The following is a 288,358-nucleotide window of genomic DNA, read 5'->3' on the forward strand; positions in this document are numbered from 1 at the left end:
GGATTTATTGATGATAGCCACTGTGACAGGTGTAGGTGATAAGGAGATATCTCATTGTGGTTTTAATTTGCATTTTTCTGACGATTAGGGATGTTGAGCATCTTTTCATATGTCTATTGGCCATCTGTATGTCCACTTTGGAGAAGTGTCTATTCAGGTCTTCTGCCCATTTTTAAAACTGGATTATTTTTGTTTGTTGTTTTTGTGTTGAGTACAATGAGTTTTTTAAAATAAATTTTGGATATTAATCCCTCATCAGAAGTATCGTTGGCAAATATCTCTTCCCATTCAGTAGGGTTGTCTTTTTATTTTGTTGATGGTTTCCTTTGCTATGCAAAACCTTTTTAGTTTGATGTTTAATTTGTTTATTTTATCCTTTGTTTCCCTTGGCCAACAATATTGAAAAATATTGCTAAGAGAAATGCCAGAGATTTTACTGCCTGTTTTCTTCTAGGGGTTTTATAGTTTTGAGTCTTACATTTAAGTCTTTAATCCATTTTGAGTTTATTCTTGAATATGGTGTAAGAAGGTGGACTAGTGTCATTTTTTTTGCATGAATCTGTCCAATTTCCCAGCACCATTTATTGAATGTGCTGTCTTTACCCCATTGTATATGCTTGCCTCCTTTGTCAAATATTAATTGACTATATAGGTATGGGTTTATTTCTGCTCTCTCTATTCTCTTCCATTGATTTCTGTGTCTGTTTTTATGCCTGTACCATGCTGGTATGATTTCTATAGCCTTGTAGTATAGTTTGATATCAGGTACTGTGATTCCTCCAACTTTGCTCTTCTTTCTCAAGATTGTTGAGGCTTTTCGAGGTCTTTTGTGGCTTCATATAAATTTTTGGATTATTTTTTTCTAGTTCTGTGAAACACACCATTGGTATTTAATAGGAATTGCATTGAATTTGTAGATTGCTTTGTGTAGTATGAACATTTTATTTTATTTTTAAAAAAATATATTTTATTGATTTTTTTACAGAGAGGAAGGGAGAGGGATCGAGAGTTAGAAACATCGATGAGAGAGAAACATCGATCATATGCCCCCTGCACACCCCCTACTGGGGATGTGCCCGCTACCAAGGTACATGCCCTTGACCGGAATCGAACCCGGGACCCTTCAGTCCACAGGCCGACGCTCTATCCACTGAGCCAAACCAGTTTCGGCTAGTATGAACATTTTAATTATGTTAATTCTTCCTATCCATGAACACATTGGAGAGAACTTTTAATTTATGAGACTTCACTTGTGAAAACTATATTCATGGAAGGGGACAGAAAATCAATATTTGTGGAACTGTGTTCTAAGTGTTTAACTTATATTTTCTCATCGAATCCTGTCTTTCTCCATATCATTAGTAGACAGTGGGTATGCTTCAAAACAAAATGCTTTCTACTTTTTTTGTAGGTTTCAGTATTTAAAGCATCCACCATTCTGAACCCAAGGGAGAGTGGAAATAGCCAACTAACCTAGCCCAGCACTCAATAAACATTTGTGGCACAGGGAAATAATTTACAAATGAAGAAATAAACACCTGTTTCTTTTTTTAATTTATACTAGTGTTTTATTTTTTCCCTTTTTAAAAATTTTATATTTTTATTTTATTGTTTAAGGTGTTACAAATAGTAGTACATATGTCTCCTCCCCCCCCCCATGACCTCCCCCGGCCTCTCCTACCCCTACCCCCCCCCCCGCACTTGCTCTTACCCCTAACCCCCAGTGTCTTGCAAACTACAGCGGGAAGGCAGGTGGGGGTTGGGGGGCTGAGATCAACCGAAGGACTTGTATGCATGCATATAAGCACAACCAATGGACGTAAACACCTGTTTCTTGAAAGGCTTCCTTCCTTTTATTTTTATTTTTTTAAAATATATTTTATTGATTTTTTACAGCGAGGAAGGGAGAGGGATAGAGAGTTAGAAACATCGATGAGAGAGAAACATCGATCAGCTGCCTCCTGCACACCTCCCACTGGGGATGCGCCCGCAACCAACGTACATGCCCTTGACCGGAATCGAACCTGGGACCGTTCAGTCCGCAGGCCGACGCTCTATCCACTGAGCCAAACTGGTTTCGGCAAGGCTTTCTTCCTTTTAAAGTGTTAACTAAAACTGAACTGGAGAACTAATTTTCTTACCAATAGACTGAAAATAGTTTAGTGTAATCAGGCAATTGCTTACACCCAATGATGGGTTGTAAGCAATGCAGCTTCCTTTTATCAGATGGTTAATGACCTTCATAAACCATATACAGGGTGGGGCGAAAGTAGGTTTACATTTGTATGGAAAATAATACAGTAATTAAAAATAATAATGCAAGAATAAACTGTGGCCCTGACCAGTTTGGCTTAGTGGATAGAGCGTCGGCCTGTGGACTGAAGGGTCCCGGGTTCGATTCCAGTCAAGGGCATGTACCTTGGTCGCGGGCACATCCCCAGTAGGGGGTGTGCAGGAGGCAGCTGATCAATGATTCTCTCTCATTGATGTTTCTAACTCTCTATCCCTCTCCTTTCCTCTCTGTAAAAATCAATAAAAAAAAAAAAAGAATAAACTGTGTTTCGGGTACTCACAACTGGAAACATACTTTTGCACCACGCTGTATGTATTAATGCTGATGAAAGTTTGATAATATTGACTCTCTTCTTGGAAGCCTGTCTGGGCTTGTGATTTATTTTCACAAGGAACAAAGTGTTCGCTGATGGAAATTCAAAACAAAACACCAACCATTACTATAATTATCAGGTTTTTTTTTTGTGTCAGCATGGCTAGGCTATAGTCCCCAGTTATTTAATCAGACACTAATGTAAGCTAGAATGTTTTGTAGACGTGATTCAAGTCTATAATTAGTTGACTTTAAGTAAGGACGATTATCTTAGTTAATCTCTGTGGGCCCGGTTTCATCAGTTGAAGGCTTTAAGAGCAGAAGTGATGGCACACATTAGGTTGATGAGTATGGGCATGAGAAGAGAAGATGGAAAAGAGAAACATTTCAACAACAGGACTAGTTAAGTGCTGCATAGTGGAGGTGAAAAAAGAATAGTCTAAGACAGCCGTGGGCAAACTACGGCCCGCAGGCCGGATCCGGCTGTTCTATCTGGTTCTCTTGCTCTCCCCTCCGCTCCTTTACTTTGAATTTATATTAGTTCACACAAACACTCCATCCATGCTTTTGTTCCGGCCCTCCGGTCCAGTTTAAGAACCCATTGTGGCCCTCGAGTCAAAAAGTTTGCCCACCCCTGGCTAAGATGACCCCAAAGTGTCAGTGGTATAACTGAGATAATTGCATCTCATCAGTGGAAATGAGGATGTTTGAACAGGGAGGCCACCTGGGAAGGAGGAATATGATGAGTTCAGTTTAGTATATGGTGAGACCAGGAAAACAATTATTTTAACTGTTCAGGTTGGTAGATTTGAAGCTTGAGGAGTGGCAGGCAGATGAATGGCTGTGCTTAGTGGTGCTGGCTGAAGCTGTGAGAAAGGCTCATGCCTAAAAGAAAGAACATAAAGAATATAGGGATAATGCCAAAACCGGTTTGGCTCAGTGGATAGAGCATCGGCCTGGGGACTCAGGGGTCCCAGGTTCGATTCCGGTCAAGGGCATGTACCTTGGTTGCGGGCACATCCCCAGTAGGAGGTGTGCAGGAGACAACTGATTGATGTTTCTCTCTCATCGATGTTTCTAGCTCTCTATCCCTCTCTCTTCCTCTCTGTAAAATATCAATAAAAAATATATTAAAAAAAAAAAGAATATAGGGATAAAAGCAGAGGACTCAAGACCGAACCTTGTAACATGATGACAGAGGAGACAGAGCGGGAAAAGGAAGGGCAGAGAAAGAAAGCAATGAGCTGGCTAAAGAGACCAAGTCTCAAAGGAGTAGGAAAAATGGAGTCTAGCATGCCTGGCCCAACTGCATTCATTATCACAGGAACCAAGGTGGGAGACATTTCAAAGAACAAAGGAGTGATTATCAGTGAAAAAATGCTACAGGGAACAAAGTGTGATAAAAAAAAAAAACCCAACGGATCTTGACGAGAAGATTTAGATTCTGAAGTATAAGTGGTACTGCCACTGATAGCATTCTTATGAGGTAAAAAGGAGGAGTAATGCGCATGAACAGCAATAAAAGATGTGCCAGTGGCATGGTAGTTACTCGGGTCCTGTCCCTATCAAGTAGTTTTTCCTGAACTCCCTCAGTCACACAGGAAACGTCTTGCTCTCTGGAATCCAAGTCCAGCCTGTGGTATCCAGCCAAAGGTCATCTCTTTCCAGACATCTCTGAGCACTAAATTTTTTGCGTTCCCTGAATTTCATCCCAAGTAGAAAAAAAAAAAAATCACTAATGAGTCTTTGGAAAAGTAGTGTCGTGATTTCTTTCTTTCTTTCTTTCTTTCTTTCTTTCTTTCTTTCTTTCTTTCTTTCTTTCTTTCTCTCTCTCTCTCTCTCTCTCTCTCTCTCTCTCTCTCTCTCTCTCTCTCTTCTTTCTTTCTCCTTCCTTCCCTTCCTTCCTTCCTTCCTTCCTTCCTTCCTTCCTTCCTTCCTTCCTTCCTTCCATCTTTCTTCATGAAGCACTTTTTATTTTATTTTTTAATTTTAAATAATTCTTTATTGTTGAAAGTATTACATATGTCCCCCTTTCCCCCCATTGGCCCCCTCCAGTCCCCCGCCCCCTTACTCTTTTTAAAAAACTCTTCTTTACAACCTTTTTTCGTGCTTCTTTAATACCAACTTTTATATAAAAAGAGATAATATGCTTACAAAGTTGAGAAATCACAACTGTAAAAAAGTATACATTTATTTTAAAAAATAAATTTCAGAGAGGAAAGGACAGGGAGAGATAGAAAGATCAATGATGAGAATCCTTGACTGGCTGCTTCCTGCACACTCCACACTGGGGATCAAGCCTGCAATCCTGGCATGTGCCCTGACTGGGAATCGAACCCACGATCTCCTGGTTTTAGGTTGACGTTCAACTACTGAGCCAAGCTGGCTGGGCTAAAAAGGTATACATTTAGACATACCTATCAATAATTAAATCTAAAAATCAAAATAAACGAACAAGGAATCTAACGAACAAAATAAACTGATGAATAAAATAGAACCAGAGGCATGGAAACATGGAAGATACTGAAGAATCTCAGAGGGAAGGAGACAAGGGGGGAGGGCGGAGGGATGGGGAGAGATTAACCAAAGAACTTATATGAATACTAGTGGCCCAGTGCATGAATTTGTGCACATTGAAAGGAAATTAATTAGAAGAAATATTTTAGTATCCCTATTTGCCCTTTCTCTATAATAGAAGTGTCAACCAAATTCGTGATCAACAATGACAGATGGAAACACACACGTGCGATTGGTGCCAGCGAAAGCTTTATTTGTATCATGCATGCGTGAGTCAACTTAGCCTTTTATAGATATAGAATAAACTTGCTTAATCAGACCTGCTTTCTGATGTAGCTAAACTTTTTCCAGCCCAGTGAAGCACCCAACTTCTCTTTCAGGTAATTGCCAGCAACACAGCAGTAAATATCAACACGAAGCAGATTATTATTCTAGATCACGCAAGGAGAACAAAGGGTAAAATATTTTTTTTAAATATATTTTATTGATATTTCACAGAGAGGAAGGGAGAGGGATAGAGAGCCAGAAACATCGATGAGAGAGAAACATCGATCAGCTGCCTCCTGCACACCTCCCACTGAGGATGTGCCCGCAACCAAGGTACATGCCCCCGACCGGATTCGAACCCGGGACCCTTCAGTCCGCAGGCCGATGCTCTATCCACTGAGCCAAACTGGTTTCGGCGGGATAAAATATTTAACTGCAGCAGTGTTTGACTATATTCTGTGCAGTGAGAAAACCTGATGTCATTTTCAAGGTCCACCATTTCTTACTTCTTTTCAGTCGGGTCAAGTTTCTAAACTTTCTAAATCTCTGTTTTCCAGCGAATGAGAAGAAAATAGGATTCCAACGAGTCTCCTACCTACCTACTCCAAGACTTCTGTGAGGATCAAATGAGAGGAGGCATGAGAAAAACATTTGGTTTTTCACAGACATTTGGTTAAAGTGTGAAATGTTTGCACCTGGCTATAAAGCAAGTCGTGTTCCTGGGCTGAAGAAACTCTAAGGAGGCTAGTCGTCACTAGGAAGAGGAAGCTGGGCATTGCTAGGTGACGTCATTACTGGGTGCCCACAGCCACCGTTTCCAGGCTGGGCTGGGCTGTGGGCCGCATTTTGCGCCATGGGGTCTCAGCAGCATTGGCTGTGATTTGGTGGGCTGTTGCTCCGGGGTGGTGGCAGGGCCTGTGTCCCACTTGGGGGAAGCCGAGTGTTGCTTTGTGGGTGCCAGTGTGCATCACGGCAGCTCCTGCGTTGAGTGTCTGCCCCCTGGTGGTCAGTGCACATCATAGCAACCGGTTGGTTGGACACTTAGCATATTAGCCTTTTATATATACAGATATGCATTGCCCAGGAACACAGACCATAGGGGTGTGAAGGCCTGGGGTGGGGCAGGGTCCGGGTGGAGGGGGGCAATGGGAGAAAAAGAGGGAGGACATCTATAATACTCTCAACAATAAACATTGTTTTAAAAAAGGGATCTCATTCCCACTTCTGACCTCACACCCCTTATTTCCTCTTGCCTCCTATGGGTAGCTGTTATTGGCTTCTTATTTTTCCTTTCAGTGGGCCCTTTATACAAAATTAAGCATGCATACACACACTTATTATCTCTCCTTTTCTTTTTTAAAAATATATTTTTATTGATTTCAGAGAAGAAGGGAGAGGGAGAGGTAGAACATCAGTGATGAGAGAGAATCATTGATGAGCTGCGTCCTGCATGCCCTCGAGCCTGCAACCCAAGCATATGCCCTGACGGGGAATCAGACCATGACCTCCTGATTCATAGGTCGACGCTTAAGCACTGAGCCACTGTGTCCAGGTTATCGCCCCTTTTCTTGTACATAAGATAACATTGTGGGTACACTGTTCTGGACCTTGGTTTTGTAACCTCAAAGTAACATTTCTCTTTACCAGAACATCGAGATCTTTGGTGCTTTGTTTTTACTTCATCCTATTTAAATATTTCTCTGCCCATCTTTGATTCCCCCCCTCATCTTTAGTAATTTGTACAGCTACCTTGTTTAGGCTTTCTAACTGCCTGGAGGGCTATATGTATTTTGAAAAACACCCACAATGAATTTTGATATGCCCCTCCCTCTGGCATAGTGGTTAAGAGACAGATATCAGTTGAAACCTAAGCTCTACCACTTACTTGCTATGGTAATGCTAATCTGTAGGTGAAAGGAAGCTCAGGGTTAGTCTTCTCCTCCTCCACCCCTCCACAGGAGTGCTGATCTGGATTGGGAAGACTCCAGGGCCAGGATGAACCAGGGTCACAGTTGGAGGCACTTTCAGAGGAGTCTTTAAAGAGGTACGTGTTGCTTGCAGGCTGTCTCTATCTTTTGTTAGTGTCCTTTTGCTCACCCTCTCTTTGCAGCCATGTTCTAGGGCAGCCTTGGGCAAACTACGGCCCACGGGCCGGATCCGGCTGTTCTATCTGGTTCTCTTGCTCTCCCCTCCGCTCCTTTACTTTGAATTTATATTAGTTCACACAAACACTCCATCCATGCTTTTGTTCCGGCCCTCCGGTCCAGTTTAAGAACCGATTGTGGCCCTAACCGGTTTGGCTCAGTGGATAGAGCGTTGGCCTGCGGACTGAAGGGTCCCGGGTTCGATTCTGGTCAAGGACATGTACCCTGGTTGCAGGTACATCCCCAGTGGGGGGTGTGCAGGAGGCAGCTGATCGATGTCTCTCTCTCATCGATGTTTCTAACTCTCTATCCTTCCCCCTTCCTCTCTGTAAAAAATCAATAAAATATATTAAAAAAATTTTTTTTTTTAAAAAGAATGCCCTTTCTTTAAAAAAAAAAAAGAACCCATTGTGGCCCTCGAGTCAAAAACTTTGCCCACCCCTGTTAGGGGCAGAGGCTCCCGGGCATGGAGACAGATGGTATTTCTTTCCTTCTTGCAACCCTAGGTAGGGGGCTCTGTTACATCAGTAAAGAAAGAGCCACGCCTAGAATGTGGGCGTTGGGGGCCTCAAGCCTTTCTAGCTTAGGAAAATGTCAATGCTTGCAGTGGTACACTAGAATTTGGGGCCAAAGCTCCTGCTAATACAAGAGTCACTTTGCTTTGTTTTGTACTCCAGGCATAGATTTCCCTCGGAGACCTCTGGAACCAAGTAATTGGGGCAAGATTCAGGTTCTGCTCTACTTTGGTGAAATACATCCTCAACCATATTGATCTTATGCTTTGATAGACCCCTGCTTACCAATCTCAAACATGTGACCCTAAACCCGTGGTCGGCAAACTGCAGCTCGCGAGCCACATGCGGCTCTTTGGCCCCTTGAGTGTGGCTCTTCCACAAAATACCACGGCCTGGGCGAGTCTATTTTGAAGAAGTGGTGTTAGAAGAAGTTTAAGTTTAAAAAATTTGGCTCTCAAAAGAAATTTCAATTGTTGTACTGTTGATATTTGGCTCTGTTGACTAATGAGTTTGCTGACCACTGCTCTAAACAAATGAGATACTAGATCAGCCGTGGGCAAACTACGGCCCGCGGGCCGGATCCGGCCCGTTCCGCTGTTCTTTCAGGCCCGCGAAGCCGAAAGAGCAGAGGGTTCTCTTGCTCTCCCCTCCGCTCCTTCACCAGCAGCAGTGTTAACATGGCAACGTCGGGAAACGCGGCCGCAGCTCCTTCTTCTGAGTGGGCGGATTTATATCCCCATTCAGTAGAAGGAACAACCTCTCAATCTTCCAGAGGCTCCTTGGAATGCCCGCGGACGCGTCCCCCCACATCACCCTGGGAATGCGGAGACACGTGATCGTGGTGATGTAGGGAGACACGCCCCTGGAGAGCACAGTATCAGAGCATTAGCTAAAAAGGAGACCAACAACACTGTTCCCACTGAAGTTGATGTTTTAAAGACCAAAAACCTTTCAACCCAGTCTACATTGCCATCTACATCTACGTCCCGGGCCTCATTTGGAAGTTGCACTAAAGAAAATGTTTAACTTACTGTTTACACATTTTGTTCTTTTCTATTTGTTTTAGTTTTAAATTATTTTATTATATTTAAGTTTAATTGGAAAGGCTTTTGTACCTTTCCTTTGTTAGGCAATTTTATTTTGCCTTTGCCATCTTCAATATAAGGTATGTTATTGTGCTCTGATTCCTCCATTTTTTGAAGTTTCAAATGATAATAATTAGTGTTTACATTCTTCTTGTTAAAATGTTTGAAATGAATAAAACTATTGAAATAAAAAAAAAAGACCGTACCCTTTTATGTAATGATGTTTACTTTGAATTTATATTAGTTCACACAAACACTCCATCCATGCTTTTGTTCCGGCCCTCCGGTCCAGTTTAAGAACCCATTGTGGCCCTCGAGTCAAAAAGTTTGCCCACCCCTGTACTAGATGTAAGTTTCAGTTTCTTCCTCTGGCAAAATGGGAGCAATGACACGATCTTCATCCATTTGATGTGAAGGTTAAATGGCTTGAAGTATGCAAAGTATTTAATACAGTTCCTGGCTATTATAGCAGGTGCTCAATAAACTGTTGCTATTATTTTCACTATTGTTATTATTGCTGAGCAGTATAATGTAGTGGTTCAGAGTATGGATTTTGGAATTAAACTGTTCTTTCTGGCTTTGGGTCCAGACTCTGCACTTAGCATCTGTTTGACCACAGGCAAATTGGCTAAACTCTGTAAGCTTCAATTTCCTCAATCATAAACATAGGGACAGTAGTAGTACCCCTCGCTCAGGGTTGCTGAGAGGATCAAATGAGATTGTATATGTAAGGTGCTTACCACAGAGCCTGACATATAATAAGTAGCTGCTCTATTTAACAGCATTTAATAACTCAAACCCAAATATGCTTAAATGATTTCTGCCACTTCAGATGAGTTGGGAGGTACTTCTTCTGAGGGGTGGACAGAGGAATGGAACATTTTCCCATAAAAAATGCACTCATTTAAAATTTAACAGGTGCATGCATATAAGCATAACCAATGGATACAAGACACTGGGGGGGGGCAGGTAAAGGCATGTACTGGGGGGAAGGCGAGGTTGGGGGGAGGTCAATGGGGAAAAAAAGAGACATATGTACTACTATTTGTAATACTTCAAGCAATTAAAAAATAAATTAAAAAAATAATAAAAAATAAAAAAATAAAATAAAATTTAACAGGAAAGATGAAGGATACAATATAGGTCTCAAGTGCTGCCCTATTGCCACAGGCTTTGGTCATTCATTTGTTTTACAAGTACATGTTAGCACCAAAGGGTTTATAATGTTGTAACTTGAATAAAGATGTATAAAGGAGGTCAGCATTTTTTTTTTGAATTTTAAGAAGCTGAGCCCAGGTTCAAGTCAGAAATGTCTGACTCTTAAAACCTAAGCACCACATTTATGCACACGTTTTTCTTTTTTTCTGTTATGTTACCTTTAAAACAGTAATGGGAAGGGAGTGATCATATGACACCTGAATCCTGGTTGAGTGCTACCATTATTACTATTTAGAAGGCAAAGAAGTACCTTCTAAATAAGAAATTCCAATTAAGTCTCCTATGAAGACATCAATATATTTATACAGAGGAAACCGAAAGAAAATCCATTTAAAATAAATAAAGGGTATGTTGTGCATTTAGGATTTTACGTTTAAAAATATTTTTTTGTAATTGATTTCAGAGAGGAAGGGAGGAGAGACAGAAACATCAATGATGAGAACCATCAACTGGCTGCCTCCTGCACGCCCCCTACTGGGGATGGAGCCCACAACTGCAACCCAGGCATGTGCCCTGACCGGGAATCAAAATGCGACCTCCTGGGTTTTATAGGCTGAAGCTCAACCACTTGCCAGGGTAGGATTTTACTTTTCTTTCAAATTTTAGATTTACAATTAAGTCTTTCTTCCAGGAAAGAAATAAAAGCCATTGTCACTGCATTCCCCCCCAAAGCAACACTGAATACTTCCCTGGACAGTCCTGCACGTTTTATTGATGACAGCCAAGCTCACCCCTGAACACTAGAAGTGGGAAGATGTCAAGAGATAAAGAGGGAGGGTAAGCAAGGAAAAAAACCTCATAGACATAGCCAACAGTATGGTTATTATCAGAGACAGGGAAAGGGGGGTGGGAGGAAGAAGAAGATGGTAAAAGGGGGATAAATGGTGATGGAAGGAGACTTGCTTTGGGGTGATGAACACACAGTACAATATACAGATGATATATTATAGAATTGTACACCTGAAACCTCTATAATTTTATTAACCAATGTCATCCTAATAAATTCAGTAAGAAATTATTTTTAAATCCTCACTTGAGGATATTTTTCCATTGATTTTTAGAGAGAGTGGAAGAGAAAGGGAAAGACAGAGAAAAATATGAATGTGTGAGAGAAACACATTGATTGGTTGTCTTCTGCACTTGCCCTGACCAGGACCTGGGCCGGGGAGGAGGCTGCAACTGAGGTACGTGCCCTTGACCAGAATTGAACCTGGGACCATTCAGCCTACAGGCTGACGGTCTATCCATTGAGCTACACTGGCTAGGGCTCAATAAAAATGTGTTTTTTTTTTTTAAAGAAGGAAGATAACAGATCTGAGAGTGACTAAGTGACTAACTTCTCCCACAAGCCCAAAACAAGTAGTTGACTGCTCTTTAATTTTATTTTTTAAATATATTTTATTGATTTTTTACAGAGAGGAAGAGAGAGGGATAGAGTTAGAAACATCGATGAGAGAGAAACATTGATCAGCTGCCTCCTGCACGCCCCCTACTGGGGGTGTGCCCGCAACCCAGGTACATGCCCTTAACCGGAATCGAACCTGGGACCCTTCAGTCTGCAGGCCGACGCTCTATCCACTGAGCCAAACCCGTTAGGGCTGCTCTTTAATTTTAATTCAGCCCCAGCATCAACTCACCACTCGGGCTTTATGCAACATTTCCCAATTGAATAAAATAAACTTGAATATGAAAACACATCAGAAGAAAATTTAAGTCAGCAACTGCCATGCTCTTATCTCTGTTTCCAATGAATACTGCTGATGTTCTTAAAGGTCCCAGGGAGAGCCTCAGTGGGCAGAGACTGCTGTTACTATTTCAACACAAAATGGGGAGGGTGGCAGTAAATATTATAGAACGTCTTTTTTAAAGTTTTATTTTATTGTTGAGTATATTACAGATGTCCCCCATTTCCCCCCATTTGCCCCCCTCTACCAGTCTCCTACACCATCCCAGGCCTTCACCTGTCTATTGTTTGTGTGCTTGAGCTATGACTGATTTATACTTCTACATCCCTTCACCTTTTTTCACCACCCCCAAATGCCCTCCCATCTGGCAACCATAAAAATGTTCTCTGTATCTATGAGTCTCTGTTCTGCTTGTTTTTTTATTTTGATTTTTAGATTTAATTGTTGATAGACATGTATTTATTGCCATTTTATTGTTCCTATTCTTGATCTCAATTCTTCTTCTTAAAGAAGACCCTTTAACATTTCATGTAATACTGGTTTGGCGGTGATGAACTCCTTTAGCTTTTTCTTGTCTGGGAAGCTCTTTATCTGACCTCCAATTCTAAATGATAGCTTTGCTGGGGAGAGTAATCTTGGTTGTAGATCCTTGTCATTCAATCAAAAAGATTTATTAAATACAGATCACACTAGAGGCCCAGTGCACAAAATTCATGCACAGAGGGGTGGTTCCTCAGCCCGGCCTGCACCCTCTCCAATCTGGGACCCCTTGGGGGATGTCCGACTGCCGGCAGTCAGACATCCCTCTCGCAATCCTGGATGACTGGCTCCTAACCGTTCACCTGCCTGCCTGCCTGATCACCCCTAACCCCTCTGCCTGCCGGCTTGATCACCCCTACCTTGCCCCCCTGCTGGCCTGATCGCCCCTAACTGCCCTCCCCTGCTGGCCTGATCTCGCCCCCAACTGCCCTCCCCTGCTGGCCTGATCTCGCCCCCAACTGCCCTCCCCTGCCAGCCTGATCTCGCCCCCAATTGCCCTCCCCTGCCGGCCTGATTGCCCCTAACTGCCTCTGCCTCAGCCCCCACCACCATGGCTTTGTCCAAAAGGAAGTCAGACGTCTGGAAGATGGCCGGTCAACCCGGTCTAATTAGCATATTACCCTTTTATTAGTATAGATAGATTATATAGGATAGGATTGCTTAAATGTGGGGGGAGCCTTTTTCAGCAGGAGGAGATGCTCTTCGAAGACAAAAACACATAATCCCTATACCTGGACTGATAGCCAGCCATATGCACTATACTGCCAAACCGGTCATTAAAAAATTGAACCACTTTCTTACACCTTACACCAAACAGCTGCTGCCCTTAAAACCCCTCCTCAGCCCCCACCTTAGGTTCTGCCTTCGCAGTTCACCCAGATTTGGTTCTGATTGGTCAGTTTCTATGCCAGTCAGCGTCAGAAGCTCCACCTCTTAGGCAGCCATTGGCTCCTCGCAGTTCACCCAGATTTGGTTCTGATTGCTCGGTTTCTATGCCAGTCAGCGTCAAAAGCTCCACCTCCAAAAATAAAAAGGATCCCAAATCAATTATATAGAAAAGATTCCTTTATTAACTTTTGGTTGAGAATATGTTTGTATATTTTCAGAAAACAACTCCAAGACCATGTGGATTCCTGCAACAGAGAGGAATTGACAGGTCTGCTCCAACCACGAACACAAGAGGAGAAACAGTCCAGAGATGGAAGACGCTGACAATGCCTTGCCACACTAGCACTCAGCAGCTGTGCGTCGCAGCAGGTTGCCTAGGACCAAACCAGAGAGGGTCGGACCTGCATTGCCACCATGTGCCCACCATCCAGATATCATTGCTGACATGTACACATAAGGAACTGTTTGTCATTGAAATGGGGACTCAGAACTGTTGGACATTGAAATTGGGACTCAAACATTTTTTGTTATTATATGTTTATTTCTAGTCTGCAGAGGCAAGATTTTTTAAAGGAAAGAAATGGGGAAAAAATAGATACAGAGGCAAAGAAGCATTGAACAGACTGTCAAACTACAGCGGGAAGGCAGAGGAGGTTGGGGGGGGGGCTGTAAGAGATCAACCGAAGGACTTGTACGCATGCATATAAGCATAACCAATGGATAAAAGACACTGGGGGGGGGGGGCAGGTAAAGGCATGTACTGGGGGGAAGGGGAGGCCGGGGGGAGGTCAATGGGGGAAAAAAAAGGAGACTTATGTACTACTATTTGTAATACTTCAAACAATTTAAAAAATTAATTAATTAAAAAAAAGCTCCACCTCCTAGGCAGCCATTGGCTCCTAGCAAGTCACTCAGATTTGGTTCTGATTGGTTGGTTTCTATGCCAGTCAGCGTCAAAAGCCCCACCTCCTAGGCAGCCATTCGCTCCTTGCAATTCACCCAGATTTGGTTCTGATTGGTCAGTTTCTATGCCAGTCAGCATCTCCGGGCCTGATCATGGAGGTGGGGCTGATCAGCAGCCGCCCCAGGCTGCTGGTGAGTGGGCTGAACTGCTGACCTCTGGGAGAGAGAGGCTTGGCTGCAGGCGAGGCCGGGAGAAAGAATTCATCCTGCTTCTCTATTTGAGCCTCGCCAGCAGCTGCTGCCACTGCTGATCAGCCCCGCCTCTCTCTCTGAGAGGTCAGCAGTTCAGCCCGCTAGCCTGCTGTGCGCGCAGCCTGGCATTCGGTCGAGCCTCTGGTCGTTGTGGATGTTATGACCCCAGATCTTTGTATATATAGATTACTGGACCCTAAGCTACTCTCTAGGAATAAAAAGATTTCTAAGCCTCAATTCTAGCACTTGAGGAACTAACTAATGGTCTAGGTCAGCCGTGGGCAAACTACGGCCCGCGGGCCGGATCCGGCCCGTTCGGCTGTTCTATCTGGCCCGTGGAGCCGAAAGAGCGGAGGGTTCTCTTGCTCTCCCCTCCGCTCCTTTACTTTGAATTTATATTAGTTCACACAAACACTCCATCCATGCTTTTGTTCCAGCCCTCCGGTCCAGTTTAAGAACCCATTGTGGCCCTCGAGTCAAAAAGTTTGCCCACCCCTGGTCTAGGTTCAACAACTTTAATATGCATATGAATCCCCTACCTTGTTAAAATATAGATTATTTAACAGATCAGGAGTGGGGCCTGAGATTCTAAAGAGATTTAGGTGATGCTGCTGCTGGCCCACAGACAACACTTTAAGTCACAAGGGCAGCATGGATAAAGAAATGGAATAAAGGCCCAGCCAGCATGGCTCAGTGGTTGAGCATCAACCTATGAACAGGAGGTTATGGTTCGATTCCCAGTCAGGGCACATGCCTGAGTTGCACACTTGATCCCCAGTGTGGGGCATGCAGGAGGCAGCTGATCCATGATTCTCTTTCAACATTGATGTTTCTATTTCTCTCTCCCTCTCCCTTCCTCTCTGAAATCAATAAAAACATTTGAAAAAAGAAATGGAATAAAGGGTCACAGGTACTTGGAAATCTACAGAGTACTGTGTGAGCACCAGTAAAGGAACGCACCCTTCTACCTGAGAGCGTTAGAAAGGCTTTATATAGGAGGGGCTGAATGAGCTGAGTCTAGTTTTCCAGGTGATGGCAGGGGGAAAGTCAAGAGGTCTCACTGAAGTGCAGTGATTATGGTGTGAGATGGACAAGCCCATCTAAACTTTCTGACGCTCCATTTTCCCATTTGTGAAATGAAGGATTGAAAAGGTCCAGACCCTTGAAAGTCCTAAAACTAGATGATCTCTAATGAGATAAAATTTAAAATCACTTAACATATGACTTGTTAAAGTTAGGGTGAAATAGACATTATCAATGAGCCTAACAAACTGACCTACATTTGACAAAAGTACATCAAACAATAAGAAAACAGCACTTAACAGCTTATTTACTTCTTTTCTCCTATTCCTGTGGTCGGCAAACTGCGGCTCGCGAGCCACATGTGGCTTGCCGCTCTGTTGACTAATGAGTTTGCCAACCACTGACCTAGACTCTCGATTCCAATAATTACAGGCTGTTGTTGTTCCTTGTGATTAAGCCCCTATCCCAGTGGTCGGCAAACTCATTAGTCAACAGAGTGGCAAACCGCGGCTCACGAGCCGCAGTTTGCCGACCACTGTCCTATTCAGTTGCCTATTTGTAGGCAGTGTATGGCTTCATAGCTGAATTACTTCAAAAGAACACCACTCTCACTTGACTGGCTCAGTAATACTTAACATTTATAAAGTACCTTTCATCTTCAAAGCGATTTACAAACATCAGTGAATTACATGTCACATCACTCGCAAGTGACTTTTCATTAGTCCCATTACAGATGGGCCAGATTTAACGGAAATGGGGAAGGCAGGCCCCAGAGTGAGGGTGAGAGCAGAGGTGAGAATGTCTCTGCTACCTGTGCTCCTGTTCCCTCACCATCTATTTATAGGTGCGAATCCACCCTCACCAGGAAAACACCAAAACCCTAGAAAAGTAAGAAACTGCTGTTTCTGTGCATCTTGCTGGAGTGTGCCACTGAAAGCCAAAATGTCAAAGGAGAGAGATGAAGTTAAAGGCTTCTAGATATCTTCCCACGTGAGACTGACCTCCCCCAACACTCTACAGGCAGACCTCGCTTACTGTGCTTCACAGGTGTTGTGGTTTTTATAAAATGAAAGCAAAACACTCAACCAGCAAAAAGATTACAACTCACTTTATTGTGATACTCACTTTATTATAGTGGTCTGGAACCAAACCCGCAATATTCCCCACGCATGCCTGTATTTACCAAAAAAAAGAAAACCAAGTCAACAGTGAATGATTCCATTTTCACAAAAAAGGTTTCCATTGCTAAAATTCAAATGAAGTTTGGCCCCTTTAGTGTTATGCTTTTAAAGGGGAAAGTCTTTTCTAGAATGAGCTTTGAAGGAGTAATCACACCCTAATTACACTACCTTCTCTTCCTATAAAGTACAGAGTGAAATGTACCCCTTTTAAATAAGAATAGTAAATTTTAAGCTCAGCACAGCAAGAATTACCCAATAAATATGAAGTATTTTTAGTTATTGTATGTACATTTCTGTTTTTCCACAAATGTAGAAGCTTTAGACAGAAATAATGATAATAAATGTTATTTTTAAACCAACCAATCTGCAGTTTCAGTACTTCTGATTTATGGGCTAGGAAAGGGAGAAGTGTACAAAAGTCTGGTAATTGGGTAATAATTTAAAAGATCCATTTGTATAAACCTGAGAAAAGTATATCACAGAGGAGGTAGAAGAGGGTAAAGGGGGGATAAATGGTGATGGAAGGAGACTTGACTTGGGGTGGTGAACACACAATACTTAAAAAAAGAAAGTATGTTAGAAACAATTTACTATTTTCTTAAATATAGAAAAGAAAGATGTATAATCTTAGTAAGTATTCAATCATAATAAAATGTATCTTTTAACAAAGGAAGTCTCATATTGGAAATTCCTTAGATTAAAACAGGTTTTCTACTTCCTTTGCATTTTTCCAGAGTGCTTTGTGTGTACACATACATGGCATACAGCTCACTTCTCATTAACATGAGACAGAGATTAGAAAATTTTATTCTACTTTTATCATTAAAAATTTGTGTCATGATCAAATTTTGGCAAATATATGCGTAAATGTTTGTTATAGAAGTGCTCTTAAAAATAAGTGTTTAGCCATTTTCATTTTAACAACATTTATTATAAATCAAATTTTATAAACAGTAGATAAACTACATATAAAAGCTACACATAAATATACAGAAGCAAAAAACAGTACTAAAACATAAGCAGTACTATCAACACAAGAGAAATAAGGTAATACGATGTTTACACAAATATAACAAAAAATTACTCATTTTTCATTAATTCAAAAGCTATTCAGAAAGGAAATGTAGTATGCTATAATTGCTATCAAAGTTTAGAATTATAGAAACAACAACCATAGCACTACTTATTTTAAAAAATATTTTCAAATATTCGGAAGACAAATGACTGTCCTTAAAGACAAATTAGACTTGGGTAGAAGCTCTTCTTTAACTGAAGAATATAAAAATTTAGGCTTTGGTTAACAGATACTAAATTTAGTGGAAATTTAAAATTAACATCTTCCTTTTTTGTTATATTCCTGAGTTTTGCCAAAATACCATAGATAAAATAAAGAGCTTAATTTACAGCTTTGCATACCATTGTATTATATTTTTGAAAACAAAAAGTACTGTAAGTGTGAGTAATGGGGTTTAATAATGTAATCATGACTAGAAGGAACATGTTTATTTTAGCTTAACTATGAGAAAAATTAATGCCCTCTGACCCTACTTGCAAAGCTCATCTGTAAATTATGATCAAAATTATATTAAACCTGTCACCAATTTTTATTTGCATCTTATGAAACTGTTTTGATTTAAAGGAGAGGTTGATTATGTAGTATATGTAGAATGCTATTTAAAAAGATTAAAAGGAGGAAGTGAAACTGTCATTATTCACAGATGACATGACATTGTACATAGAAAACCCTAAAGACTCAACAAAAAAAACCCTACTAGATTTAATAAATGAGTCCTGCAAAGTAGCAGGACACAAAATTAACATCCAGAAATCAATGGAATTTTTATACACCAATAATGAACACTCAAAAAGAGAAACTAAAAACACAATCCCATTTCCCATTGTAATAAGAAAACTGAGATACTTAGGAATAAACTTAACCAAGGAAGTAAAAGACCTGTACTCAGAAAACTACAGGACATTGGAAAAGAAATAGAGGAAGATACAAACAAATGGAATAATATAGCATTTGTTCATGAATTGGAAGAATTAACATCAATAAAATGTCCATACTACTCAAAGCAATCTACAGATTCAATGCAATCCCTATTAAAATTCCAATGGCATATTTCACAGATCTAGAACAAATACTCCAAAGATTTATATGGAACAAAAAAAGACCCCGAATAGCTTCAGCAATCTTGAGAAAAAAAATAAGTAGGAAGAATCACAATACTGGATATCAAATTATACTATAAAACCATTGTAATCAAAACAGCCTGGTACTGCCATAAGAACAGGCATATAAATCAATGGAACAGAACAGAGAACCCAGAAATTGACCCAAGCCATTATGCTCAGTTCCTATTTGACAAAGGAGGCAAGAGCATACAGTGGAGTCCAGACAGTCTCTTCCATAAATGGTGTTGGGATAACTGGACAGGAACATGCAAAAAGATGAAACTAGACCACCAACTTACACCATCACAAGAATAAACTAAAAATGGATAAAAGACTTAAATATAAGTCGTGAAACCATAAAAATCCTAGAAGAAATCATAGGCAGCAAAATCTCAGACACCTCTGGTAGCAATGTATTTGCCAATACATCTCCTAGGGCAAGGGAACAAAGGAGAAAATAAAGAAATGGGACTACATCAAAATAAAAAGCTTCTGCATAGCAAAAGAAACCATCAACAAAATGAAATGGGAGCCCACTGTATGGGAAAACATATTTGCCAATGATACGTCCAATAAGGGCTTAATTTCCAAAATATATAAGCAACTCATACAACTTAACAAAGGAAGACAAACAATCCAATTCAAAAATGGGCAAAGGACCTAAATAGACACAACCATCAGAGAGATGCAAATTAAAACAACAATGAGGTATTGCCTCACACTTGCCAGAACGGCTATCATCAATAAATCAACAAACAACAAGTGCTGGCCAAGATGTGGAGAAAAGGGAACCCTCGTGCACTGCTGGTGGGAATACAGACTGGTGCAGCCACTATGGAAAACAGTAAGTAGTTTCCCAAAAAATTAAAACTGGAACTGCATTTGACCCAGTGATCACACTTCTAGGAATATATCCTAAGAATCCCGAAACACCAATCAGAAAGAATGTACGCATTCCTATGTTCATAGCAGCACAATTTACAATAGCTAAGATCTGGAAACAGCCCAAGTGCCCATCAGCAGATGAGTGGATAAAAAAGCTGTGGTACATTTACACCATGGAATACTATGCAGCTGTAAAAGAGAAGGATCTCTTACCCTTTGGGGCAGCATGGAAGGACCTGAAGGGTATTATGCTAAGTGAAATAAGCTAGCCAGACAAGTATCACATGACCTCACTTATATGTGGAATATAATGAACAAAATAAACTGACAAACAAAATAGATCCAGACACCTGGAGGCATGGAAGACTGCTGAATCTCAGAGGGAAGTGGGGAGGGGTGGGTGGGTAGAGATTAACCAAAGAACTTATATGTATATATGCATAACCCTCAGACACAGACAATATTACTGTAGGCCTGGGGGGATTCGGGGTGGGGGTAAAAGGGGACATTTGTAATACTTTCAAAAATAAAGATAAATTTAAGAAAAAGGTTGAAATATTGCAATGCTAATGGTTAGCACAAGGCCAGGCACAGGGTAAGTGCTCAATATTACTAATTTAAAGTGAAAAGTCTTTTAATGTATTATTTCTGGACATCACTACACAATTCAATGTAATAGTTATAAATTAATATGAAAATATCCAAAAAACAGTTTAAACATGAAAATACAGTTTTAGTAACAATAAGAGGAATTTTTACAAGTGGCTATTTTCAGTTTTAGTTTTATCAAAATAGAATTAAAGGTTCTTTTGAAAAAATATTCCTATAAAAGCTTCTTTCCTATTAGCTGCTATATGAAATGTGGATGGTAGGTTCAGTCACTTTAGACAAGATCAACCACCCAACATCTTCTGAACTGGGAGATGCTGGGTGGTTGATTACTTCAAATTACAATAAACCCCTTAAAACAGAGTTTCCCCTGGAGACTGAATCGGTGCATCTGGGGACTGGTTCCAACAATTGGACTTTGAAACAAGTATCCCCTGCCTCCTGACAAATTATTATGGCAGGTTGATTTGGAGAACAATGCTTTATTTTTTTTTAAGATTTTATTTTTTATTATTAAGGTATTATATGTGGAGAATAATGCTTTAAAGCAACCAAATAATTTTTGTCATGCTTGAACATTACTTGCTATGAGTGGCATATTTAATGAAAGTCAAATTTATCTAGCTTTTTAATCTACATAACTTATCATCATGCCTAAGTATGTCTTACCTGAATATTACAAGGTTTTATTCCGATTCTACTAATATCTCACAAGAGCTAATAAAACAGTAATCATCTTTTTGAAAACTGCTGGTGATTGGGCTTCTACAGTCTTAGTGTTGCATATATCTTTTCTTACCAGAAAGCAGAAGAGTCATCTAGCAGTTACAGTAAAAAACTGAACAGGGTGGAAATTATTCAAATAATCATACTACTCACAAAGTAGTCTTTAAACAGCTTTACCAACATCAGTTAGTAGAGTTACTTGCAAAACCAGTTATCAAATACCTATTAATTTAAAAATTCAATTTATGATTATGTCAAGTCTTATATACAGACTCTCATTTGCCATATTAAGCAACTAGGAAGCAATTCTTTAACAGAATATGTCTACATGAAAAAATGCACACAGGTTCATTCTAATTGACAAACTAATAACAAATCCCTCTAAATTAAAAAAGAAAATAAGAAATGGAATGCATTCTCAAACAAATATCATGGAACACTGAGGAAAGTTTAAATTATTAGAGATTTGAAAGAACATTTAACTAGGATTAAAACCATGAACTGTTAGCCACTTCTATTTTCTAATAACAGTATCATATGCAGAGAATCAAAACTGCAAGTTTAATGAAGTGGGTTAGTGGGTTACTTCATTTAAGCCTGGCCTGTGTGGCTCAGTGGTTGAGCATTGATCTGTGAACCAGGAGAACACTGTTCAATTCCTGGTCAGGGCACATGCCTGGGTTGTGGGCTCCATCCTCAGTAGGGGCCGTGCAGGAGGCAGCTGACTGATGTTTCTATCTCTCTACCTCCTTCTCTCTCTAAAATCAATAAAAACATACTTAAAATCAGGTCAGTGAAGTACCAAATTCTTAAAAAAACAAAACAACAACTTAATTTAAATGAACTATTTTTGAACCTCAAGTAAATGATGCAGTATTCAATAATTTATTGAAGAATCAACTTTAACAATGTTAGCCTTAGTAAAAGCCGTTGGTAATATACAAATTGAGAAGGGCTTTAATACCAAGTCCCTGGTTCCACGGTGCACTTCATATTCCCATCTGTATATCAGCAAAGTTGTAGAAGCCATCTATATCTCTAGATGCTGTCTCCTTGTTTTGTGATACAAACGTCTATTTTAAATATAAAAGAAACAAAAATAAATACTGGTAATCCCCACATTCCAAAGCCCATGTTCTCCACAGAACAAAGTTATAAGCTTGCTATTTAAAATAAATTTAAGCACATCATTTATAATATTTAATGTGTAGATTTTCTGTAGAATCCATGCAATATAGTTTCAGTTGCTATAATGTAAATTAAGCTCCTTTAAAAGCACTTATGATGTAATTAGATAATCTCAAGATATATTACCAATTAAAATAAACTACTTTCTGAACAACAATAAAGCAGAACTCAAGAGAACCCTTTAAAAAAAGCTTTTACAAATGTCAGCCAGGAAACAGAAGAGACCCGAGTCCCATTCTAGCTTTACAAACTAGCTGTACGATGCTGAAAATTTACTAAACCTCTCTGGGCTCGGTTTCCACATCTGTAAATGAGAAAGTTGGATCAGATCATCTTTAACTCATTCAGACCTAAAAACAAGTCATATAACCATTTTCTCTGTTTCCTTTTTTATTCAATCTCATTATATTTGCCCCCACCTTAATAGTATGTGATGATAAAATGAGGTAAAAGACAAAATACTTTAAATTACGCAAATTCAAGGAACCATAAGCCGAATCAGACTGCAAAACCCACAAATTTCCTCTCATCCTATATAATAAAAGCCTAATATGCTAACTGTCCAGTCGACCAGTCAGCCGTTCAATCAATCAAAATGTAATATGCTAATGATATGCTAAGGCCACTCAATTGCTCGCTATGATGTGCACTGACCACCAGGAGGCAGACACATTGATCTGCAGGTTAGCTTGTTGCTGGGATTGGGACTGAGTGACATGGGCCAGACATGCCCTGGAGCCCTCTCGAGGTCCCTTCCTGGCTGGCCCACCTCCCACGTCTCTTCCCGGCCCCGATCATGCATCGGTAGGGTCCCTTGGCCTGGCCTGCACCCTCTTGCAACCCGGGACCCCTTGGGGGATGTCAGAGGGCCGGTTTTGGCCCGATCCCGCAGGCCAGGCTGAGGGACTCCACTGGTGCATGAATTCGTGTACTGGGCCTCTAGTATATTTATCAAAAATAATCAGTTACATATATAATCATTTAATCCTTTTACATGTTTGTTTTTTAAGTTACATTAAGTCTGAAGTTCTTAAATACACAACTTCATCAACATATCTAGAAAATACCTATTTGTAATGATATCTAGATAAAGCTCCAGTTCAATTTTTGAGGAAGCATTACTGAAACAAATAAAAATGAACACTGGGCAATGGGATCATCTGTCTAAATCAGGGGTGGGGAACCTTTTCCCTGCCGAGGGCCACTTGGGTATTTATAACATCATTCTCGGGCCATACACAATTATCAACTTAAAAATTAGCCTGCTGTATTTGGTCAAACATTTATTTCACCCCTAATGCCTTGGCAGGGCCAGGCCAAATGATTTCACGGGCCTTATACGGCCTGAGGGCCGGATGTTCCCCACTCCTGGTAAGAAGTATATAATGTTAGAAATACAGATAAGCTCATCATAAGTTAAAAATAGCATAAGTTGCCTGGCCAGTGTGGCTTAGTAGTTGAGCACTGATCATGAATCAGAAGGGGCCGGTTCCATTCCCCATCAGGGCACATGCCTGGGTTTCAGACTCAATCCCCAGTAGGGGGCGCGCAGGAGGCAGCTGATCAATGATTCTCATCATTGATGTTTCTATCTCTCCCTTTCCCTTCCTCTCTCTGAAATTAATAAAAACATATTTTTAAAAAATTGTGAGCAAAAACATGGTTATTGTATTTTTAAAAAATAGTATAAGTTGAAAATGCATTTAATCCACCTAACCTACTGAACATCATAGCTTAGCCTACCTATCTTAAACGTGTTCAGAACACGTACATTAGCCTACAGTTGGACAAAATAACCTAACACAATGAATACACACTGTAGAGTATTGGTTGTTTACCCTTGTGATGGCAGGGCTGACTGGGAGCTGTGACTCCCTGCAGCTGTCCAGTTTATGAGAGTAAGGTAAAGCATATCTCTAGAACAGCCTTGGGCAAACTACGGCCAGCGGGCCGGATCCGGCTGTTCTATCCGGTTCTCTTGCTCTCCCCTCCGCTCCTTTACTTTGAATTTATATTAGTTCACACAAACACTCCATCCACGCTTTTGTTCCGGCCCTCCGGTCCAGTTTAAGAACCCATTGTGGCCCTCGAGTCAAAAAGTTTGCCCACCCCTGCTCTAGAAGTATGATACCTACTGAATGCCTATCACTTAAAGTCTGAAAGTCATTAAGTCAAACCATCTGTATAACATTTTTTCAATATATCATTCACTATTTTTTAAAAAAAGGACCTGACGCTTTTGATGAGACTTTTCACTTTAGAAACTTAAGTATTATTGATGGTTTTTAATAAGTACATTCTTATTTTATAAGTGTGTAAGCAATTAATATTTTAGTTTGGCAAGGAAAAACCAAAGCTTGGCTTCCAATTATTTATCGTAGGTTCTAAAAATCATGATCTGCTTTTTTAAAATTCCATGCAACACTGGGGCTAGAAAGTACTATTTGATTGTAAGGGAAAGGAAATGAAAAGGTTTGATTGAAATACAAATATTAGTCGGTCCCAGAACCCTGCCTAGGAGGTGGGGAAGTCATGTGTGCCTGTAGTTGTCTGTAGCTCCAAGGCTATGGTGAAATGGGGGATTAGGGGGGGGTGTGGTTTTGGGAGATACAAGGGCCTAGGGCTGATTCTGGGTAGTCAAGGGATTCTGGGGGGGTCTCCGTGACAGGTGGAAAATTAATGGGGACACTGGGAGCCCTGTAAAATAATGATCCTAGGGTCCTGGAGGTATTTCAGGAGTAGGTTGGATTCTGAGGTTGTCTCTAGAGTACGGACTTTTTTGGAGCCCTGGGGGTTCCTTATAGGTGCAGAGGCCTCTAGATTACTAGGTTTTGCTTTGGGAGATGAGGAGGTCCCAGATCATTGGGAAGTTTGGAAGACAGTGAGATATTTCTGGAACCTTGGGGATCTCTCTGGAAGATGGGTTGGAGGGGAGTGCTGGCATTGGGGGCATTTCTGTAGCCTTACTGTTCACAATGGAAGTCCCTGTTTTTCTGGAAACTTCCTGGGGGAGGTCTTTAGGCCCTTGAGGTGATTTTCAAGATTAAAAGGGCAGTTGTTCTGGAGTCTTGGGGTTCACCCCTAGGAGTGGGGGAGAGGAATGTTTCTAGAAGCCTACTAGGGGCTTTTGTTAGAGGTAGGGGGATTTAGAGAACCTTTGAGAAGGAGTCTTGAATACCTTGGAATACCTTGGGGCTATTTCAGGGGACCACTGTTTTTCTTGGAGATGACATTGGGAAAGGTGAGATGACACACATGAGCTCTGGGTTCTCTCTGAAGCTGAATTTCCTGGAGACTGATTTGAAGGCAGCCGGAGATGCTGGAAATTCTCTCTGACTCTGAAACAGTCTCTCTGAAGTTGTCCCTGCCTTGCCTGACATGTGCTCCTTCGAGGTCACAAAGAGAAGCCCTGGATTCTGGGATCCTGTGGATGGGATGTCTGTTTTTGATCAAAGTGCATTTTTTTAAAGTGTGCTAGGTCCAGGCTGGGGTTTGTGAGGCGGAGCTGGCTCAAACAAGGACAGCCTTCAAAGAGAACTGTTATTGCGGGGGTCAACGACAGGAACTTGACACTATGTAAGTGCCCTAATGGAGGCTTCCAGCAGGTTGGAGTATCAGGGGAGAGGTCAGGGCCTGCTTGGCAGTAGAGCCACTCTAAGCAGCCCAAGTAGGATGCCCTCTCACCAGGGGAATGTGGGCCTAGGCAAGTATCTGGGGTCTTCAAGGGATGTCAGGGCCAGTGGGCCAGAAGAGCAGCAGTGCTGAGTCATGCTGAACTCAGCTCAGGATGGGGCTAAAAAAGAAGAAATACAGTCAATGAAATCTTGTACCTTGGTGCTCTTGAATATCTCGTTGACAACATTTTGACAATCTTCTACAACACGATCTCCATTAAACTCCAAGGCAATAACAGGACCTATAAGCAAACCGAAGAAGTGTTGTCTTATCAAGAATACAAATCTATTCTAATATTAATCTTTTTGTACTTCCCTGAAGAATCTCTACCTTCTTCTTTGGAAGTAAAAGAAAAGTAAGAAGGAAGTATATAGATGGAATGTCACTTCAGTTACTTCTTCCTACTCTAATTATAGTACAAATTAACAGAGTCTCATCACATGATGGGTAGCTTCAGAGCTACTATAGGACTATCACATTTTATTTTTTTTATTATTATTTTTTTAAAATATATTTTATTGACATTTTACAGAGAGGAAGGGAGAGGGATAGAGAGCTAGAAACATCGATGAGAGATAAACATCGATCAGCTGCCTCCTGCACACCCCCCACTGGGGATGTGCCCGCAACCAAGGTACATGCCCTTGACCGGAATCGAACCCGGGACCCTTCAGTCCGTAGGCCGACGCTCTATCCACTGAGCCAAACCGGTTTCGGCAGGACTATCACATTTTAAATTGATTTTGGAGAGAAGAAGGGAGGGAGGGAGGGAGGGAGGGAGGGATAGAGAGAGAGAAACATTGATCCATCGATTGGTTGCCTCCCCATACGAGCCAGAGAGAGAGAGAGAGAGAGAGAGAGAGAGAGAGAGAGAGAGAGGGGAATATTGATTGGTTGCCTCCCTATACGAGCCAGACTTGCAACTTGGGTATGTGCCCTGATCGGGAATCAAACCTGCAACCTTTTGGTTGGTGGGACGACGATGATCCAACCAATTGAGCCATACCAGCCAGGGTGGACTATCACATTTTTAAGTGTTGTGAATAGTCTGGTTTTTCTAGTTTTCATTCATCTATAAAAACCATTAAAAGCCCACCCATTTAGCAGTACAAAAAGCAGTTGACAAATGACAAAAAAGATCAAAAGCAATTCAAGACAACGTAAGTAAGTTTTTTGCCAGGCAGCCAGCCTTACTTCCAACTCTCCTACTTACCAGCCAAGTTCTGGGCCACCAATAATGAAGCTAAGCCAAGTAGGAATTGAGGTCAGGCACCAAAAGTAATGACTATGTGAAATACTGTATATTTCTTGAGTGAGCCTTAAAACTACATTCTAGACTAGATCCAATGACCAAGCGTTCATTTTTTTTAAATTTCTGAAAATATTTATGCTTCCTCTCCCATACATTAATTTATAAACTTTTAAACCACCTGTACTTTAATTTCTGGATTTAAATGTAGCATTTGTACTACCCAGTGTCAAACTGTTGGCAAACATTGCCACAAGTCAGCCAAGCAAAATATGCCCTTCAATTCAATTAATATTTGTTCAGCTATCACTGTATTTTTAATAGATTTGCTTTTTATCTCCTACAGTGATGGAGAAGTCCTGACCCCCATGAAATTACACATTTCTTGAAAAGACACACACACCATTAAACAAATACAGAACAACAGAGAATGATGAAGTACTAAGTAATGAAATGCTAAGGTGAATGTAGGCATGTGCCACAGGGCAAGGTACATGAATGAGGAAAAAGATCCCACTAGATAACTAAAATAACTGAGGACCTGTGATTTAATATAGGCAAAAATACAGAAAAGGTAGGCTGTATCGATAGTCAACTATACAATTAGATACAGAGAACAAATTAAATTGTGGGCTTTTTAGCATCACAGAGTGTAGATCAAGACAGGTGCTGAGTAAAGAAAAGGAGGTAACTCAGAAAAATGGACAATTCTGTGTCTGAGGCAAGAAATGGGTAAGATCAACCGGGAATATCTTGTTGAGCCAAAAAGCAATGAAGCTATCAAAGGCCAATGGGGTTGTATCAAGAGGACACAGGAGCCAGCTTGAAGGAGCTCCCAATGGCCAAAGATGAGCCTCAGTGAAATCAGAAGGAATAATGACTGCAATTTATTAAAACATACTGAATATATAAAAATTCATGAGCTACTAATGATATTTAGAAAAGAGAGAAACAAAGAAAACTCATTGGATACTACTATAGGTTGCTAGGACACCAAATTATTACTTTGAAAATTGATGCTTATTTTCCCTTTATTTATTCTGCTTTTCTGATATGAAGCATATTTCAAATTAACCAAACAGTTCTGTTGTACAAGAAGTTCTGTTAACATCCATTATTAAATATAGAGGTAGTGACATGATTAGAAAATGATCATTTTGCAACTCATAATAAAATAATTTAATCAGGCAACAATCATCAATGTTTTTAGCATCCCACAGGGAAGAGTGATAAGAAACTTCAATAAGAAGATTGTCACCAGCTGAACTTAATCAATTCTAGTATCACTAAACGTGCCCTCTCATGTAATGATATAGGAAACAGTACCACCTGTGAAATATTCTTGCCCAAAAGAACCCCTAAATGTGAGTATAAACAAGGCTTTGATCTAACTTACAGTCTACAAGAACTGTAGAGGAACAAATTAAACAAACCCAGGCACACTATAGGACAATTGACCACGTTTCTTTTATAAGACAAAAAAAAGGGAGGGGGGGGGGAGACACCTGTTTCTTGTTAAGAGCGATACAAAAAAATGACATATAGTGGGACAATTTTAAATCTGGATCACATTAACTATAAAAATACATAAAGAACCCAGCCGACATGGCTCAGTGGATGAGCGTTGACCTATGAACCAGGAGGTAACAGTTTGATTCTCGGTCAGGGCACATGCCTGGGTTGGGGGCTTGATCCCCAGTAGGTGGTGTGCAGGAGACAGCTGATCAATGATTCTCTCTCATCATTGATGTTTCTCTCTCTCTCTCTCTCTCTCTCTCTCTCTCTCTCTGAAATCAATAAAAGTATATTAAAGAATACATAAAGAATGTTTTTAGACAATTAGGGAAATTTGGATATGGACTGGTTATTAGATGAGATTAAGAAATTGTTAATCATGATTGATGTCACAATATATTGTGATTACTTAAGAAAACACCTGTTTTTAATTTTGTTTTGTTTAAGAAGACACACACTAATATGTAGGGGTGAAATGACAAGACATTAAAATTTGATTAAAATATTTCAGCAAAAAAAGGAGGATATAAATTATTTTTTCAAGAATGGCAAAAAGTTGATAAAACAGGATGGGTTCACATGAGGCACTGTACTCTGTACTTCTGAATAGAGATAGTACATTTGTAAATTTGCAAAAGGGCTTAAAAAGCATTTTAAACAAAATAAACACTGAGAAAAGAAAAAGTTGATAATAAATGCAGTGTTTCCAGTTTTGCAGAAAGAGAAAAGTTTGAATTAAGGTAGAATACAGTATTCTTTTAGTCAGGATCAGTACAAGGATATACAGTAGATATATTTTTAAAAGTCAGACATTTATTACTGAAAGTTCCTACATTCTCCAAAGACAACATAATGCAGAATTCAGAAATCCAATTTTGGTAGAATTATCCAAGAGTAAAACTTGGTTGATATTTTTTGAATAGAATATTATGAGCTACTGGCAAGCAACCTAATAATTTGTCAACAAACTCACTAACAAAAAAGGTAGACAAGTGCATCAATTTTGATTAATATGTATGGACAATCCTAAACTAAAAAAACTACAAATGCTGACAATGTACTTTTTAAGAAGTCCTATTTGTCTATCTAATAATGATGACTAACTACAATTACAGTGTTTATTTCAAACTGAACTATGAGGTCAACAGGGATCATTAGTCATGCTTTTAGTGTTTTAATGTGAACGTCTTGTCAAATAGTTCGCAGAAGCTTGAAATCTAAATATTTGAACTGTCAAAAAGATTGTGAGACTTTGAAGTAAACAAAAAAGATTCCTGAATGCCCTATCTAATAAACTCTTCTGTGTAATCTAACATGACCTTGGAACAAGCCACTACCATGTCTCAATTAGATTACAGCAACAGCCTCCAGATGGCTCTCTGCTTCTTCCTTAGAGCAAGCAGAATGATAAAAGTTATATTTTAAAGGGACCATGACATACTTCTGCTCTAAAGCCTCCAGTAAAATATTATCTATATTTTTATTATTTTTAATTCTTTTAAAAATAATTGACAGTTTAAATAACATTAACAGTGTATTAGATATTTGTAGCATATGCAACAGTAAGATATGTAATAATGATACAGGGATGGGAGGAAAGATTTGAGTATATAATGTTATTAGGACCTTATATACTATAGGTAAAGTGGTATAATATTACTATAAGGTGGACTCAAATATGTATATTGTAAAACCTAAGGCAACCATTATATAAAAGGTATAAACAATAAGTCAGTAGAGGAGATAAAATGGAGTTATAAAAAAACGGCCAGCCGAAACCGGTTTGGCTCAGTGGATAGAGCATCGGCCTGCGGACTGAAGGGTCCCGGGTTCGATTCCGGTCAAGAGCATGTACCTTGGTTGCAGGCACATCCCCAGTGGGAGGTGTGCAGGAGGCAGCTGATCGATGTTTCTCTCTCATTGAAATTTCTAACTCTCTATCCCTCTCCCTTCCTCTCTGTAGAATATCAATAAAATATATTAAAAAAAAAACAAAAACGGCCAATTAAACAAAAAGACGTAAAAAGAAACAAAGAACAAATGGAACAGAAAGCAGCTAGCAAGATGGTAGATGTCAATCCAACTATATCAATCCCTTTCAATGCGAATGGTCTAAATACACCAGTTAAAAGTTAAGAGATTGTCAGAAAGGATTAAAAAGCAAGAACCAACTATATGCAGTCTACAAAAAATTCACTTAGGGTATATAGACTTCGATAAGTTAAAAGAAAAGGGATAGCCCTAGCCGGCTTGGCTCAGTGGATAGAGCATCAGCTTGTGGATTGAAGGGTCCCAGGTTTGATTCCGGCCAAGGGCACATGCCTAGGTTGCAGGCTCGATCCCCAGTAGGGGGCGTGCAGGAGGCAGCCGATCGGTGGGTCTCTCTCATCATTGATGTTTCTGTCTCTCTTTCCTTCTCCCTTCCTTTCTGAAATCAATAAAGAAATATATTTTTTAAAAAGGGATTAAGATCCTATATAATAAAATCCTAATATGCTAAGTGTCTGGTTGTCTGTTCAACCAATCAAAGTGTAATATGCTAATGATATGCTAAGGCTGCTCAAATGCATGCACTGACCACCATGGGGAGACAGCCGACCGGTTGACCAGTTGCTATGACATGCACTGACCACCAGGGGACAGACGCTCCAACTGGTAGGTTAGCTTGCTGCTGGAGTCTGGCCAATTGGGACTAAACAAGACAGCCTGGACTTACCCTGGAGCCCTCCTGTGGTCCCTCCCCGGCTGGCCAACCTCCTGCGTCTCTCCCCAGCCCCGATCATGCACCAGTGGGGTCCCTCAGCCTGCCCTGTGCCCTCTCACAATCCAGGACCCCTTGGGGGATGTCAGAGAGCTGGTTTTGGCCTGATCCCTCAGGCCAGGCTGAGGGATCCCACTGGTGCACAAATTCGTGCACTGGGCCTCTAGTATATGATGAAACACTAACAACCAAACAAAAGCTGGAGTAGCTATATATCAGGCAAAGTAGATTTCAGAACAAGGAAGATTATCAGAGACAAAAAGGGACATTACATAATCATAAAGGACTCTCCAAGAAGACATAACAATCCTAAATGTGTATGCAGCTAACAACAAAGTTTCACAGCAAAACCTGATAGGATCTGAAAAGAGAAATGGACAAATCCACAATGATAGTTGAAGAGTTTGACACTCCTCTCTCTTTAATTCATAGAACAAGTAAGCAGAAAATCAGTAAGGATATACACTGAGTGGCCAGATTATTATGATCTCTGAACGCATAATAATCTAGCCACTGAGTGTATATCCTATATAATAAAAGGCTAATATGCAAATTGACCAGGAGTTCGACCAGCAGGCAGGCTGGCCAACCACCCATGTCCCCTCCCCCTGGCCAGGCTGGCCGGACCCCACCCATGCACGAATTCATGCACCAGGCCTCTAATATATATATGTGTGTGTGTATATATATATATATATACACACACACACACACACACACACACACACACACACACTGAGTGGCCAGATTATTATGCGTTCAGAGATCATAATAATCTGGCCACTCAGTGTAGATGACCTGAATAGCACTATCAACCAAATTGACCTAGTGGGTCTCTATAGAACATTTTACCGAACAGAAGCAGATTATATATTCTTCTCACCATGTATATAGAATATTTGCCAAGATACACTATAATCTGTACCACAAAACAAACCTTAAGTAAAGAAAATAGAAATTATACAATGTGTATTTTCAGACCATAATAACATTAATCTACAAATCTATTACAGAAACACATCTGGACAATCTCCAAATGTTTAGAAATTAAACAATATACTTCTAAATAATCCACGGATTAACTGAAAAGTCTCAAGGGAAACTAAAAAATATTCTGAACTACATCGTGGGTAGGGGGGTCAATATACTTTTTCTATAAAGGATCAGGTAGGAAATCAACAAAACAATCCTATATAATAAAACCCTAATATGCAAATCAACTGAAGAGTGGAACAACCGGTTGCTATGATGTGAACTGACCACCAGGGGGCAGACGCTCAATGCAGGAGCTGCCCCCTGTTGGTCAGTGCGCTCCCACAGGGGGAGCACTGCTCAGCCAGAAGCTGGGCTCACAGCTGGCAAGCGCAGCCGTGGTGGCGGGAGCCTCTATTGCCTCCGTGGCAGTCAGGCATCCCTCGAGGGATCCTGGACTGAGAGGGCGCAGGCCGGGCTGAGGGACTCCCCCCCCCCCCGACGGGTGCATGAATTTCGTGCACCAGGCCTCTAGTATCCTATATAACAAAGAGGGAATATGCTAATTGACCATCACTCCATCACAAAGATGGCTGCACCCACAGCTGAGGCCAAGTTCCCATAAGGAGCCTTAATGAGCAATCAGCAGGAACCTGAGGCTACGCCCTCCCCCGTTCCGTGGGGCTTGACAGGGGACCTCAGGCCATGTCCCTCACCCAGCAGGGCTTGACAGGGGATCTCAGGCTGCGCCCCCCCACCCGGCAGGGCTTGACAGGGGACCTCAGGCTGGGCCCCCCACTCAGCAGGGCTTGACAGGGGACCTCAAGGTGCTCTTTCCATCCTGGTTCTGGGCTAGGGGACCTCAGGCTTCTCCCCCCCACTAGGTGGGGCTTGACAGGGAACTTCAGGCCACGCCCCCCACCCCAGCACCAGGCTGGGGGACCTCAGACCGCATCCCCCGCCCGGCAGGGCTTGACAGGGGACCTCAGGCTGCGCCCCCTGCCCCAGCACCAGGCCAGGGGACCTGAGGCTGAGCCCCCCTGCCTGGCTGGGCTTGACAGGGGACCTCAGGCCAGGCCCCCCACCCAGCGAGGCTTGACAGGGGACCTCACGGTGCACCCCCAGTGATGGGTCGGGGGAACTCAGACTGCACCCCCGCCCAGCGGGGCTTGACGGGGGACCTGAGGCTGCGCCCTCCCCCGCCCCGGTGCTGGGCCAGGGGACTTGAGGCTGCACCCCCCCCGCCTGGCAGGGCTTGACGGGGAACCTCAGGCCATGCCCCCCACCCAGCGGGGCTTGATGGAGGACCTCAAGGCATGCCCTCCGCCCAGGTCTGGGCTGGGGGACCTCAGGCCACATCCCCATCCTGGCGCTGGGCCAGGGGACCTGAGGCTATGCCTCCTGCCTGGCAGGGCTTGACAAGGGTGGGACTGGCCGGGTCTGGATCTAGTCCAGCCATGGGCAAACTACGGCCCGTGGGCTGTTCTATCCGGCCCGCGGAGCCGAAAGAGCGGAGGGTTCTCTTGCTCTCCCCTCTGCTCCTTTACTTTGAATTTATATTAGTTCACACAAACACTCCACCCATGCTTTTGTTCCGGCCCTCCGGTCCAGTTTAAGAACCCATTGTGGCCCTTGAGTCAAAAAGTTTGCCCACCCCTGATCTAGCCCAATGGGGGGGGGGGGCGGTGCGCCAGCTGGGTCTGAGTCTCACACGATTTTGAGGTGCATGTGGGTGGGTGGGGACTTGACTCTGGGTCCTGTGGTGAGCCCCAGACTCTGACAGGAGGAAGGTTTTCATATACATTTTACTAATTTTCTTTCATCTCTGACACTTCTATTATAGAGAAAGGGCAAATAGCAATATTAAATTATTTCCTCTAATTAACCCCCTTTTAATGTGCACAAATTTCGTGCACCGGGTCACTAGTATACAATAATGAGTGTGGCTGTGCTCCAAATAAAACTTCATTTATGAAACATACAGGAGGCCATATTTTGCCAAACCCTGAATTAAATGAAAATATATCCTATCAAAATTTGCAGGATGCTTAAAGCAGTGCTTAAAGGAAAATGTTTAACAGGAAATACATATACAGTTGATCCTCATTATTTGTGAATTCTTGATTTGTGAATCTGCTTACCTGGAAAGATTGATTTGTAACCCCAAAATCAATACTTATAGTTTTTTCATGGTCATTTGTGGACACACACAGAGTGGCAAAAAAAAAGTTGCCTGACATGCATGGTCCCAGGTGAAAATGAACAAAGTGATGCTCTGCCTTCTTGTTTCAGCATCATTCCGTAAACAGGTGTCCTTTTCATAGTCTATTTAGTGCCACATTTTCCACATTTTGTTCTTTTTGTTGTGATTTTGCTATTTTAAATGGCCCACAAATAATAGTGCTGAAGTGCTGTATAATGTTCCTAAGCTTAGAAAGACTGTGTATGTCTTACAGAGAAAATAGCTGTTAGGGAAGCTTCATTCAGGCCTGAGTTATAGTGCTGTTGGCTCTAAGTTCAATGCTAATGAATCAATAATACATACTAAAAAGGTGTCTTTAAACAGACACACATACAATAAGGTTATATATTGGTTTGCTTTATCATATACTACACGTGCATGTGCACACACACTTCGATTTTGTTTTGCTGAGCCATTTGAAAATAGCAGATACCACAACACATTAGCATGCATCGCCTACATAACCACTATACCGTTATCATACTTAAGGGCCTTAAGCAAACAATGTTCCCATCTCAAAGAAAAAGAGTACTCTGTCCTCCAGAATCAGCACACCTTCAATACATATAGGCAGACAGCAACCCTTCAGAAGGGCACCCTAACTCTAGGTCCTCTGTTTGCAGACATATTTTCAATATCTGAAATGTATTGGTAGCATTTGCCCGCTGGGGAAAACAATCCTATTTTTGCATGGGAAGTTAATCAATCATATCAACTACATAAAATACTATACCATTTTATTTATATTTCTTACTTTTTATGTATGGTCAAAGCACATTGAAGGCAGAAAGAATCCTTATCAAGTGCTTTGTAATTCTGGACAGTATAATAATACAACAGTAATAAAATAATAAAAAATAATAAAACACAGAATAAATGTGATTTTCCAGAACTAAGGCAATAGAATAGGAAAAAAAAGTTAATGTCTGATTTCTAATTATCATATAGGTTTTTTTGAATGATGTGAAATTCTGACATTTCTGAATAGTAGTAGGAAAAAAACACAGAACAAGTGAGAAAGAGAAGGCAATGTAAGAGAAAAGCTAAAGGCCAGAGTAAACCAAATCAGCATCTCAAGAGGATAACACAAAAGTGTACCAATCAGCCAGAAGGTACCTTTGTTCAGAAGTTGAAGGAATTCAGGTGCTCTTTCCCGAAAAACCCTCTGAGCATCCTCAGCTTTCATGGATACTTCCTTTGTCTGAATCAGGAAAAAACCTAAATGAACCATCTGTGGAAAACAGAATTTCACTTAGATTTTAAAATGACCTTCTGAGATTAAAACAATATTTCCTAGTACAGTTCTGTATAAAACATGACACAGTATGATGAGTTTTGTTTTAGTTATAACTCTAATTTGGGGTGTTTGCTATAACAGGTTTTCACATATACAATATTCCTTCTTCCAGATGGGTGGTTCTGCTTAAGAACTGATACACAATGCCTACTGCTAAGATTAAGGATCAAACAAATGTGAATGATCCCTCAAAATTTTAAATATAATTAAAATTTTTTTGACTGAAATGAATAGATGGAAACCTTAGTTTTGTGCTGATGAAAGGAGAATGGTTAAGTAAATTATGGTGTATTGACATGATAAAATACCATAGTTCATTAAACATAACAAATAAATGGGGAAAAGCGTATATCACAATGTTAATTTTTAAAAACATGATACATATTTATAGAGTATAGCACAATAATGACAGATTATATTTATGGAGTACTTACTCTGTACCAGGAATTTTATTCACTTTAGGTACTATTATTATCCTCATTTTACAGATAAGAAAACTAAGGCACAGAGTGGTTAAGAAACCTGCCCAAGATCACACAACTATTAAGTAACAGAGTTATGATTAAAACCCAATTAATTGAGCCCAGCTGGTGTGGCTCAGTGGTTGAGCATTGGCCCATAAACTAGGAGGTCAAGGTTCAATTCCTGGTCAAGGCACACGCCCAGGTTGCAGGTTCAATCCCCAGTAGTGGGCATGCAGGAGGCAGCCGATCAATGATTCTCTCTCATCATTGATGTTTCTCTCTCTCTCCCCCTCTCCCTTCTTCTCTCTGAAATAAAAACATATAATTTTAAAAAATCCAATTACTCAAATACTATGCAGCTGTATAAAAGAAGAATCTCTTATTCTTTGCGACAGTATGGATGGACCTGGAGTTGATTATGCTAAGTGAAATAAGCCATCAGAGAAAGACAAATATCACATGATATCACTTATTTGTGGAATCTAATGAACAAAATAAATTGACCAACAAACTAAGTCCTGAGGCATGGAGGCATGGAACAGACTGACATATCTGGGGGAGTGGGGAGCGGGAAGAGGTTAAGCAAAGAACTTACATACTTGTATGCTAAGTCCATGGACACAAATAATAGTGTGGTGAAGGCCTGGAGGGGGGTTATATGGGCTGGGTGGAGGGAGGTAAAGCAGGGGAAAATTGGGACATCTATAATATTGTCAACAATAAAAACACATATATATTTAAAAACCAATTAATCTGATTACAGACTAAATAAAAAATTATTCTTAAAAAGACTATTCAAAGTATAGTACATTATGATTTTTAAACTTATTTCTACTCTTTATTTCTATAGTTTTCCACAATAAGTACATATTAATTTTTAAAATAATTATTAGTTTTTAAAATGCAAAGTCATTCAACCACTTCAGTTTTTAGCAAAGTGTACTGGGTTTTTAATAAGAGTAACATATATGCTCAATAAAGAACATTTGAAAAAAAATAGAAACATCAACCAAGATGCACACTCAAAGATGTCACTGCCATATTGGCATACTTCCTTTTACCCTCCTAGTTTACTTTACCCCATTACAGAAATAATACACGTTCACTGCAAGATCCATAGAACTACAAAGAAAGAAAATACCCTTTGCTTAATTCACTTCCTAAGAATAACCATAACTGTTAATGTTTTAGTATCTATAACTTTTGAGACTTATCTACTTAAAATAGATCAGATACTTATGTAATCTACAACTTTTTCACATACTTAACTATGAACATTTTCCAGCTATTCTATAAAATCAGTTTTAATGATTCCTAGTATTTCATCCTATGACTACATTATTCCCATTCCATCAAATAGGACTCAAACTCAAATTATTTTTCACAGCCCTCAATGCTAACTCAGAAAAAAAATTAAAAAGTAGCAGAAAATTATACGGACATCACTGCCAGGTGATGACTGCAATGTCACTTAAAATATTAGAAACAATCCTACATCCGTTTCTAATTTTCTAGACTGCTCGTTACCTCTCATTTTATAGTCAGACACATAAACTGACAAAAGTAAGATGACCAATTCAAAATACCGTTACCTAAAAACAGATAATGAACTCTGAAACATGATTTCACTGTAAATACTTGAAGAGACTCTTTTTCATGAAAATTATTTTACTTTTAGAGACTTGAAAATAGTGGTAACTCCCCAACTTGAATTATGCAACACTTCTCAACAATTCAAATTAGATTTATTCTAATTTATCCTGTGCATATCTGTGATCTAAGTAACAGCCAGCAAAAATCTGATTTTTAGATGAGAAAACCAAGGCCCAGTACTTCTCTTGACTCCCTATGGAAGGTGCTTTTTGCTTTACCCAGCTTTTCTGGACCCTCTCAAGTTTTATATTCTTTTTTTAAAATATATTTTATTGCTTTTTTACAGAAAGGAAGGGAGAAGGATAGAGAGTTAGAAACATCGATGAGAGAGAAACATCAATCAGCTGCCTCCTGCACACCTCCTACTGGGGATGTGCCCGCAACCAAGGTATGTGCCCTTGACCGGAATCGAACCTGGGACCTTTCAGTCCGCAAGCCGATGCTCTATCCACTGAGCCAAACTGATTAGGACAACCCTCTCAAGTTTTATACTTCCTATCTAAAAAAAAAACAAACCCCAAAACCATTATGTCATGTTTAATTTGTAGAAATAAGTGAAACAAAATTATGTGATACTCCTAGGGTTTAACAAAACCAGAGTTAGCAATCACAGTCCAGTCTAAGACTGTTCTAAGATATTTGTGTTATAACACAAAAAAGACTCGTTTTACTTTTTCCATCTCAGAATTAACTAGCTTCTACAGATACTTTCCTAAGAACTTGAGCTTAATTAAAAAAAATGCAATCTCTTAAGTCACTGGTTTTCAGCACGTTTTGATACCCTCTTCACATGTACTTGGCATTTCCTTCTTTTTATTCCTTAATTTTGTGGTTTCAGAATTAGGTAGGACAGCTAGCCAAAAAAGTCCCAGGGTTTTTCCTTCTAGGATGGATGACAATATCTGTCTTGACTTGTACTTTTGGTCACATTCCTGCTCCACCAGGCATTTAGCAACTTTTCTTTACAACTGAGATGGCATAGTAGCATCAGGCTTAAGGGTTAAGATGCAGCCTCCAATGCCACATTACCTGGACTTAAGTAATGGCTCTGCATTTACCACATGAGTGACTGTTTTGCAAGTTATGTATCCTCTCTCTAGCTCATTTCCCTTATCTGTAAAAAAAGGAACCATGACACCTATTTCACAGGTTATTATGAATTAAGTGAGTTAACCCACTTACAACAGTGCCCAATATATAGTAAACACTATACATATAAATGTTAGCTATTATCATTATTATTAGATGTGTTTGTTTTAAATTATTTTGTATTCCAGAAGGATATCTAAAGAACCTCACTGGTCATATTGCTTTCGAGGGCACACAACACTGTCATTTTACACATCAGATACAAAGGTTAAGAACACCTGATGACTCATGAAGACTGTTTGTTTTGAGGGCTTTCTAAAAAATATTTTTATGGATTTTAGAGAGAGGGAGGGGAGGGATGGAGAGCGAGAAACAGATTGACTGCCTCCTGCACACTCCCCACTGGGGAGCCCACAACCCAGGCATGTGCCCTGACTGGGAATCGAACTGTGACCTCCTGGCTCATGGGCTGACAATCACTGAGCCACACTGGCCAGGCTTGAAGGCTTTTTTATTTAAACATACTATATATATATATATATATATATATATATATATATAAAAGCCTAAGTGACCATTAAGACCAAATGACCAGAACGACTGGAACAACTGGTTGCTATGACGCGCACTGACCACCAGGGGACAGACACTCAGCACAGGAGCTGCACCCTGGTGGTCAGTGCATTCCCACAGCAGGAGCGCTGCTCAGCTGACTGATCCATCCTGGTGGCCCACCAGCCCAGTGGCAGCCACTCACTCCCTCAGTAGTCCTGCAGGTCCAATATCTGGAGAATGGGCCAGGCACTGATGGACCAGCGCCGCAGGCACGATCCCGACAATGCCACTGGCCGCCTGGAAGTCGGCCTTGGGCACCACAGCCGCTTCCCCTCCCAAGACACTCCACAAGGAAGAAAAAATATAAAAGTGGCCACCAGGTGGCTCCCGACAATTGGTGCGAATGTCAGCGGGACATGTCCGATCCAGATCCCAGGCTGGTAAGGGCGTCTCACCACCCGCCCAGAGGGCTAATCGCATCCCGGCCCCCATTACCCCTTTCGGGACCCCACCCATACATGAATTCATGCACCAGGCCTCTAGTACTATATATTCTTTATGTCCACTCATCGTTACCTACCAAAAAGGAATTTAACCTGAATAATTACACCTTTTGAAAACTATATGTAGATTAAAAAAATTGCTATATATTATAATGAAAAGATTTTCCTCTCAGATGTTGGATTAACATGTTATTAGATAACTCAAAGGCTAGAAACATTTTTTCTATATCTTACCAGATTCATAGTATGTTTTCATCAGATTGGTATAATAAAAAAATGAAATATCAAAGTCTTAAAATTATACTCTGGCTTCTGTTGTTTTGAAAACTAGACCTGATATACTTTGTAGATTTCAGATATGAGTTTTCTACATTGTACACTGTATATCTACAAAAGGTAGTCATTTTTAGTGGTGTTTTTTTTTCCCTAAAATTGTTCCTCTTAACATAACTGTTACAACTCTTTAAAAGTCTAATCAAAAGAGATTTGCTGAGATTTCCATTCACTTCTCCATTCCTGGAAGTTTGACTTTTTAAATTCAAACAGACTCCTCCTGAAGAATGTCTGATGAATGGATAATCAGATATACTGCTGCTGCCTCCCTACGGGAGCACCTATCAACACGGGAACTACTGCTTCTGGAGCCCCTAACGGTACCTCTACAGCCCCAGTTATATTTCAAGTGGAAGCTGCTACCCAAAGAACCTTTCTCTATCCACAAACTCACGAAAAGCCCCTGTTCATGAGCCCATGACCTCTGCTATCCCAGCTCCCACCTCATTCTTCTGCACCAATCTCTCCTTCATGGCAATAGGGCAAAGGACAAAAAGGAAAGTAATGTAAAGGTTGCTCTCATGGTCACAACAGGCTCCAAAAGTTATATTCCTAAATGTCTTTCCTACTTCCTGACCAATTAAAACTCCAAGTAAATTTCCCCACTAAATAATTATAAAAGGTCAAGCTTTACTATGCAATACTACACTTTGTGAACTTCCGTGGAAATCATTTATTATAAAGAATGGAAGTTCTTTGAGGGCAGAGAATTTTATCAAGGTATCTCCAACCCCAGCATATACTATATTTTAACAGCTCTAAGTTGCCATCAATTGTAAGATGCATTTCAGATAACAAAAATGTACAAAAACAAATGGGCATCCTATAATCAATGAAATACAGTAACAGAGTAACTCGCATGTAATAAGTGCTCAATAAATGCTTACTGAATGGAATTAAATTTTTAAAAATTTTCTTTGGGAAAGTATTTTGAGGCCTAAACATTCAGCTTACAGATAAATCTGTAGGGGACAAAAGACTATAACTTAAGGATTATCTGTATTTCTTTTTTTTATTTTTTTAAAAAAAAATTTTTTTTTTTTAAATATATTTTATTGATTTTTCACAGAGAGGAAGGAAGAGGGATAGAGAGTTAGAAACATCGATGAGAGAGAAACATCGATCAGCTGCCTCCTGCACACCTCCCACCGGGGATGTGCCCGCAACCAAGTCACGTGCCCTTGACCGGAATCGAACCTGGGACCTTTCAGTCCGCAGGCTGACGCTCTATCCACTGAGCCAAACCGGTTTTGGCTGTATTTCTTTTTTTTAAAAATATATTTTATTGATATTTTACAGAGAGAAAGGGAGAGGGATAGAGAGCTAGAAACATCGATGAGAGAGAAACATTGATCAGCTGCCTCCTGCACACCTCCCACTGGGGATGTGCCCGCAACCAAGGTACATGCCCTTGACCGGAATCGAACCCGGGACCCTTCAGTCCACAGGCCGATGCTCTATCCACTGAGCCAAACCGGTTTCGGTGATTATCTGTATTTCTAATAGCCAAGTTGAAAAGAATGAAAGTTCTCTGGAAAGTGGTGTGTTGCTAACCAGGTGTACGTTCATCTCTCTTCTCTCTCTCCTTACCTCATCAATTAGTTTCATGGCATTTGCGATAGTATAATCACCAGCAAATAATACCACTAGGCATGATTCATCACTGTTCTTCTGTCTCTGACCCTGGGTTACAGGAACGATACTTCTATTGGCTTCTGCGGAAATGCGGACAGCTTGGAGCTCATTGGTAGTAGGTAGAGGAACGTAGTTGTGAATAACAGCATTTTCTGGAAGAAGGCTCCAGTTGAGTTCTCCAGACACAGGTGTAAAGTCATGGATATTACTCCAGTTATTATTGAAGATACTTAGCCCTGCATCTTTGAACTGGAAAGCTAATTCAGGGTAGTACCATTGAAAACAGCCGAACTTGATATTTGTGGAAGACTCAATAATGGGTTGAGTGGCACAGCACAAAAAGACTTCCAGCTTTCTACAGTCCCGCACACGAAACTGTTGGCAGGCTAGTGCGCACTTGCAATCTCTGCAATTGCGGAAAAACACACTGCCTTTCACAGGTCCCAGAAAAATGATGCAGTTAGTACAGTCATCAATAGTAATTGTAGCAGAGTGATCAAAAATATAGATGTTACAGCTCTCACAGTCTTGAATGAGAAACTGTTGTCCTGCCACCTTCCCAGGTAAGCGACCCACTGTTTCATTCTTCAGTCCACTGAACATGTAGTCTTTTGGATCAACCTGCGGGGACAAAACACAGACCTTGAGTATTATTAACATTATTCAATAAACTAGAGGCCCGGTGCATGAAATTCATGCACTGGGGGCGGGGAGGGGAGTCCCTCAGCCCGGCCTGTGCCCTCTCACAGTTCTGGAGCCCTCAGGGGATGTCTGATGCGGGGAGCAGGCTAAGCTGGCAGTCGGACTTCCTTGGTGCTGCCGTGGAGGCATGAGAGGCTCCTGCCACTGCAGCTGCACTTACCAGCCATGAGCCTGGCTCAGGGCTTCTGGCTGAGCAGTACACCCCCTGTGGGAGCACACCGACCACCAGGGGGCAGCTCCTACATTGAGCGTCTGCCCTCTGGTGTTCAGTGTGCATCATCTCTATTGGTCAGTGTGTGTCATAGTGACCGGTCGTTCTGCAGTTCGGTCGATTTGCATATTAGCCTTTTATTATATAGGCTATTAATTGTCTATTGGGTGCCAGGCACAATTCTTAGTGCTGAAATAATACTTCCTACTCTCACTGACTGTAGCATAGTTAGAAAAATGAATAGAACAATTTTTTTTCGAAAGGCATGAGGGAAAAACAGGAGGAAACATAGATAAAGGAAGACTCAAGGGACATATCAACCAATGTGTGGGCAGTATTTGGATCCTGTTTCAACATACCAACTGTAAAAACACTTTTGAAACAACTGAAGAAATTCTCACACACACAGAATACTGGATAATATTAAGGAATATTTCAGCTCTGACCTTTTTCTTTAATATATTTTTTTAAAAATTGATTTCAGAGAGGGAGAGAGGGATAGAAACATCAATGATGAGAGAGAATCACTGATCAGCTGCCTCCTTCATGCCCCCTACTGGGGATCGAGCCCAAAACCCAGGCATGTGCCCTGACCATGAGTTGACTTCAAACACTGAGCCACACCGGCCAGCCTGACCCTTTTTCTTTTTCTGATGCTTTACTTTTAAAACTTCTGCTTCTTCAAAAATTTCTGAAATTGCAAGTACACCCAAATTGAAATATATTTCTCTATCCTTCCATAAATTGATGAATGGGTCTTCGTTTCTAAAACCTGATTGATTTCTGCAATATACTCCAGAAAATGGAAGAACCTGAAGGTACAGGTTTGAGTCAAACATTTGAGTTACTAGAGGCCCAGCGTGTGAAATTCGTGCGCGGGTACGTTGCCTAGGCCTGGCCTGCGATCAGGGCCATCTTCCCCAGCTGCCCGAAGCTGGCCCCGCCCCCACTGCCACCCACCCCCGGTTCCCTGTTCACCATTGGGTGATCGGTGCCTGACAGCCGGGGTAAGGAACCAAGAGGTCGGCTGTGCCTGCCTGCTCGCCGGCCCCACCCCACCATGGGTGGCCATCAGGCGATCAGAGCCTGCCGGCTGGGGAAAGGGACCAAGAGGTGGTCAGTGCACCTCATAGTGACTGGTTCAGTGGTCGTTCTGCCGTTAGGGTCAATTTACATATTACCTTTTTATTATATAGGATTCCTACAATGTAATTTTTCAAATGCCACCATTTCTACTGTTAGATACTCTAATCTAAAGCTCACATAATTTTATAAACAGTATGCCTGGAATCAGTCAGATTACTTCTTAAAAGTTTAACTGGCCTATCAAAATATAGTCACTAAAAGGCCATTTTTCCAAATTACTTTTGAATCTACTTGCACTGTCTTACCTCTTTGTGGGTATATAAATTTTATGCAAAACTAGTCATGCACCAAAAACGGGCTCCCATAGATACAGTATTAAAAATCCAATAATTTAATCACTGTAATCATTAGCAAACTATCTTAAAGTTATTTACTCAATATTGCACAATAAATATGGTACTTGTCCAGTTTTACCTAATGTATTAGAAGGAACACTGGTCTGTAGCATGAGGATGTATTAATCTTTGACACCAGACACTTGATCTACTGGCATCTTGATCTTAGACTTCCCAACCTCTAGAACTTTGAAAAAATTTTCTGTTGTTTAAGCCACCCAATCTATGGTATTTTGTTTTAGAATCCCAAGCCGACTAAGTGTGGCTGCCATAGCAAAATAACACAGACTAGGTAACTCAGATAACAAAAATTTATTTCCCACATTTTTTGGGGCTGGGAAGTCCAAGATCAAGGTACCATCAGGGTTGGTTTCTGGTAAGGGCTTTCTTCCTGGCTTGAAGATGACTGCCTTCCTCCTATATCCTCACATGGCCTTTCCTTGGTGGGTACAGGGCAAGTTCTCTAATGTCTCTTCTTATAAGGACACTAATCCTATCAGATCAGGACCCCACCCTTAGGACCTCATTTAACCTTAATTACTTCCTCATCTCCAAATGCAGTCACCCTGGGAGTTAGGATTTCTACATATGAATTGGGAGGGTGGGGGGAGAAACATTCAGACCATAAAACATTCAGTCTAATGCTGAGGAGTTTAATGTAATTTACTATTCTTCTAAGAATTTTCTTTGGACACCTCAGTTCTCCTTGTTCATGGAGAGAAATTAATCCTATAGCTAAAGAATTCTATAGTATAAAATTATCTGGACTCTCAATATGGTCTATGAAGAAGAAATTTAGCACTTACATTGCTGTACTTTTTGAACAATTATTCAAAGTTCTTTAAAATAAAAGTAATAAACAACCTTAAGCTTAGTAGCATAATGTTGCAAAAGTTACTAGTTCTCAAATAAAGTGCCTAAAATCACAAACATGGAAAGTCCATGTTTTAAACTACCTTTTCACAAGAGCCACTTATGAAGTAGGTTAGTTTAGGCTGTATTTCTTACTATGATCTGTAAAAGGTGATGAATATACTTTCAAAATCAGAGAAATGTTTCAGGAGTTGGAATTCACCTGATACAGCTACTAAACTAAGTTAAACATTATTTCCCTAACAGAAGACAAAAGTGAACATTTTAATCTTTTACTGAGTGGTGATATAAAATTTTCATTGAAATTCATCTCACAGTCAAACTTCCATAATGATGATATGAGATAAAATAATGGAATTTGTTAACTTCAATGGAAATCCAGTCAGGATAGAAGTTCAAAATAAGACCCAGGAGTATAAGAAACACTATATAGGTTCCAGCCACCATTCTGAGTGCTTTATAATTATTCACTCAATCCTCATAAAAATCCCTATGAGGGTTGTGTACTATAATTATCTCTGTTTTATAGATGATAAAATTGAGGCCTCCAGAGGCTAAATAACTTGCCCAAGGTCATGGGGTAAATGCTTGAGCTCAGTCTTAGACCTAGGCAGTCCGGCTCCTAAGTACACAACCATATTCAAACAGAAACCAGTATTTACTAGGTATATAAATCAATGGCACAGAATAGAGAGTTCAAAAATAGACTTACATATTTATTGACAAAGGTGCAAAGGCAATTCAACAGAGAAAGAATAGCCTTTTTAACAATTGGTGCTGGAACAACTGGACAGCTATCTGTAAAAATTAAAAAGTATCTTCCATACCTTGCACCATATATAATAATTAACTCAGAATGGATCATAGGACCTACACATAAAACCAAAAACTGTAAAATTTCTAGCAGAAAACAGAGGCGAAAATTTTTTTGTAATCTTAGGTAAAGATTTCCTAGATGTGAAACCAAAAACACAATCCAGAAAGGAAAAAATTTATAATTGGACTTTTATCAAATTGAAAACTTATGTTCTTCAAAAGACACTGTTAAGACAAATCACTAACTGGGAAAATTTTTGCAAATTTTTATATGACAAGGGACTTGTATCTAGGATATATTAAAAAAAAATCTCAAAACTCAACAAAAAGAGAACAAAAAACCCAGTAAAAATGGTAAAGATTTTAATAAACACTTCACCAAAGGAAATATATGGATGGCAAACAAGTACATGGAAAAATGCTCAAAATCACTAGTCATTGGGAAATGCAAATTAAACCACAAAGGCAAATTAAACTAGATTCCTATTAGAATGGCTAAAAGTTTTTTAAAAACAGAACATACCAAGTGCAAATGAGGAAGAGCAACTGGATCTCTCATACATTGCTGATGGGAATGCAAAATGGCACAGCCACTTCGGAAACTAGTTTGGCAGTTTCTAATAAAAGTTTAATATACAATTTCCATATGACTCAGCAATCAATCCCACTTCTAGGTATTCACCCAAGTGAAATGAAAACTATGTTCTTTCAAAAACCTGTATGCAAAGGTTTATGGTAGCTTTATTTATAGGTACTAAAATTGGAAACAACCCAAATGTCCTTCAATTGGTGAATGGATAAATAAACATGGTACCATCCATACAGTGAAATACTACTCAGATATAAAAAAGGAACTCCTGATACATGCATGAATCTTAAACTATCATGCTAAGTGAAAGAAGCCAGACTCAAAAGGGTATCTATAATAATAAAAGCATAATATGCTAATTAGACTGGACGTCCTTCCAGATGACCTTCTGGACGAAGCCATGGCAGCAAGGGCCGAGGCAGAGGCCCCCGGCCGGCACAGCGGACAGGGGCCGAGGCAGTGGGGGCCTCTGCAGTGGCCGAACCCCTTGCACAAATTTTGTGCATCAGGCCTCTAGTATATTATATGATTCCATTTATATGATACTAGAGGCCCGGTGCATGAGACTCATGCATGGGAGGGTCCCCTCAGCCCAGCCTGCACCCTCTCCAATCTGCCCCCTGCCACCGCCTCGCTTTCCCTCCCTCTTCCTTCTATGCTGTCTTTAGTCTTCACTCCCCATTTACGTATGCAAATTAACCTCCATCTTTGTTGGGTTAATTTGCATACTCGCTCTGATTGGCTGGTGGGCGTAGCAGAGTGATGGTTAATTTGCATGTTTCTCTTTTATTAGTGTAGACTAGCGGCCCGATGCATGAAGATTCGTGCAAGAATGGTCCTTCCTTACCCTGGCTGCCAGCACTGCCTTCGCTCTGGCTGGAGCCACCTTTTCGCTCCAGCCCAGAGCTGCCTTTGTGCCTTTCCACACTGCCCAGAGGCCCGGAGCAGCTGGGGGTGGTGCGGAACGCCTGCGTCCTGCCCAGCCCCCAGCCACTCGGCGCCTGTGTGTGCAAATTAATGGCTATCTTTGTTGGGTTAATTTGCATACTCAGTCCTGATTGGCTGGTGGGTGTCATGAAGGTACAGTCAATTAGCATGTTACTCTTTTATTAGTGTAGATTAGCTCACATGTTACTAAACACAAAATAGAATTATAAAATTTTAGAATTGAAAAGGATTCTCCACTATCAACTAATCTAACCTTAATTTAATTTTATATCTTATCACATTCCCTTTGTTCACCAGATTTGCCTGAATGCTTCTAGCAATGCTTACCTCCCCTCATGAGATGCTCAAAGAATTAGAGAACTGAAAGGAATCTTAGGAAAATGGGGGCTAGAAAAGCTAAATTGCTTTATCAGTAAGGTGAAGTGCAGTGCAGAATACAAGTTCCACACACTTTCTACTCCCTGTGCTTTTCCCCTTTATCAAAATTTTATATGAGTGAAGAAATCATAATGCTGCTGGTGGAAATATAAAATCATACCGACACTTTGAAAAACAGTTTGGCCTAGCTGGAGTGGCTCAGTTGATTGAGCGTTGTCCTGTGCACCGAAAGGCCATGGGTTTGATTTCCAGTCAAGGGCACCTACCTGAGCTTCAGATTCCATCCCCAACCCCAGTTGGGGCATGTTGGGGAGGCAACCTATTGATGTGTCTCTCTCACATTGATGTTTCTCTCTTCCTCTCTCTCCCTCCCTCCCTTCCACTCTTTCTGAAAATCAATGGAAAAAACATCCTTGGATGAGGATTAACAACAACAACAAAATAATAAAATAAAAAGGTAGAAACAACCTGAATGCCTATCAACTGATCAATGGATAAATGCATAAAATATCTATTCTATAGAATGCTATTCAGCAATAAAAAGGAATAAAGTACTGATACATGCTACAATATGATGATCTCAAAAACATGCTAATTGAAAGAAGCCAGTATCAAAATACCACATATTGTATTATTCCATTTATAAATGTTCAAAGCAGGCAAAGCTACAGAGATAAAAAGTAAAAGTGTGGTTTACAGAGGCTGGAGAGAAGGGGAGTGGGTATGGGTTTCTTTTGTGAGGGATAAAAATGTTCTAAAATTACATCATAGTGATGCTAACATAACCCTGTGAACTTATTAAAATAATGAATTTTAATACACTTTAAATGAGTGCAATGTATGGTATATGAGTTACATATCTCTCAATAAAGCTATTTTAAAATGAATAAACAAAGAACTATTTATTTCCTTTAAAAAAACACACAACTTTATGTAAAGGATTTAAAGTAATTAACAAATTCTCTGACACTCCTCCCATCAAGAGGTCTTCTCCCCTTGGATGTGGGTGGCCATTTATGGTAGAAATAGCTTCACTTAAGAGGCCAGGTAGAAAAAGCCATGCAGCTTCTACCAGTTTCTCTTTAGGACACTTGCCCCTGAAGCCCAGCCATCAAGCTGTGCGGAAGCCTGGGGTACCTGAGGAGGCCCCTCGCCCTCAGCCCCAGCTGAGCTCCCAGCTGAAAGCCAGCATCAACTTGCTAGCCAGCTCTGTGATTAAGCCATATTGAAAGCAGATCTCCCAGTCCCTAGTCAAGCTGCCCCAGCTGATGCCACATAGAGCAGAGAGCCAACCCTAATAAGTCCTACACAAATTGCAGAGTTGTGAAAAAATAAGTACTTGCCATTATTCTAAGCCATTAAGTTTCGAGTGGTTTGGTACACAGCAATGGATAACCAGAATACTTAAAAGGCTAAAAACAGCATCTAGCCCCCCACTCAATGCAGTCACTTCTTTCTGATCTGAATGTTTCACTAACATTGAGGTCAGTTCCTCAAAAAGCCACACTTCCACTGATGAACAACTCAGGGAATTATGAACTGCCTTATGTTAAGACCAATTCTGTCCTTCCCCACCTCTGGTCTATTTCTATCCTCAGGGGTAACCATTACTGTCTAATCCAGCCGTGGGCAAACTTCGGCCTGCGGGCCGGATCCGGCCCGTTCAGCTGTTCTATCCGGCCCGCGGAGCCGAAAGAGCGGAGGGTTCTCTTGTTCTCCCTTCCGCTCCTTTACTTTGAATTTATATTAGTTCACACAAACACTCCATCCATGCTTTTGTTCCGGCCCTCCGGTCCAGTTTAAGAACCCATTGTGGCCCTCGAGTCAAAAAGTTTGCCCACCCCTGGTCTAATCCCTCTTCCTAAGAACAGGCCTTTATTAAATAGTAGAGAAATCTTTAGCACTGTCCCATGTGATAGCCAAGGAACAGGAAATGCACAAATTGGCTGCTTTATCCAAAGTTCCATAACAGACACTGAATAAAAAAATGCAGTTACTTGAATCTCTGGTATAAGGCTTTTGTTTAGTATTATCCTATCCTATATAATAAAAGGCCAATATGCAAATCGACTGAACGGCGGAACCACCGGTCACTATGATGTGCACTGACCACCAGGGGGCAGAAGCTCAATGCAGGAGCTGCCCCCTGGTGGTCAGTGTGCTCCCACAGGGGGAGTGCAGCTCAGCCAGAAGCCCTGAGCTGGGGAGCGGGCCTAAACCGTCAGTTGGACATCCCTTGGGGGCTCCTGGACTGCAAGAGGGTGCAGGCCAGGATGAGGGACTGCCCCCCCCCCCCCGGACCCTGAGTGCACTAATTTCATGCACTGGGCCTCTAGTTCCTATAGAATATGAGACAGATGTAATGGATACCAGATGTGCTGTCCATACTCAAAATCACAATTTTCATACTTATGCCATCATTTCTATCATCTAGAACAGCCGTGGTCAAACTACGGCCCGGGGGCCGGATCCGGCCCGTTCGGCTGTTCTATCCGGCCTGCGGAGCCGAAAGAGCAGAGGGTTCTCTTGCTCTCCCCTCCGCCCCTTTACCAGCAGCAGTGTTAACATGGCAACATCGGGAAACACGGCCACAGCTCCTTCTTCTGAGTGGGCGGATTTATATCCCCATTCAGTAGAAGGAACAACCTCTCCATCTTCCAGAGGCTCCTTGTAATGCCCGCGGACTCGTCCCCCGACATCACCCTGGGAATGCGGAGACACGTTATCGTGGTGATGTAGGGAGACACGCCCCTGGAGAGCACAGTATCAGAGCATTAGCTAAAAAGGAGACCAACAACACTGTTCCCACTGAAGTTGATGTTTTAAAGACCAAAAACCTTTCAACCCAGTCTACATGGCCATCTACATCTACGTCCCGGGCATCATTTGGAAGTTGCACTAAAGAAAATGTTTAATTTACTGTTTACACATTTTGTTCTTTTCTATTTGTTTTAGTTTTAAATTATTTTATTATATTTAAGTTTAATTTGAAAGGCTTTTGTACCTTTCCTTTGTTAGGCAATTTTATTTTGCCTTTGCCATCTTCAATATAAGGTATGTTATTGTGCTCTGATTCCTCCATTTTTTGAAGTTTCAAATTATAATAATTAGTGTTTACATTCTTCTTGTTAAAATGTTTGAAATGAATAAAACTATTGAAATAAAAAAAAAAGACCGTACCCTTTTATGTAATGATGTTTACTTTGAATTTATATTAGTTCACACAAACACTCCATCCATGCTTTTGTTCCGGCCCTCCGGTCCAGTTTAAGAACCCATGGTGGCCCTCGAGTCAAAAAGTTTGCCCACCCCTGATCTAGGAGGAGTATTGGTATGACTAACTGGAAAATGAAGACTACTTTTCTGTATCACTCCACTCCTCTTCCCTCTGGTTGTACTAAAAGATTTCAACTCAAAAAAGCTAGTCAGCTCTTCAAGGGCAGGGGTAATTCTTCTAATTTTGATTCTTCCTTGGTATTTGAGTACATATACATATTGAATAATTTGCATCGCTATGGGAGGCAGCATACAGATAACAAGGATAAAAGCATCTCTTTCCAAAAGATTTAAACACATCTTACAATCCAAAAATATTTCTCACTATGTCAATGTAGTAACTGTACAGTTTTTTCCCCGAAGTCAGCAGCAATAGAAAATGAACTTCTTACACTCTTGATTACAGTGTCACCATGACAACACTTAGTCCACAAACATTCTTTCTAATTGAGACCATTTCTCCTAGCTCCAGTCCCCTAAGACTGGCCCAATTACACAACTCAAAACCCGAAACCCAGAGGGTGCCTCCCAATAAAGATACTCTGATTACACAACGTAAGGAAAATGTTAAACATGCTTTTTCCAAGTTGTGAGGAAACTTTTCAGGCACCACATTTTGTTTTTACACCTAAAGTCTTGCCAGCTGAATAGTAACTGTCTGATATAATTTTAAAACTGCATATGCTATACTCCACGATCACATTATACAAACAATTCTGTTAATATTCATGCAACATCTCTTTTATGTTCTGTATTTGCATTCTATTGCTTTTAAGGTACAGTTAAAATCTTCTGAGAGCAAGAAAAACAATGTTAACCTCAGTAAAAGCATTAGACTAATATAGAACATTTGCACACGAGCCCAAATCGGCCTCATGAGTGGTAAGAAACTAGAAAAAAATCTTTAAATCATATAAAATGTAGCAGGCTATTATAAATGATGAAAAATGGTGGTGTCTCCATTATCTTGAAATGTAAGCTAGTAATTGTCTTTCTCTAATAGTCCAAAAGATTTTAAAACTGGGCTGGGTTTCAGAATCTAATGCACATTTTAAAAAATTGTGATTAGTTGAGTTGATCAAGATTTTAACTTTTACTATAAACGTACCCAGAAGCATGAGCTTATTTTACATACCGAGTAACATCTCTTACATCTCTACAACTAAAGTACCTAGTAGTGGTCCAAAGAATGTCCCCTGTAAACTCAAAACAATGTCCACAACTGGGGGGGAAAGCTTAGATGTTGGCATCCCCTCTTCTATTTTCAATGAGTTTACTTAGTCAAAGAGCAAAAGAAAAAAAAAAACCCACAGGACACACCCATTTATCTGAAAGGAGCAAGATTAACTAAAAAGTGAGATTCCAAGTAACCTGAACATCATGTTAATGAAGTTTAATTGTAAAACAATTTATTATGAAGTAATGACTCAAAGGGCAACCGAGAGGATTCCAAACAAAAAACAAAAGCACTTTAGTTTAGTTTTGGCCTATGATTTCAAAACAAAAAGCTACAATAAAAGCAAATACACAGCCTTCTCTGTGGTAGACAGCTGAAGTTTCAACAGCATTGTTAGAAATACTAAGGCTGAGGAAATGAGTCTTTAAAAATGCCCACCAATCATTTTAAACCATTGGTACCATCTTCTTGTACGACAGGACGCACATCACCTTCCATTCCTGTATTATAAAATGCTGCTATAATTAAGGATAAGAGAGAATCAATACACCATGAAACCCAGGAACAATCTGAAAGGCAGGAACAGAAATACAGGGCTGAGCAGTCTGCAAAAGCATCCACTTTCTTAAATCTGGCACTCGGAGAACCGAGTTCACATGAATAAATTCTTCTGGGGATTGGAAATCACACAGGCACGTCTACGAAATCAAAACATCAACAAGAAATTGCCTCTAAAGCATTTGCGGATCAAGATACGTTCCATTACCAAGGGAGAAGTTACCTTCATAACACCCATTTTTAAAAAAAATCTCTCATTTTGTTTGGAAGGGAAAAAAATGGATAAATCTATTAAAGTATTTTTACTAAACACAAATGGAGAACTAGGTAGAAAGAGGAAGCATTATGAAATTTATGACTAAGTGTGTTTTGTGCAAGAGTGGACATTTTCCAAGTTTTTTTTTTTAAAAAAAATGTCTGGCTCTTCTATTAAAATCAAAAGGGGGAACGTTTTCATTCATTTCAAGCAATAGTCAATTCTGCCTGGTTCATGCTAGTTACACAGTCTTAACACACATCCCCCAAGACGGAGGCGGTTTTCATGACTCCTTTCGGGGTAACCGAAGGGGGCGGGAAGCCGGACGATGAACGGTCCGCCGGCGTGAGAAAATTCCGCCGTGAAACAGACCAAGAGGTACCGGAGGGATGCGCTGGCCGGGCAGACAAAAGAGAAAACGGCCCCAGCAAGCACACACGCAGCGAAACAGATGAGAATCAGTCCCGTGTGTAACTCGAGGACCGGACCCAGCCCCACTCGCTTGGCGCTGCTGCCCGAGAAGTGAGCAGATTGGAGCCTCGGGGCACGGCCGGCTCCCCTTCCTCCTCAGCGAGAAGTGAGCAGATCGGGGCACCGGGGCACGGCCGGCTCCCCTTCCTCCTCAGGAGTCCATCCTGGGACCCGCGACGGTGAGGAGCGGAGGGCGAGCCTCCGGGGAGTTCACTTGGGCATCTACCTGGTCAACGGCTCAGCCCCCTCAGCGCCGCGCGGTCCCTCCGTAGCGCCCTCTCCAGCGCTGATTTCTTGGATTCCCCCCCCAAAAGTCATTCACCCCGACTTCAAATACCTCAGGGAGGGCGGGGGGAGGAGGAGGGAGAGAGAGAGACAGCCAGCTGTTCGGTCGCTCCCCTCAGCCCTCCCGGGACACCAGGGACCCTTGCGGGGCGGCTGGGGGCGGGGAGGGGGGGGTTCCGGCGAGCAGGGGCCGCGGGACCCGGGTTACCTTCTCGCGCTGGTCCCAGCTGTACTGCTTCGGCGGCTCCTCCTCGCCCTTGGGCTGAGACTGTTTCTCAGAATTGCGCCTCTTGGAGAAGAAGCAGCCCATGGTCCCGGCGGTGGGACTCCCGGCCGCGCCTGCCTGCCGGCCCGCTCGCTCAGGCGCCTCCCGGGAGCGTGGCGTGAAGCCCGCGCGCCCGGTCCCCGCAGCTCTCCGGTCCCCGCCTCACGGAACGGCCCGGCAGCCCGCAGCCCAGTCAGCCCGCGAGGCCTAACACCCCTACTCCCTTTCCCTCTCAGTCTCCCCGACGACCCGCCACGGGCTATGTCCGCTCTGCGCCCCGCGAGCCAATCAAAGCCCGGCGAGCAGCCCTGCGCCGCCTATCACAGGAGGGCCGATGCCGGCATGCAACCAATCAGAGCCTTACGCCTGCGCCAGCCCCTGGGGGCGGGCCCGGCCCAGCCGCTGGGGCGCACGCACTGCTGGCCCCGCCCCGCCTAGGAGTCCGTGGCGCTCTCTAGCTGCTGGGAGGGAGTCCAGGCTCCCTAGCCCCGTCTTTTTGCCTTTAGTTCTCACTTTCCAAGTTCAAAGTGCGGGAGGGATCCCTACTCTAACGTTGAACTTCAGTTTGTTTGAGGGAACAGGAATTGCTGCTGACACAGGAAGGGGCCCTGAAATTCGTATTCCTCACTCCTTCCCTTATCCCCCATCCTCTGCCCACGCTTGGTCTGGCTAGTGTCACCTCCCTCAGGAAACTTTCCCCAGCAACCGCCCCACTCTCTTTGCTTTCTCTTCTGTGCTTTCTTAGTACTTCTACGTATCCCGCTAAAATTGCACAAGTGCTTAAAGAAATAATTATTTGTGTATCAGACTTGTGAATTTCTTGAGAAAGAAACTGTCTAAAGGGCATGTACCTTTGAATTCCCCAGACCTTGCTCAATTCCATACTAGGTGCTCAAGAAAATGTTTGTTAAATGAATGTATGAATGAATGCTTGCATGCTAGTGAAGGAAGCATTTATAACCTTTCCCATATTCCAAAGAAAGTCACCGAAGTAGTGGGGGGACAGTAGAGTTATGCTAAAGGGGTTCTCCTCATGGAGTTTATAGCCTACTTGAGGACATAAGCATTGTCATATAAACAATCAGATCCCTTCTGAAAAATTGGTATAGGGGTTGTTTGAAGATATTAAATATATATATGTATATATATATGCACTAAATATTAACATTATTTGTACTTGGGCCAAATTTATGATAATACACATATATTGCTTATGTAATAGAAAAGGTGAGTTGTTGGTTTAATTCTCTGAGGACAGTATTTTCACATCTTGGTAGGATATTAAGTGCAGATCAGTTCAGGTTCAAATTTGGTGATCATTTTCCTTTCCCACATTTATTCACCTCTAATGTCTATCTTAAATGAGTCTCTGACTTAACTTGAGCACGAAGAATGTTCCCCTTTTCACTTCCTGTCCCTTATTGCGGAATCAGGAAGAAAAGTGCATGTGCTCAAGTATTAGAAATTACTGCAAATTTAAGTTCCAGATCTTAGGCAATAAGATCTTTACCCAATGCATACTTTTGCTCCTTCAGAATGAGATGAAAGTCTATGTGAGGATGTTTTGGTTAAGGTCCTTAGATATTTTATATCCATAGGATGTTAAAATTGTGATCACCATCTAGTACAGTGGAGGAAAGAGAGGTTCCAGCAGCGATCTCTTCGGGGACCCTTAAACAAAAGTGAACATAAAATCCTCCTTCTGTTAAATGTCATCTCACCATCACCCCTACTTGACAAAGAAAAAAAAAAAGGAAAATTAAGTTTCAATAAATACAGGGTGTCCCAAAAATGTATACACACTAGGAATAACTATAAAAGGCAGTGTTTATTAAAATACATTTCATTTTTAAAATGTAATAGATTCTACAGGCATTGTGTGTATACATTTTTGGGGGTCACCTTGTATTAAAACTGGGAACTAGAAAGCCAATGAACAGAGCTAGTGCGAGAGCTCTCTCATGCTTTCTTTCCCTCTTTCTTACTCTTTCCTTCTTTTCTCCTCCTCTCTCCCTAATGGATTCTCACCACCACTATTTTTCTGCAAACTAGCTCTTTTTAAAAATTTCTTTATTGATTAAGGTATTACATATGTGTCCTTATCCCCCCATTACCCTCCCAACCCCCTCACTCATGCCCTCACCCCCCCCGGTGGCTGTGTCCATTGGGTAGGCTTATATGCATGCATATAAGTCCTTTGGTTGATCTCTTCCCCTAACCCCACCCTCCCCTACCTTTCTCTGAGGTTTGACGGTCTGATCGATGCTTCTCTGTCTCTGGATCTGTTTTTGTTCATCAGTGTATGTTGTTCATTACATTCCACAAATGAGTGAGATCATGTGATATTTATCTTTCTCTGCCTGGCTTATTTCACTTAGCATAATGCTCTCCAGGTCCATCCATGCTGCTGCAAATGGTAGGAATTCCTTCCTTTTCACAGCAGTGTAGTATTCCATTGTGTAGATATACCATAGTTTTCTAACCCACTCATCTGCTGATGGGCATTTAGGCTGTTTCTAAATCTTAGCTATGGTGAATTGTACTGCTATGAACATAGGGTGCATATACCCTTTCTGATTGGTGTTTCTAGTTTCTTGGGATATATTCCTAGAAGTGGGATTACTGGGTCAAATGGGAGTTCCATTTTCAGTTTTTTGAGGAAACTCCATACTGTTCTCCACAGTGGCTGCACCAGTCTGCATTCCCACCAGCAGTGCACGAGGGTTCCTTTTTCTCCTCGCTAGCACTTGTCATTTGTTGATTTGTTGATGATAGCCATTCTGACAGGTGTGAGATGGTACCACATTGTCGTTTTGATTTGCATCTCTCAGATGATTCAAACCAGCTCTTTTTATTTACTCATTGGCATATACATGGCTAGTAGCCATGCCACCCTGATTCTTTATGGCCTTTCTGTCCAAGTGCATGCTACAATCTATATCTTCGTTCAGATTCTCAACCAAGGTAACCTGATAAATTCCCGGCTAATCAATAATAGAATGGTTATCCATTGGTCAAGTGAACACCCCTGTACGTGTGGGGATGAGTTCCATATTACAAACACGGGTGGAGTGAAGGTCCTGGAAAGGGATCATGGGCTGGCAGCTCTAACTCTGCAGAGTCCAGACAGAAGTTGGTTGCTTCTTCTGCTTATACCCCTCTTGCTACTTACACTTTTGTGACTTCTTTTCTATAGAAAGCTACCCTTCATGTTCAGCTTAATAGATATATTCATGTATATTAAACAGTTATGTTGTGGGCTTGCAGCTGGCCGTAGGCCGGGGAGATGGACTGGATCCCCTGTGGGGCTTGACCACAGAAGTAACATAGTTGCCTCTCAGAATGCAGTCCTGAAGAGGTATGTCGCCACAGCATAAGTAAGTCAATTGCCCAGCAACAACTTTTGGAAACGTCCCTATTCTTGAGTTGACCTGACACGTGCTTGCTCACGTTGCGCTCACCTAAGGAAACACTTCACAAGCAAAAGAAAGGGAGGGGAGGAGTGTTTCCATTATCTATTGCTGCTTAACAAACTCCTTGGAACTTAACGGTTTAAAGTGATGATTATTCGTTTTGCTCATGAACCTGCAAGGTGGGCAGGGCTCAGTGGGGACAACTCTGTTCCATGCTGTGTCCAGAGCCTCAGCTGGGATGACTGAAATGGTTGGGAAACTGGCCAGAAATCATTCGATATGAAATCTCAGGGCCTTTCCATGTGACCTCTTTACCAAGGTAGTCTTAGGGTAGTATGGCTTCACATATTGTGCTGAGGGCTTCAAGAATGAGTGTTCTAAGAGACCAAGACAGAAGCTGCAAGGCCTCTTATAATGTAGCCTCAGAATTCACTCACAATCACTTCCACTGGATTCTACTGGTCACACTGATTCACTAAAGGAGGGGATTAAACAAGGGAATGAATACCGGAAGGCATAGAACTTGGGGTGTCATCTCAGAGGCTGGGAATCAATTCTGTCAACAGCACTACATATGTACTGAAGAAAAGGATTGGAAGGTTAAAAACACTGTGCAGGCAGATAACTTTTTTCTTTTAATAGAATTTTGAGCCAACATCTCTTCTCATACTTTAGTTTAAGTAGTTCTTACCAACATTCTTTCACTATCTTATTGATCAGTTCCAATTATTTTGGAAAACATCAAAAATTGTGTATAATCCTATATAATAAAAGCCTAGGTGGTGCCCTAGCCGGTTTGGCTCAGTGGATAGAGTGTTGGCCTGCAGACCAAAAGGTCCTGGGTTTGATTCTGGTCAAGGGCATGTACCTAAGGTTGCAGGTTCCTCCCCGGCCTGGGCCCTGGTCGGGGAGTGTGCAGGAGGCAATCAATCATTGTGTTTCTCTCACATCGATATATATCTCTCTGTCTTTCCCTCCCTCTTCTACTCTCTCTAAAAATAATTTAAAAAGTTTTTTAAAAAAGAAAAGCCTACGTAGTGTCACATGACGTCATCACAAGATGGCCGCTGCAGTCATCACAAGATAGCTGCCACAAGATGGCCACCACAAGATGGCCAGCAGGAGAGGGCAGTTGTGGGCAACTAGGCCAGCAGGGGAGGGCAGTTGGGGGTGACCAGGCTGACAGGGAAGGGCAGTTGGGGTGACCAGGCCTGCAAGGCAGGGTAGTTGTGGGCGAGATCAGGCTGGCAGGGGAGGGCAGTTGGGGGCCATCAGGCTGGCAGGGGAGGGTAGTTGGGGGTGAGATTAGGCCAGCAGGGGATGGCAGTTGAGGGGGACCTGGCCTGGAGGGCAGGGCAGTTGGGGGCAATCAGGCTGGCAGGAGAGGGCAGTTGGGGGTGAGATCAGGCCAGCAGGGGAGGGCAGTTGGGGGCGATCAGGCTGGCAGGGGAGGGCAGTTGGGGGAGATCGGGCTGGCATGGGAGCATTTAGGCATCAATAAGACCAGCAGGGGAGTAGTTAGGGGACGATCAGGCTGGCAGGCAGAAGCGGTCAGGGGAAATCAGGCAGGCAGGTGAGTGGTTAGGAGCCAGCAGTCCTAGATTGTGAGAGGGATGTCTGACTGCTGGTTTAGGCCCGATCCCTGTGGGCAGTCAGACATCCCCCGAGGGGTCCCAGATTGGAGAGAGTGCAGGCCGGGCTGAGGGACACCCCCCTGTGCACGAATTGCATGCACCAGGCCTCTAGTCTTATATAATAAAAGGCTAATATGCAAATCGACCCAACAGCAGAATGGCCAGTCCCTATGATGTGCACTGACCACCAGAGGGCATACGCTTAACAAGGAGCTGCCCCCTGGTGGTCATAGTGCTCCCACAGGGGGAGAACCGCTCAGCCAGAAACTGGGCTGCCTCCGCGGCAGCACTAAGGACCCCTCGGGGGATGTCCAACTGCTGGCTTAGGCCTGCTCCCTAAGCCAGCAGTCAGACATGCCCTGAGGGGTCCTGGACTGTGAGAGGGTGCAGGTTGGGCTGAGGGACCCCACCCACAGTACACGAATGTTGCGCACTGGGCCTCTAGTCAGGTTATAACACTATTTTTCCACTGCTTTTAGCATAGGGTATCTTATTCATTGTTGTTGGTAAAATTCTTAATGTAAGCCAAGTAAAACTATTTGCAAGTTACTACAGAAGAGGAATACTAGGAGAAACAGACTTCTAACTCAGATGGAGTCAGGAAAGGCTTCTCAGAAGTGAATGGTTTTAGCAGCATAAATTAAAAAAATAATTCCAGTAACTTTTTTACAGCAAAGCAGTTTCAATGGAAACTATTTAAAAAAATACTTTCTGGACTAAAAAAATCTTTTCCTAGTGGAATTTCCATCTTCCAAATATTCATTTCAATACTTTTCAGGAAAGGGACAAACTGGGATAAAACTAAAACCACAGAGCTAATCAGAATGTGTTTGTTTATAAAATTTGTTTTTATCCTTGGGAGTTTATTAATAAAAGAGAGCTACTTCCCTTTCACCCAAGTTAAATGAGATATTGTATTTCCTAGTTTCTTCTACGAATGCAGACCAAAAATAAGCTCTTAATCTGACATTGAGAAGATTCCCAACCCACATAATTGTTACTTGTCAACATTTGCATGGTATACAATTCCAAAATAGTGAAAAAGAAGATTTGAGTAAGATAACTGATCCACAAGACAAAAGTTTTAGTAGAAGGATATTTAATGATATTTCCTAAATCATACACAAGAAAATGGTTAATATCATAGAGATGGCAAACACCTAAGTAGGCCTGACAGTCCCTGGGACTTTTAAGAGTAGGATTTCTTCCCTACTCTCCCCTTTCTTCATCCCCCCCATTCTTGACAAAGGTAAACAAAAGTCAGGGCTCATTCTAGACCAATGGTTCCCAACCTTTTTTTGGCCATGCCCCACCTAAGCATCTCTAAAATCCTGATGCCCCTCCCCCCATGACATATAATTCTTATTATTCAAAAAGTGAACTGTTCACATGGAGGAAGCCTAAAAGGCCATTAACTTGGTTTAAAGGCCATTAACTTGGTTTAAACAAGCTTCCAAAGAACATGGCATCTATGAAAGAGAAAAATACACTGAGTGGCCAGGTTATTATGATCTCTGAACGCATACTAATCTGGCCACTCAGCATATATATATATATTAGAGGCTGGGTGCATGAATTGGTGCATGGGTGGGGTCTGGCCAGCCTGGCCGGGGGGCGGGGGGACATGGGTGGTTGGCTGGCCTGCCGGCTGGTCGAACTCCTGGTCGAGGGGACAATTTGCATATTAGCCTTTTATTATATAGGATATACACTGAGTGGCCAGATTATTATGTGTTCAGAGATCATAATAATCTGGCCACTCAGTGTAAAAAAACGAAAGGACAGTTGAAGTACTGAGGAAGAAATCACTAAGAAATTGTTAAAAAAAAATAAGAATACGAAGTGATATAAAAAAATAGCAAAGTTTCAAAACAATAATAAAGAACTAAAATGCATAAATATGTCACAATAAATATTTATATACTGTATATGAGGCCCCTAGAACCATAGGGAATAAAAAAATTCACTGTTAATAACTCATTCTGGAATTGTCCCCCTTAAAAATCAAACTGCCCCCCTGTGGAGCGTGTGCCCCACATTGGGAACCACAGACAAAATCTTCCCTAAGAGCTGCTCTGCTAGGTTTTTTTTTTTTTTAAATATATTTTTATTGATTTTTTACAGAGAGGAAGAGAGAGGGATAGAAAGTTAGAAACATCGATGAGAGAGAGACATCGATCAGCTGCCTCCTGCACACCTCCCACTGGGGATGTGCCCGCAACCCAGGTACATGCCCTTGACTGGAATCGAACCCGGGACCCTTCAGTCCACAGGCCGACGCTCTATCCACTGAGCCAAACTGGTCAGGGCTCTGCTAGGTTTTATATGATGCCCACCTCCCTACCTCCCACCACAAACACCCAGCTGCACAGTGCACAAGTGTGTGAATCTGAGAGGAAAACATCTCTTTAGCACTTTTTTCCTGCCTTCACTAATTCTCATGGTGCTAAGAATGGCATCTAATAATCAATGATTCACTCTAAGGGAGAAATCTGGGATCTGTAGGTTTTGTAGTGTATACAATTTGCATTGGCTCCTTTTATTTATTTATTTTTTATTATTTTTTTTAAATATATTTTATTGATTTTTTACAGAGAGGAAGGAAGAGGGATAGAGAGTTAGAAACATCGATGAGAGAGAAACATCGATCAGCTGCCTCCTGCACACCCCCTACTGGGGACGTGCCCTCAACCAAGGCACATGCCCTTGACCGGAATCAAACCTGGGACCCTTCAGTCCGCAGGCCGACGCTCTATCCACTGAGCCAAACCAGTTTCGGCTTGGCTCCTTTTAAAGAAAAATAATCCAAATTATGTTAGGGCCCCTTCTGGAGTGTGTACAGGATCTGTGCAAATGAGGGACCCTACAGTTTATGTTTCATTAACTATACTATAGCTTGTTAAAAGGTATTAGGGATTATTTCTTAGGGAGTAAGGATCTAAATTTATACATACTACATTTTTTATGTACTAATTGGCTTCAGAATGTAAACATGACAGCACACTATATAGACAAAAGTCTAAGAACACCATATTTTTCTGACCATGTTGCCAATATGCCACAATTTATGGAAAAACCTCCATGAGAACAGGGAAACCTATAGATGCAGGCCGATGAAAACCAATAAAAAAATAAACTGCTAGAGTCATACATGGAAAGAACAAAATTCCCAATGCAAATTTACTGACCTGTTAACAATCTGCAGAGACAACTATGGAATCAGAGATTCAGAGGACCAGAGGTACAAATTTTATCAAACTCTTAAAAACTTTCCAATGAGAAAGATAAGTTAGAATTTTGAAATTTATATGCAGGCCCATATAACTACAATTTTTTCTTTTTCTCAAGTTGTTTCTAAGACTCTTGGTTATACTTCCTGTTGAGACAGTGTGAGTTCTTATCAAACCTGTCATCTTGCTCTTCCTTGCTAGCAGAAACAAACTCAGTTCCTACATTTTCTGTCCAGCGTTTTATTTTAACAACTAGAGGCCCGGTGCATGAAATTCATGCATGGGAGGGGGGGGTGTCCCTCAGCCTGGCCTGCACCCTCTCCAATCTGGGACCCCTTGGGGGATGTCTGACTGCTGGTACAGGGATCGGGCCTAAGCCGGCAGTCGGACATTCCTCTCACAATCTGGGACCGCTGGCTCCTAACTGCTTGCCTGCCTGCCTGCCTGCCTGCCTGATTGCCCCTAACAGCTTCTGCCTGCCAGCCTGATCACCCCCAAACCACTCCCCTGCCAGCCTGATTGCCCCCAACTAGCGGCCATCTTTGTGGTGGCCATCTTTGTGGCGGCCATCTTGTGATGACATCTCGCTTGAGGACCACCTAAGCTTTTATTAGTATAGATGTTAACATTCTATTTTTGTTGTTGTTGTTAATCCTCACCCAAGGATATTTTTCCATTGATTTTTAAGGAGAGTGGAAGAGAGAGGGAAAGACAGGCAGAAACATTGATGTGAGTGAAACATATGGATTGGTTGCCTCCTGCACGAGCCCTGACCAGGGCCTGGGCTGGGGAGGAGCTTGCAACCAAGGTACATGCCCTTGACTGGAATTAAACTGAGGACCCTTTGGTCCACAGGCCGATGCTCTGTCCACTGAGCAAACTAGCTAGGCTACCAAAGTATAATTTTCAAAATATTAAAAGAAAAATTCATGTACACATTGACAGTGAACCAGTATCAAAAATTGATTTAATTCATTAATGATGAAGTTAAAGAACTACAAGCTGTTTCAAAAAGGATATCAGAAGTGGGACTTTATAGTCAGTGAAGAAAAAGGCATTTTGAAATAAGATTGCTACCATGGATACAAAACTGGTTAATGTCCAAAGCACAACAAAACCATAAGCTTTGGGATCTTTTCTACTGGGCTGAAAAGAAAATCATCACACTTTAGCAATTTTCTATAAGTAAACCTCTATCTTTACAGATTTATAAAAGATCTGAGTCCTAATCAATAGTAAATTGTATGGCAAAAAAGTCCCAGTCCCTTAGAGAGTCAGCTGAACCTTAGTTGGGTTTGCTGGACAGTGCTCCAGAATTGAAAGACCATGAAATCATCTAATTTCCATGTTTTGTCTCATTTTTCTTAATATTATTCCTGGGAAGTGCTATTGCTATTTCCCAGTAATCTACAGCTAAAATAATAAATTTGAACGTTGGCATTAATGTGCCCCTCAAGAATTTTGGTTTGCAGTTTGAAGACCAAACTTGGTGGTTCTCTTCTTGGGATTTCAGAGTTGCCAAAAAAATGTGTTCTTTCCTGATTTGTTCTTCTAACATCTTGTTCTAAGAGTGTACTGCCAAATTAGCCAAACTGAGCAACTGGTGATAGAACAAGCAGGAATGTCTTAGTCTGTGTTATGGGGAAACTGTGTCCTCCCAAAACTCAGAAGTAGGTATCAACTTTCTGGAAAGCAAATTGGCAATGTGTAACAACAGCTTCAAAAATGTCTATAACCTACACATATGAAAAGATGCTCAATGTCACTAGTCATCAGAGAAATGCAAATTAAAGCCACAATGAGATGTCACCTTATATCTTTCAGAATGGCTATCATCAATAAATCAGAAAACAACAAGTGCTGGCGAGGATGTGGAGAAAAGGAAACCCTTGTGCACTATTGGTGGGAATGCAGACTGGTGCAGCCACTGTGGAAAACAGTATGGTGTTTCTTCAAAAAATAAAAAATGGAAGTGCCTTATGACCCAGCAATTCCACTTTTGGGTATATATCCAAAAAACCCAAAACACTAATTTGAAAGAATATATGCATCCCTATGTTCATTACAGTGTTTTCAATAGCCAAGATATGGAAGCTATCAATAGACGAATGGATAAAACAGCTGTAGTACACATATACAATGGAATATTACTAGACCATAAAAAGAATAAAATCTTACCATTTGCAACAGCATGGATGGACCTAGAGCAGGGGTGGGCAAACTTTTTGACTCGAGGGCCACCATGGGTTCTTAAACTGGACCGGAGGGCCGGAACAAAAGCATGGATGGAGTGTTTGTGTGAACTAATATAAATTCAAAGTAAAGGAGCGGAGGGGAGAGCAAGAGAACCGGATAGAACAGCTGGATCCGGCCCGCGGGCCGTAGTTTGCCCAAGGCTGACCTAGAGGGTATTATGCTAAGTGAAATAAGTTAGATAAAGACAAATACCATATGATTTTACTTATATGTGGAATCTAAAACTCATAGATACAGAGAACAGACTGATGGTTGCCAGAGGGGAGAAGGGGTTAAGGGACTGGGTGAAAAGGTGAAGGGATTAAGAAGTACAAGTTGGTAGGCACAAAATAGTCCCGGGGACATAAAGTATAGCATAGGAAATATGGTCAGTAATACTGTAATAACTAGGTAAGGTGCCAGGTGAGTAAATAAAATGGTTGTTGTTTTAAGGCACGACATTTTGGGGATGGTTTGTGACATAGTAGATAATTGGATCAAATGCTCAGGAGAAAAATAAATCGGGACCGAGAGACAGGGGGATGTAGGGGTATTATGTTAGAGAGGGTGGTCAAGGAAGGCATTGGATAAGGAGACATTTGAGCAGAAAGCTGATGGCAGTGAGGGACCAGACCATTTGGCTATCTGAAACAAGTGCATTCCAGGCAAATGCTGGTACCAAAGGGCAGGAAATGTTAGGCATGTTCTAAGAACAGCGTAAAGGCCAGTGTGAGTAGAGCATGGTGCGCAAGAAGGGGATTGACAGGAGATCTAGAGAGAAGGGAGGGAGTACGGGGTCAGGTAGATATATGATAAGGATGCTGAGATGACATGATCTGATTTACATGGAAAAAGGGCCACATTGCAGTGGAGAACAGAATGTAGGGAAGGCAAGAATGGAAGCAGGGCAACCAATGAGAAGTCTGTTCCAATAATCCAGTAAGAGATGATATGGGCTTGACCCAGGAAAGTAGCTGTGGAAATGATGAGTTGGATTTTGGTTTTATTTTGAAGGGAGAGCCAACAAGATGTAGTAATGGATTGGATTGGGGCAGAGAAAAAGAGAGGAATCAAAGATGATCTAAGCACCTGGCAGAATAAAGTTGCCATTTACTGAGGAAAAATTATGTTAGTTAGTTCAGACAGAAAAATTATGAATTTGGTTCTGGAAGTATCTAGTTTGAGGTGTCTGTTAGACCTCTATGAATGTGTGAGTCTGAGATTCAGGAAAGTGCCCATGGCTTAAGATATTTATTGAGAGGTATTTGTGATGGTAATTAAAGTAGCAGTATTTGTTGATATTACCTAAGCACGAATGTAGCTAGAAAAGAATAGAGATTTGAAGAGGGAACCCTGCATGTCTCTCCACTGCCAGTGACCAAGACTTCGCAGCAGATACTGGCTCTGCTCGCTTCTATCTGTAAGCTCTCCCCTCTCTGTGTACAACCTGCATGTAACTCTGTTGGCTTATTGGGGAGGTCTCCCCTAATAAATCTGGCATTGTGGAAAGATACAAATGTGTGCGAGTGGCTCCTTTTGGGGATGCTGCCTTGCTCAAGACACCATCCATGAAACTGACCAGAAACAACACAACAAAAAGTTTCAGAACGAAATGCTGGTCTGGAATACCACCCAGGTTTTAGATTGACCTCTGGGTAGCACACACACGAACAGACCAAAACAGTACTGAAAAGGCTTTAAAACTAAATGGATATTTGTGTTACAGTCCACAAAATGGGCCAAGATATGTGTTCTTAACCGAAACCAGTTTACTGCTTGTGACAATAGAAGACTTGAATCGGAACAAGAATCTCATAAAATAGTACTAAAAATGTCTAGGATACAATAAAAATTACTCATCATACCAAAAACGACAAAAATCTCAACTTGAATGAGAAAACACAATCAACAGTTGCTGACATTGAGATAACACAGATGGTAGAATTATTTGAAAACAGTTTTAAGCAGTTATCATAAAAGTACTCTAACAAGCAATCATGAACATTTTAAAACAAATAAAAAAATAGAAAGTCTCAGCAAAAAAACAACAACCAACTATAAAAATGAATCTAGTGGAAAGTTTAGAACTGTAAACTACAATAACTGAATTTAAAAAACCCTCTTGATGGGCAAAATAGCATAATGAAAATGCCAGAGAAATGAACCAGTGACTTTAAAGACAGTTCAAAGGAAATTACCCAATATGAACAAAAGAGAGAGAAAATAGAAAAATAATGAACAGAGCCTTGGGGACCTGTAGGATAATAACAACACTTAGTAAAGTACATAAATTTAAAAATTCAACATGCTGAATAAATCTTAACAGGAGAACCCCCGCCAAAAAATCTATGATTAGACACATCATAATCAAATTTCTAAAAACCATAAGAGAAAGAAAAAAAATATTGAAAGTAGCCAAAGAGAAATGATGCATTACCTATAGGTAATGTTCATAGCAGCTTTATTTGTAACTAGAGGCCCAGTGCATGAAATTCGTGCCCCGGGGGGGTGTCCCTCAGCACAGCCTGCACCCTTTCCAATCCAGGACCCCTCAGGGGATGTCCGACTGCCTCTCCCAATCCGGGACTGCTGGCTCCTAACCGCTTGCCTGCCTGCCTGCCTGATCGCCCCTAACCACCTCTGCCTGCTGCCTGATCACCCCTAACTGCTCCCCTGCTGGCCTGATCGCCCTAACCACCTCTGCCTCACCCCACACCCGGGACCCAGGGTTCCTCCTCCTTCCAGTCGCAGGCACCCGGGACCCAGGCTTCCCTCCCTGTGGCTGGCTGCAGGCACCCAGGACCTGGGCCAGCTTCACCCAGGCTGGCCACAGCTGCAGGGGACCGTGGGCAAGCGGCTTCGTCTGGGCCGCAGCCATAGGCGCTGGTGCTCAGGACCACAGGGCCGGCGGCTTGTCCCTCTCCTGGGCTGCAGCCTGGCTGGTCCCCATTCCTCTCTTGTGAGCTCATTTGTGCCTGGCTGGTCCCCATTCCTCTCTCCCCAGTGTTGAGTGTCTGAGCCGTTATGGTGTGACTGCGTGACAGCGTGAGGGCATGATGACCATTTGCATATTAGCTCTTTATTATATAGAATCACCTAAAATTCTAAATAGGCCAAATGTCTTTTAATGAGCAAATAGATAAACAAACGAGTGCTTCCATACAATGAATACTACACAGCCAGGAGTATACTCTTCTTTAAAAATATTTTTTAAATTGATTTCGGAGAGGAAGGAAGAGGGAGAGAGAGATAGAAACATCAATGATGAGAGAGAATCATGCATCAGCTTCCTCCTGCACACCCCACACTAGGGATGGAGCCTGCAACCCAGGCATGTGCCCTGACTGGGAATCAAACACTGACCTCCTGGTTCATAGGTCGATGCTCAACCACTGAGCCATGCCAGGTGGGCAGGAGTATACTCTTGATATACATAATCTGAATTGTTTTTCTTTCATGTTATAAGGGTATTATACTGAGTGGGGAAAAAACCGCCAACCTCAAAAGATTCCATTTATATAATACTCTTGAAATGGCAAAATGTTAGTGATGAGAACAGATTAATGGCTGCCAGGGGCTAAGGATAAGGGATGACTATAAGGGGAGAGTTTCTCTGTGGGGATGAAACAGTTGTATGTCCTGGATGTGGTGATGGCTACATGAATCTCTACTATACCCGCCCCCTCCGCCCCAAATAAGCACATGTAAAAGTGATGAAATCCAGATAAGGACTGTAGTTTCATTGTACCAATGTCAGTTTCCTGGTTTTGATGACATATTATGGTCATGTCAGATGCCATCTTTGGGGAAAGCGGGGTGAAGGGTACAGGGAGTACTTTTCCAACTTCTTGTGAACCCTTAATTATTTCAAAATAAATAAATAAAAACTAATAAGGAATAACCAGCAAGGTAGGAGAAGAGTCCAGAAGCCAAAGGAAGAAAGTCTTTCATGTAGAACAATGTGACTTCAGCATTTGGTTATATGGAGGCCACTAGGGACTTAGACAAGAAAAGTTTTGGTGTAGAAGTAGGCACAGAAGCCTGACTGGAGAGTGTTCAAGAGAGACCGGAGGGAGAGGAAGTGGGAACAATGAGTACAGTGTGGAGAAAGTTAAGATTCTTCTTGTAAAAAAAAAAGGACTCATTAATTTCTATCTTATAGGATTTTAAAAATATTTTATAATAAGTTGTAAGTCACCATTAACTTGTCATAAAACACCCGGTTATTTAACTTTATCAGCAAGCTCTGGTGTTATAAAATATATGACATTTTCCTGCCTTGTTTTGTAATGCTGGTTTTGAAAATACATTTGTGTCACTCTGAGCGCCTCTGGGGGATAAATTATACTACTTGTTAATAACCAGGGTAGCAAGGGACTGCCCATGTAGAGAGGATGGAAAAATAATGCAGCAAGCAGATTAATTAATAATGTGACACATCTGAATGTTTTCAGCTCTCAGACTGCAGTAATGATCCCATCTCCTTGACTACCAGCAATTGTTCATGCTTGTCATAAAAAAACAAAAAGGAAGAACCTTGAAGAAGCTTAAAGTGGAAATGGTAAACAGGAAATTGCCTTTCCTCTGCAAAAAGCAAACAAAAAACCCCCTCTAAAATGCCTTTCCTTCAATCAAAACAATAGAATTTACTGTCAACAGATAAATGATACACGTTAAAAACAAACCCCTTACAAAAAGAATTAAGAGACTTACGTAGCCCTTTCAGAGGAAGAATTAACTGAGATTCCCAACTATAGCATCTATGTTGGAAGAAAAATGTCAAAACAACAACAAAAAAACATAATCAGAGAATCAGGTTCAGCACTTGTTATGATCCTATCTAATCAGGATCTTAAGACAACTTTACCCCATTTTTATAATAAGTGGAGCTAACAAATGCCTATTTTCTCTGTTCTTCCTTTTTTTTTTCTTTTCCAGCTTTATCAAGGTATAATTTACATATAACATTGTATAGATTTAAGGGGGAAAATGTATTCATTTGATATACTTATATATTGCAAAATGATTACCACTGTAACATTAGCTGACATCTGAAGTTCTGTTCCTGAGGAAAAAGAGATCAACACCAATCCACAGAAGTTCTGTTCATTTGTGTCATATCAAGAATAAATTTGTTTATTTACTTTGTAATTCATTCATTCACTCATATATCCAACAATTACTTATTGACACTGTGGATACACGAATACAGTGATTCGGAAGATAAGATAACAGAAAACACCTAATCAAAAATATGAAGATAGTGTAAGGAGCCTACGGGACAACATGAAGTGTACCAACATTTGCATCATGGGGTGCCAGAGGGAAAAGAAAGAGAGCAAGGAATTGAAATAGGAATTGAAAACCTATCTGAAAAAACAATGACAGAAAACTTCCCTTACCTGGTGAAAGAAATAGACATACAAGTCCAGGAAGATCAGGGCGTCCCAAACAAGAGGAACCCAAAGAGGCCCACACGAAGACACATCATAATTAAAATGCCAAAGGTTAAAGACAAAGATAGGATTTTTTTTATTAAAAATTTTTTTATTTATAGTTTACATTCAATATTGCTTTGCATTAGTTTCAGGTGTACAGCACAGTGGCTAGACAATCATACACCTTGCAAAGTGTTTTCCCTTATATCTCAAGTATCCACCTGACACCACACATAGCCACTACAATACTATTGACTATATTCCCAAAGCTGTAACCCACCTCCCTGTGACTATTTTGTAACTACCATTTTGTAACTACCATTTTGTACTTCAAAATCCCTTTGTTTTTTTCACCAAGTCGCCCAGTCTCCTCCCCTCTGGCTAGCATCAGTCTGTTCTATCTATAATTTTGTTCAATTTTGTTTACTCTGTTTTTTAGATTACACACATAAGTGAAATAATATGGTATTTGTCTTTCTCTGGCTGACTTATTTCGCTTAGTATAATATTCTTTTGGTCCATCCATGCTGTTGCAAATGGTAAGATTTCATTCAAGATAAAGAGAGATTCTTAAGAACAGCAAGAGAAAAGCAGTCAGTTACCTACAACATTAGTTTATCAGATGATTTCTCAACAGAAATTTTGCAGGCCAGCAGAGATTGGCACAAAATATTCAAAGTGATGAATAGTAAGGACCTCCAACCACTATTACTCTATCCAGCAAAGCTATCATTTAGAATTGAAAGACAGATAAAGAGTTTCCCAGACAAGAAAAAGCTAAAGGAGTTTATCACCACCAAACCAGTATTACATGAAATGATGAAGGGTTTTCTAGAGGAGGAGGAGGAGGAGGAAGAAGAAGAAGAAGAAGGAGAAGAAGAAATAGAAAATCAAAAATAAAATGGCAATAAATACATATCTATCAATAAATACTTTAAATGCATATAGATTAAATGCTCCAGTCAAAAGACACAGGATAGCTGGATGTATAAGAAAACAAGACCCTTACATATGTTGTCTACAAGAGACTCTAGATTGAAAGGCACACACAGACTGAAAGTAAAGGGATGAAAAAATATTTCATGAAAATGGGAAAAAAAACACCTGGGGTAGCAATACTTATATCAGGCAATATAGACTTTAAAACAAAAACCCTCACAAGAGAGAAAGGACCCAGCAATTCCACTCCTGGGTATTCATCTGAAGAAACCCAAAACACTAATTCAAAAAGACATGCATCCATATATTCATTGCATCATTGTTTTAAATAGCCAAGATATAGAAGCAACCTAAGTGCTCATAAATAGACGAATGGATAAAGAAGTGGTACATAGTATATACAATGGCATATTTCTTGGACATACAAAAGAATAAAATATTGCAACGATATGGATAGACCTAGAAGGTATAGTACTGAGTGAAATAAGTCACAGAAAGACAAATACCGTATCATTTCACTTATATGTGGAATCTAAAGAACAAAATAAATGAACAAACAAAATAGAAACAGCCTTATAGATACAGAGAACAGACTGATAGTTGCCAGAGGAGAAGGGGGTTGTGGGGCTTCATTTAAAAGGTGAAGGGATTAAGAAGCACTAATTGGTGGTTACAAAATAGCCCTGGGGGTGTAAAGTACAGCAGATGGAATATAATCAGTAATATTTTAATAATTATGTATGGTGTCAGATGGGTACTAGATTTTCAGGGTGCTCACTTTGTAAATTATATAAATGTATAATCACTATGTTGTACACCTGAAACTAATATACTATTGTATGTCAATTATAACTGAAAAATAAAAAAATTATTTAAAAAAAGACACAGTCCCATAGAAGCATTGATGACAATAGCCAGAAGGTGGCGGCAGGGAACCACATGAGGAGAATTTACTGACTTGGAAAGGCCCTAGATGGACCTTGGGCCTAAGGACCAGCATCTGCCAGAAGTTGGTAGAGGGTATGATGTGTTTCCCAGGAGAAAAAGAAATAGTGACAAGGTTTTCCAGAAGTCCAGGGTTAGTATCTAGTGTGTAAAATGAGGGGCCTACATAACAGTGATTATAAACTTCAAAGTTGCTAAGACACTAGATCTTAATTTTAATTTTTTAAAATATATTTTTATTTATTTCAGAGAAGGAAGGGAGAGGGAGAGAGAGAGAAACATCAATGGTGAGAAAAGATCATTGATGGCTGCCTCCTGCACATCCCACACTGGGGACTGAGCCCACAAACCAGGCATGTGCCCTGACTAGGAATTGAACCGTGACCTCCTGGTTCATAGGTCGACCACTGAACCACATAAACCAGGCTGCATGCATTCTTAAAAACAATCTGAACAACCAGACACGACTGCTAAGGACTGCTAGGTGCTAGGTGCTAGTGAAACTGCAGTGAGAAAAGCAGACATGATTTCTGACCTCAAAGATGTTACATTCAAGTGGGAACAACTTACATTTCAGAGGTGAATGACCTATACAGCAGCAACTGGGAAAAAAGAGCATTTAGAAATATGGACACACAATTGATATGTGAATTTAGTCCCATGGCTATACCTTGCTGCAAGGGAGGCTAGGAAATACAGTTTTTGTTTTTGCTTTTTAGCTGGGTACATTGACTAGGTTTCAGTTACTAAAGAAAAAAAGGATAGAAGAAGATGGTATTAAAGGATGACTAGTTATCTCCGCTTCAGTTGCAAATAAGTGGCTCTTATTAAAATGACTACTGCCAAGATGGATTTGTAGGACTTGAAGAATAAATGATGTACAGAGATTATTTGCATAAGGCTGGTCTTCATTGTTTCAAAAGAAGGCAAGAGAAAGTCACATAACATAAAATTAACATTTACAAAAATTCTCTCTTGAAGATACATTTTTCATTGATTCTAGAGAGAGGAAGGGAGAGGGAAAGAGAAAGAGAGAAACATTGTACCTGCCCCAACTGGGGATTGAACCCACATCCCGGGTATGTGCTTGACCAGGAATTGAACCTGCAACCCTTCGGTGTGCAGGACAATGCTTCAACCAACTGAGCAACACCAGCTAGGGAAAAATTAACCATTTTAAAGTGAGTAATTCAGTGGTATTTAGTACATTCACCATGTTGTCAACCATCACCTCTATCTAGTTCCAAAACATTTTCATCATCCAAAAAGGAATCCCCAAATTCATTAAGCAGTTGCTCCCAATTGTCCCTTTCCCCAAGACCCTGGTAACCATCTGTGTTGTCTCTATAGTTTAACCTATTCTGCATAATTTATATGAATAGAATCATATAATAAGTGATTTTTTTATGTCTGGCTTCTTTCAGTTAGCATAAAGTTTTCAAAATTTATCCACATGTATCAGTACAGCCATGAGCTGTAGAATAACATTTCAATCAAGGATTGACTGCATATACACCAGTAGTCCCATCCTAATATATAAAAACCCTGGGTCTTAAAGTCTGGTAACTACTAAGGCTTAACCAACCGGAAGCTGACTGTTTCCTCTTTAGGGTGGTGCCCCAGCACTGACTGCTGAGGGAGCTGCGAATCAGGGCCCGACAGAGGCCTGAAGAGAGAAGCAGGGACTGATCCATTGCCTCTGTGGCAGCTTTTGATCAGGACTTGCATCTCTCTTTCGCTCCGGGCCTCCATTTCTCTCCAGGCCTCCACTAAGGCTGTTGATCAGCCCCGCCTTTCTGATCAGGCCCCGTTTATAGGCCCAGAGATGCTGACTGGCACAGAAACTGACCAATCAGAACCAAATCTGGGTCAACTGTGAGGAGCCAATGGTTGTCTAGGAGGCGGAGCTTTTGACACTGACTGGCATAGAAACTAACCAATCAGAACCAAATTTGCTGGCAGAGGAGGGCAGTCGAGGGCGAGATCAGGCCGGCAGGGGAGGGCAGTTAGGGGCGATCAGGCAGGCAGGCAGAGGCAGTTAGGGGTGATCAGGCAGGCAGGCAGAGGGGTTAGGGACAATCAGGCAGGCAGGCAGAGGCAGTTAGGGGCGATCAGGCAGGCAGGCAGGTGAGCGGTTAGGAGCCAGTGGTCCCAGATTGTGAGAGGGATATCTGATTGGAGAGGGTGCAGGCTGGGCTGAGGGAACCCCCCGCTCTGTGCATGAATTTCATGCACCGGACCACTAGTCTATATATATATAAAAGGCTAATATGCAAAGTGTCCCCTAGAGAGTTTGACTGGGAGACCAGGAGTTCGATCACTTGCTATGATGTGCTGACCATGAGGGGGCAGCATGGAAAGAAGGAAGGCCCCTCATCGCTGGCCAGGCCTAGGGACCCTACCCATGCATGAATTTCATGCACCAGGCCTCTAGTAAGATTATAATGGACTGGAAAAATCCCTATCACCTAGCGATGTCATAGCACAACTCATTACTCACGTGTTTGTGGTGATGCTGGTGTAAACAAATCTACTACTCTGGCAGTTGAATAAAGTATAGCACATACAATTATGTACAGTACCTAATACTTATATGTATTAAATGATACATATCTAGAATTGTGTGATGAGCAGTCCCTAAGAAGGTAAGTCCCAATGAACTGACCTCTTGATCTCTTGATGTTCATACCTTTATGTAATCCCCTCTCATTGAGTGGAGGCAGGGCTTGGGACTTGCTTCTAATGATAATAAATGACTATGTTACTGGCTTATGTATTTGCTATACTATACTTTTATTGTTGTTTTACTCTTTTATAAATAGAAAGAGTTAACTCTATTTATAAAAAAAAGTTTGTTGCAAAATAGTATGCCATGTTAGACTAGCAGCAGCCTCACACATCTCGTGTGTACTGAGTCTATTGATTGCATCATTTCTCTTGTGCTTGATTTGATCTCATGTTGTTTTGTACATTGACATGGGCTTGTATCCCAGGAGCAATAGGCTACACCATATAGCCTAGGTGTGTACTAGGCTATGCTATCTAGGTTTGTGTAAATGCACACCACGATGTTCGAACAGCCGCGTAGTTGCCTCATGGCGTATTTCTTCTTTTAAAATTGAATTTATTGGGGTAATATTGGTTCACAAAACCATACATGTTTCAAGTGTACACCTCAATAAACGATCATCTGCACACTGCATCGCGCTCCCATCATCCAAAGCAAAGTCCCTTTTCATCCCCCTTTCCCACCTGCCTTTGCCCACCGCCACCTTGCCCCTACCCCTTTTCCCTCTGGCTATTACCACACTATTGTCTGTGTCTATGTGTTATGTATGTATGTTTTTTTTTAATTTAATCCCTTCACCTTCTTTCATGCAGCCCCCCAGCCACCCACCCCTCCGAAAGTTCTCAGTCTATTCCATGTATCCAGACCTGTTTCTATTTTGTTCTAACGACACATTTCTGAGAATGTACCCCCATCATTAAGAGGTACCTGACTGAACTTCATTCCTTTTTACTAGTATATGACTGAATATAGGAAGAGAATCCTTTTAGCAGGTTCACTAGCAGCCCTCCATGTCACATTCTGAACAAAGGCCCCAGCAAATATCAGTTGCCTTACAATTGGGTATAATGTCCCTGAATAGTTTTGCCGAGACAGATGTTGGTATACGTTACCGAGATATTGGTATAAGTACCCTCTTCACGGCTAATGGATCCTTGATGCTTTTTTCAAAGCAGCAGGTTCACAACTGCATTAAGCCAACCGTGACAAACCTGTTCCTTGTTTTCCCAGTCTCTCATGCAGCCAGAGGTGGCCACTTAAGCTCCGGGCAATGAGACCCAAGCAGAAGTGCTCTGGGCCTCAGGGAGATAGTCTGGAAAAGCTTTTGCTTTCTTGATAAAAGCAAAAAGGCTGCAAAAGAAAAAAAGAGTAAATTAAAATGTTAACAAAGTAAAAAATGGGGGAGGTGGATGATAGAGGTCACAGGGGCCCTTTTCTCATATTTCTGCTCTGAAGCCAGATTTGATGGTTGGCGCTGCAGTACTGTCTCTCAATCATAAAGACTTGGTTACGTGGAGATGCAGGCGTTACATCCTTGAGGCACTGAACCTGCACTAACACCTTCCTATGCAGAGAACTCTTGTTATCTGAACAACATAAATTCCTATTTGTTTCAGCCTTTGAGAGACAGGTATTCTGCTACTTATAGCGAAAGTATTTCTAATGAACAACTGATTGGTTTTCCTATACATATCAGAGGCAGAGGTTTACAGCTGCTATGCAAAGAAAGCTATCCATGGAAGGGACTCCTAAGGTATATTATGGCTCACCTCTAACTAGAGTCTAAGACAGCACTTTCCTAATATGGCTACTGAATTATAAACATATAGTCTGTGTGGGTTTGTACAGGCATGAAGTGCCTGGGTCTTCCTGTGTCTTTCTGCCTCACTTGCACTGAGAAAAGGATCATTTATTTATACCTGTGGTAGTCAACACATCCACGAAGGTTCCCCAGGAGCCTTTTGACCTTAGCTGTCATCAATTCACAGAGTGGTGCACTGCAGTGGGAGCCCTGGATGAAAGCCGAAATTTGGAGGATGCCAAAAAAGAGCTAAAACATGTAATACCTTCATTCTGCTTAATGTAGTGAGATAAGAGCAGGCAGATAGAAGGGCCAAACCTGAATTGTTAATAAGAGCTTTAAGGAGTATCTTGAGCTTATAATAAGCTCTTTTTTATTTGAAAACATCTTGCTAATAAGGACATTCTCTCTAGCATTTGCTTAAATATTTTCATATTACTTTAAGATAATTAAAAAAGAACCTGGAGATTTCCCAAGGCTTTGCTTAAATGACTCACATGCAGAGAAATCTCAACGTGTATAATGAGAAGCATAAAACAAAACTATGAGTGCCTAGAAATGACTTTGCTTTTCTTCTAGAGATTCTGAAATGAGATTGTATTTGGAAATTGAGCAGAGGGATTTTGGTCTTTGGAAATAGAAAAAAGAACGAAGAGCTCTGATTTGGGGTTGATAAAATAGGTGAAAATATCTCAAACCTTTTCTTTATATTTAGAAGTACCTTTTATCTAATTTGGAACATGTTACATATTATCAAAGACATTTAAACCCTTTCAGTTTCCTAGGACTGTACTGAATTTTAACTACACATGTTTACTAACACAGATCAAGTAAGTGGATTTTGCCAGTTGATATTCCATAGAAACAAAGCAACAAAAGTAAGAAGGGGCAGAAAATATAGTAGACAAACACAAATGATAACTAAGAAGGTATGAGTTCTAAATAAAGTAGATGATCAAGAATCCACATGAGCCCTAACTGGTTTGGCTCAGTGGATAAAGCGTCGGCCTGCGGACTGAAGGGTCCCAGGTTTGATTTCAGTCAAGGGCACGTACCTTGGTTGCGGGCACATCCCCAGTAGGAAGTGTGCAAGAGGCAGCTGAATCGATGTTTCTCTCTCATCGATGTTTCTAACTCTCTATACCTCTCCTTTCCTCTCTGTAAAAAATCAATAAAATATATTTTTAAAAAAAGAATCCACATGAGGTGATTAAGTTAAGGGTCTTGAGATGGGGAGATTACCTGGATTGTCTGAGTTGGCCCCAAGTCTAATCACCAGAGTCTTCAAAATGGGAGGCAAGAAGGTCAAAGGAAGAAGTAGGAGATGTGGCAATGGAAGCAAGATGCTACACGTGCTGGCTTTGAAGATGGAGGGAGGGGCCATGATGCATTTCATAACCTGGAAAAGGCAAGGGAAAGGATTCTTCTCTAGAGCCTCCAAAATGAACCAGCCCAGCTGACACCTTGAGTTGAGCCCTGTGAAACTGATTTCAGACTCTTTTCCATGTGCTCTTAAAGACAATGTGTATTCTGCTGTTGTTGGGTGGAGCATTCTAAAATATCAATTTAGATATAGTTGGTTGATGATATTGTTCAAATCTAAATCATTGTTGGTTTTCAGTTTACTAGTTCTATCTATTACTAAGAGAAGAGTATTGAAGTCTCCAACTCTAATGGTGGACATTTTTATTTCTCCTTTCAGTTCTGTCAGCCTTTGCTTCAGGTCTTTTAAAGCTCTGGTATTAAATGATACATATCTAGAATTGTGTGATGAACAGTCCCTAAGAAGGTGAGTCCCAATGAACTGACCTCTTGATGTTCATGCCTTTTTGTAATCCCTTCCCACTGAGTGGGGGCAGGGCTTGGGACTTGCTTCTAACCAGTAGAATATGGTAAAGGTGATGGGATGTCTCTCTCTTGATTACGTTGTATGGTAAAGTTGAAATGTCACTCCCATAATTGTTTCACATTATGTAAGGCTCCATTTTAACAGATTACAGTGAGAGACATCTTTGTTGGATTGATGAAGTAAGTAGGCATGCTGAGGAAACACATGTGGCAAGGCACTTCAGCCAGCCCCTAGGAACAGCAGGTGACCTCTGAAGCCTGAGGATGGCTGCCAAAGGATAGCCAGAAACAGTTCAGGGCCCTTAGTCATACTGCTGCAAGGAAATGAATTATGCCAAAAACCTGAGTGCGTTTAGAAGTGGATCTTTCCCCAGTCAAACTCATGATGAGGCTGCAGCCTTAGCAGACACCTGGATTGCAGATACCCTGAGGCAGAGAACTCAGTTAAGCTGTTCCCTGACTTTTGACTTACAGAAACTGTGAGATAATAAACGTGTGTTGTTTTAAGTCACTCAGTTTGTGGTAATTTGCTATGCAGCAATAGAAAACGAATGCAGATATATAATGTAATATCTTCTTGGTGGATAGATCAGTTATGCAGATGTGATGTCCCTCTTCATTCTTCATAATTTTCTTTTCTGGGAAGTCTAACCTGTTTGATGTTCATAAAGTCACTCGAGCTCTCTATTATTAATACTTATATGGTACATGTTTCCATAATTTTATTTTAAACCTACCTATGTCAGAATATTTGAACTGAGTTTCTTGTAGGCATTCATTTTGGGATGTTCTTTTATTCATTATGACAATCTCTCTTTTAATTGTTTTATTTAGACCATTTACATTTAATGTAGTTATTGATATGTTTGGATTTAGGTCTACCATTTTATTATTTGTTTTCTCTTTGTTCCATCTGTTTTTTCTTTTGTTCCTCTATTTCTCCTTTCCCACTTCTTTTAAAATTTCTCTGAGCATTTTTAGTATTCCATTTAATTTATCTCTTTGTATATTCTAATGAATATAATAGACACACTCAAGTTTTTACAATCTACCTAGAATCAATATTTACTAATTCAATAGAATATAGAAACCATATTAACATATAGGATCCTTTATTCTCCTCCCTTTATGTTGTGGTTGCTTGTGTATTATATCTACACTAGAGGGTCCCCTAGGCCTAGCCTGCCATCAGGGCTATGTCCGCCACCCCGCTACATCTCGCATGCTCTGCAGACACTGCCGGTGCCCCGTGATGCTCTGCCGACGTTGCTAGTGCCCCAGGGATAGGATGGGGTGGGGGAGGGCCGAAGAGGTGCTCCATGCACCTCCTGGTGACTGGTCGTTTGGTCATTACAGCATCACGGTGTTATGGCCACAGGCCTTTTATGATATAATCTAGAGGCCCGTTGCATGATATTCGTGCAAGAAAAGGCCTTCTTTCCCCTGGCTTCACTCCCAGCCACCTGGGAGCCGGCATGTTCCCACTCCCAGCCCGCCTGGGAGCCGGCATGTCCCTGCTCCCGGCCCATCCGTGAGCCGGCATGTCCCCGCTCCTGGCCGGCCAGGGAGCTGGCATGTCCCCGCTCCCAGCCCTCCTGGGAGCCAGCAAGTCCCAGCTCCCCGGCCTGCCCAGGAGCCGGCAAGTCCCCACTCCCAGCCCACCGGGAGCCGGCAAGTCCAGGGGAGCCAGCAAGTCCTTGCTTCTGTCTGGAGCATGGCCCCAGTAGTTCCCTCTGCCGCCCCCCTTCCCCTCATAGCAGGCGTCATGCCCCTCCTGGCGCTCCGCACCTGCATATGCAAATTAACCCCCATCTTTGTTGGGTTAATTTGAATACTCACTCTGATTGGCTGTGGGCGTAGCAGAGTGATGGTTAATTTGCATGTTTCTCTTTTATTAGGTAAGATAGATACTATTTTCTCTTGCTTTTTTCCTTTCCCTTTTTAAAATGAAATTTATTGGGGTGACATTGTTTGATATGATTATATAGATTTCAGATGTGGGTTTCTATGTTACAAGATCTGTATATTGAACTGTGTGTCCACCACCCAAAGTCAAATATTCTCCTGTCACCATATATTAGAATCCCTTTCACTCACAATCCCCTTCCCTCTGGCAACTACCACACTCCTGTTTGTGTTCACAACTTTCAGTGTTATATCACACATACTAGCTTTTTCTGACTGACTTTTTTCACTTAGCATAATATTCTCAAGGTCCATCCATGTTGTTGCAAATGGCAGTATTTCATCCTTTCTTATGGCTAAACAGTATTCCATTGTGTAGATGTACCACATCTTCTTTATCCAGTCCTCTATTGTAGGACATTTTGGTTGTCTCCATATATTGGCCATCTTGAATAGTGCTACAATGAACATAGGGGTGCATATATTTTTAAACTTGAAATATATCCACACACTTTGAAATCCCATTAGACCATTATAACTTTTGTTTTAAACCAAAATATATATTTAGAAGAACTGGTGAAGAGAAGAACTTCTCTCAGCCATCCTTTTATAACAGGTCTGCTGGCAATGGATTCTCTTATTTTTCCTTCTTTAGAGAATATCTTTATTTGACTGTCATTCCTGAAAGCTATTTTTACTGGGCATATTATTTTGAGTTGACAATTCTTTCAGCACTTTAAAGATATTGTGCACTTCTTTATGACCTCCTTGGTTCCTGATGAGAAATTCATAGTCATTTGGATTATTACCCTAAATATAATGTGTCATTTTTCTTTTTCTGCTTTAAATATATTTTCTTTGTTTTTCTTTTCAATAGCTTAAATATAATATGTCTGAGCATTGATTCATATGATTTTCTCCTGTTTGGCTTTTGCTAAGGTTCTTTTTTTTTTTTTTAGTTTTACAATTTGGTTTATTTTTTAAATATAAATCTTTATTGTTCAGATTATTACAATTGTTCCTCTTTTTTCCCCCCATAGCTCCCCTCCACCTGGTTCCCACCCCACCCTCTGCCCTTACCCCCCTCGCCCCCACTGTCCTCATCCATAGGTGTACGATTTTTGTCCAGTCTCTTCCTGCACCCCCCCACACCCCTTTCCCCCAGAGAATTGTCAGTCCACTCCCTTTCTATGCCCCTGATTCTATTCACCAGTTCATTCTGTTCATCAAATTTTTTATTTACTTGATTTTTAGATTCACTTGTTGATAGATATGTATTTGTTGTTCATAATTTTTATCTTTACCTTTTTCTTCTTCTTCCTCTTCTGACAGAATACCCTTCAGCATTTCATATAATACTGGTTTGGCGGTGATGAACTCCTTCAGCTTTTTCTTATCTGTGAAGCTCTTTATCTGACCTTCAATTCTGAATGATAGCTTTGCTGGGTAGAGTAATCTTGGTTTTAGTTCTTGCTATTCATCACTTTGAATATTTCTTGCCACTCCCGTCTGGCCTGCATAGTTTCTGTTGAGAAATCAGCTGACAGTCATATGGGTGTTCCCTTGTAGGTAACTAACTGTTTTTCTCTTGCTGCTTTTAATATTCTCTCTTTGTCTTTTGCTCTTGGCATTTTAATTATGATGTGTCTTGGTGTGGTCCTCTTTGGATTCCTTTTGTTTGGGCTTCTCTGTGCTTCCTGGACTTGTAAGTCTATTTCTTTCACCAGGTGGGGGAATTTTTCGGTCATTATTTCTTCAAATAGGTTTTCAGTATCTTGCTCTCTCTCTTCTTCTGGCACCCCCATAATTCGGATGTTGGTACGCTTGAGGTTGTCCCAGAGGATCCTTACACTATCTTCATATTTTTGAAATCTTTTTTCTTTTTGCTTTTCCAGTTGGGTGTTTTTAGCTTCTCTGTATTTCAAATATTTGACTTGATTCTTGCGATCCTCTAGTCTGCTGTTGGATCTCTGTATATTATTTTCAGTCAGTATTTGCTTAATTTCTAGTTGGCCCTTTTTCATGTCCTCGAGGGTCTCACTAAATTTATCGGCCTTTTCTAGAAAATTCTTGAAAAACCTTATAACCGTGGTTTTGAACTTTATATCCAGTCGTTTGCTTTCCTCCATTTCTTTCATTTGTGATCTGTTTCTTTGTCTCCACGTTTTGACTGCTTCCCTGAGTTGATAGAGTGGCTTTGTGTGCTAGGTGTCCTATAGGGCCCAGTGGCTCAGGCTCCCCAGTTACAAGGTGGACACCCTTGGTGCACCCCTTTGTGGGCTGTGTGCACAGTCTTGTTGTAGTTAAGCCTTGATTGTTGTTGGTATCACTGGGAGGAATTGACCTCCAGGCCAATTGGCTGTGAGGATCAGTTGTGTCTACGATGGGAGAACTTCTGTGCTGGAGACACCCTTATGAGACAAGACTTGCTTCAGTGGGGCTTTGGTGCTCACTGAGTCTGCCCCTGAGTGTGTCCCTTATGGATCTGAGGAGTTGTAATCTGGATGGTCCTACTCTGACCCCTGGGTACACTGGCTCTTGGATATCCAAGGAGGTGCTAATTTAGCCTCTGCCTGAGTCCACCCAGCAGGAGCTATGGAGAGATCTGCAGATTCCTCTTCTTTGTTTGGGGTTTGGAGGTGCCCACATGAGGCCCAGCTGTGAAGCAATGCAAGCTGCTGTGGGGCCTTGGGCCTTCTTTTGGATGTTCTGGGTCTCACTGACTCAGCTGCAGTTTGTTAGGTAAGTTTAGAATTCAAAGGACCAGGCCATTCATATGCAAAAGCCTCTGCGCTCAGCTTGGATGGGGCGGAGTCTCAGGGTGGAGCAAACAGTAATGGCTTCCAGTCAGCCCTGCCCTAAGAGGCCCCCGGGTCTCAGTGTCCCATGGTAATCGCTGCATGCACCTCTGAGAGAAAGCCGCACTCGAGTTTTGCCCGCTGCCAGACAGTCCAGTTTCTCCCCAAATGAGTCTGGGTCCCCAGAGTCTCGCCCGGAACTGGAGTTCAGAGCAGTCAGGCGCTTGTGTCTCCCTCCCACTTGAAAAAGACAGCCCTGTTCTCAGTTTCCAGCCCTCTCCGCGTGCGCGCCCCGTACCTCTGCCTTTACTTCTGCAGCTCCTCTGAGTCTCAGTGTGCTTTTCTCTTCCCTTCTAGTTGTAGAATTTCCACTCAGCCAGCCTTCCCGTGGTTCTGGATGATGTCCATTTTGTCTTTTAGTTGTAGTTTTGAAATTGTTGTGCGAGGCAGCAGTTCAGGTGTTTACCTATGCCGCCATCTTGGTTTCTCCACTAAGGTTCTTGAATCTTTAGTTTTTTGCTTTTTGATACATTTGGAATGTTTTCAGTTTTTATATATGCACATATTTTTTCTGCATTACACTTCCTCCTTTCCTGAGATTCCAAAGGCGTGAATGTTAGACCTTTTGTTATTATTCTACAGATCCTTATGGTTATGCTCATTTACCTCTCAAGTTTTCCTCTTTGTTGTTTAGGTTGGATAAGTTCTCTTGTTCTATCTTCACATTTACTGACTCGTTCATCCTCATTTTGTTATTGAGCCGATCTAGTTACCTTTAAAATGTCAGTTATTATATTTTCAGTTATAACATTTCAACTTGGTTCTTCTTTTATCTCACTCCTTTGCTGAGACTTCCTATCTTTGCACTCATTTCAAGATTGTTTGCTCTCATTGAAACATTTTTTATAACACCTGCTTCAAATTATTTTTTAGAGAATTCAAACATTTGTGTCATGTCATCTCAGCATTTGGTGTCCATTGATTGCCTCTTCAATAGGCAACTGGTAGTTGAGATTTTTTGGTTTTTCATGTGCTGAAAATGTTTGGCTTGTATCCTGGACATATTTAATAGTGTGCTGTGGGGTCTTATATCTTGTTTTAATCCTAAGGAGGAACATTCATATATTTGTTTTAGTTTGTAGTCAACATGGTTGAGTCCAGATCACAAGTTCTGACCTGCCTTTTGTGGATCATGGCTCCAAAGTCACTCCAGTTTTCAAAACTTTGCAGAGTTATTTAGAACCGTCTTACAGGTGTTTTATCCAGTGGCTAGTCTAGGGTGATCTGATTCTTAGTTCAATTATCACAGTTTTTGGTATGTTGTTTAAGATCAGACCCCCATGCAGGTCAAGGTGAATTTAGGAGTTCATAATGACTTGCTAAGATTATTTTCCCCAAACTCCTCCCTCTCCATAATCTTTCTACTACTTTGCAGTTCTTTGGAGTTCCCCATTTTGCTCCTTTGGCAAGAAATCTGAGTCTGTGTTTACTTCTCTCTGCTTTGCACTTCTTGCAACTTTGCCCATATCTGGGGCCAAGAAGCAGGAGGACATAGAGGGGAAAATATCAATGGGGGTTTGCCCCCACTATTTGGGAACCTTAGCTACTCCAACCACAGAGAAAGGGTCCTCTATCCCTTAGCATTTTAAGCACTTGATAGCACTGCTCCCTGCATTGTCACTGTCAAAGGGAGATTGCCTATTGGTTAGGGTGCAAGAGAATTGAAAAAAAGAAAAAAATGGTGGTCTTTGTTACTTTCTCTGAACTTTAGATCTATGTCCTACTCTTACTGGTGCTCTGTGTCCATGTTGATGCCCCCTTCTGGGATTTGGGCTGCCTTAAGTCCAGTACAGTGGCTACTAGAGGGAAGAAAGAGTAAATTCACTGCCAGTTGTTCTACTTCAAATTCTGGTATTCATCCTCAATTTACCTGGTACAATTTATGTTTTAAAGTCCTTAAGGAGTTGCTCCATGCATTCTGTTCAGGTTTATTGCTGCATTCAGATCATTGTTGTCTGCATTTGTTATTTTTCTGTGTTAACTGGAATCAGAACCCTTGTATTGTATAGGTTAGTTTTCATACATAAATATGTAGAGATAATGGAGTGTTTTCTTTGGAGTATATTTGTGTTGGGAATAATTTTTTCATACTCTACATGAGGCAACAGCTTTATACTATAAATACTCTTCTGGATACCTATCACTCTGGAATAAATCACTCTTAAGCATAGTAGCTTAAAATAACATAAATCATTTTAGTATTATCTAATAGATTCAGGCATTGATTAGGGTCAGCTAGGTGGTGCTTCCTTGTTTATGTTTACAGTAAGATTGTAGCTGGGAATGAAATAATTTGAAGGCTCACTCATTCATGTATGTGGTGTATGGCCTGAGAACACTTAAACAGCTGGGGGTCCTGTGGTGTTTATTTCTGTTTCTATGTGGTTTCTCCAGCACAACAACATCAAGGTAGATAGATTTCTTTTTTATTTTCTACATTTATTGAGATATAATTGACATATAACACTGTGTAAGTTTAAAGTGTACAACATGTAGATTTGATACACATATATTACAATATGATTATCACCATAGTGTTAGCTAACACCTCCATCATGTCACAGAATTATCATTTCATTTTTGTGGTGAGAACATCTAAGATCTACTTTCTCAGCAACTTTCAAGAATACAGTATAGTGTTGTTGTCTATAATCACCATGTTGTGCATTAGTTCCCCAGAATTTATTCATCTTATAAATGGAAGTTTGACCAACAGCTCCCCATTTCCCCACCATCGGGCCCTGGTAATCACCATTCTAATCTCTGACGTAATGCAGTATTTGTCTTCCTGTGTCTGACTTATTTCACTTAACACAATACCTTCAAGGTGCATCCATGTGTTGCAAATGGCAGGATTTCCTGCTTTCTCATGGCTGAATAGTCCATTTTGTGTTTGTGTGTGTGTGTGATCTTCTTTATCCATTTAGCCATTGATAGACACTTCCTATATCTTAGCTATTGTGAGTAAAAAACACAGGAGTGCAGATATCTCTTTGAGATACTATTTTCAATTCCTTTGGATATACACTGAGTGGCCAGATTATTATGATCTCTGAAAGTATAATAATCTGGCCACTCAGTGTATATCCTATATAATAAAAGGCTAATATGCAAATTTTCCCCTCGACCAGGAGTTCGACTAGCAGGCAGGCTGGCCAACCGCCCATATCCCCTCTCCCTGGCCAGGCTGGCTGGACCCCACCCATGCACGAATTCATGCACCGAGCCTCTAGTGTGTGTGTGTGTGTGTGTGTGTGTGTGTGTGTGTGTGTATACACACACACACACACACACACACACACACATATACATACTAGAGGCCCGGTGCACAAAGAGATTCGTGCAATAGGCCTTCCTTCCCTTGGCTTCCAGCACCGGTTTTCCTCTGGCACCCGAGACCCAGGCCTTCACTCCGGCCAGAGTCTGCCATCTTCGTCTTTGCTGCTGACTCTGGAGTCTGCAGTCTTATCTTCACTGCAGCACTCCGCTCCTGTAGATCCCTTCACCCCTTGCCCTCCCTCTCATAGCAGGCGTCCTGCCCCACCCAGCCACTCTGCGCCTGGAGCAGCTGGGCAGCTGCCATCTTTGGCCTTCTAATTTGCATACTCACTCTGATTGGCTGTGGGTGTAGAGGAGGTATGGTCAATTTACATGTTTGTCTATTATTAGGTAAGATACACTGAGTGGCCAGATTATTATGCATTCAGAGATCATAATAATCTGGCCACTCAGTGTATACTTAGAAATGGGACTACTGGATCATATGGTAGTTCTAATTTTAATTTTTTAAGGAACCTTATACTGTTTTTCATAGTGGCTGCACCAATTTACATTTCCACCAACAGTGCCCAAGGGTTCCCTTTTCTCCACATTCTCATCAGCATTTGTTATCTCTGGTCTTTTTGATGATAGCCATTCTAACAGGTGTGAGGTGATGTCTCATGGTGGTCTAGATTTCTTACATGGAAGCTCAGGGCTCCAAGGTGAGGGGAGAACAATAGCATGAGAGTGAGCCAGGATGAAACTAGATTGCCTTTTATGACTTCGCTTCACAAGTTATCCGTCTCCATTGCCACATTCTATTCTTTGAGGCAGTCACAAGGGTCCACTTAAGTTCAAGGGTTGGGAACATAGATGCCATTTATTGACGGGTCGGTGACACGGTTCTGCAAGAGCATGTGGGATTGGAATATGGTTGTGGGCATTTTGGAAAATACAATCTGCTACTGAAAGGGCGGGGAGAGACCGACTCCATGTTCCCTTTGTTCCATGTCCTCCACCTCGTGGAGTCAGGTTCCCGCCCTAGAACCTCTCCAAGAGCCCAACCCACACTTTTGAATTAGCCAATAGAAATGCAAGGGGAAAGTAAGCCGTGCCCTGCCCCCATGTGCAACCTGACCCCGACCAATCAGCGGAGGCCACACTACCTCACCCCTCCTACCTCTCCCAGGCCCCCTATAAATCAGCTCATTTGGGGACTGGGGTTCTCTCTCTCTCCACCTCGCCACTGCGCTGGTGTGTGTGTGGGACTGAGCTCGAGCTAGCTCGATTAAAGGCTCTTTGCTTTTGCATCGGACTCGGCTCCCTGGTGGTATTTGGGGATCACGAAATCTGGGCATAACATTACACGCACTAAGAATTTTGTACTCTTGAGGTAGCTCCTGAGTTGTTCTCAGTGTGAGCTATATAGAGAGAAGTTCTGTTTTTAACTTTTGGAGACCCAAGTGGGTGTGATATTAAGTGTGATGATCAACATGGCCAGTTTTCAGCAAACACGGATTTTAATGAGTCTCCAGAAATTAGATCAAGTTTTCCCATTATTGTATAACTTTCTCTGTCACCATCCAGATTTTTAGTGTTTGCTATTTCATTAGGAACCTGCATGGAACTTCAAGGTATATGATTTTTTGCACGGTTGAGTTCCCACAGGTTGAGAACCACTAGCAGGGTCGCCTAAGACCATCGGAAAACACAGATATTTACATTATGATTCATAACAGTAGCAAAATTACAGTGATGAAGTAGCAACGAAAATAATTTTATGGTTGGGGGTCTCCACAACATGAGGAACTGTATTAAAGGGTTGCGGCATTAGAAAGGTTGAGAACCACTGGTCTAGAGCCGTGGTCGGCAAACTGCGGCTTGAGAGCCACATGTGGCTCTTTGGCCCCTTGAATGTGGCTCTTCCACAAAATACCATGGCCTGGGCGAGTCTATTTTGAAGAAGTGGCGTTAGAAGAAGTTTAAGTTTAAAAAATTTGGCTCTCAAAAAGAAATTTCAATCGTTGTACTGTTGATATTTGGCTCTGTTGACTAATGGGTTTGCCGACCACTGGTCTAGAGGAATAGGAGAGACTCTAGCTAAAGTCTATATAAAGTGGTTCTCTTAAAGAAGGTCCTAAGCAGGCTTGCCAGAGTGTTCACTTAGAGAGGAACCAGGAAGGCTACCATAGCCTAAATACCTTTCCTACCTAATGCCATGCCTACCCTATTATGACTTCCTTTAGCTAAGCATTGCTTTCTTCAACGAATCCTCTTAAAAGTGCAAACGCCTCTGCGAGAGAAATCTGGGCAGTTGGTATGCGTTTCAATAAACACTTTATGAATTCAGTGCTAGGCACTGGGAATTCAGTGATTTCACAATTTGGTCTCTTTTCTTCCTTGAGCAGAAGAACAAGATGAATTGAAAATTCTAGCTCTTGAGAATTTCTTCCAAGAGGTTTTATGTTTCAGACACTTTATAATTTTTTTTTTCCAGAGGTGGGCCTGGTCCTAAGAACCCTCCAAAGATTTCCTGGGCTACCAAAAGGTCAAGGTAAAAGGACCACCGGGCTAATCCCCAGCCCCCCCTCACCCCGCTGCTCATCTACCTGGAATGGTAGATGTTCAGTTCCTTCAACCCCTTTCCCAGAATTAAGAAGTCGGTCTACTTCCCACGTGGTAAAGGATGCATTTCAACGCTCTCCCCACATCCCAACCCCTTGTGGGTCCTTATTTTGTGGCAGACTAGAGCAGAGGTTTGAATGAAGCCTGGCAGGTTCTGGGACTCCGGGAACCCAGACGGCCTGGCCAGGTAACGCCAGGACCGGGGGGGAGGGGCGCAGAGAGGCCAGGGGCTGGTGGGCTGGCGGGCTGGCTAGTGGGTCGGAGGACCACGGCCAACCCTGCTCCAGCGGCCCGGCCCACGCTGGGCCCGGCGCGGCTGGGGGCCGAACAGGTGCGCGGGCGGGGGGCGGTGCTTGGGGATCCTGCGCACTGCGCGCTCCCCTCCCCCGACCGGGCGCCCGCAGGAGGAGGAGCTGCGGCGGCCACCGCCACTCCGGCAGGCAGGTCGGCGGCGGCGCCAAGTCAACCCACCGACGGCGCGGGCTGCTGGTCCGCGCGCGCGGGAGGCGCGGGCAGCTGGGGGACCATGGAGCCCGGGGGTGACGCGGCGCGCCCCGCTTTGGGGCGGGCAGCCCTGGCGCTGCCACCGCGGCTGCTGCTGCTGCTGCTGCTGCCGCCGCCGCTGCTGCTGGGTCGGGGGCTGCGTGTCGCGGCCGCGGCCTCCTCCTCTGGGGCGGCGGCCGAGGACAGCAGCGCCATGGAGGAGCTGGCCACGGAGAAAGAGGCGGAGGAGAGCCACAGGCAAGACAGCGTGAGCCTGCTCACCTTCATCCTGCTGCTCACGCTCACCATCCTCACCATCTGGCTCTTTAAGCACCGCCGGGTGCGCTTCCTGCACGAGACCGGGCTGGCCATGATCTATGGTGAGCACCCCCCCCACCCGAGCCCACCACCCCGACCCCCCTGGGACGGCCCGGCCGCCGCGCGACCCCTCCCTCGTGCTTCACTGTGCTCGCCTTCACTCTCAACGTGTTTCGTTTCTTTTCCCGCTGAGACGGTGTTGGTTCCCAAGGTCAACTGTCTGCATTTGCTGGGTCTCTGTTACCGTTAAAAAGAGTCCCACCCCATTTCGACGTCTCTTCATGGGGAACCAGGAAAAGGGAAGGCACAGAGGTGGCCTGGTTCTGTTCCCCCGGTTCTGGCTTGCCCCGGCCCCCCCCACCGCGACCCAGACCCCCCCCCCGCCCCAGTTCAGCTCAGCGGGGGGTGTGTGACCTGGCAGGAGTGGGTGACTTCGCCAGGGACCGCGTCCCCCTAGGAGTCAGGCCACAGTGAGGGTGGGGACAAGGGCTGAGGGCTTGGCTTGGTATGGGCTGGTGGGGCCTGGTGGATGCCACGTCCATGGTCGACCTGTCACCCTTGTGGCCAGGTGGGAAGTTAGACCCAGTTCCTTGCCCTCTCCAGGCGGAGGGGAGCTTTTGTTTTCCTCACATTGGAACATGGGCACGATTTTGAAGAAACGTTTGTGAATGTATGAGGAGGAAAAGTAGTGGTTTTCATTCGGGCGTTAGCCCTCTTTTGTTGGGAAGGGTGGTGGGCTGGTGCCGCCATCCTTTTCTGGATTTAATGGCACATGGTGTGTCACATGCACAGAGGCCAGTACAAACCTTCTGTCATTACATAGGTGTCATTTGGCCACAATCGGAATCCTCCTCCCCTCCCCCCACTCTGCCCCCTGACTGCGCCCCCTCCATGACTCCAAACTGGAACCAAGTATTCTCATTTTGAATTTAATTCAGCAGAGTTAAAGCCCATGTTGGCGTCCTCATGTGAAATGGATGAGCCCACTTCACAACTGTTCCCAATAGGCAGCATTTTACTTTATCGCTTATACCGGAGCGATCTCTCCACTCCATATCCATTCAGGAGAGAATGGAAAGCAGGCACCTTAATCTTTAATGTGGAAATCACCCTTGGCCCTGGGCCTGGCTTCCTCATGGTTCTGGATTGGTTGTTGATAGCCCAGGCTCTTGGCCACCAAGGTTAGGAAGTGCTGTCGGGAGCCCTGGACTTTTCAGGGGGCATTGGCCTCCAGGGATCTTGAATTGAAACAGGACCAGGTCCCAAACTGAGTTTGGCTGTTGCAAATTACAGGTATAATCTTTGGCCTGGATGCCTGGCCGTTCTTGAGCTCTGTGGTTTGTGTCAGTTGGTGACAAATGTTTGAAGCCAAGGCTGCAGTTAAGCTAGGGGGTTTCCTGAGCAGAGAGCAGAGTGTGGTGTTCAAGAACGTTGTCATTTCTGGCGATGGACTCTGAGCTGTAATGCAAATGAAGATTGCCTTTATATTATGTAGCCTTGAAAATATTTTTATTTTATAACCCCTATATCCAATTCATTCAAGTACAGTGTGAAATACTTTTAGAAGGTAGCTTTGACAGGTTCATAAGTACATACTCAAGTGCATAGAAAAGAAATGGGGATTTAAAAATACATTTTCTGAGGAGTACTCCGTGTTCTTAGGAGCTCAGTCACCTTTATCTTAAGGCTTAGAAACAGCAGTGGAATTTTCCTTTGCTGATATGTACTTTTTAAACTCATCACAAGCTTTTAGTCATTGGAGCCGTGTTGTTTCATTTTGTGTTACCAAAATCTGCTTTAATTGATGATTGTTCAGAAAAGGCCACATCATCTCATAGCATGCCGTGTAATTTTTGTACTACGTCTTTGGGTTTTAGTGTTGCTTTGAAATGCATTAAGAAATTTAGTTCGTCAACGTATGATGTCCTGGGTTATACCAAATACTAATATTTTGATGTGGTTGCTTATAATTGTGAGAAAACATTTATCTCTTTTAGGGATATTTACTCTGTTTCAAGACGCTTCCCCAGTCTGAATTCTAATGTCATTTGATTAGCTAATTATTCATTAAGTACTGAGACTGTTGTGAATCGGATAAAAAATTCAGTATGAAAATCTTTGAACACTTAAGTAGATGCAGTACAGATTTTCAGGACTTCTCTTTTTTAATATTAAGAAATCAGGTTGCATTTGTCGAGATCAATAGAGGAAGTGAGTAATTGTCCTAGTGCCTCTGAGTAATAAAGGACAAAACAACCCAAGGAAACTGTTGTTGCATGCTGGTGACCAACTTCATTTCTGGAGGTAAACAATTTAACTTTTGAATGTGGGCAAATTTTTATGAGTGAAAGAGTTCAACTGTGAATTTCAAAACTCTTCATTTTGAAATAAAAAAAAAAATCTAATTTCTGCCCGGCTGGTGTTTCTCAGTTGTTGAGCATTGACCTATGAACCAGGAGATCACAGTTCAATTCCCAGTTGAGGGCACATGCCCTGGTTGCACGCTCGATCCCCGGTAGGGGCGTGCAGGAGGCAGCTGATTGATGATTCTCTCTCATCATTGATATTTATATATCTCTCTCCCTCTTCCTTCCTCTCTCTGAAATAAAAAAAATAAAAAATCTGATATCTGCGACTTAAAAACATTTAAGTGGTACTTTAATCTGAGAGGGAAGGCTTTTATATATGTAGTAATGTATTAAAATGAATTGTGATAATATATATTTGCCAGTATAGTCATAAAATATCTGTGGAAGGACATGCAATAGAGTAAGTCACATTGGTTTCCTTGGTGAGTGGGAGAGTGGGTAGGAACTAGGTGTCCGTGACATAGGGGTGGGGAGGGAGACATCACTCTCTACCTTTTTGTGCTATTTGATTTTTAAACTATGGAAGTGTGTCCATGCCTTCATTCTGTGGCATTTGTGATGGTATTTTAAGATGCTCCTCAGATCATCCAGTTTGATACCCACTTCTCCCTATTTACGTCACATTATGTTGTCAGTTTTCTGTGACCTTTCAATTGTCTGTATCCATGGAGCTTCTGGAGCCCTGTTCCTAGAATTGAGACAATATGGGGGAAGGGGGAGATTCTTCCCCTCCCTCTCTCCTTCTTTTTATCCCATTATTACCAATGAATAGCTGATATTACATTAGGAGTGGTGTGCACAAATAGATCCAATAACAACACTTGCTTTGGTGCAAAGGGCCTAAGGACAATAAGAGACAGATACCCTGTGAATGCTTACCCTTGAAATGGAAAGAACTTCCCCGTCCACCAAGGGAGAGTTATAACACCCCTCCCTGACAAAAGCCCCAGACAGCTACAAGGAAAGGTGACCACAGACCAGACTCCAGGGAAGTTGAAAGCAGCGCTCCAGACCTTGCCGTGGGAGCTGCATGGCAGCAGGCAAGGCCACCAGTCTAACCTGTTTTGTCAGGGCAGGGAGCTCCCAGCTGTCTGGCTCTGTAGTGATTAAGTGCCATCCTAAAGTTACTGGGCACAGCATGTCTGTGCAGCAGAAATAGCAAGTGTTCAAGGCAGGGAAAGCTGGTATAAACAGACTGTGTCAGTTAATTGTGGTTCTCTCTCATGTGTACAGTAGTTCCACTTCCCCCATAATGTTTTTGTGACAACTGATACGGCTCCAAAATATCTAACTTGGCCACGCTAGCCTACCACCTGCTTCTTGTTTCCCCCCTGCTCCCCGCCTATCAACTTTCCAAGTCCACGTGGGTCAGCCCCTCCAGGTTCTGTGGCCCGTAGCCTCATTGTTGCTTTGTTGGAGCTGGATTGCTAAGCACAGCCTGAGAGTGGGTTCATAGGCAGAGTCTGAATGGGAGAAATAAGACTTTCTGCAGTAGCGTGAAATTAACGTATGACTCTGTGAGCAAACATTTTGGTACCACCTTCTTCCTGGTTAATCAGGAGCACTCGTTTTTTTAAAGAACTCATTACTTTTGGCCCTAGTTTGGGGCAGCTCTGTGTGGTCTCACGTTGGTACCAGATTGCATGGGTTCAAATGCTGGCCTGGTTACTTATAAAGCTGTGTATAACATGGAGTAAGCTCTCTGAGCCTTCGTCTCCTCTTATCAAAAATGGAGACAAGGACATCTTGCTTCCCTGCACATCATCAGTTTGGTTCAAATAAAGTCATTAAAAAAATGGAGACAATGCCACTCACCTTACGCAGGCGTCCTCAAACTACGGCCCGCGGGCCAAATGCGGCCCACCAAGGACATTGATCCGGCCCACCGGGTGCCGCTGCCTGTCCTGCTTAGCAGCTGACTCGTCCCGGGCCCACAGTGAGCATAGGAATTTGTTCATAGTTTTTTTTTTTAAACTATAGTCCGGCCCTCCAACGGTCTGAGGGACAGTGAACTGGCCCCCTGTTTAAAAAGTTTGAGGACCCCTGCCTTACAGGATCATTGCATGAAAGAGGTACTCTAAAGGTCAGGTACAGTTTCTGATACTTAAACACTGGTAAATATTAGTTTTTACTCTCACTTTAGACTTTGTGATTCTTTGGTCAGCATTGCTATTTGGGGTTGGTTCCATAGAGGCCTGCTATAATTCGACAATGCATTCAGATACAGTTAGGGGGATGAGGAGACCTGTAATTTTTTGGTGGGCTATTTGTTAATAACTAGAAAAAAATGTACAGTATAGGTACCTTACTCTTTTATCCAGCAGACTCAATTCTTAGACTTTATCCTTCAGAAATCCTGGCATTAATTAGTATGTTATGTTACTTGCACTGCAGTATTTGTTGCAGTAGAAACAAGCGTTTGTTGCAATACCTCATCAAGAAGGCACTGGTTAAATTAAGGCAGCTGTCCACATATACTGTTGTGGAAAAAACAAGGCACAGAACAGCATGTGTAGTATTATCTCATTTATTCTTTTCTGTAATACTAGAGGCCCGGTGCACGAAATTCGTGCATGGGTAGGGTCCCTAGGCTTGGCCGGTGATCAGGGCCGATTGGGGCCTTCCTTCCCCTGGCTGCCGGCTGCCGTCCAGGGCCTTCCTTCATTCCGTGCCATCCCCTGGTGGTCAGCACACATCATAGTGAGCGGTCAAACTCCCGAGGGGACAATTTGCATATTAGCCTTTTATTATGTAGGATATATATGTATGTATACATACAATGTCTAGACATTTATATATGACATGTGTGCTTCTCTAGAAAGATACAAACTTAGCAGTGGTTATCTTTTGGCAGTGGGACCAGTTGTTGGAGAGAGGGAGGGAAATGTTACTTTTCCCTTTATATTCTTCTGAGTGGCCTGAAATTCCTGTAATAATGACACATTACTTTTGCAATTGAACGTTGTTTTAAAAGAAAGCAAATGGCTTCTATGTAGCAAAAAATGAATTAGAAATAGATTATAGTTATGTGGTTAGGTAGCATTAGTTACTTAAAAGTTTAAAATGAGAAAAATGACGTTTTCCCCTGAAAGTGTTTCTTAGAACTTTCAGAAGTTAACCTTTTTAGAATGATGTAATTAGAAAATCACCATTTCACAACCCCCAATGATAACTGCTTTAGATAAGGATGTTCAACGAATTCAAGAGTTGTAGGTGAGTCCTAGCCGGTTTGGCTCAGTGGATAGAGCAACAGCTTGCAGACTGAAGGGTCTTGGGTTTAATTCCGGTCAAGGGCACATGCCCAGGTTCTGGACTTTATCCCCATAGGGGGCATGTAACCTATTAGTAATTCTTTCTCATCATTGGTGTTTCTATCTCTCTCTCTCCCTCTCCCTTCCTCTCTGAAATCAATGAAAAATATACAGTATTTTAAAAAAAGTTGTAGGTGAGACGTTGGGGAACATGCGTAGTTGCATGGTGATGAGTATCACCCCACATTTACTTGACTACCACAAAGGAAAGAAGGTACCTTTACTGTGGAGAGGTGCAGTAGTCACAGTCTTAAAGCTGAGTGAAACTCTCTGGTATTATGAGCCTCCTTATGTGATGTAATAGGAAACATACAGCTTTACCCATGTAGTGTTCATCTCCAAACGTTTCTTTGGAGGTTTTAGGCATATCTCCCAGTTTATAAGAAATATAGGGGACAAAGAAACAAATTATAAGATACCATGCAAAAAGAAATATCCAAGACATGGGACAATCAACAAGACAATTACCATGGTTTCTTCAGAAAGACTTTGTTGAGGGAAACAAAAAGGTAGATAAGTGTTTGTTATGGACTGAGTTATGCCCGCCCCCCATTCCCACGTTGAAGCCCTAATCTCCAATGTGATAATACTTGTAGGTGGGGCTTTGGGGAGGTTAGATGGGGTCATGAAGGTGGGTCTCCATGGCGAGATTAGTGCCTTTATAAGACAAGGAAGAAACCAGAGCTCCCCCTCGCTCTCCCACGTGAGGATAACAGCAAGAAGGGAGTCATCTACAAGCCAAGAAGAGTGCTCTAACCATTGTGGCCCTAGCCAGTTTGGCTCAGTGGGTAGAGCATCGGCCTGCAAACTGAAGGGTCCTGGGTTTGATTCCAGTCAAGGGCACACGCCCAGGTTGTGGGCTCAGTCTCCAATAGGGGTTGTGCAGGAGGCAGCCGATCTATGATTTTCTCTCATTGATGTTTCTATCTCTCTCTCCCTTCCTATCTGAAATCAATAAAAATATATTAAAAAAAACACTGCCTTTATAATTATTCGAAGTGTGTATATATATTTTTGGAGACACCCTATAAATGGAGCTGGGGTCCCTGATTACTTCTGGACTCCTTATATGTGAGAGAGAAATGTGTCGTTGTTATTTGCTACTGAACCTAATTGTGACTTTTACTTACACCGGGCTCTGACTTCCACTTGGAACTTGTTGTGACATACGAGGCTGTTTCAAGGATCTGAGGCAGAAGTTTATGACTATAGTGGATATGGCATTGCTTGGGATTCTAAAGGAGGCTGAAGAATAGGCAGTACAGTTCTAGAGAAAGGGTTTTAGGAAAGGGTTGAAATTTAAAGTACCACTTATATTTGCTAACTGTTGGGGGCATCTGACAATCGTCCACACATTTAGTGATTTGCTAGAAAGACTCATGGGATTCAGAGACATTTGTAGCTGCAGTTACGATTTATTACAGTGATAGGATACGCAACAGGGTTAGCAAGAGAAAAAGATGTAAGAGGTGGAATGTGGAAGAGTCTAGAATCTATCAGGGGTGGGCAAACTTTTTGACTCGAGGGCCACAATGGGTTCTTAAACTGGACCGGAGGGCCGGAACAAAAGCATGGATGGAGTGTTTGTGTGAACTAATATAAATTCAAAGTAAAGGAGTGGAGGGGAGAGCAAGAGAACCCTCCGCTCTTTTGGCTCCGCGGGCCGGATAGAACAGCCAAATGGGTTTGCCCGCGGCTGATAGATGTAGGTTTCTAAAGTTCTCCCTTAGGGGATTAGGGTGGGGTTTCACAGAGCAAGCTTCTTCCTCCAACAATTAAACACATGCAAAGTGTTTCTGCCTAGGGAAGCTTGCTTAAGACTCAGACTTTTTTTTTTTTATTGGGACTTAGCTTACTGAAATTTCTGACTCCCAGAAAGAAAGCAGGTGTTCACCATTGCAGAAACAATTAATTTAGCCAGGCTGGTATGGCATAATTCAGCATTCCAGGCACACAAAACAACCCTCTCATTTAGGAGCATACGGAATATTTTATAGGTCAAGTTCCCAGAAGCTATTGCAAGGAGCCATGATGCAAGCAGGTCCTCCTAGAGATAGCAGCATCAGGCCTATTGTGTTAACTCTTTCCTGCAGATTACACGTGGTGTCAGCGGACTGTTAGCTTTTTGTGTTCCTGAGGGCACACTCTTTTATTTTGTGTCATCACACACTTTTATTTTTAAAATGACTGCTTTTTTAGATTTCTTGATTTTATTTTTAAATCACCACAAGTAAAATTGACTTTTGATGCACAGTTATATGGATTGTAACATTTGTGTAGATAGGAGCAACCGCCACCACAATCGAAACGAACACTAGTTCCGTCATCCTAAAACTCTCATGCTACAGTCTCACTCTGACAACCACTGATCTATTCTCCATCATTATAGTTTTGTCTTTTCAAATATGTTGTACAAAGGGAAGCTTTCAGTATCTAATCTTTTGGGATTAGTTTTTTTCACTCAGCATAATGCCTTTGAGATTCACCCATGTTGTTGCATGTCATCTATAGTTAGCTCATTTTTATTGCTGAGTCAGATTCCATTTTATGGACATAGCAGGTTGTTTATTCATTTGCCAGTTGAAGGACAACTGGGTTGTTTCCAATTTTGTGTGTGATTATGAATACAGCTACTATAAATATTAGTGTATGGGTTTTTTTAAAAAATATATTTTATTGATTTTTTACAGAGAGGAAGGGAGAGGGACAGAGAGTTAGAAACATCGATGAGAAAGAAACATCGATCAGCTGCCTCCTGCACCCCCCCCCCCACTGGGGATGTGCCCGCAACCAAGGCACATGCCCTTGACTGGAATCGAACCTGGGACCCTTCAGTCTGCAGGCTGACGCTCTATCTACTGAGCCAAACCGGTCAGGGCAGTGTATGTGTTTTTATGTGAACATAAATTTTCATTTTTCTATGGTAAATAGCCAGGAATAGGATTGTTGGGTTCTGGAGTGGCTGTACATTCTACCTAGCGATGTGTAAGAATGCCAGTTGCTCCATATTCCCTCCAGCACTTACTATTGTTAGCATTTTTTATTTTATTCATTCTAATAGATGTGTAGTGGTATCTCATTGTGGTTTTCATTTGCGTTTCCCTAATGTTGAACATGTTTTTATGTGCTTATTTGCCATTCAAATATCCTTTTTCAAGTGACTGTTCAAGACTCTTGCCCATTTTCTAATTGTATTGTTTTTCTTTGCACTGAGAGTTCTTTATATATTTTGGATGCAATTCCTTTGTTAGATGTGTAATTTGCAAATATTCTCTCCCATTTTGTAGCTTGTGTTTTCATTATCATAACAGCGTCTTTTGCAGAGCAAGAGTTTTAAATGTTAATGCAATTCAATTTATTAACTTTTCCTTTTTATTGATTGTGCTTTTGGTGTCATGTCTAAAAACTCATTGCTTAGCCCCAGGTAGGGGTAGGGGACATGGGTGGTTGGCTGGCCCACCTGCTGGTCGAACTCCTGGTCGAGGGGACAATTTGCATATTAGCCTTTTATTATATAGGATATACACTGAATGGCCAGATTATTATGGGTTCAGAGATCATCATAATCTGGCCACTCAGTGTATTTTGAGTTAGTTTTTGTAAAAGGTATGAGGTTTAGGTTTATTTTTTAATGCATGGGTGTTTAATTTTCCCAACATTTTTGTTGAAAAGATTACCTTTCCTTCATTAAATTACTTTTGCAACTTTGTCCAAAATCAGTTGCAGATATTTGTGTGGATATATTTCTGGACTTTGTATGATTTTTCATTTATCTCTGTATCTAGCCTTTTGCTAATACCACACCATCTTGCTCACTGAAGCTGTATTGTGGCTTTTAAACTTGAGGCCAACTTAATTCTTTTTCAAAATTGTTTTAGCTGTTCTAGTTTGAATATTCTATATTCTTAATGATTTTCCAGTAGTTCTTTTTTAAGAAAATTAAATTTATTGGGGTGACATCGATTGAGAGTCATATAGATTTCAGGTATGGATTTCTATGTTACAAGATCTGTATATTGCACTCTGTGTCCACCATCCAAAGTCAAATAAATCATCTTCCATCACTATTTTCTATCAGTTTTCCACCACAGTCAATTTTAGAACATTTTTCATCATCCCCACAAGAAACACTGTATCCCTTAGTAGTCATATCTTATTTTCTCCCAACATATCCAGACCTAGACAACCATAGTTTGGTTGGAATTCTAACATTTCCTTGTGGCGTATTAACCATAACAGTCTACTTTCTGTTTCTATGGAGTTGCTGTTTTGGCCATTTTATGTAATATGTGGTCCTTTGTGACTGGCTTCTGTCACTTAGCATACTATTGTCAAGGTTTATTTATGTTGTAGCATGCATCATTACTTCATTTTATTTTATAGCTGAACTAGAGGCCCGGTGAACGAAATTTGTGCATGGGTAGGGTCCCTCGGCCTGGCCAGCGATCAGGGCTGATCGGGGCCTTCAGGCTGCTGGCTGGGGCCTTCCTTCATTTTGCTCCTCCCCCTGGTGGTCAGCGCACGTCATAGCAAGCAATCAAACTGCCAGTCTCTCGGTTGAACTCCCGAGGGGTCACTTTGCATATTAGCTTTTTATATATAGAGATACTCTTCCACTGAATGAATATACTATATTTTATTTATCCCTTTAGTTGATGGAAATTTGGTTTATTTTCACTTTTTGGTTATTATGAATAATGCTTCTACAAATATTTGTGTACAAATTTTTGTGTGCCCATATATTTTCTTTCTTTTTCTTTGGACATAATGCTTTTGTTTCTCTTGAGTATATGCCTACAAGTGGAATTGCTGGGCATATTTTTACTTTTGACCCATTTATGTCTTTATATTTAAACTGACTTTCTTATAGGCAGCATGTAATTGTGTTTTGCTTTTTTAAACAAAATGTAATGTGATAATCTCTGTCTTTTATTGGGATGTTTTGTCCACTTACTTTTGATGTGATTATTGATAAGGTTATTTTGAATTTGTGATCTTGATATTTGTTTTCAAATTGTCCCATTTGTTTTTGTTTCCTTTTTGCTACTTTTCTACCTTCTTTTTAATTACTCAAGTATTTAAAAAAATTTTTAATTGATTTCAGAGAGAGGACGGGAGAGGGAGAGAGAGAAACATCAATGTGGGAGTATAACATCAATTGGCTGCCTCCTGCACACCCCTACTGGGGATCTAGCCCACAACCCAGGTATGTGCCCTGACCGGAAATCGAACCAGTGACCTCCTGGTGCATGGGACGATGCTCAACCAACTGAGCCACACCGGATGGACTCAAGTATTTTTAAATTCTATTTTATTTCCTTGTAACATATTAACAATAATTCATTGTTTTGTTATTTTAGTTGTTCAAGATTTATAGTATACATCTTTAACTTATCACAGTCTACCTTGAAGTGACATTATACCACTTCAGATTTAGTCTAAGGATGTTACAATAGTATACTTCCATTTCTCCCCTCTAAACCTTTTTTATTTTTTCTATGCGTTTTACTTTCACAGGGTATAAACACCACAATCCATTGTTATTACTTTAAACAGTTATCTTTTAAAGACACTTAAATAATAAGGAATAACTCCTATAAGAATAATATATTGTTGATATTTATATACCATTTCCAGTATTCTGCAGTCCAGTGTTTCTTTTTAAAAAAATATATTTTATTGATATTTTACAGAGAGGAAGGGAGAGGGATAGAGAGTTAGAAACATCGATGAGAGAGAAACATCGATCAGCTGCCTCCTGCACACCTCCCACTGGGGATGTGCCCGCAACCAAGGTACATGCCCTTGACCGGAATCGAACCCGGGACCCTTCAGTCCGCAGGCCGATGCTCTATCCACTGAGCCAAACCAGTTTCGGCCAGTGTTTCTTATTTCCATCTGGTGTCATTGTCCTTCTGCCAGGAGGGTATGCTTTAACAATTATTGTAGTGTGGGTTGCTGATAAATTCTTTCAGCTTTTGTATGTGTAAATATGTCTTTATTTTCACCTTCATTTTGAAAGGTGTTTTTGCTGGTTATAGCATTCTAGGCTGTTTATTCCCCTTTCTCTATTTCTTGCTCCATCACCTTTTTGTTCATGTTGTTTCTCATCCTTGTCTTTGTTCCTCTGTATGTGACGCCTTTCTCCTATGGCAGCCTTTAGGATTTTCTGTTTATTATTGGTTTTGAGCAATTTACTTATAATTGACTGTGGCGTAGTTTTCTTCATGTTTCTTTTGCTTGGGATTCATCTGATGTCCAGGGTCTGTGGTTTTATGGTTTTCATTAAGTTTGGAAAAATTTCGGCCATTATTTCTTCATATATTCTTTTTATCCTTCCCATAGTTATGTGCTCCAGTTGCCTGTACCTTAGACTACTTCAAGTTGTTCTACAGCTCACTAGTGTATTTTCATATTTTTTCTGTGTGTTTTATTTATTTATTTTTATTTTTTGCTGTGTCCTTGTTAACCCATCTTTTCTTTCACAATATCTAATCTGCCATGAATTCTACCCAGTGTATTTTTCATCTCAGATATTGTAGTTATTATGCTTAGAAGTTCCATTTTGGGTCTTTTTATATCTTCCATGTCTCTGCTTAACTTTTTGAACATAAATGTAATAACTATTTAACCTTTGTCTGATACTATTTTTTAATGTTTTTATTTATTTCAGAGAGAGGAAGGGAGAGGGAGAAACATCAATGATGAGAGAGAATCATCGATCTGGCTGCCTTCCACATGCCCCACACCGGGGATCAAGCCTGTAACCCAGGCATGTGCCCTGACCGGGAATCAAACTGTTATCTCCTGGTTCATGGGTCAGTGCTGAACCACTGATCAGTTTGACATCACTGATAGTATTACCTGCTGGTTCTTTGTCTGTTTCTTTCTGGAAAGAAACAATTGCATTCATTAACAGAGTAGGCTATGAATGAGCCAGAGTGATTCTCTTCAGTGGCATGAATGAGAGAATTGTCTATTTTCAATGGCAGTGTTGTGCGGGAGTGTTTATGGCACCGAAGAGAGACACTGACAAGATGGTAATACTGTAGGGATTTTTATCTATTGTGGGGAAATGTGGTAAAGGGTGGAACTCTGATATGACAGATGAAGTCCCCCCAGTCCACTCAGGAAAAAAGAGGCAAGTAGTTCAGTAGGAGGCAACTGTGAACCAAAGCGTTGGAAGAGCTGAGAAGCCAAACTGGGTGCATTGAAACAACTTGGTGATAAGCAACAGCAGGAAGCCACTGCCACCGCTAGAGCTGACACAGGGAGAAGGTGGTATTATCAGAGCCCAGGAATGAGGTTGCCGGGCAGGAACTGGAAGCACTGGGGTGGGGGTTGGGGGCTGCCTAGCGAGACATTGGAGCTGGAGCAAGGGCTATCTGGTGGGAGCTTCAGCCATGGAGACCACATAGCCATTTCCTGAGAGAAGAGAGAGGGACAGAAGGAGAAAGGGAAAAAGGGAGAGAGCACAAGTGTGTGTGCACACAGCTGAGAAGTAGAGATACCCCGGCTTCTTCTTTCATCTCACCCTCTAGTCCAGCCGTGGGCCAACTACGGCCCGCGGGCCGGATCCGGCTGTTCTATCCGGTTCTCTTGCTCTCCCCTCCGCTCCTTTACTTTGAACTTATATTAGTTCACACAAACACTCCATCCATGCTTTTGTTCTGGCCCTACGGTCCAGTTTAAGAACCCATTGTGGCCCTTGAGTCAAAACGTTTGCTCACCCCTGGGCTAGTCTCTCACTTGTGCCACTCATTGGATGTATCTGACTGGAAGTCACTTGGAAGGAGGCCTGGAAATATAGCCTACAGGGGTCACCTTCTCCTCTCACTTCCCCATCCCCCAAACATGTAGCAGAGTAAGAAAGGGCAGAAAATGAATCAGAAGGCACATTAGCTTAGGACTGGAAAGAGTACCTTCCTCAAACTGATATGCAGTGTATTTAATACCTAGATATGGTCCAGAAGTGAGAAGAAAAACTGTGTGGTCAGAGTCAAAAGAACCAATATCTCTATCAGCAGACTGGGAGAAAGGAAGCTAAGTGTTGGGGCACAAGCTAGATTTGCTGTGGTAATGTATGCCTAAAAGATGGAAGGAGGTAATTATGATAAACAGTTGTTCACATTTGAAATGTTAATTATATACATTAAAAACCCCCCACATCAAGCTCTAGCTGCTTTGGCTCAGTGGATAGAGCTTTGGCCTATGGACCAAAGGGTCCCGGGTTCAATTCCAGTCAAGGGCACATACCTGGGTTGCAGGCTTCTTCCCAGCCCGGGCCCTGGTCGGGGCTTGTGCAGGAGGCAACCAATCGGTGTGTTTCTCTCACATCAATATTTCTCTCTGTCTTTCCCTCTCTCTAAAAATCAAAATATCCTTGGGTGAGGATTAAAAAAAAAAAGCAGCCACATCAACTATTTTGTAAGCTCATCTATCAATACTGTTTTATTGAATTATTATATATTATTTAAGGAGAGGAAATAGTGGTAGATATGAGGAGAGAAGGAAGGACTCTTTTATACTGTAACTAACATAATGTAATGTGTACAATAATCATTTTACCAGCAAACTGCTAAAATTTTCTGTAAACAATGTCTTTTTTTCACAGGACCACTTTAACAGTGATACCCTAACATCTCCAAGCCATTTTTTGATGAGTTCAGCCAGGGAACTATGCCTGTAAGGGATACTGATCTCTCTGAATGCATGTTACTTAGTTTTATAGCAGCGTTTCTTCAATTCAGTTCACGTTTGGAAAATTCCTAATTAGAGTTAGGCATCTGTAAAAGAGGACATCTCTAGGGAAGTAGGTCAGTTAAGCACCTGCTGTGTTCTCAGTTTCCCTCACTGGTATGGAGGACCTGGTTGGTCCAATGATATAAGATCGAAGATATGACGCAGGTTTGAGCAGTTTCTTCTACTCAGAAGGCCAAATGGACATCAAGCATTTATGTGTTACAAGAACAAAAAGTTAATGAAAACAAGTTCTTTCTTTTATTTGGAATTATAGCAAGTCAGGTAAGAATATCAGTTATTTCAAACTGATCAGAAACCTTGATTAGATATTAAATTATAGGACTTTCCAATTTTTCTATGTTTTTCTAAGAAAATATTCAGCAAATTGTTACGCTAAATTGTGATTTGATTGACACAGCCTTTCAATATTTCAAATATCCCCTCTTTGTGGAAAAAAAACTGCATATAATACATAAGTACTGTTGATGGAGTGTAAATGAATCGGTAGGCTCTGTCTAGGAATAAATGATAGAGATTTATTCAAGGGTCTTAGGACTTACAAATCAAAAACACAACTAGGCAATAGCCAGAGTGTTTAAAAATAAGAAAGAAAAGCTGAGTGTTCTTATAGTAAGAAGCTCAATTTTGAGAAAAATCAGTTTTGCATTCTTAGCCTATGGATTGGTCCGAGATGGTAATCTTCCAGGTGTCTGGTGGTCTAGATAATGGATGTAGGTGGTCTGGACACATGAACATTATTTCCTAAGTTCTTCAGAGGGCTATGTGATGTCTGTCTATCTATCTATCTATCTATCTATCTATCTATCTATCTATCTATCTATCATCTATCTATCTCTCTATCTCTCTGTCTCCAGGCATGATACACAACTGAAGGTTTCAAAAGTTTAAGTCTTCAGGCTAAAGGAAAAGGAAATCTGTTCCTCATTCATTAGCTCATTTGATCTGAATACGTTTTTGTCAGCTTGACTACACGGACTCCATTTTAAGTCAGCTTAGCTATACTGACTTCATCTTGTTTTCTTCGCTCATTGCTCAGTACACCTGAAAAACTAATAAACAGCCTTCTGGTTTTAGCTCAGAGATATTGACTGTAGAGCTCGCATCCTTACAATAAGAAAAAAAGATAGACAAATTGCAAGTTAATGACTTTCCTGGAAACCAGCAGAAAACTGAGATTTTAGGGCAAACAGCTAGCCCCAAATCAGGAGAGATACAGGTGCTGCTGCAGGGAGAAACAAACCTGAACAAGTGCTTACCTGGGACAGACACTGCTGAATGTCATATAAGCCAGTAAGATTAAACTAGACATTTTTAATGAATTGCTAAAGATTGGGGCTTTGAGTATAGGAGGTTCTCACTCCCTTGTAGATTTTTCTTTTCCTTCAGGACCCCACCAGATGCTCACAGGGAAGATAAAAAAAAAAGTCATAAGAAAGTTTCTCCCATGTGCTAGCTGGCATAGGCAAACAACAGCCGCTGCCAACATTTTCCTAGAAATGTCTCCCCATCTCCCTAAGAACAGGAAAACAAAGACACTCTACTTTTGGGAAAGGAAATGAATACCTGCTAGGACCAGAATGATGTTTGCAGAAGGATCAGGAATGCTTATGAAGACCACAGTCCCAGGACCGAGGGTCACAGTGCCTACCTAATATTGAGGATTAATTGGAACACAAGGGGATGCTCCCATCTCCCACTTTCCCACTACCAAGCTAACAAGCATCAAGTAAAAATAGAAGTGATGCCAAAACCGGTTTGGCTCAGTGGATAGAGCGTCAGCCTGCGGACTGATAGGTCCCAGGTTCGATTCCGGTCAAGGGCATGTACCTTGGTTGCGGGCACATCCCCAGTGGGAGGTGTGCAAGAGGCAGCTGATCGATGTTTCTCTCTCATCAATGTTTCTGACTATCTATCCCTCTTCCTTCCTCTCTGTAAAAAATCAATAAAATATATTAAAAATAAATAAATAAAAATAGAAGTGATGAATGAAATAATAATAATGCTCAATAAAACCTTGAGAAAGAATAAAAAGAGGAAAAAGAAACAAAGAACAAATGAAACAATTAAATATCAGCTAACAAGATAGTAGATTTTTTCACTTAATTTTTATTGCTGACACTATTACAGATGTCCCCCATTTCACCCCCCCCTTTTGTCCTCCTCCACCCAGTACTTGCCCCCCTCCTTCTGGCCATCACCATATTGTTGTGTGTACCCATGGGCTATGCATATATGTTCTTTGGCTAATCAGCTTCTTTCATCCAGTCCCGCCCACCCCCCTCCCCTCTGACAGCTGTCAGTCTGTTCCATGTATCCATGCCTCTGGTTCTATTTTGTTTATCAGTTTATTTTGTACCTTAGAGTCCACATATGAGATCATATGGTTTTTGTCTTCTCTGACTGGTTTATTTAACTTAGCATAAAAATCTCTTAAGTTCATCCATGCTGTTGCAAAGGGTAAGATATCCTTTTTTTACAGCTGCATAGTATTCCATTGTGTAAATGTACCACAGCTTTTTTATCCACTCATCTACTGATGGACACTTAGGCTGTTTCCATATCTTGGCTGTTGTAAATAACGCTGCTATGAACATAGGGGTGCATACATTCTTTCTGATTGGTGTTTTGGGATTCTTAGGATGTTTTCCCAGGAACGAGATCACTGGGTCAAAAGACCTAGGGCTGAGGAAGGAACCTGCAATCCAGATGCATGCTCTTGACTGGGAATCAGACCCGCTACCTTTCTGTGCACACAGGCTGGTGTTCTACCACTGAGCAACACTGGCCAGGGCTCAGTTTGTGTGTTTTTTTAAACTTTGATTATGTGTTTCCCCTATTAGATTTTTGTTGTTGCTATCAAGTAGTTGGAGTTTTCAGTTTTTTCTTTTAAGATGTATAGACTTCATCTATAGAAAGGTGTTCCCCAAATGTCTACCTAGTTGTCCCAACACCACTTCTCCCATATACTAAATGCCTATATGTATTTCTGGACTTTCTATTGGTATGTCTCTATTCATAAATTAATGCCACCAATATTAATATTATATACCATTATTGGTACCAAATGCTTGAAGCACTTAGAGTATTTTAAATTGTGCTTCTGCTAATGCCCCCTCATTGACCATCCCCCCCTCATTGACCATCCCCCCCCCCCGAGTTTTCATGGTTCTTCTTGTCTAGTTTTGTATATGTCTCAGAAATCAACTTGTCTAGTGCCTGTCCAAATGCCTATTTGTATTCTTATTCGGATAGCATCACATTTATGAATCAATGTGGGAAGAATCGTTTTTACCACATTGATTCTTCCTACTACAGGACCTTGCCATTTTTCAAGACTTTGTGTTCTTCAGAAGTGTTTTTGAGTTTTCCTCTTAAGTTTAGCACATTTCTTCTTAACCTTTTTCTTAATATTTTATATTCTTGTTACCATTATAAATGACGTCTTTTTGTCCATTATATATTTAAACTGTATTGTTCTAGATTTCTTTTCTTTTCAATGGGCTTAACCACATTATTTTTCATTTTCTTTATGCTCAATTTAATAGCTGAGGGATAGTTCCCAGAAATTGTCAAATGCTTTTTATTATATTTTTGCCTTATAATGAAGTATCTTGAAAATTAATGTAAAAAAGTCAAAGTATGAAAATGGATTAGGGTTTCTAGCATGAATGTTGGTAACTATAGATTTATCATAAATGCTTGAAGGCAGAGAAGGCTGAACCCAGAGTGTATTAGTTTAGTGGAGACTGGCTAATCATGAACCAGAACTTGAAAGTTAACAGATTGGTCACATGTATTAGGGACACACTGAATAACTATTTTGACTAGTTGTTGAATGGCAAGTGTTAAAAATCAATATTTGGCCAAGATTAAACCAAAATATCACTAATTTAGAATGAACCTCCAAGTTAAATAAGTCTGAAATTTTTTTCAGGAATAGATAATTATTGCAATTTTATTAAAAATGTTAGAAGTCATAATTTAAAAGTTTGACATTGCAAAGTGTAATTTCTCAGCACTGCTAGCTGCTAGATTGCATAGGAGTTCATTAGGTCCTATGTCTGTGATACCAAAGAAATAATTAGAAATTAAATGCTACTCTAAGAGATTGTTTTGTAATGCTATGAAGGCTAAGGAACCGAACAATTCTACAAAGATTAGAATTATGTTATAATCTAATATCCATTATTTATTTTGTATTGTTACTTAAAATTTTAGATATTTATTGACTTAACCAGATATATTGTTTTTTATTAAATTAGTGATGGTACTCTTCATTCATTAATTCACTCAATAAATATTCACGGTCTGTTTACCTTTTTATTTCTTGGTATATTCCTTTTTAAAAGCCAGGTTATTGAGGTATAATTTGCACACAATAAATACATGTCTTTTAAGTGTACATATGTATACACTTGTGTGACCACCACCAAAATCAAGATATACAACATTTCTGTCCGATTCCCCCCAAAATTCCTCATGCACCTTTGCAGACCATGCCCTCATCCTACCTGGCAAGTACTAATCTATTTTCTGTCCCTACACTCTTGCCTTTTCTAGAATTTCATGTTAATTAATTCATATATTAGGTAGCCTTTGGTGCCTAGTTTCTCTCAGTATATTGCTTTTGAGATTCATCCATGTTGTGGGTATCAATAGTTAGTCCCTTTTTATGACTGAGCAGTATTCTGTTGTATGAATGTATCACAGTTTACTACTTACACATTCACCATTCTTTGAATATTTGAGTTGTTTTCAGTTTGGGGTATTATAAATGTCTTTGTGGGCATGTGTTTTCATTTCTGTTGGATAAATATCAAGAGTGAGATTTCTGGGTTGCATGGTAAGTGTATGTTTAACTTTATAAAAACCTGGCAACCTTTTCCAAAAGGACTGAACATTCTGCATTCTCAGCAGTAGTTTGTGAGATTTCCAATTGTTCCACATCTTTACCAACATTTGTTGTTTAGGAATTTTTAATTTTAGACATTCCAGTGTTAAATAGCATCTTGTTTTAATTTGCATTTTCCTAATGACTAATGATGTGGAGCATCTTTTCCTTCCTTTTTCTGTTTTGTTAATCTTCACTGGAGGATATTTTTCCCATTGATTTTTAGACAGAGAATTGGAAGGGAGGGGGAGAGACAGAGAGAGAAACATCAATGTGAGAGAGACACATTGATTGGTTGCCTCCTGCACCTGCCCCGACTAGGGCCAGGATCGAACCTGCAACTGAGGTACATGCCCTTGACCAGAATCTAACCTGTGACCCTTCAGTCCACAGGCTGACGCTCTAACCACTGAGCAAGTGGTTAGGGCAGGAGCATCTTTTCTTATGTTTATTTGCCATCCGTATACCTTCTTTGGCCCTCTAGTCATATTTTTGGCCCATGTCTTCTTCTTGAGCTGTATTTTTTATGTTTTCTGGGTACAAATTCTTTATCAGATAAGTGGTTTCAAATATATTCTCCCTATCTGTGGCTTGTCTTTTCATTTCCTTAATAGTGTCTTTTGAAGGGTAGAACTTTTAGATTTTGGTAAAGTCTAATTTATCAGTTTTTTCCTTCGTTGTTTGTACTTTTTGTGTCTGTCTTCATACATTCTTCCCAAGTTAACTGTTTTGTATATAAAGTTAACAGAGCTTACAGTCGTTCATCAGTATTTTATTCTTACAATTATAAAGATTAATACAGTCAAACCTTGGTTCTCGATTGTCTCCCATCTCGAAACTTTGGTTCTCCACCAAGTGGTTCACGGAAAAAAATGTCTAGGTTGTTGAACAAACTTCAGTTCTTGACCTGACAACCCTTTCATGCTGATGTATCCAGTTAAAAGTCTCTCAGGCCCAGCCGGGTGTGGCTCAGTGGTTGAGCGTTGACCCAGGAACCAAGAGGTCACCGGTTCAATTCCCAGTCCGGGCATATGCCTGGGTTGTGGGATCCGTCCCCAGTGTGGGGCATGCAGGAGGCAGCCTGTCAATGGTGCTCCCTCATCATTGATGTTTCTATCTCTCTTTTTAAAAATTTTTTATTTATTTATTTTTATTTTTATTTATTTATTTATTTATTTATTTATTTATTTATTTATTTATATTAAGGTATTATATGTGTACATATCTTACCATTGCCCCCCCACCCCACTCCCATACATGCCCTCACCCCCCAATGTTTTGCATCCGTTGGTTACTCTTATATGCATGCATATAAGTCCTTCAGTTGATCTCTTATTTCCTCCACCTCTCCCTAACCTTACCGCTGTAATTAGACACTCTGTTTGATGCTTTACTGCCTCTGTATCTATCTTTTTGTTCATCAGTTTATAATGTTTTTCATTATCCCCAAATGAGTGAGATCATGTGGTATTTTTCTTTCTTTCTCTCACCCTTCCTCTCTGAAATCAATAAAATATATATTTAAAAAAAGTCTCTCAGGTCACAAAAGAGATAATTTCCCAGTTGAGTCAGTTTACCACTACACTTCTTGTTAACATCTCAAGAAATTGTGCTGTGAATATTTTTGTGTGTGTGGTTTTTTTTTTTTTTTTTGCTTTGTTGCTGGTGAAATGGATTAGCACAATTTTAAAACATGAAGAGGCTATCAAGAGTGTTAATGCTGCTAATGGTGTGACAGAAGCAATGATCACAAGCAATCGAAGAGGTAGAAAATCTGTTGTTGATTTGGATAAAGGAAAAGCCGTTAGCCGGTGACAGCATTTTGGAGGCAATGACATGTGGAAAAAGCAAAGATGTTGCATGCTGAAAGACACCCCTAGAACTAGTGCTGAAAGTGATTCTTTTAAGGCTAGTAGGGGGTCATTTGATAAATGTAAGAAAATGTTTGTTTATAGATTAAATAGTACATTAGACATATCTATAATAATAAAAGCGTAATATGGCTAATTAGACTGGACGACCTTCCAGACGACTTTCTGGACGAAGCCGCGGCAGCAGGGGTCAAGCCCCTTGCACGAATTTTGTGCATTGGGCCTCTAGTACTGTATATAAGAAAAGTTAAAACAGGGAATCATTTGGGGATCTGGAGTGAATTCATTCAATTTACATTATGTCTAATGGGAAAAATGATTTGGTTTGAGAACAAAGCACTTCTTGAACCGCCTTCCAGAACGAATTAAAGTTTGAGAACCAAGGTTCCACTGTATATTGCTCAAGAGACTGATAGAATTTCTGCATGTAAAACACATAGGTGATCTGCACTCCAAGTTGCGAATAGACTTAATGCAAATGGTGTGCTTTATGTTACTCATGTTATTATGCTGGTCATGTGATGACAAGCTATGCCGTCACATTGTCATTGCTCACTAACAGTTAAGTAATACCAGAAATGGCACTGCAGGAGACATTCAGTTACTTCTGAAGACCGAATCTGTTGTTTGCCTAAGTCAGTGGTCGGCAAACTCATTCGTCAACAGAGCCAAATATCAACAGTACAACGATGGAAATTTCTTTGGAGAGCCAAATTTTTTAAACTTAAACTTCTTCTAATGCCACTTCTTCAAAATAGACTCGCCCAGGCCGTGGCATTTTGTGGAAGAGCCACACTCAAGGGGCCAAAGAGCCGCATGTGGCTTGCAAGCTGCGGTTTGCCGACCACGGGCCTACATCAAACTTTGGGACATTCCTAATTTATATAGATTGGTTCCTTGTACTTACTTTGGTATTGTCTATTAATTTCTATTTCAATCTTTCCATAAAGAGGCCCTAGTAAGCCCGATTATGATTTTCACAAAATTAGTCATATGTTGAATACCTAAGCATTTGTGATGATTTATTGTACAGGGACACAGACCCTACTCACAAGGACCTCTATGGGAACACTCTGTGGAGGGGGTTGGTAGTAGATTAGCTTTATGATCCCTCTGGGGCTTTTTTCCCCTCTTCTGGTTTGGATGAGGCTTGTGGTCTTTAACATTTCAAGTATATCCTCACTGTCATCCAGACATTGAGACTTTGAAAATTACGTAACTTTTATTCACTCTAGCAGATTAACTGTGACCCAGCTTTGTTAGTTAATGTTTTACTGAACTCTTAGGGTTTAAGAGACTATGCTGGGATGTCAGGTGGTGGGAAGAGGAAATAAAAGGTTTCTGCCCCCAGTGAGTTGACACTGAGTGGAGCACAGCTGTGTACAGTGTGCACCAAAAGCCAGGTCAGGCTGTGTGGCTGAGGTTAGGGCTTTTGGGATCAGTTGTAGACATAATACAGGAAACATTCAGGGAATAGAGTGTGGGCTTCAATTGCCCTTTTGGAGCTTTGAGGCTCCATTCTATTAAAAAAAATGGGTTGGCATTTGTGAGTAAAGGCTCGGGTTGATTTAAGCCTGCCTGAGAATGACCTTTCTCTCCCCTACTCTGTGTCCTTGAAAGCAGTAATGATCATTGGAGGATGTAGTGTCTGCTTTGGTGGTTGTATGGAGCTGCACCTGGCTTGGGAGCTGTGAATTGGCGTGTGGACCATTGGCCTGCGTGAGGGTGGTATAAAAGATTGATGACCAAAGGTACTGTGGCTTCTCTGTTATCAGCAAGACCTACAAACATCTTGGCTGTCACCATAGCAGTCATACATCACCTGTGTGGGTGAGGGGGCAGAAGAAGCTATGTACTTGGTGGCTACTGTGTCTCCCATGGAGATGGAGCTCCTGTCCCCGATGTATTTCCCATCCTGTATTATTCTCTAAAGCTAGGTAAATGTGTTAACTGAAAACCTGTTTGGATCTTGGAGATCTGGTTGCTGGCTTGAACCCATCACTGCAGCTGTGCTGCTGCACTGATGCCTTGGAATGAAAAGTTAGCAGTACCAGATGGGGAGATGCCTTTAGAGCAGTTGTATTGAGGATGAAGGGGGCCAGAATGGGGGTTATTGCAATGAGAAGGTGAGAATGGTGAACATCTGCACCCATGACAAGTGCTGAGACTCCTATTAGCCATTCAGGCAAACGGTCTTGGGCAGAAGGGAGGATAGAACTCTAACAGCTCCGGTGAGAGGTCTGAATGGGGTCAGAGGCTCTTCCTATTTGTGTAAACATTTTTATCTTTTAAAATTAATAAACAGAGCATGATATATGCCAAGCACTATTCTGGACACTTCATAAGTATTAACTAATTTAATTCCTTGTAACTCAATACCTTTTACCAGTATAGTTTCTTGATAAGAAAATTGAGGTACAAAGAAGTAAAGTAACTTGCCCGAGGTCATCTAGCTTAGCAAATGGCGAAGCTGCGACTGGAACCCAGGCAGTGTGGCTCCAGAATCCCTGTCCCGAACCCTTCCAATTCCTCGAGCCTCTCTTGCACATTCTTCCTCATAGGAAATGAGTGGAATTAATAGACTTTTAAATGCCATTGTTGAGGACTGAGTCAGAACGCTCATGCAGGTTACAGCCACACAAGGTTATGTGATTGGGCAGTTTGTGGAGAGCACGGATTCCTTACATGGTACATAAGTGAGGATGGCACCTACCCTTTGGCTTATACCCCCGTCCTAGGACCAGGGGAGGCCTATGCTACAATTGTAGGGCCTCACTGAACATGTATGTGACCCCTTTGCTACTCAGATAGCTTCTTCCTCAAAATTTTGGGCATCAGAAGGTGTATTTTCTCCTGTTCTTGGCATCCATTGTGTGGCTTGCAGCTTTGCCTCTCGGCAGGGGAGGGGGTGAGTTTGCTTTGGGAGAAAACCCAAGCAAGGTCTGAGCAATAGGTGTGCACTTGGGGATCCCTTACAGGTCCAGACATTGCTTTTGTTGTTGTTTTTTTTTTTTTTTTTTTTGCCTTTTCTTGGAAGGAATCTGATTGTTAAAACATGGGCATTCTACCCAGGCCTTTTAGTCATAGCCTAGGAAGCAAATTGTATTATCATATATGAATTGTTACATTACCCCTGACATCATCAAGTCCACCATTTATGTGTGGTGGTGATTTATGTATTTATTCACCTTTTTATTTTTTTGGCTAAGTGGGTAGAGCTAATGTAGCTTTTTCATCATGATTTTTAATCTTTGCCCGAAAGCGGTGACTGGGTTTCTAGGTCGACTTTGCTGGCAGCCTGATGTATTATCACAGCACTCCAGCTTCCTCACCCTGCTGGCTGAGCGGAGGCTGCTGAAAAAATTGATCAAGTTGTTGGTATTTTCATTGCCATGTTTTGTACCGAATGAAGCATGCTGTGACTGAAGCTGTCAGTGACAGTTGTTTCCATGTGGTGGCCTAACGTGAGAGAAGGACACCCGCTTACTAAGGAAGCATCTTCGGGAGGTTTCCCACGCACCTGTGCTTTGAGCCCACAGGAGAACCCTTGAGTAGCGTCTAGTAAATCACATTCCCATTGTTATGATGGCCTGCAGGCACAAAGAATGGATCATTCTGTCAAATAAAGTTGTGGAGCTCTCAAATCACCTATTTAATGTCATTTTTAATGGTTTCTTTGGTATATGTACCGTGAAAAGACTGTGATCAGCCTTCATATCTCTCCTCCCCCCTCCCTCACACACACACACACACACACACACACACACACACACACACACACACACACTTTTTTATATACTTTATTGATTTACGGGCCAAACAAACTAGCATTTGGTCTGTTAAAGGCACCTAATTGAAAATACATTACACTGCTGTCGAGTGATCCCAGTCACAGGTTTTGAGTACAGGAAGGACAATATTTGATGTTGCTTAGGTCACTTGCTCATTTATTTAAAGGGTCTCTTCACACATCATAGATGAAAGAAGTCAAGAGTGCAGGATGGGGGCACACCTTCAGTGGTTGCTGAGCACTTACCCATGGGAGCAGGTGGACTGGTAAATCAGTGTGTTAAGTCAGGAAGGGACTCAGAGCAGCCTGCCCCACCCTCCCTATGACCCCTGTAAAATGGGTTTGTGGAGATGATTTTTCAATTTCATGGTGTGGGAAACCAGGGTCAGTAGTCAAACCCTCCATGTCCCAAACTATAGGACAGACAGGACAACAGTCTGATTTCCTACATTCCTTGGCTGGCACCATGACATTTTGAGATAAAAACTGAGGATTTAGGGCACTGGCTTTAAAAATATTGTCACCAATCCAGAGTAAATGAAAACTTGATTCCTTAAAAATAGTACTGCACCTCCCTATTTCTACTTACACCCTCCAATTAGTTTTTAAAAAATAATTACTCACACTTTTAAAGATTCCTCTACACAAAAGAAATCGCCTCACTCCAACACTGCTGCTCTTCCAATATTTTTATTGAGCCCCTCACCACTCTTCACTCTTCATCCTTCCCTGACCACCCCTCCCCTCTGCCCAGCACCTAAGAACGGGAATCATGCTTCCAGGTGAGAGGCAGTGGTGCAGTCTCACCTGGCCTTCTGTTACTAGGATTTGGTTTTGAAGAAGGCTGCTAGGATGCTCGCAAACACGACATCAGGGGTCTGGGATGCAGCAATGGCAGCGTGAATTACCATTTCCTGTAGAACTCCACCAGCAGGGTAGTCTGAGTGTGGTAACCTCCAGGTGGATTTTCAAGACCTTCTCGTTATCATCTGATCAGTGATGTCATCTTTCATGGGCTTCTTTGGGGTGTTGAACCCCTCATGGTAGGAACATCTATCTACTCAAGGGGTGAATGAGCCTTCCCGTGATTCTCTGGGTCAGAAGAGAGCCTGGGATGTGGAATTCCATCACAGAATCAAGCTTCTCTTTCTTCTGCTCCATGAGGTCATCAAGCATTTCTGCCTGCCTCCCAGTCCGAGAGAAGACAGGTAGAAGAAAGCCATTTTTGCATGGAGGGATGTCCAAATTCTTCTCACTGAGTTCCTCTACCATTGCATCGCTCATCAGTTTCCCAGCATCCATAGTTGCCTTCAGCTTTCCCCCCTAGCTCTGAGCCAGAAGCTTCCATGGTCCTCAGCATGTCCCCAATAGCCAGATTGCAGGCACAAATTTTGGGCCAATTTGGGTGCCTGAGTTACCCTTGCTGGCCCTGGGCAGCCCCAGCAGCAGGGCCTGGATGCCTTTAGGACTCTGGGGCGGATTCAGCCGCAGGCACATTGTGAGCCATGGCTGCCAAAACCTCTTACCACCATTCATGTCTTGTTTGATTACTTTCTTTAATACTTCAATTTTTTAATATGTAATACTTAAACACCATAAATGGGGTTGATAAAACTATTTTCTTGCCTCACTGAAGTTTAGTTTTTACAAATAATCATAGAATAATTCAAGTAACTATGGTTTGGGGAGGAAACAGTTCTTGTATATGAGAAACTCTAGCCCTGACTGGGTGGCTCAATCAGTTGAAGCGTTGTCCCATATCACCAAAAGTTTGTGGGTTCAATTTCCAGTCAAGGCACAAACCTGGGTGGTGGTCAGGGTGCTTATGGGGGCAGCCGATCGGTGTTTCTCAAATTGATTTTTTCTTTCTCTCCTTTCCTCTCTCTCTAAAATCAATAAAAACATATCTTCGGGTGAGGATTAAAAAAACAGCAACTCTATTGTGCTCCATTTTTCTGCAAATAACTCTGTCAGCTAGATTAACCAGCACTGTCACAGAAACTAAGTGTTTTTTTTTAAAAAAGCCATAGAGCCCGTCCAGTGTGGCTCAGTGGGTGAGTGTTGGCCTATGAACCAAGAGGTCACTGGTTAGATTCCCTGTCAGGGCACATGCCTGGATTTCACGTTCAATCCCCAGTAGGAGGCATACAGTAGTCAGCTGATTGGTGTTTTTTTCTCATTAATGTTTCTATCTCTCCCTTCCTCTTTCTCTAAAATCAATAAAAGCATATTTTTAAAAAAAGCCATGGATACACAGACAATAGTGAGGTGAAGGCCTGAGGTGGAGCGGGAACAAGGAGGAGGGGCTCAATGGGGGAGAAAAGGGGGATATCTGTAATACTCTCAACAATAAATGTTTAAAAAATAAAAAGAGCCATAGGTCACTGTACTTATATTTACAAAAGCCATAAACAAATAGGCATTTCTCCCTTATTAGGAGGACTTAAAATAGTTGTTTAGAATTAAGGCAGTGACAGTTCTAAAACATAATGAAACTAAGTTAAGGCTTTATGTTTGTTTTGAAACCCATATTCATAGACTACTTATGTGTGGGACACCTTTGCATTTTAGGGCAAAGTAAAATTAAGGCTATTGTTGTTCCTGGTATCTAGTCCCCACCCCACCCACCACCCACAAAAAAACAGAGACAAGTTTTCCTTGAACAGGCTATCAAAATTGGTTTTTGGTTAATCAACACTTAGGCTAGAATAGAAAACCCACGTTTATTCTAGTGTTTGTATAATTAATGGTTCAAACTATGAAGTTATATGTTGACTGGGGATGTGGGAAGCAAAATGTAAAAAAAAATGCCACTTACTGATGAATGTTACCAACGGCCTTCACTAATACATTTACCACAATACATCATCATCTCTTTTTTTAAAACGTATTTGGCTACTCTTCCCTACCTGCACTAGACCATACGGTCCATAAAGGCAAGGTCCTTGATTGCTTGGTTCGTGATTGCTCAATGATTGGCTGCCTGAGAGTCTCCATAGCCTTTGGTGGGGAAGCATGGAGGGAGGGTCTTTGTTCAGTCCTGGGCCATTACTTCAGAAGCCAGGCTATGTTGTGGTAATTGCACTAATTTAAAACTGTGCAGCATCTGAAGATGACGCTACAGGAAATTGAATTTCAAAGCAAATGTATTTATTTCTTGGAAGGATGAATTTTTAAAAAGAGAATCATTTGCTCCTAGCTTTGGGAGCCAGAGAAACCAGAGGCTGAGCGTGCCATTTCCCTTGTCTCCTGTTCTCTTGCAGTTTTGATTTCTATCCAGGGTAACATGACCGAGGAGAACTATTTGCCTCTTTGAAAATTCCACTCTTCTCCTGGATGATTAGAACGGTAAAGTGGAGACACATTGTGTTCTCTACCATTCTGGAGAATTATTAATAAAGTCTCTTGGCAGATCTCATAAATGACTTAACTTTAGAAGTAGAAAAGAGCCTTATCTATTAGAGCTATTGAATCTAATCAGACTTTTATATTAAACTCTATTAAGGATAAAATTATTTTCTGGAATTTTGTATGAACAACTCAGTTAAATCAAATTATATCTTCAAATAGGATCACAAAGATAATCACAGCTGTCAGGACTGGGAAAAGACAGGATGTGGGTGTGATGAGGTGCATGCTCAGTGGTACCACATTTTTGTGCTTGAATCAAGTAATTGCTCAAATGCTTTCTCAGGAAACTCTCGTTTGTGATTTTAGAACTTCTCTTCAGCAGGCAAGAATATACATATCAGGATCTTTGATTTTTAAAAAATATATATTTTTATTGATTTCAGAGAGGGAGAGAGAGAAAGAAACATCAATGATGAGAGAGAAGAGAGAGAATCACATATCAGGATCTTTGATTTAAAAAATATATATATTTTTATTGATTCAGGGAGAGGGAGAGAGAGAAAGAAACATCAGTGATGAGAGAGAAGAGAGAGAATCACTGATCGGCTGCCTCCTGCCCCCCCACCCCAGCCGGGGGATCAAGAAGCAACCCAGGCATGTGCCCTTGACCGGAATCGAACCTGAGACCCCTCAGTCTGCAGGCCGACGCTCTGTCCACTGAGCCAAACCAGCTAGGGCTTTGATTTATTTAATAACAAATATCTTTATAACCAACACACCTGGGACTGTAGCTTATAGAGCTTTTAAATGACGAGCTATTGAGGTTCTCAGTAAGGACCTTAGTCGTGTTGGTTATTCATCCAGCTTGTGTCAGAAGGTTGGCTAAAAATGTTGGTATTTGAGAAAGAAATGTTCTTAAAGAATATATTATTAATTCTTCAAAAAAATAATTTCAGTCAAAAACATCAGGAAATGACAGATTGGATCATATTATTTTGCCCTCCAGTATTTCACCCCCAGGATTGACCTTATAGAACCAAACTAACATTATGTCTTTAGTTTTCTCGGAGGCCTACTTTTATGTGGAGCGCCTTGGCATTTTGGAGAAAAATGTTAAAGTTATTGTTGATATGAGTGGTTCCCCTCCTCCCAATTTCCACAAGAACCCTGTGACAGATTCTTCTTAGAGCACAGGAGCAATGAAATACGTTTTTGATATATGAAGGCTTAGACTACAATATGAAACTCATGTTTATTGTCATGTTTTCCATTTTGCTCTTGTCAGCCAAAAGTGCAAAATTTTAAGCTTATTTTGAATGGTTTTCTTCAGGTAACTTATTTTTGGTTGATTATGGCTTTTCTTCTGTCTTTTTTATTTATTTAAAATATTTTTATTGATTTCAGAGAGGAAGGGAAAGGGACAGAGAAATAGAAACATCAGTGATGAGAGAGAATCATGGATCGGCTGCCTGCTGCACGCCCCCCACTGGGGACTGAGCCACAACCCAGGCATATGCCCTGACCTGGAATTCAACCGTGACCTCCTGGTTCATAGGTCAACACTCAACCACTGAACCACACTGGCTGGGCTTCTGTCCGTTTTCTCTCATAGATGTTCTAATTGGATTTATGTTTTTACTTTAACTCATCAGTTGGATAAATATTTAAAGTATGTTTCTAAGGAGAATGAAGGTTTTGGATGATCTTACATCAATATTTATTAGGATACTAGAGGCCCGGTGCATGGATTCATGCACAGGTGGGGTCCCTCAGCCTGGCCTGTGCCCTCTTGCAATCCAGGACCCCTCGGGGGATGTCAGACTGCTGGGTTTTGGCCTGATCCCCGCAGGCCAGGCTTGAAACCTGGCATCCCCCTGAGGGATGTAGCAGTGTTGAAGTGGCAGGCGGCTGGGAAGGAGCCCCAGCTGGGGCCAGGTGCATCTCCGCTGCTACTCATCCTGGCCCCACTGTGTCTGCTGCTGCTGCTGCCGCAGTTGAGCTCACCAGCCATGAGCCCAGCTTCTGGCTGAGCGGCGCTCCCCCTGTGGGAGCACACTGACCACCAGGGGGCAGCTCCTGCGTTGAGCGTCTGACCTCTGGTGGTCAGTGTGCGTCATAGCGACCGGTTGTTCAGTCCTTCCAGCCATTCAGTTGTAATGGTTGCTTAGGTTTTTATATATATAGATTTGAGGAAAGGACTGCTTAGATTTCCTTGAAGAGTATTTTTTCTTAATGACTTTAAGGTAACACTTTGTTACCCAAACATAATAACAATTACCAAAAGAAATATTAGGGCAATTTTTGTGGTACTGAGATTTCTATTCACTTGACCCCTTGTGTAATGAATGTCTATAACATATATGTCCATTTATAGGACTTGAAGCACCATTCGAGTATTTTTCAGGAAAATAGACTGCAATTGCAACTTTGCTTTTTACGACATAGCTCCTGTCTGCAATGTTCAAGAACGTGATGGCCCCTTCTAATTATTTCATTATTTTGTTGGTGAAATGCAATTAGATTATTCTGGTGAGTGCATGTTCGCATAACTCATGTGACCAGATGTGCAGGATGGAGGACCAGGTCTAGGGTTTTTGTTTTGAATTGTCCTAGGCAGCCCTACCCTTTTGGTCAGATTTCTGGCTTTATCTAGAAGCCAGCTGACTTTTGGACAGGGTGCTTCCTCTTTCACAAACAGCAAGAAACTGGATTCAGACCAAAAAAAAAAAAAGGAAAAAGAAATGAAGAAAAACGAAATTATTATCAAAATAGCTCCAAATAGGGTCTTGAAGAGAGTTGAGAATTATTTGCCTGTTGATGATCAGAATCATTGCTTCCTGTTTGGGTATAAATCAGACCTCCAATTTGCTGCTGCTGCTGGATATTTTGAACCAGAACAGTGAGTGCCTTCATGATAGATAGGCTTAGATCCTCACAGTTGTTATTTCAAATGTTCTTTTAGATGAGTCAGTGGGGAGTTTGAAAGCATATTTGGGCAAGGTAATTACTTCCCCTCCTCCGTGCTCCCTTAGCACTTGCTTCTACCGCAGCACTTCTGCTCTGTGCTAGAGCTTCTTATCTTACAGAGTGGGATCCTGCCTTAGTCATCTCAGGGCTCTCAGCATCTAGAGGCTGAACAATGCAGGCAACAGGGAGTCCTTTTTTGTTTGATTTTCATTTGCTATAAGCTTAGGGACTCTAAAAAAAAAAAGCATATCTTTACCATATGTTACAGGACGGCAGAGCCCTCTAAGGTTCTGCAAACATTCACTTTGTCAGCCACTTTAAGCTGTATTGTGCATCCAGTTCTATATATGTGAGCACTGGTTCAGGAGTCAGAAGTCTCGGGTCTGAGTCACTGCTTCACTCTTTCAGTACCTATTGGTACTTGAGCAGATCATTTGCTATCTCTAGGTTCCAGTATCTTGACTTATAAAAGAAGACTAATGCATGTATTAGGGAAAAAAATTAAGTAATGTGTGCGCAAAGACTTCTCAAGGCTGAAAAATACACTATATATCACATTTGTCATTTTTAATTAACCAAAAATTTTATTAGATCCAGAACTTAATCTTGTGTCACTGGACTCATATTTGAATTGGAGGAGCAATGAATAATAACACAGTTATTAAAATACTAGAGGCCCGGTGCATGAAATTCATGCATGGGGGATGTCCCTCAGCCCAGCCAGCACCCTCTCCAATCTGGGACCCCTCAGGGGATGTCCAACTGTGGGATCAGGCCTAAACGGGCAGTCGGACATCCCTCTCACAATCCAGGACTGCTGGCTCCCAACTGCTCGCCTGCCTGCCTGCCTGATTGCCCCTAATCTTTCTGCCTGCCAGCCTGATCACCCCCTAACCACTCCCCTGCCAGCCTGATCAACACCTAACTGCTCCCCTGCTGGCCTGATTGCCCCTAACTGCCCTCCCCTGCTGGCCTGGTCACCCCTAACTGCCCTCCTCTGCCAGCCTGGTCGCCCCCAACTGCCCTCCCCTGCCGGCCATCTTGTGGTGACCATCTTGTGTCCACATGGGGGCAGCCATCTTGTGTGTTGAAATGATGGTAAATTTGCATATTACCTCTTTATTATATAGGATTATTATATAGGATTGTGATCATTTTCAGGCAATAGCTGCACTTCAGCCATTACAGAGAAAAACCTATTCAGTCAACTTGTTCTTTTGTTTGTTTTGTTTTTGTTGTATTTTCACATGGCAGAAGGGGCTAGGGATCTGTCTGGAACCTCTTTTATAAAGTACTAATCTGATTTATGAGGGTTCCATCTTTGTGACTTAAGTACTTTCCAAAGGTTCCATCTCTTACCATCTGCTTTGGGGTTAGGCTTTCATCATATGAATTTTGGGGGGAACACAAACGTTCAGACCATAGAAATCAGTATTTTAAAATCTAACTTAGCAATCTTTTTTTTCAGTGTTCTTTCTTCCATTACTATATATGCTAATCTCTTCTTTTCTCCTTGAAACCAGCTTTTTTTTTTTAGGAAAAAATGCATATTTTAATATTTTTTTAGGGTTTTAAAAAATTATCTTTATTGTTGAAAGTATTATAGATGTCCTCCCCCCCCCACTTGCCCCCTCTAACCCTCTCCCTTCCTCTTCTCAGGCCTTCCCCACACTATTGTCTTTCCATGGGCTATTTATATATGCATAGAAATTCTCTGGTTAATCTCTTCCCATTCCCTCACCTCTGAGACTCATCAGTCTGTTCCATGCCTCAATGTCTTTGGATCATTTTTGTTCATCACTTTTATTTTGTTCATTAGATTCCACATGTAAGTGAGATCATATGATACTTGACTTTCTCTGATTGGCTTATTTTGTTTAGCATAATACTCGCCAGGTCCATCCTTGCTGTCTTAAAGGGTAAGAGAGCCTTATTTTTTTTTACAGCTGCATAGTATTCCATTGTGTAAATGTACCGCAGCCTTTTAATCTGTTCATCTATGTGGACTCAATTTATTTCAGGGATGATTGGGGATTAGCCACAGTATAAATTATTTCTAGGTTCTATTTTTGTAAAAGTAAGAATTTCAAAGAGTTAAAAATAAGATCCTAATAAAAATAAATAGTAAGCAAGTTTCAAGGATATTTGACTGCTTAACTGGAAATAAGCAAGTTATTAGGAGATCTGATTTTCTTAACAATAAAGTAGCATTAATAATCCCTAGCTCATAAAGTTATATTGAAAATGAAGAGATAATGTTGTAAGTAAAACACGTAGTATACGTAAAGTGGGTATTCAATAAGAATTTCTTTTCCTGCACTGATTGATTTGAAGCTATTATCTCTTAACACACTGAAATATACTTTTTCTGTTTGGGCCAAATTACTTAGAAGCAAACAATATCGGGGTAATATATTTTAACTGTGGTTTAGAAAAAATAACTACTGAATATGAGTAAAAGTTAAAAGGAAGATACTATATTTGGATGTTTCACAGTCATGGAAAAAAAAAGTCCACAGAAATAACCAGTATCTTTTCACTTCTTCAAACTGGTTTGAAACCTTGAGTTAATTATAGGAGAGAGAAAAATCCCCTTATTATGCTAGAGTCACTAATAATATGGCTTCCAAAGTACCACACCAAAGGGAAGCGACCAGGCTCTGGGCAGAATTGGCCTTTTCTGAGTGGACAGGTCCTCATAGATGTTCCCTCCTGGATAGGAATCCACGTCGACATGAGCCTGGAACACTAACATGATCTTCTGCAGATACATTTTTAAAAATTGATTTCAGAGAGGAAGGAAGAAGGAGAGAGAGATAGAAACATCAATGGTGAGATAGAATCATTGATTGGCTGCCTCCTGCACACCCGACACTGGGGACCAAGCCCACATCGTGGGCATGTGCTCTGACCGGGAATCGAACTGTGATCTCCTGGTTCATAGGTTGACACTCAACCACTGAGCCACCCTGGCTGGGCTGCAGATAAATTTTTTTTAAATATATTTTATTGATTTTTACAGAGAGGAAGAGAGAGGGATAGAGAGTTAGAAACATCGATGAGAAACATTGATCAGCTGCCTCCTGCACACCCCTTACTGGGGATGTGCCCGCAACCAAGGTACATGCCCTTGACCGGAATCGAACCTGGGACCTTTCAGTCTGCAGGCCGATGCTCTATCCACTGAGTCAAACCGGTTAGGGCTGCAGATAAATTTTTAATGTTAAATTCTCTACTTGTTAAGGATCAACCAAGAAAACATTTTCCTGGAGAAACCTTGTGCATTTTCTGTATAAGAGGTTGTTAAAGATGTTATCCTTTCTTCTTAATTGAGCCTTGATAAGGGGTCACGTGTCAGATTCGTTTTAGAATTAGTGTTAAGCAAACATTTAATTTCTCTTAACTGATTTATTTCCCTTTATCAAAATGATGCAAATCAAATGGAACACAGTGTTTTTCTTTTTGTTTCAATTGCCACGAAACCCAGGACACCATCCATGTCATGTTTGACTGCATACGGTAACAGAAAGTCAAGGACCATTTAATTCCTCTTCTATATAGTTTAGTAATATTAGTTTCTATTTTAATTGGCTTGCTGTAGGGTACTACTGTAAAGGCTTTATAAAACAACCAGACTGTATCTGAGACTGATCCATATAGTTTAGCATTTAATGGACATCACATTTCCAAACACTTTATAAATATATACTTTATTTACATAGTAGGTTTTTATTGATTTTAGAGACAGAGAGAGGAAGGGAGAGGGAGAGAGAGATAGAAACACTGAAGAGACCCCTAGCTGATTGGGCTTAGTGGATAGAGTGTCAGCCTGTGGACTGAAGGGTCCCGGGTTTGATTACGGTCAAGGGCATATGCCTGGGTTGGGGCTTGATCCCGGGGTGGGGGGAGGTGGCTCAGGAGGCAGCCGATCAGTGATTCTCTCTCATCATTGATGTTTCTTTCTCTTTCTCTCTCTCCCTTCCTCTCTTAAATCAATAAAAATATATTTTTTAAAAAAGGAAAAGAAACACTGAAGAAAGAGAATCATTGATCGGATGCCTTCTGCATGCCTCCTACTGGGTTTTGAGCCCAAAACCTGGACATGTGCCCTGACTGGGAATTGAACCAGTGATCTCTTGGTTCATGGGTTGATGCTCAATCACTGAGCCACACCTACCGGGCTATCCACTATATTTACATATATCACATTTAGAATTTAGATTCTAAATTCTGAAACAGCTATGTCACATTAGCTCTTATAAGATGTACAACGTACAAGTTGAGAGCAATGAACATGCATGAACTTCTATGTTTTGAACATGGGTAACTCTCAAAAACATAATATTAAAAAAAGGGAGATGCAGCAAAATACATCCAGTAAATATAGCAGAGAATGCTACTTGTCCCCCAGTATCTGCTTTCTATTTCTTTCATAGTAATTGAATTTTAGAAGGAGAAATGGTTTCCTAGAAAGAAAACTTTCTTTTCTAGCCTCTCTTGCAGCTAGATGTGACCATGTGACCAGGTGCTGGCCAGTGGGTGTAAGAGAGGCTGTCTTCATAAAGGGAAGGGAAGAGCCTTTCCTTGTCCTGCTCTTAATTCTCTCTCCCTGAAATGTGAGCCGGATGGTGAGGCCAACACCCTGAGGTTGGTAGACCAGTAAGACAGGGGGACCACCATGTTGTCTTAGGAATATTTATGCTCTGACTCTCACCTGAGAGAAATATAAACTCCTGTCTTGTTTAAGCCACTATTATTTTGGTCTTTGTTCCAGCAACTAAATCTGTTTCCTAATTCTATATGATCCTATTTATGTAAGTTACAAGAAGCAAAAGAATATTATATATTTTTGGATATGTATATTTACTAAACCTTGGACTGGATATAGACTACAATGAGTGATGGTTGTATTAGAGGCAGGAGGGAGGGAATGGGACTGGGAGGGGAAGAAGATAGCTTGCCCTTTATGCCCTAAGCCAGTGGTTGGCAAACTGCAGCTCGCGAGCCACATGGGGCTCGCGAGCCGCGGTTTGCCGCTCTGTTGACTAATGAGTTTGCCGACCACTGACCTAGACTCTCGATTCCAATAATTATAGGCTGTTGTTGTTCCTTGTGATTAAGCCCCTATCCCAGTGGTCGGCAAACTCATTAGTCAACAGAGCAGCAAACCGCAGCTCGCGAGCCGCAGTTTGCCGACCACTGCCCTAAGCCATAAGAGATTTTCTCTCTTCTTTGTGTAGTGCTCAGTCGGCCAAGGCCAAGTAGGACAGTTAAGTCAGTAATGAATGATAAAGAGTCCGTATGTTTGAAATTTTTGTGATTGCTTTATGCCAAGGTGTTTTTTGATGGCTTTTAACAGTGATTTATAACCTGTTTAAAGTGACTCGATTAGCAGAAAATATTGGTATTCCCTGTCAACCTTAAAACAGACCTGGAGGATACAGCCATAGTTGTCATTTCAGGGGTGAGCTGTGAAACGGAACTGGGAAAACAGATGCTTTTGCAGTTTGATGTTAAGGCCTGTTGCACAAATGCTGCCAGGAAAAGGCTTGCAGGCTAAAAGAGCCACATGGTTAGCATGTACCTGGGCCCAGCGTGTAGACAATGACATTGCCGGACCATAAGCTGAAGTTGTCAGCAGCCTGAGTGATCAGGACTAGGCTCATGTTAATCAGGCTCAGAGAGCCCAAACCTCAACCACAGTGCCACTTTATTAAAGTAGGAGAAGAGAGTTGGCTTGAAGCACAGCAGATATAAGTTGAAGCAGAGCCGAGTATCTTCTCTGTGTAGACAAGCAGCAGGGAATCCCGGGTTATCATCATAAGGTTACTTAGGACAGAATAAGAACAGAGGCAATTGCCAAAACCAGTTTGGCTCAGTGGATAGAGCATCCGCCTGCGGACTGAAAGGTCCCAGGTTCGATTCCGGTCAAGAGCATGTAACCTGGTTGTCGGCACATCCCCAGTAGGAGGTGTGCAAGAGGCAGCTGATTGATGTTTCTCTTTCTAGGATGTTTCTAACTCTCTATCCTTCTTCCTTCCTCTCTGTAAAAAAATCAATAAAATATATTTTTTAAAAAAAGAACAGAGGCAATTGATTATGATATGCTCATATATAGACTAGAAAAGGTTGATGGGTCCATCTCCTTGGTAGGGATAGCCTTGAATTTTCCCCACTGTTGGCCAGGGAAGGTTCTATGTCCTTTAAGCCAGTGACTGTATGGATGATCTCACCACCTAACTTTTGGAGGTTTGCATTTCTTCCTTTTTTTTTTTCCACAGTATTTTTCCCCCAAACTGGTTACCATTGAGTGGACTGGATTTCCCCTAAATGAATTTCAGGTTCATTCCAGGTGCGTCACTTGCAGTTTGGGGATTCCCAGGCTCTTCAGGGCACACAAACAGCTAATTCCCTAGTTTACTCCCACAATTTGACAGTTATATCATTCTAACCTATGACAATTTTGCTACCTTACTCTGAAGACAACCTTCATTCCCTTGCCTTTAAATCTGTGGGGGTCCTCATATCTGCTCCCCTATTCCAGGTGCATTCCATGATACTTTGAGTAGTATTTTTGAATGGGGTTCTTCCTGTCACGTAGGGGGTTTTTCTGACTGCCCCGTTTTCCCTGCTTTCACTCAGCTTGCTTAAGTGGGGAGGGGCCAGTCCTTGTTCTGATAACTTTCTTTTACTCTCTGATCTGTGGTTTCAGGTATCATTTTTACATAGCTGGCTTACAGGCCTTTATGTCCTGTCCTGTATGTAATTTCTACAATACCGTCCTGAAACTCACTACTTTGAAAAATTATTTTTTAGAAATAAGATAATACTAGTACATGCAATAGTACAGAATTCAAAAGTTCCAGGAGAAGACAACTGAAAAATAGGCTTCCCTTTGTCCGTGGACAGGAATTTGTCCCATTCTTTCTTGGAAGCAAATGTTCTCATCATTTGAGCTGTTTCCCCCTGAAGGTACTTCACTGTGGAACCAGTTTAGACATAGCACCTTCCGTTTTTAATGCCAGCTTGGCCACTGGACATTCTCACTTCTGTAAATGGTATCCGCATCTGACCAGCCACCTAAGCTCAAAGCCTTGGTGTTTTCTTTTACTTCGCTTTGTTCTTTTGCCTCATTCGTATCTTAATCACCATGTTCAACTTATTCACGGTGCATTTTGCAGCAGATCTTTCCTTTCTGTTACATTAGATTGCTGTCGGCACCCCGCTAGATTGTGAGGTGACCTCCCTGCCCACACAGCATTCGACTGCCTGGTGACTCACTGAGAACTGTGAGCTCCCACTGCTGTAATACAAGTCAAAGGATGATCACTAGACTCTCTACCAGTGCTTGTTTTTTTCTTTTCTACAGTTTACCTTTAGTTGGATTATGGATTCTCAGGGGATGGGAACCACTGTGCACTTTATGTGGTGGGGTTGGGGTTAGGGTTAGTGCTTTACAGGGCCTGATACATAGAGTGGGTTCTCAACACATATTTGTCACATGATGAGATGAACATTGGTTTTTGTTAGTTTAAGTAATCAAGATGTGGCGATTTTGTTTTTAAAAACGTGGAAAAAAAATAACTGGCAGAGAACATAATGGCAAGAAGATGAGCAGGGAACCTGCTGTATTTATGATGGTTTATTACATTTTCTTTTCACTGGAACCTCTTTTCTTGCTCTGTAATAGTGCACCATTGTCCTAATCCAGCACCTTCCACAACACACAACACTACCTGTGCTCCTCCCTCCTTTATTTTCCTCCATAGTGCTTCTAAAGTATTATGTAATTTATCTTTTTAAATCCTTACACAAGGGTATGTTTTTATTGATTTTTAGAGAGAGAGAGGAATGGAGAGACAGACAGACAGAGAGAGAGAGAGAGAGAGAGAGAGAGAGAGAGAGAGAAACATCAATTGGCTGCCTCTCATACTCACCCCAACTGGGGATCAAACCTGCAACCTAGGTGTGTGCTCTGACCGGGAATCGAAGCTGCAGCCTTTTGGTGTACAGGACGATGCTCCAACCAACTGAGCCATCTGGCCAGGACTGTATATCTTGTTTTTAAATTGTTATTTCCCCTACTAGAATGTGCATTACGATTAGGATTTTTCTCACTCTGTTGACCACTGTATTCCCAGTGCCTGGCGTGCGGTAAACTGCTCAATAAATATTTGTTGAATGTGTAACCTGGGGAGATTCCAATTGTGTATGCTGTCATTAAATGGATTACTCTTACCGATCCTAGGTTACTACTGTTTGTTCTGTTCAGTGTTACTTGGTATCAGTACTTTGAGTTCAGGGAGACATTTTTCATCTCTCTGTAAACAAAAGCTATAGTTTGAGACTGAGTGACCGGGAGGCATGTGGAAGGAAGAAATAGACAACCTAGTCCATGGTGGTGGAAAAAGACACCTTGGGCTCTACTTTCCAGTGGCTCACATGTTCTCCAAACACTCCCCCTTTTATTTTGCTATTTTGCTAACCTATTGTGAGTACCTTTAATAAAGGTGATATGTCCCTCTTTGTTATTCTGAACAGAAAGTATGTCCTTTCTCGTGGCTTCATTTCTCTTCCTTTCATGGTTAATATCTCTTTGGACTCCTTTGCTTAGGTGGCCAGTTGATTGGATTTGAGTGATAGCCTTAAATAGATCAGTCTCACAGATGCAAATTCCTTGTTGTGGCCACATTTTGCTTATTCAGTCAGCCAGCCACCGTGAATGGGTCCCAAAAAAATGTATACACGCACTTTGAATAATGATAAAGGTGGTGTTTATTAAAATGGGTTTCATTTTCGAAATTGAGCTATCAGCTGTTACAGTGTGTATACACTTTTGGGGACACCCCGTATATGAGCCTTGGGTCCCTTCTCCCGTGGGGGCAGTCAGGTAGGCCTTGGCATTCTTCTGAAACTGAGAAGGTGCTGGCTGACTGGTGACCTGAACTTTCCAGTAACGGCTAGATGATCCCCTACGGTGACTGTGGACATCAGATGTGAACTGGGCATGCTGCTCACTAGTCAGAAAATTAGCTCCATTCACTAAGATGGTATTAAGGAAGACCTCAGGACCTTATAAACACAACGAAATCAACAGGTCGTGCTTTGCTGAGGAGTGGAGGCTCTTGTCCTGTGAATTGTAAGGAGTCACTGTGTCACTGGATGGGGACTGGACCTCAGTCTACCTCACTATGTGTGTAGTGCAGGAAAGATTTCACAACACAAGTCCAAGTGATTTTAAGAGTGTGTTTATGAAAGCTGAGGACAGTGAGAGTTTAGGAGAAAGTGAATAAAAAGTTCACCCCTGAGATAAGGCATGGGGCTTGCTCCAGAGAGAGACCCAGGCTGGTATCCTTTGTCTTGAAGGCTTTTATCTTTCTTTTGCAGCTGAGTATCTCAGGGGAGGTCTCAGGGGAGGGTTTCAGCAGAATAGTCATCGGTTTTCCAGGTGTGTTCTTAAATGTGTTGATGCACCAAAACACAGGGGCACCAGGGTCATTTTCTGGTCAGCTTTGCATCTATCTTGGATTTGTTTGGTCTAATTGGGTCTTTTGTTATTTGTTCCCCTGACTTCATCTGTTCTTTCTTGCATCTGGCTGGGCACTAATTGGGTCTCTGTTATCTACCTCCCTGACCAGGTGATTTAAGTTATTACTCTCTGGTTAGGGAGCAGAGGTGTAAGCTATTTGCTCTCAAGTGTCCTTGGTTAGGGAAGATAAGATCTTGGGACTTACTAGCTGGCTGTAAATTGCTTGACTTGTTTGGCCCTATTTGTCTCTAACCATTTGCCTCAGTTTCCCTTTTCCCATTTGTCAAAAATTCTCCTAACACCTAACTATCCTGCCTCAGCTGGAAGACTTTAAGCTAGGCAGAGATGTTTATTTTAGAATTACTGTTCTTTTTGTGGTTTTGAGGTTGGCTGCTGAGGAGTGGAATGGGTGCAGGGAGGCTAAAAGGCTGTTAAAAAGAGTTTGTGTGAGAAGAATGGTTGCTCCTCTGCAGAACTAGATGACTGCCTTGGGGATAAATGAAATAGGGATGACTCACAGGTATCTGGTTCTCACAGAGACAGGAAATGGGGAAGAGAAACAATGTTTACAGGGTGGACTGAGAGTTACCTACCTCTTGGACCTGTTGAGTTAGAGGTGTTAGGGGGATGTTGAGCATGGGGGAGAAAACTGCTGGAATCAGTGCTTTAAGTTTCATGTTGAGTAAATGACTTTTTAAAAAATATATTTTTATTGATTTCAGAGAGGAAGGGAGAGGGAGAGATAGAAATATCAATGATGAAAGAGAATCATTGATCAATTGCCTCCTGGACGACCCCTACTGGGGATGCAATGCACAACCTGAACATGTGCCCTGACCAAGAATCCAACCGTGACCTCCTGGTTCATAGGTGGACGCTCAACCACTGAGCCACACTGGCCGGACTAGAGTATTTTTTCAGGTGTTCATGAACGAAAGCAGCTGAGCCTCCCGGCTGCTGTCGAGCACAGTGAGCACTCAGGAAACGGTGCTGCTTGAGGTTAGGAGCCTCTGGGCAGTGTGGAGGCTAAGCCACGGAGCTTGGCTCAGCCCTGTGCCACCAGCTGTGTGGCCTTGGGAGAGCCACTTAACCTGTCTGGGTTAGGATGTCACCTGACTCCGAGCATGCTCCCATGTGAGGGTCTGTTCCATGGAAGAACAGATTCCACTTCAGGGGGAGCAGTTCACCCAGGTCAGTGAGTGTGTTGGGGAGGGAGTTGGCACTGTGGGGAGCTCCCCACCTGTGGGGTCTAAATATCCCCCCTAGAGATTATTTTGTCTCCTAATCTCCCCCCTCCTTCTCTACCATTTCCCACAGGGCTGCAGGCCGAGCTGGGCTGAGAGAGATAAGAGATGAGTGACAGGTGGGCCCCTGGACAACCCCAGGGTCTAAGACTGGCCTTTTGCCCTTCTTGCTGGCCGCCATTCCATCCCCACCCTCCCCTCCCATTCCTGTCCTGAACATGTCTTCTGTCCCTTGGAGGTGGGTCCCTAGCTTACAGACTGAAACTATATATATAGGCTAGTGGCCTGGTGCACGAAATTCGTGCACATTAAAAGGGGATTAATTAGAGGAAATAATTTAATATTGCTATTTGCCCTTTCTCTATAATAGAAGTGTCAGAGATGAAAGAAAATTAGTAAAATGTATATGAAAATCTTCCTTCTATAAGAGTCTTGGGCGCACCAGGGGACCCAGAGTCAAGTCCCTGCCCACCCACATGCGCCTCAAAATTGCATGAGACCCCAACCCGGCCGCCCCCCCCCCCCTTATTGGGCTAGATCCAGACCTGGCCAGTCCCACCATTGTCAAGCCCTGCCAGGCAGGGGGCATAGCCTCAGTTCCCTTGGCCTGGCGCCAGGACGGGGTGTGGCCTGAGGTCCCCCAGCCCAGACCGGGGTGGGGGTGTGCCCTGAGGTCCCCCGTCAAGCCCCACCAGGTGGGGGACATGGCCTGAGTTCCCCTCTCAAGCCCCACCAGGCAGGGGGGCGCAGCCTCAGGTCCCCTGGCTCGGTGCTGGGGTGGGGGGTGCGGCCTGAGGACCCCCCCGCCTGGTTCCAGGGTGGGGGGCGTGGCCTGAAGTCCCCTGTCAAGTCCCACTTGGTGGGGGGCGCAGCCTGAGGTCCCCTAGCCCAGCACCAGGATGGGAAGCGCACCTTGAGGTCCCCCATCAAGCCCCACCGGGTGGGAGGCATGGCCTCCGGTCCCCTGGCCTGGTACTGGGGCGGGGGTCACGGCCTGAGGTCCCCCAGCTGGGCGCCAGGGCAGGGGCAAAGCCTGAGGTCCCCCAGCCTGGTGCCAAGGCAGGAGGCGTGGCTTGAGGTCCCCTGTCAAGCCCCCCCCCCAGGTGGGTGGTGCTGTCTAAGGTCCCCTAGCCTGGTGCTGGGGTGGGGGGTGGGGCTTGAAGTCCCCTGTTAAGCCCCACCTGGTGGGGGGCATGGCCTGAGATTCCCCGGCCTGTCGCTGGGGTGAGGGGAGAAGCCTGAGGTCCCCTAGCCCAGCATCAGGATGGGAAGTGCACCTTGAGGTCCCCTGTCAAGCCCCGCTGGGCAGGGGGCATTGCCTGAGGTCCCCTGTCAAGCCCCACGGGGGCGGGAGAGGGTGTAGCCTCAGGTCCCTGCTGATTGCTTGTTAAGGCTCCTTATGGGAACTTGGCTTCAGCTGTGGGTGCAGCCATCTTTGTGATGGAGGGATGGTCAATTAGCATATTCCCTCTTTATTAGATAGGACTAGTGGCCCGGTGCACAAAATTCGTGCACATTAAAAAGGGATTAATTAGAAGAAATAATTTTTTTAATATATTTTATTGATATTTTACAGAGAGGAAGGGAGAGGGATAGAGAGCTAGAAACATCGATGAGAGAGAAACATCGATCAGCTGCCTCCTGCACACCTCCCACTGGGGATGTGCCCGCAACCAAGGTACATGCCCTTGACCGGAATCGAACCCGGGACCCTCCAGTCCGCAGGCCGACGCTCTATCCACTGAGCCAAACTGGTTTCGGCTAGAGGAAATAATTTAATATTGGTATTTGCCCTTTCTCTATAACAGAAGTATCAGAGATGAAAGAAAATTAATAAAATGTATATGAAAACCTTCCTCCTGTCAGAGTCTGGGGCTCACCACGGGACCCAGAGTCAAGTCTCTGCCCACCCACATGCGCCTCAAAATCGTATGAGACTCAGACCTCGTTGGCCGCCCACATTGGGCTAGATCCAGACCCAGCCAGTCCCACCCTTGTCAAGCGCCACCGGGCAGGGGGTGTAGCCTCAGGTCCCCTGGTCTGGCACCAGGACAGGAGGCGTGGCCTGAGGTCCCCCAGCCCAGACCAGGGCAGGGGGCGTGACTTGAGGTCCTCCATCAAGCCCTGTCAGGTGGGGGGGGCACAGCCTCAGGTCCCCTGGCCCAGCACCGGGAGGGGGGCACAGCCTCAGGTCCCCATCAAGCCCCGCTGGGCAGGGGTTGCAGCCTCAGGTTCCTGTCAAGCCCCGCTGGGCAGAGGGCACGGCCTGAGTTCCCCTGACCCAGCACTGGGGGTGCACCTTGAGGTCCCCTGTCAAGCCCCGCTGGGTGGGGGGCATGGCCTGAGGTCCCCTGTCAAGCCCCGCTGGGTGGGGGGCATGGCCTGAGGTCCCCTGTCAAGCCCCGCTGGGTGGGGGGCATGGCCTGAGGTCCCCTGTCAAGCCCCGCTGGGTGGGGGGCATGGCCTGAGGTCCCCTATCAAGCCCTGCTGGGTGGGGGGGGGCACAGCCTCATGTCCCCTGGCCCAGTGCTGGGGTGGGGGGCGTGGCCTGAGGTCCCCCGTCAAGCCCCGTCAGGCGGGGGGTGCGGTCTGAGGTCCCCTGGCCTGGTGCTGGAGTGGGGGGCATGGCCTGAGGTCCCCCGTCAAGCCCCGTCAGGCAGGGGGGCACAGCCTCAGGTCCACTGTCAAGCCCTGCTGTGCGGGGGCATAGCCTGAGTTCCCCTGACCCAGCACTGGGGGTGCACCTTGAGGTCCCCTGTCAAGCCCCACAGGGGTGGGGGAGGGCGTAGCCTCAGGTCCCTGCTGATGGCTTGTTAAGGCTCCTTATGGGAACTTGGCCTCAGCTGTGGGTGCAGCCATCTTTGTGATGGAGTGATGGTCAATTAGCATATTCCCTCTTTATTAGATAGGAGGATACCTCCACAAACACATGTACAGAGCTGCTCACGCTGTCAGCCGCTCAGAGGCACTGTGACAGGGCACATGATATGGGATACGCTCACATACAGATTCTGACACACAAGTGCTGCCCTTACCAGACCCACAAAGACCTCCTGACACGCAGTACCTCAGGTCACACTGCTAGGTCTCCACATACCGTCCTACACAGTCCTTGGTCAGCATTCCAGAAATGTTTGTTTATCAGATGCTGAGCCTGGTACACATGCTGTGCCTGGTACACCGTCTCAGAACCACCCTGCGTGGTGCGCAATCACATGAGTGCAACCTCACATGTTGCCTCCGCACACCCCGTTACACACATACCCCCACGTCCTCTCGTACAATCACTTGTGCTCATTCCTCACAGTCGCCTGGTGTCAGGCACACCATCTCTCACAACCTCACCCCCATGGTCACCACCTCACAGAGCAATCAGCCACCACACGCTGTCTCTGCCCATGACGTGTGCATGTACACGCCATTTCATACACCCTGGTTGCTGTCACATGTGGTTTCACATACATATCATGTTATACTTGCACATCGTAACCCACTGTCATGAAGGGTCACACGTGCTGTCTCTCACAGCCTCACGCCATCACCAGAGAACCACAGGCACCGTTGCACACCCACCTACCACGGCTCTTTATTCATCCCACTCAGAGCCACACCTCCAACTTCAGGACTTTGGAGCTTTATTTCACAAATCTTTGATGGTCCAGACCAAGGGGCGTCGGGGGCCCAAAGGGTTGGGTTGTAGAGGGACTGCTGGCTCCACGCGGAGAGGGACCCCACCCCTGCTCTGAGGCCATGCTCTGTCCTCATGGGCTGAGTGGCGCCTCCACAGTGCTGCTGCTGGTGGGAGGCATGGGGCCTGTGGGGAAGGAGCCTGTGGGTGAGCCCAACAGGGGCCCGGGGAAAGGCATGAGGTGGCTGACAGGCCCTGACAGCACCTCGGGGCCCAGGCCTTGGTAGAGATGGGCAGTGCCAGGTGGGCCCAATGTCAAGCCTGAGGCCACCTCCCCACAATTCTTACCATCGCTGTCCCCAGCCATGAGGCCACTGGCTGGTGCATCAGCTGGTCCTGTGCCTCCCAGACTTGACGCTGGCTTCTTTTTTACTTTCTGTGATGCCTTGCGCTTTCTAGTCTTTATACCATCCTTCTGCATGGTCAGTGGTCGGTTCACCTGACAAAGGGAGGCCATGAGTGGTCCCAACCTCAAACTTTTACCTCTGTGTCTCCACCCTTCCACCCCACTCCTTAAGAGTAGGGAACTGGCTCAGGACTAGGGGAGCAGGCCCTAGCTGTGGCACAGATAATGCCCTAAGGAATCATGAGCTTGTGAGGCCCTAAGCTGGGGAAAGGCTGGGGGAGCCTCTAGCCATAGGACTAGCTGATGGCTGGAGGGGAGGAGGAAGGAGATGAGAAATGGAGGAGAGAGAAGGGAGCAGGAGGGAAAAGAAAGGCAGGGAGGAGATGGAGGTACAGAGAAGAAAGGGATGAGGGGGGAGGAGGAAGGAGATGAGAAATGGAGGAGAGAGATGGGAGCAGGAGGGAAAAGAAAGGCAGGGAGAAGATGAAGGTGCAGAGAAGAGAGAGATGAGGGGCAAGGAGGAGGGAGGAGAATAACAGGGATAAGAGAGCGAAGGGAGATAGGAAGAATACAGGAAAGGAAAAGAAGGAGAAGGAAGGCAGGGTTAGTGGGATGGGAGAGCAGGGGGGAGGCTCCAAGAGGCAGAGCACACCTTGTGTCGCTTGTAATAGAGTCCACAGGGATTGCACACAGGGTCTCCATTGGCGTTCATCCGCCACACTGCTGTGGTGGTTGTCTGGCAGTTGGTGCACTGGGCACCTGCCCACTTGCTGACCTTCTGGGGCAGCAAGAATGTGAGGGTCAGTGCACTGGGGGGTGGAGGACACAGGAGGTGAGGGTCAGGGTGAAGGAGGGCTTCCTGGACAAGGCGTAGACTGAGGGTTCTCTAAGGGGTGAGGACATGGCCTCCTGTCCTGGGGCTTTCCAGATGGTGTGGGAGACTGCATCAGTGGTTCTCAACGTTGGTGGACATTGGAATCACTTGGTAAGTCGAAAACAATCCTGATGCCCAGGCAGCGCCCCAGACCAAGTAAATCAACACATCTCGGGAGGGCCCCACGGTGATCCCAGTGTGTAGCCAAGTATGAAAACAGCTGTGCAGGGAGTGGACGGCGTGCCTGCTTGCAGCCTGAGGGTGGGCTGAGGGTAGACACTCCTGTGCAGAGCTGGGTCCCTGAGTGGATGGGGCAGGGAGGGGGGTCGGGGTTCTCATAGAGTGTGAGGACAGAGATCCTGCATGGAGTGGGAACAGCAGTACCTGGATGAGGGGAGGCAGGCCTGGGGTCTTACCGGGCGCTTTGTGGGCCTGTTCTGCCTATTCATCGTCTGACCATCGGCATTGCACAGGTTCCACAGCGGAGTGGCTGTCGCTCTGCAGTACTCACACTCCCTGGCCTCTGGTGAGGTGGACAGGGGGGAAGAGGGACCAGATTCAGCCCAACTTTGCCTTGGACCCCCCCCCCCATCCCACCTCAACCTCCCTGTCCCCTTTGGGGAACTTCACCACAGGTGGCCATGGGCAGGATTCCGTGAAGGTTGGTGGAGAAATAGGCCGCTGGATTGGGGGGGCTTCCGGTAGGAGGAAAGAAGCTCCCAGAAAAGTTGGGGGCCCCGTAGGCATAGCTGGGGACAGGGATGGAGGAGGGCACTGCAGGTCCCAGTGTCAACAGGTCCAGACTCAGTTGCCGTGTCCTTAAGGTCTCTAGGGAGGTGCCTCTCACATAGGAATCTTCTGAGACCTGAGGCGGGGCGTCCTCCCCGTTGGGGCACACAGTGGAGGGAGGGTAGAGCCCAGTGTTGCCATAGGCCCAGCTGGTGTATGGTGAGCCCCCTGGGGTCCCCTCCATACAGCCGAGACATGGGTTCACCTGGAAGCCTGTTGAGGGGGTGGGTATGGGAAGGAAGAAAGAAGGGGACAGAACGATCTGACGCCATCCTGCTTTCAGGGTGCAGTGGTGCCCAACAGCCCCAGCATGGTGGCCAACCTTCCCACCTTCCCATAGGTTGCCAGAACAGCTGCTGGCCCTGAGGGACTCCTGGATCTGAGCCCCACTGGTCACCCTGGCAGCTGCAGTCACCTGCAGCTATTTCCCAATGGGCTTTGAGCATAACTGTGTGGAGCCCCGTGGGCCACTCAACAACTAGGGCCACCCCCACCTACTTACAACATTCATGGCCGATGAGGCAGTCTGGGGATGTACATTCCCAGACCTGCACATACATAGGGAATGTGGTCCACATAGCCTCATGAAGGCTTCCGGCCATTTCCAAGATGGCCTCTTTGTGGGGTTCTACCCTAGCTAAGGGCCTCCATGGCAACCCCAACAGCATGGAACCCTGCCAGGAAAGCCAGTTCAGCAGCTGCCTGCATGTGCTCCGATTGGGGCTGAGGATCAAACCTAAACCCAGGTGCATGCCCTTGACTGAGAATCGAACCTGAGATCCTTTGGTGCACATGCTCTAACCGCTGATCACACCAGCCAGGGCCCAGGAGACATTCCTATGGGCCAGGCCTGGAAGTTGTGTATGTCACTCTTCTCATTCCATTGATCAGAACTGTCACATGTCCACCTGTCATTGTAAGGGAGGCTGGGAAAGTGAGTGAGTCAGGAAGAAAGGGGAAGAGGGTTGAAAAGCCTATAGCAGTGTCTGCTTCAGGATTCTGTAGACTCCCCAGAGCTACGCTGTTTCATGTGGTAGCCACTAGCCACAGTCAGGACAGTGGCTCCTGTACAAGGTGAGGACAAGGCTTCCAGAACAAGGCTGTCAGAGAGTCATATCAGGGTTTCCTATACAGGGTCAGGAGAGTGTTTCCAGTGTCTAGGCAGGGGGTCCTGTGCCAGGTGAGGCTGTAGGTGCCTGTGTAGTATGAGGTCTGGACTTAATGCAGGGGGCAGGATAAGTGCCTCCCACAGGTTCAGGAGAGGATTTTCCATGTAAGTTCAAGACTGAGATTCATGTTGAGAGTTGGATCACGGGTTCCTGTGGACTCTGTGGGGTGGGGCGTGAGGTAGGGAGTGTTGTGCAGAGTGACGTCAGGGCTCATTGTCAACAATGGAAGCAAGGCTCCTGAACTCAATCGGGGTTCCCAAAGAGTTTGCTGATGGGGATTTCTTTTTTTATGTAATATATTTTTATTGATTTCAGAGAGGAAGGGAGAGGGAGAGAGAAATATCAATGATGAGAGGAGAATCATTGATTGGTTGCCTCCTGCATACCCCCTACTGGGGATCAAAGCCCACAACCCGGGCATGTGCCCTGACAGGGAATCAATGCTCAACCACTGAGTCACACTGGATGGATGACTTTAAGAAAATTTTTTATTATGGAAAATTTCAAAGACATATAAGTTGAGGCAATAGTATTGTGATATTGTGGTTTTTCTGAGAAATATGTATTTGGTCACAGATTTGAAAATTCTGTGAAAAGGTTTGAAATTCCCTTGTTAAGAGCAATAAAGGTGTCTTAATATTCATAACAATCCCCTTTCAACCACACATGAGTTTATGTAGTGAGGTGACTTTTGGAAAGCGCCTCAGGATGGGGGCTTGTTGCCTAGGGAACCAACTGTGTGATTAGAGGATTTGAACTTTTAGTCCCACCCCCCTGACCTCCGGAGAGGGGAGAGAGGCTAGAAATTCAGTTATGCCACCAATGGTCAATGATTTAACCATTCATGCTTATGTAATTAAGCCTCCATAAAAACCCAAAATGATGAGGTTGTAGAGCTTCCAGGTTGGTGAACACGTGGACATGTTGGGAATGTCAAGCTCAGAGAGGACATGGAAGCTTCATGCCCTTTCTCCATACCATGCCCTAAGCATCTCTTCTATCTAGCTGTTCCTTAGTTTTATCCTTTATAATAAACTGGTGATCTAGTAAATAAAATGTTTCTGAATCCTGTGAGTCAGTCTAGCAAATTACTTGAACCCAAAGAGGGGGTTCTGGGGACCTCTGATCTATAGCTGGTTGGTCAGAAACACAGTTGACAATCTGGATTTGTGATAGGCCTCTGAGGTCAAAGGTGGAGTGGGATGGACAATCTTGTGGGCCTGAGCCCTTAATTTGTGGGATCTGAAGTTGTCTCCAGGTAGTATCAGAATTGAGTTTAATTGTAGGATACCCAGCTGGTGTCGGAGAATTGCTTTGTGGTGTCAAACACACACACAGAAGTATAATAAATCAAACTCCATGTACCTATTACCCAGCTTTGTTAATTACCAGCTTATAGTCAATTTTGTTTTACCTGTACCCCCCACAGCTACCCCTTCCCGTGACACAAAACCTCAAATTTTATTTGTACACTAGAGGCCCGGTGCATGGCTTCATGCACGGGTGGGGTCCCTCAGCCTGGCCTGCACCCTCTTGCAATCTGGGATCCCTTGCCTGCAGGGATCGGGCCAAAACCGGCAGTCCGGCCCTGGCTGGTGTGGCTCAGTGCATAGAGCATCGGCCTGCGGACTGAAAGGTCCTAGGTTCGATTCCAGTCAAGGGCATGTACCTTGGTTGTGGGCACATCTCCAGTGGGAGGTGTGCAGGAGGCAGCTGATCGATGTTTCTCTCTCATCGATGTTTCTCTCTATCCCTCCCCTTCCTCTCTGTAAAAAATCAATAAAATATATTTAAAAAAAACCCGGCAGTCCAACATCCCCCCTAGGGATATAGCAGTGCCGAAGCTGCAAGTGGCCAGGGAGGAACCCCAGCCAGGGCCTGGCGCAGCTCCACTGCCGCTCATCCTGGCCCCACTGCGCCTGCGCCACCACTTGGTAGTGCTGCCATGGAGGCAGGGGAGGCTCCCATAGCAGCAGCTGCGCTCGCCAGCTGTGAGCCCGGCTTCTGGCTGAGCAGTGCTCCCGCTGTGGGAGTGCACTCACCACCAGGGGGAAGCTCCTGCATTGAGCATCTGCCCCCTGGTGGTCAGTGAGCATCATAGCGATCGGTCTTTATGATTGTTCGGTCGTAACAGTCACTTAGGCTTTTATATACACTGAGTGGCCAGATGATGATGATCTCTGAACGCATAATAATCTGGCCACTCAGTGTATATCCTATAGAATAAAAGGCTAATATGCAAATTGTCCCCTCAACCAGGAGTTCAACCAGCAGGCAGGCCGGCCAACCACCCATGTCCCCTCCCCCTGGCCAGGCTGGCCGGACCCCACCCATGCACGAATTCATGCACTGGGCCTCTAATATATATATATATATATATATATATGTGTGTGTGTGTGTGTGTGTGTGTGTGTGTATACACACTGAGTGGCCAGATTATTATGTATTCAGAGATCATAATAATTTGGCCACTCAGTGTATATAGGTAGTTCAGTATTTATCTGCAAAAGGAATCTTTGAAAAATATAGCCATAATACATGATCACTCCTTTAAAATAATAGCAATTTCATAATAAAGGTGTCCCAAAAATTTATACACCCTTTGAATAATTAATTCTAGTGTTTCTTGCTTTTCAGATTTAACCCATTGGAATTAATAATTATTCAAAGTGTGTATACATTTTGTGGACACACTGTATTTTGTTAAATAAAAGAAAGAGGAGAAAGAAGATAATGCTGATGTAAAACACCCGTAGAGAATTGTTAGAAAAATTTATTTGAGCTAAACTTACAACATTGCCAGGAAGCAAGATCTCAAGTGCTTCCAAGAATGAGTTTTACAATTTCTTTTACACATTTGAAATTGAGGGAAGTGAGGAAGAGTACACGGAGGTGGGAGAAAGCAAGGTGGGGATTGGATTACAGGGTTGTTAACAAAATTATATGCTCTCTTGAAGGTGGTTAGCTTCAAAAAAGAGGCATTTCAGAGGCATATTAACGTAGATACACAGAAACAATGGACAGGGCAGGCTTAAGGCAAAGATAAACCTTTTACTAACAAAGTTATGTGTCTGGGACGTAACGACACATCATGGCCTGCACATTTAGGAATTTATGATCAGATGCTGTGAGGTTACTTTCCCTAGAAACCTTTTTTTTTATCCACCATTGGTAATGTAGGGATCTATTTAACTGGAGGAATAATTTGGATTTTTTTCTCCTGAGAGGCATGATGTTTTTAGGAAAGCTTGATAAAGGTCTTGTACTTGTAGCCTCTCTCTCCTACAATTACTTCTCTGTACTGCTGCTATAGTGTCTTCTAAAAGTCAGGCCTGCCCTAGCTGATAGAGCATCAGCCTGCGGACTAAATGATCCCATGTTCAATTCCAGTCAAGGGCACATGCCTGATTAAAAAATAAATAAATAAAATAAAAGTCAGGCCTGATTATGTTCCCTCTTATCCCAGGAGTCTCTGTGGCCTCTGTTTCCTGTGGGAAATATCTCCTCTCCAGAGCTTGGCTTAAAGAGACGGCTCATCATCTTCCCTGCACCAGCCTCACTCCTTGACACTTGGTCTCCACCCTCCCCCTTACTCCCAACATGGGGTATGCTCCAGCCGTGCTACTGTGGTGAATGTTCACTTTCCTACCTCATGCTGACGGCTTTATCTGAAATATAATTCACACCCCCTCTTCTTTCATCCATAAGTCTGACTCATCTTGAAAGACACAACTGAGGAGTCACTGTGATGTTTTCTTCAGCTACTTTTTCACCTGAAAAATTATTCATTCTCTTCTTCACTATGGCACCTTTTCAAATGTTTTCCGGTTTTAATCCTCACCCAAGGACATGCTTGGAGAGAGGAAGGGAGGGAAGGAGGAAGGGAGGGAGGGAGAGAGGGAGGGAGGGAGGAAGGGAGGGAGGGAGGGAGGGAGGGAGGGAGGGAAGAGAAAAAGACAGAGAGAAAGAGACACAGAGAGTGAGAGAGAGCAAGAAACCAATCAGTTGCCTTCAGCACTCGCCCTGACAGGGGCTTAAACCTGAAAACCAGGCTTGTGCCCTGGCCCGGAATGGAACCAGCAGCCCTTCAGTGCAGGGGACGATGCTCAACAAATGAGCCACTCCGGCTGGGCTATGCCAACTTAAAACACACACACACACACACACACACACACACACACACACACACACACACATATTTCAGAGAAGAAGGGAGAGGGAGAGAGAGATGGAAAGGCCAATGATGAGAGAATCATTGATTAGCTGCCTCCTGCACGCCCCCCACTGGGGATCAGGCCCACAACCTGGGTATACCCTGACTGGGAGTCGAACCGTGACCTCCTGGTTCATAGGACTCTCAACCACTGAGCCATGCCAGCTGGGCTATGACATCTTTTTACGCCTCTGTTTTATGGTGCTTGTTACGATTTGACTGGCTTTTTTGTTACTTATGTGTTCCCTGGGAGGGCAGGGGTGATGTATGGAAGCTCAGGAGGGCAGGTGCTGTGACCTGGCCAGCACTGTCTCCTCAGCAGGCAGCTAAGAACCCTCCCCTCCTGCAATGCAGAGTAAATGTGTTTGGTACCAACTCTCAGAGGGATTAACAACAGATTTTCGATTATAGCTTTTCCACTGTGTGCTTTGTTTTATCAAGTAGGCTGTTAAATATGATATGATTTTGAGCGGAGCTGAGTTAAAACCAGTGAGTAATTACATTTTATTCTGTCCTCATAAACATGTAAAAGGTTTTGCTGAGTATATGGTGTGTTTCTTTTCATGTCATTAATGTTGACTCTGATTATTGACTTTGGATACTTCCCAGACACCAGTTTCATGACTCAAAAGAATTGCATCAAAAGCACAAAGCTCTGATCTTTCCAGATACTGTTTTCTTGCCTGCCAAAACCCAGTCATAAATTGGGAGGGGGAAGGCATTATGTTCACAATTTAGGGAACTAACACTTCCATATGTGTATAATCTGTTAATATGATTTGTAGTTGGATTATAGTTTTTTATTTTCATGATTTCATTCTTTCAGCAACCATTAATTGAGTGATGAGCATGTTCCAGACATTGTGCTGGGGCCAGTGGAGACTGCAATCTCATGGGGAGGACACACAATAACAGTTGTGTGGGCACTGACAGCACAGAGGAAGGAGTGGTTAAATGACAAAGGAGTGGTTAAATGACTCAGCTGAGTACTGCAAGTGAATAGGAACTGACCACGTTGATTGTGGGGGTAGAGGCGGGAGCAGGAGAGAGGGTGGGGGACTGGGAGACAGACCTGACAGTGAGTACCAAGAGCAGGGAGGTAGGAAGTGACTTGGCTTCAGTACTTAGCTATCAGTTCTTTTTTAAAAATTTAAAAAAGCATATATTTATTGATTTCAGAGAGGAAGGGAGAGGGAGAGAGAGATAGAAACATCAATGATGAGAGAGAATCATGGATCAGCTGCTTCCTGCATGCCCCACACTGGGATTCGAGCCCGTAATCCAGGCATGGGCCTTTGACCAGGTATCCAGCTGTGACCTCCTGTTCATAGGTCGATGTTCAACCATGAAAACACACCGGCTGGGCTATCAGTTTTATTTTTAATAGGATATATATATATATACACTAGAGGCTCAGTGCATGAAGATTCATGCACTGGAGGGGGGGTCCCTCAGCCCAGCCTGCCCCCTCTCACAGTCCGGGAGCCCTCAGGGGCTGGAGGCGACCTGGCGATCAGGGCAAGGTGATGCCCCATCACACCTCTGCTGCTGCCACTGCTGGCAGCACAAGCCTTGGCCGGCCCTGGTTACCTGAGCCTCGGGCGGCCCTGGGTAGCTGGGCAGCTGCCATCCGAGGCTTGCCTGCGCCTTGGGCCGGCCCTGGGCGGCTGGGGGCTGAGGGGACTGGGGGACTCTGGAGGCAGGTGCATGCAGTGGCTGGGCCTGCTTGGGGATGGGCCTGGCCTTGCCATGTGCCTGCCGTCTGACGGGGCTGAGGGGACTGGGTGCCACCATGTTGTGGCTGTGGGCGCCACCATCTGAGGCTTGCCTGTGCCTTGGGCTGGCCCTGGGCAGCTGGGGGCTGAGGGGACTGGTGGACTCTGGAGGCAGGTGCGTGCAGTGGCTGGGCCCACCTAGGGACAGGCCTGGCCTTGCTGCGTGGCTACCGCCCAGCGGGGCTGAGGGGACTGGGCGCCACCATGTTGTGGCTGTGGGCGCCACCATTTTTGAGGGTGGGGAAGTCAATTAGCATATTCCCTCCTTATTGGCTGTGGGTGCCTCCATCTTTGTGAGGGCGTGAGTGTCAATTAGCATATTCCCTCTTTATTAGATAGGATACACACACACACACACACACACACACACACATATATATATATATATATATATATATATATATATATATATATAGTACATGGTATAAAACTAAAATGGCTCAACAATGAAAATTAAGTCCTGTCTTTCCTCTGACCCCCAGCCATGAAAGTCCTCTCCCTAGAGACAGCCACTGTTACACTTTCTTGGGTAAATCTTTCCACAGAGTTTTGCTGCATTTACAAACCTGAGATCGATTTTCTTTTTATCCCCAGGCAAAAGGTAAATGCTGTACAACTTGTTCTGCACCTTGCTTTTCCCCCACTTAATGCATTGGAAGTAGTGTTGCTGTGTTCTTTTTAATATAATGGCTACAAACTCTGTTATGTGAGGGGACCACATTTTATTTAACCAGTACCCTTTGGAAGGGACATTTAGGCCTTTTATAATAATTATCCATCCCATGAAGTACATGGGAATAAGTGAGCTGCAGCCACAGAGAGTGGAGCTGAGGATTGTAAATATATTCAACTCTTACTTCAGGTTCTTTTAACAAACAAAAAGCCAGGCATATTTGGGAAAGAACCAAATATAATTTCAAGAAAGTAATCATTGGCATTACAAACTCAACCAGTAGGGTAAAGTATTGAAGAGAGAATTGGTGAAGCAAAGGATGAATCGGAAGCAATTATCCGGGAAGTTGGGATAGAGAAGCAGAAGGAAAAGATATCTACGTGGTGAAGTGCAGCGCAGTGCTGAGACCACAGGAACCAGAGCCACATGTCAATATGGATGATGCTCACAAGCATATTGTGGGGTGAAGAAAAGCAAGTTACAGACTAATTCAGACCATGTGTAATTCATACCCACAAGTCGAAACAGTATTGATTTTTTTTAAATTGAGAAAGTCTTGAATTTTTGCAGCTTTGGAATTCACCATCTTCTTTTTAAAAAAATTTATCTTTATTGTTGAAAGTATTACAGATGCCCCCCTTTACCCTATTGCCCCCTCCCTCCCACTCCCACAACCCCCCTCAGGCCTTCACCACCCTATTGTCTGTATCCATGGGTTATGCATATATGCATACAAATTCTTTGGTTAATCTCTTTGCACCCATGCATTTATCCTGGCCTTTCCTCTGAGATTCATCAGGCTGTTCCATGTTTCTATGTCTCTGGATCTATTTTGTTCATCAGTTTATTTTGTTCATTACATTCCACATATAAGTGACATCATATGATTCTTGTCTTTCTCTGACTGACTTAGCATAATACTCTCCAGGTCCCTCCAAGCTGTCTCAAAGGGAAAGAGAACCTTCTTTTTTACAGCCGCATAGTATTCCAGTGTGTGGATGTACCACAGCTTTTTAAATCCATTCATAAATTCTGATGCTAACTACCTGGAAATAGTATCAGATCCCACAGTTAAGGACTTGGTTCTCCATGACTGCTGCTCCTTCCACATTTGCTAGAATATCTCAAAGAGCACAGGAAAATAATTTACTGATTTATTATGAAAAGGTATAACTCAGGGACAGCCATATGGAAGAGAAGCATAGGGCAAGGTATGTGGGAAGGGACACTGGGTTCCTATGATCTCTGAGTGAACCTTTCTCCCAGCACAGCACCTCCACTTGTTCGCCAAATCAGAAGCGAAAGGGCTTGACTACCCATCATGACCTGCCCAGTCAGGAATTTGTGATTAGATCGCCCTATGAGGTTACTTTCCCTTTCTTGTCCACATTACCTAACGAGGGAGTGAAATAAGAATGAAAAACAATATTAAGTTTGACCTGGAGTGGACAGTGAACCCCAGAGAACCCTTAGCAGCCCTCCTGCCACCAACAGCCATTACCATCACAGCTGGGGGGGAGCCATGGCTGCCACAGTCATCTCTAGGCGCCACCCCCTTAATGTAAACATGAGCAGCAGGGCTGAGACCCAGCACCTGCCGGATACACTTCCTCAGCGCTGCCGCCACTCAATGTGACTTCATGGGCAAGGGCAGAGGCAGTGGCAGCCCATTGGTCATCATGATGCTTTGGGGAATAGTAAAATGGTCATAATGGTTCGTTGTAAGAAACAGATAATAGTTTCATCCACAGGAATGGCACCAAAAACAATATGCATTTGCACCCCAGCCTGCCATAAAGAAGAATAACCCCCAGGTAGCACCTTCCCATAACATTATCTGTGGTAGGAGGTTTTCTGGGTAATTTTACCAGCAAAATTACCTGAATAAAGAGAATAGGGAAAAAAAGGAGGAACTGTAGAGTGCCCCCTTAAGTGCCAGACCCAACAACATGCATACCTTTCCCCATACGAAGACCCTACCATGGGTGTTATCCAGAGTATCCCAGGCCTGTGCAAGGAGAAGCAATGGGGGTGCTGATGATCAGGCTGGAGGAGAACAAAGTAGACCAGAGAGACAGATCACCTATTGGGGTTATAGACCACGACTCAGAGCCCCTCCTCACCTAGGACAGCAATGAAGAGGAGCAAAAAATCAATAAGAGACCTAAGGTCAGCAGCCACTTCACTGGAGCTGTCCCCCAAACTTCATTACCAACATAGATATCCAAAAAACCCTAAACCACAAGATGGCAAAGAGACCACAGTTGGGAAGTCAGCTCCTCGGCTGAGCAGGAAGAGGATGAGTGAGGACTTACAATCTCTACCATCATCTGGGGCAGTCGCTTAACAAAGAGAAATTAATATGAAATTTCAGCAATAAGACCTGAGCAAGTGATTGCTGCCGAAGACCTTAGGTGCCTGCCTTGTGCCACTGACCAGATAACTAGAACTATCTGCATTATGGGGTTTTTATTATTTTTCTCTAATGACAACTCTTTTTGGTATTGACCAACATGTTGTTTAAAAAGTCTGTTTTTTTTATATTCCTTTAAAGGTTTTAAAATTATTTCATGTTAAGTTGATATTATTAAGAACCTGATTTTTAATATGTAAGAAAATTTTACAACTTGATTTTTTCACAAAAGGCAGCAAACTGCAAGTATCTGTTAATACAAGTCAATAATAATAATGATGATGATGATACAATACAGAGACAGAATTTGGCTTAAAGAACTCTAAGGTTTTCCTAGACTTTGTATATTGTTTATTCAACAATGCCTTGTGAATTCTCATATATCTTGGTGATAAGAGACATTATAAACATATACATAGAATCTGCAAACATCGCTCATCTTTTTCTCATGTAACTTTCTCCTTCAATGGCAAAATGGGATAGGGAAACATTTTACCATTCTATCTTTTATTATTGCTAGCAAGGAACTGAATATAGAGAGATGTCTGAATTTTTCCTACTAAGAGAGAAATGTAGAAAGCGGTGGTTATTTATGGTGTGTGGGTTTTTTTTTGTTTGTTTTTTTGTTTGTTTGTTTGTTGTTGTTTTTTTTCCCACATTTCACTCACTTTTCCTTGGGCATGTGTGACTCATGTCCAAGATCAGGGGAACAACATTCCTTTCTCACTCATGGAATTGAATGCTTATATACGACCTTATTGGGGGGGCGGTGAAAATTCCTAATGGAAAAACCTTACTAAGGAGAAATGAGACTTAAAGACTTATAGGTAGCCCTAGCTGGTTTGGCTCAGTGGATAGGCAGCCGTGGGCAAACTACGGCCCGCGGGCCGGATCCGGCTGTTCTACCCGGTTCTCTTGCCCTCCCCTCCGCTCCTTTACTTTGAATTTATATTAGTTCACACAAACACTCCATCCATGCTTTTGTTCCGGCCCTCCGGTCCAGTTTAAGAACCCATTGTGGCCCTCGAGTCAAAAAGTTTGCCCACCCCTGGTAGAGCATCAGCCTGCAAACTGAAAGGTCCCAGGTTCGATTCTGGTCAAGGGCACATGCCCGGGCTGTGGGCTCGATCCCCAGTGGGGGACTTGCAGGAGGCAGCTGATCCATGATTCTCTCTCATTGTGGATGTTTCTATCTCTCTCTCCCTCTTCCTTCCTCTCTGAAATCAATGCAAATATATATATATTTTTAAAAAGACTTGTAGGTAATTATTTTATCCGTATCATAGCCACAGGCCCTGGAAGTTGGCTGCACAGTCCCTGGATCATAACTGCAAAAATGTACACTGTGGTGTTTAGCTTCCCAAGGGATGTAATTACTTTTTCCATGATACCTAGTCCTTTAAATGACCTAAACAAAACATTTCTTTTCATCTTCTTCCTTTGGTATGTGGCAAAGCATATTGCATTTGTTACAACTAGAAATTGCTACAGTGCAGCCCGGTCCTTGTTGGCAGATGGCAGCAGGACTGGCCTGAGGGCTGTTGCTGGTGCAAATCGAAGAGCTCAGAGGCTCTACCTTCGGCAGAAAAAAAAAAATTGCTTCTTATCATCCCATCTTCCCTCTCTAAAAGCCTGAGAAATGAGATGTGATCAGTTGTTAAAAAGTACTCATCGCCATAATAACCATGAAAGATACTTTCCTACCTTGTCCTCCTGGTGGCTGAGGGATGGTTAACCCTTTTAAAGGATTGTGCAATTGCTCCTAAAATACATACCCTGTACCTGAGCTTTAAGATGATTTCTGAGTTTCTTAGTTGTTATAAGTCATTCATGCCATTGTTTCCATGCATCCTCTGTCCTTTCACAGGCCTCACGTGTGTTTTTTCCCCCACTCTGTTTCAGGGCTCATCGTCGGGGTGATCCTGAGGTACGGCACCCCTGCCACCAGTGGCCATAACAAGTCACTCAGCTGCACGCAGGAAGACAGGGCCTTCAGCACATTATTAGTCAACGTCAGTGGGAAGTTCTTTGAATACACCCTGAAAGGAGAAATCAGCCCTGGCAAGCTCAACAGTGTAGAGCAGAATGACATGCTGAGGAAGGTGAGCTGGGGACACTCAGTGGTTGTTGTCTGACATGGTTTTTGACTTCCAGTTTTGTCTTGATCTTATGGAGAGAAACCCTTTTAAACTCCTGGAGCATAGGTAGCATTGCTGCCTCTCCGTTTTACTGGGAAGCTTTTGGGTTATAATGAAGAGAAGAAGAAACCATATTTGAACTTGAGCCTTTCAGCTTTGCTAGGATCAGTAGCTGACTTGGGCCACTGATAGTGCGGTGGGTTTGTACATCCCCATTCAGCTTGTCTCTCTAATCCCCATCTTTACTATGTCTTTTATTAATGGTTTAGGGATGAGTTTGTTTCTTTCTTAAGATTGGTTTCACTTTCAGCTTGTTTATTCAGAATTCAGAAGTATAATTCTTAGTTTTTCATTATTCTTTGGCCATATTCTATAAATATTGATTGAGAATTCCCTCTCATTGGTGATTGATGCCAATGGCTTATTCTTCAGAGGAAGGATATTTCTTATCTTAGAATTTGAATCCAAACATTGGTTTTCATTTGATGTTGGGGATAGCTAAAATACTCCACAGGAAAAAGGATTCTGTATCTCCTTACTTGGGTGATTTCCAGCATAAGCAAAAGATTTGTATTTATCCTCATATATTCTAGTGCCTTATAGACCCAGGCTTATCAGCAGGAAGGCTTCTGGATAAAGTCTGGGGGATCTAACTTGTGGGAGTCCCTTTTAATATAGAATAAGGCTAATGTGTGTGAAGGCTTGCAGTCAAAGACAGAGTATAGACTGTGCTCCAAAAATTAAATGGTTATTGATCTCAAGATCTACCCTAATCCTTAAAGAAAATTATTCTCAACCTGGAGCATTCAATATACCCATCTTCTCCTTGTCCAAAATGGCAGTTTTAATGAGCTCTTTTCTTTCAACCCTTCATAAGCATGCATGGGATGGTGTGGGAGTCAGGAAACTCTTGCGCTGCTTCATGCATTACTGGGTGTGGTGACTTCCAGCAAGTTCCACTCTCTTTGGCCCCAGTATCCTCATACTGCATAGGTATTGTCCAAATTCCCTTCTCATTTGGACAGTCCCTGCTTTTCAGACTACTCTTACCTTCAGCAAGAAGATAGAATATATGCACCCCTATGTTCATAGCAGCATAATTCACCATAGCTAAGATTTGGAAACAGCCTAAGTGCCCATCAGCAGATGAGTGGATTAGAAAACTGTGGTACATCTACACAATGGAATACTATGCTGTGGTAAAAAAGAAGGAGTTCTTACCATTTGCAACAACATGGATGGAACTGGAGAGCATTATGCTAAGTGAAATAAGCCAGGCAGAGAAAGATAAATATCACATGATCTCACTCATTTGTGGAATATAATGAACAACATAAACTGATGAACAAAAATAGATCCAGAGACAGAGAAACATCAATCAGAATGTCAAACCTCAGGGAAAGTAGGGGACAGTGGGAGTAAGGGGGAGAGATCAACCAAAGGACTTATATGCATGCATGTAAGCCTAATCAATGGACACAGACAACAGGGGGGTGGGGGCATGAATGGGATGTGGGGGGTAATGGGAGAATAAGGACACATATGTAATACCTTAATCAATAAAGAAATTTTTTAAAAAGAAGATAGACTAAAACATAATTTTGAGAGAACCATTCTATTTTTTTCTTTTTTTAAAATCTATTTTATTGATTTTTTACAGAGAGGAAGGGAGAGGGATAGAGAGCTAGAAACATCAATGAGAGAGAAACATTGATCAGCTGCCTCCTGTACACTCCCCACTGGGGATGTGCCCGCAACCAAGGTACATGCCCCTGACCGGAATCGAACCCGGGACCCTCCAGTCCGCAGGCCGACGCTCTATCCACTGAGCCAAACCCATCAGGGCGGAACCATTCTATTTTTAATTAGACTGGTTAACATTACCCGTTTCTAAAGAGAAATGCTAACTTTGGTTTTAATAATTATAATGAAGATTTAATAATTAATTGAAATAAGAGCCAAATAATCTACTACCAGTAAAATGAACAAATTTTTAAAGAGTTTGGAGGTTTATAGAATGGTTATGTTTTCTGGATGTGGTAAGACTTTGATGTCTAATAATTTCACAATGATTTTCCTGTATCAAACCTACAGTTAATTTTAGTCCCCTTAGAACTGCTGAATTTATGTTGATATTTAGGAAGCCATTAGCATCACTGGAGACTTTTATCTAGGCCACATCATGTGTCACAGAAGGCTGGCCGCTCAAAAGAGACTTAAATTTGGTAGAATTATGTCTATAAATGATTCTGTGAGATGATCCAGAAAATTAATAAGAATTATGGCTGCATCTTTTATTGCAGTTGAGCCTTCATAAAGGTTTGATAAAAATCAAGATGTTTTCTTTCTTGTTTAAAAACATTGACCAAAAGCTTTGTATGAGGTCTCAAAATTGCACTGTACTATCGTATATTAATATGTATTAAACAGCAGAGCAAGAGTAGAAATCCGAAGTGCTATGTGGAAGAGAACATGCCAGCCCACAGGGGAGCTGTGGCTTGTCTTCTGTGATGAGCTCATGCTTTTTCACATTTACGTCATGTGCTTCAAATATTCACACTTTAGCCAATGGCTTAAAATATTAAGCAAACATCATAGCACCAAGTGGTATTAAACTAAAAATGGGCTTTTTTTCTTTTTTAAACTTTTAGGTAACGTTTGACCCAGAGGTCTTTTTCAACATTCTGCTGCCTCCAATTATTTTCCATGCTGGATACAGTTTGAAGAAGGTAAGAGATTTTTGCCAGTATTTTTTTTTTCAAGCTTAAAAATAGTCATAAATTATCCAAAGATAATAACATAATGACATTCTTGGGGCAAATTATCATAAAAACAAACGCTGTGTATAGTTGAAAAATGAACTATACCATACTGTAAACACATTCCAAACTATTGCTCATAATAGTACACGTGTGCGTGGTATATAAGGTAATGCCACAGAGTAGGTCTGGTCTACCTGTACTGATTACTTCATGGAAACTATGGAAAGAATTCCCATGACAAACAGATTTCTTGCTGGTTGACCTTTTAATAGTGTGATTGCTTGGTTTAAAGTTTTAGTTTCTTTTGAGAGGTAGAAAGGCTTTAAATTATGTAAGGAGTCTGATTTTCTTGCCAGTATTTCTTGAAGTATGGGGATCTCTGTGTTAATTTACCTGCATAATTTTCTAGTTTTTTACTTCTCCTAGGTTGCTTATTACTGTGTTCTGTACCCACTCAAGGGCTATAGCTGACTCATCACCAGTGATTCATTTTTGTTTTAAAATCTGGAACTCTCATACATTGCCAGTGGGAATGGAAAATGGCGCAGCCATTCTGAGAAAACAGTTCCGCAGTTTCTTATAAAACTAAAGTTGAAATTCCCATATGACCCAGCAATTTTATTCCTGAGGATTTATCCAAGAGAAATGAAAACTTATGTTCATACAAAAACCTGCATGTAATTATTCATAGCAACTTTATTTGTAATAGCCTCAAACTGGAAACAACTAAAATGCCCTACAGCAGGGGTCCTCAAACTTTTTAAACAGGGGGCCAGTTCACTGTCCCTCAGACCGTTGGAGGACCGGACTATAGTTTAAAAAAACAACAACTATGAACAAATTCCTATGCGCACTGCGGGCCCGGGACGAGTCGGCTGCTAAGCAGGACAGGCAGCGGCACCCGGCGGGCCAGATAAATGTCCTCGGCGGGCCGCATGTGGCCCGCGGGCCGTAGTTTGAGGACGCCTGCCCTACAGTAAGTGAATGGTTAAATGAACATCCACACCATGGAATACTACTTACCAATAAAATGCAACCAACTATTGATACATACAGCACTCTGCATGGATCTCAAAGGCATTATGCTGAGTGAAAAAAAAATCCAATCACCAAAGGCCACATACTGTATGATATCATTTCTCTAGCATTCTAGAAATAACAAAATTATAGGGATGGAGAACAGATTAGTGGTTTCCAGGGACTAGGGATGTGGGAGTGAGAGGCGATGTGTGTGACTATGAAGGGCGAGCATAAGGAAGATTTTTCTGATGATACAACAGTTCTGTGTTTCGATGGCAGTGGTGCTTACATGAATCTACCCATGCAATAAAATGACTAGTTTAAGAGGCAAACATCATGTGTCCATAATATATATAGGCAGCACCCTCATTTGGTCACTGTGGTATGGCAAGTCTTTGAAGGCTTCTCTTCTGAGCAGTGGTTTAAGGACAGTAGGCATCCCTTGTCACCTTCTTCTGCCTCAAAGAGAGGCAAGCATTGGGGAAGGCCAAAGCCAAGTCCTCAGATCCTGTCTGGAATACAGGCCAGAGGATGCCCGCAGCCCTTTGTCTGGCCATACTTCATGGTGGCTGCTCGATCCAGGCTGAGTTCTTGTGTCTTGTCTGTCTCTGATGTTGCTCAGCTGTCATGCTGGGACTCTTCTGCCTCTTTACATTTTAAAATAAAGTGTTCCTGGCTCTGTTTAATTAGGGCGTTTGGGGGGTTTTGTTCGTCTGTTTTTGTTAAATAGTTCTGATTGTCCAAAGAAAATAATTTATGCCTTGAGGAGTAAGAACTATGGCTCAGGATCGCAAGAACATGGATTTTCCCCATCAGAATATTCCACAGGCTTAATGAGAAGGAAATCTGTGTGTGTGTGTGTGTGTTTTAAGGAAGCCAATAAATGTACGGAGGCATTAAGAGAATTGCAGTTTTCCTACCCCTTTCTGAATAATTGCTACATCTTGTACCCATGTAAGCATATGAACATATCTATAAACTTGCCCATCCTTTTTTTTTTTTAAATCCTCACCCCAGGATATTTTTTTGAAGGGAGGGGGAGAGACAGAGAGAGAAACATTGATATGAGAGAGACATATCCATTGGTTGCCTCCTTCACACGCCCCGACTGGGGCCAGGGATGGAACCTGTAACTGAGGTACATGTTCTTGACCAGAATTGAGGTTGTGACCCTTCAGTCCATGGGCTGAGTCCCTAACCACTGAGAAAACTGGCTACAGCAAAAACTTGCCCATCTTAACTGGAATAAGTTGTTTCTCATTTCTTCACATCTGTCTTTCCCAGGCTCTAAAGATTACTCCAGATGAATATCAGGAGACACCACAGATGCCATGAGCTGATACTTAGGACATTGTTTTCTGATATGAATTAAGCAGAAAGCTCCTTAGGTGGCACTTTCATGCTTTATTAGTTTCAAACTTGTATCTGCAATGATCTTCTAAGGTTCTACCAGAACTGGAAGTGACTAACTGAATCATTAGAGTAAAATGGTTTGGGTTAAATCTATTAAAACAATTGGTCTATTTATACACGTGTGCATGTGTGCGTGCGTGCGTGCGCGCACACACACGCTCTTAATGTAATTTAATATAACTAGTTGCAGTGGTTTTGTCTGAAATTTACTAAGACATTGCTTGCTTGATCGGTGATTGGTAAGACAAAGGATATTTTAAAACCATGATGGTCAAGGGCAAATTTAGGAGTAATTTCCATTATGACTTGGTATAACGGAAGCAGTAAGTAAAGTTTCACTTTTTAGAGACTTTTAATGTGTTTCTAATGCTCACTGTCAAAAATGACAACGTGATTCCTGCTTTTCTGTTTTATTCAGAGACACTTTTTCAGAAATCTTGGGTCTATTCTGGCCTATGCCTTTTTGGGGACTGCTGTTTCCTGCTTCATTATCGGGTAAGGGACTCTTTGCCATGTAACCTAATTAACACGTTTTCCAAAGTGATGAGTTCTACGTGGGTCCACAGAGTCCAGTCTTTCCCCCCAGCTTTATGGAGGTACAATTGACACATAATATTGTGTAAGTTTAAGATGTACAAGGTGTTGATTTAATACATTTATAAATTGCAGAATGATTACCAGCATAGCATTAGCTAACACCTCCATCCTGTCACAGCTACCTTTTATTGTGGTGAGAACATTTGAGACCTACTCTCTTACCAACATTCAAGTATATGTTACAGCGTTATTAGCTATAATCACCATGCTGTACATTAGATCCCCAAACTTGTTCATCTTATTATTGGAAATTTGTACCCTTGAGCAACTTCTCCCCATTTCCCCACCACCCAGCTGCTGGCAATCACCAGAGTCCAGTATTTTGACATTTATGATAATGGCATATAAGGTCTAAAGCTACATTTCCAGTGTGGTAGCTATTAGCCTAATGTGGCTATTAAAATGAAGATGAATTAAAATGAAATAAAATTATACCTAGTCCCCAGATCTTGGTTTCTAATACCATTCTCCAATAAAAAGAATCAGGGCCCTTTGCAGAAATGGCTGATTCTAAGGCTGGGGCAGCAAATATCCAAGAGGAGAATGGAGAATCTTATAATGCCACAAAATAAGGAAGTGCTCAGAAAACAAACATTGGTGATGATGGGGGGCAAGATGGAGAAAAAGCTGCAGAGAAGTCTAGTAGCCATGTCTAAGCTTGTGGTAGAAGGAAATAAAGAGAAAGGTGTGGTTTCGGGAAATATTGAAAGGGTTGATGAAAGAAGCCTTTGGTAAGCAACAAAGGGCAAATCCAGTCTGTATCATAGAGTTACTATAAGTTGAAATAGAACTGTTCAAGTTTCTGGAACAGTGCTGGCACACAGTAAGCAAACATTAAGTTACTTATTCTCAAAAGGATTGAATTCTGCAAATAGTTCTTGAGCTCCTAGCTCAGTCAATCTACTTGTTCTAGGCACCCAGGATACAAAGGCAAGCAAGGGCATGGTTCTGACTATCAAGAATTTTATTATCAGAGGATTGGCTGTATGGTACAATGAGTCTATTCTGTGGTTATTTTTATTCCCTTAACTCCTGCAGCTGCTGCCACCACACACACACACACACACACACACACACACACACACACACACAGAGAGAGAGAGAGAGAGAGAGAGAGAGAGAGAGAGAGAGAGAGAGAGAGAGAGAATGAGAGAGAGAGATGTACTAGGCCTTTTAACACTCCTCACTCATCCTAATTTGTAAGCTATCCTGTAGGAAATGTAATACTGAACTTGGTGGTCCCTCTTGGGCCGCACATTCTGTAGCATAAGGAGGGCTCTTGCTGGCCTGCCAAACCCATACAACGAATGGGATGCCAGATATGCCAATGGGTACACTGATATTTTAATTGGATATTTAGAGAGTTTTGCCTCTTCTCCCTTCTTTGAAATAATTCTTGGCAGGAAAGATTGATCACTTGAATCTTTGTAGCTAACCCATTTTTCCCCCTCTCCAGCTTCATCCAGTCCACTCATTTCCATGACTTTAAACACTATCTTAGAATCCTGTGAGTTTTATGGCATTTATTACACATTATGCAGGGTTCTTTCTCTTTCTTTCTTCTCTATTACTCAATTGCTTAAGATGCCTTTGTTGCTAATTGAGGAGCATACTTTATAGTTGTAAATAAGCACAACTTTAAAAAATGGGATGTTCAGATGTTTCAGCAAGATGACATTAACTGCAAACAATTACTTGGTGCCAAAGTCGTATTACACATGTTCCTGGTAAGTGTCCAACCACAGCAGCTGCCTGATGTTTTCATGACACTCTCTTGAAGTACAATATTCTAGTGCCATGGTCGGCAAACTGCGGCTCACGAGCCACGTGCGGCTCTTTGGCCCCTTGAGTGTGGCTCTTCCACAAAATACCACGGCCTGGGCGAGTCTATTTTGAAGAAGTGGCGTTAGAAGAAGTTTAAGTTTAAAAAATTTGGCTCTCAAAAGAAATTTCAATCGTTGTACTGTTGATATTTGGCTCTGTTGACTAATGAGTTTGCCGACCACTGCTCTAGTACTACTCTGCTTGCATATTTGCTCAGTTACTCATTTAGGAGAGTTCTCTTTAATTTTCCCTCTGACATAGTGGGTCTTCCCTCCTTACAGAAATCTCATGTATGGTGTGGTGAAGCTCATGAAGATGGTGGGACAGCTTTCGGATAAATTTTACTACACGGATTGTCTCTTTTTTGGAGCAATTATCTCTGCCACAGACCCAGGTATTTGCATATTTGGCATTTTCATTATGACATCTCATTATTTAAATCTTAAACAGTCCAGAGTAATCATGAGCTTTTGTTGCAGTAGGGAGACTGTAGTATTAATGTGGAATGGTGGAGAAAGAGACCACTAAGTGGTCTAACAGAGATGACTTTTCCCTATTGTTATTAGTATAATTAATTGTGATAAAGCATAGAACAAAATATACCATTTTAACTGTTTTTAAGTGTACAGTTCAGTAGTGTTAAGTGTATTCACATTGTTGTCTAACCACCTTCCAGAACTTTCTCATCTTGTAAAACTGAAACTCAAAACTTCCCATTAAACAACTCCTCATTTCCTCCTCCCCCAGTCCCTGACAAACCACCATTCTACTTTTTGTTTCTGTGAGTTTGACTGCTCTAAGGACCTCATATACGTGGAATCATACAGTATTTGTCTTTTTGCAACTGGCTCATTTCACTTCGCATAACATTTTCCAGGTTCATCCGTGTTATAGCACGTACCAGAATTTCCTTTCTTTTAAAGCTCAAATAATATCCCATTTTATGGATATATCACATTTTGTTTAACTGTCCATCTGCCAATGGACACTTGGATTACTTTCACCTGTTTTAACTTTTTGTCTCTCATTTGAGAATGTCCAATTTGTTCATAATTTTTATACATACACGACCTTCTTTTTTTTATATATTTTATTGATTTTTTACAGAGAGGAAGGGAGGGGGATAGAGAGTTAGAAACATCAATGAGAGAGAAACATCGATCAGCTGCCTCCTGCACACTCCCTACTGGGGATGTGCCCGCAACCAAGGTACATGCCCTTGACCGGAATCGAACCTGGGACCCTTGAGTCCGCAGGCCGAAGCTCTATCCACTGAGCCAAACCGGTTAGGGCTACACTACCTTCTTTTTTAGTGCTCTGCTTTTGCCTTTCAGGAAACACGTCATTTGGTTTAAATAACAGTTATTCTTAGTGAAATGTACGCGATACCTGTAGTGAATGTAATTTAATTTGTAAACTCCTTTTGTGCAATGTTCCTGCATGACTTCCCATTGTGATGTAGTTCTTATACACACATTTCTTACCTTGTATTTTTCAAGTCTAGAATTAGTTGAAACAATTCGTAAGAGTTATACCAGTTCTTATTATATGTCTTTCCTCCCCTGCAGCTCAAAAACAAACAAGCAAAATAAAACAAGACAACCTCTCTTCTCCAAGTCAGAACCCATAATTAAATGAGTTTGCATAAAATAGTTACAGCGATTCCTTCCTTTAATGTCAACTATTGAGGGTACACTTTAGGGAAAGAAATTACGGAGGAAAAGCTGATCCTGTCCTAATAGTGGGGATGGGAAGGTCTACTTTGTCCTCTTACATGCTGGACCAGGGGGCCTCAAACTTTTTAAACAGGGGGCCAGTTCACTGTCCCTCAGACCGTTGGAGGGCCGGACTATAGTTTAAAAAAAAAAACTATGAACAAATTCCTATGCACACTGCGGGCCCGGGACGAGTCGGCTGCTAAGCAGGACAGGCAGCGGCACCCGGCGGGCCGGATACATGTCCTCGGCGGGCCGCATGTGGCCCGCGGGCCGTAGTTTGAGGACGCCTGTTCTGGACAGTAATGATCTTAAAGATACTAAATTTCCCTCCTACTTCACCATGCCTCTTGGGGGTCCTCTAGATCAGTGTTATCCCATGGACCTTTGTGTGACAGTAGAAATGTTCTGTAACCTTCCCAGTGCATTGTGGTAGCCAGTAGTCACATGTGGCTTTTTGAAATGTGATAGTGCAACTGAAGAATTGAATTTTAAATTTTATTTTAAGTAATTTAAATTTTAATAGCCACACGTGGATAGCACAGCTCTAGACAGTTATGTGGTTCTAAAAAATCTCAGTGTTCCCCAACCATTGACCCTCTTATCACCATATTTGATTCCAAACACTCTAAGTATCGATATTGAAGAGTTGGTTGGTTGAAGCACCCTTGTTTGTGTAAAGAGTGTGGGATGTGGAGTTGTAGGCAGAGGTTTTCATTGAAGCCGTGCCAGTCACTGAGCTGGTGACCTGTCAGTTCCATGTCAGTCTCCTCACTTATGAAGTAGGAATAATGGTACCTATTTCCCAGTGCTATTGTGAAGATTAAATGACATAACACACGTAAAGCACTGAGCATAGCACCTGCTAATTATATTGGTCTCTAGCCACATCTGAATCAGGCACAGATTTCTCTGTTTTCCTTGTGTGTGTGTTTTTTTTAAATAAATAACAGGTCATCTGTTAACCCCAGCATGTTTCTAAAGAGCACTCTGAAAGTGGCTTTATTATTTTAATACTGTAATGTCTGTGACTATCTCCAAATGTGTCTATTAAGAAATAGATTCCTGCTTAGCCGATATGGCTCAGTGGTTGAGCGTCGACCTATAAACCAGGAGGTCGGGGTTTGATTCTCAGTCAGGGCACATGCCCGGGTTGCAGGCTTGATCCCTATTGTGGGGCTTGTAAGAGGCAGCTGAGCTATGATTCTCTTTCATCATTTGTGTTTTCTATCTCTCTCTCCCTCTCCCTTCCTCTCTGACATAAATAACAATATTTTAAAAAATGAAATAGATTCTTCATAAGTCTACGAAAGGTGTTTGGTTTCTCTGAAAATATATTAGTATCACCAACAAACAAAGGGAGGTTAGTGTAACATAAAGATTACTAAAATTACGTTTTCTGAGCTATTAGTGTTGCTTCATTTAATTGGATAAAAAGGCTTATTTTTCCAGATTATCTTTGTAATTGTTTGTGCCACTTTACTGTGTCCATCCTGTGGTAGAAAACAATAGCAGACATTTCTGTGGTACACCTTTTTTTTTTTGGCCTGTGAAGATTGGCACAGTAAGGGTTTGATATAAATTGAAAGTTCTAGGAAATGGAAAGTTAAATCTTAATAAACATGAGGACATTAACTTTAACTGCTTTTTAATGGAAATCTTTCTGAAATGTAGAATGTTTTTTAAAATTAAAGGGGTTTTACCAGCTTTCCAAAAATCGGTTTGAAAACGTGGACCATGAAATAAAAACTAAAGTATAGAGTTAGAGGGGACCATGAGACCAAATTGACTTCTTGTGTCCGGTACATCAAACAAAACTTAGTAGTGGTATTGACTGATACGAAAGAATAAAAGTCTTTGTCTCTGACTACTCGGTACTTGGCTTGAGACAGTTTATGTGGTTCTAAAAAATCTCAATGTTCCCCAGCCATTGACCCTCTTATCACGATATTTGATTCCAAACACTCTAAGTATTGATATTGAAGAGTTGGTTGGTTGAAGCACCCTTGTTTGTGTCATTGGTAGGAAATAATAGCAGCAGTCTTTGGTCTTCCTGTTGACGAGGATACCACATGTGTGGAATGGTGGAAGCTGCTCTGTGACCAGGAGCCCTTTCCATTCTGTGGTTATGTGTCGTGGGTGCCAGCCATGTGCCATCTTTGTGGACTGTTACTTTTTTTTTTTTTAAATATATATTTTATTGATTTCTTACAGAGAGGAAGGGAGAGAGATAGAGAGTCAGAAACGTCGATGAGAGAGAAACATCGATCAGCTGCCTCCTGCACACCTCCTACTGGGGATGTGCCCGCAACCAAGGCACATGCCCTTGACCGGAATCGAACCCGGGACCCTTCAGTCCGCAGGCCGACGCTCTATCCACTGAGCCAAACCAGTTAGGGCTGGACTGTTACTTTTGATGGATCCATATTCAGGAAAGAAAATGAAATTTCCAATCCATAGTGTATTCTTAGGCAGCTTCCAAAGAAAAATGAATGCTATTCCTTCCTATGAACCATTATGAAGTGACTCCTCTCATTTTAATTCTGTCACTTTTATACCCTTCGAGTCAATCAAGCCTACTCACAGGTTTCAAAATCTATGATTGGTGTTGTCTAAGTGTAATTATCTCGTGGCATCCCTCAGGCTGGTCAGTATTTCTTTTTTTAAAATATATTTTTATTGATTTCAGAGAGGAAAAGAGGGAGAGAGAGAGAGAGAAACATCAATGATGAGAGAGAGTCATTGATTGGCTTCCTCCTGCACACCCCCAACTGGGGATGGAGCCCGCAACCTGGACATGTACCCTTGACCAGAATCGAACCTGGGACCCTATAGTCCACAGGCTGACGCTCTATCCGCTGAGCCAAACCAGCCAGGGCTGGTCAGTATTTCTTTTATCCTTTTTGACTCAGTTCAAATCTGCCACCTGCCTAGTTCTTCTTCCCTCACTCCTTCAGTTACTTGCTCCCACAGCTTTTAAGTCATCTACTTTGTACACAATACTTACCTCTCTGTACTGAATGTTCGCAAGTGCTAAGTGCTCTTTAGTACACAGATGAAGTGTTCAGGGAAAGTTAGTTGAATGAACAAATTAAGGCTCTTGATATTTCCTTCTTCCCCTATCTGCTATTTTATTATTTTTCCCCAGTGCTTTTTAGATAGCTGTACCAGCAGTCATCAGTCAGTTCATTATAATTTCTCTGTTCTTATCCAGTTGGAAACAGCTGATGTGACCCTGTTCTCTGATTCCTGCTGGGGGTGGAAGAGTCTGTTTACTCCCCATTTTAGAAGTCACTTACCCAGTCTTCCACCCCCTCCCCCTCATCTTCCTGGTGTTAGCATTCATATTCCTAATCTTGGTTGGGCCCAGCCTTGCCTGGTGGGGTGGGAGGGGGATTGGCAGAGTTCCTGTCCTGTTTTTTTTTTCTTTTAAAAATACATTTTTATTGATTTTAGAGAGAGAGGGATAGAGAGATAGAAACATCCATGATGAGAGAGAATCATTGATCGGCTGCCTCCTACATGCCCCCTACTGGGGATCGAGATAACAGCCCAGGTAAGTGCCCTGACAGAAAACGGATGCTGTGACCTCTTGGTTCATGGGTCAACACACAACCACTGACCCACACTGGCCAGGCTCTATCCTGTTTTATCAGGTGATTGGCGGGAGGAATGAGAAATCAAAATTCAAGAGCAGTCAGATTCAGATCAGTGCTATATAAATGTTAATTGTTATTAATTATGCAGGCTAGCCTTCATTGTCATGGACATATGAGTTAATTATACTTTTTTAACTACTGGTAACTGTAGTATTTCAGGAAAATAGTATTTAAAGTCAGAAGAGCTTTTGAAAATCATGTAGCTTAAACCCTCACTTGGCTAAAATCGTTAGACTTTGCTGTGTGCTAAGTTCTCATAGCTAGCTATAGTGGGTGGCTGTGTTGGATGCCTCTGTGGGCCCCTCTAGAGTTACTCGCCACCCTTCTCCACTTTCTTCTCCATGCCAAGGGGCTGACTTGTATGGAAGATTTCAGAGGTTCCTTTGCCCTCTGGTTTCCCATTGGATTCATCCACAGGGAAGCACTAGTGTGAGGATGGAAGGAAGATGGAAATGCAGGGTCCCTGAGGGCTGGCTGCATCCCTTGATCAGAGGTCATAGCTTCTGTCAGGTGACCATCTCTGTACAGTTCCTGGTTCTGACAATCACTCCTTCTCTGGTCTCTTTCGGCCTAGTGATGGTATAAAGCTCCCTGTTTTAGCCTCAAGTACTGCCCTCTCCCTTGTGGCTTTCCTGTACTTTCCCCACACTTCTATAAATAATCCCTTATTAAACACTCCTCAAATTGCTCAATTTGAGGGTGTGCCATCTGTTTCCTGCCAGGACCCTGACTCATAAAGTCCTGGGACCCAGATCTCCTGGGCTGTCAGCCCTGTGTTTGTTCGTGGAGATTAGCCTCCATCAGTCTTGAGTCCCTGAGTGACTGATGTGAACAGAGGCCTCCAGTGCCAACACTCAGTGGACATGTTTTATGAGTAACGGATAAAACTATTCTTGGGTTCAACTGCTGAGGTTTTAGGAAATTTTTAAAAATATGTGTTTTTAATTGATTTCAGAGAGGAAGGGAGAAGGATGAGAGAGAATCATTGATCGGCTGCCTCCTGCATGACCCCTACTGGGGATTGAGCCCACAACCCAGGCATGTGCCCTGACCCGGAATTGAACCGTGACCTTCCTGGTTCATGGGTTGATGCTCAACCATTGAGCCACACTGGCCAAGCTTAGGAATTTTGATGTTGCAGTAGAAGGTGGCCCATTATGCAAGGCCTGATTTATTTTCTCTAAGTTGGGGGAAATGATAGTGCTACCCACAGGCTTTTATGAGGACTAAGTGAGATTATAAAATGTTTAGCATAGTGCCTGCTTCATGGTAAATCCTTAATAATTGTTATTATCGTTGTTAACTTTTCTTCAACATTGGGTTAAAAACAAGACAATTCTTTTGTTATATACAGTTGGCCCTTGAACAACACAGGTTTGAACCATGGGTGCACTCACATGCGGGTCTTTTTCAATAAATACTTGTACTGTTTTCAATCCACAGTTGGGAGTCTGCAGATGTAGAAGGCACTGATCTACCCCATTTCATATAGGGGATTTGAGCATCTTCGGATTTGAATATCCACAGGGGAGTCTTGGAACCAATTCCCCATGGATACTGAGGGACAACTAATTTTTTTTTTATTTTTTTTAATTTGATATATTTTTCTTTAATACTCAAAATATTAGTTTATTTTATTTTATTTTTTTTTTCAAATTTTTATTAAGGTATTATATGTGTACATATCTTACCATTGCCCCCCCCACCCCACTCCCATACATGCCCTCACCCCCCAATGTCTTGCATCCGTTGGTTACTCTTATATGCATGCATACAAGTCCTTCAGTTGATCTCTTATTTCCCCCACCTCTCCCTAACCTTACCGCTGTAGACAGTCTGTTTGATGCTTTACTGCCTCTGTAACTATCTTTTGGTTCATCAGTTTATAATGTTTTTCATTATCCCTAAATGAGATAATGTGGTATTTTTCTTTCATTGACTGGCTTATTTCACTTAGCATAATGTTCTCTAATTCCATCCAGGTGTCTACAAATGGTAGTAATTCCTTCTTTTTTATGGCAGCATAGTGGGACAACTAAGTTTTGAGGGAGACAAAAATTATATGGATTTTTGACTGTGCAAGGGAGTCAGCACCCCAACCCCCATGTTGTTTAAGGGTCAACTGTAATGATAAGCTAGTAGAGTTTTGTATTACTTGGGGTTCTTCAGGCAAACAGAGCAAATAGGAGATGTATGTGGTGTGTGTGTGTGTGTGTGTGTGTGTGTGTGTGTGTGTGTAAGAAAGAGAGAGAAAGATTGAAATTGAGAAATTTTAAGGAATTGGCTCATGCAGTTATGGAGGCTGAGAAGTCCCAATATCAGCAGTCCTAAATCCTAAGAACCAGGAAAGCCAATGCTATAGTTCCAGTCCAAGTCCAAAGGTTGGAGGAGGCTGACATCCCAGCTGAAAGACAGCCAGGCAGAGAGATGATTGAGTTCTCCATTACTGTCTTTTTGTTCTAGTCAAGCCTTTAACAGACTGAATGTGTCTACCCGCATTGCACAACTACCTGACAGAGTAGCCTCATGAATTCACAACTATCCATGAATCTTAGAGCTAGAAGCAGCAGCTGTGCTGAGGAAGCAGAGGGGAGAAGAGGGGGCTGCTGGTCATTTTAACTGTCAGGGAACCCAGAAATTTCCCACAAGTATTCACACTCAAAGTGAGAAGTTCCCACTGGGAGTAAACAACTTCATAGGCATATTAGATAACAACAGTAAAACTGGGAGGGACTTTACAGGCTTCAATTGGTGGGTGCGGGCAAGGAGACTAGAGGAGGTGTGAGACTTCTGGAGGGACCTGGGGCCCCAGGGCTCTCAGAAAATACCCAGGGAAGATCTATCTGGAAGCCACTCACTATACATGAACTGCTGGGACCACGGACCTTGATTGATGGGGCTTTGAAGGAGAAAGAAAGCTAATCAGGGGTGGGCAAACTTTTTGACTCGAGGGCCACAATGGGTTCTTAAACTGGACCGGAGGGCCGGAACAAAAGCATGGATGGAGTGTTTGTGTGAACTAATATAAATTCAAAGTAAAGGAGCGGAGGGGAGAGCAAGAGAACCCTCTGCTCTTTCGGCTCCGCGGGCCGGATAGAACAGCCGAACGGGCCGGATCCGGCCCGCGGGCCGTAGTTTGCCCATGGCTGGCTAAGATACTAGTGGAGGAGGAGAGCAGATTAAGTAGATCTGAGTGCTGGGGATGCGGCTACACACAAAGGCCATGTTTTTAATACTTCAATGTAAAACCAGAAGAGGGAGCCCCAGAGCCATGAAACAAGGAAATCTACTCTGGGCCTTCTACCCCTCACTTAATATGAGGAGCAGAAATGGATTGAGGTTGAATTTCATGCAAACTTATAAGAAAAATGAAGTTAATCATTTTGAATAATAAAGTTACAGAAAGTGGAGTCATACCAAAAAATCAGGGTCCCAAGGCAGACAAAACTTTATTAATATTTCAACAGAACCTAAAGGAAATTTTAAAAAAATGATAGGAATTATGAAAGAACTGTGTATATCGTGATTAGAAAATTTAAAAACGAGAGGACTACACAATAGGGCATCACGAAAAGAGAGTCGGCCAAAAGGAATGGAGGGGGGACCCGTGAAGTGGAAGAGATGTTAAGAAATACATCTTTTAAAAAATTTAAAAATGGGCAAAACCAAACGATAGTGTCAGGGAATATACATTGGGTGGTCAAACTATAAGGAAACGAAAGGAAGCAATCACGGTAAAATCAGGTTAATGGTTACTTTTGAGTGAAGGAAGAGTTTAAGATTGGGATGGAGCATACAGGGGGGTTCTTTGGAGCTGGCTAAGTTCCATTTCTTGAACTAGATGATGGTTACGTGAGTGGTTGGCTTCTAATTCACTAAGCTAAACATTTGTTTGGTTTATTTTTCTAACTGCATCAGTTTGTAATGCTTTTGGCTGCAAATAACAGAAAAACCTGGCAATACCAGCTTAAACAAATAGCTGTTTATCTTGGCTAACAGCCCTGAGCTGGTGCCCAGGCTCCTACTACAATCAGGCATCCAGATGCTCAGTGCACAGTGCTACTCTATCCTGTGGGTAGAAGCCAGGGATGCTGCTAAATATCCTACAATGCACAAGGTAGCCCCCCGCCCCACACACAACAAAGAATTTTCTAGTCCAAAATGTCAATGGAACCAAAGTTGAAAAAATCCAAACCCTTTAAGGTCAACACTGATCTATCCTATATAATAAAAGCCTAATATGCTAAGTGTCCAAACGTCCAGCTGTTTGGCCAGTTGCTATGACATGCACTGACCACCAGGGGGAAGACACTCTGACCGGTAGGTTAGCTTACTGCTGGGTTCCAGCTGATTGGGACTGGGCAAGACAGGCCGGACAACCCTGGAGCCCTTCCTCGGTCCCTCCCCAGCCCCGATTATGCACTGGTGGGGTCCCTCGGCCTGGCCTGAGCCCTCTCGCAATCCAGGACCCCTCGGGGGATGTCAGAGAGCTGGTTTTGGCCCAATCTCTCTAGGCCAGGCCGAGGGACCCCACCTGTGCATGAATCCGTGCACTAGGAATCTAGTATATATATAAAAGGCTAATATGCAAAGTGTCTCCTCGGGAGTTCAACTGGGAGACCGGGAGTTCGATCACTTGCTATGACATGTGCTGACCACCAGGGGGCGGTGTGGAATGAAGGAAGGCCCAGCCGGCAGCTGGAAGGCGCTGATCGGCCCTGATCACCGGCCAGGCCTAGGGACCCTACCCATGCACGAATTTCATGCACCAGGCCTCTAGTTTAATAATAATAGTAATATACTTTTAGTCATTTTAACTTTCATTCTTTAACAAGTATACAGTGAATTGGGTTTTTCCTGAGGCTGTATTAATGTGTGATATTGACTATCTTTTGATCAAATGCAGAAACAGAGATAAGAACCATCTGCCTTACATTAATCAAGATTTTAAAAGGTGTGAAAAAATATAAAACAATGGCTCTCTTCTCACTATTTTTTTTTTGCTTTGGAAAATATAATTACTTTCTATTAAAATATGTAATCATATAATAGGTTTATTATTAGTAGTAATTTTAAATGAATAAATATTTTTTTTTCTGCTTTACTCAATGCAGTATCTATTGGTAGCTTAGAAAACTAAAGCTCTTTTGGGGCCTCAGTGACTTTTCAGAGTGTAAAGGTGTCCTGAAGCCAGAAGTTTGAGAACTGCTGGTCTGGAGACTAGCTGATTTTTAAACACTTAAGAAATATGGAGACTGTGAGAAATGTAATTAGTCTGTCCTAAAAAAGACTTACTTTAAAAACCATCATTAAAGCCTTCTCTTGCTCCCTGACCCTCTGTTGGGCTCTGGGAGCACAGTAGTCAATAAAATAGCGTTTCTGCCCAATGCTAGAGCCCAATCATATTCATTGTGATTATGTATTTTTTAAAATATATTGTTATTGATTTCAGAGAGGAAGGGAGAGGGAAAGAGAGAAACATCAATGATGAGAGAGAATCATAGATTGCCTGCCTCCTGCACGCCCCACACTGGGGATCGAGCCCATAACCTGGGCATGTGCCCTGACCGGGAATCAAACCCTGACCTCCTGGTTCATAGGTCAGCGCTCAACCACTGAGCCACGCTGGCCAGACAATTGTGATTATGTATTTTAAAGTTCTGTAATAGAGGTTGTTTCAAAGTGTGACGGGATTCCAGTGGAAAGGGCAGTGTTTCAGTGTGGTGTTATTATAACCAAGCGTCATCTCACAACTCATCCTGATCAGGAAGATTGCTATTCTCACTTCTGCCATAGACAGACAACGCGCCTTTGACTCCAGACTGCTCTGTCCCACCGAACATAAGAATTGCTTCTATAAATTTGTCATCGGTGGCTTAAGGTTAGAGACAGAAACTAACTGATGTGCTTTTGCTCACTTTTTAGTGACTGTACTGGCAATATTTAATGAGTTACATGCAGATGTGGACCTTTATGCACTTCTCTTTGGAGAAAGCGTCCTCAATGATGCCGTTGCCATCGTGCTGTCCTCGTAAGTAACACTACATCTGCCCGGGGAAGAGAGATTGGCTTCCTGAATGCTCAGAGGCCTGTCTTAAAAGTGTTCAATTACTGAATCGGGTGTTTTTCTAAAAGGTTTCTCAGCTTGATTGATAATGTTACATTGCTTTGTCCAGTTGTCAGCAATCAGAATGCTGTAGCAGCGTAGCATGGTGACTGCAGATTGAGTTCAATGAAGACACCATAGGGAGTGCCTGGCGGACTGTAGATACCTATGTTTGTTGATCGTTTTTGGTGCCATGGTGTAAAGCCAGCTCTTTTAAAACGTTTTCTTCTTTTTAAACTCCAGGTCTATTGTTGCCTACCAGCCAGCAGGGCTGAATACTCACGCCTTTGATGCTGCTGCCTTTTTTAAGTCAGTTGGCATTTTTCTAGGTATATTTAGTGGCTCTTTTACCATGGGAGCTGTGACTGGTGTGGTGACCGCTCTAATATCCTTTTTGTACTTTCTGCCCCTGCCTGGGTATGACTGTGTGATACTACACTTGCAAAAAGAAAGTTGTCAGTTCTTCCTTTCAGAAATGAATCTTAAGTCTATTGTTCCAATGGGGTTTGGGGGCTCCTGAAATGTCACTTTGGTAAAACATGACAGTTGAGCCCGGCTGGCATGGCTCAGTGGTTGAGCATTGATCCATGAACCAGGAAGTCAGGGTTCAATTCCCAGTCAGGGCACATGCCCGGGTTGTGGGCTTGATTCCCAGTAGGGGGCGTGCAGGAGGCAGCTGATCAATGATTCTCTTATCATTGATATTTCTAACAGTCTTCTCCCTCTCCCTTCCTCTCTGTGAAATCAATAACAAACATATGACAGTTGAGCGCCTAGCTAAGGGTATGAGGAAATGTTTGTGGTGTAACTCTAGGCCTACCTCTGTCCTGCAGAGGTCAAGGTCCCATAGCCTCATCTTCCCAAGCCTTCCCTAGGCAATCCCGCCACTGTCAGGTCTAACCTGACAGACACCTCAGGCCATGACTGTGCCTTTCAGAACCATAGGCATTGCGAGGGGCACAGAAAACACATTTCTAGTTTCTTTAGAAAGCTTAATTTAAAAACAAAAACCGCTTTATTGAGATAAAATTCACACTGTGCAATTCACCCTTTTAAGTGTACAACTCGGTGTTTGGGATTTGACATTACTCATTTTTTTAAAAATTGTGGTAAAATGTATATAATATAAAATTTGCCCTTATAACTACTTTAAGTGTACATTTCAGTGACATTAAGTACAACCACAATGTTGTGTAACTATCCCCACTATCTACTTCCAGAACTTTTTCATCATTCCAAACAGAAACTGTGTACTCATTAAACACTATCCTCCCCCTTTCCCAGCCCTTGGTAACCTCTATTCTACTGGAAAGCTTGATTTTTATCCCCTTAAAAAGCAAGCAGCCCCTTTGGGATCCCAAAAGAAGAGTTGAGGGGAAAGGATGGTCCTTAGGAAGAGGATCCTGGGCTAATAGAATGTGGTTCTTGGTGACTCTGGTACTTGTTCCTGGAGATGAGTTCCTTGACAGGGGCTGACGTGACCAAGTTTACCAAGCTGCACTGCTTCCCCCTGCTGGAGACGGCGCTGTTCTTCCTGATGTCCTGGAGCACCTTCCTCTTGGCAGAAGCCTGTGGGTTTACAGGTGGGTTTTCTCTATGCTTGGGCCACCATTTCCCTCACCGTCTCTGGGAGCTTGACGGGAGGGAGGGAAGAATTCTTAAATAGCAGCGGCTTGGGGATGCTGGGCTTGCCTATCTTTCTGTTTCACCGGGGATTTTTCCTGCTGCCTTTTATTCCTTTGCTTTAAAAAAAAAAACGACAACCACAAAAAACCCAAAAACCTCTCACGCTAGGTGTTGTAGCTGTCCTTTTCTGTGGAATCACACAAGCCCATTACACCTACAACAATCTGTCGGTGGAATCCAGAAGTCGAACGAAGCAGGTGAGCCAAAGGCCTGGGTCCTCACAAGTTACCTGTGACTACAAGGGGCGGGGCGGGGGGCGGGGGGAGCCGCAGGTTTAATGCTTCCTTTTCCTCTCCCTGCAGCTCTTTGAGGTGTTACACTTCTTGGCAGAGAATTTCATCTTCTCCTACATGGGCCTGGCACTGTTTACCTTCCAGAAGCACGTTTTCAGCCCCATTTTCATCATTGGAGCTTTTGTATCCTTTTTTTCCCCGGGTTCCACTATTTTCTAGACCAGGGGTGAGCAAACTTTTTGACTCGAGGGCCACAATGGGTTCTTAAACTGGACCGGAGGGCCAGAACAAAAGCATGGATGGAGTGTTTGTGTGAACTAATATAAATTCAAAGTAAAGGAGCGGAGGGGAGAGCAAGAGAACCGGATAGAACAGCCGGATCTGGCCCGCGGGCCGTAGTTTGCCCAAGGCTGTTCTAGATAGAGACGTCTAGAAAGCTATAGTGATAATTTCTGTTCAGGGTGGGTGGCTGAGCCAGTGTGAGTTCATGGTATTTTTATGATGAGAAAAAAGAAGGCTTACGAGGTTCATAAAGCTGAATGTGTTTGATTCAAAGCACTGGCATGGATTTCTGCATTTTCTGTGTAAGATGGCCTTTCTGTTACGCTGGTGCTTGGCAGGCAGCAGTTTGTTTTGTAAAGAGCCCTTGTTAGCAGATCTAACAGTAGGCAACCATGTCTGTCCCCAGAACTATTTTTATTTCTTTGCCAAGTGAATTCCAATCCGGGAAGTTCCCCATTTGGAAAACCTGAAGGTTGTTACTCTTGCTCTTGACTGCACACCGGTACGGCAGCCCTCGCTGGCAGCTCAGGGAAGCTTGTAGGCAATAAGCACGCTTTTACCCAAGCTTAACATATCCTCGTGGAAAAAACTTTTTTTTTTTCCCCAGAAAGAGAAAAGGGAGAGGAAGGAAAGATCAAATGGAAAAACACTGGGTTCCTTCATTTAGTCCTACTGGGAGCGCAGTCTTTTTGGAAGAGAGACACGGTTTTGAGAGTTAGCTTCTCTCAAGTGAGGAGGGATGTGAATACCTAGCAGTCGATCAACAGCTGAGGGCTTTTCTCACTTGGCCTCAGATCCTGTTGTTTTCATTCAAATGAACTTTTCTGAGGCTTGGAACTGTAGCAATCCAGCTCAGCCTGGACTTTCAAATCCTGAGCAGGAGTTCTCTATTGCTGGCCATTCACTTTTGCTTTTTCCAAGGCCTCATGGGTAGCCTTAGGTCTTGGGATGCTGTCAAGAAAGAAGCCTTTTTTTTCTCTTCTCAGTTTTTATTTCTGGTGCAGGAATAAGTGATACTCAGCACTCAGCTAGATGGCAGTGATGGTCTAATGCAGGGGTGGGCAAACTTTTTGACTCCAGGGCCACAATGGGTTCTTAAACTGGACCGGAGGGCCGGAACAAAAGCATGGATGGAGTGTTTGTGTGAACTAATATAAATTCAAAGTAAAGGAGTGGAGGGGAGAGCAAGAGAACCGGATAGAACAGCCGGATCCGGCCCACGGGCCGTAGTTTGCCCACGGCTGGTCTAATGCCACACCAGAATACTTGCACTTAGAATGTTATCTGCTTCCATTGGGGTTCATTTCTTGGATTGACTGTCCAAAAACGAACAGCTAGCCCAGCCTGTGTAGCTCCGTGGTTGAGCATCGACCCATGAATCAGGAGGACCCAGTTTGATTCCCCATCAGGGCATATGCCCAGGTTGCGGGCTTGACCCCCAGTAGGGGGCGTGCAGGAGCAAATGATCATTGATTCTCTCTCATCGTTGATGTTTCTATCTTTCCCTCTCCTTTCCTCTCTGAAATCAATATTTTTAAAAAAATTCAACAGCTAGAAGTCTGAGGGGTCAGTGTTGTTTTTCTTGATGAGGAAAGACCTTGCATGTCATTTTGATTTGTATTCCTAGCACGGCATCCTGTGAGAGATAGTGCGAGCCCAGCCCTTGTTTACAGATGAGGACCCTGGAGGAGGGCCAGCCAGGTCCTCTGTGAATCCTGAAGGCTGCTTACCACGGAGGACTTCTGCATGGCTTCTGGAGCAGAATGGGCTTTATAAGCACGATCCGTTTCCCTTTTGTTAAAAACAAAACACAAAAGAAAGATACAAGACGAAAATTTTTAGTCAGCGCTTTACCCTGGGGAAGGCAGAAGATAGTTCTGCCCGTGCTTGTGTCTGAAACAGCTGCAGCTGTGGCTGCTGGTGCTTTGCCGAAACGGAAGCTCCCTGTTCCTCTGTCTCCCACGGTGCTTTCCTTCTGTGACGAGGGCTGTGTGCACTCTCTGTTGAGCTCTCTGTTGGGCTCTGTTCTAAATTCAGCAAGTGACGAATGACTGGTTTCCCTGAATTCTTCGGTTTCCACAGTACAGTTCCTCTTCCACACTTCGTTTTCCATTTCTCATATCTCTGAAAGACATTTCAGCCACCGAAGTGCGAGAGTCTTCCCAGGTTGATTCTTGTGGGGAACATGAATGTGTCTTAGTATGTGGGGTTTTCTGTTGTTCTTTTGTTAATCCTCACCCAAGGATATTTTTTCCTTTGATTTTTAGAGAGCAGAAGGGAGAGAGAGACACATCAATTAGTTGCATCCTGCACGTGTCCCAACCCCAACCGGGGCCAGGGATCGAGCCTGCAACCGAGGTACATGCCCTTGACTGGAATCGAACTCGAGACCTTTCAGTCTGCGGGCTGACACTCTAACCGCGGAGCAACCAGCTAGGGCTGTCTTAGGATTATGAATGCTTCAAGTTTCCCCACCCCTTGTCGGTAGATCTTCCTGGTCATTCAAGGCCCTGGTGTTTACTTCCAACCACAGCTTATGAGCTTACCCAGCAAACTTTGTCTTCATAGTTTGACTCAGAGGTTAGTAATTCTTTCTTCTTGTGGTTTTTCTTCCAAAAGACCCCAACACACTGTTTGCCTCTCTCAGCTCCCCACCCCTTTCATGGGATCTTAGCTTATTTCTGGACTCATTTTAAGATAGACTGTATTGATCATAGCAGCATAATTAAATCAGGAATTTGCAATGGTGCATTTAATGTGCTAGGAATGACCTCAGTGGGACAGGAGGTTGGGAAAGTTGGTCAATTGAATACCACTTGTTTTTGAGACTTGTTTGAGGGAAACTAGACAGCCTGGCTTCTTTGTGCAATTCTCCTGATCATAATGAGATGTCATGGTATTCCTGACATTCTCTGTTCAACCAGAGGTGGTGATGGTGGCATTCTGGAAACCTGTTGAACCCTTAACCTCCACCTGGTGCCCAGGTTGCCATCTTTCTGGGCAGAGCTGCACATATCTACCCACTCTCCTTCTTTCTCAACTTGGGCAGAAGACATAAGATTGGCTGGAATTTTCAACACATGATGATGTTCTCAGGTAAGACGGTATAAAGGTAAAGAAAATGGGTGTTACAACGCAGGCAGCATTAAAGTATTGACAAGGTTCATAAAAGGAGAAAAATTAAAGTTTCTGGGTCTTTTGTATTCCCTGGGGTGCTGAGTAGACAGGTGTACATGGTAAACTGACTTAATATTTATGCTGCAAATTCTACCACCAAATGTGAACATTATCCCCTAAAATATTTGCATCTTTATTTCATCTCTATCACCCAAAGGGCGATATTGAAAGTGCTTATTTGTTCTCTAGTGGATTGTTCATAACCCTTAATCTGCAAGAAGGGCTCCAGATCTAAAATTATAAGTAAAATAGGTGTTTAATGAGAAAGAATGTGGGCCATGTCACTCAACATCTCCACCCCAGTTGCAGTACCCTCTCTTGTAAAATAATGAAATTGAACTGAAGTTCCTCCTAACTATGACTTTCTATGGAGCAAAAGAAATAAAATACACTCTTAAGAAAGATGAACCTCAAACTGGAAAGCAACAGCTCATTCACACTGTCTCCCAGATGCCCCCTCTTCACTATGAAGCTAGGCAATATGGAGAAGCCACTGAGAAGATAAAGGACAATAAGGAACTATGTGGCAATAAAGGAAGGAGAGAACAATTGGCATGAGTAGATGGTAGTAAGCATCAGAGCTGATAAATGAGACCCAAGTTAGAGCATTTCTGCAGAGCACAGGAAGGAAATGGTAGCGCAAACGGCTAGTGTGACCTTTAAGGTTACTTCTGTCTTGTGTGGGGGGTAGGGAAGGGCTGTACAGGAGGCAAAGTGAGTAGCTGCCCTTTAACGCCATGCAGTGGTTCTTGGGGGCCTCAGAGAGTCATACTGAAACCACACCAACTAGCCCTGTTCAGCAAAGCAGTCACTGTCTAGGATTCATTTGCATCTGCCCTTAAATGTACAGCCTGCGATAATGATTTCCTTTCACTCTGACAAACATTTACTGAGCGTTCTCTTTTTATAAGCCAGAGTTTTAGGTTGTGGAGGATACAGAAACCAGCCTCCTGCAAGGAGCTCACAGTCTACTGGGGGTCGGGGGGAGACACATGTACAACGTGTTTTCTCTGCAGAGAAGGGGGTGAATTGCACAAAAGAGGTATGGAATAAATGAGGAGGGGAGGAGGGGCCAGGGCCATCTTCACAAAGGGGTAACCTTTGAATTGAGCTTGGAAGAAATGGATTTCAGGAGGCAGCAGGTTGGAAAGGCAAGAAACGTAAGACACATGGGGTAATGCAGAAAGGAGGTGAGGTTGGAAAGGAAAATTACATGTAAAGTGGTATGAACCTTTAGATCGCATTGGAATCACCTGTTGGGTTGGTTAAAGCAGAGGGTACAGAGCGGCCTCAAGAATTTAAATTCCTACCAAAACCGGTTTGGCTCAGTGGATAGAGCATCGGCCTGCGGACTGAAGGGTCCCGGGTTCGATTCCGGTCAAGGGCATGTACCTTGGTTGCGGGCACATCCCCAGTAGGAGGTGTGCAAGAGGCAGCTGATCGATGTTTCTCTCTCATCGATGTTTCTGACTATCCTTCTTCCTTCCTCTCTGTAAAAAATCAATAAAATATATTTTTTAAAAAAAAGAATTTAAATTCCTATCATGTGCTCTGCTGCTGCTGGTTTGAGGACCACACTTGGAGGACCACGGAGAAGCTGCAATGCTGTGCCACTTTGGGTTTATTTAGGATCTGGGAAACATTAGAGGTTTCTGAGGAGGACAGTGACAAGATGCTCCTCACATATTAGGAAGGTGGTGGTAGAAAGAAAAAAATGAACTGGACATAACTCAGTCACCTAGATAAACTTAAAGTATGTTCTTTACCTTCTGTACTAAAAGGCTGAGAAGTACACAGCACTGTTTAAAGATATCTCCTATAAAAATTAGTTTCTGCTGGGCGGACTCACTCTTCAAGGCCATGACCTACCTGAGGTTTCACTTTCATATTGCTTACAATGTTTACCTAATAAAAGTAAGAAAAATATAGCACACATTGTCTCTTTCTGATCCTCCAAGTTTTCTTCTTTGAGATAACATCTCTTTAGAGGCTTAAATATTGATCGATTGATCAATGACATAACTGACTTGTAGGGCAACATAGGTTTGTATAAATATTTCACTAGCACAGATTAATAGAAAATACTAACCTTGCTCAGTTTTTTTATGTAACTTTTGTGGAGTCACTCTTTTTTAGTAAATTGTAGTGAAGTTCTCAGATTAATTGTGAAAAGATTGGAAAAGTGGGAAAATCTACACAGATACAGTGGGCATAACTTTCATTCTCATAGTCACACAATCTTGCTCATGGTGAATAGGAATTTATACTAAATACTGTATGTGTTAAAGACCATGGAGTCAGTCTGAACTATAGAACAAATTATGAGCATGGTATGGGGAAGGAACAAAAGAACTTAGAAAGATAAACATTAAAATGTTGGTGCTTAATCTTCATACCCGTTAATGTAGACTATCAGGGTTAGCAAACTGGTGCCTGGGCCAAATCTGTGTGTTGCCTGTGTTCATATACCCAGAGGGCTCAGAATGGTTTTCACAGGTGAATGTTTATAACTTTGAACCCCAAATAGTCACCCCCAAAGAATTCCTTTCTTTTCAGTAGTAGACCTGTATTAGAATGAATTGTACTCATTATTATTATATTCTTAGTTTTCGTCAATCAAATTTTGTTAAAATTTGTTTTCTCTCTTTTATATAATGACCTACATGACAGCCTTATTTTTTTTCCTTGCAGTCTGCAAAGCATAAAATATTTGTCACCTTTTGCAGAAAAAGTTCCCAACCCCTGATGTAGATCAGGTTATATGGTTACTTCTCTGTGTGGCCTTGCTAGGGAAATGCTGAACTGTTTTGTGGTTCATAGTTCATGAACCACAAATACAAATTTGACATAGTCATATCTAGCATGTTTCTGATGTTTATGACTGTGTAGTGCATTGGTCATGCTTAGATCACAGACTTGGAGAGCTTAAATTATTTCTTATTTACATTTCTTTTTAGTTTATATTATTAGCAGGAGAATTATTTCATCAATGCAAGAGTTTATTCTAAAATGTGCTATACAAACTACTGCAGTATTTCTTTTAAATATGTTTTTATTGATTTCAGAGAGAAGAAGGGAGAGAGAGAGAGAGAGAGAGAGAGGGAGAGAAAGAGAGAGAGAGAGAAAGAAACATCAATGATGAGAGAGAATCATTGATTGGCTGCCTTGCTCCGTACCAGGATTGAGCCCACAACCCGGGCATGTGCTCTGACTGGAAATCAAACTGTGACCTCCTGGTTCATGGGTTGACGCTCAACCACTGAGCCACACCAGCCAGGCTAGTGCAATGTTTTTATCATTGCATTTGGACATTTTGCAAAAGAAAACTTCAAATAGGAGAAAATGATATTCCTTTAAGATTCTTCTTTCTGAATAAAACAGCTTGGCTCCGGAAATACGAGTGGATATGGTTTATGAGTCCCGAGAGACAGCAGTGGATTTGAGGTCACGCTGTCATGTGTCCTTATAACCAGGAGATCTTCCTCTTTGGTCCCTGCAGGCCTCAGGGGAGCAATGGCGTTTGCACTGGCCATCCGAGACACAGCATCCTATGCTCGCCAGATGATGTTCACGACCACCCTCCTCATTGTCTTCTTCACTGTCTGGATCGTTGGCGGAGGCACAACACCCATGTTGTCTTGGCTTAATATAAGGTTGGTTTGAAACCGAGGCCAGTTTTGTGTCTGCACCACTCTGGGCATGCAGGATGTGCTTTAGCTTAGCGCCTGGAAGGTTTCTACAGTTTTTAATTTTGTTTTTGAGAGCGATTAAAACGGAAAAACCATAAAAATTCAGAGTATTGAATGTTCCGGGAGAAAAAAAATGTTGTCATTAAAAATTTCGTTGGTGTAAAAACACAAGGAATGAGAAACACCTGGACCTTCTAGAGCAGTGACATTAGGGCAAGAATCCAAAAAGTCTTAAAGCGGCAGCAGAGAGAATAGACATTGCTGTTGGCAACGTCTGGTATTTCACAATTAGGTTTTGACATTCCCAATTAGAGTTTTGTTTTAGGAGGAAACTGCTGTGTCTCTTTTTGCTTGAGTGCACAAAAGAGGTGACATTTCCTGCAGAACCCTCATCTGTTGCAGCCTCATGGATGTCGCCTGCCTGTGGATTTGCTGCTGTGTCAGAACGAAGGGGCACTGACCTGAGTTTGCTTTTTTAAAAGAGCATGTAAACTCCAAACGTGGCTGGTGAGCTCCAACACCCTATGGCAGTGGTCGGCAAACTGTGGCTCGCGAGCCGCTCTGTTGACTAATGAGTTTGCCGACCACTGACCTAGACTCTCGATTCCAATAATTACAGGCTGTTGTTGTTCCTTGTGATTAAGCCCCTATCCCAGTGGTCAGCAAACTCATTAGTCAACAGAGTGGCAAACCGCGGTGCGGCTCGCGAGCCGCAGTTTGCCGACCACGGCCCTATGGTAATGAGGACGTAGGAACAGGGAATAAGAGACCTGCAGCCCAACTCTGGCTCTGGTTTAATGCAAGTCCCTCATGTCTTTGGACCTGAGTTTCTCTCAACAGTAAATCAAAGCGCATTGTCAGATTTCCCCCAGGGAGCCTTCAGCTCTAAGTGAGCACCCCCCATCATTGGAGGTGCTCTCGTCACCCGCCTCAGTTTTGGGTCTGCAGAGGGTGACACTTGGGTAGTGCAGAGGCGTGAAGCATGCTCAGCAAAGCCACAAGGCGGCAATGCTTTTTCCATTCTCTGCTGGCTTTTAGTTTGAGTTTCCTTCTCTAGAATGTGGAGTACATGGCTGACAGCTGCCAAGCATGCCCAGCTCAGAGGAGAGAAAAGGACCTCGCAGTCATCCTTGGAGTTAGGGAGAAAACTGGAATTCGAGAGAATAGTCTCCCCCATTGGGGACTTTCCTAGTGATGGCAGGCAGGGGTTTGGCCACTGCCAGTTCTACCATTTTGGGGCTGGCATGTCTCCGCCTCAGAGTGGGGATCTGCAGAATCTATGTGGGGCTTATCAGTGATAGTCACTTAATAGCTAACACGTGCTGCTGGTGGCGTTTAAGATGCCACATGTATATTAAGGTAATTCTCATAACATCCCTATAAGGGAGCTACCTCTATTGTCTTCGTTTTAGAGTTGGGGACGCCGAGGCACAGAGCAATAATTTGTCCAACGTCACAAAGCTTGAAGTGGACGAGTTGGGATATGAATCCAGGCCACAGAGCCCACACTCTTAACTACTATAGTGCTGTGACTGCCTGTAAGAAGGCTTGCTGTGTTAGGGTCTTTTTTTTATGTTGTAAAATTTGGCATTATTAGAATTTCAGTTTCTTGGCATGAATCTCAAGAGTTATGTTAAGGAAAACAGTTCATCTGTGGTAATATAAATCCAGAGAAGAAAATTTACAGATTTCTGGCTTGAAACTTGAGACATCTTTGTTCTGTGTAGCAGATTAAGAACCAGAAAGGAGGGTTATCCTACACACAGTTGGGAATCTCTGCATTCAGTGACCGCTGAGATAACTCCCTGCTCCTATTTGGTCACCCAGTAGTTACCCTGGAAGCTCAGAGGCTGACTGAATTTTTTAATGCTATTTTATAAGTCCTTTTTTGCCTCCTCCAACATACACAGGATCAAATCATTTTCCACTGAGAGTAGAGAGTTGACTTGTGACATTTTGCACTTCTCATAACCCTGTTCAAGAAATGGGACATGAGCCCTAACTGGTTTGGCTCAGTGGATAGAGCGTCGGCCTGCGGACTGAAGGGTCTCAGGTTCGATTCCGGTCAAGGGCATGTACCTTGGTTGCGGGCACATCCCCAGTAGGGGGTGTGCAGGAGGCAGCTGATCGATGTTTCTCTCTCATCGATGTTTCTAACTCTCTCTTCCTCTCCCTTCCTCTCTGTAAAAAATCAATAAAATACATATTTTTTTAAAAGAAATGGGACATGAAAACAGCCCTACCCAGAGCTGAGAGCGTGGGCAGCTTTCGCTGAGGCACACAGCAGTAAATGTATTAATATAATGTAATAATCGGATTGCACTCAGAACATGTACTAGCACATAGCAACGGGTCAGAGATGACTATGTGCATGACTGTGTGTATGAGAGATCATTTCCCTACATCCTTGCCAGCATTTGGTGTTATCACATTTTTTTTTCAATTCAGCTGTTCTAATAGGTATGTGGGACACGTCATTGTGGTCTTAATTTGCATTTCTCTCATGGCTAATAACATTGAACATCTCTTTGGGTGCTTCTTTGCCATTCATACATCTTTTATGGTAAAATATCTGTTTAAGTATTTTATTTATTCTAGATACTAGTCTAGATGTGTAGTTTGCAAACATTTTCTCCTAGGCTGTAGCTTGTCTTTTCATCCTTTTAAAAGTGTCTTCCATAGAGAGGATGTTAATTTTGATGAAGGCACTTTGTCATTTTTTCTTTTATGGATTGTGCCCTTGATGTCATGTCTAAGGACTCTTCATCAAGCCCTAGATCTCCAAGATTCCTTTCTGTATTATCTTCTAAAAGTGTTTTGCTTTTACTCTTTACATTTAAGTCTGTGATCCATTTTGACTTAATCTATAATAATGGAAGTGTCATATGCTAATTAGACCAGACGTGCTTCCAGACGACCTTCTGGATGAAGCTGCGACAGTGGGGGCCAAGGCAGAGGTGCCACGGCAGCGGGTGGGGGCCGAGGTAGAGGCGGCAGAGGGGGCCGAGGCAGAGGCAGCCACTGTGGCAGAGGGGGCTGAGGTAGAGGCAGCCACGGAGGCAGCAGGGGCTGAGCCCCTTGCACGAATTTCATGCATCGGGCCTCTAGTTTTTATATAAGAAGTGAGGTTTAGATCGAGGTTTTATTTTATCTGACTTGCTATCCAGTTGTCAGCACACTTAAAAAAACAACAACTATCCTTACTCCATTGAATTATTATTGATCCTTTGCCAAACATCAGTTGGCTGCATGCATGTGGGTTTGTTTCTTTTCTGCTCCATAGACTCATGTGTCTATCTCTCCACCTGTACCACACTGTCCTGATAACTATAGTTATACTAGAGGCCCAGTGTACAGATTCATACACCAGTGGGGTCCCTCGGCCTGGCCTGCGCCCTCTCGCAGTCCAGGACCCCTCGGGGGATGTTGGAGAGCCAGTTTTGGCCTGATCCCCGCAGGCCAGGCTGAGGGACCCCACCGGTGCATGGATTCATGCACTGGGCCTCTAGTATGCATATAAGATCTTTGGTTAATCTCTTCCCACGCTCCCCCTTCCCCCCTTCCCTCTGAGATTCATCAGTCTGTTCCATGTTTCCATGCCTGTGGTTTCCGCTCCTGCATTGAGCGTCTGTCCCCTGGTGGTCAGTGCACGTCATAGCTACTGGCTGGTCGGCTGGTCGCTTAGGCTTTTATATATATATAGATAATAAGACTTAGCATCTGGTAGAGTGAGTCCTTCCACTTTATTATTTTTTAAACAATTATAGCTATTTTAGTTCCTTTCCATATACATTTTAGAATAAGCTTGTCTATATCTTTTTTAAAATCTTGCTGGGATTTGGATAGGAATTGTGTTAAACCTGTATATCAATTTGGGAAGAATTGACACCTTTACTCTGTTGAGTCTTTGAATCTATGATCATGGTATTTTTCTCTATTTATTTAGATTTTCTCTTATTTCTTTCATCAGTATTTTATAGTTTTCAGTATACAATGCCTGCACATGTTTTGTTAGATTTACATCTAATTATTTCTTCTTTTTGAGCAATTGAAAAGATTATTCAACCTTATTTTCCGTTTCCATGTGTTCATTGCAAAGATATAGAAATACAGTTGGTTTTTGTGTGTTGATCTGATATCCTGTGACCTTGCCAATCTTAGATATTAGTTCTAGGAGGGTTTTGTTTTGTTTTGGGTTTTTTTTTTTTTTTTGTAGAGTCTTTGAGATTTTCTATGTAGGCCATCGTGTCATTTGCAGATAGAGACGGCTTTATTTCTCTTTCCCAACCAGTGTGCCTTTTATTTTCTTTCATTGATTTATTGATCTGGCTAGGACATTCAGTGCTATGTTGCATAAGAGTGATGTGAGTGGACATCCTTGCCTTGTTCCTGATCTTAAGGGGAATGCATTCTGTCTTTCACCAATAAGTATGATGTTATCTGTAGGGTTTTTTAAGATGTTCGTCATCAAGTTGAGGAAGTTTATATCTATTGCTAGTTTTCTGAGATTTTAAAAATCACACACAGATGTTTAATTTTATCAAGTGCTTTTTCTGTATAAATTGATATGATCATATTGTTTTTCTTGGTTAGCCTGTTAATATGGTGGGTTACATTGATTAATTTTTAAATATCAAATCAGCCTCACTTCTCTAAAGTAAATCCCACTTGGTTGTGGTGTGTAAATTGTATAAATATTGCTGAATGCTATTAGCTAATATTTTGTTAAGGAATTTTGTGTCTGAGTTCATGAGGCATATTGGTCTGTAGTTTTCTTCTTTCATACTGCCTGTGTCTGTTTTTGGTATCAGTGTAATCTGGCATCACAAAATAAGTTGGAACATGTTCCCTACTCTTCTGTTTTCTGGAAGAGATTGTGTAGAAGTGGTGTTAATTCTTCTTGAAAGTTTTATGGAATTCTTCAGTAAAACCATCTGGTCCTACAGACTTTTTTCCCAGGGTTTTTAAATTATGAAGCCAGCCTAGCCAGTGGGGTTCAGTGATTGAGCGTTGACCTATATACTAGAAGGTCACAGTTTGATTCCTGGTCAGGACACATGCCCAGGGTGCGGATTCAATCCCCAGCAGAGGGCATTGCAGGAGGCAGCCGATCAGTGGTTCTCATTATTGATGTTTCTATCTCTCTCTTCCTCTCCCTTCTTATCTCTGAAATCAATTAAAACATATTTAGAAAAATAAATAATGAAGCCAATATCTTTAATAGTTATATGGCTATTAAGATTATTTCATACTAAAGGCCCGATGCATGATTTGTGCACTCGGGGTGGGGGGTGCCCTCAGCCCAGCCTGCATCCTCTCGCAGTCTGGGAGCCCTCAGGGGATGTCTGACTGATGGCTTAGGTCTGCTCCCCATGGGGAGCGGGCCTAAGCTGCAGTCGGACATCCTTAGCATTGCCTCGGAGGCAGGAGAGGCTCCTGCCACTGCAGCTGCGCTCGCCAGCCATGAGCCCAGCTTCTGGCTGAGCAGCGCTCTCCCTGTGGGAGCACACTGACCACCAGGGGGCAGTTCCTGCATTGAGTGTCTGTCCCCCGGTGGTCAGTGTGTGTCATAGCGACTCGTCATTACGCTGTCTGGCCGAAACCAGCTCTCAGACATCCCCCAAGGGGTCCTGGATTGTGAAAGGGTGCAGGCCAGGCAGAGGGACTCCACCAGTGCACGATTGGGGCCAGGGAGGGATGCAGGAGGTTGGCCAGTGAGGGAGGGACCACGGGAGGGCTCCAGGGTGTGTCCAGCCCATCTCGCTCAGTCCCAATCGGCCAGACCCCAGCAGCAAGCTAACCTACAGGTCAACTGTCTGCCCCCTGGTGGTCAGTGCATGTCATAGCGAGTGGTTGAGTGGCCGTAGCATATCATTAGCATATTACACTTTGATTGGTTGAACAGACATTTGGATGACTGGACACTTAGCATATTAGGCTTTTATTATAATAGGATTGGGCAAGTTATGGTAGTTTGTGAGATTGGTCTGGTTCACCTAAGTTACATTTGTGTTGTTCATAGCATTACCTCATTATCCTTTTGATGTCTATGAGATCTATAGTGCTATCCCGTGATATCACTGATATAGGTAATTTGGTAATTGGTAATTCCTGATATTGGTAATTTGTATCTCCTCTCTTTTTTTTTTCTTTGTCTTGCTAGAAGCTGGTCAATTTTATTGATCTCTTCAAAGAGCTAGCTTTTTATTTCATTGATTTTCTGTATTGTTTTGGTTTTCCATTTCATTGACTTTTGCTCCTATCTTTATTATTTCCTTCTTTCTGTCTAACTCTACCCAGACAGCATAATGAAGCAAAGTATGCCATTGGTGGAAAATACAGTGTCATTTTACTGCACTATATATATATATATATATATATATATATATATATATGTATATATGTATATATGTATATGTATATATGTATATGTATATATGTATATATGTATATATGTATATATGTATATATGTATATATGTATGTTATATGTATAGAAACGGGAATTTACAGAGATTACCTAAAAAGAAATTCCCTCCAAAATGAGGAAATGAAACTGGTTGTTTGTTTCTGGCTTGTGACTTTATTATGTTACTTAGTGGCCACAATCATTTATATAAACCAGATTCTTATTCTAAAGTGATTCAGAAACCCCCTGAAATTCAGCATGGTGTTTTGATCTCTGTAACCTCAGTAAGATCAATACCTGCTTGTTTCTTACTTCTTCAGGCTGCTGACAGAGGCCCTGCTCAGAAGTCAGAAGCCCAGGGTAGGACTCAGAGTTCAATTATAAATAATTAAGAGTTAGCTGTGATTTTAAAGCATGGCTAATTTCTAGTCTGTGTATAAAGTAAAAATGAATATAACCACAAGTCCAAAGCCAGGTCACTGATTTCCAGAAATCCAACTTATCTTTTAAAATTGGTATTTTGTGATTTTAATATTTTAAAACATGGTGGCAAAACGCTTATATTGTTTTCTGTAAATGTACAAACTACATAATGTTTGTCTTAGTCTCTCACGCAAGTGTTGCTATTCACAGAGGACAAAATTTTGGCAACTTAAAAAAATGATCACAGGATTATTTCAGCAGATAAACCTTGCATGTGTCCTGAGTGCATTTTGGCGGCATGGTGGCTATCTTCTTAGAGCCCCCAGCTTAGGTGACACACACATGAAGTGGTGATTATGGTGGGGGGTGGAATGGCGCACATCCACGCAGTCAAATGAACAGGTAACCCTCCTACCTCAGAGTGTAGTAATACAATCACTCAAGGACGAGTTAGGAAGCCCTGTCCCCTATAATCCTGTTAGACAGAATTTATGATAAAGCTCTTTGTAAGGTGACTTAAGGAATAAAGGCTGGGAGAAGCCCTGAGCTCTTTATGTAATAGCATTTGTAACTGGATATTTTTAAGGAGTTTCAAGATGACACTTTGTAATCAAAGGCAGCATCCTGGAAGGTGAAGAGCTGGGGCTCTGGCATCTAACAGAACTCAATCGCAATCTTGGTTCCACCATTTTCTACCTTTGTGACCTTGGGCAACTTATTTAACTCAGTTTCTTTGCTGGTTAAATGGGGTTGACAATAGTGTGAGGACAAAATGTGGTGATGAATAAATGTGATAAGAGAATTTTTTCATTAACTGTGCCATCTGGCACATGGTAAACATTTAGTATATTTTAGCTATTATCATTACTAATCATGTTATCACTACTGCTATGATTACTATTATTATTACAAGTGGATCTTACATTAATGGAATCTAGCTTGCTTTTCTGGAATTGGTATTTTTTAATACTATAGTAATATATATAGTCTGGATAAGTCACAGTCTGAATGTGTGACTAAAAGTAACACTTAAAGAAGCATCACCTTCTCACTTGCATATTTCAGGAGAGATTCGTAGCTTGAGGATTTGGGCATGTCTAGAACAGTGTTTCTCAACCTTTTTTTTATTATTGCCCCTCCAAGGAGCCTTTAAAAATGTTTTCCTCAGTTTTAATACCATAGTAAAATTTTAGTACTACTGTTATTTTTCTTTTTAAGAAATTCAATACCATAGATCTAGTATATATTTATTTATGTACTATGGTACAAATCATTGTAATCTCTAAAAAACGTTTTTGTCCTACAAGAACCAATTTTCGCACCCCTGGGGGCAATATCACCCCCCCCCATTGGGAATACATGATCTAATGCAGTGGTTCTCAACTGAGGGCAATTTCCCCCCAGGGAACATTTGGCAATGTCTGGAGACATTTTTGGTTGCACTGGGGTACCCACCCCAGTGCTTACGGGTGGGTAGAGGCCAGCACCCAAAATATCAATAGTGCCAAGTGTGTGAAACCTTGCTCTTCATGTAATGGTGAAGTTTAAGTGCACTCTGAAGAAGCCAGCAATTATTAAGGAAGGTGAAAATGGACAATGCCAGCTCTAAGGTCACAAGGTAAAGAGAAGAGCAGAAGTTGGGTTCCTGACCTTCAGGTTGAACACATGGACAACGTGAAATACTTATCTAGAAAAAAAGGCCATCCCTGTCTTCTTAACTGTTGTTGCTGTTTTCAATAATATAGTGCTTTTTGCTCTTTCTGTCAAATACGTGTAAATGCTGCAAATATGTGTTTAGTAACAACTTTGTTTTTTATTTTTGTGTGGATGTGTCTTGCTTTATGAAACAGATGAATTCCTGAAAAAGTTGCAGAAATTCATTTCCTGAGTTGCATTTATTCCTCTGATTTCATTTCATTATATTTTGAGAGGCTTATCTTCATTCTAAATTGATCCTCATTTGACCTGGCTCCTAACATTGTTGCTTTAAATGTAAATTTAGCAGCCCCTCTGCCTCTCTAGGTTTTAGAGAGTAGGGATAGTGTAAGAAAGGGTATGGATTTATATTTAAAGTGAGACCATCTATTCTTTGATGGACGTGGTCCAGGTCATGTGCCCAGAGCCCCTGGCTCCCCTATTGTCCCTGTCACACTCATGTTCCCTTCTTCTACTGCCCAGAGTTGGCGTCGAGGAGCCCTTTGAAGAGGACCAGAATGAAAACCACTGGCAGTACTTCAGGTGACACAAGGGCATCCTCAGAAACAAATTAACTGGGCCTGGCTTCCCCCCTCTTTCTAACCTCTTGCTAACATGCGATGTTTTTCTTTATGCCATTTGTCTCTTTCTTTCTTCTTGTGTGTGCCAACCCCCTGGGCCTTTCAGCAAAGGGGCAAGAGGTCAGGTCAAGTCTAATCATTTTTCCACTCTTTCTCTTGGCTGGTTGATGTATCTGTTCCTGAGATTGTGTCTCCTTACCCCACATTTTGAACAGTGCTGGCGAGTGTCTCCTTGTACAACCGGCCTTAGTGTTGAGAGCAGCACATTTTCAGAGCCACACATACTTCCCCCACAAAATTCTGCTTATTTTCTAGTAAACAAGGCTTCTAACTTATAAAGAGAACTAGAATTTTATATTTCAGCCATGGCTGGCGTATGGCTCACACCATCTTAATTAAGTACTATTTTAGTTTTCTAAGTATGTTTTTGTGTACTTGTGCTTTATCATGGTGAATAAGAAGGTACAAAAAACAGGTGTTTTTAAACCGGAAGGTAATTAAAGGCTCTTCTAATGCAATTTGTTGCTCAGTGTGCATCCAGATTTTTTATTTGATTATGCTTAAGGGTGGTGATATTGGACAATCAGAATGAAGACTTTAATGTTCTTTCCTTTCTACATCTTTAACCAACATGCTTTCTTCCTGGTCTGATTTTGGGTGCTGGTCAATAATATAAATGTAAAATAAGCTTGAACTCTGTTCTTGGCATTGGGAAATTATTTCACGCTTTGAGCACAGCGATGAAAGCAGATATAGCTGCCATGGTGCATGGATCTTGGGAATATCACTAGGCCCTGGATGTATGCCGTAATGACACACATACAATTAATTGACATGTTTAAGTTTCCTGGGTTCGAACTTTTTTTCTGTTTAAAATACACACACAGGTTTATTTTCAGAGATCTGACCTTAGATACTGATTAAGTTGCAGAGGAAACTCCCTCCTTTGAAATTTTCCACTTTTAAGAAGGAAGTGGAAAGTACAAATTATTACATTTGGGATGTGAGAGAATTCAGATTCTGATCTGTTGTTCAAGGTTTTGTAGGAAGTTGCGTGTCTAATGTCTCTCAGATTATTTAGGACCCCAGTCATTCAAATTAAAGTAGATAGTTCTAAACTTCTACATTGTAGAAGTTCTAAAGTTTCTGAAATTTTACAGCATTTTATGACAGTTAATCAGAATGTACATATTATACCAGAAGAGAAATTATTCATTTTTTTGTATTTAATCATTCCAGAATGAACACATCCATTTGATTGCTTATTTTCTCAGTTGGTGTGGGATTTCCACATTTGTCTCATGCTTATTGAAAATAAGGATAGCCAAAACCGGTTTGGCTCAGTGGATAGAGCATCGGCCTGCGGACTGAAGGGTCCCGGGTTCGATTCCGGTCAAGGGCATGTACCTTGGTTGCGGGCACATCCCCAGTGGGAGGTGTGCAAGAGGCAGCTGATCGATGTTTCTCTCTCATCGATGTTTCTGACTATCCCTCTTCCTTCCTCTCTGTAAAAAATCAATAAAATATATTTAAAAAAAAAAGAAAATAAGGATAATTCAGCCCGGCTGGTGTGTATCAGTGGTTGAGCGTTGACCTATGAACCAAGAGGTCAAGGTTCGATTCCCAGGTTGCTGGCTGAATCCCCAGTAGGGAGGTGTGCAGGAAGCAGCCGATCATTGATTCTCTCTCATCACTGATGTTTCTCTCTCTCCCTCTCCCTTCCTCTCTGAGATCAATAAAAATACATTAAAAAACAAACAAACAGGTGAGGGTTCAGGATTACAGCTAGAAATTCAGTTGGTGACCTCTACCACTTTGGTACATTAGACACTTTGGGTGCACTGATGCTCTGGTGTGACTTTTGTGGACAGTCCTGGGACCTCTGAATTAGATGGATTTCATATCAAAAAATCTCTGTGAGATTTGTTGCTCAGAATCCTGGGATAATGTCCAGTTGGGAGGACAAGACTCCATCCCTCAAAAACTCCTGTCTAGAAGCAGCCTATAGACACAGCAAAGCCCATCTAATTCACTACAAAGGTCCCATCAAACCTCAGGCCCATGGGGAGGAAATCTGACACTAGGTACACTATGGATTTTAACTAAGTGCTTAGAACAGTGCCTGGCATAGTAGATACTTAATAAATATTTGCTGAATCCATGGTTTCATCTTGTGAGTTTAAGCTTTGCCTTCATCAAAATATGGGGTAACTGTTACTTTTTCTTCTATACCCGCCTTGTCCAGGGGCATGCACCTTGGGTTAGTGCTTAACAAGCCTGGAGTAAGAGAGCAGAGGTTGGTTGTGCAGGTGGAGTGCTTCTGTGCTGTTTTTTATTCCCCTTTTCCATTAGTCTCTTTTCTCAAGAAATATGCTGGACATCACAGGTGGGGAAGAGGGAAGGAGAGGAGAGGAGGAAAAGTAAGACATGCATACACATGCATACACAGGGCTTTGTGCATCTGCTGCCTGCTCACTGGAGTCAGCACCCTGGTACTGGACTGCAGATAGCACCCCTGGTCAAGGCCATTCAGCACTTCTCTTCAAGCTCCAATCAGACCTGCTGAAAGCTGTGTTCTCTTTACCTTTTATAATGCTACCTGTTCTTTGTGATACTGGAGGAAGTGAGGGAAGATAGAGAATTTTCCTGGCATCTTTGTCTTCTCCTTCATTGCTCCGTTCTGTCTGTGTCAGAGTCAGGAAGGCACAGGGATAAAGAATTAACAGATGCACAGGGCAACAGTTGTTATGTTACTAAGCTAAGATAGTGCTTTTATGAATTTGGTGTAAGTGGATTTTGGCACTTTGCTTTTGTTTTCTGTCTTCACTTGTTGATCTCAAATATGTGACTTCACAGGTCATCTCTGCTGTGGGAAGATGTGGCGGCACCAGGATAAAAAAGTTAAGAGATATGCATGCTGAAGTATTTAGAGGAAGTGTACTGATGCCTGCGACTTTATTTGAATTCATCCAAAAAATAAGATGGGTGATAGAGAGATGGATGGAGATGTAATAAAGTATAGCAAAATGTTAATGGTAGAATCTAGGTGGTGGGTATATAGGTGTTCACTATAAATTCTTTCAACACTTCCTTGGCTATATGAGAAGTTTCATAACAAAAGGTTAGGGAAATAAAAGCAGGGCAGGGCAGATGTGAGGAAGCAGTGGAGAGGAAAAGCCTGGTGCAGTGGGACCCACATTTTTAGGACGGACAGTCTGGTACAGGAAGGCAGACCAACAGTTGCCAGCTGGTGCTGTTCCTCAGAGGCCTTGCTCAGGGTGTAAGCACACAGGATGTATTGCCCCTCCTATCCCTGGGATCTGATATGTATTACCTCTTTCTCATTACTTTTGCATGACAGTCTTTCTCTTCTTCTAGCTAATCATTCCTTCTGCTTCGGGAAGATGGTCAGCCTCTTGCCAACTTTCAGCCAGAATGGTCGCCATGGTCCAAGCTAATACTCTCCGTTTTTCTCCTTCTCTTTCTCCCTGGTAACTTACAGAGTTGGTGTTGACCCAGATCAAGACCCACCACCCAACAACGACAGCTTTCAAGTCTTACAAGGGGTAAGTCACAAGACATGCTTCTTCTCAGGGAAGATACTATTAAAAATAGCTCAAATTTATTGAGCATTTACTACACACTAGGCACTTTACATGAATTCCCTCACTGTGATCTTGACAAGAACCTTATGAGAAAGGTACTGTTATCCCATTTTACAGATTATAAATTTAAGTTTGACAGTTTCAGTGAGTTATGTAAGGCCAGAGAATTAGAAAGTGATGGAGCCAGGATTTGACCCCAGAGACAGTGTTCATAAACAACATATTAAGGAGGTGGGCTGACCAGAAAGAGTGTTTAAGCTAAGTCCCCAACTCCCTACCTTCCACGAATGGATGTGTGGGATAAATGGTGACTGATTCTGAGTCTCTCAGTGGTATCCAGGCAGAGGAAGGAACGGGTGTGATTAAAGGATCTCCTGTTCTAGAGCCTGGGATCCTCTAAGCCAGTGGTTCTCAACCTTCCTAATGCCACGACCCTTTAATACAGTTCCTCATGTTGTGGTGACCCCCAAGCATAAAATTATTTTCGTTGGTACTTCATAACTGTAATTTTGCTACTGTTATGAATCGTAATGTAAATATCTGTGTTTTCCGATGGTCTTAGGCGACCCTGCTAGCGGTTCTCAACCTGTGGGTCACGACATTAGAAAGGTTGAGAACCACTGGCTTAGAGGATCCCAGGCCCTAGAACAGGAGAGCCTTCAATGCTTATTGAAAATAAGGATAATTCAGCCCGGCTGGTGTGTATCAGTGGTTGAGCGTTGACCTATGAACCAAGAGGTCAAGGTTTGATTCCCAGTCAGAGCATCTCTGAGTTTCCCTCCAGCCATGAGGTCACAGAGTAGCAGCCCTCACCCCTGTGCAGGCTAAAGATCACAGCAAGGCCAACAGTTAAGGCTTTGGCAGGACACTGGAAGCAGTGACAGCCCAGAGCACAGTGTGAGGGAAGGCAGCTATAGAGGCAATGAGTGGAAGAGCCCTATGGCATGAGGGCAGGGAAGAGTACCTGCAGCAGCAGAGAATCCTGATGGCCCTTGGTATGGCCATCTGCGCCAGTTACTGTTGCTGCATCATAAACTGTCCCAAACGTAGGAGAGTGAACAACTTCTTCTACTCATGGATTCTCTAGGTCAGGAATTTACAAAGGGCCTAGTAGGGGTGGCTTGCCTTTGCTCCATGAAGAAGGCCTGGGATAATGTGAGGCTGAGGCTGGAATCACCCCAAGGCTGATTGTCTCCTATGTCTGGCTCTGGGGCTGGGAAGACTCACATAAGGACAGCCAACTAGAATGCTGAACTGTGATTTCTCCATGGGGCCTCAGGGAACTGGACTTCTTATATGATGGTTTATGGTTCCAAAAGCCGGTACCCCAGCAAGCAAGATGGAAGCTACATATCCTTTTCTTTCTATAAAAATTTTTTTAATCCTCATTCGAAAATATTTTCCCATTGATTTTTAGAGAGAGTGGAAGGGAGGGGGAAAGACAGACAGAAATATTGATGTGAGAGAAATACATCGATTGGTTGCCTCCTGTATGTGCCCCGACCAGGGGGTCAGGCCGGGGAGGAGCCTGCAATGGCCTCCCCTTGACTGGAATCAACCCGGAACCCATCAGTCCGCTGGCCGACACTCCATCCACTGAGGCAAACCTTTTTCTGACCTAACCTTGGAAGTCTCACAGCATCACTTCTGTGAGTTTCCATTGGTTATAACGAGTTGCTAGGGGCAGCCCAGATTCAAGGGGAGGGGATAGAGACCATAACCTCTTGATGGGAAGAGTGTCAACGAAGTGGTCACCATGTTTTAATGCTGCCATATCACCCTGGTTGTGGGGCAGGCAGGATGACTTTGTCTCTAGGTTTTGCTCCTTCCCCAGGCTGGCGTTTCCTGGGCAGGCCAACTGGAGGAAAGAAGAGTTATAAGAGCAGAAATTTGTTTCCAAGATGTTATTTGCCCTTGGAAGTCAAGCACAGTTTTGATCAGCATTGAATATGCAGTGCTGAGCATAGTTCCTGGTACCTGGGGAGCTCGAGAGGTATTTCATGGGCAGATGCAGGAATGAAGCACAGTGTAGTAGGAAGCTTTACTGACCACATGCACGTGTTGTGTGTGAAGCCATGTCAAGTATTGCTTTTTCTTCCAGCCAGCATTGAATTAAACACATCTTTGCACTTCATCCTAAGTCCAGTCTACATATTTCAGATTCCATCAGATCTTCTAAATGACTCCATCTACCAAATCCCATGTGACAAGTGTTGCAAAATGCGGTGCTGTAAGGGGAGGGGGGGGCAGAGGATGCTTTTCTGATTCTTTTCTCTTTGAGGGTGGTCACAGCCTGATAAGGCATTCTTGGTGTTTATGACCCTTGGTGTTTATGTCTCTTAACTAACACAAATCCATGTCCTCTGAAAGTTCTGGGCATTTTGGGAAGAGCTTTCAATGAGCTTGGAGATTTGGTACCCACTCCAATGGTGTTCCAGAAGACCTTTGTGGTTATATTAGAATTGGCCATCGTAGCAGTTGGGAACATGTGGTTTCAATGAGAAGTTCTTTTTGAAAAGTTGCTGTGATTAAGGACTTCAGTAAACAGGGATCAAGAACTGTGCACTGGGAAACTAATTTAGAGCATAACCGTTTAGGAGATCTTAAAACTCACCCTGAGAAAACCTGGGCATAAAGTGTGATGGATGTCTTTATTTTACTTATGGCTCTGGTAGGATATGACCGCCCTATTCCAAAGTATTCTCCACAGACCTACAGCCAGTCAAGATGAATTTTATAAGAAAAGCCGGCCAATTCCAGCCGGATAGCCAGGGTTTAGAGAGATTTCATCTTGACAGTTCAGCCAGTCAAACACCTCCCAGCCCTCTTGCTGTTTGCTATTGCTCTTGCCTTTGGACCCAAGCATCTGTAAAAGGAAATATGGGGAATGGTTTGGTTGGTTTCATGCAGCTGAACTTACTATACATCTTACAGGAACTGCACAGGGAAACAATGGGCTTGTAACCAGACTTAGTAACAAACTTGCTGTCGCTTTTCCATGGAAATGTTTGAGAAAGCAGTAGGTCCAAAGTGCTAAGGGATCTGGCAGTGCATTTAGTCCACGAAGTGACAGCTAAGATAGTGCCCCCTGCCCCAAAAGGGCAAACCTTCCTGGGTGGGTAAACTCAGTGACTCAGTGTTCCTGACAGCTCCCTGGAGGGCCCGTTGGACCAACTGTAAAAGGGCACGGCCTCTTGCCCTGCACAGTGAAGGCCAGTTGGCCCAGCCCTAGCTAGAAGCTGTGTCACAGCTTCCCTTTAACTTTCCTTCTTCCAAGTCTCTCACACAGTCATACAGAGGGCCCCTAAGTCAGTTCCCTTGGCATTTCAAGATTGCTGTCAGGACTGGACAAAAAAAAAAAAAAGATGAACTTCAAGTTTGGTTCCCCAGGACACTTTCTTAAAAATGACTCATGCCCTTGTGCAGAAACAGCCGTTTCTCTAAATCCTCCTGGCCTGACCTTCTTGGTACAGTGAGCCACTAACAGCAGTGCTGGGAGTACTCAGCGGTCATGTGAAACAGTAAAATAGGGAAATAAATGGGCTTCTCATTTTGGGGTGAAACCCTGGGTTCTTGCAGATTCCCCTGAAATGGATCCAGATCACACACTCAGTGTTGTCATGAAACTGAGATGAGAGGTGGAGAAAGTCCAGATGTTTGTTCTCCATTAGAAAAGAAAGGGCGGTTCTCTTTACCTCGTTTTCTAAATGACCTTTCTAAAAACAAACAGAAAAGTGATATTTGATGGGAAAGCATTTGTTTTTTTAATATAGAGCACAATTTTCCTCACTGCTCTAGAAGCCCAAGGTTATAAACAGTCATGGCTACAGGGCTACAGAATATTGGCTCCTGTGGGTGAAGGAAGGGAGCTGTTAGCTTGAACTTTTTTTGGCTTTGGGTGAGGGAAGCATAAGAATATTGTGGGCAGACTTGAGTTTCACGTCCCTGGCAAGTTTGACTCATTAAAACAAAACAAAACAAAAAACCCAGTTGCTTTGTTTCTTGGAGGTCTTGGTGACTTTGCAACAAAAACAAAAACAAGTGCAGCTGGAGGCAAACTGCCCAGGCTTGGAGGTGGCCTCACACTCCATTCAAGTGGGGACTTCGCATGCCAGAGCCAGCTGAGATTTATGTTGGCCGGACATGCAGACCACATCATTCACTTCCTTCCCCATGTTTACAGAAGAGCACTCATTAATGATGCTTAGCTAGGAGCCCGAATCTGAATTTATCCTGGCTTTATCATCTCAGCAGGACAACGTCCCGAGCCGGATATTAGTGGGATGTGGAGGAAAGGAAACCTCTGTGTTAGCAGAGCATTGTCTCCGTGTGAGTGTGTGTGTGTGTGCACACAAGTGTAAAAACTGCAGAAAATCCGTGGTTTGTAGTTGCATTGGCATAACAGGGGTGGGCAAACTTTTTGACTCGAGGGCCACAATGGGTTCTTAAACTGGACCGGAGGGCCGGAACAAAAGCATGGATGGAGTGTTTGTGTGAACTAATATAAATTCAAAGTAAAGGAGCGGAGGGGAGAGCAAGAGAACCCTCCGCTCTTTCGGCTCCGCGGGCCGGATAGAACAGCCGAACGGGCCGGATCCGGCCCGCGGGCCGTAGTTTGCCCATGGCTGGCATAGAACTTTCTGGGCAAGTTGGATTTGTCTGTTTCTGGGTTCTCCTTCAGATTTTCTTCCAAGCTGAAATCTGATACCCACTCCCTTCAATCTTTAGCTTCAAACAGTGCTGAAGTACCTTTCCTCAAATGCTTATTTTCTCATCCCCCTCCCACCACGCTTCTCTTTTTTGTTATTCTTCTTTTTAAGATGTTTAAAGAGGGAAGGAAGAGGGGGAGAGGGAGAGAAACGACGATTGATCAGCTGCCTCCTGCACAATTCCTACCGTGGATGGAGTCCACAACCCCTCAACCTGGGTGCCCTGATCAGGAATCAAATGGGCAAACTTGAGGTGCGCGGGACAACACCGAACCAACACTGGCTACGGCTTGTTTTGTCCTTCTGATTGCCTCCTGCTAGTCTCTGTTTTTCTTCTTAAAGTTCAAAATTAACATTAAGTTATTCATTCATTTGACAAATATTTATTGAGCATCTGTTATACTCCGGACATTCTTTCAGGCTCTGGAAATACATCAGTAAACAAGACAGATGAATCTTTGTCCTTAAGGATTTGGTGACAATGTGATGAAGGATAAGGGTGGAGCGTGGCAGAGGTGAGCTCCTGGAGGCCCTCATCTGCTTTTCCTCTAGAGCAGTGGTTCTCAACCTTCCTGATGCCGCGACCCTTTAATACAGTTCCTCATGTTGTGGCGACCCCCAACCATAAAATTATTTTCGTTGCTACTCCATAACTGTAATTTTGCTACTGTTATGAATCGTAATGTAAATATCTGATATGCAGGATGTCTTAGGCGACCCCTGTGAAAGGGTCGTTCGACCCCCAAAGGGGTCGCGACCCACAGGTTGAGAACCACTGCTCTAGAGACTGTAGACCTCTCCTGCTGCTGCCCAGGTTGTCCCTGTGGACCAGCACCCTGGGCATGACTAGAGCTTATTAGAAATGCAGACTCTCTGGCCCCACTTCAACCCACGGAATCGGAATCTTCATTTTAACAGGGCTCCTAGGAGGGCTGTGTGCACTTTACAATTTGGGAAGCCCTGGAGTGGGCACTGTGGAGCTCGATTCCCTGTTTTTAAGCTCTTTTATTGCTCCCTTTTGAGGAATCTTGGCCCCATCATCCCAGGGACGATGAAAAAGGCCCAAATCTGGTTGCATCATTTATTTACTCATTTACTCTGCATTCGGTTTATATTCCTGCTGTAACAAATTACCATAAACGTTCCAGCATAAAACAACACAATCTTACAGTCCTGTAGATCAGAGGACCACTGGGCTCCACTGGTTTCTCTGTTGCAGTTCTCTCAAAGCCAAAATCAAGATACCACAGGGTTGGGCTTTGCGGGGAGAAGCCACTTCCAGGCTCATTCAGGTTGTTGGTAGAATTTAGTTTCATGCCATTGTAGGACAGAGGCCCCATTTCCTCGCTTGCCATTGGCCCGGGGATCAAACTCAGCTCCTAGAAGCACCCGCATTTTCTGGCTTGTGGTCCCCTCCATCTCCAAAGGCAGCAACAGTGAGAAGAGTCTCTGTCACGCTCTGAATATTTTCTGCCTCTTCTTCCACCGCATCTCTCTGACTCTTAAAGGGCCCCTGTGATTACATTGGACCCACCTGGAAAACCTTTAGTCCATCTACAAAACCCCTTTTGCCATGTAACATAACATAGTCACAGGCTCCAGTGATTAGGATGTAGAAATCTTTGGGGGGTGGGGGGGGGGCAGTATTTTGCTCCATCTCTGAAAAAAAGCATAAACTGTTCTCATTATTGTAATGACCTTACTTTATTTTTTTTTAAACATTTTTTTAATAAGTCATCTGGAAAGCAGGTGAGTTTGAGAGCATATTCTTTTTTTTTCTTTTTTTTTAATATTTTATTGATTTTTTACAGAGAGGAAGGGAGAAGGATAGAAAGTTAGAAACATCGATGAGAGAGAGACATCGATCAGCTGCCTCCTGCACACCCCCCACTGGGGATGTGCCCGCAACCAAGGCACATGCCCTTGACCGGAATCGAACCCGGGACCCTTCAGTCCGCAGGCCGACGCTCTATCCACTGAGCCAAACCGGTTAGGGCGTAATGACCTTACTTTAAAAAGCCTTTTAATAGTAAGAATGAAATAAAGTCCAATTCTACCCTGAAATCCTTATTCACTAGTTCTAGAAAAATTATTTTGAAAATGGGACTAAGTTCTTTAATCTGCTTTCTGTTTCTTCATCACATTTGTCACCATATGTGTAGCTGTCTGTCTCCCCATCTGGAAATGTGCTCAAGAGGCAGGTTCTGGGTATCATTCCTCTTTTTGTTTCCAGTACCCAGCCTGGTGCCTGGCAGGCACACAGTTGGTGCTTAATGAATGCAGAAGAAACAAATACTCTTTGTTATATACTCAAACATTGTTGATAAGCAGAGTTGGTGGTGTTTATTCTTGAAGGGGCTTTTCCATTAATAATGTCAGTAAAATGTTTACAAATCCCTCATGTAACTCACAAGAACAGAGAGTATAATGGTAGTTACCAGGGGCTGGGGGAGTTAAGGGGATATTTGAAGGTACAAACTTGTAACTAAAAGATGAATAACATCTGGAGTTCTAATGCACAGCCCAGTGACTATCAAAAATGCTGTATGATAAGCTATAAAGTTGCTAAGGAACTAGATGTTAATTGTTCTCACCACAAACAGTCGTAACTATTGAGTTGATAGAGGTGTTAGCTAACACTGCAGTGGTAATTATACTGTGACTAGGGGCCTGGTGCATGAAGATTCATGCACGGGGGGTGAGTCCCTCAGCCCAGCCTGCACGCTCTCCAATCTGCGTGCCCTCATATGAGCGAATTGTCTGAGACCCCAACCCAGTTTGGTTTGTTGCTCACAGAATAATAGATGCATTTTTAAAATATATTTTTTATTGATTTTTTACAGAGAGGAAGGGTAAGGGATAGAGAGTTAGAAACATCGATGAGAGAGAAACATCGATCAGCTGCCTCCTGCACACCCCCTACTGGGGATGTGCCCACAACCAAGGTACATGCCCTTGACCGAATTGAACCTGGGACCCTTCAGTCCGCAGGCTGACGCTCTATCCACTGAGCCACATCGGTTAGGGTGACACATTTTTTTTTCTTTGCTTCATTAGTGGAGATTTCCTGGAAGTTTTAGGATATCTTCCCTTTAATTTTTCCTAGACACTCTGATTTTACTTATGTCTCTCACCTTTGCTTTCCCTCCATCCCCCACCGCAACAGTAACTTGCTCCAGGCTCACTTTGCTCTAGTCGCAGGGGTCCTCAAACTACGGCCCGTGGGCCACATGCGGCCCGCTGAGGACATTTATCTGGCCTGCCGGGTGCCGCTGCCTGTCCTGCTTAGCAGCCAACTCATCCCGGGCCCGCAGTGCGCATAGGAATTTGTTCATAGTTTTTTTTTTTTTAAACTATAGTCCGGCCCTCCAACGGTCTGAGGGACAGTGAACTGGCCCCTGTTTAAAAAGTTTGAGGACTCCTGCTCTAGTGTCTAAGAGATCTGTCTGCCACCAGAACTACGACTCCCAGCATTTCTGGTGCTCCCCATGCTCTGGGCTTCTGCTATTGGTCCTGGGGCTGCCACCAGAACTACTATTCCCAGAATTCCTGGTGCTCTCCCTGTTCTTGGTTTTCCCTTCCTGCTCTGTTCCGTCCCACCGTCTCCTGCCTCCCGCTCTGCCAAGTCCTCCAAGCCACCAGCTCTCCCTCTCTGCTGTCTGGCGGCTTGGGGAGCCAAGTTCCCCAAGCCGCTCCACTCTCCACCGGCTCTCCAGCTCTGCTCTCCACCTGGCGCCTGTGTATGCAAATTAAACCACCATCTTTGTTGGGTTAATTTGCATACTCACTCCTGATTGGCTGGTGAGCGTAGCAGAGGTATGGTCAATTTACATGTTTCTCTTTTATTATATAGGATATGTAAATGTATGAAATCAACACAATGTACACCTTAAACGTACCTGATGTTATATATCAATTATATTTCTATTTAAACTTGTGCAGTCACACAGCAAGGCAATGACACAGTCATGAATAGAGCTAGGATTTGGAACCAGGTAATCTGTTGAGAAAGCCTGTGATGTTCACACCCACACCTCTTGGAGTGCTGTGTTGCCTTGACGGGAACATTTCTCAGAGAAGATGACCTTGCGTACAGCCTTGAAAGATGAATAGGAATCAGCCGGGTAGGTGTTGTGAGCAGAGAAGTTGAGAGTATGACAGGGTGTTCCAGGTTCTAGAAGCAGCCTGAGCTAAAGATATGGGGTGTGAACCCCCCTGATGGGAATGCAGGTTTTGAGGAGGGGTGTGGTGACAGAACAAGTTCCTGTTTTTCCTGTGGGTAACGCTTGAATGGAAATTCAAGAGTCTGCAAGTGCTGCTGGGAAGGAGGCCTTGCCTGTTGGAGGATAAGCCTGTGCCCACACTGACCCCTGCTCAGTTCTTGCTGCTCAGATCCAACAGGAAGGACTCCAGTGGCTGGTCTGTGATAAATCATGTTGTGAAGCAGTTCTTTGTCTTCTGGGTCAACTTATAAAACTAGTCCTGATTTCTCCAAAGCCACTCTGTGTGGATTTATCTAAGCTCTTCCTCTGCCTTAATCATGCTTTTGGCACCATCGCTTTGAATAAGAAGTTGTTTAACACCCCTGTTACCATGTTGCCCTTTTATATTTGCCCTGAATTTGCTCCACGTGACCCTTCAGGGCTATCTCTTAGTTTCTTACATTTCTGAGATCACTTGATCTTATTTGTGGACTGTAGGCATATTCTTTGTACCCTGAGAAGATCTTTTTGTTAGTTTGCTTTAAAAAAGAAGCATTTCCCTTGCTTTACTCATTTTAATTGTCCCTCTTGGGGCTTATATAAGTCTCCTTAGCTTCCTTGATAGGAGATGGCAAGAACTTAAGTGTCCCAAGTGACGACAATGCATTGTGGTTTTGCAGAGAAGAGGATGACCGAGTAGGGGTTTGTCATTTTTATTGTTGTTTTAAAGGAGGAGCAGATGAAACTGGTTTTAGGGAACTTGTCTTGTGCCTGATAGTTTAGAGAAGGGGTGGGGACCCTTTTTCCTACCAAGAGCCATCTGGATATTTATAACATCATTTGCAAGCCATACAAAATTATCAACTTAAAAATTAGCCTGCTCTATTTGGTCAAATACGTAATTAACTCACCCTTAATGCCTTGGCAGGGCCAGACCAAAGGATTTCACGGGCCTCATGTGGCCCGCGGGCCGGACATTCCCCACCCCTGGTTTAGAATATCTTTCCTGATGATTTTATCATCTTGTTCATTTTTCTTCAGTAAGATTCTACAGGCACTTGGAACTGAGAACTTAGAACCTGTCATTTTATAAAGACCGTTTCTTTTTTCCATAAATATATTTGCTTCCCAGAATGTTCATCTACCACTTTTCCACTCAGTTGTGTGGCATTTTGAACTTTCTCTAGAGTTGTCATTGGGCTAGCGATTAATTACCTGCATGAATGATTGTTATTCAAGTGGAGATATTTCTGTACCCTTTTTCTTCCACACCAGTTATAAAAATGTGTAATAAAGTTAGTCTCTGTAATCTCTCATTTTTATTTCCTCATCCACAGTAGGGCCCATTTAACTAAGTTGTTTTCATACAGGGTGGGGCAAAAGCAGGTTTACAGTTGTTCATATGCAAAATAATAGAATAATTAATAAATAATAATACAAGAATAAACTCTGTGTTTCGCATAGGAACAACTCTAAACCTACTTTTGCCCCACCCTGTATTTGCCATTAAACATTCCTCAAATACCACAGAGACTTCATTTTTAAAAATAATCTTCACCATTGGAAACTTTAGGAATTTAAGTAGTGCATGCTAATGTCCCTCCCTCTACTTGCCTATGTGCTTAGCTTCTCAGAGGTCTCTAAGTAGTCCTATAACACGTATTTCTATTACAGGTGGAATTTACACCCACTGTGATTTACAGCTACTTGTAATTGTGGCTCAATTTTTACTTGCTTATTGCTGATTGTCTCTCAGTTTCCTCTCCATATAACATTCAAGGGGGTGATGATAAAAATGGCTGTGCTTCCCAAGCAGTCTGTACTCTCAGAGATTGTCATCCAGCAGCGTAGTACCCACCACTGTCCTCAAAGTGATGTAGTGATTCCACTTGTAGTAGTAATTGTGCTGCTCATAATACCTGCACAAAACATGTTTTTAAACCAGAATTGAATGTTTGATTTTGCTAGTTATTTTGAAAATCAAAGGATGGAGATGTTTTGAGTTGAAAAGGCATGAAAGGAGTAGTAAAGGAACTTACTACTTGAAGGTAGATAAAAGAACAGAGATGCTAGTTCTGGCTCTATTCCCCCTGCCCACTACGCCCACCTTCTTAAAGCTGGTAGGACAAGTTACTCCACCACCTGGAACAGTGCACGTGCCTGGGTCAGGACCACCAAGAGCTAGTTTGTCAGGAAACTTGGCCAAGCACAGTTTTCCCAGACCAGCTTTGGGGGACCTGGAAAGTTGGTTTTACAGAAGCTTTCTTTAATATTCTCTATAAATCTAGACTACTTAAGGGTAATTCATCTTCTGAAAGACACTTCGAGGAAAAGCACAATAAGAATACAAAAAGAGATACAGAGGCAGTAAAGCATCAAACAGACTGTCAAATTACAGCGGGAAGGTTAGGGAGAGGTGGGGGAAATAAGAGATCAACTGAAGGACTTATATGCATGCATATAAGAGTAACCAACGGATGCAAAACATTGGGGGGTGAGGGCATGTATGGGAGTGGGGTGGGGGGGCAATGGTAAGATATGTACACATATAATACCTTAATAAAAAAATAAAAAATAGAAAAAAAAAGAATACCAAAAGAAATTCTGTATTACTTTGAGTTGATCTACCCACAGACATAAGCAAGTTGTTTCATCTGGGGGATTGATTTGCCTACCTTTGGAATTATTCAATTTAAAAACATTTACTTCCCAATATAACTTGGATGCTTTGGTGATACAGGATGTTTGCTTCTGAGCTCAAAATAACTAAAAATTATGGTTAAAATAAAGCTTTTCCTCCTTATTTCAATCCATTTGTACAACTAAGCATCTGTCTTATTGTTTTGTCCTAGGATGGTCCAGATTCTGCTGGAGGAAACCGGACAAAGCAGGAGAGTGCATGGCTGTTCAGGCTGTGGTACAGCTTTGACCACAAGTATCCTTTGAAGTAGTTTCCCTGAAACATTGATGATGAAATCGTCCTGTTGCGTTGCCAATAAATGACTTCTGATATGTAAGGAAGGCTGTGTGCTTGCTCCAGTTCTGTCTTGGGACTCATGCAGTGATCATTCAACCACAGGTAGTCCTGGTGAGCATCTCTTTGGGCAAGAGATTTAGATGACCCATACATAGCCTGGTAGACTCATGTGGTTCTTCAGAGCTTTGTATACAAGAGGGATGTGGCTTTGTAGGTGAATTGGTATGGTCAGGAAGTGAAGTGGAGCATATTATTCACTGGGCATATTAAGTATTTTTCTAATACTTAATTATTTTGCTAATTAAGTATTATAAAAATAACTTCGCTGCTCGTGACTTGCACTTTCACTTTTTTATTTTTTAAATGTATTGTTGAAAGTACTACCCATGTCCCCGTTTTTTGTTATTTTCCCCTATTGACCCCCTCCTCCCTGTACCTACCCCTCCCAAGCTTTCACCACACTATAGTCTGTGTCCATGGGTTATGCATATATGCATATAAGTTTCCCAGTTAATCTCTCCCTCCCACTCCCATCCCCACTTTTCCTCTTAGATTCATCAGTCTGTTCATGGTTCTGTGACTCTGGATCTATTTTGTTCATCAGTTTATTTTGTTCATTAGATTCCACATACGAGTGAGATTGTGTGATACATTTTCACTTTTGAATAGACTCTTTTGATGAACAAAAGGTCTTCGTCCAATTCATTGATCTTTTCTGTTCTGGTCAGTACTCTTTGTGTCCTGTTTTAGACATCTCTGTCTATCTCAAAGTCATGAAGCGAATTTCCTGTTCTTTTAGAAGCATCTTTTTTTTTTTCAGTGACAGATATGGGAAATGAAAAAGTATACAGATCATTTGAAATGCTCTAGATGAGGTTATCATTCTTCAGAGATAATTTAATCTACCTTGGGTCTAGGTTAGGGGCATTAGCAATTCCCGATCACTTTAGTTCAATCAGAAATAAAGGTGATTTGAAGCTGGGCTGCCGTTCCTGTGAAGGTTAGTCTGTTTTCTGTTTACCCTTTGTTCTAGGGTTCTAACCTAGAGCCTAGGCAGGGGTCCTCAAACTTTTTATTTTTTATTTTTTTTTAATATATTTTATTGATTTTTACAGAGAGGAAGGGAGAAAGATAGAGAGTTAGAAACATCAATGAGAGAGAAACATCGATCAGCTGCCTCCTGCACGCCCCCTAATGGGGATGTGCCCTCAACCAAGGTACATGCCCTTGACCGGAATCGAACCTGGGACCCTTCAGTCCGCAGGCCGATGCTCTATCCACTGAGCCAAACCGGTTAGGGCGGTCCTCAAACTTTTTAAACAGGGGGCCAGTTCACTGTCCCTCAGACCGTTGGAGGGCCGGACTATAGTTTAAAAAAAAAAACTATGAACAAATTCCTATGCGCACTGCGGGCCTAGGACGCGTCGGCTGCTAGGCAGGACAGGCAGCGGCACCCGGCGGGCCGGATAAATGTCCTCGGTGGGCCGCATGTGGCCCGCGGGCCGTAGTTTGAGGACGCCTGGGCCCTAGGGTGTTTTGGAGTCTTCCTCAGAAGGCTCTGGACACCAGTTTTTGTCAGGTTCGCTTTGTTTTCAGTCTGCCAGATGCCCTGCTCCGCTGCTGAGGTGCTTTAGGGAAAACGTGGCTCACCAAGCGCCAGGCTCCCCACCTGGGTGTCCTCCAGATCCTGGCTCTCTTCACTGCCCTGGTAGCTTTCTGATGCCATTCAGCAGAAGATTTTGTTGTGTTTCATCTTGACCAGCTTTTCTAGTCATTCTTAGTGGAAAGGCTGGTTTAAATTACTGTTTACGATTGTTTGCTATTAACTGAAATAGAACCCCCAGAGGTTTCTTAAAGCCATATGGACTTGTCCACATTGTAATCCAGAAGGCATGTTACTCACTGGGCTTCGAAAGGATATAGAGAAAATTGGAGTGAGTTCACAGGAGAGTGACAAAATACTAAAGTGATAAGAAATTGATTCTTGTCAGTACATAGTACTCCACTTTCAACAATGGATAGATTATCCAGGTGGAAAATCAATAAGGAAACATTGGACTTGAACTACATTTTAGATCAAAGGAACCTAACAGACATGCACAGAACAGTCCATCTAACAGCAGCAAAATGTATATTCTTCTCAAGTGCACATGGAACGTTCTCCAGGATAGATCTGTGTGTTAGATCACAAAACAAGTCTTCGAAAATTTAAGAAGATTGAAATTAAAGCAAGTATCTTTTCCAACCACAATGGTATGAAAATAGAAATCAATAACAGCAGGAAAACTGGAAACTTTCCAAACATTTATACATCAAACAATACACTCCTGAACAAACAACCAATGTGTGCACATTAAACAATACGGTCCTCCATAACCAATGGGTCAATGAAGAAATCTGAAGGGAAATAAAAAATATATCTTGAGACAAATGAAAATGGAAACGCAACATTACAAAACTTATGTGATTTAGCAAAAGCAGTTTTAAGAAGAGACAAAAAGTTTATAGTGTTAAATACCTACATTAAAAAAAGAAAGATCTTGCCCAGCCAGCGTGGCTCAGTGGGTGAGTGTCCACGTATGAATCAGGAGGCCATGCCCGGGTTGCAGGCTGGATCCCCTGGGGTGAGCAGGAGGCAGCTGATCAGTGATTCTCTCTCACCATTGATGTTTCTCTCTCTCTCTCCCTCGCCCTTCTTCTCTGAAATCAATAAAGGTATATTTTAAAAAGAGATCTTACGCCCTGACCGGTTTGGCTCAGTGGATAGAGCGTCGGCCTGCGGACTGAAGGGTCCCAGGTTCGATTCTGGTCAAGGGCATGTGCCTTGGTTGCGGGCACATCCCCAGTGGGGGGTGTGCAGGAGGCAGCTGATCGATGTTTCTCTCTCATCGATGTTTCTAACTCTCTATCCCTCTCCCTTCCTCTCTGTAAAAAATCAATAAAATATATTTAAAAAAAAAAAATAAAAAGAGATCTTACCCTGGCCAGTTTGGAGGGTCTTGCCTTCAGTTTGTAAAACAAACTAACAAAAACACAACATCTGTGAAGTGCAATAAAGAGAAACACAATAAAACTAGGTATGCCTACATTTCCTGTATTGTATTGGTCAAATGGGGAAAGAGACATTTTCTGGGTAGGATGTCAGATGATTTACTTGTTGGGATTTCTAAACTCATTTTGTTGCGGGGGGTTGGGGGGTGGTTCTTTGCAGACATTGTTTCCTTAATTCTCTTTTTAAAGTTACTTGAAGCCCATCCTCACACACAGTGGCCCCCCATTAACCACCACTCTCCCAGCCTGGTGTGGCTTGCTCGCTCGATGTCTGACCAGTCCCCAGGTGTATGACGTAAGTACAGCATGTCAGGGCTGCATTTCTATGCAGCCTCCAAATTCACAGAATTTGCCTCTCCAGTAAGATGATTGATTACAAATGACCAGCTTACATACACTTAATACACTGTGCACAGCAACAGAGAAACCTTTTACCAGGGTTGTGGGGCTCCCAGACATCAGCAGCTGTGGCATCGTAGAAAGATTTCTCTCTGTCCCTCTGAGGCTGCAAACTTTAGATAAATGCTATGAAGAATTACGAACGCCAAAACCGGTTTGGCTCAGTGGATAGAGCGTCGGCCTGCGGACTGAAGGGTCCCGGGTTCGATTCCGGTCAAGGGCATGTACCTTGGTTGCGGGCACATCCCCGGTGGGAGGTGTGCAGGAGGCAGCTGATCGATGTTTCTCTCTCATCGATGTTTCTAGCTCTCTATCCCTCTCCCTTCCTCTCTGTGAAATATCAATAAAATATATTAAAAAAAAAGAAGTAAAAAACGTTAGTGAGTCAGATAAAATAAATTTATTAAATTCAAGCCTCTCATTTTTTAATTTGAACACAACAGCCCAGGCTTAATTCTGAGGGGATAACATAGTAGCTTGAGTCTTGATAAGTGAGTTTTTAAAGTTCTCTTTTGAAAAAATATTTGCCACTTCTTTCCATGTCTATGCCTTAACTCCTTAACTCTAAGGCAGGGGTCCTCAAACTTTTTAAACAGGGGGCCAGTTCACTGTCCCTCAGACCGTTGGAGGGCCGGACTATAGTTTAAAAAAAAAAACTATGAACAAATTCCTATGCGCATTGCGGGCCCGGGACGCGTCGGCTGCTAAGCAGGACAGGCAGCGGCACCCGGCGGGCCGGATAAATGTCCTCAGCGGGCCGCATGTGGCCCGCGGGCCGTAGTTTGAGGACCCCTGCTTTAAAAGAATGAAATACGTGCCAAGGAATCTCCCCCTGGAATCTGGGTTCTAAGAGCCCTGGGAGAGATATTTTTTTTTTCTTTTCAAATTTTTATTAAGGTATTATATGTGTACATATCTTACCATTGCCCCCCACCCCCACCCCACTCCCATACATGCCCTCACCCCCCAATGTTTTGCATCCGTTGGTTACTCTTGTATGCATGCATACAAGTCCTTCAGTTGATCTCTTATTTCCCCCACCTCTCCCTAACCTTACCCCTGTAATTTGACAGTCTGTTTGATGCTTTACTGCCTCTGTATCTATCTTTTTGTTCATCGGTTTATAATGTTTTTCATTATCCCCAAAAGAGTGGGATCATGTGGTATTTTTCTTTCATTGATTGGCTTATTTCACTTAGCATAATGTTCTCTAATTCCATCCAAGTGCCTACAAATGGTAGTAATTCCTTCTTTTTTACGGCAGCATAGTATTCCATTGTGTAGATGTATCATAGTTTTCTGATCCAGTCATCTGCTGATGGGCACCTAGGCTGTTTCCAAATCTTAGCTATTGTAAATTGTGCTGCTATGAACATAGGGGTGCATATATCCTTTCTGATTGGTGTTTCTGGTTTCTTAGGATATATTCCTAGGAGTGGGATTACTGGGAGAACAGTATGGAGTTTCCTCAAAAAACTGAAAATGGAACTCCCATTTGACCCAGTAATCCTGGGAGAGATATTTGACAGAAATGAACAAAAACAATATTTAGCACATGCATTAATGGGAGAAATGGAATGTACTAAAACAGGGAACATGATGTCATTTGTTGTTAATAAAACTATCACCAGGCAGACAGAGTTTCAGGACTTTCTAAATAGTGATGGAGAGAAGGAAATGGGGGGAGTTCGGAGCGAGTTTTAGAATTTCTCTCTGCCTGACTAGAGACTCGTATTTGATTATACATTTGCATCCTGCCTAATTCCAGTGAAGACTTGAGGCAGCCAGCAAGAGGAGTTGCATGCTTGCCTGTTAAAAAGCTGCAGCATTGGTTCAATGGAGTCACATTGTGGAGTTTGGAGAAGTCGACATCATTGAGAAACAATGCAGAAAGCATGGATGTGTTTGTCACTAGTAAGGGCACAGAGATGGGCTGGGACCACAGAAGTGAGGTAGGCAGAACCCAGGAGTCCTCCCTAGGCCAGCACACTTAACAGGCACTCCTCTAGCACCTACTGAGTTAAGCACCTCAAGGAAGGGTGCCGACAAGAGAAGAAGGAGGTCACTGCCCTTTGGTGATTCATCCAGATGGGCAGTCCAGGCATGGACACAGGAGAATCTGCCTGTGGCCTTGGGCAGCATGGCTGAGCGGGGACCATGGACTGTCAGGGCAGGTTCAGGTCCTGCACTGAGGACACTCTGTTGTGTAGAGGACAGGATGTAGAACTTCAGATGTGCTTTGAAGGGTAGATAGAAAAAAGGAGAGAAAGAGCAGTTTTCAAACTGTGTTTGCTATTCAAGAAGGAAGTCCAGACCTAGTCGGTTTGGCTCAGTAGATAGAGGGTCAGCCTGCAGATTGAAGGGGCCCGGGTTCGATTCCGGTCAAGGGCACATGCCTGGGTTACAGGCTCAATCCCCAGCCCTGGCCAGGGTGTGTGCGGGAGGCAACTAATTGATGTGTCTCTCTCACATCAATGTTTCTCTCTCTGTCTCTCCCTCTCCCTTCCACTCTCTCTAAACAATCAATGGAAAAATATCCTCAGGTGAGGGTTAACAAAACAAAACAAAAAAGGAAGTCCACAGTGTTTGACAGCCATGAAATAGGGGAGTTGGGGAGCACACCACCCTTGTTTTGCTTGTTGAACCCGTTGGAGAATGAAAGGTTGTGTCTGACCTCACGCTGCTTCCTGATACTCTCTCCCTGCCATCTTTTAGTTTCAAGTGGCTGCCACTTGGCTGACGCCTGCCTTGCTCAGCCCAGTCTGTTTTGCTACAACTTCTGCTTATTATGAGATGCTGTACCAGTCCTCTTCCCAATGGAGTCACTTTTCATATCCTTTAGGTGGGCAGAACCAGTCTGGAGGTAGCATAAGTCCAAACCTGCTTCCTACCAGCTGGACAACCTTGGGCAAATTTCATAGGTTCTCTTAGCTCCGATTTCCTGCTCTGTGACATGTGCTTGCACCCTTCACAGGAGAGGGGTAAGGACCAAATGAGAGCTTGTGTGACATTCCTGGCAGGCATATAATAGACCAAGCATGCCAAACTCAAAGGCTAACACAGGCCAAACAAGGTTTAAGTTTCTGTGGGCTGCAAAAAACCAAAAGCTTCAATTTTCATAGAAATGTGGGTTTATTTCAGTAGAGACATGCTGAATACAAAGGGCTGAAATAAATGAGTCATCATTAAAATAATAGAACATTTTAATAAAGATTAATATTTTTCTTGAACAATCTTACCAGACACTGAATAGCTGCACATATTAATAAGTGTAACACAAATAAACCTATTTTTCTTCTTCTCCGAAAGTAAAATATTTCCTGTTGCGTACACCAAACAAGTCAGTACAAGACTAATGACGTGGCCATCAGCTGCTAAAATATTCGCTGCTAGTATTAGTGGAGAGAAATGGTGCGCCTGCGCGTAAGGCGCATAAGGGAAAGGAATGCAACACGATTATAGTAATACGTCATTAGCGAACATTGTAGTTCGTTATTAATAAATGTGCATAACAGGATATTGTAAAAATTAAGTTATGAAATTTTTACTAAAATGTTTCTTACCTACCGTTATATTGGCTGGGCCACAAAAATATTTGTTATGGGCCGCATGCGGCCTGTGGGCCATGAGTTTGACATGCTTCTGTTAGATGCTCAAGAAAATACACCTTCCCTCTGTATCACTTGCTTCATCTATATGAGGGCTTCCCATCAGGGATTTTGTGTGGCGACAGGAAGGAAATCCTAATAATGGTTTGTCGTCTTCCCTCTATGCTGACTAGGGTAAAGAGTAGTTCAAATGTAAACTAGGTGTGTTTAGAATGGTTTGTGTAGGGCAGGAGGTCCTTTCCCAGAGGAGAGAGGACCTGAAACCTATTTGCAGGTCTTCCCAGTGACCTTAGCCCTTCCTTTCTTTGTGGGTTGGGAAGCTGAAAATCCAGGTTGGTTTCCTTTTCTTCCGTTTTGTCACAAACGGTCAGGCATTTAAAATCACAGCTGCTTTTTGCTATTCCAAGTCCTAATTCAGGCAACAGTGCTATACATGGAATAGCACTCTACAGTTTACATCCAGTTATCATGCTGGAGGCTCAATGCAGGCCAGTTTCGTGATCCCCAGTTTCAGATGAGGAGTTGAGGTTGGGGTTGGCTGGAGCTCTGGAAGATTCCAGTCTTCATTTTGTTGTTACTGTTATTTGTTGCACTTTTCAGAACCAAGAGCCACTGAGAGAGGAAGACTCTGATTTCATCCTGACTGAGGGTGACCTCACCTTGACCTACGGGGACAGCACAGTGACTGCCAATGGCTCCTCAGGCTCCCACACGGCCTCCATGAGCCTGGAGGGCAGTCGGAAAACGAAGAGCAGTTCTGAGGAGGTGCTGGAACGAGACCTGGGAATGGGAGACCAGAAGGTTTCAAGCCGGGGCACCCGCCTAGTGTTCCCCCTGGAGGATAATGCATGACTTTCCCCCCAAACCCTGAAGCGGTGGGGTAGACCCACCGGTGGTGTGGGGCTGGCTGCATGCTCCGGTGTTGATTGAGGTGGGACAGTGACTGAATGGAACTAACGCTTCTATTTTATTGAGGTCTGAAGATACCTTAACATTTAAAATTTAACCCAAGATACAGATGGTGGGGGCTCAAGACAAATGCAGATCTATTCCCACTTTTTCACATAGTAGTGCACTGTTCAGAGTTAAACAAACAAAAACAACCGCATGCTTTACTGGTCTCTCATTCATTCACCTGCGGTACCTGAACAAGGTGTGGTGGGTGCTGGGACCCCTCCCAGGAGAGGCTTCATATCCATACACAGCAGTGCGAGTCCAGCTGGATGTAGGAATATCAAGTGAAGGGAGAACAGGCTAGAAGAGAGATCGTGAAGGAAGGCCAGTGAGATCGGAACTCCAAGGATGAGGGGGAGCTGGTGTCAAATGGGACAGAAAGCATGAAAAAGCAATTTGAGTGGAGGCTCCAGCAACCAGGGCTGTGTGATAGCAGCCTCATCTCTGGATTCCTGACTTCTTTTGCTACCTGTATTTTCTCTAGACTGAAGATTGGAAAATATACAACATCAACATTTCAACATGGGGGAAAGAATTATAATTCCTTCTCTGGAAATCTCCATAAAGAAGTTACTGGAATGTTTCAAACCAAAGGCAAAATAGTGTTAAAGTGCTGTGTTTTTGTTTTGTTTTGTTTTTTTCATTAATGTGAAGGCAGGAGAAACTGTTTAGAAACTGATGATTACATCACGGCAAAAATCAGTCTATTCTTGATGGCTGCTATGTGAGCGGACTGCCTGGAAAAAGATTAACAGGACTGAGATATCTACTGTGGGTTTAGAAATAACACCAAAATTTGTGCAGTGCTTTGATCTGGGGATGAGAAGGCAGTAACAACCCTCAGAGGCAATATGCTAGTATTTAAAGGGAAGAAATCGCACTGTGAAAAAAAAATCACTGCAAAGAAAACACAAGATTGTATTCTAAAGACTTAGTAGAATTCCAAACTTCAAGCTAAGAAATGAATGAGATTTCAGTGGTCACCTGAAGAATCAGAGGCGAGGCAGTGGAATGTTAAGCTTTATTTATGCAGTGGAAGGTTCCTGTCCACTATCAGATTAAGAATCTAGATGTCTTGGCACTGAGTGCCATGTAGAGAAAGGTCATTTTCTTGGTATCTGGGGAGGTTTACACCAGCTTCATGTGTGAGTGTGGTCTGAGATTTAGATTTCTACTTTGGGCTCTTTTGTGGGTGAGCGGTTCTACCTGCCCGCACCTGTAGTAAGTGAAATACTGAGGAGAACTCTTGGAAACCATGTTTGAGATTCTCCCTGTGCTCTATGCTTTAGTGCTACTATTTTCAAAAAACCAATTTCTAAAAAAATGCTTTCATTTAATGTGGCCATTTCCCTTAAAAAATAGTGGCTCAATCTAGTACACCCATCATGAAATCAGCCATTTAAACTTCTTAACTCGCATTTTTAATGGTTAATTTTTAAATAAGACATTGTTTCACCCTCTTTTTCAATCGATAATTTGTGCAAACCAAGAAAAATTTATTAGTTTGAGCCATATGAAATTGCTGGTATTCAACCATTTTTTAAAGAAACAAAAATGAGAATTTCATATGGTTCAGTATACGAGAATTGGGTGATTTTTATTCCCCTTTCCTTTCTATCTACACTAAAGGCCATTTTGATTTGATGGTCATCCATGGGCTTTGTAAGTTTGGGAAAAAAAGCTAAACGTACTTACCTCATGCTTCCACTGTGCTGGAAAGTAAAAAAGTAGGGTGCCGAGAAACTAACCCAAGGCTGACTATTTGCATAAACCAGATAGAAACTGCTGAGTAATGGTACATCCAACTAAGCAAAATTCTTCTGAGAGGATAATCCCAAGTCATTTTATAAGCATATTTGTTCTGGGGGAGGGAGGAGTTTTACAGTTCAGCAAAGTCGGTTGTTCTAGGCCAGAGGTTCTCCACCCTGGCTGCACATTAGGATGATCTGGCCCATGTATTGAAAATCTTATATAATAAAAGGGTAATATGCAAATTGACTGAAAGGCAGAATGACCAGTCGCTATGACACGCACTGACCACCAGGGGGCAGACGCTCAATACAGGAGCTGCCCCTGGTGGTCAGTATGCTCCCACAGGGGGAGCGCTGCTCAGCCACAAGCCTGACTGACAGCTGGTGAGCGCAGTGGCGCGCCTCTGTGGTGGGGCTAAGGATGTCCCACTGCAACTTAGGCCCACTCCCCATGGGACTTCTTCTGAGGGCTCCCGGACTGTGAAAGGGCACAGGCTGGGCTGAGGGACCCCTCCGCACCCCCGCACCCCAGTGCACAAATGTCGTGCACCAGGCCTCTAGTATCAACATAAAGGCCCACCCTCAGAGATCCAGATTCAGTAGGTTTAGAGTGGGGCCAGGCTTCTGTGCTATGTTTGGATCCTCAGGGATTCTAATCTGCAGCTCAGGTGGAGAGCCTTTAGTCTAGAACTTGCAGTGGACCCAACCTTAAAGGATGACCTAGAAAATTCAGTTTTTTAAAAAATTGTTAGTCATGTGGAACAAACTGAATGTTGATCAATAATACAGACTGGGTAGCTGTGAGTGAGTTTTGTGCTAATAATGTTTGTAGAACTCAAAAACATATTCCATAAATACAACTAAAAAAAAAAAAGGTCATATTAGAAAACTTTAGAGCATGAAAGGGGGAAAGGATGACTTGAGTGTATATATTGGAGGGGTTAAAACCTGTCATCTTTGCACTGATTTGTGGAAAAAGGGGGGTTTTGTCTTAACTGAGCTGCTGACTAATCAAATGTGAAGGTTTCCAACAAGCTGTCTTTTCCATTTAACCTGGGATTAAATTAATAGTCCCCTTTGCAGTCAAGTGAACTTTCTTTCTCTTCACACTTCACTTGTCTCCATGCCTGAATCCACACTGGACTCCTTAAAATAAGGGGGAGGGCTGTTTACTGCCAGAGCACAGGCCCCTTATTAAGTGGAAGGTTGTGATCACTTTGCTGTCATGCGGTGGTGGTGTTGGGAGCTGCTAATTAAGGAGATGCAAACCTTTTGTATAGCACTGACAGAGGGAAGATATAAACTCCTGACATTCCTTTTAATATTCTTTTCCTGGAGAGGAAATTTGGGATTTAAATAAGTCTGCGTTTCTTCCTAGGAAGCAAGTATAGGAAAGGCATATGTAATTAAGTGGACACTGACCATCAAGGATACTTACTGGGCTGACCGGACAAATAAGCATTGATGCCTTGCAGCCAAAAACCACGGTGCGACATTAAATGTTTCATCAACCAAACAGCAAGAGCTCTTTAGCCTGTGATCCCTAGACCTGAAAATGCCCTCTGTGGTTTGGTTGAAAAAACAAATTTCAGAAAACACCAAAAATGTTATCGTCACTATCCATGAACATTTCAGACTAGAGCAAAGAGGTGACGTTCCTTCCCAAATAGAGGTCTGTTTCATGTCCTTCCTTCACCCCTCATCATAGCCCTCCCTTTTTCTGTCCATAGTAGAAGTTAATGTAATCATGTTGGATATTTGATGTAAACAGTGACTCTTCAATGTAGAAACACCACTGATGTACTTAGAGATCGGTGCCAGGGCAATTGAGCCACTCATCAGAAGGAAATCATCTGCTTGGAAACCTACCTTGGTACCCATTGTGACTCCTAAGGGGTGTATCAGAAAACTGATTTTACCATCTGTTGTCAAATGTACTCTGGAATGAGGGTTGCTGATTCAATGAATGACTTCTTATTCCACTTTAGGAATAGGGAACTTGACAAGTTTCATGCCTGCCTTTGATGTTGATTCTGCAGATGAGTTAGTACTGTAGGAGCTAATCTGTCAGAAATTTTAGACTGGTGTCATTGAGTTCTGATCTCTTCTGTTGTTTTCTAAGTGGGAGTCTGGCTTGCCAATGTCATTTGCTATGTCCTCACACAGCAAGTTGAAGAATCCAGTGGGCAAGAGTTAGAATTTAGAAACAACCCATCTGAATGCTGCTTTCACCACTTTGATACCTGAAAAGACCTTCCCTCTTCCTAAAACCTAATAGGAACAATATACAGAGAAACACCCTAGAAACCAATGTATCTGACTAGGAAAAGCAAGTAGGATTTTTGACAATCCTTTCAAAACAAGATTTAGAAGTAAACCGTATTTTCCAGTTTCAATTTTCGTAAGTAGAGTTTTTAAAAAAATTAACAAACACATCTTGTCTTGTCACCCAGTGCTAGGAGAAATTGTAAAGAGCAAAACCAAAGTTTTTGATGTAAATTTTATTTTTGTAAGCAGGGTATACGATAACCATGGTCCACTTGGAACACATAGGCACCGGTTTTCTGCTACTTGAGCCTTGGAGAAGATGAGAAGGAAGGTCTTCCTGTTCTGCTGCCTTTTGAAAAGGTCTGAAATAGACGTGAGAGCACTCGGGAGAGGCCATTCTTTTATTCTGATGGCCACCTTTTAAAAAGGGTTAACAGGGTGTCATAGTCACCTCAATTCTTGGCCAATGGAGAATGATTTGGGCCTGTGTATGTTGGAGGAGCTCAGAAGAAAAAGGACATGTAAATAGCTTGAATAACTCTACATTTCTGTCAAAAGCACTTAAAAACAGGTAAGATCCAGTGTTACTGGGTGACCATCTAACTGCATGGACATTTGGGGGTTGACTTTTGTTGTGATTATTCCAGCTGTGGGCTTTGGAGAAGCAAAACAATGATTTTCAGTTGTGTGGGTATTAAGTCAGTCTATGGATTTGGAATTTATCTCTGCACTCACTCATTCAAAGTATGATTTCATAGTAGAGTCACCTACTCCTAGGTTGTCTTTTTCTTTTTTACATAAAATACATCTGGTCTTCTTACTTAGAAGTTTTTGTTCATTAAATTTATTAAATGGAAAGGCCACCAATATTCATTTAATAGCTGCAAAGCAATTTTTTAAATAGAATAGGATGAATTTAACATGGATGATGTGACCTTCTGGAGAACTTTTAATAGAAAGCTTAAATACTGTAGTTGGGGAGAATTTTGTCTTCTATTTCCATTCAACTGTGGCAAACTGGTGGTTTTATAACATTAACATTATAGTATGTTATATAAACTTGTTATACAAAATAATATTAAAGTATGTTTAACTGTGAAAAAGTGAAGACTTGGAGTTATCAGCAACCTTTATGTGCAATAAAGAAAACTGAAGTTAGACCCCAAAGTGCTGTCTTTCCGTAGCATCCTACTTAATGTTTGCCTTTGTGTATATGTTTAGATTGATATTGTAAAGCTAGTCACGTTTTCCTGCTTTTGCTGATATTTAACACATTTTTCTCAAAGCTTTTTCTGTATTTTTTTTTTTTTTACAAAACTCAAAATAAAAAGATTAACTGGCTGAACTGATCTCGTTTTGTATTTTAAAAGTATTGTCTGTTAGTAGAAGGTGTAGTATGATCCTATTCTTTGTTTCTTTCCTTCACTGAGAGGTTCTTTTCTAGGTGGAAGCAATTCCTCTCCAGCTTCATTTAGACCAGGAGTTGACAAATTACAGCCGGCACCTGGATCTGGATTGGCCCATTGCCCGTTTTGTCAATAAAGTTTTATTGGCATACACTATGCTTATTCATTTGCATATTGTCTGTGACTGCTTTCATGCAGAACTGAGAAGTTATGACAGAAGTGAGCAACTATCCTATATAATAAAGATGTAATATATAAATGGTTGTTATGCCGTGAAGCGTAACGACCGAGTAACGACTAGATCATGGATCAGCAGGAGGGTGGGGCAGTGAGCTACTGGCTACAAGCAGGCGGCGGAGAGCTACAGGAAGGGGCAGGGCAGCAAGCTCTGAGGGGGGACAGGGAGAGCTACAGGAGAGCGGGGCAGCGAGCTACTGGGGAGCTACTGGCACACAGATTCATGCGCAGGGCTACTAGTTTGCTTACAAAGCAGGAACTATTTACTGTCTGGCTCTTCTCAGAAAATGGTTTTGCCAACCCCTGGTCTAAAAATCATGGCAACATGTGCCTTAGGATTAAAAGAACCACTTTCAACTCATATCTTCCTGTGACTTTTCCTGGCCTGAAACTCTCTTTAGTAGGCTTTAAATGTTGGATAATTGCTAAGAATCTTGAACCCAACATGCGGTTTATTTTATAGTCTTCATATTCCTTTGTATGTAGACTAGCTTTTCCCAGAACCATTCAATCGAACTACATCATAAAATCTGAAGCTTCCTAGCAAAACAAACCAAACAAATCCTGTCATTAGCATGACTCAGTCATTTAATAGTATAATTACAAAAACACCAAATGGAACAATTTAAAAGCAAAAAAATTGTTGCAGTTCATTTCTCTCCCACTGTACAGAGAGAGAAATTACTTTTTAAAAATCAGTTCAGGGATGGTGGCAAGGGAAGCTGTTTGAAGAAGGGTTGGATGAGTCAGGTTTAAAACAATATCACCTAGACTTTTATTTAATTGCGTAATTTAATCAAGATACACAGGACTGTGCTTGGCCCTTATTCACATTGTTTTGTCCAGACACCTGCTGATGGGAAATGGTACCAATCACATCTCTTCTTTGTTGTGAGGACGCCTTGTTGAAATGGCTCCAGCCGAAGCAGGTTCAGGCTGGGAACTAAAGCTCTTCCTATTTTATTGCCATAATTATCCACATTGCGCTTCCTTACTGGAAACTTTGTTTCAACCAATGTGTCCCTCATCCTATCTAATGAAGAGGGAATATGCAAATTGACCATCACACCATCACAAAGCTGGCGGCACCCACAGCAGAGGTGGGGTTTCCATAACACAAGATGGCTGCACCCACATTGGAGGCCGAGTTCCCATAACAAGTCTTAACAAGCAATCAGCAGGGACTTGAGGCTGTGTGGAGCTGGGCCAGGGCAGGGGACTTCAGGCCATGCCCCCTGCCCCGGCACCAGACCGGGGGACCTCAGGCCATGCCCCCCACCCTGGCACCGGGCCAGGAGACCTGAGGCCGAGCCCTTCACCCAGCGGGGCTTGACAGGAGACCTCAAGGTGTGCCTCCCACCCTGGTGCTGGGCCAGGGGACCTCAGGCTGGGGGAACTCAGGCCATGCCCCCCACCCTGGTGCTGGGGGACCTGAGGCTGCACACCCCCCACCAGGTGGGGTTTAACAGGGATCCTGAGGCTGCTCCCCACACCTGGCGGGGCTTGATGGGGGACCTGAGGCTGCGCTCCCCTCCTGGCACCAGACCGGGGGACCTCAGGCCATGCCCCCCACCCTGGCACCGGGCCAGGAGACCTGAGGCCGAGCCCTTTACCCAGTGGGGCTTGACAGGAGACCTCAAGGTGTGCCTCCCACCCTGGTGCTGGGCCAGGGGACCTCAGGCTGGGGGAACTCAGGCCATGCCCCCCACCCTGGTGCTGGGGGACCTGAGGCTGCACACCCCCCACCAGGTGGGGTTTAACAGGGATCCTGAGGCTGCTCCCCACACCTGGCGGGGCTTGATGGGGGACCTGAGGCTGCGCTCCCCTCCTGGCACCAGGCCAGGGGACCTCAGGCCGTCCCCCCCGCCCAGCGGGGCTTGACAAGGGTGGGGCTGGGCGGGTCTGGATCTTGCCCTATGGGGGTGGGGCTGGCTTGGTCTGGGTCTTGCACGATTTTGAGGTGCCGAGGGTGGGCAGGGACTTGACTCTGGGTCCCACGGTGTGCCCAAAACTCTGACAGGAGGAAGATTTTCATATACATTTTACTAATTTTCTTTCATCTCTGACACTTCTATTATAAAGGGCAAATAGCAATATTAAAATATTTCCTCTAATTAATCCCCTTTTAATGTCCATGGATTTTGTGCACCGGGCCATTAGTTATTTAAAAAGTTCATGATATTCCTGCTCTCCAGAATTGCACAGCAGTTGGTACCAAATCAAGTCCCAGTCTCTGACAGCATGATAGATTGCCTCCAGAGCATGGCTTCTCCAGTGCTGGGGCAACATGCTGAGTGCTCCGTTCATGATGACTGACCTGGAAGGAAAGGAACAAAGGATGTTTGAACTTCAGAACACCAAAATTCACAAACAGAAAACCTGTTGAATCCTGACGATATAAGGCCTCTTAAATATTAAACCTTTAATCTTCCTTATCTAAGCTGCATTATTCAATGCTAGAAATCCATACTGAACCAGTATCTATTATTTCTGCTTTGTAAAGACAGTCCAGGAATAAGTGTTACCCAAGAGGGGTTAGGTGAGAATAAAGACAGGAAAAAGATGGGGGTACTTCTGTCAGTGTGACTGTGCTTTCTGCAGCTGCTGCTGTGGGGTGCCTGATAAGGAAAATAGGGCTTTCTGAGACCTGCTAGGTAGAGTGGGGGAAAGAGGTGGCATTGAAGCTATAACTGTAGCCCCCAAGGAGACTAAAAACACTATCAGCAAATTTCCTACCATTTTCAATATTTTTGTTGTGTTTAAAATATAAACATGTCCATTAATTCTCTTTTTAATCTTTATTGTTGAGATTATTACAGATGTCCCTCTTCCCCCCACCCCAAATTGCTTCCCTCCACCTGGTTCCCACCCCACCCCAGGCCTTCGCCACCCTATTGTCTGTGTCTATAGGTAATGCATATCTATAATAATAAAAGCGTAATATGCTAATTAGACTAGACATCCTTCTACGAAGCTGGGGCTGCGAGAGAAGCCCAGGTCCTGGGTGCCGGAGGGAAGCCAGTGCCGGCAGCTGGGGGAAGGAAGGCCTACTCTTGCACAAATTTCGTTCATTGGGCCTCTAGTATGCATATAAGATTTTTGTTTAATCTCTTCCCTCCCCATCCCTCTTCTCCCTGAGAATCATCAGTCTGTTCCATTTCCATGCCTCTGATTCTATTTTATTCACCAGTTTATTCTGTTCATTAGATTTCTTATTAGTTTATTTTGATTTTTAGATTCAGTTGTTGATAGGTATGTATTTATTGCCATTTTGTTGTTCACATTTTGATCTTTTTCTTCTTCCTCCTCTTCTTAAAGAATACCCTTCAACATTTCATATAATACTGGTTTGGTGGTGATGAACTCCTTTAGCTTTTTCTTGTCTGTGAAGCTCTTTATCTGACCTTCAATTCTGAATGATAGCTTTGCTGGGTAGAGTAATCTTGGTTGTAGGTCCTTGCTATTCATCACTGTGAATATTTCTTGCCACTCCCTTCTGGCCTGTATAGTTTCTGTTGAGAAATCAGCTGACAGTCGTATGGGTGCTCCCTTGTAGGTAATTAGCTGTTTTTCTCTTGCTGCTTTTAATATCCTCTCTTTGTCTTTTGCTCTTGGCATTTTAATTATGATGTGTCTTGGTGTGGTCCTCTTTGGGTTCCTCTTGTTTGGGGCTCTCTGTGCTTCCTGGACTTGTAAGTCTATTTCTTTCACCAGGTGGGGGAAGTTTCCTGTCATTATTTCTTTCAATAGGGTTTCAACATCTTGCTCTCTCTCTTCTTCTGGCACCCCCATAATACGAATGCTGGTATGCTTGAAGTTGTCCCAGAGGCTCCTTACACGATCTTCATAGTTTGGATTCTTATTTCTTTTTGCTCTTCTGGTTATTTTTTGCTTCCTCATATTTCAAATAATTGATTTGATTCTTAGAATCCTCTACTGTTGAATACCTGTATATTATTCTTTATTTCAGTCAGTGTATGCTTAATTTCTGACTGGTCTTTTTCCATGTGTTTGGCATTCTCACTAAGATCCTTGAAAGTCTCACTAAGTTCCTTGGAGGTTTCCAGAAGATTCTTGAGTAACCTTATAACTGTGGTTTTGAAATCTATATCCAGTAGTTTGCTTTCTTTCATTTCTTTCATTTGTGACATATTTCTTTGTCTCTTCATTTTGGTTGCTTCCCTGTGTTTGTTTCTATGTATTGGGTAGAGCTGCTATGTCTCCTTGAGTTGGTAGAGTGCCTTGTGTAGTAGGTGTTCTATAGGGCCCATTGGCTCAGCCTCCCCAGTCACTTGAGCTGGGTCCTTAATTTTAGTTGTAATTTTGATGTGGTTTTGAGAGGTGGCGAGTACAGGCATTTGCCTATGCCACCATCTTGATTCCTATTTCCATTAATTCTTAGTGTGACGTTTCTCAAAATTCTTAAGTCCCCAATGTTTTAGACATAGGATTAAAAATTAAATTCACTCCAGATACCACTCTTCTTAATACTGTGGGGCCCTCTTATGTTGGAGCTATGAAATATTCAACTTTGGATGCATATTTAAGACCCAATCATTCAGTTTATCAGCCATCTGCAATGACCAAGTAGCTAGCCTTGCCCTGTCTTTCAACTACTAGATGTTTGACAATGAAAAATTAAATGTTAAGCTACTAAACTTCTTGGTTAAAACTATTTCCACTTACCCAGAATTTGGGGAGAATGAAAATGTTTGTTACTGCCTGAACCACCTAAAACAAATGTAAACCCTTCTGGTCATTTCTAAGTCAAAAGTATTTAAAGACCTATGTTGTATGATAATAAAAAATAGAGAATTCCAAAATTATCTTAATACAATTAATTTAAAGATTTATAGAGATTTTGTTAGATAGGACAAGGATCTCAAGGTCTGGGCAGTTCTAAATATTATTTCTTGCTAAATGTTAAAGTATAGCACAGTATTTTGCAGATGCAGCAGTAAACAGGATGAGCTGACAAGAAACTCAATGGCATGAAAGTAGCCAACTATAAAGAAGATGTGAACATACTAGAGGCCCAGTGCACGAAATTCGTGCACAGTGGAGGGTGGGCCCTCAGCCTAGCCTGCGCCCTCTTGCAATCCTGGACCCCTCAGGGGATGTCCGGCAGTCAGACATCCCTCTTGCAATCCGGAACCGCTCGGGGGATGTCCGACTGCCAGTTTAGGCCCAAAACCAGCAGTTGGGCATCCCTCTCGCAATCCGGGATGCTGCATGCACCAGTGACCATACTTTTCATACAGGTGAAAGGCATCTTGCTGTTGTATGGGCAGCTACATTTTTTTGCCCTGATTATAAAAAGTAGTACATAACACGATCCTTCTGAGGCAGTACCATTTTCCCCATATTATGGGTGGAAAAACTGAAGCAGAAAGAAGTTAAGTAATTGGCTTTGTAACACAGTTATAAGTGTCAGAATCAGGGCTGACCACAAAATGTGTAAGCCAGAGTCCATGCATGTCACCGCTGCATCACCCTGTCTTTTCAGTGTCAGAGTAGCCTTGCCAGGTTTTAATTTTTAAATCTAAGAGACTGTTCCCAATATATAGGAATGCATGTTTATCCCCATGTAGAATAAACAGGATGTGGACAGTTTGGAGATTCTTCTGATGAATTAGGATTAAGCAGCCACAGATCTCTTTTTCAAATACTGCAGAAGTCACATTCCTTGTTTAACTGTGTGTGGGATGCAGCAGTTTATAAGTTATGACACAGTCACTCACAATCCGGGACCCCTCAGGGGATGTAGTGGTGCGTCAAACGGCAGGTGGCCAGGGAGAAGCCCAAACTGGGGCTGGGCATGGTGTTGCTCACACTTATCCCAGCCAACTATGCCTGCTGCCGCTGCTTGGTAGCACTGCCGGCGGAGGTGGGAGAGGTTCCTGCCACCATAACTGCGCTCGCCAGTCCTGAGCCCGGCTTCTGGCTGAGCAGTGCTCCCCTTGTGGGAGCACACTGACCACCAAGGGACAGCTCCAGCATTAAGCGTCTGTCCCCTGGGGGTCAGTGCGCATCATAGCTACTGGTTGACTGGTCATTCCAGTCATTCTGTCGTAATGGTTGCTTAGGCTTTTATATATATAGATAGATAATTGACCAAATAGTGCATATAATTAATGGCTAAGCTTCCCTTAGCAAGGCAGGGCTTTGGATATGAATCTCCTGTGTCTCCTTCATTTGCTGCAAGTAAATAAAATTACCTTGTAACAACCATGTCTCACTTTTTAATGGAGTACCCCAAGCAGTGATATATGATTTCTGTATACCATTGTTTTGTAAATCGTGCATAAAAGGGTTTTTTAATATGTGGCATTGCAATATGAAGTCATTCCTTAATACTAAATTCACAAGTTCCCTTGCACTTAAAAAAAAGGATTGTTTACTTAAAGATTCAAAGTCATACTCCAATGAGTTGTGTATATTTTATGGCCTTTGCTACAGTTCCCCTGAGTATTTAAATGACCAGCTGGACTCTAAATGCAGCTGGGTGACCTCCAAATAGCCTCATTGCCATCAAAGGGAAACTTCTTTCTGGGTGAAGGAGCCTGGACTGTGATTGCATGCAGTTGGTTGTGCTGAGCCTCCCAGGCTATCGCAGAATAACTCAGGAAGACACACTCAGCATTTTAATCATACTTTTTTCAGCTGGGATGGGGGAGGAAAAAGAATCAACTTCCTGCTTGCTTTAAAGTGTGAGAACAGAAGATTCAACCATATGAACTTGCAGCTCTGCCTCTCTCGGTGGTCTTCCTGTCCTCTTTCAAGTCAGATACTGAGCCCTGGGCCTCCCAAGTGGATCTGGGAACTTGCTTGGACACATTACTTCACTGCTTGAACCACACTTGTAGATTTTTACCCACCCTTCTTCAAGTTTCTCTTGTTTTTGTATCTGAAAGTACTCATCTGTCCCTGCCCATTTGCTTGTGCCAGGTGCAGCATCCTGGGTTTACCACCAAAAGAGACTTCACAGATGCTAAAAGTTGGTGCTGCAACTTGGCACTTGGGCTGAGGGGCCTGAGATTTCCGGGTATTCAGCAGGTCCCGTTATCACTGGTGAATTACTTTTCAGCCCATTGTAACAGTCTTCCTCCTGGACCCACTCCAGAACAAATGGCCTGAGGACTTTGTTAGCCTCCTTTTCAATGGCAAAGCGTTCTTGTAGGGTCTTCTCCCAGCATCTGACCCTGGAGCCACCCTCTGTAGATGATGTTACCATCTAAGCTTATCCATTAACTGGGGTTAAGCTTTCTTAACCTTCCTGTTTTCACCTCCAATCAGTGAAATGCAGTGCCAAGGAAAACGGAAATGACTGACAATGTTTACAACAATAGAACCATTAAGTTATTGACTTTTTTTTAAAGGGAACTGCTTAGGAATGATGGCAAAATAATACTTGAAATACTAGAAATATCAAAGTGCAAGCATCCCTCCATTGTGAATCTAAAGCAAACTGTAATAGGAAACAGTTTGCTAATCTAACTGTAACTCCCCCCTGCACCACGAAATAGCCTAGAAATGCACTTTAAACAGCACAAATGGGATAAATCACTTTCAGACTTTCCATCTGAAAAGTTAAGTGGCAGGGAGTGCTGTCACACTTGGGCTAGTCAATATTAGTTTCAGTTGTATTTAATACTTGAAACAACTCTTGCTTCAGATGAAAACAGGGACGGAGTAAAACACACACACACACACAAACACAAACAAATCTCTTGCCTGGGGACTTCAGGGAGAAATCAGAGGAGAGGTCATTTGCCTGGACCTGAGCAACCCATGTAAAGAGCTAAGCTGCCATCCTACCCTTTTCTCTGTCCACGGTGGGAGGAAAAGACCCACTTTTCTGCTCCAGAAATCAGAGTAAAATCTCTCAATCCATGCGAGTCATTAGTCAAGCCCCAGGGTCAGCCAGTGCAATGATTAAATGGCCATTATATTCCCCCAATAGAACTAAATAATAATGTTTCCAATTTTATCATACCCCAACCCCAACTAAAATTTTCCCAAGTTCTTGAGTTCACTTGAGAACAAAATGAATGTGCTCCTAACCAGTATTAATAAAATTTGAAAACAGCTGAATTTGCCTAGTTGACTTTTGTTTTTTCCGTTCATTGAACTGCTCTGAGATACAATTTTAATTGGCAGACATAATTGCTTTTGTGAGTAAGGTCATTCCCAAGTCAAATAAAGGAACTGAGTCAGTATTTAAAACATATTTGACCACCCACCTACAGATGTTTGTCATCCACCAAGGGAGATGGCAGGGGTTAGCAAGGGCATGGGGCTGGGAAGTGAACAGAGCTTACAGCTGCCACTCAGGCGACCCTTTGTCCTCCACTGGAGCTATCAGCCAATGGCGTGGCTAAACGGGTGCTGGGCACTGGGGCTGCCTTCATCAGTTTTAGGACTCACAGGTACAGGGGTGGGCCAACTTTTGACTCGAGGGCCACAATGGGTTCTTAAACTGGACCGGAGGGCCGGAACAAAAGCATGGATGGAGTGTTTGTGTGAACTAATATACATTCAAAGTAAAGGAGCAGAGGGGAGAGCAAGAGAACCGGATAGAACAGCCGGATCCGGCCTGCGGGCTGTAGTTTGCCCACGGCTGGGTTAGGATGTCTGGTCAATATACAGAGTCTGTGTGTCACCCGAAGTCCAGCCCGTCACTTCCGGCAGCTCTCCCTGCAGAGTGAGGCACTGTGTCTGTTCCTCCCTTTCCTAGCCCTGTCCACAAGCTGGTGGGGATAAAGTGGCCCCATGGCTGAGAGTAGGTTTATGTTGGCATAGGACACTAGAGCATGTAAACCAGTGCTCCCCCGGGGCCTGTAGGATTGCCAGAGATGGCCATACTGAGGAGCAGGACATGGATTTTTCCTGAGGTTAAAAGTATTTCTCTTCCCTCTTGATTGTTGAGAAATAAAAATAGAATTAATTTAAAAAGCATTCAATCATGCTAAGAGTTTTGTTGTTCTTTGGGGGAGTGCTTCTTTTCAGCCAACCATCTCTCTCTCTCTCTCTCTCTCTCTCTCTCTCTCTCTCTCTCTCTCTCTCTCTCTTTTTCCCAAAATAGCCCCCTTTGCTATCCGTAGGCAACAACATGTAACTCTTTGTTGTTTGCAGAACCTGAAAAAATGTATTGTTTTCCTTTATTACATCTGTGTTGGTGATACTCTTTATTAGAGCAAGAGACAGCATCTGCTTTCATTGCTTCCAAAATCTGTCTATTTAACATATGCCAAACTCCACGCTGTTTGAAAGGAAGTCCTATTTTTAAAACATTATCTTCATCTTAGTATTTTTGGCTTACTGTTCCCATAATCTCTCCAAGGCAGGAATGCATCCTTTTTGGTAATGTCTGGTCTTAGTCATGGGGAAAGTGACTTCTCAGTTGGGACATTTTTCCTTCATGTTCACCTTATCTGTATGTATGTAAGGACTGCTTTAGTTAGCCTCCCAGGTCACTCTGGGGGTTGCTCAGAACTCTCTTCAGTTCATCACCTTTATAAAAGAACTCAGTTTCGCACCCCTACCGGCTCCCATACCTTATGAATGTCTCTGTAATGTTCTGAGTCAGACCTTCAGTTAGGCTGCTTTCTCTGCTAGAATTCTAAGCTGCTGGTTACCACCCCCAAACGATCTTTTTTAAAAATATGTTTGTATTGATTTCAGAGAAAGGAAGAGGGTTAGAGAGAGAGAAACATCAATGGTGAGAGAGAATCATCAATTGGCTTCCTCCTGCAACCCCCTACTGGGGATCGAGCCCCCAACCCAGGCATGTGCCCTGACCGGGAGTCAAACCGTGACCTCCTGGTTCATGGGTTGTCGCTCAACCACTGAGCCACCCTGGCCAGGCCCAAACAATCTTAATCACACAATATTATCTCTCCAAACCATCCCTCTGGGCATTTGGATTTCGCCCAGATGTGAGGCTTCTGGATGGCATAGCCCAGTGGTCGGCAAACTGCGGCTCGCGAGCCGTGGTTTGCCGCTCTGTTGACTAATGAGTTTGCCGACCACTGACCTAGACCCTCGATTCCAATAATTACAGGCTGTTGTTGTTCCTTGTGATTAAGCCCCTATCCGGTGGTCGGCAAACTCATTAGTCAACAGAGCCGCAGTTTGCTGACCACTGGCATAGCCCAAAGACTGCCCTGGGCCCTCACAACTCTCCCTGTGCCTTGTGGGGCTGCCTACTGGGGCCTGTGACAGGAGTGTTCACAGAAAGGGCTTCCATTCCATGAGTAAAAACCTGTCTCCCTTGGTGATTATTTTTGGCACGTGACTCTTCACGGGAGGAGAATCTGCTTACTCCAAACAAACATGGTCAGAATGGAAGTCAGATCTGCTGGTTGTTTTTCACATCCACTTAATCTTCTAATTTAAAATATTCACTGTCATTCCTGGCCGGGTGGCTCAATTGGTTAGAGTGTTATCTCATGCACCAAAAGGTTGTGGGTTCGATTCCTGGTCAGGGCACATGCCTAGGTTGCAGGTTCCATCCCTGGTTAGGGTGTGTATGGGAGGCAACTGATCGATGTTTCTCTCTCTCTCTCTCTCTCTCTCTCTTTCCCTCTCTCTCTCAAATTATATCCTCCTCGGGTGATGATATATATATTCAGGGTGTCCCAAAAATGTATACACACTTGGAATAATTATTCATTCCAATGGGTCAAATCTGAAAAGAAAGAAAAATCAATTGCGCTAACGGCTAAACACTGTGCATACATTTTTTGGGACACCCTATATATATATATTCACTATCAGCTGATGTTCCAATTTCTTCCCAGCATCCAGCATGATGGTCTTTAATGTGAGCAAGACCAGCTGCAGAAATGTCAAACCGGGCTGCTGGCTTGGTGCCTGTGGGCCATGGGGGGCAGGGAGCAAAACTGAAGGGCTCCAATTCTCAGGAACATATCACTGAGCGCTGCAACTTTTCTCCAATTGAAGCTACTTCCTATTCAGCTCCCTAACAGTTCACTTCCCTGTGTTCTTGAACTTGGGCCAAGGTTTCTCAGTCTCTACCGTTCTTTCTCTAAACTGCACCTAAGCAGAAATGTTTCTTTCAGTGGAGCAAGTTCCTTTGGTTCCATTAGGAAGCAAGAGGATGAGGGATCAGAAGCCCTCACAGAGAGGGAGGTTTATTTATTAGTCATCTTGTGCGACTAGAACGTCAGACACAAAAAAAGCAAGGCCAGTTCAGCTTTTAGTTTCATTCTTTTCTGTGTTGCTCATGCTGAGCCTGAGAAAAGGCGTACTGAGGAATTGTAAGCCAGCTACTTATAAACGTTTTTTTTTTAAAGCATCATTGCCAACTATTTATACTGCATGTGTATACATGAGAAGAAAATTTCTGCCTAGACAAAAAAAACCCAACAACACCTCTTTGAAAACTCTCTGAGTCCCGCCTCAGCAACTGCAAATTCACACTTCTGCCCTCCCCCAGACTATAAGGACAGCTCTTGGGAGCATAGAGAAAATGTGTAAAGACTCCCGACTGGCATGGCTCAGTGGTTGAGTGTCGACCTATGAACCAGGAGGTCACGGTTTGATTCCCAGTCAGGGCACATGCCCGAGTTGTGGGCTCGATCCCCAGTGTGGGGCGTGCAGGAGGCAGCTGATCAATGGTTCTCTCTCATCATAATGCTTCTATCTCCCTCTCCCTCTCCCTTCCTCTCTGAAATAAAAAATATATATTTAAAAATAAAATAAAAATTGTTTACACCTTACTGAAGCCCTCCCACTCAGGTACCTATCTATGTGTACACACGTACACACACACACACACACACACACACACGTGCATGCGTGTGCACACATACACACACATGCACTTTCCTTCCTAACTTCCATCCCTCTAGCATGAACACAGAACCCACAATGCCTTACAATTGGAAACAAACAAATTTTCTTGAATGAGAAATCTGTGTAGGAACAATGTTTAACAAATGCCTTTTCATCTGTGTTAAAGCACGAGGTTCTCCTTGCAGTAATATTTATACATACGCCATTTGGAGCATAATAACCTGATTAAAATGGAATGACTTTCAAAATGCTGTTAGGGACTTGGGGGTAGCTGGTCATTGCTTTTTCTGTTTGGATGATTTCCTTAGAAAGAAAGCTTTCTGACTCTTGGGAACTAGGGTAGAGTGCACTTATCTCCTTTCGAGGTGTCTTAAATGCCTCCAGGAATGAAAGCCTGGGTCCTACCAAGGTTAGAGGTGAGAGGAAGACATGCTGAAAAGGATAGGACAGCACATCGGTCTGCTTGGAACTGTAGTCATGAATAATTTAAAACATTTTCCCCTTTCCCCATTAACACCCTACATCTGCTTGGAATTTCACAATTCCAAGTTCTTTAACAGAAATTTCTGTGGCAGACAGTTTGCTGCTCATGAACAGCCCCCCCCCATCCTGATCTTGTTCCCGTGGCAACAACCTAGCCTGGGGGATGAACCATGACTGGTCTAAGCCAGGGGTCCTCAACGTCTCTCTACAGTTCAGCCAGTCACCTGGGGAACTTTTTAAAACATCCCAATGCCATGCCAAGACCAGTTTGGCTCAGTGGATAGAGCGTCAGCCTGCGGACTGAAAGGTCCCAGGTTCGATTCCGGTCAAGGGCACGTGACTTGGTTGCGGGCACATCCCCAGTGGGAGGTGTGCAGGAGGCAGCTGATCGATGTTTCTCTCTCATCGATGTTTCTGACTCTCTATCCCTCTCCCTTCCTCTCTGTAGAAAATCAATAAAATATATTTTAAAAAAAATAAAAAATAAAACATCCCAATGCCGGACCAATTACATCAATATCTTCAGGGGTGGAGCTCAGGTATTGACATTAGAAACCAGAGCTCCTCAGGTGAATGTAATGTGGCCAAACATGATGATCCTAGTCACTTCCACCGATTTTTGGACCAGTCAGTTCTAGCCAGTGAGACGTAAAAGGAAGCTAGCTGGGGGCAGGGGATTCTGGGAAAGGTTTCTATAACCAGATTGAAGGAAAGAGAGACAGACAGGGAAAAACTTTTCCACTCCTTACTTGCTAATCAGTTTCTTTCCTGTCTGCATTTTAGTAGTTGTGTGAGGAAGTGATGCTTGTTGCTGAGGCTACCATCTTGTGACAGTGGGAAGATAAGCCGGTGCATGAAACCCAAAAAGATGGAAAGGGCCTGGGTCCTTGGTAACTTGATTCAAGGTGCTGAGGTTCCCATCCAGCCCTGAAAAAATTGCACCGACTCCCACCCTGGCAAATCCTGCTTGTCAGGTCTGGACCATCCAGAAGTTACTCAGGTCAATTAATGTGTAGCCCTTCTTCACGGATGAGCTGAGGGCATGGTCAGATGCCCCATGAGAAGGCAAGCCATGGGGAGGCTGGCTGTAGAGTTACCAGCTATCCTGTGTACGTTGTTGTTGGCAGCTCCAGGATATTTTATCGATTTGTTCAGTAGTTGGAAGATATTAGTAATAAAGCTAAATGTGTTTATCACCCCAGATTAGTCTCTAAGTCTGGCTGGAGTACCAACGGTGCTGCCAGGGAATGCTAAGGGAGGCCAGGTAAGGGTGTGTTATAATGGAGAGATTCTGAGCTCTAGGCTCAAACACCAAAGCTGCTTCACCCTCACCAGCCCAAGTGTGACTTCAGGCAAATTACTTAACTCCTCTGAGTCTCAGCTTCCTCATCTGTAAAATTGATAACATGTCCAAATAATGATATATGTACAATGCCCAACTCAATGCATGGTACATAAGGATCCGTTCCCTTCTCTTCCCTAAAGTAGAGCCTGGCAGGGTTTTAGAAACTCATCAGTGGGTCAATAATGTTGGTGGAGACATGGTAAGTGCCCAATAATTCCAGCAGAAATGTGGGAGGAAGATATTAGTCACCAAAGTATGGAAGAGCTTAAAACTGGCTCCCAGATGTCCCCGCAGCACCAGTGTCTCCCCCATAGTCCATCTTTATAACTTCCTTGAAGATGATGCTTTGTCCTCCAACCCTCCTCTCTATTCTGTTTCTTATCGCACCCCAATCAGCACTCAATAAATGTCAATAAAACTGGGGATTCCCGGTCAAAGGCACATGCCGGGGTTGCAGGCTTGATCCCAGTAGGGGGTGTGCAGGAGGCAGCCGATCCATGATTCTCTCTCATCATTGATGTTTCTCTCTCCCTTCCTCTCTGACATCAATAAAAATATATGTTTTAAAATGGGGGGAAAGTGAAAGTTTCTGGGAGACTGTCCATTCAGAGAGTCATAAAATGCAGCATTTGCCCTGGAGAGGGGTTCCCTCAGGCCTCTGAAGGAGGCACCATTATGTTATTTACGTCTGTAAATACAGTATTACCAGATCAAAGGATGTTTTGTTAAGATGTGACAAGTCGCCCTGCCTTACCTTCCTTTACTCTGGAAATCAGGAAGGAACACAGACTTCCCAGAAATTACAGAAACTGACATAGAAAACCACTGGATTACTGGGAGAAAATTCAGCCAGCTTCTGAAACCCGGCTCCATTAACAACCATATCCACCTTCATTAACATCGTCAACTTTGTCCTCACAGCGTCATCCCAGGGGAATAGTGAATTATACTATAAAATAATGAATGGAAACTTAAGTCACTTCCTCCCCGGCACTGCTTTTCTTCCTTCCCTGGACTGCACAGGGCAGAAAGCTTCACCCTTCTAACTCCCACACAGTTTGGGGGAAACCTATCCCCATGCCACTAACTGGACTCCTCAAGTCAGCCTCATGCAGAACAAACTCTTCCCTCGCCCAATGTACTGACCAGACACTGAACACATTCTGAGATCATTGAAGCCCCGTTTTAGCATCTCAGGATGTATACTTTACAGAGAGAGAACAAAACAAATGGGAGGGGGGTGTCTTTTCACAAAGCTCCTTCTGCAGTTACAGCCAAAGCTGCTACTGCCTATCTAAGGTTCCATCTCTCAAACGGATGGGATGAAGCCAGGGGAAGCCCGGGCCCGAGGTCTTGTCGGCACTAGAGGAAGCTGACCAGGCAGCTTTGGGGAGTTGCCGTAAATGGGATATGGTCAAACGTCCTGCAAACACCAGCCATGGGGGGTGGGGGGAGACTCCACGTGAGCCAGGAGGAAAGCCAAGTGCATTCTACGCCACTCTACCAGAGCCTGAGACACACACGGGCCAAAGCTGTTGCAAGAGAGGCCTGACTATGCCTGTGTGCTTGGGAACTCAGAAGGAAAGTTCTGGAACCTGCATATCAGAGAGATAGAGGCAGGGAAGAAATATGAGACAGAGTGGGGGAGGTAGGATAAGAGTCAATAACTTTCCACCTAACCCTGCTTTTGGCTTTCTCTGTGCCTGCAGACACGGCTGCAAAAAGTCTCCCCACAGCACAGATTGCCATCCAGATAAAGTCATCGTCAGCAACCTCAAATGGTCCCCCCAATTCTATGCTCTGCATGTCAATTCCCAGTCTCAAGTTCCATTATGACTTTCAAACCTCCTCTGCTCTCCCCAGACCTCTGCTCCCCCTCCCCCTCCACCTCCCCCAATTCTCAACAGATGACCTTCACTCCTACTTCATCGAGGGAACTGGGAGTACCTAGATCCGGGTTCAGGCTCGGCCATACTTAACCTCTCTCATGTCAGGGCCCTCCCTTGAGGAGGCAGGTGGCTACGCTCAAATTCTGCCAGCAGCGCTTCCCCCCACCCCGCCCCCGCCCCCGCCCCGACTCAGACCCGTTCTGACAGGGTGAGATCTGGGAGGGCATCACGCCCTCCCCTGCGGGCTGGTCCAAGCGCCTCCAGACCCCTCCCTGCCCCTCCCTGCCCCAGGTCACCTTACCCGGATCTACCCCCGGGATGCGGATGGGAGGCTACGTGGCGCCATCAGCCTCCACCTCCTGCGGTGTCTCCTCTTCCAGGGCTGGCTCGGCGTCGCCCTCTTCTCCGCTGCGAGGGTAGGCCAGCAGACGCATGGCCGGGGCGCAGGCGGCCTCCACCTGGCGCACCTGCTCTCGGCTCAGGCGCTCCCGCCAGGCGTGCACCGCCTCGCGGGCATCGCGCGCCGACAGGTGGAAGGGCCGGTCCGCCCCGTAGGCCGAACCCCGCGTCATGTTGAGCGCGAAGGTGTCGAGCGCGGCCAGGGCGCGCAGGCCGGCGAAGCGCAGCAGGCGGCGGAGCTGGGCGCGGGGCTGCCGCACCAGGTCCTCGTAGCGCAGCCTCAGGTAGCGGCGCCTCAGCCAGACGGGCGCCCCGCGCGCGAAGAGCAGGTCGCGCAGCCAGGCCTCGCAGATCACCTCCAGCGCCCCGGTCAGAAAGAAGTCGGTGCGCGGCGCGGCGGGCAGCGCGCGGGAAGGGGCCCCGGGCCGAGCGCCCACGCCGTGCGCCAGCAGCACGCGGTGGAAGCGGTCGCCCCGCTGGCGGGTGCGCAGCACCTGGATGCTCTCCCGCAGCAGGCCCTGCCTGGATTTCAGGCGCGAGTTGTGAACGGCCCGCGGGTCTCGGAAAAGCTGCACCACCTTCAGATTGAGGCCCGGGTCCCGCAGCAGGGGCACCAGCACGCCCAGGTCCAGCAGGCGCACGTCTTTGATGACCACCACGGGGTACTTGCGGCACTCGGCCTCCAGGGCGCGCAGAGCCACGGGTGGGCAGCTGCGCTCGCAGGCGGCGTCCTCGACGAGGCCCACCTCGGCCCGGGTGCGGGCCGCGCCGGGGCACAGGGGCGGCGAGCAGATGACCTTGTTGGTCCGCCAGCGGAAGAGAGCGGCCGTGGTGAGGTTGCCTGCGCCCGGGGCGCGCGCGGCGGGGTCTCCGGGCGGCGCGTACAGCCGCAACACGGAGAAGTCACAGCGGAAAAGCGAGCGCAGCATGTCGCGCAGGGCGCCCTGCAGGCTCTCGGCGTCTCCCGGATACAGCGCCTGCCACAGATGCCACATGGGCTCGTACAAGTAGAAAACGTCCGGGTGCTGGTTGAAGAGCTCCCCCAGGAAAGACGAACCGGTGCGCCAGGTGGCGTGCACATAGATGTGCTGCTTCTCGCCAAACGGCGTCTCCCCGACGGCGCTGCTGAGGTTGCCCGGGGAAGCGGGGGACGGGCCCCCTTGCCCCTCGGCCGCGCCCCGCGCCTCCGCGCCCCGCTCGCGCTCTCCCGCCGCCGCCGCCTCCAGGCTCCACACTCCCAGGCTGCGGTGCAGGCCTGGGCAGTGCCCGGCGCCCTTGGTCCCGTCGCGGCCGCCGTCCAGTGCGGAGGGGATGAGCAGCAGCACCAGCGTGTACAGCACCAACAGCAGCGCGAACTTGCAGTACTCCCTGCGCCGCCGCCGCCGGCTCTTCATCGTTCACCGACCCTCAGAGCGAGCGGGGCGCCAGTCCTCTCCCCTTCCTTAGAAGCCCCGTCGGGAGTCCGCTCCTTCGGCCCCTGTGGGCCCCCTCTGAGCCGGGAGGAGCGGAGCCACCGGGGCTGTGCCTCCGCAGGGGAAACTTGGGAGGCGGTGTTGGTGGCGGCGGCGCCCCTGTCCCTTGGCTCAGCCGCCTATTGGCCGCCTTGGCAGACGCCCGCCCCCGCCCCCGCCCGCAAGTTCTCCCCGCCTCCTTCCCTGCTGGGCGGAGTTGCGGGGGTGGGTGGTGGGGGGTGGAGTCACCGGCTGGGGTGCACGGAGCCAGACCCCACCTTTCGCGAACTCCTCCGTAATGAAGTCAAGTCTTCATGAATTAACATCAGGCAAGGGAGGGGCTGGTGTACGGAATGTACCCGGTGATGGGATGTGGCCCCCACCCAGAGATCTCCACTGCCTCTCTTGTCACATATCCCCTGCCTGGCCATCTCTAACACAGGCAGACTCGCTTCTACACTATTTAGAGTAAGATTCCTGGTCACTATCTACATCCAGTGCTCACATCCGCCCAGGATGAGTGTTAAGAGTTCTTCTCCACTAAGATAAAAATACACGACTGCGCCCTGGCCCGGTGCCTCAGTTGGTTGGAGCATCGTCTCATACCCCAAAAGGTTGCACGTTCCATTCCCTGTGAGGGCACATACCTAGGTTTCGGATTTGATCCCCTGCCAGGCACATATGGGAGACAGCCCACCAGTGTTTCTATTTCTCCCTTCCTCTCTCTCAAATCAATAAAAACATATCCTCCGGTGAGGATTGGGGAGGAAAAGAGAAAAGATTGCACATTACATGGTGGTCCAGAGAACTCCAAGGCACTACTGCATTCACACGGCGCATTTAGTTATTAAGGTGTAGTCTTTGTGAAATTTCAAGTGTTGAGTTTTGCCCCCTGAGGGTCATGCACATTTTACAGACATCCTGAGGATCTGTTTACTCATTTTAAAAGTGCAATGATTTTTAGTGCTTCTGTACTTCCTGGTGTTGGCATAACCTAGACTATTCTGACCCAAGTGAGCAAAAAACAACAACAACAACAACAACAACAACAACAACAACAAACATTTACAGAATCATAGTGGGAAGATGGAGGAGTTTCTCAGGAGCTCAGTGTTTAGAGGACCCATAAGGAGGGACATGTGCTCAAGGATGGATAAAAAAGTGACAGGAAATCCAAGAGGCAGATTAAACTCTGAGTTCCTGAAAGTCAAAAGAGAACTAAAAAGGATAATTTTTGCTTTGTTCCGTCAGGATAATGAGCAAGAATATTGAGCACCCTTTTGCAGAAGGTGTATGGTTAATGGAAGATATAAATCAATTCTCATCACAAGGGAAAGGTGTTCAAATTGGAAAAGTCAGAACATCTCAAAAGGTCTTATCTTTTTCATCACAGGAACTACTCCACCTATGAAGTCCCTAGTTCAAACATCCATGTTCTGTCCACAATTCCGTCTCCTTTCAATCACTTGCTCAAATCCTCTCTACTCTCCAACCTCATTGACCACTACCCCCATTTTCTACTCATTTTCGTATTCAGCAAAAGACCCGAGACCATTATTTTAATAATACTTCTGCCAATAACCTAAACTCCATGTTCCTCTGTCTTTTAATTACTTATTTAGCAAAATCGCCCAAACCCTGCATTTTGCTCTCACTGTACCTGCAGACACTGTTGCAAAAAGTTTCCCTACAGGACATATTGCATGAAGATAGTCATAATCATCACTCTCAAATGGTCCCTGAGATCCTGTACTTTCCAAGTCAATTTCCACGCTCAAGTCCAATTATGACTATTTCAAACCTTCTAGAAGGAGACATCTACACTATTTAGACCTTTGATACCTCTCTTTGCCTTCCACGACTCCTTCCCATCTCAACAGATGACCTTACCTCCTACTTCACAGAGAAAATGAAACTGTTTTAGATAATTTCTCACTTTTCCGATACCACACCTATATATCCACTTACATCTGTATCCATCTTCTCCTTTGTGGCAAGAATATATTTTCCAATGTAAATCTATAACTTTTCCCTTCCCCATGTTTTTACATCCACCCTCCTGTCTTCTTTTAAGCAAATAGGTGGCTCCGTGCTCACCTGAGTTGAGGGATGTGGCTGGGCAGAGTGCAAAAGGTCACTGGTGTTTTATTCGCAAAGCCTAAACTCCAGTAGAGTGTCATAGGTTTTTAAAATAACCACGAAGTTTTATCCTCCTCTCTTCGTGCCCTTTGGCAATACCTACCCACACTGACTCTGGGATGGTCTTGTGACTTGTATTGATTAAAGGGATAGTAGCAAATGTGTCACAAGCAGAAGCTTGAAAAAAGTTTCCACTGTGGGGATTTCCCCCTTACCGCTCTTGGGAACTGTGAAGTTGCCATGTGAAGAAGCCTTGGTTAGCCACATACTAGTAGATCAGAGAATAAGCCTTTCCAGCTGATGCTTCCCAGACCAAACTCCCAACCACCAGACAGATGAGAAAGGATATCCTAGACTAGTACATCTCAAACTTTAGTCTATGTATATAAAAGCCTAAGCGACCGAACAACTGAATGACCAGTCGACCGGTTGCTATAATGCACACTGACCACCAGGGGGCAGGCGCTCAACACAGGAGCTGCTGAGCAACAGCAACTTTGCAGAGTGCCCTCTCACACTCTGGGACCCATCAGGGGATGTCGGACTGCCAGTTTTGGCCCAATCCCCATAGGCCAGGCTGAGGGACCCCCACCTGCCAGAGGGACCCCACTCACTCTGCAGACACCCTTCGAGTCCTGGTGCTGCCCCAGGTGAAGCCGGCTGGGGAGGGATGGCCGGAGGTTGGCTCCAGGGCATGTCCAGCCCATCTCGCCCAGTCCTGCCTCGCCGGCCACCTTCTAATTAATTTTCTTTCAATGTGCATGAATCTGTGCACCAGGCCTCTAGTTAATTATATGTTATGCTCAGTTTATCATATCCTTAAGAGGTTGACTTTCTAGCATATTAAGAATCAGACAGGTTTCCAAGCTCTGGCCAAAGGGATTATTCTAGAAAGATTGTTAGGATATCACTGTATACCACTCCATTTCCCACAAATAAAAAGTTGTACTGTGAGAAGAAGGTTACTTACAATCTTTCCTCTTCAAACATGACTCCATTCCCTGTAGTTCCCTTACTACCTCCCAAGTGGCTCCTTCTTTTTTAAATTTTAATTTGATTAATTGTCACTTGAGGATATTTTTTTCATTGATTTTTAGAGAGAGTGGAAGGGAGGGGAAGAGACACATCAATTGGTTGCCTCGCACATGCATGGGGGCCTGCAACAAAGGTATGTGCCCTTGACCAGAATCGAATCCAGGACCCTTAAGTCCAAGGGCCAATGCTCTGTCCACTGAGCCAAACTGGCTATGGCTCAAGTGGCTCCTTCTTAATCTCCTACATAGTCTCCACCTAACCAAAAATATCGGGAATCCCAAAGCTCTATCCTTAGGATCCTTTTCTCATTTTATTCAACCACCTGGGACTCAATGAGCATGGCCTTTCCCAGCAAGTTTTCATTGTTCACTCAAATATCATTTCCAGATTTCTCTCTTGAACTCATTAATCTCATAATTCTACTTTTGTCCCAGCAACTCCACCTGGATGCCCTCCAGGCACCTCAAATTCATTTCATCCTAAACCAAATCCTTTACAACCCTCTATACCTCATGAATTTCCTGTTTTGCATAATGCTATTGTTACACATCAACATGCCAACTTTGGAAATCCCACAGTCATCTTTGTACATGCCTCTCCTTTTCTCAGACAGCACATCCAGCCACTCACCTTAGCTTATAGTCTATCTATCATGTGAATGCCTCCTAAATATGGCTCCATCATTAACCCTTTTCCATGCAAAATGTCATCGTTCATCAATCCACACTGTGTTTTTCCTCTCCAGCATTGTGTGATCCATCATCTTTTAATTGGTCTCTCTGATTCCCTCTTTTACTGTGTTCACACCTTTATAAGACAGCTCTCTGAGGCCCACAAGATCAACTTCACACTCCTTAGCACACCTCATAAGGTTTTTCATAGTGTTGTCCTTACTCATTAGCATGCCTTCTAAAGATTTTATAGTCTGGGCCCAACCTATCTTTACAGTCTCACTTCCCACCACTTCCTTCCTTTTCTATCCTCCACTCCAGTTCAGTTGGTACATTGTGTGTTTTATGCTGTGTGTTCTAGGCAAACTGTTCTGGGTCTGGCAAAAATGTCAAATAGTTTGATGCTTCTAAATCTGAGCTCAAGTTGTTCCCTCTGCCTGAAATGCCTTTTGTCCACATCTCAGTCTGTGATATCTCATTAGATTTGAAACTCACACAGAAAGAAATGAAGAGGTATCAGAGGTGGACATTATATAAAGAAAAATTTGCCCACTTCAGCATTCTGTCCTTGCTGTTCTATTTTTGTATATAGGCAGGCTGATGTGACTTCATGCCAAATGTGAAAACACACAATGCAGCTAAGCATTGAGGAACTTGAAAAATTTCACTGTCAATATTGGTCATGATTTTTTTTATTATTCTTGATCTTCTTTTATAAATGTGACTTCTTGATGAATGCCATTTTGTAAATGAATTAAAGATGTAGATAGAGAAAACAAACTAGAGACAATTCTATTTTAGTCACTTAGCTTACTGGTCTGGACAATTTATCCATATTCTATAAAATGTCACCATCTGCTGGAGGAAGAAAAAATGTACAATTCAACTTTGTTGTGTGAAGTATTATTTTTTCCCAGTCAACATGATTAACTACTTAGGATTATAGAACTTTTCTTTTAGAAAGATGATTATACTAGTTCAGTTAGTGAAGAATTACCAGATCACATAAGCAAATATTACTCAACTCTGCTTTGTTTGAGAATATGCTTTCTCCAATGGGCAATTCAGATAAACTATTCTTTTAAATGGTTTAACAAGCAACTATTTCTCAGGTCCACTTGCCCCCCACCCCCCTGTTTTCAGCTGTTTGCAGTTGATATGGAAGTATTATGTATTAAAACTAGCTACTGTATGGGTGGAACTTCCAAAATGGCTTAATGAGAAGCAATGGTAAAATTGACAAAATTTCAAAAAACAATCACTTCAGGACCCTTGATATTGACCAGAAGGAAAGAGAAAGGGGCAGAAAAATTGGGGTGTGTGTGGGAAATAATGGCTAAAACAACCCCAGATTTGATGAAAAATATTAATCTAGACATAAAATAAGTTTAATGAATTTCCTGTGTGATAAACACAAAGATCTCTATCCCTAAACATATCATATTCAAACCATTGACAACCAAAAACAAAATACTAAAAGCCGCAATAGAAAAATGACTCATCGGGTACAAGGACATCATATCATATGCAAGGGAATCACAATAACTTCTCATCAGAAACAGTGGAGGCCAGAAAGTAGTGTTATAGGAGTAGGAAGCACCAAGAATATATGCAAAGTGCCAGAAGAAAACAACGTGTCAACAGCCAATTTTATATTTAGCAAAACTATTTTTCAAAAATAAAGGCAATGGATAAAGGATGTGAATAGACATTTATGAGAAGAAGATATAGAAATGTCCAATAAGCACATGAAAAGATGTTCAACACCATTATCCCTCAGGGAAATAAAAATCCAACTAGAGGCCAGTGCATGAAATTCGTGCAGGGGGTGTGTGTCCCTCAGCCCAGCCTGCACCCTCTCCAATCTGGGACCCCTCGAGGGCAGTCGGACAGCCCTCTCGCAATCCAGGACTGCTGGCTCCCAACTGCTCGCCTGCCTGCCTTCCTGATTGCCCCTAACTGCTTCTGCCTGCCAGCCTGATCACCCCCTAACCACTCCCCTGCCAGCCTGATTGATGTCTAACTGCTCCCCTGCCAGCCTGTTTGCCCCCAACTGCCCTCCCTTGCAGGCCTGGTCCCTCCCAACTGCCCTCCCCTGCTGGCCTGGTCACCCCTAACTGCCCTCCCCTGCAGGCTTGATCACCCCCAACTGCCCTCCCTTGCAGGCCTGGTCCCTCCCAACTGCCCTCCCCTGCTGGCCTGGTCACCCCTAACTGCCCTCCCCTGCAGGCCTGGTCCCTCCCAACTGCCCTCCCCTGCTGGCCATCTTGTGGTAGCCATCTTGTGTCCACATGGGGGCAGCCATCTTGTGTGTTGGAGTGATGGTCAATCTGCATATTACTCTTTTATTAGATAGGATAGAGGCCTGGTGAGTGGGTGGGGGCCGGCTGGTTTGCCCTGAAGGGTGTCCCGGATCAGGGTGGGGGTTCCCTTGGGGCCTGGGGGGGCCTGGGTGAGGGGCCTGTGGTGGTTTGCAGGCCGGCCATGCCCCCTGGTGACTCAAGCGGAGGCCCTGGTATCTGGGATTTATTTATCTTCTACAATTGAAACTTTGTAGCCTGGAGCAGAGCCAAGCCTTCTGCTCACTCCGTGGCTGCAGCCATTTCTGTTGGGATTTATGTATCTTCTATCATTGAAACTTTGTAGCCTTAAGTGGAGGCCTGGGCCGGCCAGGGTGTGCGGAAAGCTTGGCTTCCTCCATTGCTGGGGAAACCCAAGCCTCCCTCCTGCTCTCTCCGTGGCCGCAGCCATCTTGGTTGCGTTAATTTGCATACTCGCTCCTGATTGGCTGGTAGGCATGGCTGGTGGGCATGGCTTGTGGGTATAGCGGAGTGATGGTTAATTTGCATATTACACTTTTATTAGATAGGATGGTATACCAACCTGGCTGGGTGGCTAAGTTGGTTGGAGTGTGTCGCCCCTACATCAAAAGGTTGCAGGTTTGCCCTAGCCAGGTTGGCTCAGTGGATAGTGTGTCAGCCTGCGGACTGAAGGGTCCTGGGTTTGATTCCGGTTAAGGCCACATGCCTGGGTTGTGGGCTGGATACCCAGTAGGAGGCATGCAGGAGGCAGCCGATGAATGATTCTCATCATTGATGTTTCTATCTCTCTCTCCCTCTCCCTTCCTCTCTGAAATCAATAAAAATATATATTTTTGGAAAGCGTTGTGGGTTTGATTCCGGGTTAGGGCACATATCTAGGTTGTGGGTTCGATCCCTTTTGGGGAATGTATAGGAGGCAACCAATGGATGTTTCTCTCACTCTCCCTTCCTTTCTAAAATCAATAAAGACATATTTAAAAAAAATAAACAGAAAAGGAAATGAGGAAGTAATCAAAACAGCACACTAAAAGGGAAAGCAATCAATGAAATACAAAAGACGGCAGTAATGAAGGGACTGAGGAACACAAATTGTAGAGAAAACAAATAGTAAATGACAGAAAAAGTCCTTCCTCATCACTGATCACTTTAGACATAAATGATTTAAACTATCCAATTAAAAGACAGGCATTAACAGAATGTATTTTTAAATATTTTTTATGGATTGTAGAGTGACAGGAAGGGAGCCTTTGGAAAGTCCCTGTCTGTGGGTCACAGTATTCATTCCATGAGGATTTTGGAGCATAACAATACCACCTTCTATAGATATTCTTTGGACAAAGTTTCTAGCTTGCTATTGACCCTATTTGAGGGTCCTCCTTTTACTCTTTCAGATCCTCCCCCTAAAAGTTAATAACTATCCTGAATTCTAATACCAGAGAGAAGGAGAATTCCATAGATTAGATGGCATGTTTGAAACCCTGGAAAAACAAACAAACAAAGGAGGCAACTTGAAACCCCAGGGAAATAAAAAGCGAAGCAAAAAAGTAATTAATTATTGGAAATAATTTGCTTTCTTATGAATTTCCTCATTTTATAACTTTTCTTGTTCATATTATTCAGTTATTTTAAAGACCATGACTATTTTTAAAAAATATATTTGTATGTTTTAAATGTTTTTTTTAATTGATTTCAGAGAGAGAGAGGGAGAGAGGGATAGAAACATAAATGATGAGAGAGAATCACTGATCAGCTGTCTCCTGCATGTCCCCTACTGGGGATCAAACTCGCAACCTGAGCATGTGCCCTGACAGGGAATTAAACTGTGACCTCCTTGTTCATAGAGAGACACTCAACCACTGAGCCACACTGGACAGGCCTAAAGGTCATGACTTTTAACTTCCATGCCTGAATTACCTGTGGGTCTGCTTCTCTTGTCTACTTTTTCCTTAGTTTTAATTCTGTGCCTGGTAATTTTTTAATACAACTCTGCATGAGAAATTGTAGGTGCTCTAGATGACTTGTAGTTTCTGACAGGCAATTATAGTAGGGGAAAATTACCTTAACTCAGCTAATGAGCTAATTCAAGGTAGGGTATCAATATTTTAAAGATTTATTCCCACTAATTCCTAGGTAAAGTTCTTCAGAAGATTCAATCGAATCTCAGAGGGAGTGTGGGGGTGGGTGGGAAGAGATCAACCAAAGAACTTATATGTATATATGCATAACCATGGACACAGACAATAGTGTGGTGAAGGTCTGGGGCAGGGGGTAGGGGACGGGCTAGAATGGGTCAATGGGGCAAAAAGGGGGACATATGTAATTCTTTCAACAATATATATATTTTTAAAAGAAGATCCAATTGAAAGTCCATGGTTTGTACCAGGACCTATCATCACTGGTGGGATCTGAACTTTAAGTTTGATCTCCTTGGCACATAATTCTGCTGAAAGCTCTTAGTATTCAGGCACTTCGCTGCTGTGCATCTCTGAATCTGTCTCATGCCGTTTACCAACCAGTGAGCTCCTTGTGGGAAAAAGTAGCTCAATCCATTGGTCTTATTTTTCTTCACTTCTCTTGTCTCAATAGTCTTGCCACTAAAGTCCCACTGTCTTAGCTCAGGGTTTCAGGGTTTCCTTGGATCCTAGAAATCAGCTGCAGTTCCTTGCCACATGGATTTTTGTCAACATGGCTGCTTTCTTCATCAGGACAGCAAGGAAAAATTCTCTCTAGTCTGGTAAAATGGAGCCACATCCCATCACCTTTGCCATAATCTATTGGCTAGGAGCAAGTCTCAGTTCTGCCCATACTCAAGGAGAGAGCATTATATAGGGCATAAATTATTGGGGTCACCTGGGGTGTACCTGATAAAATTGCTGACAATAGGACAAGGAAAAGAGGGGAATATGAGCATTCACAAATATCATGGTTAATGAGCTTTCTATCTTTCTATTGGATGTCAGAAGTCAGTTTTCTCATTACTTTGTGGTACTTTTGACCATTCATCTCTCTCTTGACCTGTAAAATTTGTTAGCTGATAAATTATGTCACAGGATTTGGTGGTTACAAACTAAAGAACTAGGGAGATGTTTTTATTTTTATCAAGAAAATAACATTCCAGATATTAAAATAACAGGAAACATATTCTCAAGATGCAAAGTACATACTCAAAACCGTACACTCAATCACATGGAGAATGAATAGGCAATACACGCATGCCAGCGCACACACACACACGCACATATGAAAATTAGGTCATTTTTAAGAGAATGATGTCATTTATCAAAGGCAAAGCTGAATGAGAAAATAAATGGAAAACAGAATTAAGTATATACAAGATTAAACAATTGGTACTTTCTGGAGACTACATTTAAAAATCATCAATAATCTCAATGCCCAAATGATAATTAATAATTTGGAGTATTTCCTTCCTAGGTTTTTGTTCTTTGTGTCTACCTAGACACATATACACACAGCCCTAAAATATATTTTAATATAATACAAATGTTTACTTATATATGTGCATATAATTTTACTTATAATGAAACCACTATATTTCTACCACCCAGAATCACTTATATAAATGGTGAATATACATCCTTTATGTATTTCTTTTCAATATAAGTCATGCGGTATATTGTTTTATAATCTATTTTTTCACTTAACAGATTATCATGAACATTTCCCCCAAACAGGATAATTCTTAATTGGTGCATATTATTCCACCTTTTTGATATAGCTTCAATCAATTGCCCATCATTGAATATTCAATTTTTTTGGTATTTTAAATAATATTGCTGTGATGGTAGATACACTAAAAATTAAAAATCTTTAATTGCCTCATAAAATGAGGCATAAAATCTATAATAATAAAAGCATAATATGCTTATTAGACCGGACATCCTTCCGGACAACCTTCTGGACAAAGCCAGGGCTGCGAGGGAAGCCTGGGTACCGGGTGCCTGCTGGTGGCTGGAGGGAAACCTGGGTCCCAGATGCCAGAGGGAAGCCGGTGCCGGCAGCCGGGGGAAGGAAGACCTACTCTTGCGTGAATTTCGTGCATTGGGCCTCTACTGTAACCATAAAATGATTAATCTTTCTTAAAAGACAAAATATTATGTTGTAAGCACTGTTCCTAAGCAAGTTGTTCAAAGCTTACTATATGTCTTTTCTGTGTTTGCAATTCTGCACTGAATATGCTGATAAATATGTGGAAGAACTTCTGTTTGAGCTCCTCTCATGGATCATGCTGACTCATCCTTTCTCACTCTATTTAAGAAATACACTGGGAGTTTGCCCTAGCTAGGATTAATATTTTATGCTTTATTGTACTGTTCTTTTAAAAATGTCATACTCTATTCCACAATGAATATATCTTAGTGTTACTAATGAGTGCTTATTTGCAGCCTCTGCACCTTTTCCACAATGTTTGGGACATATTTCTCTCATAATTTCTAACAATTTTATAAATTCATTAAATTTGTAGTTTTTCCACAGCATAAATTCTCTGATAAGCTATGGCATTTCAATTCTCTCCAAAGGCTTTCCAACACCAAGACACAGTTTTGCCACTTTTGAATTCTTTGATATAAAATTTGCCATGCATGCATAAGAATTCTGGGTAAAAAATTGATCACATTTATTATATGCTTCTGCAATTATACTTTTGTACATTTTATTAAGTTAAATGAACATTAAATACTATATGAAGAATTTCTGACTTTTAAGAGTTACTTCCGAGGATGAAATGATATACAATGGAGTATAACTGCTACTGATGTAACCCCACTTTTAAGTATATTAAGAGGTTTTATCTCCTGAATGACTTCTCTGATGTTTAATGAGAGTTGACTTCCCACTGAAGGCTTTGCCACATCCTTTGCATTCATAGGGTTTCTCTCCTGTATGAGTTCTATAATGTACAATGAGAGTTGATTTCACACAGAAAGCTTTCCCACATTCGCTACACTCATAGGGTTTTTCCCCTGTATGAATTCTGTGATGTTTAATGAGAGTAGACTTCCTACTAAAGGCTTTCCCACAGTCACTGCATTCATAGGGTCTCTCTCCTGTATGAATTCTCTGGTGTTTAATCAGTGGTGACTTTTCACTGAAGGCTTTCCCACATTCATTGCATTTATAGGGTTTTTCTCCTGTATGAGTTCTTTGATGTACAATAAGGGTTGATTTCTCACCAAAAGCTTTCCCACATCTTCTGCATTCATGAGGTCTCTCTCCTGTATGAGTTCTATGATGGACAGAGAGGTGTGATTTTCCACTGAAAGTCTTCCCACATATGCTACATTCATAGGGTTTTTCTCCTGTATGAATTCTCTGATGAACAGAGAGGTCTGACTTTCCCCTGAAGCTTTTTCCACATTCGTTGCACTCATAAGTTTTCTCTTTTGTATGCATTTTCTGATGTTTAATGGGGGTGGGTTTCTCATAAAAGGTTTTCCTGTGTTTATTGTATTCAGATTTCTCACCCGTCTGAGTCCTTTGATGCATAAGGCTTGACTTACCAAATTTGATACCTTCATAAAATGCTTGCCTAATGTGTGTTTTTTCATATCTAATAAGGTGATATGAACTCTTGAAAGTTTTTGCACATTCACCACATACAAACGGTTTCTCTCCTGTATGAGTTCGCTGATGTTTAATTAGAGTTGACTTCTGGATAAATGTTTTCCCACATTCATTGCATTCATAGGGCTTCTCCCCTGTATGAGTTCTCTGGTGTGCAATGAGGGTTGACTTCTGGCTGAAAGCTTTTGCACATTCACAGCATTCATAAGGTTTCTCTCCAGTGTGAATTCTCTGATGTACAGCAAGGTTTCCTTTCTGGATAAATGCTTTTCCACAGTCAGAACATTCATAGGGTTTCTCCCCAGTTTGAATTCTCTGACTTTTAAGGGCTTGCTTATGGTGGAAGGCTTTTCCACGGTGTTTAGGTTCAAAGATTTTCTCTCCAGGTTGAACTTTATCAAGATTAGAATGGAAGCATAATTTCCAATATGCCTGATATTCATCATCTTTCTTTTTTCCATAGCTTCTATTTTGACTAAGAAAGTTAAAATTATGTTTTGAACATCTTTCCCATGAATAATGTTTAAGGAGTCTTTGTCTTATAGAAACAAATTCTGTGCTGGGATAAATATTTTTTCTGCATGTTCTTATTTCTTCGTCACTCATATCCTTCAGTGTTTCCTGGTGTATAAATGTAGCTTGCCACAGAGATTTATCTTGGCTTTCCTTGTGATTATCCTTCTGGTCATCAACTTGCCAGAATTCTAGGAAGAAATGCAATAAATCATCAAACTTGTAAATGCTCCTACTACAATGTTCTGGGATAAAATTAATTCATAAACATCCCACTGAGAATTTCTATCAATAGATTTGAGCTGATGTGGATAGACCCTCCTTATGCTCCTCCACCACTACCAAATGAAAAGGCAAAGAAATGCTGTCCCATATTTAACAAAAATAATTTAAAACACAGTCAAGCTCAAAATCAAGAAAATAAACTTATTACATATGAGAAGTGAAGCGGGAATTTAAAGCCAAGGGATGAACAGAAACTGAAGCTTGAGGATTTGCAGGGGACTCCAGACCACAGAGCACAAATGTTCAGGAATGTAATTTGCACTTAAAGCTGGAATCACAAGGTGTTTCCATGTTTGTTTAACAGGAACTAGAAGGACTCCCACTGGTCAAGGAAATTGAAAATAAGAATATTATCTATATAATAAAAGCCTAAGCAACCCTTTCGACAGAACGACCAGACTGGTCATTATGATGCTCACTGACCACCAGGGGGCAGATGCTCAATGCAGGAGCTGCCCCCTGGTGGTAGTGCGCTCCCACAGGGGGAGTGCCGCTCAGTCAAAAGCCAGGCTCACCGCTGGTGAGTGTAGCAGCGTTGGCAGTAAGGATCAGCGAGCAAGCAGGCAGTAAAGAGCAAGGGGTCCCAGACTGTGAGAGTGTGCAGGCCGGGCTGAGGGGCCCCCCACTGGTGCACGAAATTCATGCACCAGGCCTCTAGTGTATAAGAAACAAAAAACCTAGTTCTGTAATCCAATTCAAGTGATTATCAGTGTAGTACAACAACAACAATCTGAAAATCCTGAAAATTGGTCTTGTTATTAGTAAGTTCCTAGCAATGGCAAACTTTCCAAAAGGTACATTGTTATGTTTTTATAGTTTAGGACTCACAGACCATCTATGGAAAACCAATTCTCACTGAAGAGCTCACAGTAAGCAATTAAAAACCTCACAAGGAAATGAATCATTGTGAGAGAGAATTAGCAGATACATTTAAAGACTAGAGGCCCAGTGCATGAAATTTGTGCACGGGGGGGGGGGGGAGGGTGTCCCTCAGCCCAGCCTATACCCTCTCCAATCTAGGACCCCTCGAGGGATGTCCGACTGCCCATTTAGGCCTGATCCCGGCCTAAACGGGCAGTCGGACATCCCTGTCACAATCCAGGGCTGCTGGCTCCCAACTGCTTGCCTGCCTGCTTTCCTGATTGCCCCTAACCGCTTCTGCCTGCCAACCTGATCACCCCCTAACCTCTCCCCTGCCAACCTGATTGATGCCTAACTGTTCCCCTGCCAGCCTGTTTGCCCCTAACTGCCCTCCCCTGCAGGCCTGGTCACCCCTAACTGCCCTCCCCTGCAGGCCTAGTCCCACCCAACTGCTCTCCCCTGCAGGCCTGGGTCTCCCCCAACTGCCCTTCCCTGCAGGCCCGGTCACCCCCAACTTCCCTCCCTTGCAGGTCTGGTCCCTCCCAACTGCCCTCCCCTGCTGGCCATCTTGTGGCGGCCATCTTGTGTCCACATGGGGGCAGCCATCTTTGACCACATGGGGGCAGCCATCTTGTGTGTTGGAGTGATGGTCAATCTGCATATTACTCTTTTATTAGATAGGATACTCCCACATTCCTAGAAATATAACTAATAGAGCCATATGGATTTTAAAATAAATACATTTTAAGTATACAAAAAAATCAGGTAAGAATTGGACTATGGGTGAAAAATAGGAAATTTTGGGGAAAACAAATATAAATATAAAAGAATATATAGGTGTTGTTAAACTAGAGAGGTTGAACCAGTCACAGATAAAGACAGATTTAATAAATTAGATGACAGAGCTTGAGAAATAACACAAAAAATGTAGCATAAAGAGATAACAAAATAGAAACATGTTAAGAGAAATAGAGAAATGATAAGCCTTCTTGGTAGGTTGGCCCTTGGCTGACATCTGGGAATTTGGAGTTCAGGAATGTCCCCACCATTCCCTAAGAGATAAGGCTGCTCATACAAACACTGTGATTTATGCTGAACATTTCCTTTCCTTCTGGGAGTCTGGCATTTTGGTACGTGCTAGGCCAAGTTTGTGTATCTGACCAGCCTCCAACAAAATCTGAGGGTGGTAAGCCTCTAATAGTCACATAGGTTGCTGAATTTTCACTACTAGGAGAAGTGTTCCCTGTGTGACCTTTCATGGGAGAGAGAAAGCATAAGGGATACTATACATGAATTCCTCCAGAATCTATTAGTGTTTTTCCCCTTATGATCTAATTATATATGCTCACTTCATCATTGTAATAAATATTAGCTATAAATACAACTATATGCTGATTCCCATGAGTCCTTCTCATCTGAATCTGGTAGTGATCTTGGGGACCCCCTATCTAGGTAAAAAAAAAAAGCCAAAAGATTAAAGAATATTTTCAAAGTCCTGAGAGAAGCTATCATTTTATAACTCTACTCCTAGATAAATTATTTCAAAGAAAGATGACAAATATAGACATTTTTGGACAAGAAAAGACAGAATTTGCCACAGCATGGCTAAGAATAATGCTTGGTACTTGAAATATTCAGGAGGAAGATGGCCAAAGGGGTAAAGGGAAGTAAAGAAAATACAGCAAAAGCAGAAAAAAAGAGGTAAAGAAAAAGCAGGATATATATAGAAAATACAAACAAGTAAGGAATACAAATATAGTAATAGTACAATAAATAAATATTAACTAAAAGCTAACCATATTAAATTGTATTTTTAAACATCAGCTCTTTGCTTTCAAAAGACAATTGGAACAAAATGAGAGAGAAATGTTGAAAATAAAATTATAGTAAAGCAATGCTTAATATTATACAAAACAGAATGAACTTAATGCCAAAAGCAAATAAGGTCAGAATATGAGCATATTATAAAGAAATGTCATTTACATAGATGCAAAACTCTTAAGCACACAAGGCAAATTGAACTTATTTATAAGAGAAAAGAGATAATACACCTAGTGATATTGAAAATGTACATACCCTACTAGGCATTCCACTTGTAGTGACACCATAGACAAATTCTGCAAATGTGAGTCGGGATACATGTACAAGAATGGCAACAAAGTATTAGAAACAACCAAATGCTCACCAATAGAGGTATGGATTAATGAACTGCAATACTCAGACATTGGCATGCTATACAAGAGTTAAAATGAATGAACTAAATGTAACATATCAGCATAGGTAAAGCTCAAATTGCAACACTGAATACAGAAAGCAAGTTGTAGAAAGACTTCCATTGTTTGAGAACACTAATCTGGTACATTTATAAGAAGAATGTTATATTAATGACAGATATGTAGTAAAAGTATAAAAACAAGGATTAGAAGGATACTCACCATATTCTTGATATTGTTTGTCCAGGGAGGGAATGAGGGGAGCAGGACTCAAGAGGGGGAAAAGGGGGAAAGATTTCCCTTTAAATGAAGTTCATAGTTTTCACTACTACACGCAATTAGACTTTTTAAAAACTAAAATGAGGCCCCAGTGACTGAGCCGCCAAGAACTCAGCAACCTCCCCCTTGAGCCACCCTTGCTTCCCGACGCTTTGTCCCCCCTGCCCGCCTTCTCCCGCCACAGCCTTCTGCAGGCCATATCCACCGAGGAAAAGGAATCATATCGTATGTCCGCTATCCAGAACCTCCACTCTTTCGAACCCTTTGCTGATGCAAGTAAGGGTGATGATCTGCTTCCTGCTGGCACTGAGGATTATATCCGTACTAGTGGCCCGGTGCATAAAATTTGTGCACATTAAAACGGGATTAATTAGAGAAAATAATTTAATATTGCTATTTGCCCTTTCTCTGTAATAGAAGTGTCACAGATGAAAGAAAATTAGTAAAATGTATATAAAAACCTTCCTCCTGTCAGAGTCTGGGGGACACCACGGGACCCAGAGTCAAGTCCCCGCCCACCCACATGTGCCTCAAAATTGCATGAGACCCAGACCCGGCCGCCCCCCCTGCCACTGGGCTAGATCCAGACCTGGCCAGTCCCACCCTTGTCAAGCCCTGCTGGCCAGGGGACGTAGCCTCAGGTCCCCTGGCCTGGCGCCAGGATGGGGGGTGTGGCCTGAGGTCCCCCAGCCCAGACTGGGGTGGGGGGCATGCCTTGAGGTCCCCTGTCAAGCCCTGCTGGGTGGGGGGCATGGCCTGAGGTCCCCCATCAAGCCCCGTCAGGCAGGGGGGTGCAGCCTCAGGTCCCCTGGCCCAGCACCAGGAGGGGGGTACAGCCTCAGGTCCCCCGTCAAGCCCCACCAGCAGGGGAATGCAGCCTCAGGTCCTCCGTCAAGCCCTACTGGGTGGGGGCTGTGGCCTGAATTCCCTCAACCCAGCACTGGGGGTGTACCTTGAGGACCCCGTCAAGCCTTGCTGGGTGGGGAGCATGGCCTGAGGTCCCCTGTCAAGCCCCGCCAGGCAGGGGTGTGTGGCCTGAGGTCCCCCGGCCTGGTGCCGGGGTGGGGGGCATGGCCTGAAGTCCCCTGTCAAGCCCCACTTGGTGGGGGGCACAGCCTGAGGTCCCCCTGCCTGGCGCTGCGGCGGGGGGAGCAGCCTGAGGTCCCCTAGCCCAGCACCAGGATGGGAAACTTGAGGTCCCCCATCAAGCCCTGCAGGGTGGGGGGCATGGCCCCAGGTCCCCTGGCCTGGCGCCGGGACGGGGGACGTGGCCTGAGGTCCCCTGGCCTGGCGCCAGGGCAGGGGGTGAGGCCTGAGGTCCCCGTCAAGCCACGCTGGGTGGGAGGCGTGGCCTGAGGTCCCCCAGCCTGGTGCCAAGGCAGGAGGTGCGGCCTGAGGTCCCCTGTCAAGCCCCGCTGGGCGGGAGGTGTGGTCTGAGGTCCCCCAGCCTGGTGCCGGGGTGGGGGGCGCAGCCTGAAGTCCCCTGTCAAGCCCTGCCAGGCGGGGGGAGCAGCTTGAGGTCCCCTATCCCAGCACCAGTATGGGAAGCACATCTTGAGGTCCCCTATCAAGCCCCACAGGGGCCGGGGAGGGCATAGCCTCAGGTCCCGGCTGATTGCTCGTTAAGGATCCTTATGGGAACTTGGCCTCAGCTGTGGGTGCAGCCATCTTTGTGATGGAGTGATGGTCAATTAGCATATTCCCTCTTTATTAGATAGGATAAAAATTCAATAGAGAAATGGCAGGAAGACCCTTACTACGGTCCAAGGGATCGCTGATGATTACAATAAAAAGAAACTAGTGAAGGCCTTTAAGAAGAAATGTGCCTGCAATGGTACTGTAATTGAGCATCCAGAATATGGAGAAGTAATTCAGCTGCAGGGTGACCAGTGCAAGAACATATGCCAGTTCCTCGTCGAGATTGGACTGGCTAAGGACGACCAGCTGAAGGTTCATGGGTTTTAAGTGCTTTTGGCTCACAGAGGCTTAAGTGAGGATTTCTTTGCAATGAGTAGAATTTCCCTTCTGTCCCTTGTCACAAGTTTAAAAACCTCACAGCTTGTATAATGTAACCATGTGGGGTCTGCTTTTAACCTGGACTAGTGTAACTCCTTCATGCAATAAACTGGAAAGAGCCATGCTGTCTAAAAAGAAAAAAAAAAAACCCAAAAAACTAAAATGAGATTACCACTGATCCTCAAAAATAAAAAGGATAATAAGGGAATATTATGAACAACTATATGCCAATAAATGTGACAATTTAGGTGAAATGAACAAATTCCTTGAAAGATACAAATTACCAAATTAATTCAGGAATAATCTGAATAACCCAATATCTATTAAAGAAATTGAAATTGTAGTTTAATACCTTCCCACAAAGAAAACTCCAATCCCTGATGCCTTCACTAGAGAATTCTATCAAACATTTAAGTAAAAACTAATACCAATTTTACACAAATTCTTCTGAAGAACTGAAGAAATGCAGGAATACTTCCAACTCATCTATGACTTCATTATCTTGGTTGTGGTGATAGATTCATGGGTGTGTACATGTCAAAACTTATCAAATTGTACACTTTAAATATGTGCAATTTCTTGTCAATTATACAATAAAGGTGTTAAAACAGCTAGATCAGTTCTTAAAGACTTTCATTGCATTCGCAATGTTTATATTAGAAAAAGAAGCTATCAAATTAATAATATAAGCTTATAAAACTAGGAAAAGAGAAAATTAAATTCAAACTAGCAAAAGGACAGAGATAAGATAAAACCTAGAATTAATTAAATTGAAGTTTCTATGTCTGGCCACAATGAAGTATGTCTATTGATTATTTCAACCAAAAGCTTTGGACAAAATATGTAAAGCAACTACTTGAGGATTCTAACAAGTAAACAAAAGCAGAGAGACTTGAAGGTGAACCAGAAAGTGGAAAAGCACCGTACATTCCTCAGGTTTTTCTCACAAAACTTTGGCATATGAATCTCCATAAGACATGAGCTCATCCAAGAGCTGTGCATGCAAGGAAAGCAAAGCTTCATACAGAACTGAACTAAACTAAGATTTAAACCACAGCTCAAGTCTGAGACCAACACCTGAGTAACACGTGCGTGAGACAGACCTAAAGCAGGACAGTGAAGACTTTGAAAATTGTACAAAGACTTAAACCATCACTCAAGTCTTACATTAACTCTTGAAAGGTGCATACACAACACAGATCCAAAGGAGCCCAGTGAAGGCTTTGAAAACTGAACTGACTGTAATCAACACCCTCAGATGGTCTGAATCTAACCAGGTTTATTACATGATAAATGAATATTAAAAACAACAAAACAATCACCAGTATCTACGATAGGATCCAAAATTATCCAACATACAGAACCAGCAAATTAAAGAAACTAAAAATACTTTTTTAAAAAAAATTGTGAAGGAGCTGGGGAGCAGAAGGCCAATGTGTAATTGAGCTAAATCCTTATCTTTCACAGAAGGGTGGCAAAACTAAAAACTCCCAAGAATTAAAAACAGAAACCCTGAGAAGAGGCTGCACTTGGAAGTGTGACTAGAAACGCACTAGGATTACTCTGAATAACATACTGTTCAGAACTCCTACATAATATGAGTCCCCACTACTTTTAATATCTTACTAGAGGCCTAGTGCATGAAATTCATTCACGGGTAGGGTCCCTAAATCTGGCTGGCAATCAGGGCCAATCTGTGGGGCGATCAGAGGGGCAATTGGGGGGCCCCCACTGGCACCCACCTTGGCTGGCCTGGCGCTGCCCACTCGCCGGCCCTGCCCCCCACCACTGCCACAGGTCGCCTCCCTCTGCAGGGTGATGCAGGGCAATCGAGGGGGGCCCACTTGCACCCGCCTTGGCTGGCCTGGGGCCTGCGGGCTGGGGGAAGCTCCTGCATTGAGCGTCTGCTCCCTGGTGATCAGTGCATGTCATAGCGACCGGTCCTTCCACCAGTTGTTCTGCTGTTCAGTTGATTTTCATATTAGGCTTTTATTATATAGGAAGGAAGGATACTTTTTAAAAAATGTTTTCATTGATTTTAGAGAGAAACTTTGATCCGTGTCCTCGCATATGCCCCTGGACCTGGAATCGAACCCAAAACCTGGGTATGTGCCCTGACCAGGAATAGAACTGGTGACCTTTTGGTGCACAGGATGATGCTTAACCAACTGAGCTATACCAGCCAGGGCAATATTGTATACTTTTTATATAAGGGAATCAGAACTCCAAGGCTGGACTGTGCCTCTAGTTTGCTTTTTCTCCTTCCAGGAAACCACTGAAATAAGAATGAACTCACAGTCATTACAATCCCTGGGAACATTGGAAGTAGGAAAAGGCATGCCATCAATAGACCGGAACTCCTGGTGAATCTCTACAAGGTAGTAGATATGGCAATGACTGAGCAATAAAGAGAAAATTGTAGCCCAAAATGTCCCTGGGAGAAGCTACAGAGTGGTGGGTGCACGCCTGCACAGGAAGGTTCTGAGAGAGAGGATGCCTCTGCCCAGTAGGCATGGGCTCTGGGAAAGGCACCCGGGAGTCACTTGGGATCAGCTGGGTCAGCATCTGACTATAGCTGGAGTTCTGACACTAATTTTAACAGCAAATTCAGATTCAGTCAATCTGAGGTGCATTTCTTCTTAGAGCCCAGGTCTTGACCATGTTGCCAGTCCATGAACCACACTGAATAGTAGCAGCATTCTAGACAGACTTATTTGGAATAGGGACACTGAGTGGCCACTGTGAGTGGGGGAGAAAGAGGAAAACTAGCATCTGAAGAGTGCCTGAATCCCCATTAGGGGTGCAGAGCAAAAACAAACAGATAAAGAAAAAAAAGCAGCTCTGTCCAGGACTGAGGTATGACTCACTGAAGCTTGCCACCATGAAGTAATGTCCTCTCCAGTTTTTATTTCTTTTTTGAATAAACAGATAATACAAAAGACAAAAGAGTTGAGTGGGAAGGAAGTACCTATAAGAGGAGGAATATGAAAACAAGCTGTCACAAGTCAGTTTTGGAAGAGTCTGAGAGGAAATAAGAAGAGAAAACAGAGACCTGTGTGAATGTTGACCCTATTCACCGTGAGGGCAGGCAAAGACAAGTGGGTACCTAGTCTGGTAGAGTTGAAGTTCATTAGCAAAGCTTTTTGTCCACACTGATTCTATTAAACCAGGTAGGATCATTTCCCTGAGGTTGAAGACAAGACTCCAAGTTTCAGACTCAAAGGGCCCATCATATAGCAAATAAAGAGGAAACATCACACCTGCATCTACTTCTATTCTGATAAAAATATAAATGCCCAAGAGGGGAAAAGTCCTGAAGGTTCCAGAAAAGATGGAGAAGAAAAGGCTTGGCACTTCTCACTAGGCAACCAGTGTATGGGGGGTATCCTGTGGATATCACAGCAACTCATTTCAACCTGAGTCCTGTCCTTAAGGCTGGGGCTCTGAGAAGAGCTCAAGGGCATACCCAAGGCCAGGCTCTCACTTCTCTACTGTGTTCTCCTTGCCCTGTCCTGACTGGCTGGCACAAGCTCACCTGGACAGCTCTGTATTATGGGTTCTCCATCTTCCTTCCTGGCCTCTTCTCCTTGTCCGAACCTGAAGATCACATCTGGTGTATTCACCAGGTATCCTGTGGTGGTGAAATGACACAGGACTTCATTATTAACTAGAGGCCCAGTGCACGAAATTCGTGCACAGGGGTGTAGTGTCCCTCAGCCCAGCCTGCACCCTCTCCAATCTGGGACCCCTTGAGGGCAGTCGGACATCCCTATCACAATCCAGGACTGCTGGCTCCCAACTGCTCGCCTGATTGCCCCTAACCGCTTCTGCCTGCCAGCCTGATCACCCCCTAACCACTCCCCTGCCAGCCTGATTGATGCTTAACTGCTCCCCTGCCAGCCTGTTTGCCCCCAACTACCCTCCCCTGCAGGCCTGGTCACCCCTAACTGCCCTCCCTTGCAGGCCTGGTCCCTTCCAACTGCCCTCCCCTGCTGGCTTGATCGCCCCCAACTGCCCTCCCTTGCAGGCCTGGTCCCTTCCAACTTCCCTCCCCTGCAGGCCATCTTGTGGCGGCCATCTTGTGTCCACACGGGGGCAGCCATCTTTGACCACATGGGGGCAGCCATCTTGTGTGTTGGAGTGGTGGCCAATTTGCATATTACTCTTTTATTAGATAGGATAGAGGCCTGGTGCACGGGTGGGGGCCAGCTGGTTTGCCCTGAAGGATGTCCTGGATCAGGGTGGGGGTTCCCTTGGGGCGTGGGGTGGCCTGGGCAAGGGGCCTGTGGTGGTTTGCAGGCCAGCCACGCCCCCTGGCGACCCAAGAGGATACCTGAAATTTATTTATCTTCTATAATTGAAACTTTGTAGCCTTGAGCGGAGCCAAGCCTCCTGCTCGCTCCGAGGCAGTAGCCATTTTTGTTGGGATTTATTTATCTTCTATAATTGAAACTTTGTAGCCTTAAGCGGAGGCCAAGGCAGGCGGAAAGCTTGGCTTCCTCCATTGCCAGGGAAACCCAAGCCTCCTGTTCTCTCTGTTGCCGCAGCCATCTTGGTTGGGTTAATTTGCATACTCGCTCCTTGTGGGTGTGTCTTGTGGGTGTAGTGGAGGTACCATCAATTTGCATATTACTCTTTTATTAGATAGGATGCTGGAGGCAGTCTAGAACTGAGGCCCATCCTTGCAGAGTGAAGATGGTCTGGCCTTGGTGACTGTCCCATGAGCACAGCTATTTTCCCCTCATGCAGAACATGCACATAGAAAGCGAGAGCACAAACATACTGTGCAGGGTGCAAACAGGATTATGAATTCTTGACAGTGAGCCTTAGGCCTGAACTAATTCAGGGCTTCAGACACCCCTGAGCATGCAGCAGCCGAGAGAGGGAGACATGAGTAGGGATAATCTAGCCACACCATGGAGCAGTCTCTCACCCACAGAGACCAGGTGGCCGTAGTTCTCCAGCATGACATCCCTGTAGAGGTTCTTCTGAGAAAAGTCCAGTTGCTGCCACTCCTCCAAGGTGAAGTCCACAAACACGTCTCTGAAGGTCAATGATTCCTACAACAGCACATTTTTCTTTAGCGCTCGGGGGACTGGATATATATGATTTATATCAACTGCCTACTCTGTGCCTATCCTAAGTATTTCCATCCTTGCCCCCACCCAGAACCCTGACAGATGAAGATAGTGAGGCACACACAGTGTAAAGTTACTCACCCAAGGTCACACACCTAGGAATTAGGGATTAAAACCCATGTGGTCTGGTTTCCACACCCACATTTTTTTTTGGTTAATCCTCACCAGAGGATACTTTTTTCCATTGCTTTTCTGAGAGAGTGGAAGGGATGGAGGGAGAGAGGGGGAAGAGAGAGAAAGAGAGAGAGAGACAGAGACATTGATGTGAGAGACACATCGGTTGGTTGCCTCCCACCTGCACCCCAACCCAGGGCCGTGAGCGAATCTGCAACCCAGGTGCCTGTCCTTCATTGGGAATCAAACCTGTGACCCTTTGGTGCACAGGCTGATGCTCTAACCACTGAGCTCACTGGCCAGGTCTCCACACCTTCATTTTAATACAGGACACCGCATTGCCTTCCTCTATATAATTGTCCTTATGCTGTTCACTGTCCACAGTTTGACATAGTATAGGATATAAAGTGTTTATGTAACAAAATTATTTTAAGCTTTATGAAAAAACAGATCAAGTGTCAGAAATATCTTACCCTGGAAATTCATTCTTTCAACCCATATTTATTGAATAGTGACCACGCAGTTAAGTTCCAAGGATGTAAAGATTAATAAAAACAAACACCTCCTGAATGGAAGGAGCTTCAGTATAGCAGAGGTAAAAGAACAACACTTAGAAACTCATATATGAGAGGGAGGGAGGGAAAGTGAGAGGGAAGGAGGGTTGTCAGCCCTCAGAGGACAGTGACAGAAAAGACTATGAACAGAGGAGAAGAAGATGTAAATTCTCCTTGGGGCTGACACAGAAGACTTCACAGAGACCCCAGAACTAGAACAGTTCTAAATGCAGCTACTTAATCATGACTGTGAGATAATAGAAAATATACATTGAGTGGCCAGATTATTGTGATCTCTGTATGCATAATAATCTGGCCACTCAGTGTGTGTGTGTGTGTGTGTATGGTGTTCCTCATCCTATATAATATATATATATATATATATATATATATATATATATATATATATATGTATATGTGTGTATATATATATATATATATATATATATATAATTTTAGAGGGGTCTGGCCAGCCTGGCCGGGGGAGGGGACATGGGTGGTTGGCCGGCCTGCCTGCTGGTCGAACTCCTGGTCGAGGGGACAATTTGCATATTAGCCCTTTATTATATAGGATATATACTGAGTGGCCAGATTATTATGCATTCAGAAATCATAATAATCTGGCCACTCAGTGTATATTTGGTATCTGCTCCCTGGTTTCTGGCACAGAGCTCCTAAAAACCCTTATAATTTCCTAAATGATAAAATCACTAGGAACGCCTTCTGTTCTAAAGAGTTGACTTTTGATTGACTCCTGAATCGGGGGCTGGTCACTAGAAAGACAAGCCATGATTAGAAGCTTGGAATTTTCAGCCCTAACCACCATCCTCCAGAAAAAGGACCAGGGCTGGAAATGGTGTTAATAATTGATTGTATGTATGAGGGAAAGCCTTGAAGGAATTCCTATAGTAAGGGATTCAGGGATCTTCCAGGTGGGTGGACATACCCACATACAGGGAGGGTGACACCACCCCCCCAACTCCGTGAGGACAGAAGCTTCTGCACTCAGAACCCTCCCAGGCCTCCCCCTATGTAGCTCTTCTTCTGGCAGCTCATCTGTACCCTTTATCATACCCTATGTTTCCCTGAGTTCTGTGAGCTACTCTAGCAAATTAACCAAGATGGGGAGTCACTGGAACCTCTGGGTTCTATAGCTGCTTGGTCAGAAACACAGGTGTGGTGGGCAGTTTGTGGGACTGAGCCCTTAACTTGTGGGATGTGATGCTTTCTCCAGGTAGTTAGGGTTAAAATTGAGTTAGATTGTAGGATACCCAGTGACAGAGAAGTGCTTGCTTTGGGGAAAAACCTCCACACGTTTGGTGACCAGAAGTGGCAGAAGGGAAGTGTTCTGTGTGAACAGTGAAAGAGACACAAAAATGAGAAATACAGGAAAGAAAGACATGGTGGGGAAGAACTGGGTTTTCCCTTATACAGAAGGGACTCAATGGGTTTTTCCTTTACAACGACCAACAGTTCTAATCTTAGCTAGTCAATCATAAAAAACAAAACAAAATAAAACAGGAAGCCAGAGGGTCTGTGTCTGGCCTGGTCAGCAGATTGAGGTAAAAAAAAAAGGAAGGTCTATGTTTGGCTTGTCACCACCAAACAAACACTCACTTTTCTAAGTGGCCAGATTCCTGTCAGAGACCAATAACCCATTTATTTACACTTTGGATTCTATACTGTCACACCAACACTTGGTGGTCTTGAATTCAAGGAAACATTTTGCACCCATAAGGCTCCAATAGGCATTACATGGCATCAGTTTTACTTAGCTCTGCGGAAGGATGAAACAAGAAGCAGGCGTTCTCAGGGCCGTTCACTCTCTCCTCTCACTCCTCCCAAATGATAGCTCAGTTGCTAGGGACCATGACCTCAGTAGAAAAGACAGGGGGCCACCTGGCTTAGAAGCCCTAAACTGTCAAAATTTAAGATTCACAGCCTTTGACCTAGAATTCTCACTTCTAGAAAGTTATCTTCCAGGTCAGATATGGATACAAACTGAAATGTACATGGATATGTATTGCTATGTTGTTTATGGCATCAAAACATCCTAAATGTACATCACAGAAGGTAAATATATAATGGTATTTCCAGCCAGTGGGATATCAATCAGCCACTTCGTAAATGGGGTACAACCCTGGGTGATTTTGTCCTCCAGGAAATAGTTGGCAATGTCTGTAAAAATTTTTCGTTGCCATGTGGGGTGGGGGTGCTGACATCAAGAGGGTAGAGGTCAGCGATGTTGCTGAATATCTTCCAATGCATACTCAAGCCCCCTACAACATAGCATTATCTGGCCTAAAATGTCAAGAGTGCCAATTTGAGAAAACCTGGGGCTGACCAAATACAGTGAAGTGAAAATGATCATGAAAAGGACCAGAATGTGCTGTAATATGTGAAAAAGAAAATAAAAAGAAAAATATTCTTATTTCAAGATAGCTAGATGTGCATACCTGATATCTAGAAGAATGTATAAAAATGAAGGAGATGAGGGAAGACGGGACAGGAAGAATTCTTTTTCACTTTTGTTAAAGCTTTTGTTTGAATTTTTATCATATGTACAAATTACTTTTAAAAATGCTCAATTCAATGCATTAACCGTCTATTTAGAATATGTTTTTAGAATTTTAGTATGCATATTCTTACGTAAAAATGGTCTATGATTTACATCGTAGTATCTTCTTCAAATGTAAGGTTAAGTGGCTTCATAAAATGAATTGAATTCCTTTTCATCTTTCAAGAGCCTGGAAAAGCTGAACATAGAAATGACCTGGCCTTTAAAATTTTGTGAAAGTAGCAATTAATCTTAGATTAATTGTGAATACCTTTGATTTAAAATTCCAACTTCCAGGTGTATTCTCCATAAATATCTGCACTACTGGATAGATACCTAGAAAGTTGTTCAAGAGGCACTGTTTATAATAGAAGAAGAAAATTAAAACCCTAAGTATCCATGAATAGCGAAAAAGTTAAATGATACATCCATACTACGAAATAGGAACTAAAATAATATTTATGTATTGACTAGAGGCCTGGTGCATGAATTTGTGCATGGGTAGGGTCCAGCTGGCCTGCCCTGATTGGGCCAATTGGGCTGGGCCGGCTGCGGGGAAAGGATACGGGAGGTTGGACCCCCTGGTCAAACTCCTGGTCGAGGGGACAATTTGCATATTAACCTTTTATTATATAGGATGAGGAACACCACCCAGAATATATAATCAGGTGGGAAAAGCAAGATGGGTATGGGAGCTGGATGGCATTGGTGCAAAATCATGTATGATATTACGTATGTATCTGTTTTTAGTTAATTTAACGGATGTAAATGCATTCACATCATGTTATCACCAAACTGTTAACAGTGGGCATCTTGTGGAAGAACGTGGTACTTGGGGAGAAGAAATGGGACTGTTTTGCCTACTATTTTTCATACATATTAAAACATCAAGCATAGATTTACTTTCATTATTTTCAACATAATGAAAAAGCAAGTGAACTGGAAGTGAAGAAATGGAAGAAGCCAGATGATTCTCTGTATTTAAACAATCTTCTCTGAGAAGGAAGAGAAGAAAGACGAGGTGAATTTCTCAGAGAAATAAGATGTGGAAAGTCTTTGTCTTTTATCTTTTCTTATTCTTTTTTGGGGGAGGGCAAGGATTGGAGAAACCTGAGGTGCACAACAGGTTGAACAAGAGAAAATGGCCAGAGCAGAGGGGATTAACAGATTTTTCAAGGTTACATGATAGATTCCCCAAAGCTGCCTGAAGCTCACTGGAAACAAAGTAGGGGAGAAACGAGGCACTCACCTGGGACATGGCCATTCTGTTCTGCTCTGGACAAAGGATGGAGATCTACAAAGGCAGAATTAGGAAGGTCAAGGTCAGTGCAAACAGCCATGAGACCATAATCATCAACCTAATAATAATCACCCTGTACCCTGGGTAGAATAATCTGGAAACATGGCCTGGTAGCACCAGTCTATTCCCTTGAGATGTTGCTAAGCACTTGTGGGTTTTGCACATGGAATTTTCCCCATTTCCTGGACAGATGTATAACTTGTGTTTAAAAACAACTACTCAGAAGCTATTAATAACCCGGTACCTCCTTTCTCTCAATAATTCTATTCCTGGAAATTTATCATAAAGAAAAGCAGATACAAAGAGCGCAAAGCTGCAAGGATGTTAATGTAGTTGTTTCCACCATTCAAAAATTTGGACTCAACTAAACCTGCAGCAAAGGGGATTCCATTAAAAAGTAAGAAATACAGCCGAAGCCGGTTTGGCTCAGTGGATAGAGCGTCGGCCTGCGGACTGAAGGGTCCTGGGTTCGATTCCGGTCAAGGGCATGTACCTTGGTTGCGGGCACATCCCCAGTGGGAGGTGTGCAGGAGGCAGCTGATCGATGGTTCTCTCTCATCGGTGTTTCTAGCTCTCTATCCCTCTCCCTTCCTCTCTGTAAAAAATCAATAAAATATATATTTTTTTAAAAAAGTAAGAAATACAGCCCTGGCCGGTTTGGCTCAATGGATAGAGGGGTCCCAGGTTCAATTCTGGTCAAGGGCACATGCCCAGGTTGTGGGCTTGATCCCCAGTGGGGGGCTTGCAGGAGGCAGCTGATCAATGATTCTCTCTCATCATTGATGTTTCTATCTTTCTCTCTCCCTTCCTCTCTGAAATCAAGAAAAAAAATATATATATAAAGTAAGAAATACAAATAGTAATACCACATGGTGTGGTATTAAATGGTGTGGAATCCTGTTTTCATTTCTAAACATGTTTAAAATCAGGTTACAAAAAGCAACTGCAGTGTGATCCCATTTGTTAAGCAGTACGTGTGTACTAAGGAAGAGCAGTCTGGAAGAGCATTTATTAAAATGTTGACAGTTACCTTTGAATGGTGATTTCACCTTTCCTCTTTTGTTTATTTGCATTTCTCAGTTTTGACAGTGGATATTAATTACTAGTCAACAATTAAAAATTATCACAAATCCCTGATTATCAACCGAGCCCTATAGGTGACAGACCTTGAGCAAAGTCTGGAGGACAGGGATGTCTTGCTGTGGTTTGGAGGAAAAGAGACAAACAAGGGCTGAGAGGGCTGGGAGGAGAGGAGCCCAGCACTGGTCAGTTCCAATGGAGCTGGAAACCACTGACTTTGTCTCCTGCGCCCTTTGCCCTTCATTGGCTCACCCCACCATCCCTTCCCCCTTTCTCATGATTTCGATTTGGTTACCATGCTCTTCCTTGTTGGGCAGTTTTGCAAAGAAAGTTTCAGCAAGGAGCTTTTGTGCAGAATAACATTATTACAAACCGCGTGGCAGCATTGAGACAACAGGCTTTAGCACTTGTAGCTTAATAAGTCATGCTCTCAGGCCCAGTTACAGTAGCATCAACAGAAGGCAGCAGAACTGGTCCTAACGGGTTTGGCTCAGTGGATAGAGCATCGTTCAATTCCAATCAAGGGCATGTACCTTGGTTGCGGGCACATCCCCAGTAGGGGGTGTGCAGCAGGCAGCTGATCGATGTTTCTCTCTCATCGATGTTTCTAACTCTCTATCCCTCTCCCTTCCTCTCTGTAAAAAATCAATAAAATATATTTTAAAAAAAAGAAGGCAGCAGAACTGGATGACAGCATACCTAGCAAGGACTCCGAAGTTCCACAAATTAAAAAAACAAACGAAACTAAAAACATATTTAAAAAAACCTATTGTGCACTTTGGACAGGGTAGAGATTCAGTACTTCTGCTAGAAGCAGGTAGGACATTCATCTCACAGAACTGACTCAAATCCAGAAGTAGCCAATGGCAAAAGAGGGGAGCATAACACTGTGCACACAGGTGTGTTGGGAGAGGAGAAAGCCTTGGAAGGCTGCTAGCGATCCTTCCCAGCTTGATCCTGACCTTGCAGGCACTACACCAAGGCACCTCCCTCCTGGCAGTGCCCCTCCATCGTCTGTAACTTTCATCTCTCCAATAGTGGTCCAAGTGCCCACTGTCACTAGTCCTTCAGTATGGGTGGAGGTTGAGTCAGCATACCAGCCATGCTCCCTCAGCGGGAGGGAGGGGCAGAGGCCACTGTGGGTCCAGCTCTTCTAGGACCTGCTGTCCTGTGAGCTTCCTCTCTCTGCTCTGAGCATGTAGGTCTGGGGTCTGGGCTGGGACTTCTCCTCCAATTCCTGTCACACAAACTCTCTGGTTCCTAAGGAAGAAGGACTGAAGGGTTCAAAGATAAACACATTTTATCTGGGACCATCACTTGTAGGGAGCAGCTATAGGGTTAAGCCTTGGACTGACCTGTTGGCAAAGCCACAAACAAGTCCCAGCTTAGAGGGCACAGCCTTCTTAGCATAATTAAGCTTGACCTTATGACACTCCCTAGATCCTTCCTGGGTAGCTAATGGGCTGTGGGAGGTGCAGCAAGTGCTGCCAAAACAAGTGAAACTCACAAGAACACTGTAACTATGGTGACCACTACCTTGTTTACCTCTGGCTATAAAGTAAAGGCTCAGCTTGCCGTCTGGATCTGTTCTGTGGTCTCAGCCAGGCACAGGAGATCCACCTAGACCCAGCTTATTCTCTGTCTGTCTTTTCTTCATCCTTCACCGCCCTCCCTCAGGCTTGCCGAACCCTTGGCTGAGCTGGCATGGCACAATCACTTTAGCAGCAGATATTTGTTTCTGATTTGGGAAACTTACCTCTTTCTGGGGCTTCAGACTGAGTCTTCCGTAGACTAAAGAAGCCCAGGGCAGATAAGCTGGAGTCTGAAGTTGATGAGCAGTGGTTTCAGTTATGCACCCCGACTCTGGAAAGACAGTGACCACCTAAGAAATGCAACTAGCAACTTTCATGATGGAGTCAAGTTGAAGATGTTAACGTAAGAAACATTCAAAATCTGTAAAGAATTTTTGTGAGTTTATTTGAGTCAAACTGTCGACAAATGCCAGGAAGCAGAATCTCAAAGTACTGAGCTAATGCTCTGGAGAATGGCAGTTTTTCACCTTGTTTTATACATCACAACCAAAGGAGGAGATGTACTAGTAAGTGGGTTACATTAAATCCATTGGTGATAGATGAGGGAGGTGGGAGAAAGCAGAGCGGGGAAACCTCTGGGATTGGATAAAAAGTAAAATGATAGACACATACTTCCTTTACATAGGCGGGTGCAGGACAGTTATAGTCAATAATTAATAAGATAACAATGAGAATGAGGGAATTTGTGGTCTCTGCCCTGGTGCCCTGATGCATTGGTTGTGCCCTGAGGGGTCTGGGAAAAGGGAAGTTACAAGTTACCTGACATTCCACAGGTGTGTTATCTAGATGAAAAAACCACAATAGGCTCAGTTAAGATCCACGTTGATCTGTGTCAGGAAAGATACCAGTCTAGGACATGACTGCCCACCACAGCTGCTTTCTCATTTAAAACGTTTTCATGTCAGACCATCTTTTGTGGTGACTTTAGGTCTCTGAGTTTGCCAGGCCACCACGCAGGCCTTCCCTAAGCTAGTCAGGTTAACCAGGGGTGAGCAAACTTTTTGACTCGAGGGCCACAATGGGTTCTTAAACTGGACCGGAGGGCCGGAACAAAAGCATGGATGGAGTGTTTGTGTGAACTAATATAAATTCAAAGTAAAGGAGCGGAGGGGAGAGCAAGAGAACCCTCCGCTCTTTCGGCTCCGTGGGCCGGATAGAACAGCCGAACGGGCCGGATCCGGCCCACAGGCCGTAGTTTGCCCACGGCTGGCTGTGGCCCCTTTTCGTCCACAAGGAAAGCCTGTGTTTTACTGGACACCAGGAGGCACAGTGCCTCATTCTAGTTTTAAGTGTTAACATTTAGTAAGAGCTCAATTGTAGGTGGCCCAGGAGCTATGCGTTACTTCAGAAGCGTCTGAGCTCTGGAACCAAACTGTGTGCTCTGCCACTTTTCTTCATTTAATTAAAAAAAGTGAGTGCCTGCTATGTGCCTGTTCTACTTTCTTCCTATTGGAGATACACATCCGAGTTCCCTGAAATTGTGGAGCAATGTTCTAGCAGAGGAGACAGAGAGCAACAAACTTGATAAATACGTTTAGGTACATTAGAAAGGCATAGTGCCAGCTAGACCCCTGGTTGGCAAACTGCAGCTCGCGAGCCACATGCGGCTCTTTGGCCCCTTGAGTGTGGCTCTTCCACAAAATACCACGGCCCGGGCGAGTCTATTTTGAAGAAGTGGCGTTAGAAGAAGTTTATGTTTAAAAATTTGGCTCTCAAAAGAATTCAATCGTTGTACTGTTGATAGTTGGCTCTGTTGACTAATGAGTTTGCCCACCACTGAGCTAGACGGACAAAAAAAAAAAAAAAAAAAAAGGAAAAAAGGAAACGCTTCCCCAGTTTACTAGCTGTGTAACTATGGACAGGTTTCCAAGCTTTTCTGTTCTTCCTTTCGCTCTATAAAACCAAGATAATCGTAGTACCTACTCATAGGGCATTTACGAGGCATTCAATGAATCCCTCAATCACTAACTGAACTCCGCAGTCCGCCCCACAACACACATCGCATCCCTGCTCTGTCGCTGGACACCCCACCCCATGACCCCCCGGACCCTCCCCATGAAGCGCTTCCCCAAGTCCGCCTCCCCTTACTTTGCTCGCAGGAACTGACAGCTTGGGGCAGAGAACCACAGGCAGCGGACTCTCACGCCCTCGGGGTCAGCTGAGCACTTCCGCTCCGCCACCCAGTTACCCCGGAGCCCCGGGTCGGAGCGCGGGCGCAAGCGCACAACCGGTGCGTCCCGGTTTCCCTTTCCCCCCACCCCCAATGACCGACATGGCGTCTTTAGGGGACAGTGAATCTGACGTGGTTCTCTGCGACCATTTTCCGCGAGGACTTGAAAGGCTGGGGAAAGGTCTCTGGGCAGCGAGAGGCAAGCGGGCTATCAGGCAGCCCCGTTCCCCACCCGTGTCCCCTAGGGACTTAGTGTCCCTCTATCCTCCAAAGCCGCCCTATGCACTTCTTTAGCTCCTCCCAATAAGAACAATAGCGGCGCCTGCTGTTCACAGTGCACAGAGGCCCGGGGCTAGCTAGTCCTTCAGAGCCGGGCTGTCCTCTCAGGCTCAGGGGTCAGTGTGGGGGTAGGAGGGGGAGGGGGGGTACTCAGGGGCAGTCCTGGAAGGGGTCCTGGTGGAGGACCCGGGAACTGCACTCGGCTGTTAGTATGCTCATACTCTTGGTCATATTGTCCACAGTCTTGGTTGCCTCTCATATAAAGGTGTGCATGACTTGAGCGTTTCACGGGACTTCCTTAGTCGTTTACACAGTAAGCTATCCAAGCAGCATTCCAGCCCATGCCTGGTCTACTGTGATAGTGAGTTCTCCAAGGTTTATATTAAGTCTTTGAGACTCAACTTACAAAGTTTATTCAGGGCCAGCTGCAAGGGAGCCCAGAGTCTCAACAGGGATCTGGGCAGTCAGGTTTTAGTTCTTGGTGAGTGACCGAGTCAGGAAGGAGGGAGAAAATTAGATACGTTAGTATGGAGGGTGGTAGTCAGCTATTGAAGAAAACTGCAAGAATCGACCATTTGATAAGAATGGACAATTTGGGTAAAGTAACAGGATCCAGTCTAATTTGCAGGAAGGAACATACACAAATGAGGGAGAAACTCTGATGCCTGGTGCCCTGAAATAAATCTAGAGGCTACAATTTCAGGGACCCCAGAGAATCTGGCTTCTGCTCTTTCGACAACTCAGCATAAAGTAGCAGACAGCTGCCCTCTCTAATGCCAGCTTTTGGCACCATGCTAAAGAGCCCATAGTGCCCTGGAGGAAAGTTGTTTCCTGTCAGTATCTGGGGGAAATAGGCCAGGTGTGTGTTTAGTGCTTGTACCTGTCTGCTCACCAAACAGAACTTGGGTGGGGCATGGCAGGGTCCCACTCAGAGACACCCCAATTCCTTCTGTGCTAGAGCCAACATGCTGGTTTCTCTCTCTTTCCCTTTCCTCTCTGCCACTTAACTAACATTCCCCAGGTGGTTTGGATGACTCAGCCCAAATCTGCAACCCAGAATTCTCCTGGGAAGTGACTGTCCGAGCCTTGTGTAGAAGTCCCAGGAAAAGAGTCAGTTTTCTGTCGGGAATGTGAGTGGGGAGTTGCCCCCTACTGTGAAATCATTGTGCATTTGTAAATGATGGCCAGGTTCAGAGATATTAACCTATTTCCAGAGAAGTGACCTGATAACCATCTTTTCTGTCATCACTATCAGGAGATAGGAAAACGTTAATAGAATTAGTATGACAGTCTTCTGAGGACAGTAGAGAAATCCCAGCTGCAGGAAAACCTGGTCTTTGGCCCTGGTCAGACTCCGTATCCTGATTCTATTGGAACAAGTGCTTGCACAGGAAGAGAAGGGGCTGATTGTTCAGGTGGGGCCTGGTGACATGCATACAGATGTTCATGCAATGCCAGCATTTTTTAGTGTGAATTTGACATCTAGGAACCAAGAATCATGCCGAATATTTATTCTTCCAACCCATATTCTGCCTGGCCCCTTGGGCCTCAGACCCTCTTCTATGTCATATCTGAGGTCCACCTGTCCAGACAGCTGTCTTGATTATTCAAAGGAACATCTCTAGAGTTTTAAGCCCAGGATTGGTCCCACTGTAGGCACCTGGTAAGTGGTGACAGTTTTCATTGTTCTTTCAAATATTAGGAACAAACTGTTGCCATTGCTGTACCTGTCCTTACTGTAGGATTTCTCTTTGCCATCTCCTTGCACATTGATGCCTATGCCTGTCACCAACCTTGCCCAGGATCACCACTCATATCTAACTGAAAATGTTTTTTAAATGGCAGTTAGGTGTCTAATGAAGTTAAAATTTCTTGTAAAGGGTAATCCCAACATACCCAAGTTGCTCAATTTTTTAACCTATCTTACATCAAGAGTTGGACTTGTGACAGCTCTCCCAATAACGAGTGGAATTATATGGAGAGGGCATCTTTATCAAATAAAAAAAAAGCAAAGCCTGCAAAGGAGTTTTATTTAATCAGTAACCTCTTTATTCTCCCTTATTCTTGCTTGGAATGTAGATAACATCTGGGAGTAGGCCAGTGGTCTTGTAAGAACCAGGCAAGAAACAACTAACAAATGGTTAAATAGTAACAAACTGGGTCCCTGACAGGATCATTAAGCTATTATATCAATCACAGACTGGCTATCAACAGACTCCTTATTAAATGAGCTAATTAAACACCTTGTTTTCCTAGTCAATTGAGAACCAACTTTCTGTTATTTGCAGCTGAAAATATTTCTAACTGAGATAGACTGAGATTCAGGAGAACTTGATTGTAATTCTGATGTGACCACAGTCAAATTTCTGTACAAAAATAAATTGTATTTCTGTATAGCAGCAAAAACACATTTAGAAAATGAAATTAAGATAAAACAGTTTACCCCTAGTGCTCAGGTCTTGATATCTTGCCACCATTCCCATGAAAATGGAACCAGAGATTTTTAGATTCTGGGTCTGGGGCTGGAAGAATGCATGATGAGCATGGTTATCTTATTCTGCTAGAAAGCAAGAATGCACTTAAAGACTAATGGGACATGTCTAAAGGACATAGGGGGCATCATGAAGGGCCTTCACTAGCCACTTTTGAGATCATTTGAACACCAAAAAGAACAATGGCTGCAATTTATTGTAATACATTAAATAAACAAAAATCCATGAGTTCATAGTGATACTCCAAAAATGAACAAAAAGATAAAAGGAGAAAGCTCTTATTGGTTTTTTTCCCCCCGACCATACAACTGAGCAGCAGGCTGCATGGGGCTCTCTTATTGTTTTAAAATGAGTTTCAGATGGACAGAGATGGAGAGTTGCATACAGAAGATTTACTGAGAAAAAAAAATCATCTGTAAAGGTTAAGGAAGATAGAATTGGACAGAGGGAGAATTTACTTGTAATGCAGTTACAACTGAGGCCTCAGACAGTACTACAGGAAGCTGTGGAGCTGGGATAGCCCTTCAGAATTGTAGCAAATTGTGGAGAATGGGCTGTATGTTTGTATTCTGACATCAGACACTCATTGACTACTGCCTGATTCCTGGGCAGGGGTGAGAAGTGAGTGTGTAATCCTGAGTGAAGCAGTTCCCTGTATCTGAGGGCCATTCCCAATGAGAGACATAGCTGTGAGGTCAGTAGCTGACTTTCCCAGAAGTTGGAGGATAATGTACTGGCCCCGAAGAGGAGATCTGAGCAGAGCACCGCAGTATTTACTACAGCAATTATTTATAGAAGAATGTCACCTAATAAAGAAAGACAGAATATATAATTAATAAATCACTATTTTGAAAACCTCTATGTAATAATTGATTCAGGCAAGGAACCTCAAGGGATGTTGTCTTAGTCATCTTGAGTTGCTATAACAAAATACCATAAATTGGGTGGCTTATCAACAACAGAAATTTATTACTCACAGTTCTGGAGGCTAGAAGTCCAAGATCATGGTACCAGTATGGTTGGGTGAGGGCCCATTTCCAGATTATAGACAGCTGTATTCTTGCTGTATCCTCACATGGTAAAAAAGGGGTGAGCTAACTCCTTTGTCTCTTTTTATAAAGGCATTAATCCCATTCATAAAGGCTCCGTCCTCATGGCCTAATCACCTCCCAAGGCCCCATTTCCTAGTACTATCACTTGGGTCATTAGTAGTGGGTAGCACAGTAGCACCTATGAAGTATTCTTGACCATTATTAAGTATTTTGTTTAAAATGCTTAACCTGAAACTGATCAAGCCTCTAGATCTAACTTGAAGTCTACAGAAGGTACAAGAGATTAAAGGTTAAATGACATCATGAAAAAAACAATCATGATTGTTTTGGGACATTCTACAAGCTAACCGGCCTGGCTTCTTCTAAAAGTCAACATCAGACTAACAGATCAGGGCAAGATGATAATAATTGTGGTGTTTTGATTTCCCTAACTACTATCTTAAGAACAGAACCATTATGAAAGTGAAAAAAATTCACAGACTACATTTTGAACAAAACATGGTAACATGTATCCTCAGGAATCCAGAATGCAAGTGGATGAAACCAAAGCACTGATAACAGCAAGACCTTTGCAAAAATCCTGCACAGGTTTAGCAGTGATACAGAAGTGCAGCAGAGGGAATATAGGGGCATCCTGATAGTCATATGAGCCCAAGAACATTGAATTTGCAAGCTCTTCTCAGCTCAGTTACTTACTGCCTCAGTTTCTATCACAGGGGTTACCCGTAGCCGCAGTCTCCTCACCTGGCAGACTTTTCACGAGACCCATTTGAAATTCTTCCAGCTGGCTGCCTTCTGTAGCATGTATCTGGCCCCTGGGAAAAACCCACACACCCTCATTTCACCAAACTGAGGATGTACACACTGTCTACACTGCTGCTCTCTTTCCTCACCCTAACATTTCAGGCTGCTACATCAGCCTCCTCTCTAAAGGTTCATCCAGGTGGGAGCAGTCATCAGTCTATCCTTACCTACATCCCCAAATCCTAAGGACGAGCTTTACCAAAGAATCTCTCAAGCTGCACCCTAGACACAGGGTTGAGTGGGTCTGTGAGTTTCTGCAGTTCAGCCACTGGGGGAGAGACAGATACCAGAATATTTGTAGATACCACATGAGAATATGAATGTGCCAGGAATTTGTGGATATAAATAAAACTAGAGGCCCAGCGTGCACGAAATTGTGCACGAGTAGCTTGCTTCCGCTTGCCTCAGCTGGCTGCCCTGCCCATGGCCGCTCGTAGCTCACGCCCCGCCCTCCACCGCTCGTAACTCTCCTCCGCTAGTAGCTCTCTGCCACTAGTAGCTCCCCACTGCTAGTAGCTCGTGCCCCACCCTGCCGGCTGCAAGAGCCACTGCTTGTTTGGTCGTGATGGTGTTATGGCGTGACAACCATGGGCCTTTTATGATATAGATATTTGTACTCTTCTCATTTTATCTGCCTCTAAGTTGGGTTATTTAGTATTTTGTAAAGCTGAAATAATCTTGTTTTTCATAGACATATGTGTTTATTCTAGAAATAATAAAATTCTTTAGGCTGCCAGGAAATAACACTAGATGATAACTCTAATTCACCCAAAGAAACAAAAACTCAGAAATATTAAATATGTAGCTAAATATAAAATACTGTATAAGTACATTTTAAAAATCTTTTCTTCTCTTAAGATTCAAAAGATCTTACCTAATAGAGAAACATGTAAATTGACCATACCTCTGCTACGCCCACAGCCAATCAGAGTGAGTATGCAAACTAACCCAACAAAGATGGAGGTTAATTTGCATATATACCTGGGTCCTGGGAACCTCCTCAGCACCCAGGTCACTCCCAGCCGGCCATCAGAGGGGTAAGGAGGGGTCCCCCTTCCCAAGCCTAAAGCCTGGGGCGGAGGCTTTAGCCTTGGGCAGGGGCCGAGCATGGGGCCGAGCCTGGAATCGGAGCGAAGGGGAAAAAATCAATGGGAACATATCCTCAGGTGAGGATAAAAAGAAAAATAAAGAAAGAAATGTCATATCCTATGAAAGACACATCTTGAAATTGCCTAAAGTAAGTTGTCATTTTTTCATGGTGAAGGGACTGGAGTCCGTGTTGATGAAAATACCTTGGCAGCTGCGGTGACTGGCAGTGGCTGCAGCAGTGGGGTGATGGGGCTGGCGCCTTCCCCTGATCAGCCCAGTCGCCTCCTGCAAAGGGAGGCCATACTGTGGCTTAGGTCCACTCCCAATGGGGAGCGGACCTAAGCCACCAGTAGGACATCCCCTGAGGGCTCCCAGTATGTGAGAGGGGGCAGGCTGGGCTGAGGGACCCCTCCCCAGTGCACGAATTTCATGCACCAGGCCCCTAGTATGATATAAGATTGCATAAAATAATAATTATAAAACTGTTATTCAGCTTATAACATATAAAGATCTAATATACACTATATGACAACAATAGCACAAAGAAGGGGGAGAAAGAAATAGAGCACTTTTGAAAAGAAGAACAAAGTTGAAGGACTTTCTCTTCTTGATTTCAAAACATGCTATAAAGTTGCAGTAACCAAGACAGTGTGGTGTTGACATGAGAATAGACAATAGTATAGAATTGAGAGTTCATAAATAAATCCTTACATGCATGGTCAATTGATTTTTGACAAAGATGACAAGACAATTCAATGGAGAAAGGAAAGTCTTTTTTAACAGATGGTGCTGGACAATTGGCTAGCCACATGCAAAAGGATAGGTTTGTACCCTTACCTCTCAGCATATACAAAAATTCACTCAAAGTGTGTCACAGACCTAAATGTAAGTGGTAAAATTATAAATGTTTTAAAGGAAAACATGGGAGAAAATTGTGGTGATATTGGGTTAGGCAAAGTTTTCTTATATATAACACCAAACACACAATACACAGAAGAACAAATTAATAAATTGGACTTCATAAAAATTATAAAACTTTTGTGCTTCAAAAGAAACTATTAAGGAAATGAAAAGACAATCCACAGACCAGAAAAATATTTGCAAATCATATTTCTGGCAAAAGACTTGTGTCCAGAATGTACAAAGAACTCTCACAACCCAATAAGAAGACAAACAACTCAATTAAAAATGGGCAAAGGTTTTGAATACACATTTTATCAAAGAAAATGTACAAATGACCAGTAAGCACATGAAAAGATGCTCTACATCATTCATCTTTAGGGAAATGGAAATAAAAACCACAGGAAACCATTTAATACCCATTATAATGTTGGTGCAGATGTGGAGAAACTAGAATCCTCATATGTTGCTGGTGGGAATGTAAAATAGGACAGCCACTTTGGCAAAACAGTTTGACAGTTTCTTAAATAAACGAAGTTACCATAAAACTCAGCAATTGTTGAGGTATCACTGAAGAAAAATGAAAATATAACACACAAAGACATGTATGCCAATGTTCATAATGACATTATTCATTATATCCCAAAGTTGAAAGAATTTCAATGTCCATCAACTGATATATGAATAAACAAAATGTACTGTATTCAGTCAATTAACAATAAAAAGAATGAAATACTGATACATGCTATAACATGGATTAATCGCAAAAACATTATGCTAAGAGAAAGAAGTCAGAAGCAATAGACCATATAGTGTTTGATTCCATTTATATAAAAGGTCCAGAAAAGGGATAGAAAGCAGTTTAATGGTTGTTGCAAGCATCATGCAGGATCTTTTTTTGGAGTGATGGGAATGTTCTTAAACTGGATTGTGTCGATGGTCTTCCAACTCCATAAATTTTCCCCCAAAATATTGAATTGTACATTCAAAACGAAAATTTTGGGGCATAAAAATTATTAATCAATAAAGCTGTGTTTTTTTTTTTTTTTTTTTTTAAAAACACACCAAAGCAGTCATGGTTCTTCCCCACAAGATGCAAGGTACCTGACATTCAACAGAGGAGACAGACATATCTGCAAATGTAATAATTTGAGGTAATTTCATTCATAGAATTGTATTCAATATGCTATGTTTTTATTTCTCATTATGTTTCACACCTGATTTCAAAATTCAAAATTCTTCTTGGAAAATGTGAGTTTTAATATTATTCTGAACTCTCCTCTCATTAAGCTTCTCTCTTCATATCTATCTATCTATCTATCTATCTATCTATTATCTATCTATCTATCTATTATCTATCTATCTATCTATCTATCTATCTATCTATCTATCTGCAGGAAGCTATCCATTGTCAAACACTATCATGAAAGTGCAACAGGGGACTTGGAAGGCTGATGAACCTTGAGCTTTAGCAAAGGCTAAAAGCTATGCACTGATTGTTCTGTTGAGATAGTGGTGGCTCAAGCAATTTCCTGACCTAATAGTCTCAAAGAAATCTTTACTAATATTTACTGACCTTTGTGATAGTTTGTCTGCTACCAGATTGCCGTGCCTAACTGAGGGCAAGATGTGTATTCTAAAATTGAATAAAAGCTAACAGGTCCAGGGCTTCAGCAAGCCTCTCTACTAGAGAAATGTTTCTGCCTGGCCCCCATGCCTTCTAAATTCATATTTCTTGTCTAGTGTCTTCATTTGTGTGTTGGCCTCTTTTCCATATCCTGAATCCTCACTGCAAAAGGTTGCAGCATCTATCTATCTATCTATCTATCTATCTATCTATCTATCATCTATCATCTATCTATCTATCTTTGTAATAGTGTAGAAAAAGACAAAATGGAAAGACTAGAGGCAGTCCTTGCTTTGAATAGTATATACTAGTTATGTAAGTACATAAAGAGCAAAGGTTTCCTAGTCATTCTCTTGCTTTCTCTGTCTCTATTTTTTCCTCCAGGTGGAAGATGCTGAAATTTTTGGCCTAAGTTTTCTGAGTGGAGTCTGAGAACATTTCACAGAAAAGTTGAATTATAATTTCCTAGAGTTGAAGGAATCGGTGTGATGAAAAGAATAAAGTGTTTCACCAAAGGGAAATAAATATGGGAGAATAATTTGATTCAGTAGTTTTGGCTTATGTGTGGAGAAAAACAAATGAATTTGTTTGGCTAAACTTATTTCATAACAAATTCTTAAGGAGAGGTTGTAGGATAAATTAGCTGAAGAAGACCTGAAAATAATAAATTTGATGTGTGGTTGAAATTCTTCAAAGCTCTCACAGCACATAGCTAAGACATTGGTTGAAATAGCTTCCAGAATTTGTTTACTGAATTCCTGGACATAAACTGCTTTTTACCAGTTTGGACATTGCAGGAACTTATGGAATTTAGGATACTAGAATAAGGGCCTTCAATTCAAATGCATGGATAAAGATGTGATTAATTTATTACTCAGCAATGAAAAAGAATGAAATCTTGTCATTTGCAACGACATGGATGGACCCAGAGGGTATTATGTAAGTGAAACAAGTCAGACAGACAGAGACAAATACCATATGATTTCACTTATATGTGGAATCTAAAAGAACAAAACAAAGGGACAAACAAAACAAAACAGAAACAGACCCAGAGATACAGAAAACAAACTGATGGTTGCCAGAGGGGGCATGGGAGGATTGGTAAAAAAAGTGAAGGAGATTAAGAAGTACAAACTTCCAGTTATAAAACAAAGAAACCGTAGGGATGTAGTGTACAGAACAGGGAATGTCAATGATAGTGTGATAACTTTGCACAGTGACAGATGGTTACTACACTTATTTTGGTGATCATATCATCCTATATAATAAAGAGGTAATATGCAAATTGACTGTCACACCCTCACACAAGATGGCCACCCCAAGGTGGCCAGCAGGGGAGGGTAGTTGTGGGTGACCAGGCCAGCAGGAGAGGGCAGTTAGGGGTGACCAGGCCAGCAGAGGGGGAGGGCAGTTGGGGCAACCAGGCTGGCAGGGGAGGGCAGTTAGGGGCGACTGGGCCTGCAGGGGAGGGCAATTGGGGGCGACCAGACCAGCAGGGAAGGGCAGTTAGGGGTGACCAGGCCAGCAGGGGAGAAAAGTTGGGGGCGACCGGGCCGGCAGGGGAGGGCAGTTGGGAGGGACCAGGCCTATAGCGGAGGGTTGTTGAGGGTGACCAGTCCAGCAGGGGAGGGCAGTTGGGGGCAATTGGGTCGGCAGGGGAGGGCAGTTGGGGGCAATTGGGCCGGCAGGGGAGCAGTTAGTCATTGACCAGGCTGGCAGGGGAGTGGTTAGGGGGTGATCAGGCTGGCAGGCAGGCGAGCAGTTGGGAGCCAGCAGTCCTGGATTGTGAGAGGGATGTCCGACTGCCTGCAGTTGGTCATCCCCCAAGGGGTCCCAGATTGGAGAGGGTGCAGGCTGTGCTGAGGGACACACCCCCAGTGCACGAATTTCGTGCTCTGGGCCTCTAGTAAGATATATAAATGTTGAATCACTATGTTGTTTACCTGAAACTAATATTGTACGCCAAATATATTTTAATTTTAAAATGTTTTAAAACGGATAAACCAGAATTTACTACTGGGATCTCTTAAGGCTTAAGCTGTCCTGAAGAGATTTACAGTGGTTTTTTTTACTCTTTGTTGTTGTTGTTCCACTTATTTATGCGTTCATTGGTTGACTCCTGCATATGCCCTGATTTTTTTGGGGGGAGTGGGGTGTCAAACCAGATACCTTGGAGTATGGGGATGATCCTCCAACCAACTGATCTCCTCGGGACTCATCATAGGATTTTCCTAGGGACATGGAAAAGGAGGAACCTCTTACACAAGACTGAAGCCTTATTCTCCCAAATTCTTAATTTCACACTTCTACTGATGCTGTTGTATGAGATGTATTTTCATGTGGTTGCTGAAAGCAAAGAATTAACAGTGGCCACATGGGGGCAGCAGAGACTAGGTTTTTCTAGCTTTCTCCCCTGAAACTAATAAATGGAGCTCATATATATGTGATTCACTCTCTTTGATCCAAATGTCTTTTCTAGACTGCCAAATTGAAAAAAATGACTATCCTTAAAATATGAACAACAGAAACCTCATGTGTTAATTAGAAGTTGTAGAAATTGCACAAGAGTTTATTTTTTTGTTTGTTTGTTGCTTACCTGGCATCTAGTGAGAACTCAATAAATATTGGTTGTCAATAGTGTTTTTAGATGGTAACTGCTACAACTCACCAAAGCATAATCTCTAAACTCTCAGACCACTGCATCTAGAGGGCGCTGCATCTTAAGGATACTCTACTTGCACATTTTCTACAATTCCATAGTCATAAATCTAGACATGATTCAGTTCCCGGCTTCTCAAGACATCTTATAAAATCAGTGAATCTGACATGGTTACGTTCCCTTTATCTATCTACATGGTGTCAGCATATGAACTACAGTTGGAGGTCTGAGGGTGGAAGATGAGGATGAGAGGGCCAAGGCTGGGACCCTGTGCGTACCACTTCAACCATCCTGTCTGTTCCCCTACCAGCCATAAATTCCAGGGCCTCGTGGATGAGGTGAGGCTCTCATGCTGGTACCACCATAAGCTCTTTAGCTCTTTCACTGACTCTATTCCATTTGTTTCACCTGTTTGTTCAATGCCTACTCTTCCTTAGGTGCTCCTCACACATATCTCATTTAGTATTTCTCTACATTGTAGGAAAGCTGATTCACGCCTATTTTTGCAGCTGCTGCTCCTTCTGCCTGAAATACCCTTTCCTCCATCTCAACCTAATTCCTATGTGTCTTTACAGTCCAGCTCAAGGCATGCTCTGTTCTGGAAACCTCAGTGCAGTTGAGATATGGCCTCAATGGACTATTCTAGCACCCAGTCTTACCTTCAGCACAGTACCAGTTCACAGGCTTGTTTGTCTTCCTCTCCTATGAGTCCATAAGCTCCCTGAGGCCAGAGCCCTGCCTCATTTGGCTTTACATTCCCAGAGACTAGCAGAGTTTCTGGCACATGTTTGTGAAATGATTAAATGAATCAACCTGTTTATCACTGAATGAGATGTTTCCTTTAGCTTCCTTTCCTCAATTAAATTGCCTTGACATTCTTTAAAAAGATCCTTCTTAGAAAATTTACAAGTGAGGGTTGCTGAAGGAGGACACTGTAGTACGAACCTCTTAACACCCCAGGCACTGTGGAGTTCCATGGGGATATGGGCCAAGCTTGAGACATGCAGTTCTGGGAAATGCCCCACATTGGGCTTCCAGAAGCCTCTCAATGTTCTAAGGATGCTATTAGTCAATTCTCACAGATCTCCGAATGATACGCAGAAAAAATGGAGAATTTATTTCTTTCCTTCTCTCCCTCTCCCTCCCACCCTCTCCGCTTTTCCTTTTTCCAATTGTGGAGTTAAACACAGAAAAAGACCTAAGCGAATTGCCTAGCATCACTTAAAAGAGAACAGTCAAGCCAGGACACACTCATTCCACAAAGTGGTGCTTCCTGTAACTTAAATAGGTCTGTGTTTTTAATGAATTCGTGGCATATGGGCCATAATAATCAAAGCGCCTGGCATTTCCTGGAATTTATGATCAAGTTGGGAATAGGTAGTTTTCTACTTTAAATGAATTCTCACATGCCTAGCTTTGGAGTTAAGAAACTTGACATAAGGGGGAAAGTTTCTGGAATAAGAAATGCTTTTTATTTGTTCTGCTATTTGTACTCAGATCCTCTCTTTCTCACCTCAACTCTCATCCCCACCCATGAACTGCCATTACTATTTCTTCTCTGGTATTCTAAGAGTGATTGCAAGTTATTGTTCTTAAAGCCTGCATCATGGGGGAAGAAAAATGATTTTGTTTGCTGTCTTCTCTGTGAACAGAGAAGTTTACAGTCCTTCACCATCTGCCATCCTTTGTGACTTATAGTTGTTGGACACTTGCCTGTAGACAAAGAACTCTCCTTTGACTTGGCATTTGTTTTTCTGATTTCCAAAAAGCCTTGTTGATCCAGATTGCAGTGAGCGTCTATGAATTCAGGAATGGCCTGACCATTTGGCAGAGTCTTTTGGAGTTGTCTTGAGTGTGAGAACGGATCTTATTTGGTCCTACTTGGTGAGAAAGTTCCCATTGAGTATTTGTAGTGGGCATTGAATTCTCAGTAACACTTACACCAATTGATGCCAGTGAGCTTAAGCAAATATCCATGCTACTGATATTGATGTTTGTGTTATGTTCCTGAAGTTGATTGAAGTTCCTCCTAAGACTGACCTTCTCTTCTCCAGCAAATCTCTGGTTGCGTTGATAGTGGTGATACTTTTTAAAATATGTTTTTATTGATTTTAGAGAGAGAAGAATGGAGAGGAAGAGAGATATAGAAACACTGATGAGAGAGAAACATCCATCGGCTGCCTTCTGTACCCCGTCCTGGGGATCAAGCCCAGAACCCCAGCATGCGCCCTAAGGGGAAATCCAACCTTGACCTCTTAGTGCATGGAATGATGCTCAACCACTGAGCCACACTGGCTGGGCCCATGATATTTTTTGAGAACCTCAAATTGAGTTTCTCAGAAGTTCCTTTGAAAAAGCTCCCCATGCTATTTTTTCTTTCTAATATCTTATGTGTGTAGTTCTAACTGGCTTACAAGATCTCTTCAAAATGGAATTCCTGAAGATATCTGTGAAACGCATCCTTTTCTGAAAGCTATTCAGAGCCTACATGATTCTGTTTGAGAGTTGAATGATGCACTTTCCCAAGCATATTCTTAACCCTAACAACAAAAGACTGAGTTTGATGAATATTTCTAGACCTAGGCAATTTGTCAGTGAACTGTAGGTCTTCAGGATCTTCTCCCACACTAGCAGCCCTCCAGAACCACTTCTAGACTTTCCAGACTGAGACCTCAGCACACTGAAGCCACTAGCATGACCCTGGGTTCACTGGCATCCAGGAAAATAATTTTCTCTGTGTTGAAGTTACTCCTGCAATACCCCTTGGTTAAAATATTTGGAATTCCTAAGCTAATACAATAATGAGGAAACCTTTAGATTTCAAAGATCCCAGTTCAAATCTAAACATTGGGAAGGGTAGGAAGTAAGTCTCCTGGGTTTAGAATTCATTACAGATGTGCAAGTCTTGGGGTGTATGTGGCCACACAAAGTCCTTCTCTCACTGAGACAGAGGCCCAGGGAGAAAAGAGAAGTACTTTTCAGGGAACTCACAGGTTGGGCAGGTACACAGTATCTACATTGCATCTCGTTAGTGCTTGATGGGTTCCCATGGTAATTACCTGAGGTTAATCAGCTGTGACAGGAGAAAGTGATAGCCACATGATTCATGAATGTGTATAACCAAATTGTCTCAGGCAAGGTTCACAGGGTCACATAGAGACCAGTGTCTGAGGTCAGGTTTCAGGCTGCTACATGTGCTGTCCTGTAAGTAGACAGAAAGAGAAGCAGTAAGTGTCTAATTGAATAATCCCCCATCCATGATTCAACACCAGTTAGGAAGGAATTTGTAGGGGCATGCGATGAAGCATTTTTTTTTTTTCTTTCCTCTCTCGTCACATGAGAATAAACCAGGAGAAAAATAGAAAGCTCATAATTTTACTTGGACTTCATTGAGTGTAGGCTGGTATCATTTAATTTATTTGGATCTGATAGGGCTTCTCAAATTCACAACTGACTTACCTGGTTTGTGAATTGATTATTTAAAAACTTGAATGATTAATGGTAACATTCCATGGTTCATTGTGGGAAGAATTTAGAAGGGGAAACAATGAACCGTGGTGTAAGGCCATAGGCACGTCAAAATCAGAATCTGTACCAATTAAAATAACTTCCTCTTGAATCTCAGATTACCTTGGGAAAGTGTATGATTTTCTGCACCAGCATTTCAAAACATTTAAGCTTCCTTAATGCCTGTTTGATTTAATTCCAAATGCATTACCTCCTACAGATAGAACATGAGAGCAGGAATTGACTTTGTAAATAGTATAGATCAAATGAGACTTAGTGGCTTGCCCAAGCTTATAAGGGGCAAAACCAAAAGCAGAATATCAGAATGCAGGGCTTTGTCTTCTGAGCAACGTTACCTTTGTTTTACCTCTGGCCTCCCAAACAGTGTTAAAATATGAGGTGATACATTTATCGAATAGATTCAGTTTCAGGGTCACTCAGTTTTAAATTTTACTCATTTTCTTACAAATAGTAGCACAGAAAATAAATGTTGATTTGCGTTTTCTGTTTTATTTACGTGTTACATCACATGAAGCACATGCAAAATTGAAGAAGCTACTTTTGTGTGTTTTTATAGTGTTCGGTTTAGAAATCTTAGTAAGAATAGACATGTTTATAAACATTTTTAGTAAATCTGGTTTTATTGTAAGACACTACTATTCAAATCAGTAGTCAAAAACTTGCTTTCCACCTGACTGGAGTGGCTCCATTGACTGAAGGTTGCTGGTTTGATTCCTGGTCAGGGCACTGCCTGGGTTGTGGGTTCTGTCCCCAGTCAGGGCATGTATGGGCATATATGGAGGGCAGCTGATGGATGTTTCTCTCTTCTCTCTCTCTCTCTCTCTCTCTCTCTCTCTCTCTCTCTCTCTCTCTCTCTCTCCTCTCTCTCTCTCCCTCTCTCCTCTCCCCAGTAAAGTTAGTGAACTCATTATCCTTAAACAGATTCTATTAAGAATTATATATTACTTGAGATTGTTTATTCCAGCATTAAGTTTTGCCCTCTACTAGTATTTTCAACTGGTCTCATAATTGATAGGGAAAGTCCTGATTTACGATATGAAACAATCCCTTTCACTTTTTAAATTTATTTTTTTTAAATTTTATTTTCAAGTAATAATGTGTTTTTGCTTGCATAGGAATTGTGTAATGCCCTTTATCCTTTCTCAGTGAATGGAAAACCTACTCATGTTCCATGACTGTTGAAATATTAGTTCTTTTGTGAGACATTATTGATTTCTACCCCTCCACAGATATCAGAATAAATTCCTTCCTCTTCAAAATTCTCAAGCCTGTTTTATTATACATCTATTCTAGCACTTAATTTAAATCTGCTTTCTGAGTTTATTTATTTGTCAAGTATCTACTATGTGCCAAGCACTGGTCTAGACTTAGGGATAGAGAAGTGAACAAAATAGACAAAGTCTCCAGTCTCACAGGGATTATATTCTAGTGGGTGTAGACAGACGACAAATGAATAAGTATTGAGTGGAAGAGAAAACAGTTTAAGGGAATTAGAAAATGCTGGGGAGAGATGAGTTTCTATTTTTTATTAGGTGGTTGGGAAAGAGGAATGCCTTGCTGGGAATGTGATATTTGAGCAAAATCTTTAGCAAGGGAGGGAATGAGCTAGGCAGATATTTTGGGGAAGAGCATTCTAAGCAGAGGGAAGAACAAGTACAAAGGCCCTAAGGCTGGATTGTACTTAGCATGTTTGAAGAACAGCAAGGAGGATGGTGATGTGGAGTGAGGAGGAAAGCAGAAGAAAATAAGATAGGGCTATGGAAAGGACTTGAATTTTTACTCTGGGTGGGAGCTAAAGTCACTGGAAGGTGTTGAGCAGGGGAGTGACAGGGCTGCAGTGTTGAGAATAGACTGTTGGCAGTCAAAGGGAGAAGAGGAGATCATGTTGACTTGTACTGGAAGTAGTGAGAAGTGGTCATATTCTAGATATATTTTGAAGATAGAGCAGAATTGCAGAACTGATGGATTGGACATGAGGATATCCGAAATCAGGGATGACTTCAAAATGGAGTCGTCATATACCAAAATGAGGGTGATGGTGCAAGGAGCAGGTGAGGGGAGGGGGGATTTGTAATACAGGCATTGCTGGCAAACCAGGGAGGTAGTAGACAACTTGGTCTATGGAATCAAACACAACTGGATCACAAGTTTAGCTCTGTGATGAAAAGGTCTGTAATGCCAGGCACCCCTGTATCATTCAGGATTGGGACAACAAAACAGAAATTACTTTCGGTATTTCAATTAAAAGGGGTGATAATGCAGATACTTAGATGCTTATATGACCGTTGGAAGGGCTGGAGGAGCAAAGGTCAGGGAAAGCCACTGCTAGCTCTCAGGTTTGCTGCTAGCTTTCAGAAGTTGCTTCATTTCTCCAAAGAAGGAATCACAGGAGACTGCCACCAATTATCACAGCTTCCAGCAGCATCAGGGAGGGTGATTAACAGAGAAACACCTGGAGTCTAGTGAAAAAATTCATATCTGTTGACATATCTAGTTCCACCTGCTGGTGCCTTTTCTTCACCTTCCAAATTTTGTGCATATCCATTTCATTAGGGGAACCCAAAGTGAATCCAGAATCCTGCTGGCAAGGAGGTCTAGGAAATGTGGTTCCCAGACTTCTAACCTCTGAAAACCAGGAGAGGCATAGAAGGAGGTGCAAGAATGTGGAATGTCAGCACAGACTATGTCTGACACAATAAGGCCTTATGTCCCTGAGCCCGTGTCATCATCAGTGAAATGGAGATCATAATTATCCACAACTACAGCTATCTCAAAAAATGGATGCAAAGTAACTGCCATAAAGCTAAAAAACATTTCCTTCCACTAAAAAAAAAAATCATAATTTGATCACAGAAAACCAAAATAATTTTTGAAAGGAAAAAAAGAACTGTTGTGCTACTTATTTTTTATTAAATATAAGAATAATGTTTAGTATATGCCACTCCAAAATATGTTACTATGGCATAAGGATTATTTTGAACTAAAGGCGATTAAGTAGGAGACATGAGAAAATCTCTGCCTTCTTTTCTACCAGAAAGTCAAAAAGATTATTAATTACTGGAGACAACTCTAGACACCATAGGAATCTATATAACAAACTTCAGTAACTAGCTCTTATTTTCCATTCGTTTCCCCATATGTTTACCTTGCCACAATTTGCCACCCACCAAAATTCAAAGTCCTTGTTCTGTGTCTTGTCACTTCTCTAAAATGTATTGGTTTTCATGGAATACTATGCAGTAGTAAAAAAAGAAGAATCTCTTACCCTTTGAGCCAGCATGGAGGTACCTGTTATGCTAAGCAAGATAAGCCAGTCAGAGAAAGACAAGTATCACATGGTGTCACTCATATGTGGAATCTAATGAACAAATTAGATACAGAGACATAGAAGCATGGAACAAACTTTCAAATCTCTGAGGGGAGACATGGGTGGGTGGAAAGAGATCAACCAAAGAACTTGTATGTATATATGCATAACCCATGGACACAGACAATAGGGTGGAGGGTGGAGGGGTGGGCTAGAAGGGGTTAATGGGGGAAAAAGGGGGACATATATAATACTTTCAACAAAAAAATTTAAAAAATAAAATGTATTATTTTTTTGTTAAGATGATATATAAGACTAAGTTCTAACTACCCCTTTGAATTATTAATCTCTGAATATTCCTGTGTTTATGCACAGTGCACACATTAATAAACTCTGTTTATCTCTTGTTAATTTGTCTTTGTCGGGTTAATTTGTAGGGCCCAATGGGAGAACCTAGAAAGGTAGAGAAAAAAACTTAAGTTTTTCCTCCCCTACAATAATAAATGTTGATTGTAAAAATGTCATAAAAGAAAATAAGACACTGGCCAATTAAGGAGATTATTTTGTTCAGGCTATTGTAATAGGGACAATGTTCATTAATGAGAATACCTCAAAGAAGAAAGAGAACCCCTGAGGTTTTATAGAAGTAAGGAAACAAGGGAGTGATGGGGCAGCGTGGACAGGGAGTCTAATGTGAGTCTTGAGGAGCCCCAATGATGAAGGATGGAGGTGGGTCTTATCTTTGGGTACCAAGGGCAGAGTGGTTCTTCGCATTTATCCTTTCCTGGAAAGGGCTGTGGGATTTCTTAACTGCTGCTACTTTCTAGAAACTCAGGGCTCAGATAAAATTCAATATGGTCAGTCCCTCCTTTTGTTCAAGACAAAGATAATGAGTCACTTAACAACTCCAAGGTGATCATAACCTCCCAAGTGGAGGAAGTAGGGTCTAAGAAATAGTTTCTCTAGGACTCTTGTTGGCATTATACTTGTAAAACCAGTTAAACCAACTGTTGAGATTTGCTGGCAAAGGTTAAGTTGTTTTAGTATCCCAGAGATTTAGTGTTTCAAAAGAGGGATGCGTGAAGTGAAAACAAGAAACATTGATATAAAATAAAAAGTTACATAAAATAGAGCCAATTTAACACTTAGGGTAACCAGTGTACTAGATTCCAAGAAATGGGTGGAGGAAAATCTGTTCAGGAGTCAGAAGAATTATAGATATTTGACAAATTTCTTTCTTGGCACTTTGACTGTGATTATTAACTGAAAATGTCAGAGAAGTTTTGGGGAACAAATGTATAGCAGTTGCTACTGAGCATGAACCATCTCGGGAGACCAGAATTACGTGAGCAGCAGTTGGTGAGGCAGCACAGCTCATTGACTTCCTTGAAGCTCTCCAGTTAGTACGCTCATACTCTTGGTCATATTGTCCACAGTCTTGGTTGCCTCTCATATAAAGGTGTGCATGACTTGAGCGTTTCATGGGACTTCCTTAGTCGTTTACACAGTAAGCTATCCAAGCAGCATTCCAGCCCATGCCTGGTCTACTGTGATAGTGAGTTCTCCAAGGTTTATATTAAGTCTTTGAGACTCAGCTTACAAAGTTTATTCAGGGCCAGCTGCAAGGGAGCCCAGAGTCTCAACCGGGATCTGGGCAGTCAGGTTTTAGTTCTTGGTGAGTGACGGAGTCAGGAAGGAGGCAGAAAATTAGATACGTTAGTATGGAGGGTGGTAGTCAGATATTGAAGAAAACTGCAAGAATCGACCATTTGATAAGAATGGACAATTTGGGTAAAGTAACAGGATCCAGTCTAATTTGCAGGGAGGAACAAAACTGGTTTTCCCAGAGGGAGTGGAAGTCAATCAAATCTCCATCAGACAAGTAGAGTTTGTATATCTATCAGTTACCTGCAATTTACAAAGAAATGCAAAATAGTTCAAAGACAATGAACAGGACCTGAATCTGATAACCCAGAAGGCTGTGCTATAAAAGATGGAGTTCCCTATTGAAACAAAATTTTTCTCGCAATACACAAAAGTATTCACTTACCAATTCTGTGAACATTTGTTATATAGTTGAGACCATAGTTAATATTTAATTCAACATTTTGATTTATTTTTATGTGCTTTCCCCCTCAATTAAAAAGAAATTTTTAAGGAGGCGAAAATGTTATATATGTAGAGAATGGCACATCACTCTGAAAACAGAATCTATTTTCAATGCCAACAATTAGCAGAGTTTAAAAGCAACAGGATATATATTGGGAAATATATAGAGAGAAAATGATTCAATAAAATGCCAAATATTTCTATACTGGACTCTCATAAGTAAATTTTCACATACTTATTTTTGCATCCCTGCAGCAGGAACATAGACATCAGCTCTGAGAAGCCCTTTATTGAGTGTGTTTTGATCCTAATTGGAAACAAAGTTTTGTCTGCCTCAGTGAAAGGGGAAACTGAAGAAACACAGCAGCTATTGTTCCTGCTAATTTGATGTTATTATTCAATACAGGGTTGGAAAACTATGTCCCTTGGGCCAAATCCAACTTTCGGAGAGGGAAAAAAAACTTTTTCTCTACCCTCTTAGGTTCAGTGCTTGGAGGTCTGCAAATTAAACTGATAAAAGACAGATTAGCAAAAAAAGATATATATATATATTCACATATGTATTCGGCAGTTCACAGAAAAAATGGGACTCAAGGAGGGGGTTAGAATTTGGAGCTTAAATATCAATAGGGGATGGGGAAGGGCAGAGGGGTACTTCTGGGAGGATAAATGACTTCTTAGAAGAGGAGGGAGAGGGAGCACTAATGAAAACACAAATATCTTTTTGGAAATATAAAATGGGTCCTTCGGAGAATAAATGGGAGTTGTGATACTTTTGTGACAATGTGTTTGGGTGTGGTGTCAACTTCTGTCCTAGAGAAGTGAAGATTAGAGTTGTTCCTGGTGAGGGATTTAAGACAATTGAGTTCTTTTGGGATGCTTTGCTTTTAGGTAGAGACTGGAAGCATGGAAGGGGAAGTTGAAGTGTGAGTTATAATAGATTACCTCCCTGCTTCCCTCTGCCAACAGGCAGTCCAGGACTTCACAGTTCCAAGATGTGAGCTTCATCTGGATAAGTCTGCTAAAATAGTTTTGTGTTTTTTTTTAATTCAAACCAGCTATTCCCAGCTCTGGTTTTGAGACTTCTCAGTAAAAGAAAAAACCAACCAAACAAAAAAAACTTAAAGAACTCTTACCATTTGCAATAGCATGAATGGACCTGGAGAGCATTATGCTAAGTGAAATAAGCCAGCTGGAGAGAGATAAATATCACATGATCTAAAAACTTTAAAAAAATCACACGATCTCACTCATTTGTGGAATATAATGAACAATATAAACTGATAAACAAAAACAGATACAGAGACATAGAAGCATCGAGCAGACCTTCAAACCTCAGAGGGAAGGCAGGGGAGGGTGGGAAGAGGAGGGGTAAGAGATCAACCAAAGGACTTGTATGCATGTATATAAGCATAACCAATGGACACAGACAGTAGGGGGATGAGAGCATGTGCTGGTGGCGGGAGTGGGTGGGGAGAAGTCAGTGGGGGGAAAAAGGAGACATATGTAATACTTTCAACAATAAAAAATTTAAATTAAAAAAAATTAAGCACTGTCATGATATCTTTAACAGTTTTGAAACCTATAATTTTCTTTTTTAATTTAAAACAGAAATATTAGCTATACAACACTTTTAGGAATGGGATATATTAGCAAATAAAAAATTTAGCACTCAGTTCTTAAGACATGGTGAATTAATGTTGGATTGACTGAATTTTATTTTTCATACTGATATTGTGGCTTTTTCTAGATCAGAGAGAGCCTCTGTGATTTTTATAATGACCTTTTCCAAGCTGTATTAGTGAATCATGGCATTATCTTTTGAATATCTGTGAAAAAAAAGAGACTGTGAAGCCTTGGGCATGAAGAGTCAGAGTTGCTTAAAGGGAGGAGTCAGAAAGGCTTAGGATGTCTCCTGACTCTGTCACTTACTAGTTCTGTTAGCCTCTATACAGCTAGCTTG

At 42.9% G+C, this 288,358-nt stretch overlaps 6 protein-coding genes and 1 pseudogene across 9 annotated transcripts; 2 read left to right on the forward strand and 5 right to left on the reverse strand.

Annotated features, from left to right (window-relative positions):
* Window positions 1-16,735: 16,735 nt before the first annotated feature.
* RP2 (RP2 activator of ARL3 GTPase) lies at window positions 16,736-54,892 on the reverse strand. Of its 2 annotated transcripts, XM_080652581.1 has the most exons (6): window positions 54,582-54,892; window positions 42,308-42,973; window positions 35,940-36,054; window positions 26,240-26,325; window positions 22,186-22,294; window positions 16,736-16,815 (listed from the first exon to the last, which is right to left on the reverse strand). In XM_080652581.1, exons 1-5 carry the CDS (start codon window positions 54,681-54,683, stop codon window positions 22,211-22,213), a joined length of 1,053 nt encoding a protein of 350 aa, XP_080508707.1. In that variant the 5' UTR covers window positions 54,684-54,892; the 3' UTR covers window positions 16,736-16,815; window positions 22,186-22,210. The 2 variants fall into 2 exon arrangements, with proteins under 2 accessions (XP_080508707.1, XP_080508708.1); XM_080652582.1 differs by lacking the exons at window positions 16,736-16,815; window positions 26,240-26,325 and having other exon boundaries at window positions 22,199-22,294; window positions 54,582-54,881.
* A 34,857-nt stretch (window positions 54,893-89,749) lies between these two features.
* SLC9A7 (solute carrier family 9 member A7) lies at window positions 89,750-211,212 on the forward strand. Of its 2 annotated transcripts, XM_080653302.1 has the most exons (17): window positions 89,750-90,202; window positions 150,069-150,268; window positions 152,956-153,033; window positions 155,918-155,994; window positions 158,202-158,314; window positions 169,220-169,325; window positions 169,644-169,785; window positions 170,878-170,983; window positions 171,195-171,283; window positions 171,389-171,502; window positions 174,586-174,697; window positions 178,278-178,431; window positions 187,477-187,536; window positions 191,077-191,140; window positions 202,943-203,025; window positions 206,308-206,413; window positions 210,726-211,212. In XM_080653302.1, exons 1-17 carry the CDS (start codon window positions 89,866-89,868, stop codon window positions 210,975-210,977), a joined length of 2,193 nt encoding a protein of 730 aa, XP_080509428.1. In that variant the 5' UTR covers window positions 89,750-89,865; the 3' UTR covers window positions 210,978-211,212. The 2 variants fall into 2 exon arrangements, with proteins under 2 accessions (XP_080509428.1, XP_080509427.1); XM_080653301.1 differs by lacking the exon at window positions 187,477-187,536.
* On the reverse strand, window positions 115,957-116,642 carry LOC308240387 (adenylate kinase 2, mitochondrial-like; annotated as a pseudogene). The gene has a single exon. The product of its transcript is annotated as an adenylate kinase 2, mitochondrial-like (transcript).
* Window positions 135,988-138,107, reverse strand: LOC308239459 (erythroid transcription factor-like; the record flags this gene model as incomplete). The annotated part of the gene is made up of 4 exons (XM_080652264.1): window positions 135,988-136,353; window positions 136,913-137,038; window positions 137,551-137,657; window positions 137,765-138,107. 4 exons carry the CDS (start codon window positions 138,105-138,107, stop codon window positions 135,988-135,990), a joined length of 942 nt encoding a protein of 313 aa, XP_080508390.1.
* Window positions 211,213-217,314: 6,102 nt separating the features above from the next.
* On the reverse strand, window positions 217,315-234,200 carry CHST7 (carbohydrate sulfotransferase 7). Its single transcript, XM_080652536.1, has 2 exons — window positions 232,580-234,200; window positions 217,315-219,058 (listed from the first exon to the last, which is right to left on the reverse strand). Exon 1 carries the CDS (start codon window positions 234,069-234,071, stop codon window positions 232,611-232,613), a length of 1,461 nt encoding a protein of 486 aa, XP_080508662.1. The 5' UTR covers window positions 234,072-234,200; the 3' UTR covers window positions 217,315-219,058; window positions 232,580-232,610.
* A 9,155-nt stretch (window positions 234,201-243,355) lies between these two features.
* Window positions 243,356-266,653, reverse strand: ZNF674 (zinc finger protein 674; the record flags this gene model as incomplete). The annotated part of the gene is made up of 7 exons (XM_080653220.1): window positions 243,356-246,581; window positions 249,972-250,018; window positions 255,580-255,675; window positions 256,978-257,104; window positions 261,657-261,701; window positions 264,544-264,632; window positions 266,568-266,653. 7 exons carry the CDS (start codon window positions 266,651-266,653, stop codon window positions 245,092-245,094), a joined length of 1,980 nt encoding a protein of 659 aa, XP_080509346.1. The 3' UTR covers window positions 243,356-245,091.
* Window positions 250,256-252,111, forward strand: LOC308240403 (eukaryotic translation initiation factor 1-like; the record flags this gene model as incomplete). Its single annotated transcript, XM_080653354.1, has 2 exons — window positions 250,256-250,363; window positions 251,763-252,111. 2 exons carry the CDS (start codon window positions 250,256-250,258, stop codon window positions 251,991-251,993), a joined length of 339 nt encoding a protein of 112 aa, XP_080509480.1. The 3' UTR covers window positions 251,994-252,111.
* Window positions 266,654-288,358: the final 21,705 nt, after the last annotated feature.

This window comes from Plecotus auritus (assembly GCF_963455305.1).
Source record: "Plecotus auritus genome assembly, chromosome: X".
In the NCBI taxonomy this organism is placed as follows: Eukaryota; Metazoa; Chordata; class Mammalia; order Chiroptera; family Vespertilionidae; genus Plecotus; species Plecotus auritus.

Bases quoted from the DNA above. Each gene is read 5' to 3' on its own strand.
- RP2 (XM_080652581.1), bottom strand. From the start codon at position 54,683: ATGGGCTGCTTCTTCTCCAAGAGGCGCAATTCTGAGAAACAGTCTCAG. The intron at 26,326-35,939 runs GTACCTTCTGGC...GTTTGCTTATAG, and splicing joins CCTTCAACTTCTGAACAAAG to GTCCTGTTATTGCCTTGGAG. The intron at 22,295-26,239 runs GTACAAGATTTC...TATTTAAAATAG, and splicing joins AGATATTCAAGAGCACCAAG to ACGTTTGTATCACAAAACAA.
- SLC9A7 (XM_080653302.1), top strand. From the start codon at position 89,866: ATGGAGCCCGGGGGTGACGCGGCGCGCCCCGCTTTGGGGCGGGCAGCC. The intron at 174,698-178,277 runs GTAAGACGGTAT...TGGTCCCTGCAG, and splicing joins ACACATGATGATGTTCTCAG to GCCTCAGGGGAGCAATGGCG. The intron at 187,537-191,076 runs GTGACACAAGGG...GGTAACTTACAG, and splicing joins AACCACTGGCAGTACTTCAG to AGTTGGTGTTGACCCAGATC.
- CHST7 (XM_080652536.1), bottom strand. From the start codon at position 234,071: ATGAAGAGCCGGCGGCGGCGGCGCAGGGAGTACTGCAAGTTCGCGCTG.